The sequence below is a fragment of the Cupressus sempervirens genome, chromosome 2 (genome assembly GCF_028749045.1).
Source record: "Cupressus sempervirens isolate cs-2001-9-10 chromosome 2, ASM2874904v1, whole genome shotgun sequence".
In the NCBI taxonomy this organism is placed as follows: Eukaryota; Viridiplantae; Streptophyta; class Pinopsida; order Cupressales; family Cupressaceae; genus Cupressus; species Cupressus sempervirens.
The window spans coordinates 485,053,353-485,341,710 of NC_143119.1; the positions used below are offsets into that span (position 1 = coordinate 485,053,353).

The 288,358-nt window shown below is 34.7% G+C and overlaps 2 protein-coding genes across 5 annotated transcripts; one reads left to right on the top strand and one right to left on the bottom strand.

Annotated features, from left to right (window-relative positions):
* Positions 1–48,697: 48,697 nt before the first annotated feature.
* Positions 48,698–230,092, bottom strand: LOC149573136 (GPCR-type G protein COLD1-like). Of its 4 annotated transcripts, none has more exons than XM_089814317.1 (13): positions 229,594–230,092; positions 220,401–220,501; positions 205,324–205,431; positions 174,348–174,468; positions 155,644–155,773; positions 155,061–155,139; positions 143,515–143,603; positions 111,285–111,377; positions 62,412–62,438; positions 62,094–62,180; positions 49,505–49,576; positions 49,273–49,403; positions 48,698–49,175 (listed from the first exon to the last, which is right to left on the bottom strand). In XM_089814317.1, exons 1-13 carry the CDS (start codon positions 229,806–229,808, stop codon positions 49,022–49,024), a joined length of 1,407 nt encoding a protein of 468 aa, XP_089670443.1. In that variant the 5' UTR covers positions 229,809–230,092; the 3' UTR covers positions 48,698–49,021. The 4 variants fall into 4 exon arrangements, with proteins under 4 accessions (XP_089670443.1, XP_089670442.1, XP_089670445.1 ...); XM_089814316.1 differs by having other exon boundaries at positions 220,401–220,504; positions 229,594–230,078; XM_089814319.1 differs by lacking the exon at positions 205,324–205,431.
* LOC149573137 (uncharacterized) lies at positions 124,243–125,044 on the top strand. The gene is made up of 2 exons (XM_089814315.1): positions 124,243–124,572; positions 124,678–125,044. Exons 1-2 carry the CDS (start codon positions 124,387–124,389, stop codon positions 125,002–125,004), a joined length of 513 nt encoding a protein of 170 aa, XP_089670441.1. The 5' UTR covers positions 124,243–124,386; the 3' UTR covers positions 125,005–125,044.
* Positions 230,093–288,358: the final 58,266 nt, after the last annotated feature.

Genomic DNA, 288,358 nt, shown 5'->3' on the forward strand with positions numbered 1-288,358 from the left:
ACACTGTCCTCATATCTGATGAAAGTACAAGGTCTTGGTGGTGGTACCTTGTATTCCCTAGAAGATATGTTTTCCCATGTTGGACAACCAAAAACTCTGAAGTGTTTCATAATTGGTTTTCTACCACACCATGCCGCAAAAGGAGTCTTTCCATCTAAGACATAATGAGGAGACCCATTAAGTATGTGATTGGCACTGCTTATAGCTTCAACTTCAAGTGATGGATCAAGAGACTTGCCTTGAATCATGCAACTTGCCATAGACTTAAGAGTTCTAATCCTCATTTTTGCAATACTTGTCTTTTGCAGACTAAATACTACTAGATTCTAAAGATGAATACCCTTGAGTTCACAAAAGTCTCTAAGTTCTAAGTTCACATATATGCTTTCATTGTCCATTCAAAGACCCTTGATGGCGTTCCTTGATTTCTTTTCAACATGATTCTTGAAGGCTAGAAACTTATCAAACACTTGATTCTTTTGATTAAGAAAGTAGACCCATGTGCAGTGCAAAAAATTATCAATGAAAGTGAGGATGTAGTGACCCAATCTACTTGATGTTACTACAAAAGGACCTACTTGGACCATGTGAACCAATTGAAGAACAACTGATGCTCTTGAAGACTTCCCTTTATCAAACTTCTCCTCTAGATGCATATTCACTAAACATGTTAAACACTTACCCTTAGTAAAGTTGATTGTAGGTAGACCTTTGACCATATTGTTTGAGCTAAGTTGTTGAAGATAATGAAAGGAAAGATTTCCATACTACTCATACCATAATGTACTTTGTGAATGAGAATGTGTCAACAAGGTACATGAAGGAAACTTAGGCACAAAGTGGGAGAAAGAATAGAGCCTTGCATCATGATTAACTTTACCTACTACAACCAATGAATCATCCTTAAGATTTCAGACCATTACTAAATCAGGAAGGACCTCAACTTTATTGCCACCTCCATAGTGAGTGATTTGGTAAATTGAAAGGAGATTAGTGCTAAGGTTAGGAACATAGAGAACATCTTTGAACTCTTCATTTTCTATCTCAACTTGTCCTTTCCCTTCAACTTTGACTTGTGTATCATTTCCTAGAAAGATGTGAGGCGCCTTAGACTGCTTCAATGAAGAAAAGTGTCCTTTTGAAGAAACCATATGATATGAGGCACCCAATTCAAGAATCCATTCCCCTAAAGATCTTGAACTTGCCATAAATTGTTTCCCTTTTTCCTTTGAAGTGGATGGATTTGAATCCTTGGAAGCTTTTGGAAAATTGATTTTGTTCTTTCTAAGTAATTTTTTCAACTCATCTATTCTCTTAGTCTTGGAATGATGCTCATCATGATTTGGTTTCTTGCAATATGCACAAAATAGTTTATCCTTCTTGTTGTTGTTTCCGTTCTTGTTGGAAGAATAGTTGCCTTGTTGTGAGAGGAAGATTGTTGTGTCTCTAATTGTGATTTTGGCTTCCACTGCTTTTTCTTGTTGTTGGTAAAACTTTTTCTACCTTGATTTGTTTGGTTCTTATTACTAACCACCAATGTTGTGGATTTGGATTACTTGAGAATTTCCATATCTATCAACTTGGATTGTTCCAACATCAACATTTTTGCAAATGCATCAAATGTAGGCTTAATGAAGGCACTTCCCATGGTCAACTTGTGAATGTTGTAACTCGAAACAAAATATGCATACTCTAAAGGTAGCCTCTTTAAGATGTGATGAATTGATCTATCATCCTTCATGGGATTACCACAATCCTTAAGTAGTGCTCTCAATTCATTGGCTTTTTTGACATAGTCTTGAATTGTGTCAAAATTCTTGGGATCCAATAGAATTAGATCATCCTCAATTTGGAATCCCTTTTCCTCATCCACCTTACCATACAAACCTTCAAGTTTTTCCCAAGCACCCTTGGCATCCTTAAAGCTACAAATGTGAAAGAAGAGATCTCTATGAGCACAACTCCTAATAATTAATTAAGCCTAATTGTCTTTAACTTGCCAATCAAGTTGTGTAGCAGCATCAATGGGTTTTACAATTGTACCATCAATATATAGATTTAAACCTTTTTCCATTAGTCTACTCCATACAATATATTTCCATGTAATATAATTGTGTGATGTTAGAAGTGGAGTTTTAGGTGAACCCATGATGCAAAGAATTAAAAGAGCACAAGAGAGAAAAAGAGACATAAAAACACAAAACACACCCCCCATTCAATCAATCAAAGAGCCCTCCAAAAAATGATGCTTTTGGCACTTTATATGTAGTACATTTACAATAGGTGATTTGTCAAAAAAGACAAAAGTAGGCTTCTGATTTTTCTATTTACAACCTCCTTTTGGAGTTCAAATCTAGTACTAAGCACTATAGCTCAAATGTACAACAACTTTGAAGTTTTATCAAAGTAATACAATGCAAAAAAGAACCTAATTTTGAAAGTGGTATTTATGTCCACACAAGGTTATAATTTGATTGTAGATCTAGAAAGTAGAAAAAAATTAAGCACTTTCAAAAAAAATAGAACCTAAAAATGTGTCCAAATGAGCCCGAACTAAGCCTTTGAAGTTGCAAAAATTGGGATTTGTGATTTGCAAAAAAATTTTAGGAACAAAGATCTCAAACATCCTACACCAATGTGTAGATCACAAAATTCTATCTCAAAATAATAAAAATTTCTCAAAAAAAGGAGTTCGTATAAGGGAGATATCACTATTTGAAAATCACTTCTACAATTATTTTTCTTGAATCGCCACCGTCACACCTCCAAAAACCAATTGACTCTAGATTTCACATCAAATATCTAATTTTGATGAAATAAAAGTCGATTTGGTGGTTTTTTGACCTTCTGAATATAATGTCAATATCTGATTTGTACCATCAAGCTCCAATCTTGTCCCACAAAAAATCTATCCTACTGGGCTAAAAGGCCAATTTTTTCACAAAATTTCATTTATAAAATTCAAATCTGAAAAGAAAAAATGAAAAGACATAAAAATATTCAGATATGAAAAATTAATTTCATAGATCTAAAGAGATCATACCAATTTCGCAAATCAGAAAAATTTTGCCTCAGATTTGACTATGGCCTAGGGTAGGCAAATTTATAGTCAAAATTCATCGAATCAATCATTTTAGATGCAATGATGACATCAACTTTGGCTCTATATGCTCCCAATGACTGTGATACTCTAGATCTCAATCGAGGTGTCCTCAAAGAGGTGAAGCAAGATCAGTCTCCAATAGTTATGTGAAGAGAATTTCCCTTAGCTCTAATACAATGTAAAAATTTGGTATAGCTTTGATACCATGTAAAAATTTGGTATAGCTCTAATATCATATAAGAATTTTCCTTAGGGACAAATCACCCAAGATTAAGGAACTCAAGCACAATCACAAGAATAGACCAGAGTATGATCAGAATAATAATATAGTATTCAATTGATGTGTGAGTACACTAGGAGTGCCTAAATATAGAGGCCTCTGGAATTCTTCTAGAATGCCTAGGAATCAGCATACTAATAATTCTTACAACCAAGAACATGTCTAGTAGAAGTGGATTATCCTCCATTAAGCATAGGAGTAAGTGCGATGATGAGAGGATAAGCCTACAAAGGTGTAGCATGAAAAATAATGTTGTAGACATCATGTTCTTAATTAAGAGTGTAAATAATTGTGTTGTCTACATGAAAAATTAGTTAATTATGCAAACTCTAGTGTTGTAGACACTATGTGTTGAATTTAAGTTGCTTACTTCCATGTTCTCAACATGACAACTCATAAAAGTATACAAACTCCTAAGCGTCAACCTAATAACTAATAAAATAATGCATTGACCTAAGTAAACTTAAGTAAAGTATAAATTGTGAATAATTATTTACACCAACACTTTTCTTACCACAATTATGACAAGTAGGTTTGGAATCCTTACCTTTTTTTCTCCTTTCTTTAGCACTTTTGAATGACTCTCCTTCTTCAATACTAGTGTATCCCAGTCTTGATGTGTCATTATTAGAGCTAGGGGATTTCAATAATTGCTCAAAGTATTTGATGACTTCACTAGTTGGTTTGTTGAAATTTTCACCAAATTCCATTTCCCTTTTTAGGTCACTTTGCAATTGCTCATTCTGCAACTTTAGTGGTGTTATCTCAATGTCCTTGACATTTAGCTCATAGTTGACATTCATCATTTGACTCAATGTATCTAATTACATGTTGCAAATCCTAGTTAGCTCTAATAATTTCTCTTCCTGTCTATTGCTCAAAATTCTTTTTTCTTCTTCAATCATGGCTTTGTCTTCTATAGCTTTCTTCTTCTATTCAATCACCTCACATAGTAGTATGCCTTGTGATTCTTGCTCTAACCTTAGATTTCTAATTTCCTTGGCTTGGGCTCTCTTATTTTCCATTAGATTTGCAACTGCTATGTCAAATTTATTGGATTTTCCATTAGAAAATACTTTAGTAGTGTATATCTCTTTGTATTGTGTGTCATTCTCTGTAATAGAAATTTTCTTCCTTCTCTTCAAGGATTTCTTTAGTTTTTCTCTTGCTTCATTCAATTGATGTAGAATGAGATGTATTTTAATCTCCTCATTCTCAATAGTATTTCCCAACTTGTAGACTTCCATTTCAAGATCTTTCCTCAAAGCTATAAAGCTTCTCTTTTAGAGAACAAGGCTCTAATACCAATTATTGGAATTACAGTAGGAAAGGTAAACTTTTGAGGGGGGGGGTGACTTAGTAGTTTAAACTTAGACCCATAAAACTTTCACCACACATCTATCTCAAGCATTCAATGAGTAAACTAAAATATCATGTAAAGCATGTACACCTAAAACATGTAATCAAGTAAACATTCACACACATATGACATCATATATGATTACCCAGAAACCCTCTAATAAGAAGGTAAAAATGGGGTGGGGATGACACCCAAAAATCTTTACTACTACAATAATAAAGTGTATCCAATGAAGGTTACAATATTTTGATCATTAGACATTATCTAGCCTATGAAAGGTCTTCCCTATTAAAAGCTTACAAAGACCATTAGGTCTCACCCTACTAAAATGATTCAACAATGATCATGTGGTTTTCACTTGGTTGCTTGATGATAGATCACCTCTAAACTATTGTCTTCTTGATCCTTCTTGATCAGATATCTCTTTGTTGTATACTCTTCTCTTTCCTCTATTCTACTCTAACTAATTGTGAAATTTAATCTCAAATCATAACTCCTTAGTCACCATCAATGCTCTATTTATGCATGGAAACTTCTCTCTTTTCTCCTTCAGCAACTTAGAAAGTTTAGGGTTTTTCCTCCTTAAGAAGACTTAGGTGACTTAGGGTTAGCTATGAATCAACAGTTGTGATTCATCAATTTTTCTACTTAATCCTTCCCATTTTTTGATAGGCTACATGTACTACATTGGGAATCCAACTTAAGATTTTTCCTTATCTCCAAAATATCATAATTCATCCTTAAGTCAGCTCAAAAATGGTTTACATAGTTATTTGTGACAATACAAATAATTATGTCAAAATTGTCTCACTTACCATTTGAAGTCTCTGATGCTCAACATATACTATCTTTTATACTGAGACTCAACATTTATATCACTTGGCATGCACTATTTACATAGCTCCTGAATCACTCGGCATGCATTGTCTACTCGACACTTGAGTGACTTGACACGAGTGGCTTGGCACTTACTATGGACTTGGCAAGCTCTATAATATACATGTTGTGCTTAGCATGTACTACTTTTTTGACATGAACTAAGTAAATAACTTATGTGTGTGGACACTCATTTGTCAAAACCAATCTGAGATCCACATAACCCAATTAGGTTGTTTAAAATTTCAAAAAGTAGTCAGACTTGGTTACCAAGCCTAGACAAAATACATAAAATACAAAACCCAATCAAGTTTCTAGGATTCAAATAACCTGATCAGGTTATGCAAAACCCAATCGGGTTATTCAAAACTTGATATAGTTTTGAAGAACTAAATGTAGGCTTTACTTCGAAAGTCATAACTATTGCTTCCATAGTCTGATTGACTCTATTTAAAATATGTTGGAAAGATATTGAAGAGATCTACAAAATAATATAGATAGATCAATCTTATGTCTTCAAAATATTATTTTCCATCAATTTGAATTAAGCATAATCTAAAATAGGTTGTCATTATTTTTCAAATGTGTAATCAATAGGTAAACATGAATGCTAACATATTTTTCATTCTCTATCTCTCAAATACACATAAATATACTCAATTAATAACTAAATAGCTCCTAATATATCTCTCTTACTAACTTCTAACTTCTCTCTCACTATTGCTCCGTCTAACTTGTTATCCTTAAGTGTGGTCTCTCTCTGAATAATCCCTAAGCCTCTCTCTCTCTCTCTCTCTCTCTCTCTCTCTCTCTCTCTCTCTCTCTCTCTCTCTCTCTAGATAATAGCCCCCTTCTATATACCCAAGGTCTATCCCTTATAGTTATACAAATGTTTCACAACCATACACAACCATGTGATTCCCAATACCCACACTCCTTAGACTAGATCAGATTCAAAGTCTAAGACACCTCCTTGAGTCCTAACAAGACAAATTTTAAGTCAAGGTTTTCAAGGATGGAATAGGGATTATTCTAACTTTAGATGTAGTTTCCAAATACTCTTACACCCAAGTCCCTCCAATATGTACTTTGGAAAATCAACTATGAACTTTACAAATCAACCATGAACTTGAAAATCAACTTACTCACCTAAAATTCCAAACAGGGCTATAAGGAGAAACTAAGGATCTGTGAAGGTGACCTTCTTGGAATTCCACCATAGAAATTCTTAACCACCTTCAAAAATTTCAACCCTTAAATCAACAACCCCTACCAAGTTAGGACTCTTGACCAATCTCCCAACTCAAGTTGTTTATAAAACTCTCTTAGGCCTAATAGGGCTAATTAGGTCTCTTTTCCAAATAAAGTACAAGAAATTAGTAACACCTTCTAAAAAATCATATTTTAATACTTTGGGTATATGTAAAAACATCTAACTCCAAGTTCCTATGGTTCTATTCCACCCTTGGGTTAGGTTGTGCCTCAAAAACCCAAATCTGGATAGTCACATTTAGATGCCTGCCTAAGGGGTTTAGTGTTTTCTCCCAACATATTTTGTTTCCTATTTTGAGATCCAAATGATATTAATTTACATCCTCTCCCTCTTCTTTCAACCAAGGCTTATCTTTTTCCCATGGTGGAACTTCTAGGAAAGAGAATTTTTCTCTCAAAACCCTAGTTTAGTCCTCCCTACGGCCAGCAAGCAATCAAAATTCAATTCTCTCTTAACCAATATTTATTTGAAGTCTCAAACCACTTGCAAATCCTTCATAAAAATATTCTTCAACTTTTCCAATCTTTCAGAAATGCATGTGAATCTGCACAATTTTATAGGAGTAGTTTCTTAGGTGATTTTAATAGGAAAAAAACATAATTTTATTGATTCAAAATAATGATTACAATAGATTATTCTCTTCTATGTTGAGAAAGGTTTCTCAACCTTATTTATTCCATTATTAAATAGTTTCAACTGATAAAGTTTGTTGTGAACATTGGGATTCAAAAGTTGCATTATGCAATATTAACAACTTTGATAACTTGTTGCAAAAGTTGTCAAATGCTTCCAAATTTTACTAACTTCAATCCTAGACCCTACCTAGGATTATAAGAAGGTTTTAATGAATAAAAAATCATTATTTAGCCTTCTAGACTATCTTATTCTCATTCTACCTATAAATTGCCCATAAAATGACTAAGGTAGACAATTAGGTTTATAACACACCTAATGTCTCCTTGCCTTACAACTTGGAAATTGTTTATAGCATTTCATTTTAGATCCAACTCCTATACTAACCCTTTTTGTTTGATCCTCCTAATGTTCTTGGAATGTTAGGTATTGGAAGTGCTCCGCTCTCTCTCTCTCTCTCTCTCTCTCTCTCTCTCTCTCTCTCTCTCTCTCTCTCTCTCTCTCTCTCTCTCTCTCTCTCTCTCTCTCTCTCTATCTATCTATATCTCTCCTATTGTCTCTATATTTATCACTCTCTCCATCATATCCCCTAATCTCTATCAGTTGTTTCCCTCTCTCTCTCCATCCCTTCATCTCTTTCTCACTCTTTGCATCACTCTCTCACTATCTTGTATCCTATCCCTTCTCCCTCTTTCTATACCCTATACTATCTCTCTCAAACCTCTATATAACCCTTTACCCATATCTCTATGTGAAGTTCCAACTTCAAGGATCAGAGGTTAGGGAGAGAGGGGGGGTTAGGGATTAGGGGTCAAAGATATGGGTAAGGGGTTATAAAGGTGTTTGAGAGAGAGAGAGAGAGAGAGAGAGATGAAGTGATGGAGAGAGAGGGGGGATAGGATGGTGTGTTTTTGTGTGTGTGTGTGAGAGAGAGAGAGAGGGGGGGATATTATGGAGAGATGGAGTACGAGATAGGATCAAGTGTTTGTGTGTGTATGTGAGAGAGAGAGAGAGATATGAGAGATATATTAGGGGATATGATGGATAGAGTGAGAGGGATTGGACATGGAAAAAGAGAGTGATAAATATATATATATATATAGATAGAGGGGGTGGCTTAGGGATTGCTTAGAGAGAGAGAGACAATACTTAATGTTAGAGAAACATAGGTGGGGGTAGGAGTTCTAGTTAAATAATGTGAGAGATTAAGATTTAGTAAGAGAGATATTTTAGGTGTTATTTAGTTAGTGAGTGAGTGTGTATGTATGATAGAGAGAGGATAGAGTGATAGAGAGAGTGTGAGAGATAAGGGGATAAAATAGATAGTGAGAGAGAGAGAGAGAGAATGATGAAAAGAGAGAGAGAATGAATAGGATAGAGAGAGTAGATTAGGGGATATGATGGAGAGGGAGAGAGTGAGTGTATGTGTCTATTTGTGTGTGTGTGTGTGTGTGAGAGAGAGAGAGAGAGAGATTATGAGTTATTTAGTTAGTGATCGAGTGTGTGTATGTGTTTGAGAGATAGAGAATTAAAAATATGATAGCATTCATGTTTACCTATTGATTATGCATTTGGAAAATAATGATTACCTATTTTAGATTATTCTTAATTCAAATTGATGTATAATAAAATTTTGAAGACATAGGATTGATTTATCTACATTATATTGTAGATCTCTTCAATAGCTTTCCAACTCATTTTGAATAGATTCAATCAGACTTTGGATTCGAAAGTTATGGCTTCTAAAGTAAAGCCTACATTTAGTTCTTCAAAACCTAATTGGGTTTTGAATAACCCGATCAGGTTTTGCATAAACCAATTGGGTTTTGCATAACCTAATCGAGTTTTGAAAGTACTTTTTCATTTCATAATCTGATCAGGTTATGGCTTGGTGATAGCATAGGGAAATGACCCAAAGGCTTGGGAGATTGTTTTCCCTCCAATTTTTTTTCCTTTAGACATTTTTTCATCTTCTAAGATGAATTCTCATATTTTCCTTCATTAGGTTAGCTAATGGTGAAGTGGGTATCTCTAAAATCACCACCATAATCTTACATGTCTTCGTAGCTTTCTAATAATATAAATTTATATATTTTTGGACAACATTAACATGGTAAACTTTAATTACTTTTACCAATTCCTTAACATTGCTCATAGACATCTATCTAACATTTTTTCAATAACTTTAGATATACTTAAAAAAATTCATAATAAATTGTATATTATTGTTCTACATTTGATTTTATACACTTTTTTTTTAAAAAGTTTCTATTTTTAAATCTTTTATTGTAAGTTATGCTTAACACATGAATAGGTACAAAAATTTCAGGATGTAGTCAATTGAATATATATATATATATATATTACAAAAAAAAGACAACTTATAGGTATGACTCTTAATTAGCATCTTACCAAAGGGATGTCAAAATAGAAAATATAACTATGTCTTTTGTGTTGCACACGAAAATAATTATATTATATTTTCTAGAAAAATTAGGAACTATTTTTTGTGTGCGCTTAGTTTGACCCACCTAATATTAGCCATCTATTAAAAATATAGTAAATTCAAAATTAGATTCAAATTACTACAATTCATATGTTTTATGCATCTTGTTATTTTGAGTGGATGACCCTCAAACATCTTTTCCAAGTTTAGGTGTACCTAGTTTTAGAAAAAAGGTGTCCACTTATACCCCCCTTTTTGTACACCATCTTGGTGCACTCACGCATTGCATGGTTATATTTACTATTTAGTATAATTAGTTTTCTTCCATATGGAAGTTACAAAGATATTAATAATATCTAGTTTTGGGTTAAACATTGTAGAAAGTTGATTCACCAATGGTTAAGTTTAGCATGATTAAGCTCATGGTTAGAATGCATTTCTTATATTTTCAAGAACTCTTTTAAAACCTTTTGTACTATTGAATGGACTTTAAGTAATAATTATGGATAGTATGTGGACTTCATAATTAGTATCATATGCTAATATGATATGTCTTTATGTTATTTCATGGTTAAATACTTATTGTTTTGAAAGTAGCATGAAATATGTTTTGTCTTGAGACCATGAGATGAAATATTTCTTGTAGCCATTATGATCATGATTCTTACTACTTTATAATAATTTCTTTAACTCTTTTTGATGTCTAATTTACATATGGATTGAACAATGAGTCATAAATGAGGTTTTTTCTTGAGATAACCATTGTTGTAGGATCATCTATTAGATTGTGTAGCTATTGATTAATGAGAAAGATATGCAGTTATCATTAAGCATGATGTAGAACTATGTCAAACAAGAGTTCTTTAATGCAAAACAAGGAAGCATCTGAAAGAATGTCTACCACCTAGTGGAATACATTAAATCTTTAAAAAAAGTATTGGATATCTCCATGGATCCAATAGTTATCTTTTATGATCCAATAATCTAGGATAATGGTTCAATAACTCCTTCAACTCTTCTGACTTATTATGTCTTCTCACAACATCTATTCTTTATTATGAAGACATAAAATTTTAATAAATATTTCCCCATTCTCAGTTCATTATTTAGTTAGAACTTAGTTTGAATCAATAGGTCCTATTCATTCTTAGAAGAATATAGATAAATTTTGTGATTCATAAGTTTATTGGTATCAAATTTTGAGCAAAGCTTTATGTACTATATAATTTCTTGTCAATAAATTTTATGAAGTGTTTATCTTAATTTGGTGTTTTAACTTGGATACTACCTAAGAAGGTCCACTTAGGGAATTAACCTATCTATTAATTATTTCTATTCATGCTTTCTGTATTTTTTTTCATAAGAAACCTAGTGTGATTCTATAGTTGATAGAAGCATGGAGTTTCCTATTATTCCTACAATCACTAGGAACATAGTAACATATTTTAAAAAAATTGATCACGTGTTTTACTTACTATAGTAGAAACTAGATTAACTTCATTTCTAGTATGATAGACTTTAAGCTAGATCCCATGTCAAAAGGAGGAGCTTAGTGCATATATTATGTAGACTCATTTCAAGTCTAACATCCTTGGGTTGATAGTAAAAATTGAGATGTTCAATCCCTAAGTAAATTAATATCCCTTCCTAGTTATTAGTCATATCTTGAACACTATGTTGATATGAGAGTCAAAAGGGAATTTGGGTAAGGAATGTTGATTACGCATTGATGAAATTTTGGCCAATTATTGACATAACTCAAGTAGTTAGAAAAAAATGATTTAAGTCCTAGTGATAACTCATAAATACATCAGAATCACTTATGAAAATATAAGACAAGAATAATTACTATGAAGAAAGGAGATTGATCCAACATATGTTGATAGGGTATAAGAAATGACATCAAAGTGTGGTATACTTATGAACCCATTTGAGTAACAATACATAGTGGAGTAATCAAATTCAACTTATCCTGTTATCCAATAGGATCATTTGGATGACATATATAAATGATCAGATAAAATTGTCCTACTCTAGGGAAGGGATGTTAACATAATGGTTATAATGAAGATAAACTACAAAAAAGGCATTAAAAAAGCATATACCAATGACACCATGATAGATCAGTAGGATACTACAAGAGTATCACAAGATGGATACTACATATAGATGATGCAACTTTCCCTTATTAAGAGATAGGAAGGATGACCACCCAAACCTACTTACAATGGAAGATAGGACTCCTTTTAACATGATTTTTTTAGACCATTTTTTTGATACACTTACCTATCTTTTGGGAAGGTATGAGATAGAGGATTAGAGTTGGAAACTTACAATTGGAACAATTGCAATTTTGTCATTAATGTCAAATTTATGGATGAGACATATTGCTATATAATCTAAATGTCATATCTATTTGATTAATGAAGAGGATTTGTGAAGTTACTCATAACTATAGAACCTAGAGGAAAGGTTGAAGTTCTGAAAAGGAAGTTACAATAGCCATTTGATTAGATAGACTTTGATAAATCAAAGTAATTGTTTATGTCAAGAAAGGTAGGCTAAGCCAAATAAAAGAGAAAAATACTAAGGAATGTTGAGTAAAGCTAGTGTAAACTGAGCTACAATAATATAGTGTTGACCAAGCATTATGATCAATCAAGAAATTTAGTTGATTCCAAGCAAGAAGATTTACAAAGATCGAGTATTTAAGTGTTGATCAAGTATCAGAATATAGAGATTGTTGAGTGATAGTAAGAGAACAAAATTCAAAGAAATCATAAGATCAAGAAAACTCATTTGATTTCTTAGGAGATGTAAAATATGTTGATGATAAAATTGATGAGCTAGATCATTAAATTTAAGGAGGTGATTAGGTAAAGACCTAACAAACAGATTCTAGAGAAGTTTCTAGAGGATGATCAAGAAGATGAACTAATACATTGAATCAAGTTGAATCTGATTGTAAACTTTCAAATCTATGATGGATGTAGAAAATGCTAAAGCATGAATTACATATTTAAAGACATATAGAATTGATCATTTGGTCTGATGTCTAGTTGTTTCTAGTCAAGTCAAGTAAAGCCTAGCTTGTGTGTGTGTGTGTGTGTGTGTGTTTGTGCGCGCGCGCGTGTGTGTGTGTGTGTGTGTGAGCGAGTTTGTATGGGAAGAAAGGCATATAGAGAAAGGTTGATCAAAAGTGCACGTGTATGAATGTGAAGGTAAAGGATAAATCTTTCAAATATGATGTTGTTGATAAGAAAATTAGAGAAGAAGGCTTAAGTATTGATGAGATGAGTGGACTGATTACTTTAAGGGTGACCAAGCAAATCAAGATCAAAGATAACAATGAAAGGCTTATCAATGAACCAATGTAAGGATTGAACAGAGATCTAAACTAGAAAAAGTGAGTTGTAATCACACATATCAAATTTATTGTTTTCTTTCTTCTCATTGTAAATAATTTTTATTGAAATTATTTTAATAGAGGTTGCCCTAACAAAAATTTGATGACTTAACAATCTATGTAAATCCTTTAACTAGGTGACGTTCTAAATGGAATGATAAAAGTCCTCTTACAAGGCCACTCCTAATAGGGTGATTAAATCATCTAACTAGCTCACATTTAATAGTGTGTATTGTAACCTTTAACAAGGTTGGCTCCTAATAGAGCTCACTTTGAAAGAGTGAAAAAAAGAGTGACATGTTACTGGTGGTTTTCCCAAATTGGGGTTCTATGGAAAATCCTAGTGTTAAAATGTGATGAATTTTTTATGAATGTTTACATTTGATAATGTTTTCATTATGCAATGCAAGTTATGTTTATGAAAATTTTATAGTAGTGACTAAGCAATAGTAGGATAAGTATAACATTGAAGTGATTAATGTTTAACTATTCAAGTAGTACATATAAACTTTGAGTAACTAATTCACCGACCCCCCCCCCCCCAATTATTTTAAATATTTCTAACAATTGATATTAGAGATCAGTGCTTGTAGAGAAAAATTTTAAAGTACTTAATGCCAAAGATCATGATGAACAAGAGAGATCTACCCAATTTGAACAAGGAGAACTTTCCTACATGATAGACCCTGATGAAGCTACACATATCTAGTATCATTGATGTTTCTATCAAGTTTCTAGAAAATGAATATGTAGAAGTAACAAATACTCCTATGACTATTGATGAATTGAGAAACAAGTTAGATCACAACCAAGAAATGTTGAAGATTTCCTCATCCATAAGCTATGTCAAGTTTAATGGCCTAAAAGATTTCAATACTACAAAGAAGATGTGGGACAGATTGAAGACCATATATGGAGATGATGACAATGTTTTTTTAAGAGCCAAACCAAAAAGCCTAAGAGGAAAATTTTATGACATGATAATGATGGAAGGTTTTAACATAGTACAATACTTCACAAGAGTTAAAGAGGTTGTTAATGATATTTGAGGTGCAAATGGAGAAATCAAAGATGAAACTATGATAAGTAAGGTATTGAGGGCTCTACTCCATATCTATGCCATTAGAGTCTCTACAATACAAGAATTGAGATGCACAGAAAATAACAACTTGATCTTGGAAGGTGTAATTGGTAGACTTTTTTCTTTTGAGATGTCTAATTTTGATAACTATACATATGCTACCATTAAATCTTCTTTCAAGTGACCACTTGTTCTTAGTAAGAAGAAAGGAAAATATGTGAGAAGTGAAAGTGATAGTTTTGATGATGAGATTGATGAACTTGAAGCCCTCATTGCAAAAAGGTTTGGAAGAGGAAGAGTTAAATAAAAAGGTAAATTACCTATTATTTATTTTCATGCAACAAAGTTGGTCATATTACTACTAGATGCCCTGACAAATAAGATAAGGATAAAAGGAAGGAAAGAAAGTACAAAGGAAAAAGAATATAAGAGAAGAAAGGATGAAAAAGGTAAAAATATTGTTATATTGCTGAAGAAAAGAATGATAATGAATCTGAGAGTAATGATGCTAAAGTTATCTATGTTCCTATGAAAAAACATTATGATGAAGATGAGAAAACTACATTAATTTCTTATGTGAACAAAAGTGATAGATGGATAATTGATGGTGCATGTTCCAATCATATGACTGGTGATAAAGGAAAATTTGAAGATATAGGTCCATACAATGGTGGATGTGTTAAATTTCGTAATTATATCCCATTTGTTTTAAAAGGTATAAGTATTATTCAAATAATTAACAAGATAACATGTGACAATGTTTACTGGGTTGAAGGACTTAACTATTTTGGTGATGTTTCATAGTTGAACAAGACATATTATAGAGTTGAATTTCACAACAAAAAGGAAAAAATACATGATGGTGATGGTAAGCTAATTGGAACTGGTGAGCAGACAAGAGATAATTTATTCTGCCTAAACTATCAAGTGATACATGTATGTTTACACTACAAGAAGATGTTTGGCAATGGCACAAGAGATTATGTCATGTAGATTTTGGAAATTTGGTTAATATCAGAATGATGAAGAAAGTAAGAGGATTTCCTAAGCTAAAGAAGCCTGACAATGTTATGTGTAAAAAGTGTCAATTAGGAAAGATGACAAAGTCTAGTTTCAAGAGTAAAACATATATTTCTAGTGATATTTTGGAATTGGTTCATATTGACCTATGTGGACCCATTGGTGTTAAAAGTTACTATTGAGATCAATATTTCATTCTATTTGTAGATGATTATTCTAGAATGATGATTGTGATATTTCTTAAAGATAAATCTGAAGACATAACAATATATGTAAATCCTTTAACTAGGTGACATTCTAAATGGAATGATCAAAATCCTCTTTCAAGGCCACTCATAATAATTTGATTAAATCCTCTAATTAGGTCACATTTAATAGTTTGTATTGTAACCTTTAACAGGGTTGGCTCCTAACAAAGCTCACTTCGAAAGAGTGGAAAAGAGTGACATGTTGTTTGTGGTTTTTTTTCAAATTGGGTTTCCATGTAAAATCCTAGTGACAAACTATGATGAATGTATTATGAATTTTTACATTTTATAATTTTTTCATTATGCAATGCAAATTATGTTTATGATAATTTTACACTAGTGACCGAGCAACAACACAATAAGAAGAAAAGTGAAGTGAACAATGTTTAATTATTCAAGTGGTACATATAGACCTTGATAACTGATTCACCACCCCCCTCCCCCCCCCCCCCCCCCCCAAGTTATTCTAAGAATTTCTAGCAATTAGTTTATTTGATGAGTATGAGACTCATGGTTTTGGGTACTAATGTTTATATATTTGAACCTATATCATTTGAATGTGAATCATGCATTTTTAAAAAAAATTGCATGAAGGTTTCTTGTCTCTCATAGATAATGAATACCCTAGGTTAAAAAATTATTCACTATTAATGCACCAATTTTTTTTCCAAGTTTATTTCAAAGGAATGTGGCCAAAACAATTAAAACTAAATATAAGATATAGGAATCAAAATGAATAGTCAATATGACTATGGACATATTTATGAGATTCAAGGTATCTTGGGTCAAATTATGTAAAATTTGAAGAGTGGTATGTAAAACCTATTTATAAAATGTATAGTTATCCATAAAATAAGTCTATTCCCATAGAAATAAAAAAGTTTCTATGTCCCAATGAATATGAAAAGAGAAACATTATGAATTGTAGTTAGGGTAGCTAGTATGTGCATTTGGACTTCACATGATTCAAAGTCTATGGATTTGAGGGATAATCCTACAAGTTTCCTAAAAATTTCCCCAATAGAAATGATTGTTTGGATATTGTCAAACAATTGGGTTTTGTGAATTCTCAATATTTTGAAAGGTTGCATAAATAGACTATGACAATTATCATTGCACCAAAAGATCAAACTATTAGTGCATGATACAACACCTAACTATTAAACTATCTCAAGAGATGGTAAATCCCTTGTCACCAACTACTACATATACTAACTGAGACCAAGGGAATCCATGCCATGTGAAGGTCCTTGTAAGAAATCCTTCTCTCAAGACATGCAAGGGGTTGGAACCTAGGTCATGGGCCCATAACCCATTGATAGTTTTCATTGCACCAAAATCTCAAATTGTTAGTGCTTGATACAACAAATAGCTATTGAAATAGCCTGGGAGGTGGTTAAGCCCTTTTCACCAACCATTGCATGTACTAATTCAAACCAAGGTCATCTATGACATGAGCGATGCCTTGTCAAAAGATATAGGATTATATATTTTGACAAGGATTTTGTGCATATGATGAAGCTTAAAGTGGGAGAGATTCACCCTTATGTCTCTTTAAATATGGGTGTTGATATTTTTAAATGCAATAGAGCACAAACAATGAAGGTCACAAGAAAGATAGATAAATTCAAGGTTACTTATGAAGAAAACTTTAAGAGATGTTGACAACCTATGTGAATGTTTCCATCACCTGATAACACTAAATAGAGGAAAATGTGTGAGGAATAAAAAGGGAGAACTAAAATTTGGTCAAGAAATTACAAAGTGTGAGGATTCAACTTCTTCCTTCATGTTACACAAGAGATTTAAGAAAATATATGGAAATTTGGAGAGTTTTTGGGAAGCATAAGAAAGAACTTAGAAAATATGATTAATCATAATATGATCAAAAATAGGTCTGAAATAATAATGCATAACAAAGGTTTAAAAATATATATTCTTGGGAGATATATGAATTCAAAAAATTTCTTGCTAAACATATCAAATTCATAAAGGCATTAAAATTTGAGTATGATGAACTCTGGATAGTAGTGGGAAAAGGTTTTCCAAAACTTTTTAATCAAAAATTTGATCTAGAAGATAAGGATCTTTGGATGAATAAGTTCTAGAGTGTTAGTTTTAGTGCCCATGCTAATAGGTTAGATTTGGAAGGGATCGGTCACATATGGATGATTTGATCACATTGAAGAATGTCATCAAAGATACTTCCATGATTTTTATACTTGTGTCCAAGAAGTACCTAGAACACATACATAAATTTGGCATCTTTCTTGGGGATAACCCCTTGTTTCTCTATATCTCTTATAGATTCTCTTATTGTTATGTTGTATTTTTAATTAATATTTTTAATCAATTTTTTTGTTAAGTGATTAGTTATGTAATGGTTGTGTCTCTTGATGAAGGGGTGCACCCTTTCATCAATAAATTGAACCCTCATATATAAATAGAGAATCATTTGGTGACAATATAATATAGAACAATACAAGAGGTTTATGGTGATGTTTTATTTTAAACTCATGTTTTGAATGTGTATAATTGAGGATTAGATTTGTAATAATTTGTACTCAATTAAACAAGACCACTTTTTCTTTCAACATAATATCAGTTATCTCGAAGTTTTAAAGGGGTTCAATTGCATTTGTAAATTGATCTATTCTTTTTTATATCAAGTGTTGGAAATATAAGAGGAGTAACTAAGAGGGGAGGGGTGATTCAATTACTACAAAAATAAATCTAAGATCCCTTAGATGTTAGTACAAAATAAAGTTTGAAAATTGAATACTATTGATGCTCGGTAAACTCACATAAAATGTTGTAACTCAGTAATTACTGAATATTCAATTAACATGGAAATCTTAGATGTTATCTGTGATTACCATTACTTTAACTTAGTTGCAAACACATAAAAAAAAATAGCATGAACACATTTGACACTAGGATTTAACATGGAAATCCAATTTGGGAAAAACTACCAATTGCAACTAGTTACTATTTTCACTCTTCTAAAGTGAGCCCCATTAGGAGTCAACCTTATTAAAGGTTATTACAAAATACACTGTTAGGTGTGACCCTGTTAAATGATTTAATCACCCTATTAAGAGTGGCCTTGTTAGAGGTCTTAAGACAACTCAATAGAACTGCCAACTAGTTAGAGGATTTACAAATAGTTGCTAAGCTAACTCTGTTAAGAGATTTAGATCACTACTACAATGTTTAGAGAGTAACAATGAGATGACCTGATTTGAATGCAATTAAATTACTAATTATAGATCTCTATTCTGGCTTGAACTTGATCCTTCTTGATCAAATATAGCTTTTCTACTCCACAAGGATATTATTCTTATTCTTCAAATTCACATCCACTCTTCATCATTAAATATTCAATAAATTCATTACATCTTCATACTTTCACACTTTGAATCCACAACTTGACCTTATACATATATCTTTCATATTGTCAAGTTAGCTCATATACAACTTAGAATAACTAATATTCATCACCTCAGTTAGCTAGAACTAATAGATAAATTAATTAAGCTTAATATGCCAAAACAAAAAAATCCTTCATTAGCTAACCTAGCTCAGTAGACACTAACTCAAAAACCATTTCTTGTGTTAACCAACAGGAGCTTGATTAACACTACAAACTCACAAAGATCCTTTGGCAACCAAGTGAGCTTAGTTAAAACTGGTTCCATCCAACTTTTCTTTATTAACTGAGTGGGCTTGGTTAACACTTATCTTTTGCACACTTTCCTTTGATGCTCGAGTGAACTTGGTAGACACTACCTTTTGAACTACGCAACCACAGGAATGCTTAATAGACACAGAAAATTGTCTTCACTACCTGAGTGAGCCTAGCATACACTGACTGATAATGATATGACATTTGTGTAACATCAAAAATAATACACAATTAATCAATTATATCCAACAATCTCCCTCTTTTCAATTGATGGAAACACAACATGTCATAACATAATGAAATTTTTGATTTATTCATGAGAACTCCCTCTATAAATGTGAGCTCTTCCTTTCACTAAATTCTCCCTCTGTCTGCAACGACTTCTGCCAAGTTCATTTATAGTACTTTCTCCCTCTTACAGAAAAATTCTCCTTCTTTGGAATGACACAAATTTCTATGAAATATGAAAATAAAATTCTCCCTCTTTGACAACACATGCCAAAGACAACAAAATTCTATTAATACCAATGTACCTTAAGTACTGATTCATTTGCAATATGCCATTGTCAATTCTGCACATTCTTGTTGATGCATCCCTAAACTTTATTTAGTGAGCTTCAGATAGGGGAATGACCCCTAACTTACCTCTTAGATTCAAAATTACATCCTTAGGTAATGGCTTGGTGAATATGTCTGCAATCTATTCTTTTGTATTTACATATTCCAATCTGACTTCTTTATCCTGCACCAACTCTCTTAAGAAGTGATGTTTTATGGCAATGTGATTTGTTTTGGTATACATCACTAGATTTTTTGATATATTGATTGCACTAGTTTTATCATAGTATATGACTATTGGATCATTGATCTCTATCTTCATTCCTTCCAATAATTGTTTGAACCAAACAATGTTAGAACAATTAACTACTGCTGCCACATATTTTTCCTATGTTGTGGATTGAGAGATGAAATTTTGTTTCTTGCTTGTCCAAGACACTAGTCTCTTACTAAGAAATAATGCTCCACCACTAGTGTTTTTCCAGTCATCAATATTTCCTACCTAATTAGCATCAGTAAATACCTTCAAGTCCAAATTACCTTCAAGTTTGTACCATAAGCCATAGTCTTCAGTACCTTTTAGATTTCTCATGATTCTCTTGATTGTCATCATGTGATTTTCTCTAAGATTTGTTGAGAATATTTCCACCATTCCAATTGCTAATGCAATTTTAGGCCTTGTATGCACTACATACTATAATTTTCCAATCATTGATCTATATGTGGTCTAGTCTACTTCTTTTGAATCATCATTCTTGGAAAGCTTATGTCCACTAGACATACGAGTTCCAACTAGTCTTGAATCTTCCATTCCAAAAAAATTCAGTATCTCCTTGATATACTTAGATTGAGTGATACAGATACCACTTTTATTCGGTTTTATATGTAATCCAACAAATAATTTTACCTCCAAACATGGACATCTCAAATTCTTTACTCATTTCTTCTTAAAAAGCTTTGCACAAGTCATCATTTCCTATCAATAAGGTATCATCAACAAATATTTCTGCCAACACAATCCTCTTATGTGGTCCTTCTTTCATTTATAGACTACTATTATCATTTATTCTTTGAAAGCCAATCTATACCAAGTAATTATGAAGTCTTTCATACCAAGCTTTGGGAGCTTGCTTGAGACCATATAATGCTTTGTGTAACATGAAAACCATGTCTCTTTTGCTAGGATCTACAAAACCTTCTGGTTGTTCAATGTAGACTTCCTCATCAAGAATTCCATTGAAGAATGCATATTTACGTTCCATTTGGTATAATTTAAATCTTTTGTGTGTTTCATATGCTAGTAAAGTTATAACACATTCTAATCTTGCAACAGGAGCAAAAGGCTCACCATAATCAATACCTTCTTCTTGAGAATAACCTTTACATACTAGTCTTGCCTTTCTTCTTGAAACTTCTCCATCTTTATTTAGCTTATTTCTGAACACCCACTTTGTGCCAATTACATTTTTATCCTTGGGTCTAGGAACAAAAGTCCAAGTTTTGTTCTTTTCTATCTATTCTATCTCGTCATTCATTTCTTCAATCTAATTTTCATTTTCGAGAGCATCTTTAACATTTATAGGTTTAAATTTAGCAAGTAAACATGTAACTTTTAATTTTCTTCTTATCATTGTTCCACTAGATTTGTCTCTAATGATCTGATCAAGTGCATGATGCCTTCTAACATATCTTGCTAACACGGGCTCTTTGGTCTTTGAATGAGTTCGACTATCTTCATCATGAACTTTAGTATCAAGCTCGGGTCCTTCTATTTGTGACTTAGGGATATCAAACTCAATTTGAACTAGCTCAGTAGCCTCTAACTATGACTCGGTTCCTTCAAATTGTGACTCAGGTTGCATTGTCTACAACACAGTAGTTGTTGGAGATTTTGGGGACTCGGGAGATGAAGCCTCCTTTCTTTCAGATAGGTTTGGCAGGGTATCAGGTTCATAATAAGAAAATCTTTTGTAATCCTCTGGCTCCTTATTGCTTTCTTCTTCACTCTTTTATGCAAACTCATCAATTCTAACATGTGCACTTTCTATTATTTTATGAGTAGACAAATTCAAACATTTATATGCCTTACTTCTACAGGACTATCCTAGAAATATGCCTTCATCACCTTTTACATCAAATTTTCCTTTTCTAGACTCTTTCAAGATATAACATTTGTTGCCAAATACTTTCAAGTAACTTACATTAGGTTTGTAGCCATATCATAGTTGATAAGGAGTTTTATTTGAATCTTTCTTTAACTATACTCTATTCAAGGTATGAACTATAGTGTTGATAGCTTCCTTTCACTATTTGAGAGAGACATTCTTTTCAATCATTAGGGTTCTTGTACAATCCATGATAGATCCATTTCTTCTTGTAACTATACCATTCTGCTATGGTGTACCAGGGGTTGATACTTTTCTTTTAGTTCCTCTTTGAATGCAAAAATTATTGAATTCATTGGAGATGAATTCACCACCTCTGTCTGATCTTAAACATTTCAATATCTTTCTAGTTTTTTTTTTTTCCTTTTGCCAAATACCACTTGAACTTTTGAAAAGCTTCTAATTTTTCTTTTAGATACAATACAATCATCATTCTAGAATAGTCATCAACAAAAAGAATGAAAACTTTTTATCCACTGTAACTCTCTATTCCAATAGGTCCACATAAGTCAATATGAACAATTTCTAAGACTTCTTCCGACTGATAGTTTTTTCTTTTGAAACTAGTCTTTCCCATCTTACCAATTTGTCAATTCTTGTATAAACCCATATCAGGCTTCTTCAAACCAAGAATACCTCTTACTCTTCTATGTTTGCTTATCTTAACCAGATTATCAAAGTTTACATGGCATAGTCTTTTGTGCCATAACTAGCTTTCTTCTACTTGAGCAATAAAACATGAACAATCACTGAGATCAAGATAAAATGGATTACCTTTTGTTTGCTTGCTAGATCTAACTAGATTTCCTTTTCCATCAGGTAGTTTGGCCTATTCATTCATGAATTCTACCTTGAATCCAATGTTATTCAACTGTGCCACACTCAATAGATTATGCTTTAGTCCTTTAACCCAATAAGCATTGTCACATACAAGTTCTTTAGTCAATAAAATACATCCTTTTCCTTTTATGTTCCAAGGTTCATTTTTTCCAAATCTCACACTACCTCCATCATAATATTCTATGTGCTCAAATTTTGTTTTATCTCTAGTCATATAATTTGAACATCCACTCTCAATAATCCATATATCATTTGTGTTAAAATAAGAGATAAGTGCCATCTTATCTCCCTCATCATCAGATTCATCTTTCATAGTAATATATACCATTTCATCTTCACTGTTATCAGAATCTTTAGCTATAAAATAAGATTTCTTACCTTTGTCCTTGTAGTTCCTGTAGTTCTTGGAATCCTTCTTGCCTTTGTGTTTTTTCCTTTTCTTTTCATCTTTGATTTCTTTATTTGGACACTTGCAACAATGTGACCAACTTCTTCACAATAGAAGAAAATCAGAGGAACTTTAACTTTGTACTTTTCTCTACCTTTGTAATACTTTTTTGCAAGTAGGGCTTCAACAACTTCACTATCACTATCTGAACTTTCTTTTGTTTATTCTTCTTCACTTCCTGATTCACTAGACTTTGATTTCTTACCCTTTTCTTTGAGTGAGAGTTTATTTTTAAAAGCAAACTCAATAATTTTTCAACTAGGAACATAGTTATCAAAGTTATCTAACTCAAAAGTTTTCAATCTTCCAACTAGAGCATCCAAAGATATTTTATTATTTGGACCACATCTAATCTCTTGAATAGCAGACACTCTAATTGCATAAATAGGAAGAAGAGTTCTAAGTACCTTTCTTACAACTATTTTCTGTTCAATATCTCCTTCAGATGCTTTGATTGCACTTACACTTGCTTTGATTTTGTCCACATATTTTGCAATGTTCTCATCTCTCATTTTCATCTAATCAAAATGACCTCTAAGACTTTCAGCCTTTTCTCTTCTTACACTGTCATCTCCTCAATATATGTCATTTATTTTAATCCACATCTCATGAGTTGTCTTCCAGTCTTTGACTTCATCAAATTCAGCATAACTAAGAGTAGATGCAATATCAATCATCATGATGTTATGATTCTTCTTTTCAAAAATATCTTCAACAGATAATGTTCCAATGTGAGTCTTATATTTAGTATCAAGATATTTTCATCCTAAGTCACTAATAGTAGCCAAATGTAACCTCATAAGTCCTTGCCATGCTGCAAAATCGTCTCTATTTAGCTTGGAAATCTCTCTTTTGTAAGAGGTTCTTATATTTAGCTTAGGTCCTTGAAACCTTCTCCACAAGCACCAAAATATCTAATACCAATTGTTGGAAATATAAGAGAAGTAACTAACAGTGGAGGGGTGATTCAGTTACTACAAAAATAAATCTCAGATCCCTTAGATGTCAGTACAAAATAAAGTCTAAAAACTGAATACTGTTGATGCTCGGTAAATTCACATAAAATGTTGTAACTTGGTAATTACTAAATATGCTCTTAACATATAAATCTTAGATGTTATTTTTTATTACCATTACTTTAACTTAGTTTCAAATGCATAAAAAAAAATAGCATGAACACATTTGACACCAGGATTGAACATGGAAACCCAATTTGGAAAAAACCACCAATTGCAACTAGTTACTATTTTCACTCTTCTAAAGTGAGCCTTATTAGGAGCCAACCTTGTTAAAGGTTTCAAAACACACTATTAGGTGTGAACCTATTAGAGGATTTAATCACCCTATTAGGAGTGGCCTTGTTAGAGGTCTTAAGACAATTCAATAGAACTACCACCTTGTTAGAGGATTTACAAATAGTTGTTAAGCTAACTCTATTAAGAGATTTAGATCACTGCTACAATAGTTGTAACATTAAGATGACCTAATTTGAATGCAACTGAATTTTTGATTATAGATCTCTATTATGGCTTGAACTTGATCCTTCTTGATTGAATATAGCTTTTGTGCTCCACAAGGATATTCTTCTTATCCTTCAATTTCACTTTCACTCATCATCATTAAACCTTCAATGCATTCATTATATCTTCATACTTTCACACTTTGAATCCACAGCTTGACCCTATACATATATCTTTCATATTTTCAAGTCAGCTCATATACAGCTTAGAATAACTTATATTCATCTTCTCGGTCAGCTAGAACCAATAGATAAATCAATTAAACTCAATATGCTAAACTAAGAAAATCCTTCATTAGCCGACCTTGCTCTATAGATACTAACTTAGAAATGATTTCCTATGTTAATCAATAGAAGCTCAGCTAAAACTACAAACTCACGAAGATCCTTTAGAAATTGAGTCAGCTCGATTAACACTCATCTTCTACAAACTTTCCTTTGATGCCCGAGTGAACTCGGTAGACACTACCTTCTAAACTAGGCAATGACAAGAGGACTCAGTAGACACAGAAAAATGTCTTTACTGCTTGAGTGAGCTCAGCATACACTAACTAATAATGATATGACATTTTTGTAACATCAAGGACAATACACAATTAATCAATTGTATCCAACAATTAAGTTCAAGTAGGTGCTAAATGTGTAGTCTTGTTAGAATATAATTTGTTTAAATTATAGTTTAAACATAGGGATAACGGTTGTTAAATTATTATATTGTATTTTCCTTTCTAAGAAAAGTTAAAATTAATAGGAAAAATTGAAACATTATTTGAAATCATTAAAGCATATAGAAACTATTTAGTGTTGGATAACTAAGATGAGGGGTGAATAAATTATCACCATTTATCCTATAGGCATTAAAAACAATTGTGTATAGACTTCATATTCATAAAATTTCAAATCAATAACTTGGTAGCCATATCAAACATCATAATTTAAACTTACAAAACTTCACATAAAACTTTTATATCATTGTTTCTTCATATATTGAGTATTAGAGTAATCATTTAACTTAAGAGTGAAAAAGTGGTGACATGTTGCTATTGCTTTTTCCCAAATTGGGTTTCAACATAAAATCTTAGTGTCAAATTTGTGTTGAATGTTTTATATATTTTACATTAGATAAATTTTACATTCAAAAAAATATGTTATGATTAGGAGAGTGATATTTTTTATCAGTATAGTAGAGACTGAGCAATAGTAAGATAAGCATAACAGTGAATGTTTGATGTTTAATTGTTCAAATGGTAATTATAAACCTTCATTAACTAATTCGCCCACCCCCTCTCAGTTATTCTAAACATTTATAAAAATCCAAAACTTCATAAAATAGTCTCTAAAGAGTGATTTCTTACATCAACTCTAGAAAGATTTATTTGTTCATCCATTAATTGATGCAACATACATCCTTTCTTGGTGAATCTTGGATAGGGGAAGTGTTGAAACAATTGATTAATTGTGTATTGTCGTTGATGTTACACAAAATGTCATATCATCACCAGTCAATGTATGTTGACCTCACTCATGAATTGAAGATATTTTTTGTGTCTACTGAGCATTCTAGAGTTTTCCTAGTTCAGAAGTTAGTGTATACCGAGTTCACTAAGGCACCGAAGGAAAATGTGCAGAAGATGAGTGTTAACCAAGCTCACTCAGTAAATGAAGGAAATGTTGGATGGAACTAGTGTTAACCAATCTCACTCAATTACCAAAGGAACTTTGTGAGTATGTAGTGTTGATCGAGTTCACTTGGTTAACCTAGAAAAATTATTTCTAAGTTAGTGTCTACTAAGCAAGGTCGACTAACGAAGGATTTTCTTATTTTGGCATATTGAATTCAATTGATTTATCTGTTGGTTCTAGCCAACTAAGAAGATAAATATTAATTATTCTAAGTTTTATTCTTGCAAACTTGACTATAGAAAGATATAAATATAAGGTCAAGTTGAGGATTACGTGTGTGAATGCATGGAAGACAATTGAAGATTTAATGATGCTAAGAGGAAGCAAATTAGAAGGATAACAAGAATATAATTAAGAAGTTGAAAAGATATATTCGATCAAGAAGGATCAAATACAAGCTAGAATTGAGATCTATAATCAGCAATTCAGTTGCATCAAAATTAGGTCATGTCATTGTTACTCTCTAACCATTTTAGCAGTGATCTAAATCTCTTAACAGAGTTGGCTTAAGAACTATTTGTAAATCCTCTAACAAGGTGACATTTCTATTGGATTGTCCAAAGACCTCTAACAAGGCCACTCCTAATAGGGTTATTAAATCCTCTAATAGGGTTACACCTAATAGTGTGTTTTGTAACCTTCAACAGGGTTGGCTCCTAATAGGGCTCACTTTAAAAGAGTGAAAATCAGTAACTAGTTTCAATTGATATTTTTTCCCAAATTGAGTTTCCACGTTAAATCTTGGTGTCAAATGTGTTCATGCTATTTCTTTTATGTGTTTGCAACTAAGTTAAAGTAATAAGTAATCACAGATAACATCTTAAGATTTTCATGTTAAGTGTTTATTGAGTATTCTCAGTATTTACCAAGTTATAACATTTTTAGTGAGTTAATTGACAACAACAGAGTTTAGTTTTTAGAGATTATTTTTGTACTAACATCTAAGGGATGTGGGATTTACTTTTGTAGTAATTGATTCACCCCTCCCCTCTCACTTACTCCTCTTATATTTTCAACAATTGGTATCAAAGCATTTTGTGCTTATAGGGAATATTTCAAGGACCTAAGCTAAAGATTAGGATGTCTTACAGAAGAGAGATTCCCAACTTGAACTGAGACAACTTTGCAGCATGGCAAGGACTTCTGAGATTGCATCTAGCAACTATCAGTGATTTAGGTTGTAAGTATCTTGATACCAAATACAAGACTCCTACTAGAACATTATCAGTTGAAGACATTACTGAAAACAAAAATCATAACATCATCATGATTGATATTGCATGTGCTCTTAGTTATGATGAATTTGATGAAGTAAAAGACTTCACTATAGCTCATGCAATGTGGATCAAACTGAAAGACATCTATGGAGGAGATGAAAATTTAAGAAGAGCTAAAGAAGAAAGTCACAAAGGATGATTTGATTAGATGAAAATGAGAGAAGATGAAAATATTTCAAAATATGTAGAAAGAATCAAAGCAAGTGTGAGCACAATCAAAGCATCGGGAGGAGACATTGATGACAAAATAGTTATAAGCAAGTTACTTAGAACTCTTCATCATATTTATGCAATTAGAGTGTCTTCTATTCAAGAAATGAGATGTGATCCAAATAGCAATATAACTTTGAATGCTCTAGTTGGAAGATTGATAACTTTTGAGTTGGATAACTATGATAACTGTGTTCCTAGATCCAAGGGTATTGAGTCTGTATTTGAAGCCAAACTCTCACTCAAGAAAAAGAGTAAGAAATCAAAGGCCAATCAATCAGGAAGTGAAGGAGAAATGGAAGAAAGTTCTGATAGTGATCTTGAAGTTGTTGAAGCCCTACTTGCAAAGAAATATTCCAAAGGCAGAGAAAAATACAAAGGTAAGATTCCTCTAATCTATTTTTCTTGTGAAGAAATTGGTCACATTGTTGCAAGGTGCCCAAACTGAAAAAACAAGGATGAAAAGAAAAATAATAAGTACAAAGGAAAGAAGGAATTCAAAAACTACAAGGACAATAAAGACAAAGGTATGAAATCATGTTTTTATCACTAAAGATTCTGATAATAGTGAAGATGAAATGGTATATATTTTTTGTAAAGGATGAATCTAATAATGAAGGAGATAATATGACATGTATCTCTCGTGTTAGCAAAAATGATGCATGGATTATTGACAGTGGCTACTCACATCATATGAATGTAGATTAATCAAAGTTTAAACACATGGAATATTATGACGGTGGTAGTGTGATATTTGGAAACAATAAACCTTGTTGCATAAAAGAAAAAGGATGTATCTCTTTGACCAAAGAACTTATATATGATAATGCTTATTGGGTTGAAGGAATAAAACATAATCTAAAGAGTGTGACACTATTGAATAACATTGGATTCAAGGTAGAATTTATGGATGGGAAGGCCAAACTACTAGATCGAAAATGAAATATGGCTAGATCTAGCAAGGAAACAAAAGGTAACCTATTCAATCTAGATCTTAGTGAAAGTTCATGTTTTATTTCTCAAGGAAGAAGAAATTTGGTTATGGCACAAAAGATTATGTCATGTAAACTTTGATAATCTGGTTAAGATAAGAAAGCATAGAAGAGTAAGAGGTATTCCTATCTTAAGGAAACCCGATATGGGTCTATGCAAAAATTGTCAAATTGGTAAGATGGGAAAGACAAGTTTCAAAAGAAAGAACTATCATTCTGAAGAAATCTTAGAGCTTGTGCTTACAGACTTATGTGGGCCTATTGAAATAGAGAGTTATAGTGCAGATAATTTTTTTATTCATTTTGTTGATGACTATTCTAGAATGATGATTGTAATGTATCTAAAAGAAAAATCAAAAGCTTTTCAAAAATTCAAGTGGTCTTTGGCAAGAGTAGAAAAAGAAACTGGAAAGAAGTTAAAATGCTTAAGATCAGATAGAGGTGATGAATTCATCTCCAATGAATTCAATGAATTTTGCATTGAAAAGGAATTAAAAGACAAGTATCAGCTCCTAGTACACCTTAGTAGAATGATATAGCTGAAAGAAGAAATAGATCTATCATGGATTGTGCAAGAACATTGATGATAGAGAAGAATGTTGCAATCAAATACTGGAAGGAAGCTATCAGCATTGTAGTTCAGACTTTAAATAGAGTATAGCTGAAGAAAGACTCAAATAAAACTCCTTATGAACTATGGTATGGCTACAAACCTAATGTAAGTTACTTTAAAGTATTTGGTAGAAAATGTTATATCTTGAAGGAATCTAGGAAAGGAAAATTTGATGTCAAAGGTGATGAAAGAATATTCCTAGGATACTCCTATAGAAGTAAAGCATACAAGTGTTTGAATTTTTCTACTCATTAAATCATATAAATTGCACATGTGAGACTTGATGAGTTTGCAGAAAGGAGTGAAAATGAAAGCAACAAAGAGTTTGAGGATTACAGAAGATTTGTTTACTATTAACCTGATACCCTGCCAAATATTTCTAAAAGAAAGGAGGCTTCACTTCCCAAGTCCCCAAAATCTCTAATAGCTACAAAGTTGCAAATAGTGCAATTTGAGTCATAGTCTGAAGGACCCAAGTCACAGTCAGAAGCTACTGGGCTAGAGCAAACTAAGTCTAATGGACCCGAGTCATAGACAATGGGACCTATGGTTGATACTAAAGTTCAAAATGAAATAAATGAAGCTCATTCCAAATCCAAAGAACCCATGCTAGCAAGACATGTTAGAAGGCATCATGCACCTAATCAAATCATTTGAGACAAATTAGACAGAATAGTGACAAGAAGCAATTTGAAAGATACATGTTTACTTGCTAAATTTGAACATAGAAATGTTAAAGATGTTTTGGACAATAAGAGTTGGATTGGAGCAATGAATGAAGAAATAGAACAGATAGAGAAGAACAAAAATTGGACTCTTGTTCCTAGACCCAAGGAAAAAAAATGTAATTGGCACAAACTGGGTATTCAGAAACAAGTTGAATGAAGATGGAAAAGTTTCCAAAAATAAGGCAAGATTGGTATGTAAAGGATATTCTCAAGAAGAAGGTATTGATTATGGTGAAACTTTTTCTCCTATTGCAAGATTAGGTAGTGTTAGAACTTTACTATTATATGCAACTCATAGAGATTTAAAGTTTATCAAATGGATGTAAAATTTACATTCTTGATGAGGAAGTCTACATTGACCAACCTGAAGGTTTTGTAGATCCTAGAAAAAGGGACATGGTTTGTAAATTACATAAGGCATTATATTGTCTCAAGCAAGCTCCTAGAGCTTGGTATGAAAGACTTCATAACTACTTGATACAGATTGGTTTTCAAAGAACTAATGATAATAGCAATTTGTATATCAAAGAAGGACCAGACAAAAGGATTGTGTTGGTAGAAATATTTTTTGATGATACTTTATTCATAGGAAATTATGACTTATGCAAGGCATTTTTAGAAGAAATGAGAAAATAATTTGAGATGTCTATGGTTGGAGAGATTAAAAAAATTGTTTGATTACAGATTCAATAGAAAAGATTGTATCTACATTGCTATATTAAGGAGATATAAAAAAAAATTGGAATGGAAGACTCAAGACCAATTGGAACCCCTATGTCTACTGGACATAAACTATCCAAAAAGGATGATTCCAAAGAGGACGTATAGATCAATGATTGAAAAATTGTTGTATGTAGTACACACAAGGTTTGATATTGCATTAGCGGCTAGTATGGTGGCAAGATTCTCAACAAAGCCCAAAGAAAATTGCATGATGATTGTCAAAAGAATCATGAGATATTTGAAAGGTACTAAAGAATATGGTTTATGGTACAAAATAGGAGGAAATTTGGATTTAAAAGTATTCATAGATGTTGATTGGGCAGCAAGTATTGATGACAAAAAAAGCACCAGTGGTGGAGCATTCTTTCTTGGTAAAAGACTAGTGTCTTGGAAAAGCAAGAAACATAATTGTATCTCTCAATCCACAGCAAAGGCAGAATATGTGGCCGCAGTAGTCAATTGTTCTAATATTATTTAGTTCAAACAACTGTTGATAGGTATGAAGATAAAGATCAAGGATTCAGTAGTTATATACTGTGATAACACTAGTGTAATCAATATATCAAAGAATCCAATGATGCTTACCAAAACAAAGCACATTGCTATAAAATATCATTTCTTGAGAGAATCGGTTCAAGATAAAGAAGTAAGGTTGGAATATGTAAATACAAAAGAACAAATTGTAGACATATTCACCAAGCCATTACCTAAGGATGCATTTTTATATCTAAGAGGTAAGCTAGGGGTCATTCCCCTATTTGAAGCTCACTAAATGAAGTTTAGTGATGCATCAACCAGAGCATTATTGAAGATCCATCAGTTGGTGCAATATTGACAAGGGCATATTGCAAATGAATCAGTACTTGAGGTACATTGATATTAATTGAACATTGTCTTTGCCATGAGATGTCAAAGAGGGAGAAGTTTGTTGTCATATCTCATAGAAATTTTGTGGAAAAGTTTGTTGTCATTGAAATTTTGTAAAAAGAAAGAGTTGCTAAAAAGTGAGAATGAACTTGGTCTGATATCAAAAGAAAAGTTTGTTATCAGAAGAAGTTTTAGTAGACAAAATTTTTCTAATAGAAGGAGAAACTGAAGGAAAAAAGAGTTCACACTCATAGAGGGAGTTCTCATGGATGAGAATCAAAATAAAAATAAGGATATGTTCCTTACTTTATTCTTGCAAATTTCATAGTATTTTGACATGGTGTATTGCCATCAATGCCTAAGAAGGAGATTGTTGAAATAATTGATTAATTGTGTTGTCCTTGATGTTACACAAAATGGCATATCATCATAGTTAGTGTATGCCAAGCTCACTCGAGCATTGAAGATAATTTTATATGTCTACAGAGCACTCCAATTTTTTCCTAGTTCAAAATTTAGTGTCTACCAAGTTCACTTGAGCGCCAAAGGAAAATGTGCAAAAGATGAGTGTTAACCAAGCTCACTTGGTTAATGAAGGAAATTTTGGATGGAACCAGTGTTAAATGAGCTCACTCAGTTACCAAATGAACTTTGCGAGTATGCAGTGTTGATCAAGTTCACTTTGTTAACATAGGACAATTGTTTCTAAGTTAGTGTCTACCGAGCAGGGTCGGCTAACAAAGGATTTTCTTGTTTTGGCATATTGAGTTCAATTGATTTATCTGTTGGTTCTAGCTGATGGAGAAGATGAATATTAATTATTCCAAGTTTTATTCTAGCCGACTTGACTATAAGAAAGATATAAATATAAGGTCAATTTGAGGATTACATGTGTGTGAATGCATGGAAGAAAATTGAAGATTTAATGATGCTAAGAGGAAGCAAATTAGAAAGATAAGTAGAATATCCTTGAGAAGTTGAAAATATATATTCGATCAAGAAGGATCCAATAAAAGCTAGAATTGAGATCTATAATTAGCAATTCAATTGCATCAAAATTAGGTCATGTCATTGTTACTCTCTAACCATTGTAGCAATGATCTAAATCTCTTAATAGAGTTGGCTTAATAGTTATTTGTAAATTCTCTAAAATGGTGACATTTCTATTGGATTGTCCAAAGACCTCTAACAAGGCAACACCTAACTGGGTGATTAAATCCTCAAACAGGGTCACACCTAATAGTGTGTTTTGTAATCTTTAACAAGGTTGGCTCTGAATAGGGCTCACTTCAGAACAGTGAAAATCAGTAACTACTTATAATTGGTGGTTTTTCCCAAATCAAGTTTCCAAATTAAATCTTGGTGCGAAATGTGTTCATGCTATTTCTTTTATGTGTTTGAAACTAAGTTAAAGTAATAAGTAATCATAGATAACATCTTAAGATTTTTATGTTAAGTGTTTGCTGAGCATTCTCAGTATTTATTGAATTACAATAACCGAGCAATAGAAAAGTTTACTTTTTAGAGATTATTTTATCTGGCATAAGGGATCTAAGATTTATTTTTGTAGTAATTGATTCACCCCTCCCCCCTCAATTAATCCTCTTATATTTCCAATAGGAAGGACCCCTAACTTACCTCTTAGATACTCAAAAGCATCCTTAGGCAGTGGCTTTGTGAATATGTGTGTAATTTTCTCCTTAGACTTCACATCTTCTAGCCTTTCTTTTGTTGTAACTTTTTCCCTCAAATAATGATGCTTGATGGGTATATACTTAGTTTTTGCATCCATAATATGATTCTTAGATATGTTCATTGCACTTGTATTATTATAATAGATAGTGATAGGATTGAAAATTTATTCTTCCATTGCTTCCGACAATCATTTAATCCAAAGAATAAATGAACAATTAATTACAACAAGAACATACTTAACTTCAGCTATAGATTGTGATATGTAGCTTTGTATATTTCTCAACCATGTAATCAATCTTTATCCTAATAGAAATTTGGATGCTGCTTGTACTTTTCCTATCATCAACATATCTAGCCCAATCAACATCAGTGTAAACTCTAAGTTCAAAATGGCCTTCTTCTTTGTACTGTAATCCATATTCTTAAGTTCCTTTCAAGAATTTGAATATCCTTTTAATGATAGTCATGTGTGTTTCCTTTAGATTAGAGGAAAACCTTACAACTATACCAACTACATGTGCAATATTGGGTGTACTATGCACAACATACTGTAGTTTTCCAATCATTGATTTGTATTTTGTCTTATCCACTTTAGCAATAGTATCCTCCTTATATTATTTGCACCATATCACCATAGTTGTATTGATTGCCCTTGACTCATCCATACCAAATTCTTCAAGATCTCCTTGATGTACTTAGACTATGTCACATATATGCTCCTATTTAATGAAATTACAAACCAATGAAAAACTTGATCTCACCAAACATAGACACCTCAAACTCCTTACTCATTTAACCAAAAAATGATTTGCACAATAAATCATTCCCACAAAATATGATATCATCCAAAAATATTTTAGTAATAAGTACCTTGTTTTCAACTTCACTATCAAAGTACATGTAATTGCTCTCACTAGTTCAAAAAAATCTAATCTTTATCAAATATGAATGCAACCTTTCATACCATTCTCTTCATGCTTGCTTCAATCCATATAGTCCTTTGTTCAATTTTCATGCCAAATACTTCTGATTTGGCTCTATAAATCCTTCTGGTTGTTCAATATATACCACTTCTTCCACTATTCCATTTGAAGATTCAAACTTAACATCCATTTCATATACCTTGAATTTATTGTAATTTGCATATGTCAATAGAGTCCTGACTCCTTCTAGTCTGGATAGAGGTGCAAAGGTCTCACCATAAGAAATACCTTCTTCTTGGGAATAAACTACACAAATTAATCTAGTCTTTTTCCTTAAAACTTCTCCATTCTCATTCAATTTTTTTTTTGTTAGTAGATCTTGACACTAGTGTCCATATATTGTTCTTCTCAATTTAGTTTATTTATTCATTCAGAGCATTGATCCAATATTCATTATCAAGTGCATATTTTACAGTTCTTGGCTCAAACTTAGCAATCAAACAAGTATTATCCTTCAACTCACTTCTAGTCATGACTCTAGCACTCTTATCTCCAATAATTTTTTTGGGTGAATGTTTCTTTCTCACATGCTTTGTTAGGATAGGTTCATATCTATGATCTTCAACATTATCATTTTTCGATTGGGGCTCAACATTCTTCTCGATTTATTTTGTTTTTAACTCAAGTAATGTAGGTTGATGCTAGTAGCTTTTTGTACTTTCTTGGGGGTAGTATTAGGTGTATCTTCATATACAAATAATTTTTTTATAATCTTCAAGTTCCTTATTAATCTCTTCATCATTCTTCTCTGTAAACTGATCAATTCTCCCATTTATACTCTCAATCATAGTGTTAGTAGAACTATTCAAATACTTGTAATCCTTGGTCCTAGTAGAGTAACCTAGGAATATAACTTCATCATTTTCAAAATCAAATTTTCCATTCCTTTCATCTTTATGGATATAACACCTACTTCCAAACATTTTTAAATAACTTACATTTGATGTATGACCATAGCAGAGTTCATATGGTGTCCTACTTGTTCCTTTATTCAACTAAACTCATTTGAGAGTATAAACTATGGTGCTTATGGCTTCTCTCTAGAAAAATTGTGCAACATCTTTTTCAATTAGTGTTGTTATAGTGCAATCAACAATTGATCTATTTCTTCTTCAAGTAATCTCATTTTTTTGTGGTGTCCTCGATGAAGATAATTGTCTCTTAATTCTATCCTCAATACAAAAGTTAGTAAATTCATTATAAATATGCTCACTGCCTCTATCAAATCTTAGGTATTTTAATTGCTTACGAGTTTCTTTTTCAACACTAGCTTTATACCATTTGAACATTTAAAAAGCATCGGATTTCAACTTCAACAACATTATCGTTGTCATTCTGGAATAGTCATCAACAAGGAATATGAAATATCTAACTCCATAATAGCTCTCAACTCTCATTGGTCCACACAAATTAGTATGAACTAGCTCTAGAATATCACTAGTTGAATGTTGTTTTCTTGAGAAACTAGACTTGGTCATCTTACCTAGTTGACATTGTTTGCACATAACGTTCTCATATTTATACAGATTTGGTAAGCCTCTTGCTTTCTTCTTTCAACTAACTGTAACCATATTTTAAAAATTAACATGACATAGTCTTTTCTATCATAGCCACACATCTTCAAATTTTGCAAACATGCATGTTCTAATAGTAGGGTAAAGGTAAAATAGGTTACCTCTTGCTTTTTCTCTGTCACCAATCAAATTTTCATTGTCATCATAGATCTTTACTTTTATGTAATGAAACTCCATCTTGTGACCTATATTATTTAACTGAGCAATATTCAATAGATTATACTTTAGTCCTTAAAACCCAATATGCATCATCATATCTGATTACCTTTCATAGGACATGGAACATTGTTCCCAAGTTTAACAGTTCCACCATCATACTTCTCAAGTTTATCAAACTTACTTATATCTGCATTCATGTGATGTGAACATCCACTTTCAATAATCTATGTGTCACTTTTACTAACATGAGAAACGAGGGTTTTTCTTCCTCATACCTTTCCTCATTAGAATCTTTGTTAACATCAACATAAACCACTTCTACTTCTTTTTCATCTTGTGTGTCTAACTATGTGTGCTCTTCCTTAGAAATATAGCATGAATTCTTCCCTTTTTCATTGCAGTCCTCATTCTTTCTATAAATGTTCTCCTTCTTGTCATTTTTATCACTCATGTTCTTTTCAGGACATACAAAAGCAAAATAACCAACTTTATTGTATTTAAAAATATATTAGGGGTCTTGGTTACCTTTGAATTTCCCTTTGGCTCTCGATAGTATCCTTACAAGAAATGATTCAATCTCATCCAAATCTTCCTCTAATTCTGAATCACTTTCATCCTTATTTTTCTTCTCTTTCTTTGAACTTCCAGTGGTTAGTGGTGACCTGAATGTATGCTCAATCTTAGGTACACTATTATCATAATTACTTAACTCAAATGCAATCAAACAACCAAGTAAACTATCAAGAGTTAGATCATTGCAAAGCATAGCTCTGAATTTTTGAATTACAGATACTCTTATAGCATAGATAGGTAAAAGAATTCAGAGAAATTCACTTATAACTTCTTCATTATTGATGGTGCCTCCATCATCTTTGAAAGCACTAACAATTCCTTGATTTAGTTTACATACTGCACAATATTTTCTCAATCTTTCATTTTCATCTCATCATATTTACCTCTTAAGCTTTATACTTTGGCTTTCAAAACATTCTCATCTCCTCCATGCACAACTGTCATCTTGTTCCATATTTCTTTAAATTAACACAATTTTTCACATCATCAAACTCAACATCATTTAATGCAAAATAAATCTCAATCATGAGATTATTTTGCTCCTTTTTTTGGTTCATCCCATCAACTGTCATAGGTCAATTGGAAGGGGTGTACTAGTTGTCCAAATAAAATGTTGCATTGTCTCCTATCCAAGATAGATAAAACCTCATCCTATTTGTCCATGAGGATAAATTCTCCTTGTTTGGATTTGGCATCTCTCTCTTATACATCTTTGAATCTTTAGCTTGAGTTCCTTCAAACTTCTTCCTTTACGTACTCATCTCTAGTACCATTTTTTATTAATAGATAGGGGGTGTCTTAGTTACTACCAATTATCCTACATGCCTTAAAAGAAAAATTGTACTAACTTCAACTTCATTAATTTCAGATGAATAACTCGGTAACTACATCAGGCATCATAATTCAAACTTATAACAACTTCACATCAAACTATACCTTAGTGTCTCTTAATATACCAAGTATCAAAAAAATCATCTAGCTTATACTAAGTTATAGCATTAGAGAGTTAACATAAAATAAACTTTGCAACCTAATAAGCAATCACACATTTGACACATGTATTTAACATGGAAACTTTGTAAAGTGAAAAAAATCCACATGAGAACCAATAATCCAAATAATTTCACTCTTAAGTGGGCTCTATTAGGATCCAACCCTGTTAAAGGTTACATGCACATTTTTAGTGTAACCTTGTAAGAGGGTTTTCACTAAAGATCATCAAGACCTTATCACTCCTTGACATTTATAAAGAGGCACCTTCTCTAAAGAACTTACAAAAACTACTATTGAATGTTACCATATAGGATTTCAAAGACTTGTTGGGTCCATTCGGTTAAGAGATTTTTTTTTTCTACAATGGTAAGAGAGTAATAGTCAAATGATATAATAGGTTTTAGTACTACCTTGCTTCTTCAGATCTCTACTTCGCTATGTATCTTCCTTTTCATCTCTTTCTGGTTCACTCACATACTCACACTTTCACTTAGCACTTCCTCTACTTGATCTACACTTCTTTTTTGCTCAGTTCACCTTCTATCTTATTTTTCCACTTCACTTCCCACCAACAATAAGTTGGCCATAATCAGCAACATCAGCAACAAGAAACATCTTGTTTATGCCTTTAAATAGCTAAATTTTTCCTTTCTAGAATCTTCCAAATTTTGTCACTTGATTACAATGGTAAATCTCAAATTCAATGAATTTAGAAACTCGAAAAATAGACTTCGTTCTTGAACTTTGTGCTTTATTTCAAACTATTAAATCTTCTCCATTAGATCTCCTTTGAATTATTCTAGTCATTGATTTCATAATTAACTTCATCCTTATCTTTTAGACTTCTTGAACATTCTTAATTTTCACCAAAAGTCAGCCTCTGATTAATATTTTACTAAGAAAATATCCATGTTCATGCTTGGTAAACACTATAACTTGTTTGGTCAATACATCACTCGGTTAACACTAAACTTCAACACATCTTCCTTATGTGCTCAATGACAACTGTAGTAGCTCAACTAATACTATATTCCTTCATTCAATGACCAAATTATACTATCAAAGTCTAACTGATTCAAGTGCTCATTGAATACCATACACTTATCAACACATATATCATCATACTTTCTTCAAATCCTCTTCATCCACTTTCTATCACCACCTTGATCAATATTAGGGTTATCATGTGATTTTCCCAAGAATATTAAAAATGTGTTTGACCTCCAACTCCTTCTAGAATTTCCACTCCACACATTTTTTGATTGCACAACTTCCACCTTTGCACATCCCAAACTAATTAATACATGTAATCATACCTTATAAACTCACCACATTGATCATAGCGATCACCAATCCAAAATCTATCACTGATAGCTCAAGAACATGAGTTATACATCCTACAAAACCTTCTAAAACTAAAAAGATTTTCTCTCGTCATCATTGTGTGTTGTGATCACACACATAGTCTATATACTATCATGTAGAAGATTCATCTATGACCACTCCACTTGATTCACACTGCATCGTGATTGCCACTAAATTATCTAACTTTTAGTTTCTCCTCCTGCATACCAGTTGCAATACTTAGTTTTTTTCCTTTTCACCAATTACTCCCTTCTCTTACCTATTGATCCATATTAATGTAGTAATTTTGTTGCCATCAATGACAACCAAATACTCCACTACTTCTGACTACACCCAACAAGCTGGGACAAGACAACCAAGCTCCCCCAACTCTTATGTTGATGCCAACAACTCCAACATTGAGAAAATTGATAAATTAGGAGAAAAAAGCTCACAAAGTTATAGTAGTGGCACAAGGAAGATGAAAATGCCAACTATGAAACAAAATAATGAATGTTGACCAAGGAAGGCTTGTTGGAATTTTTTCTAAAGTATCAAAACACAATTATGGCAAAGTGAACACCCTCAAGAATAATAAGGATGATGATATGAATCAAAACCAATAGGTAGATCATAATGAAGCTCCAAATCTAACAAAATCAATGGATGACAAAATTGTTAGTAATTTCGTTCCTATTAGTAATTATTTTATGTCTAGTGCATTATCCTAGGTTAAATTTTTTGTTCTTTTACTTAAAAGGATGACAATTCCTAAGTATAGAAATGAAACTTTGAAAATATTATCTAATGGCTGTGAAATTCCTAATAAACAAGTAATGAAGACCGACTAGTAGCATGCTTAGGTATTTCTATTACAAGGAACCCATCTCAAGTAGATCACTTTTAGCTTATATTGTTAATTAACAATAAGTTGGTCAATAATTGTATGATAGATTCAGGAGCAATAGTGAATATCATGGTTTTTAGGTTTTGAAGGAACTCAGCATGAAGGTAGACACCACTTATGATAAGTATTATGCACTTGATAATAGACCAATACATGTGGTTGGAATAATGAAGAATGTAGAATCAAAACTCCTAGCATGTCCTGATGCATCCTATAAGATTGACAATATTGTGGTAGAAGTACTTACAAATTATTGAATGATTTTATCTAGGAAACGATACAACCTAGTGGGAGGACATATTCAACTAGAACTATCATATAAATCCATCTCAATAAATGGTCGAGAAGTGAGAATTTGTAGAGAACCAGATCACCATACATAATTGAGGATATAGACCCAAATCAGGTGAACTATTTACGCTAAACATGGACAATTTTCAAGTAAATATTAATAAACCTACAATGCAAAAATACTAAGAAAATTAAAATACATGTTGACAAAAAATAAATAAATGATATCAAAAATGTACTTTGATGGCACATGTAGCAAGGAAGGTAATGGCGTTGGAGTTGTTTTCATTTCCCCTCAAGGTAAATCATTTAAGAATTGATTCCTTTTGACTTTTGAATGTACAAATGATATAGTTGAATATGAATCACTTTTATTAGGCCTTAGAATTATAAATAAGAATAGTATAAAAATACTATCAAAACCGATTCAAAATTAATTGTATCATAGGTTGGAAATAGTTTTTTTATAGAAAGAAAAAAAAACTAAAATACTGCAAGAATGAAGTTTGTGATTCCATAGAGACTTTTGATGCATTTTTAATAAGTTGGGTTAAAAGACCAAATGACATTTTAGCAGATTTTATGGCTAACTTGGCTATTAGGCATAATGAAATACCTTTTGATGACGTAACTCAAGTGGAGAACAAAACAAGGCCAATGATACCTAGCAATATGGAGAGCTGGGAAGTCTTTGAAGATGATCAAGATGCGATGAAGTTCCTCACTTGTGAAGGCCAATATGAGAACCATCATATTAACTTGAATGCATATGTAGAAAAAGAAGAAGGAAATGATATTTTGTTTGGAAAATAAACTATGCAATTAAAACCAAACAAAATTCCTAAGGGTTTGTTGCATTGATTTTTTTACCATAGAGGTAGAGTGGAATTAAAGTCAACTATTGTAAGTAATGATTATGTGGAGAAAATGAATCTTGTAAATGAGCACACCCCTAAGGAGGTGTTTATTGGGAAAATGCTTATCCCCAAGATCAGATCACATTTAATAAGCATGTTAAGGAAATATAGGCATGTGTTTGCTTGGCCATATGATGACCTTGAAGCTTGTAGAGAAGATTTGTTTAGCATGAAATTCCCTTAAAGCCAAATGCAAAACCATTTAGGAAAAGAAAATGACCTATAAACCCAACATTGGCCCCAAAAATGAAGAAGAGTTGATGAAGATGAGAGATGAAATAATCATAAAACCAATCAGATATTCAACATAGGTGTCTCATTTGTTTCCTAAAAACAAAAAAGAATGGTGATATAAGGACTTGTGTGAACTTCAAAAATTTAAATGTGTCATTACTAAAGGATAATTATCCTTTTCCTAGTGTGGAAGCTTAATTTGTTGCAGAAAGTAACAAGGGATGAGTTTCTCTCCATAATGGATGGATTTTTAGGATATAACCAGGTGAATGTCAAAGAAAAAGAACAATATAAGACACCTTTCATTACACCTTGGGAAACATATATGTATGCAAGGGTACCTTTTGTATTCACAAATACTAGAGCCACTTTCCAAAGAACCGTGGATAACCTTTGAAGGTTTGGTTGATTTCATTTTAGTTGTTTGTCAAGATAATTCAACTGTGGTTTCAAAGAAAGATCACTACAATCACTTGGGAAAAAAATTCTTGAGAGCCTTAGAATGTGATATATCACTCAATCCTAAGAAATGTCACTTTGCAGTTAGAGAAGGTAAGTTATTAGGGCATATTTTATCAAAAGAGGGTGTAAGGATAGACCATAAAAGGATTATTGTCATAGATGAAATCCAAGTGCCTAAAACAATAAAGGTTATCCATTCTTTCTTTAGGTAGAACAATTTTGTCAAGAGGTTTGTATCTAATTTTTTAAAGATTGTAAAATTGATTGCAGAAAAGCTCAAAAGGGGACAAGGGTCAAATGGAAAAATGAAGCCTTGGAAGCATTTGCAAATATTAAAAGGGCAATAAAAAAAGCTCATTTTCTCAAATCTCCATACTTCTCCAAACCATTTTAGATATTGTCTTTTTCTTCCTATCACACAATAGTACTTGTCATGTTACAAAAAGTTGATGTCAGTCATGAGAAACTTGCAACATTTGTTAGAAAAACTTTACAGGTAGTGGGATTGAATTGTGACATCAATAACAAACAAACATACGCATTGGTGAAGGCAATGAAATCATTCAAGTCATATTTAGTTAGGGCAAGTGTGATAACCAATGTACCAAATGCTGCAATAAAATAAATATTCAAACAAAAAACTATTGTTTTCATTTCCCCTCAAGGCAAATCATTTAAGAATTGATTCCTTTTTACCTTTGAATGTACAAATGATATAGTTGAATATGAGTCACTTTTATTAGGCCTTAGAATTATAAATAAGAATAGTATAAAAATACTATCTAAACTGATTCAAATTAATTGTATCATAGGTTGGAAATAGTTTTTTATAGGAAAAAAACAAAACTAAAATACTGTAAGAATGAAGTTTGTGATTCCATATAGACTTTTCATGCATTTGTAATAAGTTGGGTTAAAAGACCAAATGACATTTTAGTAGATTTTATGGCTGACTTGGCTATTAGGCATAATGAAATACCTTTTGATGAGGTAACTCAAGTAGAGAACAAAACAAGGCTATTGATACCTAACAATATGGAGAACTGGCAAGTCTTTGAAGATGATCAAGATGTGATGAAGTTCCTCACTTATGAAGGCCAATATGAGGACCATCATATTAACTTGAATGCATATGTAGAAAAAGAAGAAGGAAATGATATTTTATTTGGAAAATAAACTATACAATTAAAAACAAACAAAATTCCTAAGGGGTTTGTTGCATTGATTTTTTACCATAGAGATAGAGTGGAATTAAAGTCAGCTATTGTAAGTAATGATTATGTGGAGAAAATTAATCTTGTAAATGAGCACACCCCTAAGGAGGTATTTATTGGGAAAATGCTTATCCCCAAGATCATATCATATTTAATAAGCATGTCAAGGAAACATAGGCATGTATTTGCTTGGCCATATGATGACCTTGAATCTTGTAGAGAAGATTTGTTTAGCATGAAATTTCCTTAAAGCCAAATGCAAAACCATTTAGGAAAAGAAAATGGCCTATAAACCCAACAGTGGTCCCAAAGATGAAGAATTGATGAAGATGAGAGATGAAATAATCATAAAACCAATCAGATATTCAACATAGGTGTCTAATTTGTTTCCTAACAGAAAAAAGAATGGTGATATAATTATCCTTTTCCTAGTGTGGAAGCTTAATTTGTTGCAGAAAGTAACAAGGGATGAGTTTCTCTCCATAATGGATGGATTTTTAGGATATAACCAGGTGAATGTCAAAGAAAAAGAACAATATAAGACACCTTTCATTACACCTTGGGGAACATATATGTATGCAAGGGTACCTTTTGTATTTACAAATACTAGAGCCACTTTCCAAAGAACCATGGATAACCTTTGAAGGTTTGGTTGATTTCATTTTAGTTGTTCATCAAGATAATTCAACTGTGTTTTCAAAGAAAGATCACTACAATCACTTGGCAAATAATTCTTGAGAGCCTTAGAACATGATATATCACTCAATCCTAAGAAATGTCACTTTGCATTTATAGAAGGTAAGTTATTAGGGCATATTTTATCAAAAGAGGGTGTAAGGATAGACCCTAAAATGATTATTGTCATAGATAAAATCCAAGTGCCTAAAACAATAAAGGTTATCCATTTTTTCTTTAGTTAGAATAATTTTGTCAAGAGGTTTATATCTAATTTTTCAAAGATTGTAAAATTGATTGTAGAAAAGCTCAAAAGGGGGCAAAGGTCAAATGGAAAAATGAAGCCTTGGAAGCCTTTGCAAATATTAAAAGGGCAATAAAAGAAGCTCATTTTCTCAAATCTCCATACTTCTCCAAACCATTTTAGATATTTTCTTTTTCTTCCTATCACACAATAGTACTTGTCATGTTACAAAAAATTGATGTCAGTCATGAGAAACCTGCAACATTCGTTAGAAAAACTTTATAGGTAGTAGGATTGAATTGCAACATCAATAACAAACAAACATATGCATTGGTGAAGACAATGAAATCATTCAAGCCATATTTAGTTAGGGCAAGTGTGATAACCAATGTACCAAATGTTGCAATAAAATATATATTCAAACAAAAAACTATTGGTTGATGGTGCAAATGGATAAATCAAATCCAGGAGTTCAACATTGATATTCATATTATCACGCTTGTGAGAGGTTAAGGCCTAGAAAAGATTATGGAAGACTCAAAATTTGAAGCTTCTAAAGTGCATTAGGTAGAGTGTGAGGTAAGCATAGAACACTTCTCATGGTACAAGGATATTGTTTATTATTTAAGACATGAAATGTCAAGATGGATTAACTGATATCTAGAAAAGGACAATAAAAATTCATGTGGCTAGGGATGAATTAATTCCAAGTGACTTGTATTGGAAGAATAGAGGTGGTGTTCTATTATTTTGTTAACAAGTATATCATATAAAAGAAGTCCTTAAAGAGTTCCATGAGGGATTTTGTGGAGGTCGTTTCTAAGTGAAGACTACAACACATAATGTCTTACATGTTGATTAGTATTGGCCTCACTTTTTCAAGGATTAACACTCATATGTCAAAAAGTGAGATCTATGCCAAAAAAAATTTGGAAAGCTTAAGCATGATGGAGCCTTACCGCACAAACCTTTGCATCCTAAAGCATCATTTTCAAATGTAAGGAATTGATTTCATTACAAAAATTATTGATAAATAAAGTGGAGGGCACAAACGGATCCTAGTGGAAATAGATTGAATCACCAAATAGGTAAAAGCAATACCCCCTAGGTAGGCTGCTAGCAAGGTGGTAATAAAATTCTTGATGGAAAACGTATTGATTAGATTTGGAGTTCCTTACAAACTTATGGTAGACAATTGTATGTGTTTTATATCTAAAAAATTTTCTAATTTTTGTAAGTCCTATGAAATTATTTTGTCCTACTCTTCACCATATCATCAACAAGGGAATGGACATTTAGTCTAGAAATAAGAACATCCTAAAGATAACTAATGTTAGACAATAACAAGAGGGCCTTGGACTTAAGTTGAATCTAGCATTTTGGGCTAATAGGACCACTAGGGGAAAAAAGCCATGAGATTCTCTCCACATGAACTAGTTTATGGAAAGAAAACTAGGTTACCTTTGGTTAATTTGCTTCTGGTATATAAATTCATCAGAAAATAGCACCTTGAGGATATTAACTTTATGGAAGAAAGGATTGAACAATTAACTGAATTAGAGGAAGGCATAAGGGAAGCCTAAGCGAAGAACACCAAGAAGCAACAAGTCAAACTCATGCATGAATAAAGGTCATGTAACAAAGTTTCCAAGGAAGGTGAATAGGTACTAAAGTGGAATGCTAAGGACCAAAACAAAGGGTATACATGAGAAATCTAAAGAATTATAGCTTGACCCTTATGTTATTGTGGCCAATAGAGGAGAAAACACTTCTTACAGAATATTGAGGGTGAAATTCAAGAGCTTGCATTGCATTGCCAATACTTGAAAAGCTTCTTCCTATAGGGGAACAAAGAGTATTGATTACCTTTAGAATAGGTTGTTTTGGTTTTTCTTTTATGTCATTTCTTCTTAAAATATAGTTTTTAGTGGTTTTCTATCTTGAGATAACTAGGATCTCACTATATCTATAAATGAACATACGTACCCAGAAAGAACCTCTATTAGCACACAAATTTTGAATTTGATTGTCTTATTTAACAAATTTTGAGCTTATGTTTTTATCAATCTTCGATAATCGGGCTTATCTTTTATATCCTTAGCATATAAGTCATAAGAATACTTTATATATGTATTTTGGTTAAATTATGAGAATAGTTATTGCTAGATTGTGCATGTGTAGGATTGAATCAAAAGAGAAAATATCAACTAGACAATCTAATGTGACCTAGCCTTGAAAAAATAACCATCGATTGGAGTACTAAGGGCCAACATTGGTACACATGATGTCCTCTTTCTAGGCTACTCCTGATTGATGTCATTAAATAAATTGCATTATTCATGATAGTCATTTCAATTATCAATTGATGTTAGAATTTGGATTTAGGACTAAAGGATATGTATGTTGTCCAAGTTGTCTAGACATCATCTATGGACTCCTCAAAGTTTATAGGTCCAAGCCCATCTCATGAAGATTTATGAGACGCTAACCTAATCCATTACATTGGATTTAATTCTAACATCAATTGATAATCGAAATTACTATCATCAATAGTGCAATTGATTTAATGACATCAATCAAGACTATCCCAAAAAGGGGACATTACACATACTAATGATGTCCCTTAGTACTCTAGTCGATGGTTATTTTTTCAAGGCTAGGTCACATTAGATTGTCTAGTTGATATTTGCTCTTTTCATTCAATCCTAAACGTGCACAATCTAGCAATAAGTATTCTCATAATTTAACCAAAATACACAAAGTATTCTTATGAGCTAAGGATATAAAAGATAAGCCCGATTATCAAAGATTGACAAAAACATAAGCTCAAAATGGTAACATTGTGTCCTTACGGTCAAGAATCAAACAAGGAAAATATTGAAAATAATCTCATTTAATAATTTCTTGTAAGAATAATGGAAATCAAGACAATACTATTTGTAAGAATTAGAGTATTATTTATAGATTATATTATATTGTTATTGATTAATTTATAATTTTCATCTTTCCAAATGCTGACATCACTACACAAAATATATATAAAAATGTTGGTTCTTTGTAATTGACAAGGACAATAGTTGATAATGGTGAATAAAAGTACGACCGATATCAATGCGCTCATACTCATTTCTATTACACAAGTTTGTGGGCCTGTTACTAAGTTGTCACCTTTGTTCATGGTTTATAAAACTTGGTTAAAGATCGAGTCAATTAAGGGCCACCTGCTTATTTTATTAATGGTTATATAAACTTGTTTTGTCCTTTTGCTCGTCCATCGATCGTGAGGCCAATTAATATCAAGTTCTTCACTTATATATCACCCCAATCAACAAGGGGACGTTTCATGGGTGAGCTCTTCACTTGTATATCATCCCAATCAACAAGGCAACATTTTATGGGTGAGCCCTTCACTTATATATCACCCCAATCAACAAGGCGATGTTTCATAGGTTCACAAAATAGTTGTTACTCAAGTCACATGTATGGAGTACTATTCATATTTTAGTTTATGTAATGATTTGATGTTTGGTGAATTAATAATAATAGATTATTATTATTAATTTGATTCCTTTATTTAATTGATTAAAGATTAGTTTTTAATATTTATTAATAACTTATATCAACTATTTGCTTATTTATACTAGGTTGATAATATTGTTTTAACTATAACTATATAGTTGACTACTTAACTAATGCATTATTGAATTACTCATAATCGTTTAGCCATTTTATTTTATTCAATTACTTAACTATTTTAATTAGGAATATTAGACCATTGTGATTTTATATTGAATTATATTATTAGAGAAGATATTGAAACCATGATCATTCGTGTTTGAATCAAATTAATAGAGTAAAGCTACAACAATTCTAATGGATATTTTCTTGTTGAGAATATTATAATAGTGTATTTTCTATAATTATTACAATGACTATTGCTCTATCAACTCTTTGATATTCTTGTATGTTACAGTGTGAGTGATAGACAAGGTATGAGTATTTAATGATTCCAATAATTCAACTTGTCATACTGATTGAAAAAAAATCATATTTTTATAATCAGCTATATTTAATACAATCAGTTATTCTAGCTTTTAAAAAACAAGGAACATTACAATGCTTCAAATTAACGAGAAAATTTTAAATACTAGAAAAATTTGTAGTAGCAATAAATCATATGTTTTCTCTGCAAGTATTGCCTACTATAAATGAAATAAATCAGCAATTAACACTATATGATCAATTTCTTCCCCAATATGAGTTTTTCATTGACAAATACGAACACCAGCATTCTTCATTAATTAGAAGGCATTGTCCAACAAAGTGTGTTTACAGTACCTCCAAAGAGTGTTAAAAGTCAATACAAAAATGATAAGGGACTCAACTTTGACACAAAAATCAGAAGAATAAGGTAATAATTTGTGCATTCATATCGGTGTATAATATACTCATGTCTCAATAAAAAAACAGTTTAGAAAGTCAACTAGGAGACCTTCCAGATATAATTGGTTGAGGAAGTCAACTAGGAGACCTTCCAGATAAAATTGTGGTTGAAAATCCTTGGCGAATGGTAGTATAATTGAATGTTGGTAGTTAATTTTTGAAGTAATTGATATCAACAAGAAAATGGACAGAAGATTAAGTAATCTTGAATCATAGAACTATTTTGGCAAAATGAGATAGAAGACTGAATATTTAATTACATTATTTACATATTGACGCTTAATCAATGGGATGCTTATCAGCTTGACGAGAAGTATAGTGAACAGTGAGCAGCAGCAAAGAAAGAAAAGAACTTGCTACAAATATTGCATCAAACCAACGGTGGTAAAAATTAAATTGTATATCTCCTCCTAGCGCATCTGTAATTATCAATCTGCAAAGTGTAAGTTAGAAGTGTTAAAAACCGATCACATGGTAAAGAATTGGCTCATGTTGAAAAATATGTAAATAGGCACGAAAATATTGTTTACCTGTACTCGGTGGCAAGGCTCTTTCTAATTAGCAATATCGATGAAACAAAATACATCCCCATGATTTCAGACAAGAATAAAACTACATTTGTAGACGATCCGCTTCTTCCACTGGAGACTGCAAAGAAGAACTGCGGGGGGAAAAAACTTCACTGTTAACCATATGACAATATAATCCTAACATGCCATGAGAATTGTGTTTAAAAAGTGACGAGAGGCCTGAAAATGTCACCTTCATTAGGTTGGATAAGAAGCCTCTGACTGAAATTACAATTAGCATTCCTATAAATAACAGCGAGATATACTGCACCAAAGAAAATGTTAGATGTAAGGACCATCAATTCCATAGTACTAAGTTAATTCAAATCAAAAGTATTTTAAATACACGATTTGGAAAAGTTGAAGAGATGACAGTACTTGGAAAATTGTAAAACTTTATATTCAAGCATCCATAATTGAAGACGGAAGATAAAGATTACCTTAGACTCCTTTTGAATTCACTTCTAAATCAAGAATAGCCAATTTATTTTCCATTTCACAGACCAACCTTTTTTTCACTTTGACACGCAAGTAAAATGACCTATGAATTCAGGTGGAGAATTGAAAAAAGAAAAAGTATAAAATGAACTAGTGTTGGAAACAGTGACTACCGAGTGTAAACTATTGGAAGAAGATACTTTGTTCTAAATATCTAAAAGAAAAATCAGTTTTATTCTAAAAATATTGAAAATTTGATCTTAGATTGCAAATCGATTGTATTAGAAACCACATCTTGAATCACTCTCATTTTCATGAAATTCATTCTCGCTTTAAGTTGTTATCATCATAATTTATAATTAATCGGAATTACTCTTAAAGCCATTAAACTTATTTTGGAACCCAAAAAAAAAAACATGAAGAAATAATTGTCTGAGATACTGAAAATTTTATATGAACAAGCAATGTTTGTTGGAAACAGGAAATCTCTCATTTTCAAACAGAAAAACAACTTGTGCATTACAGGCCATTATCTTAACCTCATCAAGACAAATTTTGTTACTAATTTTTTATTGAACCGTTATATTGCCCTAGTAATTAGCAAATCTGTTGTAACCAAGCATTATAACAATTTGAATTTTGTATAAAGATCAAGTTGAACAGAAACTTTATGAGCATAAAATAGCTCATCAAGAGCTAATCTCATCACGCTTTTGTTTAAAGATCACATAGAAAGAATCAAATAGGCTGGAATATGTTAACAGTGAATGTTGAAAGCATTTGTTCCACATGCCAAATCACTTCTCATCGAGAAACTACGGTACTTCAGACGGAAACATGGTTGCTGCAGAAACATGAAAATCTCTGAATTAAAACCCTGATTTTCTTTGGTTTTGACTTCAGTAATTTGTATCTTAGTGGATGAATTGAGAAGCCACTGCTAGGATTTATTGATTGTTGTAGTGCAATTTGACAGGTATTTGCTTTGATTTTCAATTTTTATTTTCATTTTTGCTATTTCAAAACCTGCTTCTCTCTTTCTTTATTTTTCAATGTCTAGAATTTAGATGTTTTACAGCGTACATGGCAAGGCAAAAAGAACCTTGCATGGAAGCATGGCTTACTTGGTGCAACCAAGGGCACTGTGACTTGCCGTTATTGCAGGTTTAATATGAAAAGAGGTGATCGTCACTTCAAATACCATCTTCCTTGAATTGCTGGCCAAAATGTCAAGTTGTGTGGCCAAGTGGAGGAAGAAGTGTAACAAGTAAATTATGTACTTTCTAGTGACAAGGAAAAGTAGGAGGAAAGTAGTTGCATCAGTGATGAATTTCATGACCACCCCTGGTTTATCAAGAGACTATTACATTGGCCAGCAGACTCAATTTCCTCCACTCATACTGAATCGGAATTCAAACCATACTGATTACCTACCTAACATTTTCATTCCTTACAATGTTCTAGGTGCACCAATTTCACTTGAATGAATTGCATGGAGCTTAGAAAAGCACTAGTAGGTGACAATGGTGGCTGTAAATTTTTCAAACTAGAATGATGCAAATTTAATAGCATGTGTAGCTCATACAAGGTTGCAGTGATAAATATATTGACCATGTCAGAATTGTCAATGTGAGGCTTAAGATACCGATTCCACATGATTATAGAGGATCATTATTTGAGGAAGCCATAAAAAAATGCACAGTTAATAGAACAAAAGAGAACATAGCAGAGACAAGACTACAGTATGTTTTATTATGGATACAAAGATGGTGGGAACATGACTCTTGTTAACTTATAAAGGCCTCCAACGGCACATTGGTGTCATCGAACTCAATAGATGCCTTGCACAAAGTCAAGGATGCAAGGAAACTTCTTCAAGGGACTCATCTCACTATTTATTGCATTATTTGTGCTTCCCATTGCATGCAGATAAAGTTTGAGTGTTAGGAATAGATAAATAGAGAATATCAGTTAGATGCAAATATAACCAATATCACAAAGGAGTAGAGCACACATAAATGAACAGAAGACACAGATTTAACGCGGTTCACCCAATCCCTAGGCTACCTCCACCAAACAACAAGTCCAACATTATTATCCAATAACTTCAACCTGTTACAATCTTCAATCTCCCTTACACCTTAATACTGCTGCAATAAGCTATATATTTACATTAGGAAAAACCCTAACCCTAACCCAATATTACATCACTTAAGTGGGCTTAACAAGTCAACCCTAAACATACTTGACGAGTCAACCTTGGGAAATGGTATAGTACTATCCTGATCCACTACTTTCCTAATCAGTCGCCACAAATCAACATTGAGGACATTGGGAAGACTGAATAGGTCACAAGCGTGATTGGAAATACTAGAAAAATCACATATTCATCAAGCATACTTAGTTGTTTTTGCTTAATAAGAGGGCACACCAAAGGAGCTTGTGTGATTAGGGACTACCTTCTCTCAAGCAGATATAAAATGGAACATGATAATGCTTTTACCAAGAGCACAAATAGATACTTCAAGGTAGCATATAAACTTATAATTTATTAATTTTTTATTCTTTTACCTTTTTATTTGTTTAATGTTTTTCAATCAACTTAATTTTTTTAGTGGCAAAAATTTTTGATGAAGGTTGAAAATTTAGTTCATGAGAACAAAATGCCCATGGGTTATCTCTACAAGACCATGTATAAGGTAAAGATGTGATATTGCATTATTCTAGACGAAAGCAAAAGAAAACATTAAGTCATTTAGCAAACTGTTGATCATAAATGGATCAAGCAACCCAACAACCAAATAGATGTCATGGGTTATTACTTAAACCCCATCTTTTTCTTCCTAGACTCATTTTAGGGCTCATGAATAGGTTAAGGAAGACATTACCACATACGTAGAGAGGATAGTCCTTGACATAAACCTTAGAGATGCAAATCTAAATGGCTGCTAAGGGGAGACTGTTTTATTTGTATGTACCAAAATACTCTCAAACTCTCATTAAGTCCAACCTTATGAAAATTGGCGATTTCCATAAATAGAAAACTTCTCCAAGAAGTGCGAAGAGCTCCTAGATTTTTTAGCTCACCATGGTTGGTGATTCGATCTAGCCTATCATTGGCCCTTGTAGGCTAATTCAGTTGGTTAGAGGGTCCAAGTTGGTAGAACTGGAGGTCAAATCCCATTTTAGAGGACAAGAGAGTTCAGCATTGCTCTTCGTTTGGCTAGCAAACACATGTATACTATACACATACACACACTGTAACATTCTGATTTCCAGGGTCTAATTTATCATTCAACTTACTCAAGGAATACAGTTACTTATTTGTTTCATAGAAAGGCAGTTACATCATTCATGTTCATGTGAAGAAGATTTTACTGTTAAAATCAATTAAACAAAATTACTTAACTAAATACTTGAAATACTGTTAAATAAAATTACTTTTGAAATTGAAAATCACATACCTCGAAAAAAATGAGACTCAAAATCAACAAAGGATGCTTCTGCAACCACCCAGATTAGTCCACAAATACACTATAACAATTTCACAAGTTGACTATCATCTAAAAACTACTATCTCAAAATCATTTGATGATTACAACTTAATACCACTATAATTTAAATTAGGGCATCACATATTTTACCAATTAGGGCATCAATTACCATCAGTTCATTTAGGGCTTTTGATACCGCTTTACCACTTAGGGCTTCCGCAATCACGAATTCAATTAGGGTTTTCGATACCATGGATTCAGTTAGGGCTTCCAATACCACTGTATCATTTAAGGTTCCAGCTATCACACAATCAATTAGGGCTTCAAATTTCTTTTCCTCCCAATTGCTTATCTATGACAATTTCTCGAGATTAGATAAATACTTATATTCAATATTCATTTATATGAAAGTGAAATGATGATAACAATGAAATACTTCAATTTAATCTTACCTTCTCATAAACAAAAATGATAATACCTGTTTCCTGTAAACAATTGAATGCATGGCTTATCTCTGTCTGACGCATATCCGACATCTTTAGAGAGGTGAAACATTGTCAGGGGATTTACCACCTAACCTCGGACCACACTATATCCCCACACAATCTCTAACGAGAAAGGTCCTCCCTACCCTGAATTGACAAGGGTCATCTTACCATCCACTGGGCTTACTGGTAGTTAACTCACCATACGACTTGGCAACAGGAGATCACAATAGCAGGATTGTGCATGAGCTATCAATTAATTCATATTAAATGATAAATATTAAAATAACATAACTGATACTGATTTGATTATTACAGATTTCCTCTTTAAAGATCTCAACAATTTGACAACATTCTTCCTAAGTGGAACATGCATGAGCTAATGCATTAATTTATTATTTTATATATATAGTTTTGCTGGTATCATTCTTGTATTTTCTTTTACAGGTTCATCTACACCTCCTCACCATAATCAGGCCGTCAGGCCGGTGACTCCTTGGTGCCTGAACAGTTAACTTTCTTGAACCTCTTTACAATATATAGGCTCTTCAGCCTGTGAATTCCTTGGTACTCTGATTTGTTACTCGTTTCAAATATGAATATTATTCCATATTGTAAAACCTCTTTATCAAGAAAAGAAATCATTCAAGAAGACTTGCTAAGATATACTTGATCAATTATTATAATGATGAATTTCTTTATCTAAAACAATACTAAGGCAGTCGATTTATTCTTGAAAGATATTTTAAAACTGGAAATAAGTCTGCAGTCAGCTTCAACTAATGTTCTGTAACATTAACAATTCAAAGGTGATCAGTATGTGATATGTTTGACCCTCATACAGTTCATGTTCTCTTTCAGATAAGGGAAAATGACAATCTTGCATTTCTTATTGGAAACATCAAATTTTATGTTGAACATATGTATGGCCGACTCAGCATAACAAAGGAAAATAAATGAAAAGAAAGAAAAATGTCTCTTACGTGACACTATCACTATAATTTGGCTTTAGCTCGCTTCTATGCACTATATGCAATGGTGATTGGTAGTAATGAAAAACAAATGTAAAGTTATCAGACTTCGGCGCTAAGGCACAGTATTCTATTCAATGGAAGCAGGGATCATTCACGTATGGAAGGTAAATGATAAAGCAATGGTTCTTGATACATGACAAGGAATGCATAAATAAGCTTTAGCCAACCTTACGGCTACCCAACAGTTACAAAAGATCATGCTTGATTTTTTATTTAATCGGCTAAAGGAAAGATGAAAGAAGGAAGATAAAAAGTTTTAAAAAGTTTATAATTATTAAAATCTAATAAGCAACATCACTTAATTAATAAATAATAAGAACCTAACTCTATGGCTTCCATCCGTTACAATAAACCTTACGAATTCCAATCATAAATTCGACTTAGATTCCCAAGTAATAAATCGATTAAAAACATAAAAGAGAAGAGGAAACGATAAAAAAGGGAAAACATTATAAAATAGTTCCGAGTACCAAATATTAAATTGATTCCAACCAAATGCTATTTGGCTTAAAGCGAGGAATAATAAAATAGAGTTATAATCCAAACGTTATTAAATTATGAACATTATTATAATCTTATAGGTTCATATAAACATCATTTTATTAAATTTTAATGGTGCCAAAGCATTTTTATATTATATGCATGTTTATAAATATTAATTAAAATAATATGATGAAAGATATATTAAAATCCTTTAAGATACGATTTGTATTTAAACTCAATTAATTTAATTTAATTATTAAATAACTCATGCAAGTCCTGTAGATGTATTTTGTCTAGGGCTTTTACCCGTATGCCTAGTGATGGTGATGCCCTGCCTAATTCTTTTCTGACAATGCTTCCACCCCTTCGACATGCTTCCTGCAAGGAATTTCTCAGTAATTAAACTATTTATTCATAAATAATCATAATAGTTAACCTTTCATCTTAATTTCATGAATTCATGATTAACAATCAACTATCATGTCCTCTTCCCTTGAAATCCTAACGACCAACTAACTTACCATTTCGCCAAATTATATCAAATTAAACTATCAACTGATTTCATGCAAACCTCAATGGCTATATTTCAAGCTAGGTCAAAAATTGGGATGTAACACACACCAATCAAAAGTAGCTCATCTAGCTTTTTTTTCCTAGTGTCTTCCTGATGCTTCTGGTGAGGAGGGTATCTATTGTCTATTGAGTTCCATTGTCAAACGCTTCACGAGATTCAATAGAAAACTTCTCTACATTAGATCTGCATCCTTTCTTTTCCTTTTTGATTGATACATTTGGTTTAGATATGGCACTAAGAGTCTCGAAGATGGTGTAATTCTTTACAAAAACAACCAATTTATATTATCAGCGTAATCCTCATCGATATACTTCATAAAAGGGCATGAACTTGCATAGTCAAAAAACTTATCATCATCCTCACTAGCCTAATTGAGTTCATGTAAATAATCATTCATGAGTTCTTGACAATTTAGTGGAGTTGAAGTGCACGTGTGAACATCCTAGCAATGGATGATATATCCTAGTATTGCACATTATTGGTGTCAAAGAGTCTTCTACTAGAGTACTTTACTTATGTGTCCTATTCATACCTGGGTGGTTAAGTCATCTTAGGAAATTTTACTTTTTGTATGTCATATGATGTGCATATGCAATCTTAGGAAAAGTACACCTATTAAATTATTTCAGCAGCTTCAATATGATAACAAAGCTTTGAGTTTGCAAACCCTTCTTGTCAAGGTTTCTTTATCATTAAGTCCAAACAACCCAACTCTATTAGGATCAATAGTAAACTCACTAGGGTTTGGGTTTATATGCTATTTTAGATGATCCTCAAAACTTTTTAGGTGTGACAGGTATGTGGGATAATGCTATGGACAAGGAGTATTCTTCTTTCGTGAACAATCATTCATGGGATCTTGTACCTCTTCCTAAGAGAAAAAAGTCGGTTTGTTGTAAGAGGGTCTATCAAACCAAACATGTAGTCGATGATTCCATTGACAAGTACAGAGCATGTCTCTAGGCTACAAGATTTTCACTAGTTAGGGCATTGATTACTCTAAGACCTTTTCTCTTATTGCCAAGATAGATTCTTTTCATCTTGAACTTCCACTAGTTGCACCACATGGATGGTTAGCATACTAGATTGATGTGAAGAGAGTCTTTCTACATGACGATCTTCATGAGGATATCTCTATGTAGCAACCTCTAGGTTTTGTGCAAGATCCTTCACTTTTGCAGGATTTACCATTTAATTAAGAATTCTATTCGTATAGAACTTTCACTAGTTACATCACATGGATTGTGAGCATACTAGATGGATGTGAAGAGTTTCTTTTAGCATGCTGATCTTCATGAGGAAACCTGTAATGCAGCAACCTCTATGTTTTGTGCACAATTCTTCACTTGTGCAAGACTTGCCATTCACTCAGCAATGCACAAAACCCATTTACATTGCCTAGTATAACTAATTAAGGGATGTGTGACACATGTTAGCATCTCCATCCACCTATATACATTATAATATCATATCCCTAGGTACATAGCATTTTCCTGATTTTACAAAGCACTAACCAGAAATCACTTAAAGAACTCCAATAGTAGTATTACAAGTATAACCTTCATCTATATTGATAACTCTGAGAATTAACATTCAGACTCTATGAGGGATTAGACAAACAAATGTTTTCTTTACACATTTTCAATCTTATGTACTTATTTCTGTCTAGAATGCTTTACAAAATTATTTTTAAATATGTTTTATTGGCCCTTGGGTCTATCATTTTCCTATTTGTAAAGGGTTTTAAGAGCTGCATTTTTTAACTTGATACCATTTGTAATGTCCCCACTACTAGGGTTAGTTTGGGACAAGAAATAGCTGCAAAATAAAATGTTAGAATTTAAACAACAATAGAACTAACTATACTATCTACCCTCTATCCTAACCCCAACCTTAAATACGTCTCCACATTAGGATCAATAACCCTCTTGAGAACTCTTAAGTTCTCGGTTACTTCTTTGTCTTCAATGAAGTGCTCTCTTTAACATCCTTCCTAGAAGAGACATCCTCTATCCACAGCCCTTGTCACATATGCATATGTTAACATCTAGGGAATATTCCGGCGATAAAACCATATTAAGATCACTCTCTTCCTAATGGGACTCTCTTGATCTTAACAATTAATCATTTTCCTAGTACATCATATTTATACATTTACTTTGCATATAAGTAAAGGTTATTCACAAAATAAATATTCATGCCTTTCTTAATGAATAATCCTTCATACCTTCCTTAATAAATCATTCATATCTTAAATGTACTATCCCCCTTAATAAGTTATTCAAAAACAATGTTACCTTACTATATAATGATTAATATCTATTTAATATTTGTTCCATATATAAATCAGCAATGTATTTAATAATTTATGGTACGATAGTAACAAGAATCACGATGATTCACGCGAGTTGGCGATTTGATTCAAGCCAAATGATTTTTTGTGAATTGGTGAATCGAATCAGCGATAAAGGGTATATGAAATAAGTTACTCACTAAATTTCAAGGGTTTTTTTAATTTAACAATTCGTGGCCGATTCGATTACAATTCGTGGCCGATTCGATTCCAATTTGTGATTCGATTCGACCTTGCCGATTCCAATCTGATTCCGATTCTCATTACTTTGATTTATACTTACATTTGGGACCGATACCCAATACCACCTTGTACTTTTACCCAATAGATGTCCTTAATCCTCTAATCTGCTAATGCTTATCCTTGTACGATCAGTTCTCATTGACCTGCACCGTGTCTTTATTTTCCTTCTTTGATAGGGGCACGTGTTCCCTTGAGCCTTGCTCGACCCACTCTGCCCCCGTAATTCATATATGGTTCGACTACCACATCAAAATAACTCTCTAAGCATCCATGTGGCAAGGTCCCTAACTTTTTTGTCGGTCTTTCATCCACGTCAACCATCCAATGTTTGGAACTCACAATGTTCTAATTTGTGGTGTCAATGTTCTGTCTTTCTCCATCCTATTCCTTCCTCTCATTTGCCCAACATTATTTATGTGTTAAATTCGCATATGCTCAAGTGGTGAGACACTTGACACATGGGTCCCACAAATATGTATCGACGTGTCATGTTGTGTATTGCTTTATTTATGAACTATTTACTTATTAATATAAGTTGATATTAATCATCTAAATAGAATTAGATAATTGATTTATTTATTTAGTTGAGCTATAATCAAGCAAAGAACTATTAGTTTAATTTAATATTAATATTGTTTATTTATCTATTGTTGTCTAATTAGAATATATAATTTATCAATCAATTATCATTTTTTTATTTAATGCTTATAGGGATATCACTTATTAGATTTTATTATTAGAGGGGATATTATAGTCCTACCCTCCCAAAAATCGTTTGTCCTCGAGCAATTACAATTTCCATTTGATATGTTGGATTGTTGACTAAACATTAAATTCTTATCAACTCCCTTTCAATTTCCAAGTTTGATTTCAACAGTATAAATCTGAGTTGAGAGGTAAATTGATAAGTGTATATATTAAATGATATGAGTGATTCAATTAAGAGGCGTTATAGGATTTGGTGATTGTATCATATATAATGACATATGGTGGGTCATTAAATAGATTTCATAATGTTTAGGTTGGTGACTTATCCAAAGCATAATTTGATTGATGACTTCATGATTGAAGGGTGAATGTATGATGGAATGAAAACATAGTATGATCGATCCTTATAGCTTTGATATATTTTCCTTGATGATTCATTTAATGAAATAGATTGAATAGGTTAGGATATTGAGCTTAAGTACTTTTTGTTTCATACATTACCTCCTTAAGAAGATGAAAATCTCAATGCCACGGAGTGCTAGATACCTATCTACTGTTAAATCCTGATAACTTGAACATATTAATGTTCTACTTTTTTCAGATCAGATAGATCTAAATGCATGTCATTTCCTTTATATATGGTCTCATGATAATTACATCTCCCTTAGAACAGATCGGCGATTTGCTAGGCATATTTATATGACTTCTATTGACTATTGTAGTTAACTAAGTATTAACTATTAGTTAAAGAGCAAGGGCGCCGATTTTTGGAGGAGTAATTTGTTTCATGGAGGGCCGACCTAGATGGGGTTGTGTCTATTTGAAAAGACAAGACTGTTGGGTAATATATAAGGAGGAGCAAGATTGTGGATAGAAGACACACAATACAATTTTAAGTCTGCTTTTCTAGCAATCTACTCCTTGGCTATTTAGTGCAAAAATAAAATATAATTTCTAGAATTTATTGCAGACTTCCAGAACAATTAACATTCAGCCCAAAATTATAGTAGATCAATTTGTAGCAAGGTAATAATACTACATCAGTGTTATATCTTCAGAATTTGCAGAAAACTTACATCTACGAGTGGGCTCTCTCAAGGCATTAGGACTGCAAGTTTGTACCTATCTTAGACTCTTTCCTCAAGGCTTTTGGAATCATGTTCTTAACCATGTTGGACTCTTTCCCCAAGGTATTCGGAACCCATGTCCTCACCTATCTTGGAATCTTTCCTCAAGGTATTGGAACCCATGTCCTTACCCATCTTGGGATCTACCTATCTTGAGTGGATTTACTCTGCCTCTCCCCTCTTGACAATAAATGACTTATATTCACCATTTGCCTAATAATTTTTCCAGGCTTCTTTGTCACATGTATTCAATAGTTTGAAATATTTATAATTGTATTTTCCCTATAGGATGGCAAGATCATGCTCTAATACCACTGTAATGTCCCCACTACTAGGGTTTGTTTGGGACAAGGAATACCTGCAAAATAAATGTTACAATTTAAACAATAATAAAATTATTTATACTTCTACCCTCTATAATAACCCCAACCTTAAAGACGTCTCCACATTGGGATCAATAACCCTCTTGAGGACTATTAGGCTCTCGATTACTTCTCTGTCTTCTATGAAGTGCTCCCTTTAAGGTCCTTCCTAGAAGAGACATTCTCTATCCAGGGCCCTTGTCACTTATGCACATGTTAACATCTACGGAATATTCCGACCATAAAAACATATTAAGATCACTCTCTTCCTAATGGGATTCCCTTGATCTTAAGTTATTAAGATCACTCTCTCCCTAAAAGGACTCTCTTGATCTTAACAATAAATCATTTTCCTAGTACATCATATTTATACATTTACCTCACATATAAGAAAAGGTTATTCACAAAATAAATATTCATGCCTTCCTTTAAAAAAAATTCATATCTTAAATGTAATATCCTCTTTAATAAGTTGTTCACAAACAATGTCAACTTATTATTTACTATTTAATGATTAATATCTATTTAATATTGATTTAATATTTGTTCCATATATTCAAAGGTTCAAACTATTCTTTTTACATATCAGCAATGTAAATATACTTACCTTTGGGACCACTACCCAATACTATTCTTTTAACATATAAATCAACAATGTATTTATACTTACCTTTGGGACTGCCACCCAATACCACCTTGTACTTTTACCCAATACATGTCCTTAATCCTCTAATCTGCTAACGTTTATCCTTGTATGGTCAGTTCTCATTGACCTGTATCGTGTCTTTATTTTCCTTCCTTGATAGGGGCACGTATTCCCTTTAACCTTGGTCAACACCTTAATTCATATATGGTTTGATTACCAAATCACAATAACTCTCTAAGCATCCACGTGGCAGGGCCTCTAACTTTTCTGCCAGTCTTTCATCCATGTCAACCATCCAATATTTGGAACTCGCAATGTTCTAATTTGTGGTGTCAATGTTCTATCTTTCTCCATCCTATTCCTTCCTCCCATTTTCCCAACATTATTTACATGTTAAATTTGCATATGCTCAACGGGTGAGATGCTTGATGCATGCATCCCACAGATATGTATCGATGTGCCATGTTGTGTATTTTATTTATGAACTATTTGATATTAATCATCAAAATAGAATTGGATAATCGATTTATTTATTTAGTTAAACTATAATCAAGCAATACATTATGAGTTTAATTTAATATTAGTATTGTTTGTTTATCTATAGTTGTCTAATTAGAATAGATATAATTTATCAATCAATTATCATGTTTTTATTAAATGATTATAGGAATATCACTTATGAGATCTTATTATTAGAGGGGATATTACACCATTTGAGAAATCATAAACATTTCAATGTTTCATGCTACTTGGCATTGTGACCATTAATCAGAGATTTTCACAGCTTTCAGAAAAAGTTATATTAGCAAATTTTAAATCTTCAAAGGTTTTTTACCTGAGACCATAAAGCAGCATTTATGCCAATGTCAAAAAACTGCAAGAAAATGCTTATTGACATTGTCACTGGATCCACAGAATTTGCCTGTAAAAAGGTACCAGAATAACTGTAGTTAATTAACTGAACCTAAGAGAACAGGTAGCTCCGTGGTTAAATAACCAAGGAGATAGCTCTCCCCATCTCCAACTAATTATGATTAGCAAAAATAAGCTACAAATCAGAAACAGTATTATTTTAATTGGTTCAAAATATGCAATATTGAATCATGAGCACAAAGAATTGAACAGAAATATCAAAGACTTTGAGGACCCATACCTCCTTAAAGACAACACTTTGTAAGGCCTGCAAGAGAAAAAGAAAAGAGTCAATTGTTGAAGCTGACAATTTGTTATATTTGTTTAAAAAATTAATAACCCAATAACCTTAATATAAACCAAATGATCAAATTTGCATTTAAATTTATTATGATACCAAGCTTTACGAGAGAAATATTCCCACAAAAGAAATCCATTAAAACTAAAAGTGAATTTTCCTTCCAAACTTCACAAACAGTCTCTAGAGTGTATTAAATTCCCCTCATCCTATTCAATCACAATTGCACAAATATAAGTACTTCTCAAGCCCTTATAAGTTTGGAATGCATCAGAGCAGAAAGAGAAAAGCAAAGTTACATGCAAAAACCGAAAATGCAACATTTCATTTTTCTAGCTTAGTTTCATCCTCATCATGAGACACAATGTATAATCCTCAACCAAGTAATTGAGTATAGCGAGAAAGAATACCTACTAATCTTATTTAAGGGATAAACGTAAATATGAAAACTGATGGTATAAATATTTATGGATAAACCATAAACCCTTATTTTTTGTTCTACAACTAGTTGACTACAATTGCACAAATATATGCATTCATCGAGTTGTATAAGTTGGGAAACCATGAGTGTAGCAATAAAGAAAACAAAAGCTACATGCAAAAACTAAAGATGTGACATCTTACTTTTTCAGCTTAGTCATATCCTCACAAAGAAACACCATGTATGGTCCTCAACCGAGTTATTGAATATAGCAAGAAAAACAATGCCTACTAGCCTTAGTGAAGGCATAAATGTACAAAGGCTAACTGATGCCAAAACATAGGGAGCATCCCCCATCCCCACCCCACTTTTCTGTGATGGAGATGTCTCAAGGACTTGGGGACAGGGACAGGGTGCCCCTTATTGTCCTGCCATCACCATCAGAATGGCTGAGGACAGCCAGGAGTCCCCTAAGTGTCTCGGGGACACCTAGGAGTCCCCTGAGTGTCTCGAGGACTTCTGGAAGTATCTTGTCTGTGGACATTTAAGAAGTGTGTGTGTGTGTGTGTGTGTGTGTCTTTGCGAGCTAATAAGATATATGCATATATTTTTGGCTGATTGAAGCACATTTTCAGATTGTTTGCAAACCTGATCTGAACAATTTACGAGGGTTTGCAGCTGCTATTGCATACATTATTGCTGATTACATAAATAAAATTCAGACCTAAGGTTTCTACGTTGGTGTTTCCATGTTTACAATTCATGTGATGCTAATGAAATGTTTATCAAAAAAAATCATTATTCAATTCGATTTTCATATATAGTTCATTTCAATTTTAAGGGTTTCATATAATCAGTGGTGAATACGGTATTAGTCTCCATTAAATATCAAGCATAATCAATAGTCATATTTGACACATACAATTCCTATTTAGAATTTTAGTATTTGCAATATTGCTACTTTACTGATTTGCCAAAGTTTCATTTGAAACGTAGTTCTTATACATTTGTGCATAGATAGTTTTCCTAGCATTATATGTATATCAGCACCACCCCTCACCACCCACTTCCGCCATTCCCCTTTTGACCCCGAACTTAGACCCTTCGTCCCTGAATCCCATCCCCTTGTCCCCAACGGATGGTTGAACATTGATAATTATTGATAAAACATATACCTTTATAATTCATGTCTACTACTAGTTGTTAAGCAACATTTATGGGATGATTTTATTAGAATATTTTTAGTACCTTAGCTCTTTGCTATTTTTAGCTAGCTCTTATATTGTTTTAATAAATGGTTATTAAGGCTCTTCTTTTGAGTTGTCTTAATTAGTTTTTGGTTAGTCATGTATATTTACACAACATTGCTTTTTTATTATAAGCTTTTATAAACTCTATAAATTCAATTGAATAGCTAATAATACATCATGTTTCTAGAGTTTTGTGGTATCAAAGATAAATATTCCTGGGCGAATTCACTTTGTCATCTGAAATTTGAATTTTTGTTTGTCATCCAAATTCGTCAAAGGTGTTTATTCTGGTGACTGCTCGTGTTTGAGAAAGACCAGTATTCTTTTTTTTAGCAGCCCTGTGCAAAACAAACATTTGATTGTTCCATCTGTTGCTCACATTTTTTTGATGTAGAAGTTTCTAATATAGGTGGCTTTGTCCTTCAACGTGATTTTTTTGCATTTTCCATCCCGTGAGCTGAGCGATTTTCTAACCTGCGTGAAGATTGTTTTGCTTCTATAACACACAATTTTCACATTTTAAAACTCACAACCCATGTGTTTTAGCAGCTAAAAATTGCCACTCAAAATTGTGTTCCTCTTCAGATCTATGCACACACTTTTCTCAGCATTATTTGAGATCTTTGGCTATCAAATACCTATGTTTTTCAGTTTGTCGCTTGCGCACAGTTCTACAACTTTTCCACGTATCTCAGTGCTTGTCGGGGAAATGCAATTAGGGCTTTATGCAAATTGCATTCTGAGCAATCTTTTCTGATTTTTTTGGTCATTGAACCCTGATCTGAACTTCCACATCTTAGGGTTTTTTTTTTCTCAAAATCAGTTTTTTTTACTCAACCAGGGTCAAATCAAGACAAATTCAGGCATACATTGGTGATCAACTACCATTAGCTTACTACACCTTACATGCCACAGCAAAATGGTGTCGTTGAGCACAAAAATCGTATAATCACTGAGATGGTTGATCGATGTTGCAGCACAAAAATGTTTCAAAGAAGTTTGGGTTGAGGTAGTCTTTACAACAATTTATCTTCTGAATCAGTCTCCCACACAAGTCATTACACAGATCAACCCAAAAGAAGCTTGGTCTGGACAGAAGCACAAAATTAGTCATTTGAAGGTTTTGGCTCTACAACTAGTGTTTGGATTCTAGATGCCACTCACACCAAAACAGATTCCAAGACTCGAAATTGGTGTTCACAAGTAATTCATGGCATGGATTACTTGCACAAACATTAGTCATCACCTTAATCCAATTTGTCAAGACTTGGTCAAATATTAAATACTCCAAGTCATCGATCTGCAAGTAATATGATAGATCATAACTAGATCTAAGACAGGCTCAATATGAACATCATTACTTGATCTGTTGGATCAATCTTTGAGATCATTTCTTGACCTTGCCAAGAGAAGAATAAATATGTTTAGAATCTGCAAATATAGATTTTAGTATACTTGTCATTGCATTTTGGTATAAGGGTGATTGATTTAACTTCAAAGATTTATGATGATTATAAAGCATAGCAATTTATATAAATAATTAGATCAATCACCCTAATATCTGACCAAAGCTACTATGTTAACACTCCCTCTTAGATAAATAAGTATAAATCAATTTAGATATCACCTAACTCATATCAAGGAATATAGAGAGCATCAAGTCACATTACATTATTATATCCTAGTTATGGTCTGTGCACTGACATCACGTCACACACTATCCACCATGATTATCTCATAAAGAACATAATGATATGCAACAGATATCACGACTCGTGATATCTTATCAAAATGTCCAAGAGATACTAACTATCATGACATGTACACGAATATCAAGTCACATGATCATCATGATAGTAAATATTATAAAGTCGTCACCTTACAATGTTAGATACAAGTCTATATTATCAAAAAGAACATTACCTTTCAATAATGTACACAGGGGGCCCATAAAGTCATAGAGCCACACATGATAAAAGAGTTTACACATTAAACATCTTATATATATATATATATATATATATATATATATATTAGTACAAATATAAATTTTGAGACTTAGTCTCAATAAATTAGATTTCAACCATACCAAGTTTATTTTTTAAGTGTTCAACTTTAACTCCAACCGGATCACATTCCTTTCTACCATATCTCTCACACAGTGGTATGGAATCTCTATATGCTTAGATCAATCATGGAACACTAGACTCACTGAGAGCTTACTACAACTTTGATTGTCGCAATGGATGGTAGTAGGTTTCAAGGGCTCACCAAATAGTCCCACAATCAACTTTCGAAGCCATACTACCTCTTTGGCTCCCATTGAGGATGCAAAGTATTTGGCCTCTGTAGAACTTTGTGCTACCAAAGACTATTTCCTACTTATCTAAGATATTATGGTCGATCCCAAACAAAAACAACATTCTGATGTGCTTTTTCGATTAGTCACACTTCCAGCTCAATCCGAATTAGAGTATCCATGTAGATCTAGGTCGACTTTCCTATATTTGAGACCATATCCAATAGTATATTGTAAGTACCTCAATATATGGTTTGCCACAACGAGGTGTAGCTCCTGTGGTTTACACATAAATTGACTCAAAGTATTCACTCATAGAAAATGTCAGGTCGTGTGTTAACCAAGTACATCAATGATCTGATAATATGTCTATAAAAAGTAGGATTTGCAAATCTGGATTTTGCTGCTACCTCTTTTAACTTATGTAAGTTGGTTTCCATGGGTGTGGACATCAGTCTACCATTTAACATCCCAAATATTTTTAGAATATCAATAGTGTATTTTCCTTGATTTAGCAGAATACCATTAGATTTCTCCAAACTTTCAAACCTACGAAGTAGTGTACAATACCCAAGTCCTTCATATTCAAATTCTATGGCCAAGTCCCTTTTAAATTGAACAATAAGGTGATCTCCTATAATTAGCAGGTCATCAACATATAGGATTAGTATCAACATATTACCTTTAATAATTTTGAAATAGAGATTTGGATCTGCATCGTTCTTTGAAAAACCTAGTCCCACAAGATAGTTGTCAATGCTTTCATACCAAGCTTGGGGAGCCTATTTAAGTCCCTATAGGACTTTCTTTAATTTGCATACATGCAAAGCTGCATAATGAATCACAAAACTTTCAGGCTGTTTTAAATAGACTTCTTCGAAAGTCCCATTCAAGAATGCAATTTTCACATCTATTGGGTGCATCTTCCAGCCTTAGTTGCTACAATAGCTATGATTGCTATAATAGAAGTGTATTTGGCAACAGGTGCAAATGACTATTCAGAATCAATTCCTTCCCTTTGAGAGACCCTCTAGCAACAAAATGTGTTTTGTGTTTCTCTATATTACCATCTACATCATGTTTAATTTTGAAGAGCCATTTGGAAGAGCCGACTGATTTCTCTTTATCCTAGGTACTATATCCCATACATCATTTTTCAAAACGAATTGGTACTCTTCTATCATTTCATCTTTCCATACTTGATATTTGAAAGCTTTTGTTATACTAGTAGGTTCTGATTTCATGATTTCGCTCATTTATTCCACATAGCTTGAGAATTTGTTAGGCCTCTTACTTTCTCTGAAGGTTCCTTTAGGTGCAGCAAAGTTTCAGCTTCCTCAACAATTTTTCTAACCCAAAGTGGTATTTTCTTATTGTTAATGATTTGATTTTCCTCTTGATGCTCCCTATGATTCTCAGGATAAGTTTGATTTTCATTTAAGGTTTCATCTGGGTACTCCCTCTGAATCTTAGGAGTAGAGTCTTCCTCCATGTTGTTAGTTGATCCCTGACTTTCTAGCTCATTTGAACTCTTTGCCCTTTTGTAGGCAATGGCTTCCTCAAATATGACATCTCTACCAAGTTCTACTTGACTTTGTCCAAGTAAGTAGATCCTATAGGCTTTTGAGGTTTCACTGTAGCCTACAAAAATTCCTTTTCTCCCTGAAGGTTCTAGTTTTGACTTTTTCTCTTTAGGCATATGAAAATACACAAGGCAACCAAATATCCTTAGAAGGCTTATGTTAGGTTCTAGACTAGTAAAAGCCTCTTCAGGGGTTTTGTTATGAAGGTGTGAATGGGGGCATCTATTTTGGATGTAAATGTTATTCTAGATGCTTCTACCCAAAATGAGGTATTTAGGGTTTGGTCATACATCATCGATTTTGCAACCTCCACAATAGTTCTATTTTCTTCTCAATTACCCCATTTGTTTAGGATTATAGGATACAATGAACTCCCTCTTAATCTTGATGGTAACACAATTCTTTAAAGATTTTTGAAGTGTATTATTTTCCATTGTCTGTTCTCAATGTTTCAATTTTCTTTCTAGAAGAGTTTTATGTTAGGGCTTTGAACTCCTTGAACCTTCTAAGGTCTCTTCCGACTCTTTGCACTTAAGGAAGTAGATCCAGGTCATTCTGGAGAAGTTGTCTACAAAAATTACATTATATAGGGAACCTCCCGTGGAAGGGGTAGACACGGGTCCACATAGGTCAGAGTTGACTGATTCCAATATATTTTTAGTTCTGCTCAAACTATTTTGAAAAGATCCCTTAGTGTTTTTCCCCAAGGCACAAGCTTTACATGTCACACTATGAGTTGTATTTAGTTTGGGCAGTCTTGTTACCAATTCTTCCATGGAGGTTAGGGTGCGAAAGTGAATATGCCCTAATCTTGGGTACTAGATCTCATTTAAGTAAGAAGTTTTATGAATGAGTGCTTGTTTTGACTCAATACAAAGTTTGTATAGGTATCTCTATCTTATACCTATGTTTTTAGCTTTCCTATATGTAGAGTTCTTTGGCCATGCAAGAACTTTTCCATCTATGAAGGTGACCCTATCCATTATCTTCTAGGGCTCATATTGATACTAGATTTCTCTTAATTCCAGGAGCAAATAGTACATATTTTAGTTGAATAGTGATACCTGATTCCAATTTAATGGTACAAGTTCCCACCCTTTTTACAAGATGTGCAGAATCATCCCCAATGGTTACTTCTTCATCAATTTCTTCCACCATAATATCTAGATGTTCTCGGAATCTAGTGATATGTCTTGATGACCCACTATCAATCACCCAAGTGTTGCATTTGTTTGATACATGATTTGATAGTATTGAGTAGAACAAGAACTTCTCAGAATCATCTTCTGTGTTTTTTTTTCCAACTTTACCGTAAGATGCTTGTTTCTTTGACCTATCAAGGAATTTGACAGGATAGAGTCCATATTGATCACATCTAAAGCATTTAACTTGAGAGACATCTCTTCTCTACTTGGATGAACCCTTTCCGTTAAAATTTATTTTCCTTTTGAAGTTCTTCTTCTTTCCTTTCTTATGTGAATTTGTGTTTAGGACATGAATATCCTCATCTATAGGTTTTTGTTTATTTCCTTTTGATAGTTGTCTAGCTTCTTCTTTAAGGCAGTCAAGTCTTACCCGATCCAATTTATGAAGTTTTGATTTTGCACTTTTGCCCTTAGTTACCCAATTCTCTCCTTGGCCCTTCAAACTAGGCCAATTTGAAACTAGTTCTTTGTCCCGGTCCTGGTTCCATTTTGGGTTCCACTTGAGTTCAAGCCCAAGCAGCTTGGTTCCTCTAGGTTAAACCAGGGAATACCCAGGTAGACCGAGTGCGAACCAAGTACAATTCCATTCGGGACATTCTATAATCTAGTGCAGAAAACAATTATTACAGAATTTGAATAAAGATTTTTAACATTACAAAACAAAATTTCCTCAAGTTCAAATATTGGTTACATCAAATTAAACTAGCCCTCAAGATTTCTTCCAGTGAACTTTTTATATCCAATTGCTGATAATGACCCCTGCCCAAATACTTGGAAGCTTTGTATATTGATAAATCATATTTGAAACATTAAATAACATCTTCAGTAGGTGAAGGGGGTTGCAAGCTACTTATATAACATTTTTCAAGTAGGATGTTAATTACAAACAAACAAGCTCTTTGTACAATTAAAAAGTAATAAGCATTGGACAACTTGGAAAGCAGTAATGTTATTAGTGCAGTTGATCCCAATAATATTGACAATGTTTGTGAACCAACTATTGATCTCTAAGCCATGTTGCTTATTAGTGTTAAACACTTAGGGCCCGTTTGGTTGCCGGAATACAACCAGAATAGTAATTGAAAATTAGAGTATGATATTTATTTGTTGTATGGTGTGTGGAATTGGAATGGGGAATAGGAATACATATTCTCATTTTAGCTCCAAAATGAGCTTTTATCCATTCCCAAAAACCCCTATTATTGGAATGGGCTATTCCTATTCTCAATCTGACTTTTCCAAAATTAATATTTTTTGAATCCATGGTGGAGCGATCAAAGGCCATGGGAGGGCAGTAACAGTTGAAACCCAAGTCTGTGTTCATTGAAACCCATGGCAATCTACTGATTTAGCCGGCCTAAGCACAAATACGCTATTCCTGGACTCCCATGAAGATGATCAGCCAATGTCCCATTTGCTTTTACCGCACTTGCTTTTGTAAATCTGTTAAGAACCCCTACTTGTTGTCGACAAAGTTTTCTTAGAAAATTATACATACGAATGTTTCAAGATTGGGAAGAGACAACATCAGCTTCCTCTTCCTCTGATGATAATATAGCTGCTGCATTTTCCAGCAAAATGTCAGTTTCAACAGATTTTCTTCCACATTGGGACTTTTCAGCTTATAAATCAGATCTGTTATTGTGCTTTGAGGAACAAGACATGATGGAAAACATCAAGATGATCATCAGATTTGACAAAGATCTCTTCCACAGCTTGCCCAAATATTCGAGTCGTATTTGTGTGGAAAGACCCATCAATATTAATCTAAGAAGGAGAATTTCCGATGAAGAATTAGAGGCTACAATTAGGAGCAGAAATCCTCCCACTGAACACCATTCTGCCATTACAAAACATAGAGAATTAAATTGAGTCATTCTGTAAGATGAGCTCTATACATTTTTTACAAATGGAGATTGATGTTTCAGAAAAAGAAAGGGCTTTACTAATGAAGAAAAGAGGGCAAACAATCAAAAAAATTTAACAATCGGCAAGCATTTCTATAGCTAGGCTTCTACCCTCTCGAAAATTTCAAATTCATGGCAATTTCAAAAAAAATTAAATATGATATATCAATCTATCATTTGTTCCAATGGCAACATTTTCATGATTATAACTCTTTGTTTAAAAAATATTTAAATAAATTAAATTCCTATTCTCTATTATTCCAATTTCAATTTTGTATGACCAAACACCGGATTGACATATTCCCAATCAAATTTCGGGTTAACCCAACAAGACCAGAATTACAATTTTTAATTCTCATTCTCAATCCCCATTCTCATTCCTATTTTCAATTCTAACTCCCTATTCCTATGCCACCAACCAAACGGGCCCTTAGTCATTCCTAGGAAGAATTGGTTGGTCATCATTGTGACCAAGCCACACAATGAAGGCTGAATGATTATGGACTTGTTTATATTCAAGTGCAAGCCGAGCAAGTTTTAGGTTGTCGAGCATTCCAGTTTGGACCGAGTGATAGTAAATGCCGAGTGAGATAGCGAATGTCAAGCTAAAACAAGATAAGTTTATACCGAGTCACACAGTATGTGTCGAGCATTCAAATGCCGAGGGACGGCATGAATATCAATATGGACCGAGCGTCAAGATACTCAAGTGCCAAGTAAACTAGTTTTGACATATGTGTTTGTGATGGCACAAACACTTATGTAAACAATTTTGGCCAACTTCTACACTTAACTTATAGATTGTGAAGACAGCTAAGGAGGTAATTACGCATTTTTTTAGAGGACATCAATCCCTAGGAAGGCAATGTAACCAAAAAAAAAAATGGAACGACTAAACGGTAAAAGGGATGAATCTAGATCGTTGATTATGATCTAGAACCTTCATCAGATGTTTATTTAAGGAGGGACCCAAACCCTAAATCTGTAAGGATGTGAAGATAGACTAAGTGATAGCGAAGGAGGTTGTGTTTGTGTGTTAGAAGCAGAGAGACCAAATAGAGCAACCTAATAGTGAACGACAGAATAGAGTATATCAGATAAGGAGATAAAACCAAAATTGAAAAGAGAAGATTCGTAATCTAGCATCATAATGCTAACAGAAAGATCGTGTACTGAGGCATTCTAACCAGTGTATCAAGGCAAATCTCTTAACTGAGTGGTTTTAACAGGCCTATTCAAATCTCCTAACAGAGTGCTTACTTAGTTGTAAGTTTAAATCCTTCAATCAAGGTAGACTGAATAAGTTGTGTAAGCTCTTAATAGGGTAGACCCCTCATAAGGTAGATCACTAGAAGTGGTCAAACAATGTAGCCTTAACAGACACACTTTATTGCTGCAGTAGCCAAGATTTGTGAATGTCATCCCCACCCCAGTTTTACCTTCACCTTGGAGGATTTATGAGTAACCAAATCTTGTGTGTTATGTGTTTAGTTACTTTCATGTTTGTGGCTATGATGCATACTTAAATCTATTTCAGCATTACAATTTATGGTTATATGAATGATGATTTAGATATGAGATGGGTTAATGGTGAATGCATTTGATTTGCTTAAAAGAAGTTAAAGTATCTCACTTCCCAATAAGACTTCCAACACCAACCAATGCCTTTGATGAAGATTTAGATAATCCATTAGATGATTGAAACTTAGCATAAGATTCTCTTTGTTGAAAGTCTAAACAATGATACTTGAACAAAATTTTATTTTAATAGTTTGGTGTTGACAATAGATATGATGCTAAGATTTCAAGTTCATAGTGTTTTTGTTGTTTTTATGATACTATGTGGCATTCTAATCTTAATTCATTTTTATTGGCTGCATATATATATATTCCTTGTTTTTGTACCAACAAACACAAACAAACCCACACCCCATTTCAAGATTTTGGCATACCAGCAAATCTGAACTCAAACCGGTAACTTAGCTTATGCCTTATACGAATGACTCCCATGAATTTTGTAGGCCACCTGAAAACTATTAGGGATAACTCTTTTCTATCAATTGTGTACCCAACAATTGGCAGTTGACCCCTTAACTCAGTTGCTCTCATGAAGAATGCATTGACTGATTCTCTTTGTTCATGCTTATGTGATTCATTGGGCTTTTTAGTGCAAGGGTTTTGCCAGCATTATTTATTTCAAATGTGCTCTCAAGGGATTTGAACATAAGGTATGTAGTCTCCTAGTTTGCCAATATGGGTACCATGTGGTCCCTAACTACATCTACTATTAATTTCATGGCCTTTCCATTATTCTCAATCCATTGAGATTTTTCTGGTTCATGCTCAAGCTCAGTCTTTTTGTCTTTTAATGAATCTAACTTGTTTTGTTCTAGTATAATCATGATTTGCAACTTCCATGATGCGAAGTTGTTTGCACCTTTAAAGCAATCCTCAGATCTGATTATGTTTGACATTTTGAAAAATGAAATGTGACTGCAAGATAAGGTAAGTAATCTGATTCTCAAGTTTAAACTTTGGATCTTCCGTAGTGAGGCTTTATACCATGTGAATGTAATTTAAACTTCTAAGTAGACTAATATAGGTTTAAAGTTTGCAGATTTACAATCCTGGTTTTCTATTTGTATTTGCAAGCTATGATCAAATTGAATCAAGAATGAACTTGAATTATTAAGGCAACGAAGAAAGTATATGTTCAAATCTATATGCAAGATTTCACTGCAATTCTAAAGCCACCGATCTGAAGATAAGAAAGCATTTATTGATTTTGAATGCTTCTCTTGGATGATTGGGTGGAAATAAATATTGTTGCCAAAAGACATGTCATGAAGGGACATTTTTTGCCAGCATTGGAGTTTGAGAAATTAGCCTATTATTGTGATCCTCGTAGGCTAATTATTGTGGATAGAGGATCTTTTGAGGCAGTGGCTTGGCTTGGGAGGGTCTTGTCTTCTCCACAATTCCAATTGATTGAGATGGACCCTTTCTATTTTTGGAAAGTGCATTTGGTCACATGGATAAATAATAAATGACTCCTATTTCAGATGACATATTTAAATGATGAGTATTTTGGCAGTTATTATGTTTTTAGTAGTCAAAATATTATTAAATCATTAAATGGCTTATTAAAAAGTTATAATTTAACTTTATAATTTCACTTGAGGGTTGAGTCAACATGCGAAGGGGCCATTTATTTAATTAATTATATGCCTAAGCCAAGTATTAAATGTTATAAAGTTGTGTTAGAGATGCTACATAAGTGAAGTTACATTTTGGAAACAAAAGGGCATTTGGAGATTATAAATATGAGCTCATTTCATTGGAAAATGACGCTTAAATATTTATTTTCTTTTGTTGCCTTAGTGGCATTCTGAGGTTCTGAAGTTTGTGTCATTGCTGAGATATAAGGGTTTGGAGGTTTGAGTTGATTCCACAGCTGAGGTATTGTGGAGAAATGCTCTGATATTCGTGTGCAAATTACTGCAGAGGTATAGTAGCTGTCTCAACTTCTCATCTGTGGTTATTGTATTCAGAAGTGAATTAGTGTTTGTGTTAATTCTTATTTCGAGATTGAGTTGTGAGGATTGGAGGAGTTATTGCCTTAGTATGCCCTACGATTCTCATATGGGAGATCAAATTGCACAAAAGCGGTTTCAATACTCAAGAAAAGGGCAGCATTTGGACTTTTGGGACACCTGCAACTGGAATTGCAGGTCTGCAATTTGTATGTGAGCCTGTGTTTTATCATCTGAAACCTGTCATCATCTGTTGGCAAGATCTGTGGACATTGCATTTGAATCTGGAGGCTGCCTGTGCAGATCTAGGGGTTGTCAGTGTGGACGTCTGTTGGAGGTGTTTTACCCTGCAATGCATAAACATCCATTGGCTCATGTTGGACGCCATTGTCTGAAAGTTTCTCCTGATATTTTCAGATGCTCGGGAGGCCATTGGGCTGAATGCTGGTGAGAGATTTAAGTTGCAAACCGGGCGTTCAAATTGCAGATTGGAAGCTCAAGTTCCTAGCTGTTGGGATCGTTTTCATATGTGCAGACTTGGGCACCAGCATTGGTATTGTCTACTGCTTCAAGGGTCATATTTGGGACAGAGGTTAGAATCACTCGTTGATTGTGGATTGCCAGGTTCTTATGAAATTTAAATAAATGATGGAATATGTTCAGCACAAGATATATATGTAGAGATTAATATTTTATTAGAGTTTTCCCACTCTCTACTTATTTAATAGATGATTATCCATTAGAGTTCTTGTGGATGCAAGTTCATAGTGCAGAACAATATTCGGTATTCATCTATGTGCAAAATTGCAAAACCAAATTGATCTGATGGTTGGTAAGCATTTCCTTGCATTCTCTAGTTTGATGTTTGGATTTTAAAATATGATTTATTCAGGGATAACTGTGAATGTTTGCCAAGTGTTTGATGAAATACCAAACTGTCTGATTAGTGTGATAAATTGGTGAAGTCTAAGTGTTTCGAGTTATAGTGATGTCGGGGTTATTACATGTCTCATGTCCATTCATGACATGGATTACTTAAACAAGTATTACTTATCATCTTAATCTGATTTGTCAAGACTTGGTCAAATATTAAATACTCCAACCCGCCAATCTGCAAGTAATATGATAGATAACAACTCGATCTAAGACAGGCTCAATATGAACGATCATTACTTGATATGTTCTATCAATCTTTGAGATCATTTATCAATCTTGCCAAGAGAAGAATAAATATGTTTAGAATCTGCAAATACAGATTTCAGTATACTTTTCATTGAGTTTTGATTTAGGTATCAAGGTGATTGATTTAACTCTAGGATACCGATTCGGCTGGAAATGCAGAGGCTTCCGCATCGGATGCGGACGGATGCGGGATGCTTCTGGAAGCCTTGTGGATGCTGGCCGGAAGCCACCTGCAGGCTCCCGGATGCGTTTAGAAGCCAGTATCCAGCTTCCAGACGCATCCGGGAGCCTGCAAGTGGCTTCCGGCCAGCATCCACAGAGCTTCCAGAAGCATCCAAGAGCATCCACGGGCCCAGCTGCATGAAAAGTGTAAAACTCATTCATGTTATTTATCTTTCCAGCATTCATGTTATTTACACGCTGCTTATCTTTGTTATATATATACATATATGTTTTCTTTAAATGCCAAACTTTGATATTGCTAGTGCCTAGAATATTTGATTATTAAACAGTATGTAGATACAACTTTGTTTATGATGTATTATTCTTAATATTTGCTGCTAATCAAAATCCTTGACCAAAAGTATTCACGCAGACTGTATGTCTTTACTGGGTCTTCAATACTAAATACTCATCTCAGTTGTTATATATTAATATATATAGACATATATTAGTATATTTGATATTTCTTGCATTTCTTTGCATATATATATATATATATACACGTTTCCTCCCGCATCCGCATCCAAAAAAAAAAAAAAATCCCCGCATCCCGTATCCGCTTCCGGAATCCGCTTCGGAATCCGCATCCGAATCGGTAACTTAGATTTAACTTCAAAGATTTATGATGATTATTAAGCATAGCAACTTATATGTATAATCAGATCAATCACCCTTATATCTGACCGAAGCTACAATGATTAACACTTATCAACTGATTAACATTGGTATCAATCGTCTCATATTCAGTTGAGATGTGTTTGATGAAAAACGGGGTCCATTTCAGCCTTCTCCAATTTTGAGCCCTGAGGATCAGCCTCCATAGGCTACACATTCGGATGATTGTTTCCCATTCGGTTAACCTAATCGAAGGGATACATGTGCCATTATTCCACCCACCCTTCTGCAAGACATTTAGGCTCCACATCCAAAGATTCTATCTGATGTTGTTCCTCCTACAGTGGATGTTGGTTCTTCTACTCTCCGACCTTAGCGGTGCACCAAGACCATTAGTGATTTTCATGATGGTGAGCTTGTGGAGGGTAGATTTTTCTCGAAATAAGAGCAAGCAGCTTATGACAGTTATCTTTTATCTCATGGTGAATATTGACATATTTTTGAGCCTCAAACATATTTAAAGGCTAAAGGCATACCAAAGTGGGAACAAGCCATGGGAGCTATACATTTGAACCTCATGAAAAACAACACTTGGGTGTTGTCATATTTCCACCCAAGAGAAAGCCTATTGGCAACAAACGGGTGTATAAGGTAAAATATAAGGTTCATAGCACACTTGATAAGTACACAGCATGGTTAGTAGCTAAAGGTTTTTTACAAAAGAAGGGCATCGATGACTATGAGGAGACATTTTCTCGCACTACCCACATGAGTACCATTCATCTTTTCCTCATCCTTTCAACTCAGTTTTGATGCCGTATCCATCAGATGGACATCAAGGGTAATTTCAATGGTGATTTACAGGAAGAGGTCTACATGACACACCCTCCAAGCTTTCAAGTTGTAGGTAAAGAACACCAAGTTTGCAAATTGGTAGAAGATTTTTATGGCCTCAAATGGGGTCCTCGAGCATGCTACATCAAGATTGATAAGTATTTAATTGATCAAGAGTTTCAGCAGAGTCCCGATTCTAATATGTATGTCAAGCATGCTAGTGGTGAGATTATTATTCTTGTCATCTATGTTGACTATATCATTATTACCAGGAATGGGGCACGTTTGATCAAGTAAACCAAACAAAATTCGTGCCAAACTTTTGATATGACAGATTTGAGGCTTCATTATTGTCTTGGTATAGAGGTTCGGTAGACAAATAGCTACATCTTCATTTCTCAATCAAAGTATATCAAAAGTCTGATGAACGAATTTTAGATGCATGATTCCAAACCAGCATCTACAACTATGGAGAAAGGGATGAATCTTTCAGCTAAATCAGATTCATTGGTGGTAGATGAATCAGATTCATTGGTGGTAGATGAATCTAAGTCTTCTAATATTGAGTCTAGTACTTATTTGTATCATGTAATGTGACAAGATGATCCACTATCAATTACCCATGATTTGCTTGATACTTGATTTGATAGTGTTGAATACATTACATAGTTATCAGGATCATAATTTTCCTTGTTCTTAGTAATGTTTGTACAATTTATTTGTTGCTTTGTATTCTCTGGGCAATTTGCTTTATAGTGTCCAAGTCTCTCACATTTAAAGCATTTGACTTTGGATAAATCTCTCTTAGGTTTGTCATTTCTTTGATAAGCCTTCTTCTTCTTGAAGTGTTTCTTCTTACATTTGTAGGAATTTCTGTTAAGAACATGAAGTTCTTAATCTTCAATTTTCAATTTCTTTCCTTTCTTGAGTTGCCTAGATTCTTCTTGAAGGCAATCTCTTTTAAGTCTGTTGAAGTCTGGAAGTTTGTCTCTAGCACTTACTCATGGTGAAAATATTTCCAATGAATCTGGTACTCCATCTATTGCCATTAATGTTAGTTATTAATCATCAATTATGTACCCAATGCTTGTAAGTTCATCTCTTAGACTAGCCCCCCCTAGGAAGTATGAGTTCATAGATTCTACCTTCCTTATTTTTATATGATTTAGTTGCCTTTTTAGTGAAAGGGTTCTAGTTGCATTATTAACCTCATAAGCATTTATTAATGCACTCATCATATTGAATATTGTCTGATGTTTCATTAGCATAGGTACTATTTCATTTTTAACTCCATCTAATATGATTTTCATGGTTTTCATGTTTCCTTTGATCCAATTAGTTTTATAAGGATCAGCATCAGGTTGCTTGGATTCCTTATCAACAAATTGTGTTACATCATTTTCTTCATGAGCCATCATAATTCTGAATTTCCATGCAATGAAGTGGTCTTTTCCATCAAACCTATTTTTCAGGTCTGATTGCATTGGCCATTGTAGGTAGAAGGATGTTGCTAGATATATTTTAAATTTGATTATCAATTTGCAAAGCCAAGGTTCGACTGTCAAAGCTCTGATACCATGTAAATTTTATGCAAATTCTAATAATAATGCTGATAAAGTACTTCCTTATGTAGCAACTAATCTTCAGATATTTTGGACTCAATATGATTGATCTAGGAAGGTTTGAATTAAATCTGTAAATTGTTATATATCTATGCAAGAAATCTCTGAGGGCAGATTGCTAGGAGCAGACTTGAAATTGTATTGTATGTTTTCTATCCAAAACCTTACCTCCCCTTATAATAGACCCAAGGGACTTGTCCTTTCACAAACAAGCCCCCTTGCCTAGGTCAGCCCTGTTTGGAAATGCAACCTTTTAATTCAAATTAGTTCGGTTACAAAATGCATTTAGTCATCTATTTAGAGATTGCCAACTTGCCTAAAAGGGATCAATTGCAAACAAAACAATTTTATAAAGAAGAAACATGCTTTCCAGATCTGCTCGATCAGAGAAATCAAAAAATTATTTTATCACAGTTAGAGAATTAACACCAATTATTATAGAGAGAGCTGCATTGTCAGATTGGCTAGCCATGGCTCTTCCAAAGGCTCATTGGATAGTTGCTGGTGACTTTTATATGGTGGGAGCAGGACAGGATAAATGTGGGGGAATCAAAAGTGCTAAAAATGAACTGAATTATTCTTCTGGACCAAGTTTAAAAGGAGATTGAATCTCATTGATCCTATTAGTAAAAAGAAATATTTATTTTCTGATATCTAGTTTAACTGGTCAAACAACCAAATGAGAAAGCAGAGAGTCTACTACAGACTTGACAGAGTGTATGCTAACTCCTCAGTCTTCCCATTTTGTAATGTCCCCTTCTCCATGCTAGCCTTAATGGCGTATAGTTGGTCTATCTTTCCATCCGAATAGGCTAACGGCATATGTTTTAAGATGCCAGCCAGTCACAGGAGTTTGGGTTTCAGTTGAGGAGATTTAAATGGGAAAATCCTAAGGTTTTAGTCACTCTATTTTATTGGATTGAAAAATAAAGTACTTTATTATTTAAAGTCACTTAGGACAAATTGACTTAAGTGACTAAAAGACGAAATAGTCTTTTATCCCACATTGTTCAGTTGTTTGTATCTCCCCACACTTCGAGGTGATAAAAGGAAGCCTTTTGCATTGGGATTCACACAACAAATACACGAAAAGTTATGTTATTGGAAATTCCAGAAAGGTTGCTTTAATGTGACTTGGTTATTTCTTGAGGACAAAAACCCTTGAGAAAAAGGTGGAGTTGGACACAACCTGGCTTTCACATTGTGTTTCAGAACTAAGGACTGATTTAACATTTTGAACTTCAAGAGATCATAGTTCCATGACTGATTAGGGACTGAAGTTGATAGAGTTTGGCAATACACAGAATATTGTTGGCACTTGGAGTTGGGATGGCAAAAGGAGTGAGATCAACCACCCACAGCAATAGCAGAAGTCTCCTACGTAAGTACACTACACTCTCAGCTAGTTGGATGACATTGTTTTAAGCGGCAGCTACAGTAAAGGAAACGTACCAGATATTACTATCTGGTCAATACCAACGTTTTCTTCCATAGTGGGTTCTGCACGTGAATGCATCAGTCAGTAATAACAGACAGAGGTAATAACAGATATAGTGCACGGAATTGGAAAGTCTGCAGTCACATTAAACATTGGCAGATCATAATCACTCCCAGGTATAACATACAGAGTTCAGGTGTCTGTAGAGATGTGACTAGCACTGGTTCTGTACAGAGCAGCAACAAGACATCACAGGGTCTCCCTCTTACCTATTCCATGGAGTCTTACACCCACGCACGCTGAAGCAGTGAAGCTGGAAGCAGGACAGGAATAGAATCACAGCCGGATTACACACACTGAGGAACATTACATAACACCAGAAGTCCGGACATGAATACTGGAGGACATTCCTGTCACAGCCGGATACCATAGAACCTTTTCACAGTAACCGCGGGACTGCATGGTAACTCCCCAATCTGCACTTCAATCATGGTATGCTCTCTTTAGTTGAAGTTGGAGAAATATGTCATCAGTTTAGTGTGCACAGCTGTTGGTTCATTAATAAGACTGTATTCCATTATTGTAATGTTGTGTTATTGAACCACCATCTAATATGAATCACAAAGAGCATTAGAGCATTCTCACAAATTTATGGAAGAATCTTTTTCAAATTGTGGGTAAAACAAGAGCCAATGACAATAATAAAGAAGAAGCTTTTCTAAAATCCAAACTTAATGAGTCGGAAAACACCCTGCAAAGGCAGAATAAATCTAGCAACATAATAGAAGAATTGGCCTTAACTTATAGATGGAATTAAGAAAAATCCAAAATTACAGATTCCGAGGACAAAGAATAACAGCAAAAATAAAATGGCTGCATGAAGGAGATTAAGGATCGAAATATTTTTTAATCTGACGAGATCAAAACAGAAAAGGGAGCTATTTGAAGAAATATATGGAGAATTGGGACTCGGAAAAACCTAGAAGAGATTAAAAACATTTTTATCAAATATTATCAGAACCTGTTCTCCTCATAAAATAATGAACATAACAAAGATAGCCTTAAAGATTGCTTGAGACCAATTCCCAAAATAGTTCCTGAGGTATGGGAGAAAGCTTTGAAAAATGAAATTTCTATTGATGAGATTAAAGCTGTTGTAAGAGACATGGCTAATGACAAGTCTCCAGGGTTAAATGGTCTTCCAGCTGAGTTCTACAAGGAAAACATCGACTGGATTTATTATGATCTCTTGAATTTATGCAATGAAGCCTATGAGAAAGGAACATTAGGGGAGAAAATTAATAGAGGAGTCATTAAGTTGATTCCCAAGAGTGAAGACAAGTCTCAAGCAAGAGATTGGAGACCCATAACTCTTCAATTTGTCTTATAAGATTCTTGCTAAGCTCCTTGCTAGAAGGATAGCAGGCCTTCTAAATGAAGTTTTCTTTGTCACACAAACTGACTTTATTAAGGACAGGTACATCCTTGAAAACTAAATCACAAATTGGGAAGCACTTCATTGGGCAAAAGAACTGGGTAAAAATTCTGCTATTGTTCTTCTGAACTCTGAGAAAGCTTATGACTGGATAGAATGGCCATTTGTGGTTGGTATGCTGAAGGCACTTGGATTCCCTACATACTTTTATTATTGGATTGAGATTTTTTTTTTAAATTCTTCCACGGTGATTGATATGAATGGTGAAACGTCTAAACCAATCACTCTCCAAAGATTTATAAGGCAAGGCATTACCAGCATTGTATGTCCTTGTTGTAGATGCTCTCTTTTAGATATCATGAGATCTCAATCCTTGGGCCCACCTGTCAAAGGTATCACACTACCTCATCAAGAAGTGTAGTGCCACCCTAGCGACTTGATTTGAGTCTTATTATGAGATACTAGATTTATGCTTTATGATAGTGATAGGAGGTGTGATGTTACTTTACATGATGTGTTTTTGGATACATTTCTTATGATATACTTTATATACTTTCATATGTGGATTATGGATTTCATGGATTTCTAACCCTGCTAACCCATGTAATGCTTGTACTATTGTCTGATATATCATGGTATTATTTGTAGATATGAATGTGCACTGGTACGTGATGCAAGTGTGTGCACGAAAAGGTACTAAAAGCCTCTATAATATCTATTGATCCAGAGATGGAGCCATGATGCATATAGGCACCTTGAGCCTAGAAGTCCTATTACAAGAGTCAATTACCCAAATTGGGATCTTGGGATTTTCTATTCTTGTTTGGTTTAAAAATGTTCTACTTGCATCCCTGTTGTGAATTTTAGTCTAGGATACCGATTCGTCTGGAAATGCAGAGGCTTCCGCATCAGATGCGGACGGATGCGGGATGCTTCTGGAAGCCTTGTGGATGCTGGCCGGAAGCCACCTGCAGGCTCCCGGATGCGTTTGGAAGCCAGTATCCAGCTTCCAGACGCATCCGGGAGCCTACAGGTGGCTTCCGGCCAGCATCCACAGAGCTTCCAGAAGCATCCAAGAGCATCCACGGGCCCAGCTGCATGAAAAGTGTAAAACTCATTCATGTTATTTATCTTTCCAGCATTCATGTTATTTACACGCTGCTTATCTTTGTTATATATATACATATATGTTTTCTTTAAATGCCAAACTTTGATATTGCTAGTGCCTAGAATATTTGATTATTAAACAGTATGTAGATACAACTTTGTTTATGATGTATGATTCTTAATATTTGCTGCTAATCAAAATCTTTGACCAAAAGTATTCACGCAGACTGTATGTCTTTACTGGGTCTTCAATACTAAATACTCATCTCAGTTGTTATATATTAATATATATAGACATATATTAGTATATTTGATATTTCTTGCATTTCTTTGCATATATATATATATATATACACGTTTCCTCCCGCATCCGCATCCAAAAAAAAAAAAAAATCCCCGCATCCCGTATCCGCTTCCGGAATCCGCTTCGGAATCCGCATCCGAATCGGTAACGTAGATTTTAGTTTATGTCTAAATATATATTTATCCGAGTATATATGGGTGCACACATATATGCTCAGCCTCAAATAAATATATCTGTACTTGTATGTATGCTATTGCTTGGATGTAATCTCTTGCATAATTAAATCTGCAATCTTTATAACAAAAAAAGTAAAAAGGGGATAAATAAAACAGATATAAAGAAATGTTTTAGAGATTCGAACTCCAAACCTTCCACCTTTCGATCTCACCTGCAACCAACTCACCTACATAACTCTTCAAGAGTCCCTTTAAGGAATAAATTTTTGAACTCATAACATAGCAAGATTTTTAAAGACTAAGAGTAGCAAAAGGGTCACGAGATTCAAACCCCTGACCTTTGAAGTGAGATGACACAATTCAACCAATACACCAGGAGACATCTTTGGAACTAAAACTCCTTGTACATCTTGGTAACTTGAAACAATTGGAAAATATTAAACAATTTTCAAAACATAAACAAATGAATTCATTTATTAAATCAAACATTATCAAATGGCCGGTTGCAACAGACAAAACTATTTGCATCTATAATTTTCTCTCTATAAAATAGGGTGTTCCTGGCAAGAAAAATACACAAAATTTTATGCCAAAACTATAGTCCAAACTATTGAGAAAACTTGCACAAAGGAAATTGGGAGAACTGCGAGGGAGAACTGCGAGGGAGAGGAAATTAGACTAATTGTAGGCTTGGGGAGACTCGAGGCTACACACACACACAGGGACATCTTTAGCACCCTTGCACAGGAAAAAAAAGTGGATTCTAAATCTGTTCATATTTTCACACAAATAGATAATGAAAACAATCAAGGATGTGTATATATTTGGCTGCTTGCTTTTATCTTTGGAATGTTTTAAAATCTCTGGATGTTGCATTTGTCCTTTTTGGGTGATTGTGTTACCATGCTCCGAGTGTTTTTCTTTCCTGTATGTTTGAAGATGGAAATTCATGCTAGGACTTGAATCCCTGGAGGAGGAATGGCAGTGAGGTTCCCAACCTGGTGAGTCAGCCCAGGAGATGTTGGAAATCCTCATCTCTGCTCAAACCTATACTGGGAATTCAATTCATAGCATCCATTATATTTTTTTGACTCCTATGGAACAAATGCGCAAGTACACTGCACCTATGCGCAGTTATACTAAGCATTTGCGCAGCCCTACAAACACCCATCTCTGCTAAGCCATTTGCATAAATGTGCAGCCCTGCTTAACCTATGCATCGTTTTAATGTGCGGTTTTGCTTCATATATGTGCAGTTCTGCTAAACATATGTGCTGCTTGAACAAATGTGTCGTTTTTCTTTACAAAAGCACAGCTCTGCTTGACAAATGTGTGGGTCTAGTTAAGAAAATGCAAATGCACAATTTTAAGAGTCAGACGTGCCTCTCTGCATGATAAATGAGCGGATACAGTATAAGCGCAGCAGTAGAGGGTAAATGCGCAGATATACTTCACAGATGCGCAGGTTTGCACTTGTTTCGGTTGGTTAACTAGTATCTTGGATGTTTGAACACACAATAAGTTGTATTTTAGTGTGTACTTACTATTTACTCTATTTTCTTTCATCAAGGACCTGTTGTTACTCATGTTGTGTAAGAATTTCTTAGGCATGCTAGTGTTTCCGGATTTCTTGAGTAGGGTAGAAACCCTAGGTGAGTGGCCCACCATAGGTGTTGTGTACTGGAAGTAGCGGCAAAGAATCCTATGATTGGAGACCAGAGCCCTATGCAGGCTAGCCCCATTGTGAGTTATTTAACAAGTGATAACATAATAATAAATAGCTTATGGATGGATTCTGGGATTTCTCACTAAACAAGATAATTGTGGAAGTTTTGTTGGAATACTCGGAGTAGGGACACACTATGCATCTTATAGGTCCCTAAGCTCAGGGGATCAATCCCAACACTACTTGACTGTGCCTATCCCCATTGGAGTACTCAGGGAAAAGATGTTCTGCGTGGCAGGACGGTCTTAAGCCTAGAGGGTGGATCCCAACATATAGGAAGGTACGATGACACTCACCTAGAGGTGATTATACCCTTCACTCTTGCCTTTGCCCTTGGTGGTCTTTTGTGATCTTTGGTTCTTCACCTTTGCACCATTTGGTTGTCTTCCTTTTGGGGTTAAGCCTTAATTCTAGCTTAAACCTTATTGGATCATGGTTTTGTCTACTAGCTCAGGGGGTGGTTCCTTAGGGTCCACATGGCTGGGTGGCAAAACTTTGAGGTTTGTACATGGCTCGCTATTCAAGTTCTTTTTATGAGGATGCTTATGATGATGTTATAAAGATGTTCCAAACTATCTGTACTTGATGTATTTTGAAATGATGTAAAAGTGTATATTCAAAAAGGGACTTCTTGATGTACTCAAAGAAAGAAATGTAAAGGGTTGGGTAGATAGGAAAGAAGGATGTTTAATGAGAACTAATGGTTGTTATCTCTCTCTTGGAAATTTATTAATGGCAAATGTTATGGTTATTCTTGGGAAAAGTTGAAAAATATTATGAATCAAATGCTTAATAAGAAATGTGATTTACTTTTATATTACGATTCTTTTTTTATAAGCACTTCATATTTATGAGAATGTAATTGTAATTTGTGATTACTTTTTAGAAGTGGGAATTGCTAGCTAAGGTACTTAAAGGAAATGAATCTGAGAATTGAATTGTTAAGGAACCTGTTGGACATTGTATACATAAAATTAAAATAAAAAATTATTCAAACTTGCTAAATTTAGTCCCAGTTCTGTCGGGTACCCTGACGGGGCATTACAACTCCTTAACTCTCAGTTTGCAGACAACACAACACTTTTAGTGGAGGTAAATGAAGCAAACTTTCATAACATGGTGAATAAATTACAATTTTTTTGCATGGCCTCAAGATCAAAAGTTGCCCCCCATAATTCTACAGTTTTAGGTTGGAATGAATCAGAACCTGCCTGGTCAAAGGAGAAAGGATAGGATTGGGCAGTCCCCAACACTACCATCAGATAGCTTGGTATTCCGTTTGCAGTCATCCCCTCCATTAAGGACATGTGGGCTTGGCTATACATAAAAATGAAAAGCATCCCAAATAGACAACCCATCTGTTGTCTTTGGCCAGAAGGGCTGAAGTTGTGCAGAAAGTTTTAGCCTCACACTCTATTTAGTTTGCCTTCTCTTGGCTGTTCACCTGTTTCAGATTGAAAAACTAGATAGAATTATGAGAGAATTTCTATGGTTAGATGGAAAGGGGAACCAAAAAAGACATGCAGCCACTTGGAAATGATGTTGCATGCCTAAAAATTTAGGAGGTTTGCAAATGAGTAATCTTAAAACTCATGGTATGGCTCTAGACTCAAAATGGATATTCAAATCCATTAATAGCAAGGAACCCTGGAAAGTTCACATTAAAAATGACATTGTTAGATCTGTTTCAAAAAAGGAAAAATGTGGAAGGAATTATCCTTTACAGATATGATTCTAGGTGAATTTGAGATCAAAGTTTTTGGGCCAAATGTTTTTGCCTCGCTTTGGAAGGCATGGACTCGCATGAGAAGATTTTAGTGCTTCAAAGGTGATGTTGATGGCCCCCCTTGCTTCTCTGTTATTGTTAGGTCTCTTTGGTGGGGACTATAGTTAAATGGCAAAACCCTTACCCTTACAAAGTTGCTTTGCTAAACAATGGAATGGTGAAGGCATTTATGTAATTAGAGACATTATGATTGATAATAGGCTAGGGACTTGGGATGAGCTTAGAGTTAAGTTTAATATTCCAGTTACCCACAAAAAAAACATATGCTCTCATCAGTAAAGCAGTGGGTTCTATTTAACAAGCAAATTAGCTACTAGTAATGATATTAATAATATTCTCAAATGTCAGGATGGTACTTTTTTATGGATATCTCAGCTAAGAAGATCTACAACATGATTAAGGATAATGATAATATACTTAAAATCTCTAAATCAGAAATTGAGCCTTGATCGGCCAAACAATAAGTGGAACTTTGTTTTAGATTTTCTGAGGCATTAGCCTAATGAACCTAAAAAGCTATGTTTCAGATGGACTCTCCTTAAAATGCTTGTTGTTGGTAGTATCTTGCTCTCACTTGACATTACTCCCTCTGGTTGTCCTATTTGTCACATTCCTGAGACTATTGAGCATTTTTTTTGGTACAAATTTTCTATTTTGACCAGGGCCACTTTCTTTGGCAGATCTATTACTTGGAATTCCCCTCAACTTTTCTTGGATTGAAATTCTCGCTAGATTTCTGGATTTTTTTATGCTAATCTTAATATCTTTTGGTCTGTCTTTTCAGGTGAAGTTCTTTGGTTTATTTACAAGAAGAGAAATGAAGAAGTTTTTTAAGGGTCCAAAAGAGAACTTACTGGGTTTGCAAAAAATTCACCGACTATACTATCACGTCACAGATCTTTGTTGTCCTGGAAATTCCAAAGAGCAGGTTTATGATATTGCTGCAGGAAGGAGAAATGCTGATATACAAAGCTGACATCCAATCAGCACGCTACTTCCACACCCAAAGTGAAATGCTAGATGAAAAGAAAAGAGATGCCCTTAAACAACTAGTGAAACAGAAGAATATAAACATAGAATAACAAAACAAGGAGATTATGAAAGCACATCATCCTGATGCCCCTAACTGGGAAGCCATTGTAGAGATGCCTCCACTTGAACCACCTGTAAGCACTGATGATGCTGAATGCAGCAATAATGTCATTGGTGCATAGGACTAATTTCTGATAGCGGATGAAGCTTTTTTTTTATACTCTTAAATGATCTATCTTTTGTACATACATATGATAGTTAATTGTACAAGACATGACAATTGCTATTAGGTATAAGTAGAGAGGATTGCTGACACTTCTTTGACAGCATGAGATACTCAGTCGAGTATTAAATTTTAAACAAAGTTTTAAGCATTGTATCAGATACCTCTTCGATATTTAATATTTAAAAAAAACACATTGCTTCTGGTTTTTTTCTATGAATTGTTGAAAATGGAATGAAATAGGAATTCTGAGATTGTCATTTGCTGATGATTTCATTGGTTGATTCTGTAAGTATCTGCATGAGTTGTTTGTTTGAATTTCTAAGAATACTAGTGAGAGAAATTGGGAAAAATATTCACCCATGATATTATAGCGGTATCAGAGCTGACTTTCTTGCCAACCTGCGAAACGTTTTGAGAGACAAATTTACAGAAGGTTTTATCAAAGAGAAATTTTCAGGAAAAAGGAAAAAAGAGGTATTTACAAATCTGAAGCTTCTCCGGATGAAAATAACAGCTAAAATATTGAAGTCTATAGTTTGCCTAAATATTTTATTATGGCCTCAATAATTGGTAAAGACTATGACGGGCAGACGCCAAAGGTTTTTGATGCAGATTTCCAAGGCTTATGTGAGTGAAAATTTTTGAATAAACAAAGGAATTTATTCTTATGATAACCAAAATTATATAAGGGTGAGGAGACCAGCATTTGAGGATATTAATATTAAAAATAAAATATATATCTATCTATCTATCTATATATCATTGAGTAAGAATTCTAAAGTCTGTGGGCCTTGACTTTGTGGAAGGGTTGAAACTAACATTTTGGCAAATAATATAACTCAACGCTCGTGTTCATAAACATATTATATGGTTTCAAAAAATTTAGTTCATTTTGTAGCAAATAATAGTCGGGTTAAATTAAATATTTAACTGAGCAATTTAATAAAGCCATTGTCTGAGGTTGGCGACATCTATATTGGGGCTTGTTTTCATATTCTCATGTGTGGAGAGCAATACTGACTGAAAGCTTTGTATTGGCGGGTGATTAATTGTTTGTTGAAACTTTATAGTCAGGCCAAAGATTAATTCATATTGTCTTTGTTATCTACAGTGAACAAATACATTGTCGGGCTCAAGTCATACATTGGGAAAGAATTGCAAAGGACATCTACAGCTACAAATGCAGTTTACCGGAATTGTTGGCTACAATTAGAAACAACAGATGATAGAAGATGGTCATATGGTCAATCTTAAATGGCTACCATTTATTAATGTAACAGCTTGCAGTGAAATGCCTTCAGCATATCAGTAGCAAGTAAAGAACAAAAACTTTGTCATCACCACTTGAATACTATTAAGCATTGGGTATAAGTTTTACCAAGACATTTGTGGATTAAGGCTATAGTTGGGAAAAAAAATTGCGAAGATTCATGTTGTTGTGGGAATGACTAGAGCCAACACCGTTCAGGGATAATCGCCATATGTTACTCTATTGATTCTCGGAAGGGGTGTTACTGTCGTCATCATCAGGTTGGCCAAATTGTGAGACTGCTTTATAGCAAATTATGGAAAATTAACGGAGAAAACCCAGCAAGAGTCGAACTTTGTGATTCTTTGCAAATCTTTCTCTATGTTAGACAGTGTTTCTTGGGTGAAGTCATTTTGGAATTCCCATGCATCTTAAAATTGTCATTGTGCTTAAATAATAACAGTTCAATGATGTCCATCAAGACTGGAAGTGAGTGCAAAATAATACTAAGACTTCAAGAGTTGTCATTGGTGCACTTTCTCAATATGGAGTTTCCATATTTTAGCATCAGTATTGTCTCTACTAAATCTTGCGTGTTGTAGGTAGTTTTGATTTGCAGAATACAAATCATTCCTTTTCATACTATTTTATAAATGTCAAATTATTCAGATAAGTTTGCACGCTTGTCATGTCCCCTTGTCCGCAATAGTGTTATGGCGCCAAGTTAATCTATCTCCACATCTGGATAGATTAACGATACTAACTATCAGAATGCCTACCAGTCACATCAGAGATTTTTCTTAAGTATTCCAATTATTATATTAATGCGTGTGGATAAAGTTACTTTATGTTATAAAGTCATTTACTTTATAAAGTGACTTAAGTGACTACAGGACAAAAATGATGTTTTATCCCACATCCCTTATTTCAATGTTTTTCCCTCACTTTGAGGTTATAAAAAAGGAACTTGCATTGGGATTTACACACACAAGGAATATGTGCAATCAATATATTGACGCACTCTGGTTGCTTTAATGTGACTAGTCTGAAAGCTCTGAGCACGAAATCCCTCGAGTTTAGTTTTTTCCAAGGAAGATCGGACGTCACACCAGAATAGAAATCACAGTTGGACAATTGGAGGTATGTGCAATCAAAATACCTAGCTTTATTTGTTTGAGCATGTTTTCTGATCTCCATTTTTTGGAAGGTTTTATCTTGGCCATAAGGCATAATGTTCAGAGTAGGGAGTGAATGAGTCTTTTTCGAAGTATCACTGTGGCAGCTGGAAGATGTTACCGATAGGAGGAAACACGGCATTCAGGTCTCCCACTACGTTGTAAACATATGTCCTCACGAGTTTGTTGTTATCGGCAACATAAAGTGCCAGTAGGGAAGTCATCACGTCTGGACAGTGTTGGGGCTCATTTTGGAAACCACTGATTGTTCCAGGAAGCACGGGAAGCAGCATTACCAGTATGCAAGGCGTAGCACTCCACATTCGGCAAGAAGATCACGGCAGCTAGCCTTCATCCAATGACAAGGTCTCACGGCCAAAACGGGTTGGATATGTTTGGACGTGACTATCCTTCACAGGTTTTCTAGTTCCCCATTCTTCAGTCAAGGTGGCCGATGTGAGCAGCATAAGTTAATCAGAGGGAGCTCGGCATTGGTCACATGGTATTCGGGTGTAGACAAATGTCCCTCAATCGATATCAAATAAGTACGGGTCTGTCATTCTTTGCTTCTACACATTGATAACATTGTTATTTGTACTCTAATTACAGTGGATGTTCATTGATTTAATATCATATATTGTTAAAATTATTGAATATTAAGTTCAATCTGAAACTTTTTGATGAAATTTGGAAATGATATTGGTTAAATTCATCATCTCCTAGTATAGTAATTAATAAACAGTGGTTTAGGTTGTTCAGAAAGGTATTGTTCTAGAGAAAAATAGAGGTTGTTGGATGACTATTTGACAAATTACCAATTACAAATCAGAACTCTCTGATTAGGATTAACCAAGAACATACAGTCGTATCAAAGCCACAAGACCTGCCATCTTGTGGGACATAACAGATATTTTGCAAACCAATTTTTATCCAAAATGACAGCCAGGAATGAGTAAAAGACAACATAAATTCAGTCACCTACAGCCAAAACAAGTAGATTCTTCAAATCATATTGAGATTGAAGATAGTTTTACATTGGATGAGGAAATAACATTTGGAACAAAAACAAACTGATATTACTCAATAGGTTGATCATTTGGCATAGGCTGAACCAGAAAACAACGTTCAAATGGCATATAATGAAAGTGAACAAGATAGGGAAGTTCGGGAAACGTTGCAGGCTATTAGAGATGGACAGAACAAAATTGCTAATACTATTCAGCAATTAGCAAGTACTATGCAGCAGTTGGTCCCGGTCCATAGAACAGCTCCAAGCCATCACAGTGGAGGCGATAGTATAGCTGGATCTCCCCGAGCAGCTAGAGCTCCCACACATAACACTGATAGGCCCTTAATGCCAATTTTTAATGTAGAAGAAGCAGTACCACCAGCAACTCCAAATTTATTACCGGACAATGTTATGGCAATGTTTAATGAGTGGGATTTGTTTCTGGATCCAATTAAGCAAAATCTGACCTTTGTCCAGTATTTAAATCAAAAAAGAGAGACTGATGGACAGCAGCAGGATAGAAGACCAAGGGCACCTAACAGGGACTTAAAACATGCTATGAACAAATTAACTCTCCCCACCTTCGATAGCAGCAGTCAGACATCAGCTAGAGCTTGGATTCACAAGCTTGATACCTATTTGACACTTAAACCCATGGCTGAAGCGGAAGCCATCAGATTTACAACAATGCACCTTGAGGGAGTTGTGTATGATTGGTGGCATCATGGATTAGTCACCCAAGATCATGGTCTCATAACTTCATATGAAATTTTTAGCTCCAAGCTGATTACTTGCTTTGACAGGAAAGATATTGAAATTTATTATAGGGATTTGACTCAACTACATCAGAGTGGGTCTTTGGATAAGTTCATTGATGAGTTTCAGCGTATATCAGTTATGGTGCCAGATATGTCAGAATAGCGCAAGGTGATGTTATTCACAAAGGGGTTACAAGACAGATTTAGGAGTTTGGTTAAGGTACTTAAACCAAACACCCTAGATGACGCGATTAAGACCGCTCATGATTTGGATTCACCTTCATTGCTATTGCAACCTCCAAAGAAACCCTATAGAGGCCCTACATCAAGTCAAGGAAACAAAAGCCAGCAAAAACCAAATCTGCTCCGATTGGATTTTGAGACTCGTAATGAACTCCGAAGGAAGAAATTGTGCTTCACCTGCAAGGAACCTTGGACCCCCAATCACAGGTGCCTTGGTAAAGGCAAGATTCACTATGCTAAGGTTCTTTCTAAGGATGAGGGAGAGCAACAAGAAAGGTGATGATGTTGAGGACAACGACGAGGAAGAAGTCGAGGAGCAACCCCTTAAAGAAAAAAAGGTCACTACGGAACAACCTCCTATTATAGCCACTCTTTCTAGTGATCCAACATGTCATCCTTGCAAAGTGAAGGTTGTGGTTAGGGGACAACACATTGTATGTCTTTTGGATACAAGAGCATCCCATAATTTCATTAGCACACAGAGGGTATCTAAGAGAGGTTTGCAGACAGCTGACATACCCGAGTTTGAGGTGAAGGTAGCTAGTGGTGAGATTTTGAGATGCACAAAGAAAGTAGCCAACCTTCGAATAGAGTTTAACGATTATCTTTTAGAGATTGATTTCTACGTTGTTGATTTGGATGGGTTGGATGCAATTCTGGGTAGACAATGGTTGAGGACTCTCCGCAAGTACACTTTTGATCCCGAGACCATGCAATTGGAATTCTCACAAGGTGATCGTTTAGTAGTCCTAAAGGCCATACCAGATAGTACGCTCAGATTTATAACAGCTCACAGGATGGAAGCCATTTTGAGGCATGATGATATAGAATGGGCGACACAGTGCTTCATCTCTTCCAAGGAGACACAAGATACAGGACAGCAATACCATTGTGACATTCAATCGGTCTAGACAAGCACAGGAGGGTGTTTGAGGATATACCTCCAGGAATTCCACCAGATAGAGGGTTTGAGCATATCATTGAGCTAGAGGAGGGTGCCAAACCCATCATTACCACTCCTTATCGTCACCCCAAGCACTACAAGGAGAAAATAGAGAAGACGATCAAGGAACTTCTAGATATGAGACATATCAGACCCAGCTTTAGCCCCTTTGCCTCTTCAGTGGTGTTGGTTAAGAAGAAGGACAACAACCGTCAAATGTGTATAGATTACCACGCCCTGAACAAGAGGACCATCAAGAACGAGTATTTGATTCCCCGCACTGATGAGTTACTGGATGAGCTTCATGGGGCTATTTATTTCTTGAAGATAGATCTTCGATCAGTATACCACCAGATACGAATTTGAGAGGGGGATGTGCATAAGACAGCTTTCAGATGCCACTACGGACAATACGAGTTCTTGGTGATGCCATTTGGGTTCACCAACGCACCAGCCACTTTCCAGTCATGCATGAACCAAATTTTCAAAAAATAGCTAAGGAAGAGTGTGTTGGTTTTCTTTGATGACATATTAATCTTTAGCAGGACTTGGGAAGAACATTTGTAGCACTTGGATGAGATCCTTAGTCTCAAGGAGGAACATTTTTTATTCGCAAAAGAGGCTAAGTGCGACTTTGGGCTAACCGAGATTCTCTATTTGGGTCATGTGATTGGTGCTGAGGGGGTTAAAGCGCATCAGGAAAAGATACAGACAATCTTGGATTGTCCACCACCAAGAGATGTATCCGAGTTGCGGGATTTCCTTGGTCTTTGTTCCTATTACTGGCAATTCGCCAAAGGTTTTTCCTAGGTAGCAACACCCCTTACCGATCTAACACAGAAAGGGGCATTTAGGTGGACAGAGGATTCAGAAGCAGCCTTTGATAAACTAAAACAGGTGATGAGTACATGTCCAATGCTAGCACTTCTTGATTTTTCTAGACCCTTTGTTTTGGAGTGTGATGCTTTGGGAAGCAAAATAGGGGTAGTATTGATGCAGGATTGTCATCCCATAGCTTTTGAGAGCAAGAAACTTAGGGGCAGCGAATTACTATATTCTACTTATGATAAGGAGACGCTAGCCATAATGCATGCCTTAGCAAAATTTAGGCAGTACTTGGTGGGAAGTAAATTTACAATGAAGACCGATCATAACAGCTTACGCTACTTCCTGGAACAGAAGGAATTGAATGAAAGATAGCAGAAATGGGTCAGCAAGATCCAAGCTTATGATTTTGACATTGAGTATGTCAAGGGGAAAAATAATATAGTTGTTGATGCTCTTTCCCAAAGACCCCCAGTGCTAGAGTGCTACACCATTTCCGAGATTTCAGCAAATTGGAGGTCCCAACTGTTAGTGGAGTATTCTAAAAGTGCTCACCCATGTCAGATTATGGATGGTATACTTCAGGATGAGCGATACAAGGTAATGAATGATATTATATATTACAAAAATAGAATCTACCTAGTACCCAAATCTAAACTAAAGGGGGAGACTATGTACACCATACACGATGCACCATTAGTAGGGCACCCAAGATTTTTCAAAGCCTACAGGAAAATTAGGGAGAGATTCTCTTGGAAGGGGCTAAAGGACGATGTATTGCAACATGTTAGAGAGTGCCAGACTTGTCAGCAAAACAAGTGTGAACAGGGCTTTCTTGCAGGTTTACTTCAGCCTCTCCCTATTCCAGCTTAGAGGTGGGAGAGTATCTCCATGGATTTTATCACAGGGCTGCCTAGGGTCCAAGGCAGAGACTGCATTTTTGTGGTGGTCGACAAACTGACTAAGTTCGTGCACTCCTTCGCAATTGCCGCAGATTCGTCAGCCTCTCAGGTGGCTAAGTTGTTCTTTCGAGAGGTTTTTCGTTGTTTACCGCATAGGTTAATTAAGAAATGCACACAAATAATGAACACGAACAGCAAAACTCTTTAGATTATTCGCATATGCCAAAACATTACATTATGCTAGATAAGATAAGATCCATCATGATTTACAATGATCCCAGACGGGATATAAATATTATCCGCCAAACCTTCCCGAAGGAGTCCGTCGGCCACAAACATTATGTCCGCTACAAACTATTTACCTGTCGACTACAGAATATAGAAACACCAACGACAATCACCCCGTCGGCTACAGAAACATCGACGACAATCATCCCGTCGGCTATAGAAACACCGACGACAATCACTCTGTCGGCTACAGAAACACCGACGACAATCCAGTCAGCTGACATAGTTTCTACCAACGACATTCGTCTCCATGGATTACCTAGGACCATTGTCAGTAATAGGAACAGTAGGTTTCTCGACACCTTTTGGCACAAGATTTTTAGATTGACAGGGACAAAGTTAACCCCCAACACTAGCTATCACCCGCAGACAGATGGTCGGATCGAAATAGTGAATAAATGGGTGGAAGGGTACTTGAGGAATTACATTGCAGGTCAACAGAGAGCATGGGTTAAGTGGATGTATTTGGGGGAGTATTGCTATAACTCCACTTATCATATGTCTATTTGGATGACTCCTTGCTCCACCCTTTATGATTACGAGCCTCTCTCTTTTATTGATTTAGCCTTACAGGACAGCAGAGCGCCATTGGCCAAAGATTCGATTTTGGATCAGCAGAACATCCTCAGAGCCCTCAGGGATAATATTCAGCAAACACAGAACCAGCAGAAGTTATATGCTGATCGGCATCGTACTGAGCAGAGTTTTGAGCTGGGTGACAGGGTTTTTCTTTGTCTACAGCCATATAGATAGAGCTCCTTGAAGAAAAGTGGATCAGAGAAACTTAAGCCTAGATTTTATGGACCTTACTGCATCACCAGGAGGGTGGGAGAGGTTGCTTATGAGTTGGATTTGCCAGGTTACAGCCGAATCCACAACGTATTTCATGTCTCATGCCTCAAGAAGGTCATTGGTCAGCAGATTGTGCCTTCAGAGAGTTTTGCCCCCGCTTGATGAGGTGGGTAAACTTATTTTGGTGTCAGAAGAGGTAATTGAAACCAGGAAAAGGAAGCTGCGTAACAGGACTGTTAGAGAATATCTAGTTTGTTGGAAAGACTTACCTTATGAGGACGCCATCTAGGAAGTTGAGTCTATTCTGCAGCACCCAGCATTGAGATTGCTTGAAGGCAAGCAATCTCGGGAAGGGAGGATTGTCATGTCCCCTTCTCTGCACTAGTGTTATGGTGCCAGGTTAATCTATCTCCACATCCGGATAGATTAACGATACTATCAGGATGCCTACCAGTCACATCAAATATTTTTCTTAAGTATTCCAGTTATTACATTAATGTGTGTGGATAAAGTTACTTTATGTTATAAAGTCATTTACTTTATAAAGCGACTTAAGTGACTACAAGACAAAAATGTTTATTTATCCCACATCCCTTATTTCAATGTTTTTCCCTCACTTCAAGGTTATAAAAAAGGACCTTGCATTGGGATTTACACACACAAGGTACATATGAAATCAATATATTGATGCACTCTGGTTGCTTTAATGTGACCGGTCTAAAAGCTCTGAGGATGAAATCCCTCGAGTCTAGTTTTTTCCAAGGAAGATTAGACGTCACCCCAATCTTTTGTCTTTGAAGTAATGCACCATACAAGCAGAAATCGACAAGTTGAATAGAAATCACAGTTGGACAGTTGGAGGTATGTGCAGTCGAAATATGTGGCTTTATTTGTTTGAGCACATTTTCTAATCTCCATTTTTTGGAAGGTTTTATCTTGGCCGTAAGGTAGAATGTTCAGAGTAGAGAGTGAATGAGTCTTTTTCGAAGTATCATCATGGCAACTGGAAGATGTTACCAATAGGAGGAAACACAGCATTCAAGTCTCCCACTACGTTGTGAATGTCTATCCTCATGGGTTTGCTATTATCGGCAACATAAAGTGCCAGTAGGGAAGTCATCACATCTAGAACGTGTTGGGGCTCATTTTGGAAACCGGTGGTTGTTCCAAAAAGCACGGGAAGTAGCATAACCAGTAAGCAAGGCATAGCACTCCACATTCGGCAAGAAGATCACGATAGCTAGCCTCCATCCAATGACAGGGCCTCATGGCCAAAACTGGTTGGATATGTTTGGACGTAACTATCCTTCACGGGTTTGCTAATTCCCCATTCTTCAGTCAAGGCGGCCGATGGGAGCAACATAAGTTAATCAGAGGGAGCTCGGCATTGATCACATGGTATTCGGGTGTAGATAAATGTCCCTCAATCGATATCAAATAAGTACGGCTCTATCATTCTTTTCTTTTGCACACTAATAACATTGTTATTTGTACTCTGATTACAGTGGATGTTCATTGATTTAATATCATATACTGTTGAAATCATTGAATATTAAGTTCAATCTGAAACTTTTTGATGAAATCTAGAAATGATATTGGTTAAATTTATCAACTCCCAGTATAGGAATTAATAAACAATGGTTTAGGCTATTTAGAAAGGTATTGTTCTGGAGAAAAATAGAGCTTGTTGGATAATTGTTTGACCAATTACCAGTTACAGATCAGAACTCTCTGATTAGGATTAACCAAGAATACTACAAAGTTGTTCAACATACTGTTGCAAACTCTGAGAAATTGTAGCTTGGAATCTTACAGTGCTTAGAGACACAAAATCTAGCAATTTGGTTTGATTTCAGTAGTTCTAACAAGTCATTCAGGAGGAGACACGTATTGCTACACTAGAGTTTGTAGATAAACACCAGCGAACGAGCTATAAAAATACAACTTTGAAGAAATCTGAGTGTGAAATCCTAAATTTTGTGGTCAAGATCTACTTGTTTACCATAAAGGGTAAACGGATACTTATCGCATTCAGTAGATTAAGATGTAACACAAAACAGATTCTTTATTCATATACGCAATATGCACTCCAAGTACAACGCTTACAATGATAATGATTATGATGTCCCAATAGTCCCTTTCGGACGGTGTACATATACTTTCCTAAAGGGGCGACTCAACCGTCACACACCCTTTTCAGATACAATTCTACCGGTCGGCTACAATATAGAATTTACTGACAACATCATCCCCCCAAAAAAGTAAGGTCATCTCCAAACGGCAAAATAGAGACGACCCCTACAAAAATTCAAACTATTTTAAAAAACAAATGTTTGCATCAAGTTTTTAGACAACTAAGAAGAGGGATGCATCCCTTGTGTAGTAGACGTTCGTGCTCTAAGCTCATCCTGCTCTGCTCGAAGCTAATACACTTGCCCTGTTCGTACTTTCAAATCTACATCACCCTCCACCACTCCGGTCTATCAATGTAAACCCTAAGGACTGGGCAAAATAGATCGCCACCACCTCAAAAAGCGCAGTGACTAACTGGGGTTAGACTGTGGTTAATTGTTAAAAACATGTATAGTGGTGAGTATTCCTGCCTGTCATGCGGGTGACCTGGGTTCGTTTCTCGGCAACGGTGCCAAATGTTTACCATACAAGGTAAAAGGATACTTATCGCATTCAGTAGATTAAGATGTAACACAAAACAGATACTTTATTCATATATGCAATATGCACTCCAAGTACAATGCTTACAATGATAATGATTATGATGTCCTGATAGTCCCTTTCGGACAGTGTACATATACTTTTCCGAAGGCGTGATTCAACTATCACGCATCGTTTTGGATACAATTCTACCCGTCGGCTACAATATAGAATTTACCGACAACACTACTGGTATACATCGTGAACCTAGTCAATTATGGAGTGTTGTGAATATGAACAATCAGTTGGAATTATCATGCACATCTCAATATGCGAATGAAGTAATAATGCTGATCATTTTAAAGTTTGATTTGTCACAGAATCTGAACTGGAGAAAACATTAAAGAGATACTTGTGATACGACATAGTTATCTGAATAAGCATTGTGAGTGCAGTTGATATCTAGAAGTACTGTATTAATCACACAGAATTCAGGTTCTCGAGCTCTTACCCAATACTATGAGATTGATTTCTTTTATATAAAACAAATTACAGTTTGTACTGGAAACTTAATTTGTAAAGGAATGAACCAGTTCATGTCCTTGTTTTTTAATTTCTATGAGAGAAGCTAGATTGGGTCATCTAATAAGCCTGAGTTCTGAAGCAGCAAACAATTTTTACAATACTTATACAAATTGGTTGATGAATTTCCCATGAGATAAGCTGGCAGAATAAGAGCAGAACAAATGCAATCTTCAATGCATCAGTTTGGGTGGAAGCAAACACAGAGGGAAGAAGATGGAAAATCTGAAACACAAGCTATTCTCCGAAGAATTTAACAAGACTTTTAATGGTATACAACTTAGAGACCTGCAGAAGGAAAAGAAATAGGGAATAGACTATATAATCGGGTTGCAATTGAAGTCCATGGACTACCATGATGGTCTCCTTTCAAAATTGGAAGAGTTGATTCATGTTTAACCAAAGTCGATCAGTCTGATTGAAGACTATTAAATTGTGCCTTACAGCCTTCCATGGTTGCCTCAGTGCAATATGGATTAATAAAACATCCGAGAGAGAATGTGAGACTAAAAATTTCCTCTTGCCTTAGCAAGATTATCAAAATAACAACATTGGTCACACCTTACAATGACAGCATAACAAAAGAGGTATTACAACTAATCGTGGACATGTAAGGCCCCTTCCCTAGTACCTTATTATAAATCTTAATATCATGAATATGGTTAATCTAGGAGGAATTAAGGAGATGAGATGTTGTGTTCTGTCTTTTGTGAATGTTAGATTGTTACCGCACGCCTTATGATAGATCGATGGTAAGAAGGTCTTGGAATCTCAGTATGCCTTGATTTATAATGAACCTGAAATCTTACTGAGACTGATGTATATTGTAGTCATGGTTGTGCTAAGTATCATGTTCAAATTTCATTAGGTTGATAAGCTAAGACCCTATGGAATGATCGAACACATATGGATGCAACTTTATGACAGGGTAGAATTAGATTATGTTGTGATGCGAAATGATAATTTGATTATGATGATTATGATTTAATGTGATATGCAGATAAATATTAATTTTTGATGATTTATGATATGCGGATTTTGATATTTTAACATTTTGAATGATTTATTTGAAATGATTAGGAAAGGAAATTTAATTGAATTATGTTAATATGGATTACGTAACATTTGAAATTATATGCATATATATTTTATATGACCTCCTTGGACTACTGATGCTCGAGTTTAATGTGCAAGAAGTGGAACCATGAAAATTTTAGGGAAAACAAGATCCAAACCTATGTGAATACAGTTTAAACAAGGCGAATCTTTGGAAGATTCAAAAGCCTCGTAGTGATATATTTTATTTCGTAATGTAAGTTTGTTTGTGTGTGAAAATTTTAAATCATAAAGATGCATTAGGAACATGTCGTGGTGACGTGGAATGTGCTTTTATGTGTCACTAGACACTTGTGGATTTGAAGTGCAATGACATGTCATCTAGGGTTTTGGTTATGGTGGCATTTTACCCTAAGACTAATTACCTTGCTAATGATTAACTAAACCCACTTGATAAGGGTAGGATAGGTCACAATCAAAGGAAATTCGAATTTAGATTTGACTAGGGTTTTGAGGGGTCATTAGGTGGTTCCAAAGTGAATTTTATGTGAAAATGAGCTACCCATATGATAGTATAACATGTTAGGGACCTAATTTTGACCATGATAGTGACTAGACAGCCTAGGGTGGCCTTTACCCATGCATTCTTCCACCAATTTGAAAATGGAGTTGTCACATGTGTTCTCTCCCATGTTTTCACTAAGTCAAATATAGAAAATTTAGAAGGAGACAAGTTTGTAAGAGGGAGTGGCTTAGTGTCTTTGCTAAAATAGTTAGTGAGAAGGCCTTATTAGAGAGTCTTGGACAAACTAGTGGGGTGTTCACCCACTCTCTAAGTTTAGAGACAGTTAGGTTTTGGAGGGAGATTAAGGGAGCTCTACAACAACTATCATTGCCTTAGCTTGGACCAAGGTTGGTGTTTTCAAAACCATGTTCTTCCTTTTAGCATTGCATAATGAATCTGCAAGCATGGAGTGTTGTTAAGGGATCTTGTATTGCTATTGTGAATCTTGGTATTGTGTTGTGGTGGTGTCATTGTGCATTGTGTTTCATGAAATTTGCTTGATTTTCTTTCTTGAATCTCCTTGTTTTCATTTGAATGTCAAGTGTTGTTTTTGGTGTGAGGGCTTCACTCACCCTTTGGGAAGGGAAGAGAAGTCCAGGGTGAAGGGCTTAGTTGGGCTTGAAATATAGTTGAGAACCTTGGAGTATGGGCTCCATTGTATGCCATATTCATTCATATCTTGCTTTGGGGGTGATAAGGGAAATGATGGTGTAGAAAGGAAGATTATGGAGTATGGGTACTCAAGGATGCTATAGTTAATGGTAGTATGTTGGAGGATATTTGTGAAAGCCCCGAAAGGGTATGGAATTTGTTGATTTGTGAAAGCCCCGAAAGGGCATGAAAATTATTTATTGCAACTATGTTATGATATGGTAAGTCTCATTTTTGAAAACATACCTTCACCCTATGTTCAAGGTTTCAAAGGTGAATCAATGTGCAAGCCTTGGGAGGGATTGTTTTGTGTTATGTGATATGTTTTCATGTACTGTCAAGTGAGGTGTCTGTACCCCATTTGGACTTGTTTCCCCCGCTCGGTGGGTGGCTTCAAAGAAGCCTAGGATGGGAGGTGAGCCTCCATGGTTCCTAGTTTGTGTGTGTATGCAGGTTTTGTGAAGATGGATTCCTTGAAGATATTAGGGTTTCACCCTTGACAATGTTGAAAAATCAAGTGTGCAAAAAGAGACCAATGTTCCATGTCATCTCAAATGTATTGTGATATCAAGTCTCCATTGTTATTTCATTGTGATGTAAAAGAGATTTGTTTATTATTGTATATTGTTGAAATTGTGTAAGGAAGCGTTGAGAAATTGTATATAGTTACTTGCAAGGAAATAATCATTGTAAGTTTCACATTGTGTAATTTTATGTAATATGGAGAAATTAAGTAATGAGATTCTTTTATGTTGGTCTATAAATCAATTGTTGGAAAAATTTCATGTGTTGTTGTAGATCCTTATTGATATGGTTGGCTCAATTTGAAAACATAGGTGATTGAAAAGTAAGATCATATATCATATTTTAGATACAATGAAAAGAAAGTATTATATTTGATAGTTTATTGCATATGCATGGAGAATGATTCATTTGTTTTCAAGTTCAATTAGATCCTTAGAGGTGATAGATGCTTTAGTAATAACAAACTTGCAAAGTAAAATCAGTAGGGTAGTCAAATAAGAACATTGGCAACTCAACAATATATGATCACCTAAAAAAATGAAAGAGGAATGTATTAAACTTAGGGATAAAACTTCCTGTAGCTTCACTTTTGTTCTCTGGAAATTGTATGAAGGTGAGAAAATAAGTGGGAGTCTATTACAGGCTAATATTTTATTCAGAAGGGATATACTTGGAACCTTGTGTATGAAATGTTGATAAGACAATGTGTGTGCTAGGAGATAAGAACTCAAAAAATAATAATAAACACCTAACTCATAAGTAATTATGAGTGAAGACTCTTTTGAATCCCATGACAATTGGACACAATATAAAAAGAAATTTCATGTCAAAGTCAGGGACCTAAACATTCCCCCCAAACACCTAGACAAAAAGGAGAGTGCCATATAATCATTGCCATATAAAAATAATAATAATAAGGCTAAAACAAAGAAAAAGAAATAAACAAACCTTGTTAATATTAAGATAGGCAGCATGTTTGGAATGGGGACAAACCCAACAAAGTTAAAGACTTAACATTAATACAACCAAGGAGACGTAGGCACTAGGTTTTAAGAAGGGTCAAAAAACCCAAAAATAAAGAAAACTTTTTAAAAACTGCATATCACCTTGTGATTTGACTTGAGCGCTTTGTGGATGTCTTAACCCTTCCTATCCCATGTCAAGGACCGCCACCCTAGAAAACTTTACACCTCACAAAGCTATGAAAACATAGATGTAAGGGACTTTCCAAATTCTGACATAAGTCAGAACTCTTTGTTGACATAAAGCACCTCCATCCTCCAAGGAAATGCGCCTAGGAGAAAGATGGGGCACCTTGGGAAAAGTGGGAATAAGCTTAGGATCAGACGGGTCTTTAGATAACCAATGCATGGGCTAAGGAAGGTGTTAGGCCAGCCCATGGAAAGTAGTATTAAGGGTTTGGGGAATGGAAAAGATTTAAGTGGGATGGAAAAGGTGAAGTCCTAGGTGGAATAAAAAGGTAGGTGTCAAGTTGGGACAAGTGGTAGGAAACGTTAGGAGTTGGTTGAAGTAATAGATTTCCTTGCTGTTATAAAAGAAAAAGGTGTTAGTGGGTAGTTAGTTGGAGGTTAATTGGGGTTAGTAGATGTTAGAAAGTCAGTAGGATAAAGTTAGTGAGGTATAGTTAGTGAGGTAATTTAGTATTAAATGGATAATTAGTGTGTTAATAAGATTTTATTTTATTACCTTAACTAATGAGGAGAATAGTAATTGGTAATTAGTAATATTAGATTTATTTTATTTTATTTGGATAGTGATAAAATTGATATGACTAATTTAATTAGTATAATTTTCCTTGTGTTATTAGGATGCTTAATGAAATGGTATTGGTAAGCTTTTAAATGTAACAAGAAATTAGTTGTTGGAAATAATATATTTGTATAGTCGCATTGTAGAGTTTAGTATGGTCAAACGATTGGGGTGCAACAGAATTATAGTTTATGTAAATTGTTATAACTATTAATGATCACTAACAAACATATAAGAAATAAAATATCTAGTGTTACAATGGGATATATGATGTTATGAATAGAGGAACATCCTAAATGCGAACACATAGATATACTTTTCGAACTAGTTACAATGGAAGTGGAGATAGAAGTGAATCAGTACTAAGATTGTCATGCACTACACAATATACATCGAAGTCTTCATACCTACTTCTATTAACTTTTCCATATGTAATTTCGATGGGTAGACATTTCGACACTAAGTAATAATATAAGCAACCCTTATATTGCTTAGTTAAACGTATTTGGTTTACATATATACCCGTATAAACACTATTAGAAGTTTAATATCATCAAGCCCTCAAGTATGGAGATGTGGTTGATATAGGGTTCTATTAATTCAGCTCCATCAATACACATATTTGTTCATAATCTTGACCTAGGATTGATTGTACTCAGTGCTATCCATTATTTCGTACACAATAATAATGATCCATATGTACTTATTTGACAAGTATATCTAAGATCCTTGTATGTATATATATAGGTTGCGAACCCCAAAACTATTTTTAGCTAAAGCATTATAGATGAACCTATCCCCTTATCCTTCCATTAACTAGTGATTAAACCAATGTGACATATGATTTGGATCCACATAGACGTAAGAAGGGTGCATTATTTTCGCAAGTGATATATTCATCTAAGTTCATCGATGCAAGCCTTGACAACATGTGCCTTAGTAAGTGTGGCAATCAATTAGGAAAAGAATATATGTATACCTTGGTAGTAAGAAGTAAATCGTGATTTGAGCCATGTTGGAATTTAACTCTCTATTTGTCAAGTCGATCAATCATAAATAGAGTACTCAAGGAGTAATGTTCCTCGTTCTAATCCAACCAAAGGGAGTTCCCATGATTAAGAGAATGACCCTTAGGACACTTAGGGATTGTAACAGTTTGTGGGAAAACCTTGTGTCAAGGTGCCCCAAACACATAACTAGATGATAACCAAACCGTAATTTGTAAATTGTCAAGGTGTCAATAAAACTTGGTTTTATATATTACAACAGATAAATAATATTAATAATGATAATCATAATAATAATAATAAGAATAATAATTTTTAAAAATAAAAAATAAATAAATAATAAGAGAAAAAAAAAATTGGTTGTGTTTTTGCCTTGTTAAATTTAGGGCATGACAGGACAGCCTATGTGGGCTACATGATATCAAGGGCCCTACCTTTGGTAAGAAGGTAAATATTTCAGAACTTATAGCAAAAACCAGATTTTTTATCCTCATATTGGATATCGGTTGTGAAGAAATTATAATACAATTGTTTCAATGTTTCTTGAGAGAATTTAGGAAGCATCATCCACACCATGTGAAAGCTTGCATAAAAAGAGTCATGTTTTTAATTCTGGATGAGAAGGATCACATATGAAAACAAATACAATCAGATTTTCTGTCATCTTGGAGAGAGAAATATAAAACATCACACACGGCTTGTAAGCTCATGGAGGAATTAATTGAGCATTAAATTAAAAGGTTTCAGGATCACATTGTGGACAGTGAGCTGATATCTATGGGCATACAGATTGTGGAGTCTCCAAGAAAGAGCAAGAACGAAATGAGGAAAGAGTAGATCTGTTTTTTTTACCAAGTGTACTTGGTCACTTGGTCACATTTGTGAGGACAACAAGGAAGAAGAGTCAGCCCAAGAAATTCAGATCAACATTGACAAAGTTGAGTCCTACAGTTCAGCTCCAACAAAATGATACTCAAGCTTGCAAGAAGATGGAATCAGCTATGGTTGATGGCAAGGGATATACAAGTCTCTTATTTGGTGACGTGGAGGTTGTCATTAACAAGTATTTTGATGTCCCCGAGGAAGAAAATGAATCCTCCTATGACGATGAACCATTTGAAAATCATGACATAATAGAAGGTTAGGCCATGTATTTTGAGATGAAGAAAATTCTGAAATTAGTGCAGGAGATAACAAAATTACTTTCGAGGCTGTTCAAAATTGTAAATATGAGCTAGATCATGAGGATGACACTAAAGAGGGACTAATTTGAATGACAAATCAGAAGTTTTTTCCCTAAATGAGGAGTTTGGAGCATACAACTTGGAGAATAAGCTGAAAGTCACAGATGGTATGAACATTGCAGTCTTGGTACATTTTGAAAATACCCATAAAGATTGAAGAAACCTTGTGGGAAGTTCAAATTTAGGAAAAGAATAAACAGATAATGAGTGGAATCAACAGCGCATACCTTCACATTCTTAGAAATGCAGTGAAAAGAATGAAATCAGATTATTTGAAGCTGCTCAAAGATAGAAATGTAGCCAATAAACATGCAGAAGAAAAAGGCAAGGTGATTGAGCTAAGTCACAAGATTCGAGTTTGAATTCGAGTTCGACAACTATGAAGTTAGAATGAAATTCGACAAGTAAAAAAAATTGAAAAACATTCAACATTAAATTCGCCTTGTAATTTTAAAAAAAATATAAGTATATACTTATTATTATTATATGTTTATGAGTTTCACGCAAAGAAATTTTCAATTCAAAACTACAAAACAATTATAATATTTGATATGTAAAAAATTTACAATTTTGAAATTAACAAAATATAAAAATATAAAATTTGTATTATAACATATAAAATTACATAACATAAATTAATAAAACAATAAAATAAATTGAAATGTCCATCAAACAAATGAAAATATTTTAATTGTATTAATATTATATATATAATGACAATAATATAAAGTAAATATTCAAACTTAAAAAATAAAATGAAACTCTTATTAAAATTAACTGAAACCTAAAAACACAAAACTAAAATATTATAACTATTAAAATAATAAAGCCCAGTCGGTGGCCGTTGGCTGAACGTGACCCGAACAAAGGTAGAAGGTTGCAGAGACGAGTTACGAAAAATAAGAGTCAAGGGAGAGTCAAGGGTTGCAGAGTCTACGAGAGTTGAGAATTGTAGGGACGACGGGGTGTTGCAGATGTAACACAGTGCAGAATCCGCACAATAATTTGTGATTCGAAGACAAAAACAAAGTAGAGTCTGTGATTTTGGTGGACAATTAAACACAGATGAAAAGTTGTCGCCAGTGCTAAGAAAAATGCAGATGCCCTAGCCATTGATGCACAGAAAGCATTTGTGCATTCTCAGCATGCAGATTGGTTTCATTTATAATAAAAAATTGATCGAACACTCTAAAACATGGGCTGATAAATTATTATTTCTGCAAAACAACACCTTTTTAGCTTTTTGTACGAATTTTAGCTGAACATTTATGTTTTTTTTTTTTGTTTTTTATGGATTCACTGAATTTCGAATCTAAAGCCAAAAATTCGGCAAACCCTGTGACTTAGCCTATAATTGAATATGACACACTCCTTATAAAAAAATCAGAATTCTATGACAGCCACTCACAAGGATGATGGTCATGATCCTAAGACCAAAGAAATCATAAAAATTGTAGAATGGATCATACCCTTGGTGAGAATGAAGGTGGACATAGTATCTACCATAGTGACGAGAATCGCAGCGATTCACGTGATTTGATTCAAGCCAAACGGTTTTTTTTCAATCGGTGAATAGAATCAGCAAAAAAGGGTTTATGAAAAAAGTTACTAAATTTCAAGGGTTTTTTAAATTTGCCGATTCGTGTCCGATTAGCAAAATTCAATTCAGCCTTGTCGATTCCGATTCTTGTTACTTTGGTATCTAAACTTCACCTTATCTTTATGAGACACTCTATGCAGAAGTAGGCCTAAAGGACCAGCAAAAGGTTAACTATAAGAATTTTGTAATGTCCCCGACTTTGGTAGGACTACGCAGTTGATGGAGTTAGCTCATCATAGAGACCCTCGTGAGCTTAGAGTGTTTTGGGGGTCCCAGTTGTGGACTTACTTATTTTAGTAGGTCTATTTTTGGCAGTTGTTATTTTTGGCAGTGCAATGGGTGGCTTCGATAGTTGGTCATCACCTGCAATAAACATGGTTATTAATTTTTATGAGCTCTTATTTATTTATTTATTATTAAGTTGCATTATTATAATAATGTTTATATTATTATAATAATGACTTTAGTAGCAACATTGGATAGCTTGATGAGTTGAGTTTTGTTCTTTTTGGAGATGTTCTTGACATTTTGGGGGTGAGCTATCTATTCATATGGCTGCCACAGGAAGATGGAAGAATGATAAACATCTATTTCTACTCTTAGGATCGGATAGATTGATTTGGGATCCACAAGTTGACAAGATGAGGACTATGATGAGTTTCTACACAATTTGAGTCTTGGAGCAGTTATGAATAGAGTAGCGTAGCATATGGATGTAGCAGTGTTTTTCAAGTTGACTTGGGATCCAAGGATCCTAGGGATGGATGAATTGCACTTGGGACTCCTTGCTTCACAATATGATAGCTCAGTTGTTTCAAATTGGGTTGCATAGCTATTGGAAATTTTATCTAGGATTAGGGTATAATTGTAGGATTCATGATTGCTTGAGGACAAACAATCTCAAGGAGGGAGGACTATAATGTCCCCTTTTTGGGACATTAGAAAATTTAAAGCCACTGAAATATTAAAAATTGTTTATGGGTGCTTAGTGCAGATTTATAAAATGGTCAATTTAATATAAGGAGGTTTTTTAACTGACAAAAAAGACAAGAAGACAAGGAGATAGGTAGGGGAAGCTGAAGAGAGATGGCATTGGACATGAAAAGAAGAGTTGGTTTCATTTGAGCATGCTTGGATATTGGTTTGGATTCAGAATTCTTCTGTTGAAGAATTGGAAGGTCAACTTTAGCCATCTTTGAGGACGGAAACCCTCTAGCTGGAAGACGGTGTATCAAAACCCATTGTCCGTGGACATAACACATCAAAGGTTTCACTTGTGCTTTAACTTTATGTCTCTTCTCCTATCTGACTAACACTTATGTGTTTACAATTGGAGCTAATTAGTATTCTACCATAGTTACACCACCCTGGGGGACGGGGGGACGGCGAAACGAGGGGACAAGTTTCCGGGACGGGGGGACAGAGGGGCCTTAATTTGGGGACGGCGGGGGGACGGTGGAGGGACGGCGGCAGGGGACAAGAGCGGTGTATATATCTATGCATATGGTATTTAAAAATGTTAGTTATGAAAATATGTATTGCAATATAGGATGTAAAGATGTAAAAGAGTGAATACTTGAAACATTGCATTGAATTGGAACATCGAACATTAAACATAAATAGTCGAATTTGCAAATAGTGAATAGCAGGATGTCCCCCATCCTCGGTGGAGGTGGTGGAATCTAGTGGCATCGCTGGGGACGGGGAGACGGAGTCCCCAAGTCTCCGGTGCGTTGAAGTCTCCGAGACGTCGGGCAAAAAGGGGGGGGACGCGTCCCCGTGTTACTATGTATTCTACTGAAAGTTTGATTGTAGCATTCATTTGGGAAAATATCATATTACTTCTGGTTATATTGTATGAACTGCTGAAAATGGAATGACATAAGAATTCTGAGATTGTCATTTGCTGGTGATTTCACTGGTTAATTCTGTAAGTATTTACATGAGTTGTTTGTTTGAATTTATGAGACTACTTGTGAGAGAAATTGGGAAAAATATCCACCCAGGGTATTACACTCTTCTTCCACTCCCCTGGAACAAAGAGAATCCTACAAACATCTCCTCTTTTAAGGGAGACATCTTGGAAATGTCGCCAAAAAAGTGGTGCTGGTTGTGGAGTGGCCAGAAAATGTTTCCCCAAGGACACCACATCCCAGAGAGTTTGACCCTGGAAAAGCTGGATATTTTAAGGAGATGCCTCCACTTAGAATGCTAATTTTATATTTATATTTTATTAAAATTAAATTTTATTCTTGTTGGTTATTTTTAATTATGTATTCAAGTAATAAACTCTATCATATTACATAATCCTATATATAATATTATGAAATTACATATTTATATTATATAGTAGAATACATAAACCCTAACTATTAACTTAGCACAGGAGTTGCACCCCACAAAGTGGTGTTCTCTAATAAGATTTAGGGAGAAAAACATTAAAGCATACATCTAAAAAAATAACGAACAAAAAATCTGAAACTAACAAATTATAATTAATATTAAGCATTCAATTTTTTCATATTTTTAGAATTAGGTAGTTTTTTGTTTTTATATTCTTACTATTTATCCTGGCAATAAATTATTCTCCAAATTGTAAGAATTGGTAGTAATATCTTTGTTGCAACTTGAGCAAGCCTGATGACGAAGCCATGTGTACTTCAGAAAATAGATGATTTCAACTCAAGATGGAGATAGGATTGCACACCTTGCTGACAAATATATTATGTAAATAGAAAAACCATCCCCTTGTCCACTAACACAAGCAAGATCTTGTACATCAATCTTCTGTATCACTTAATGATTACCTTAAAAACTTGATCTGGTCATTCTATTTAAAAGAATTGACTGTTCCCTTATATTTAAAACACAAAAATATCTGGAGTCCTTGTCTTTTTACAAGCTGTGCAGAAATATTGTTTGGAAAAATTTATTGATCCGGCAGCATTCCACCTTGCTAGAGGTGATGTTCCACTTGAAACTATAATAAGCATTAAAATAGCAAAAAAATCATAACAGTAAAACACCATTGGAAGAGATTTATGATAAAATAGTTCTTCAAAACATAAAGGTCATACCTTCACCATCTTGTACACACAATAAACAGAGCATACATAGCCTAAGAGGTTCTTCACGTGTCCTCTCCAAGTTCGAGAATATGCTGCTGCTTCCTAATTTTAAAGAAAAAAGAAAGAAATGTTCAGATTTAACCTGGCAAATTGATCATGGAAGCAAAAGTTAAGCTAAAGTCAAAGCTTTTGAATCCAGGTTCTTGCAAATCAATACCAACAATTAAGAAAATTGGTTCCTAAAGGTATATAATGTTTTTCCACCAGGCACATGTATTCCATGCAAAACTAATTTTAGAAAATATGTGCATGGTAAGAAAGTGAACAAAATCTCATGCTTTTGCCTCATGAAATTCATTGTGGATGCATTTTACGTTTCTGTCATATATTTTTGCATTTTTGTAATTTAGTAATTTACAATCAAGCATATGTTCACTAGAAATGCTGAAGTCAAGTGATGATTTACTTAATCTCTCATAAATGAAGATTAGATGAAGAAACTTGCTAATATATTATATACCTTACATCAAAGCCCTCAACAACAGAGTTATCATTTACAAATAATCCTCACGTCATCTGTTTTTCCACTATTAAATTGAAGAGAATACCTTTTCAAGACAATGATGGTTGCCTTTCCATAGTCAATTAGTAAAGTCTTTTTAGAAGGAGAAGTCAAGTAGTGATAGGTCTATAATCAAACCATATATTAACATTATGTATGTAGCCAGTTACAGTCAATGTCATTTTTTTATTAAAGGATATCAATTTTTGGGTCTATGCTGACAAGAAATGGCATCATCCGTTATGTCATTTACTGTGCATCTATCTTCTGGTCTCTTATCAAACAGCTTCCATAATACATTTTTGATGTAACAGTAAATTGTGGAGAGGCCTTGCAGTTCACTTTAATCATTAAAACAGAAAAATATTAGAATATTTTATTACTATAAAAAAGCCATGTGCTTATGGAATATAAGCTATCCACAGTCCAACAAATAAACATGTAAAATTATATGTTACCATGTACTGTTGTTTAGCCCTCTATCCCCGTATGGATACAGTGCAACCTTGCTAAAACAACATTATTGGTGGGGTATGGTAATGGCCCTTTACAATAAAACTGCTGATTACAATAGTCCTAGGTATGAAAAGGCACAAACCACCTTATTGGTGAATAAGAAAGCTCTATTAGAAGCATCATTAAGAACAAAGATGGATGGAAAGATTGTAAAAACAGACCACTGATCAATGTCAAAGCAATATCCTCTAAAGGGGTATCTTTTTGAAGGCAATATACTGTCAAGGGCAACTGAAAAATCAACTTTCATTGCCATTGTATTCATAAAATCCACAGAAATTGTGGGCCCTGGAAATATTGTCCAAGTTGTAATGGATAACCGAATAAATTGTAAGGCAGTTGGTTCTATAGTGGAAGCTACATACGGACACATTTATTGACACCATATGCAGTCCACTCACTCGATTTGATATTGCAAAAGATTGGCATACAAAATTATAAAGAAGTGAGTCCAACAAATATACATGGATGATGACAAGATCCCAATGTTTGTAACTAATCATAATGTCAAAAGGCATCCCCAAGACCACCTTCGAGTTGTTGTTGAAGATAATTAAACTTTTATTATTAATATATGTTTTTCTTTTAATAGATTTTTAATATATCGTTCTAGCCTGCCAACTTATATCTTCCTCATCACTGAGTTAGTATGCATGGCTCTGAGAATGTTCAGGTGGATCACTCTAAAACATGATAATAATTGGGTGCTTTTAGTTCATTCTTTTGTAAATGCACTAATTTAGTCAGCTACATTGATTATCCTTCCCTTCGCATGTGCTTGGGTTCTTCGGATTCTTGAAGAATCTAGTTAAGATGAGCGGAAGAAAATTTAGTCTTCTTGATGGCATATACGTGAAATGCATGGTGTCTTGATGATCATCTCTTTCATTCTGTACAGTTCATTTTCTGCAATGTTTGTTTTCTTTATTTATGTGTAAAAGTAAGCAAATACCTTGGAAATTTTGTTGTTGCTCGAAAGTGTTATTTACAGGGCTCAGGCATGACAAATCTGATTACCGACCATTTTGGGTGGGAGTGTCATGTCCCCTTTCTAGCGACATAACTTCTACTGGGGATTTGCCTATCATTGACTCTCGTAGGCAAATGATTTTGGAGAGAGAGTCATTCTGTTGCCAGATGATTACTTTCTTGCTCTCGGAAAGTTATAATCCAGTAAGTGGGGCCTACTTGTTCTAATGACGAATTGAGATTATACTTTTAACTTAATAAAGTTATTTATTTAATTTTATAAAGTTAATTAATAATAAAATACATTATAATAAGTTCTTATAACAAGTTGTTCTAGAAGCATCCAGTGACTTCTCAAAAAGTAAATAAATAGAGGGCAGGGGGCACCCATTTGAAGCAAACGGTTTTGTGGATTTGACTTCTATTTCAGTTGGAGCAATTTGTAGTCATTTGGTCTGCAAATTCTCAATTTATCTTTGGGAACGAAAACTCCCATCGATAAGCAATTCTGAGGGTGTGAAATATCACCTGAATTATTGCAATCTGGAAGTGATATTCCAGTCACTTCAACAAGGCAAAAAACTAGGGCCTGAAGGCCAGTTCTAAAGGTTCAGTTTAGTGGAAACTGTTAACAGCAAAGATTTGCTTGAAGGAGGAAACTGGGGCTTATGAAGAATTTCTTCATACCAAAATCGTAGCAGCAGAGACACTCAAAACGTTTTTGCAGGAGCTCATATTAGCGCCTATATTCCATAGAAATTGTGGCACCTCATCCCTGGAAAGTCAAACCGTAGGTATTGAGTGGAAACAAGAATTTAGAAGTGATTAAAATTATCTATCCTTCTCACAGAGCAAATCGTGGGCCGATTTACAGACTTCAACTTTCAGAATCGCCATCGGGAAAGGGCAGAAAATATATTATAATCTTTCCTAAATCGTTCCAAATTGCATGCGACTCAAGTTCAATCTTTCCCAAACGCCAAACGGATTCAGTAACACCGGTTGGGCAAGGATTGCAAATTATTTAAAAAATCGCAAGCCTGGAAGAATTCGCTTGGAGTGATATACAGTTCGGGCATCAACAATTTTTGGGCATCGGGTTAAGGCTCCAGAGCTAGGTCGAGAGGCGGCTTGGATCAATCCATCTTCACCGCAGGGAAACATTGAATCCAAAGTCTGCATTTCAGGAGACGAATTTAATAATCAGACTCTTGGGTGACTCGTGGGATAGCTGGGAACGATTCTCAGACACCATTATGACTCAGCCGACCAGTTCGCCATTATAACTGGACTTGAGACGGCATTCAGCACAATTTTCGACAAGGACAAACCCAAATCCGTCAGTAACTTCATCAGCAGGTTTGCAGTCAGACTTGAAGGAGTGCATTCGTGCCTATGATAATTCATTGGAAAACCTCAAGTTCTTGCTATTAATCTCATTGTATGAAAACTAAGTATGGACATTATTATTCATTTACCTTTTTGATATTACCATTGAAGTGTCACAGATCTGTTTGTTCTCCTAAATATTGTTGTTTTTTTTAATTTATCAGTACATCTGTTATAGCTATTCTATAAGGAGGATCTGTTTGAGATTTAACAGTTACATATTAAGTATTTGACAAATTTGACATAAGCTCAGTATTAGGGTTTTTGGTGACCTTTATAATAAGGATCATTTCAGTGGTATCAGAGCAGTATTGCTGCCATCCTGTTCGGTAGAATATTTTATGCAACCATATTCCAAATATTATATTCGCAGGAGAACAATACTTAAGGGCAGAGATATGGGTGAAAGACAGTCACAAAGTCCACCTAGATTTCCCAGAGTTGATGACGATGAAACCAGAGAGTTTTACAGAATCATGACTACTGGACAGCAAGAAATAGCCCAGTCACTACAAGCTTTGACTACCATAATGGAGAGAGTTGTTCAGCCCAGGATTCAGGAACAAGGTAGAGGTACACCTGATCATGATACTAGAAATGTGGCAGGTTCACAGGGGGCTCCTAGGTGCAAATCATGGACAGCAAATAGGCCTACTCGTCCCACTTTCCTAAGGGAGGAGGCTCAGGAAATAGGAGAAGATGATTTGCCGGATGATTTTCAGGATGATCTCAGAGCTGCTACTGCAGAATGGCAGGCATTACCCCCACATGTGCGTGAACTATTGAACTTTGATCGCTATCTAAACCAAAGGAGAGAGCATATGAGGAGTAGCCGTCAGAATAGGAGATCTAGAGGAGGTCATGATAGTGAGTTGCAGCGAGCTGTTAGCAAACTCACTTTACCATCTTTCGATGGTAGTGGTCAGATGACAGCACAGGCTTGGGTTCATAAGTTGGACACATTCCTGGCATTGAGGCCTATGTCAGAGATAGATGCCATCAAATATGCCACCTTGCATTTGGAGGGAGCAGCTCATGATTGATGGTCACACGGGATGGTTACATTGCAGCACAACCAGGTGACATCTTACCAGGACTTTGTGGATAGATTAGTGGAGCGTTTTGATAAAAAGGATCCAGAGATTTTTTTTCGCGACCTCGCACAATTAAGACAGTCAGGCAATTTGGAGGTTTATATTAGTGAATTTCAGAGGTTGTCAGTTATGGTATAGGATGTGTCTGAGAGACGGTTGGTTATCTTATTCACAGAAGGATTGTTCGAACCCCTTAAGGGGTGGATTAAGGCATTTGATCCACCAACACTTCAGGAGGCCATGAGGAAAGCACGGAGTATGGAGCTTACAGCACCTGCTAGCAGGTTCACTTCTAGAAGTACTACTTCTTTCAGAGACGATAAGAAGTTTGATAAGAATAAAGGGAAGAGTATTGAAACCAAAGGAAAATCTACTACACCCCTAGATGCAGAAGCATTAAATGACTTGCGCAAGAAGAAACTATGTTTTTATTGCAAAGGCCCATATGACAAGGACCATGAATGTCCTTTGAGACCTAAGGGAAAGGCCAATAGAGTTATGTGGGCATATTATGAAGGATTAGATTTTGACAGTACGGCAAATGAGGATGACCACAGTAGTTCAGAACCTGAAGAAGAAACAGGAAATTCAGAGCAAAAAGAAGGAATTGAGTTACAATTACAGCAGGGGCGTTTGTCTAGTATTCAGCAGGAGGGATCTTTTAGATTACGTGGTGTTTTAGCAAGATAGAAGGTGATCACATTGGTTGATACAGGTGCTACACACAACTTCATTGATGCACGTCTGGTTGAGCGTCGTGGAATTAAGACAGAGGAGTTTGAGGGTCTCCAAGTACAGGTTGTCGATGGATACACTCTTAAGTGTAATAGAATGGTTAGAGACATGCCTTTATGTCTAAACAATTATGAGTTTAAAGCAGATTACCATGTGGTCAATATGGGCGACTTGGATATCGTTCTAGGTATGACATGGTTACGTTTATTGGGTGAAGTCACTTTCCGTCTCAAGGACATGGAGATCAAGTTTGAGGTAGATGGGAAGCAGCATGTGTTGAGAGCTATCAGGAACAGTGATATCCGAACTATTTCTCTCAGACGATTGGAAAGATTGGTGAGGCATAACGATATTGAATGGGCAGCCGTGTGTACTCTCATGCCCACAAAGGAGGAACAACAAAAGACAAAATATCATCCAGACATTTAGATATTGAGGGAAAAGTATAGTAAGGTATTCAGCAATATTCCACCTGGTACACCACCTGATAGAGGGATTGAGCACATCATCGAATTAGAAGAGGGTGCTAAACCAGTTATGATTACTCCATACAGGCATCCAAAGAGGCTCAAAGATGAAATAGAAAAAACCATCAAAGAGCTTCTCGCAATGGGACACATTAGACCCAGTAAGTCTCCTTTTGCTTCTTCAGTAGTTTTGGTAAAAAAGAAAGATGGTTCTCTTCGAATGTGCATTGATTACAGAATGTTGAATAAGAAGACCATTAAGAATAGATATCCCATTCCACAAATTGATGAGTTGATAGATGAACTACATGGGGCATGCTACTTTAGTAAGATAGACCTGAGATCCGGGTACCACCAGATTAGAGTCAGAGAACAAGACATAGAGAAGACTGCCTTCAGATGTCATTGTGGACACTTCGAGTTTGTGGTGATGCCATTCGGGTTAACCAATGCACCAGCTACTTTCCAATCCACCATGAATAAGGTTTTCCATCATCAGCTGAGGAAGTTCGTATTGGTTTTCTTTGATGATATCTTGGTATACAGTCAAACATGGCATGAGCATATGGAGCATTTAGAGACAGTACTGAAGACCTTGCAGGCAGAGTCCTTGTATGCCAAAGAGTCCAAATGTGATTTGGGCATGACCGAGTTATTATACTTAGGTCATATTATTAGTAGAGAAGGAGTACGGATGGATCCTGATAAGATTCGTGCTATTGTGGAATGGCCTATTCTTGAGAACCTGACCCAGCTGAGAGGATTCCTTGGTTTATGTGGCTTCTATCACAGATTTGTTTGCGGATATTCGCGACATGCGGCTCCTACGACAGATTTGCTTAAGAAGGGAGCTTTTGATTGGACAGCAAAGGCACAAGCTTGTTTTGACAGATTTAAGGAGATCATGACGTCATGCCCAGTACTAGCATTGCCTGATTTCTCAAAGCCATTTGAACTTCAGTGTGACGCCTCAGGAGACGGTATTGGGGCCGTTTTGTTGCAGGACAAACACCCTATTGCATATGAGAGCAGGAAACTCCGTGGGCCAGAAAGATCATTCAGCATTTATGATAAGGAGATGTTAGCTATCATGCACGCATTAGCTGAATTCAGGCAGTATCTAATAGGAGGTAAGTTTTGTATAAAAACTGACCACAACAGTTTGAGACATTTCCTTGGATAGAGAGATCTCAATGATAGACAGCAGAAATGGGTGAGTAAGCTACAGGCATACGACTTTGATATATCATACGTTAAGGGCACTCAGAATGTTGTAGGTGATGCCTTGTCATGCAGGCCATATCTTAGTGCGATGGTTGAGATCTCTGAAGATTGGAAGCATTTGATTGTCGCAGAATATGCTAGAGATTCTTGGGCATCTGGGATAGTTGATGGGACAATTGTTGACACCAGGTATTCACTTGTGGATGACTTGATCATTTACAAGAGCAGGATCTTTTTAGTCCCAGGATCAAAGGTGAAATGGTCTATTATGCGGGCTCTTCATGATTCACCTATAGCTCGTCATCCCGAGTATTTTAAAACATATCGACAGGTGCGGGACGGTTTACATGGAAAGGACTCAAGAAGGATCTATTGCAGTATGTTTGTGAGTGTCCTGTTTTTCAACAGAATAAACCAGAGCACACCTTCCCAGCAGGACTCTTACAGCCACTTCCCATCCCAAAACAAAAGTGGGAATGCATATCCATGGATTTCATTACAGGGTTGCCCAAGGCTCAAGGATGCGATTGCATTTATGTAGTGGTGGATAGACTAACAAAATATGCTCACTTCTTCCCCATCACCACTACTTATACAGCAGTACAGGTAGCTGAGGTATTCTTCAGAGAGGTTTTCAGATTACACAGGATACCCCGTAGTGTTGTCAGTGACAGGGATAGTAGATTCTTGAGTCATTTTTGGCGAGAAGTGTTCCGATTATGTGGCACTGAGCTCACACCTAGTACTAGTTATCACCCGCAGACTGATGGATAGACGGAGATAGTGAACAAGTGGGTGGAAGGCTACTTGAGAAATTACGTGGCTGATCAACAGAAGGCTTGGGTAAAATGGATTTACTTGTGTGAATTTTGTTACGATACCACTTTTCACATGTCTATTCAGATGACACCCTTCCGAGCGTTATATGGGTATGATGCCCCGAGCTTTATTGACTTGCTGATGGTTGATGTTCGGGTTCCACGAGCTGGGGGTCTGATTCAAGAGAGTAAGGACATTATTAATGCTCTCCGAGATAACATAGCCAGGGCACAAAATCAGTATAAGCAATATGCAGATCAAAAGAGGACAGAGAGAAGTTTTGAAGTTGGTGACATGGTTTACCTCATGCTTCAGCCATTTCGGCAATCTACTCTTAAAAGAAGTGGGTCAGAAAAGCTTAAGCCTAGATATTATGGGCCTTTCAGGATCACCAGACGAATAGGGGAATTGGCTTATGAGCTTGAGCTTCCAGCAGATAGCAAAGTGTATAATGTGTTCCATGTGTCGCGCCTCAAAAAGGCGTTGGGACAGAATGTGGTACCTTCTGCAGTATTACCTCCCTTGGATGATGAAGGGAAATTGATCTTAGTGCCAGTTGAAGATGCCACTTAAGAGAATGAAACAATTTTGCAGCATCCAGCTTTGAGATTGCTTGAGGACAAGCAATTTCAGGAAGGGCGGACTGTCATGTCCCCTTTCTAGCGACATAACTTCTACTGGGGATTTGCCTATCATTGACTCTCGTAGGCAAATGATTTTGGAGAGAGAGTCATTCTGTTGCCAGATGATTACTTTCTTGCTCTCGGAAAGTTATAATCCAGTAAGTGGGGACTACTTGTTCTAATGACGAATTGAGATTATACTTTTAACTTAATAAAGTTATTTATTTAATTTTATAAAGTTAATTAATAATAAAATACATTATAATAAGTTCTTATAACAAGTTGTTCTAGAAGCTTCCAGCGACTTCTCAAAAAGTAAATAAATAGAGGGCAGGGGGCACCCATTTGAAGCCAGCGGTTTTGTGGATTCGACTTCTATTTCAGTTGGAGCAATTTGTAGTCATTTAGTCTGCAAATTCTCAATTTATCTTTGGGAACGAAAACTCCCATCGATAAGCAATTCTGAGGGTGTGAAATATCACCTGAATTATTGCGATCTGGAAGTGATATTCCAGTCACTTCAACAGTGCAAAAAACTGGGGCCTAAAGGCCAGTTCTAAAGGTTCAGTTTAGTGGAGATTGTTAACAGCAAAGATTTGCTTGAAGGAGGAAACCGGGGCTTATGAAGAATTTCTTCATACCAAAATCGTAGCAGCAGAGACACTTCAAACATTTTTGCAGGAGCTCATATTAGTGCCTATATTCCATAGAAATTGTGGCACCTCATCCCTGGAAAGTCAAGCCGTAGGTATTGAGTGGAAACAGGAATTTAGAAGTGATTAAAATTATCTATCCTTCTCACAGAGCAAATCGTGGGCCGATTTATAGACTTCAACTTTCAGAATCGCCATCGGGAAAGGGTAGAAAATATATTATAATCTTTCCTAAATCGTTCCAAATTGCATGCGACTCAAGTTCAATCTTTCCCAAACGCCAGACGGATTCAATAACACCAGTTGGGCAAGGATTGCAAATTATTTAAAAAATCGCAAGCCTGGAAGAATTCGCTTGGAGTGATATACAGTTCGGGCATCAACAATTTTTGGGAGTCGGGTTAAGGCTCTAGAGCTAGGTTGGGAGGCGGCTTGGATCAATCCATCTTCACCGCAGGGGAACATTGAATCCAAAGTCTGCATTTCAGGAGACGAATTTAATAATCAGACTCTTGGGTGACTCGCGAGATAGCTGGGAACGATTCTCAGACACCATTATGACTCAGCCGACCAGTTCGCCATTATAACTGGACTTGAGACAGCATTCAGCACGATTTTCGACAGGGACAGACCCAAATCCATCAGTAACTTCATCAGCAGGTTTGCAGTCAGACTTGAAGGAGTGCATTTGTGCCTATGATAATTCATTGGAAAACCTCAAGTTCTTGCTGTTAATCTCATTGTATGAAAACTAAGTATGGACATTATTATTCATTTACCTTTTTGATATTACCATTGAAGTGTCACAGATCTGTTTGTTCTCCTGAATATTGTTGTTTTTTTTAATTTATCAGTACATCTGTTATAGCTATTCTATAAGGAGGATCTGTTTGAGATTTAACCAGTGTAACACGGGGACGCGTCCCCCCCCAAAATCTGGGCCGTCTCGGAGACGGGGACGTCCCCGGGACGGGGGGACGGCGTCTCGGCGTTTCGGGCGGCGCCACTCAAAGCGCCACCGCCGCCGGAGACGGCGAGACGTCTCCGAGACGGGGAGACGTCTCCGAGACGGGTGCGGGGGGACGCCTGGACGTCTCCCGCGGCAAGCAAAAACGACACATAAAAAAACAACGCATTTTTAAAATGTTTTAATGTTTTTTATTTATTGTATTGGATTGTGGGGCCCATCCATTCCTCCTCCTTTGTTTAAAACCCTTTTATTCTTCATTTTGATTCACATTTGCATTTCTCATTGTTTGCAACAGCAAGAAGAAGAAGAGTGAAGAGCTGAGATAAGGGTTTGTGCAAGAGTGAAGAGAGTGTTTGCAAGTGAAAAAGGAGAGCTTAGGAGCAAGAAGAAGAAGAGGAGGGTGGTTCTAGGTTCTGGTTCACCGAATCTTGTTGAAGTTTTTAAAGCAAAAGGTAGGGTTTCTAACTTTCTAACGAATTTGTATGATTTTGAAATGCATGTTTTTGTTTGTTTAGACGACCTCTGTTGTCATTGAACTCTTTGAAATATCTATTTCCAATTGTTTAAACTGATGACTTCCACTCTGTTCGAACTATATTACAAGACCAGAAAACGGATGAATAAATTAAAATAAAAATAAAAAATAAAAAAAGAGTATAAAATGAAAATTGACTTCCAATGGTTCCGTAGGATTTGGGCTTTTCTGAGCCGATTTCAGTATGTAAGAATTAACAAAAAAAGTTAAAAAATTTTAACTTTTTTTGTTAATTCTTACATACTGAAATCGGCTCAGAAAAGCCCAAATCCTACGGAACCGTTGGAAGTCAATTTTCATTTTAAATTTTTTTTTTTTTTTTTTAATTTTTTTTTAATAAATTTTTTCCAATATAGTTCTAAGAGAGTGGAAGTCGTCGGTTATGATTATCATTTATAAATTATTAAATTATAAATTTCAATAATTTAGCTTTATTAATTTTTGTTTTTTCATTTTGTGAAATGCAGTGTCACAATGAATACTCATAGTGATGATGAGATGGAATTTCATTCAAATAGTGGCAGTGAATCAGAATATGAGCCTGAGCCTGAGGTTGGGGTTGAGGATGATGATAACACTGTTGAGAGGGGTGACCATGAGAGTGACATTGCGATTTCGGTTGGGCCAAATCAGCAAGGGGCCCAAACTAGTTCCACTTCCATGGGTACTGGTTTTATACTATCTGGTACTCCATCTACTGATTGCCCCTCCCCAGCTTTGGCACTTTAGGCTAGGGGTAAGTTTGATCCAAAATCTCCTTTAAAACAATTTGCCACTAGAATAACAAGCGGACAAGGAAAAGGTGGCACAAGAAAGTGGAGATGCAATATTTGTGGTGAAGATTGGTATGGTAGCATCACTAGAGTGAATGCACATTTCCTCTTTTGGACAGGTAAAGGTGTCCAACCATGTAAGTTTTTGGGTGAATCCACAAACTTGAAGATTAGAATTGAATTCAACAAGCTTTGGGGAGTTCCAGAGGACTTGGGCCTTCCAGTGCCTACTACTTTGGCTGGTAGGCAACAGATTCAGACTATACAGGAGGTGCATGAGCAACAAATACAGGGGCAACAACACCGACGCATGTCTTCTTCTAGACCACAGCATAGAGCTTCATCTACTTCATTGCCAGGGGCAGCCTCCGTACCTTCCTCTACTTATAGCTCTATAGGTGTAGCAGCAGCTGAGACGAGCAAGGGGAAACGCAGGGCACAGTCTAGTGACAACAACCCTATAGCAGAATTGTTTGCAGCCCAAACGAGAGAGAAGTTAGATGCATACATTGGGAGAATGTTATTTGCCAATGGCGTTCCACTTCACATTGCTCGGTCTCCTTATTTTAAGGAGGCATTTCAGAAAGTAGCGAAGGCGGGATTACCATCATATGTGCCACCAGGTGAGCACAAATTGAGGACTAAAATCTTGGATGATGAGTATGCCAAGATTGGTGAGTCCATGGAGACCATGAGGGCTGTTTGGGAGGAATCGGGGTGTAGCGTTGTCATGGATGGGTGGACGGACATTAGACACCGTCCACTCATCAATGTCATAGTCACATGTACAGAGGGCCCATTCTTTCTTAGGGCGGTTGATTGTTCGGGGCATCGAAAAGATGCTGATTTTCAGTTTCAGATTCTTCGGGAAGCCATTGAGGAGATTGGGCCACAAAATGTGGTCCAAGTAGTGACAGATGCAGCTCATGTGTGCAGAGCTGCAGGGAGGCTTATTGAGGCCACATATCGGCATATTTGGTGGACTCCTTGTTGTGTGCATGCTATGAACAATGCTCTAAAGGACATGGGGAAGATTAGTTGGATAAAGGGAGTGGTGAGTGATGCTAGAGATGTGCAGATGTATATCTGCAACCACCACACCTCACATGCACTATTTAGGAGCTTCGCCAACAAGGAGTTCTTGAAGCCAGTTGAGACACGATATGCATCCTATTTCATTCTCTTGGAGAGAATGCTTGATTTGCAGGAGCCACTGCAACTAATGGTTATGACAAATGAATGGAATAGGTGGGATGGTTCCAGGTCAGAGCAGGGGATAAGGGTGAAGGATATAGTTAAGAGTGATGTATTTTGGAGCGATGCAAAATACATTGTTTCTATTATTAGGCCAGTCTTTGAGGTGATCAGGTATGGAGATGGGGATGCACCCACACTTGGAGAGGTGTATGAGTGCATTGATTCTATGCTTGGGCAGATGAGGGTAGTTGTGCGAGAGAAGGACCCCACATTAGCCTTCTACAATGATCACATTCGGCCTATTATTCAGCGTAGATGGGACAAACTTAACACACCCTTACACATGGCTGCATATGCATTGAATCCGAGGTGGTACATGACTAGGCCTGGTAGAGTTACACCACTTCACGATGATGAGGTGATTTATATTATTATTATTATATAACACTTTAAGACTTAGATTCTTATCATTTTATGAATTAAAATCATTCACATTACTAGTATCTTGATTCTTCTATTTGCTAATAATTTGTACTTTTTAAATTTTTTCAGGTGAAGGAAGGGTTCTTCAAGTGCATAGACAGGATGTATGACCCTGAGACAGCAGCTAAGGTTCGCATTGAGTGGACCAAATTTGCTACTCTTAGGGGTTACAAACAAGCGGCAAAGGCGGATATCAAGACTATGGCACAAGAGGATCCCATTTTGTGGTGGTCAGCTTATGGACCGAAATCTACAACCACCACACTAGCTATTCGTTTGCTGTCCCAGGTACTTAGTTCCTCAACTTTTAACTTTTCATTGTTTATTGTTCAATGATCATTGTTCAACATCTAATTCCCGAGTCTTACATTAGCCAATTATTTTTCATCTCAGGTTTCTAGTTCCTCAGCTTCTGAGAGGAATTGGTCTACATATAGCTTCATCCACTCTCTTAAGAGGAATAGACTTACCTCTCAAAGAGCAGAGAAGCTAGTGGCTGTACACAGTGTGTTGTGTATCAATGACCGCACCACAAGTGTGTACAAGGAAAGCCCAGCATCACGATGGGATGTAGAGCCTGAGGAGCCATCGCAGATTGATGAGGAGGATGCTTTAGATCCAACCACAGGGCTAGTTGGTGTTCCCTTTTCAGCTCTTGATCTTGGAGAGACTGATAGTTCCAGTGGTGATGAGTTTCAACCTCCAGGGGATGATCATTGATCATTGATCATTGATTTGGCATTTTGATTTGGATGGACTCTTGGAGACTCGTAGTTTTTGTTTGCATTATATACTTATTTTGATATCATGGTTCATGGTACATGATACTTAATTGTAATCATCTTTATGTCAGGAGTCATGACTCATATGATCATTGATTACTATTAGATAGTGGAATCTAGATACTCATACTATTGATCTGAAGACTGATATATAGACTAATATTTATTATTTCGAATATTTTCTGATGTTCAATGTTCAATGTTCATTGTTTGTTTGTTATAACTTATTTGATCATGAATCATGACGTTCTAGTTGAAAACTTCAGTGCAATGTTCAATGTTTTTTACATCTATGTATCTTATATTGTATAATTGTAGTACATCTTTTCATAACTAGCATTTTAAGTATCATATGTATAGTACATACACCCCTGCTCCCTTCGCCACCCCCCCTCCCCCGCCGCCGTCCCCCCGTCGTCCCCTCACCGTCCCCAAATCAAGGTCCCTCTGTCCCCCCGTCTCGGAAACTTGTCCCCCCGTCCCCCCGTCTCCTAGGGCGGTGTAACTATGGATTTAACAGTTACATATTAAGTATTTGACAAATTTGACATAAGCTCAGTATTAGGGTTTTTGGTGACCTTTATAATAAGGATCATTTCAGGGAGCTCCACCTCAGGGGCCTTATCCGTACGAGTCACGTTAATCCAAAGACTGAAGACCTCTGTCAAGCTTCATTTCTAGAGCTCTGTATCAAGCACTTAGCTCTAGCAACTACCGAATCTTTAAGGTTTCCACATGAGACAGCTCCATCAACACCCAGGAGGGATGCAGAGCCCGTGGAGAACATCTCTAAGGAATAAGTCGCAGGATCTTCGTTTGTAATTTTAGCAGCGGTGAATATTTTCTAGAAGCTACTCTCTCATGCCCAATAGTATCTCTCTAGTCACTATTTATTATGGGCAGTTACGGTGCAACCTCTTGTGTAACAGGTCTTCCATGACAGTAAAGACAATTATGTTTGTGCATTTTATTTCTTACTTTAATGATCGATAGCTATCTACAAGCAGATTAGTATTTCATGTCACCGGGATTATCAATTGTTTTGTTCTCTACCATAAAGAGGACATGATTATATTCGACAAGGGGCAAATATTTATCGAGGAGAAGCGGATTGTTACAACGAAACAGAGTGGCATGCGCACAGTCACTTGTGTTTATTCCTAATGACAGAAGTTATCATGATTATTATTATCGTGCATGATCGGGTAACACATACTCAGACAGTATATAATCGGGTAAGGCAATAACAGTCAGTTAAGTAAGAAAACAGGAGTGTATTCTTCCTCTCTGTCGACTAAAAGCTCTCTTTCATATGCTCGACCTGTAGATATGATCATCCTTGAATTAGAAAAATCAGATGAGGTTTTTCCAGAATTAAATGCCTTGTGGAGAACAAAAGAATTGGTTATTTTTGTTCGTCATGATTCTGATAAAGAGATCTATTGTGAAGGCCTACTTCCAAACAAGACGCAAAAAACATTTCCTTATCAGATATTGGAAGATGGAGTTGATTTTTTTAAACTATGAGCAGAACTTGATCTTGCATATGTTGTTAGCAAAGAAACAGGGTGCAACAACAATGATCCTTAGAGGGAGATGTTTTAAGCTGCAAAGGGAGGGTTAATATGTTGTTTTCTTGTGATGATCAAAGATGTTCCTGGTTAGAGGGAGTCATGATGGAATCCCCACTATTCTTATATATGCTGTTAATGTTTTTTTTGTAGTAAATTTTGAGATTCTTGTCGGAAACAAGGCTCGGCTGTAATTTCCTTTCTTGTTAGTTTTGAGACTCTATTTGGAAAAGAGTTTCATCTGTGATTTTATGAGTTAATATTCATGTGAAATTAATAATAAGTTGTAAGGTCAACCTGATAAGTCTTTCGCCTATGAGAGATTCATAGTGAACATCGTGTAGAGAGAATCCACGATGTCATCACGTTGAGAGATTATGTGATGGGAGTTACAAGTCATGTTGACAGAGTCCATGACTGTATCACATTGAGAGAGTCAATGATAAAATGTTGGTAGTAAACCTTACTAATTTTTAATGTTAAGAGATTCCATGACAACATCACGTTGAGTGAGTCCGTAATGAAAGGTGATTGTGATTGTTTTTTCAGCTTTGTCATGTTGAGAGATTTCATGATAGCATCACGTTGAAGGAGTCCGTGATGAAAGTTGAATGTGATTGATTTTTGCAGGTTTTTCATGTTGAGTGATTCTATGATTATTAGTTATGAATTAATATTTTCATCTATCATGTTGAGTGGTTCCATGATTATTGATAATGTTACAAGTCTATCATGTTGAGTGATTCCATGATTATTAACAATATCTTTATTACATGGATTTTTATCATTAACATTTTGGTTGTAGCCTTGTGTTACTTTTTAGCTAAAGATCTCTCTCTCACTAAGAGAGAGTGTTGGAGTTTGTAGTTGCGATAGAGATCTTTATCTTTGGGCGTTAATATGGTTATGGTCACTTTACTTGAAGAGGACATTATGATAAAATTGTAATATTAAATATTACGACATGTCTTACAACATGCGCTAAGGCATGGAAATACAAATTCATGTTTTGAAAAATCAAGAGACCTTCGGTTGTAATGTGAAGAGTCTCACTTGTGTTACATATATCGCTTCAAGTGAAAGGCATTGTACACTTGAATATTTTGATCAATAAAGTGATATTCTTGGTTGTGTGGTTGGGTTTTTCCCCTCATTCTACAAGAGCTTTCTAGGGATGTTTCTATGTGTCTCTTGTATATATTTTGCTCTCCTTTATTGTTGCTTATCTTTGATTCCTAGGTTAAATTCCCAACAGAACCTTCCCAAAATAGGGCCCCCTTTCGATCTCCAATATCCCAAGTTAGTTTGTTGTTAATGATCTCTTTAAATGAGAGTGAAATTCCAAATCCTTGATCCATTGGGATGATTTCTATATCTAAACATGTTTATGGAATATGCACCTAGAACATATTTGTCTAGAAGAATAGCAGCCCATTTCTTATGGGGTTCAAGCACAGAATTACAACAAAGCTTAACGCCTAAGGCTAAGTTTTGTGCTGCCAACTTTTTGATTCCCAGACCCCCTTGCTCTTTTGGTTTAATAATATTATCCCATTTTATCATTGGAAGTTTCTTATTTTCCAAAGTCCGTTGCCAAAAGAAATTTCTGATATCAGTTTCCATTTTCTTGCATACACTTGTAAGCATGGGCAAAATGGACAAGTGATATATAGGAATTGAGGCTAGCACCGATTTTATCGTTGTGGCTCTTCCTACGTTAGAGGGGCATTTTCCTTCCCAGCTATCTATTTTATTATGTATCTTGGTCATCACATTTTCCCATACGTTATTACTCTTCTTTCCTTTATCAATTTGAATACCTAAATATTTACATGGGAAATTGTCTTTTCTATAACCCATTGTTCTACAAATTTCTATTTCTACTTCAGGTTTAGTATTAAGGAAAAAAAATTCTGATTTATTGGCATTAACCATTATTCCAGATGCAGACATGTATTTCTTACTTCTTTGAACTATTGTGCCTCTCTTTTGGTACTACCACCTAGTGATATAGTATCATCAGCAAGTTGTTGGTGAGTAATACTATTTGTATTTTTCAGGTATTTTGATGCCTTGAATTTCCCCTTTTGATGGGAATTATTTATTGCTCTACCGAGAGCTTCTGCCATAATCACAAAAACAAACAGGGACAACAAATTACCTTGTCTAATTCCCCTCGAACTTTGGAAGAAGCCTTCTAGGTTGCCATTTACTAGGATTGATAATTTGTGTGTAGAGATACAACTAAATAATAAGTTGATCCACATTTTTGAGAATCCAAAGGCTTCTATGCATTTGCATAGAAATCTCCAATTTACTTTGTCATATGCCTTTTAGATATCCATCTTTATTAACATGCACGGTTCCTTGTTGGTTTGAGTTGTGTAGGTAGTTCCCTGTGCTATAATGATTTCTTCTAGGATGGATCTATTTGGTACAAATCCTATATGTTCTTCGAAAATGATCTTTGGTAGTAGAACATTCAGTCGATTCGCTAAAGATTTAGAAAGAATTTTATATAGTGTTGCAAAGAGCAATAGGTCTAACATCTTCTAGTTATAAGTAGTTTGACTTTTCAAGTATTAATGTGATAAAGGTGTTATTAATTTCTGCCAGTAGGGATCCAGAATTACGAGTTGCTTCCAGAGCCTCATAAAGTTCTTTGCCTATTATATGCCCACATTTCTGAAAAAAGGTGTTGAACCCGGCTGTGCCTAGTGATTTGTTTGGATGCACTTGGAAGACTACCTCTTCTATTTCTTTGAATGTGAATTTACTGTTTAGCCACTTGTTCTCTCTATCTGATATAATTTTCAGTATATTTTTTATCATCTCTTGTCGGTCCTTAAGATTTGATCCATCCATATCGTTGTATATATTCTCAAAGTATTTTAACAAATCCTTTTGCAATCTACTTTGGTTCTTGAATCACGTTGTTATTGGCTCCTTTAATTTGGGTGATTATGTTAATGGTTCTTTTATGTTATGTACTGTTATGAAATAAAATTGTGTTTTTGTCTCCTATCAACCAAATTTCTCGAGATTTTTGTTTCTAGAATCTCTTCCTTTGCTAGAATATCCTCATGTTTAGTGAGTAATTATTTTTCTTTATAGAAGCTTTCTTTATCCATTCCTTTTTTTATTACTTACTTATTTAGTTCATCGAGTGCCTCTTCTATCTTATGTTTTTCTTCAAAATATGTTATTGAAGGTTTCTCTATTCCATATTAGGAGTTTTTTTTTTTTTTTAGTTTTTCGGTTTGCCACAAAGTAGAACATCTTGGAACCCTCAACTTTAACTTCATTCCACCATTTTTCTATTGATTCCAAAACTTCTTTATTTTGTAGCCACGTATTTTCAAATCTAAATGGGCATCGTCTAGGTTTTATAGGTTCTATGATTTCTAAGCTACCCAGAAAATGGTCAAATCCAAAGAGATTTAGCATTTCAGATTCAAGAGAGTAGTTAAATTCCCCTAGATCTCCTTTGAATAAAAATCTATCTAATTTTTCAGCTATATGGCTGAATCCTACTCTCCTGTTATCCCAAGTAAAGTTGTCGTTAATGTTCTTAACATCGAGCATGTTATTATTATTTATCCATTGACTAAAATATCTTTGTGACTATGATATGTAAGCATATCCCCAAATTTTCCGTTTAAATTAAGAATTGCATTAAAGTCTCCTCCTATTATGTGATTTTCTAATTTGTGTGAGTTTAGATGATTACTTAACTCTAACCATAATGTTAACTTCTGACTATTTTGTGTTCGCCCGTAGACATTGGTTAAAATAAAATCTAAATTAGAGTCTGTACTATTGACTCTACCCAGCATCCAGTTATTATATTTGACTCGTGGCTCATATCGAACTTTCTCAAGGTCTATTAGAATGGCATCTATTTGGACATGAACTGTGCTCTATGGTATTTTCATCATTTATCCCAAGTGACTAAACCCTACAAATTGGAGTAGAAGCATCGTAGGAATTTTTTCTACTCGGTGTCGATATGTTGGGGACAAACTTCATCATGCATTTTGTAATGGGTTAGAGGAAGGCACCACTGTTGCTTGTTGTCCTAAGATTTACAGAGAATAGAACTCTTGGAAAGGCTTTAAAACTTTCGATAAATGTTATAAGCCAATACAAGTTGCCCTCAGAAATAAAATCAAAAACCTTTTCCAACACTCTCCCAATTGGACTGAGATACAAGGATATGGTAACAATATAAATGTTGTTAAAGAAAATTGAATCCTTCATAGAATGCTTAACAAAGACTCTTGAAGAAATATCATCTCATCTCACGCATGGATTGCAACATCTGCAGAAAATGGCTTCACTGCGAAGGGTGCAAAACAACTATCAAAAACATAAAATTGACAATAAAGCAGTGAAATTATGCCAATTTGTCCAGTACTAGAAATGGTAGAAGGCATAGATATTCATTACGACATAATATATTCATTACAACATAATTAGAAGTGGACTTATATTAGAAGGTATTATTGCAAAATTTGGAAAATTGCAAAGACATCCATGAAAGAAATAATGTTTGGACACTTTTACCATCATAGCTACACCAACATGTACCTACACAACTATGGAAGCTCAATCCAAGAACGTGAATTGCTTCATAAATTGCACGAATGATATGTGGTCCTAAGTTGCACACGACTTCAATAGAATCTCCCTGGAAACTATCAAGAGACTATAGGAAGACTGATGAAAAACCAAATTCATCAACCCTTACCAACACCTTATTGTACCTTCATTCTAAAAGGGGCGCTTTGGAGGGGTGGTTCTATGTCCATGTAAATATGTCACCGAAATTTCAACTTAAATCATTGATGCATTGCAATAAAGTGTAGATGTGGAATCTATTTTCTTGAAGCGCGGCAATAGCGAGAATTGTTGAAAGTGTACGTGTCTTTAGTTACTTTGGAGTGGAGGTGTCAAAGACGATAATATGTGAGAAAATATTTGGAGATGGCAACAAAGAAGAAAAGAGTGTGGCATGAACAGGCAACGATAGAGATGCAAATCACAATGATCGTACCGGTTGATGAAACGACACCTCCTGCTAAGAAACCCTAATAATCCTAAAAGTAAACCCATCAAATGTTGACCTGCGATAAGGTTGAAAGTGTTTATATACCAACAAAATCCTAAGCATAATATAATCTCATGTTAAATTACAATAAGTGTCAAGTCTTATTACAGGATGTGATATGTTATTAACCTTGTCACCAATACCCTTGACGGTGAGCAGTGACAAGTCAATGACAGGGGATAGTATAAGGTAGACCAAAATATATATATGGATAGGGGGGCAGTTAAATTGATCGAGGTCAATGATGCATCTAATTGGAAATACATATAAGAATTATATTGATGTATATCCATCACTTAACCCTCAAACACACATCAGTAAAGTGGACCCCTCTTGAAGGCATAGTTATGAATGAAAAGGTGACGACTTATTTAGGAGGTATGTGTTTAAGTGGTAAATAAATTAGTTATAAGTATCATCTTATTAAAGGATAAGTTTTAATAAATGTGTATTGTTAGATAAGGATTTTTCAATTTATTAATAAAACTAACAAGTATATGTGATATATATTGGGATTAAAATTTATGAAATTGATTATTAAAAGTGATTTTCTACAAGAACCATGTGCCTTGATCTTTTCCTCTGAGAATGTTATTGTAGGAAAAGGAGATTGATTTCAAAATCAGAGGGAGTTTGACATTTCATCAGAGGCAACATTAAATGAGTAGCTCAGAAGATAGATGTTAAGAGGGAGTCTGACACATCCATTTGAAGGAGGGGATAAAGGATATGTTTCAATTGATCCTTTAAAAATCTTGATCATATCAGATTCAGAGGGAGTATGACACTTCATCAAAGGCAACTTTGGTTGAGGAGCTTAGATGATTGATATTCAAAGGGAGTTTGAAAGTCCTTGTGTGTGACTCTATGACCTTAATGGGCCTACCCCCTGTGTACATCATAAGGAAGTGACAACTTCCAAATGATGTCACTCATATTTACATAAGTTATTGAAAGGTGATGATGTTACAATAACTTAATTTTCTATTATGATGGATATCTTACGATGTCTAAGAAAATCGTGATAGATTAAGCTTTGCATGGCAGATGTTTATATGGTTAGCATTATGAGAATGTGTGTGCACATACTTTATAAACATATTTTGAGTGTGATGGAACTCTAATTTTAGAAGCTCTATTCTTATACATTTTCATATCTTTTTGTTCTTTATGTTGTTGTATACCAATGACAAGAATTCTCATACCATATGCTGATGATTATAAGAAATCAAATTATACGAGGAAAGGAGCATTATGAAAGGTTTGAGTGAGCTATCAGAAGGTGTTAATGTGCCAGAGAAGAAAGTATTAGTTTTGTTCTCTCCAAGCTGCTAAGTTTTTCCAAACAACTATGTTTGACTAGGCAAAAGCAAGAATTAAAGTTTGTAGACAGGGATGTAACATGCTGTATCTTCTATTTCATCAAAAGATCTTTAATTATCTTTATCCACATTATGATTTCAATCTGAAAGCTGTGATGATACTTATAGTTAAGAGTGTAAAAACCATAATCTGGAAGTACTCCTCATTTTCTGCCTTGAGATCCAGAGATTACAAAAGAGTGTTGAGCGTGCAGAAGACATTCATACTGATGAATGAAGGATTGAAATGAATCAATATAAGTAATCTTACGCAGACCTGCAGAATGGCATTTGACACCGATTAATAAAGATGAAAGGAGTTGTCAAAGGCATGTATTTGGCATGTATGAGAGATTATATAGCGATGGAAATCTTTCACCCAGGTCTGCAAATGATCACATGGAAATGAAATCACAGCCTGAAATAAATCAGTGAACATAGCAGAGTTGGTTGATAATTTCAAATCTTTTTGTTTACTTCAGTTAGCGGCAGTTTCTGTATCGATATGTGGAAGCTCAAGTCTCTTTATTTTTCTTCTGCTCCTGTTGCCATGAATATTTTAATGTGGAAATTTTGAATGAAGCAACGGGACCTCAAGCCATAATGATTTAAAATGAAAGCTTTTTCATAGGACCCTGATACAGCTTCACGAATTACATCAAATGTCTGGCAGTCTCCTTGATGCTGAGAAGTCTTTGAGCGGAAAATTTTAGAGCAGCACTAACCAATATTGTGGGAAGAAATTGCTGGTTCAGAATCGTTAAAAGACACCAAAGTCTCATCATTGTCATCTTCAAGAGCATGATCGGGTATGAATATCGTTATGCAAAGCAGGCATCTAACCTGCGTGCAAATGTGTTGGAGAGAATGAAAATTTAAATAATTAATCGAAAGCTTTGTCTATCTCAATATTTTTTGGACTTGAATGATTTTGGGACGGGTTCTATTGTTCAGAGACGGGATTGCACGTAATGGGCAAAGCAAAGTTTGTAGGAGACTGTGAAATCCGCCAAGCAGGATCAAGTCAATAGAAATCCATATTACTCACAGCGGGATTGGCATGATAATCAGCGCTTGAAATATAAAACCATCGAGAATGTTTTTGGTCTCGAAAAGTCAAGTTGCCGGCAGCTTCAGTTCAATTGCAATCGTTTAAAACGGGATGAAAGTCCCCTTTGATCTAAGGAATGTCATGGTTGCGGTCGTCTATGAAGGGTTTCGAGTCAGGAACAGAGGCAATCTTGGTCACTGAAATATATCCCCTTATTTGGACTGCGGACAGAGTAGTATAAAAATGTATTTGCTTGTTCTAACCCTATTTTCTTTCGCAAGTGTGTACACGTTTGGATGAAGGATACACACCCGAGCGAAGGGATGCAAAGGAGGTCAAGCAAAGAGTAGGATAAATCTGCTGATGCCAAGATATGTTTGTGCATGGAGACGAATTATCATTTGTGGGCATCGAAGTATCACAAGTAATTTGCAAGCACAGCAGACACAAAGGAGCGTGGAGTGCATGATGGCGGAAATCAAAGTTTATGCAAATAAGTCAAGACAGTGTTTTCCTTGCACTATCGCACTTGTACAGAAGTGGCATAGTTTTTTGCAGTGATGGTGTCCATTCTCAGCACCCAGGATCCATAGATGCGCGAATAATGTTTTTATTCGCGCTCGAGGAAAATGACTTTCCTAAGTTATATAATTAATTAATTATATCTATTTTGTAAGTCCAAAAGCATATTTTACGATTTTATTGAAGATTATCGGGTAGTTGCTTTTTAGTTTTGAAGGGGTGCATCCCTGTGAATGCAACCGGCACCCTTCAAATTTTTATAAATATGTGATGTAAGGGATCCAAAGACAATTTTCATTATTCATATTTTAAATTTTTGCCTAGCCTATGCTTTATAATTTATTATATTATTTTATTGGCGGAGAAATGAGCAATTGAACAAAGCTTCTAGGTTTTGGCTTATCGAGCAAATTTATATGCGAGTCCAGGATTGAAATTTGCAATAGATTGATCATCTATAAGGAGTGTCTTTATTCTGATTTATTTCTGGCATAGTTATTTATTTTATATTTCGGAGTTTTAAATTATTATTAAGTTGTGTCCTTTGTAAATGTTTTTTATTAATTTTCTATAAATATTTTAATATTCGGATAAGTTGATTGGATCATTATTGCGTTTTAAATTTCATAAACATAGATATTGTGAAATATTTTATTGTTTCCGTATTTATGTCTAAATTGTCTCCGCAGGAGTTAAAAGTACATTTTAGACTAATTTAAATTGCATTTATATAATTGATCCGTCGCATCAGGATTGTTAAAATTGTTTATAGTTAAATATATTAAATTTTATAAAGTTGTACGTTTCAACTTATAATGTTGACTTTAATTGCCCGTTTAATTAGGCGCTGGTCTTTCACTCCTAATTCATAATCCATATGCTAGCAAATGTTTCATTCTTTCCATTGAAGAATTAATATATTCATTCGTTGCAATCATCTATAATAATCACTTTTATTTAAAAAACACTCATACAATTATTTACTTTTATTTTTAATTTTTAATTTGCAAATCTTAAAACTTTCCATAATTCTTGCCGTTTTGAATAGTTTTGCAAAGCCAGAAGTGCAAGGAACTCAGACCATATTGTTCAGTTCCATCAAGTTGGCCTTAACCAGTTGGATATCCCAGCATCGAGCAGGCAAGGCTCGTAGGATTCCAATCAGCAGTTTTGGGAACCAACAGAGTGCATGGTGAATGTTATGCAAATTGATGTTCTAGGAGGCCATTAAACAAAGTACTTGGTGAATATCATGTGACAAGACGTTCTAAAGGCCATTACTTACAGTACTTGGTGAATATCTTGCATCTCAACATTTTGGAAGGTCGTTACTCAAAGAGTATTTAATGAATATCATTGATACTCTGGGAGACCAATACTCATGATATCAGATGTGATATCAAACCTTTTGAGTACTCGATGAATATCTTGTGTCAATATTCTGGAAGACCAATACTCATTTTATCAAATGTGATATCAAAATAATGGAAATCTTTTGATCAAAGATTTCCTTTATGCGTCATTCCTAACATTACCAATGGTGTAATATGTCTTGTGTTTATCCTCCCTAGCTAAGAGGAATGTTCATGTTTGGTAGCTTTAGTAGGATAAACATGTAAGATTAATTAATATAATAATGATTTATATTAATAGATATATATATAACTATAATTAAGATTATCATTATATCAATTATATGAATGAATAGACATGTCTCGCGAAGGGACATGTCTGCTCTTGGTTTATTCCCCATACAAATACAAGAGGTTGCTGCCATTTGGAAAACACATACCAAACATTATGGCAGTGCAATTACATCTGCAACTATCCTACGAAAAACAACAATGGGATCTTATTTTCCTCCGATACTTTATTAGGTTGTTTGGGAGGAAGAGGCTTGATTGATTTTATGTTTTGGATCTGACCCAATCCTTTTTTTGTTATGGTTAAACCCATATTTAGTTTGCCCTCGAGAATGATGATTTTCCAAAGATGCATCGCCATTCCCTTTTTCCGAAAAACTAACCTTAACATATTTGGTTTTAGCAAAAAAAGATACCTAATTTTTGCGATTTGTATCTGAAGTGGTTTTTTATCCCTTTTTACCACTGTGTCTGGAATTTTACGGATTGTGTTAGGCTTCATACACTTCGTAGGGGCCCTAGTTCTGATGTCAACTTCAAATTTGTTCCCTAGATGCTCAAGGAGAGAGTGCAAAACCTCATCTATTCGCAATATCCAATGGCCCAAATTTTTTGTAGTATTTTGTTTTACTGAAGGACGCTTGGCTATTAAATTTCACTAGAAAATGCGCACTTATCCATCGGAGAGGCATGACATTTCTTTACTCTTAAATAAATAAATTATTTATTTTATGCTTGTTATCATTTATTATTAAATCTTATTTAGAAACATAACATACTTTCTACAATATCAATCTTCCAGTTTATTTTATTTATTCAATCATTCATTGTAAATTTATTATTATTTAATTATTTTAAATATTATTTTATGGATAATTATAGATATTATTTATATTATAATAATATTTTTTATTCTTATTTCCTATGTTTATATTAATTTTAATATATAATTTTATTATCATTATTTATTTAATAATATTTTATTATTATTAAAAAAATTATCTTGAAGTGGGGACATGACACAACTGCCCTCAAAAATCTTGTCCCTTTGGGGGAAACTGAGATAACATTAATCAAGTGACGGCTTTTGGTATCTTTTCATCCATCAGAAATAATAGAAACACCTAATTCAATCCAGTAATCTCTAATTGGTTGAAGGAAGGTCTCTCTATAGCATTCCTCTCTATGACAAGGTGGTATAGACCTTTTCAAACCAAAGATGTGTGAAACAACCAGTGTCCTATTGATTGTCAACACCATTTCCTGCCAATATGGTGAGCTCACCAAGTTGAAATGAAGACCATTTGCATAGAGCCAACATGCAATCTTTTGTTCAACAATGTTTGTTGCCACCATTTTAAATGCCTTGTCCAATGAACCTCTTTTGCAGGTGGTAATTTGTACTTCATCTTCATCTTTTTCTATAGGCAAGAATGGATGTTTACAGGCTGCAACTGATCACTGGGTAGATTCATATTTATTTTTCTTTATGGCTCTATCAATATAAGCACTTTATTTTGATCTTAGAATCAATTTATCAACCTCTTCTTGGTCTTTTAAAAATCTTTCTATTTGTGCGGAAGACAACCCATTCTTATTTAGTCCTGTACATATTATCATCCCTTTACTAGCATGGCCCACAAAGTGAAGTCCAAGAACTAGGTCAAATGCTTAACTTAAACACTTAGGTCTCCTTTGTGGAAGCTCTCTAGCACTGCATGACCGATCCCCTTCAAAAATAATGACCTACCATTCAAAATGCTAATAAAGAGACCAAATGAAAAGAGAGCAAAACAATAAACAAAATGATATGTTCTAACAATGAATAGCCTCATCACATGTTGTTTTAGGATTTTGTGGATAAATTATTTTTGAAAAAAACATTTTTAAAATACACAAGTTAAAATTCACTTTTTTGAAGTTTTTCCGATTAAAAATGAGCACTAGCATCCATATGTGTCTGGGTGCTCACATGAAGCGCATCTAAATGCACCCACATAGGGTGGATGTGCGCCCTGAGACCATCCGAGCACATCCCACCACTGCATCTATGACCAGACGCATATGGAGGTAGGGATGGAGGTGTGAATTCAGTAATTGAGTAAATAACTGGTTTGAAGGCAATTCAAAGAGCAATTTTTGTGTTCTATATTAGTTCTTTTTCTTTTTTCAAGCATTTCCAAAATGTTCTTTCATTTCTTAATGCAAACACTCATTCAAACATTCAATTTCTTGATTGTATAATTTAACATCTATTTTATTTTATTTGTAAAACAAAAAAAACTTTTATCAATTTATGTTATTAAAAGTGTTATTTCGCTTCAAGGTGTAATGTTATATATTTAATGTTAAAATGTGTTTGGATTAAGATGATTGGAAGCATCAATCATCTCAAGTACCACCTTCGCATATCGCTAATCATGATATCAAACTTTACCCAAAGTAGGCCCAAATGTAGGAGAGATAAGAGTAGTCATTGCATTGTTGGGCCAAAACAAATTGAAGAGGTTGAACAAATGCAGATATAGTAGCAATCAAGAATCCCAACATAGTACAGGAAATAGAGGCAGACACGAAAAATATTTGTGCATATCTACTTAATTGAGATTGACAAAAATGCAATCATACGGCTTTTTTTGTTCCTAGAAATACACCTCAATCGTGACCTTCATTTCAAGATCCAATGTGGAACAATGCTTAGTTCAACAAAATAGTTGTGTTAAGTTTGGATCTACAAAACCTTCCTTTTAATGTGAAGAAAGGCCCATATTGAGGGAATTTGATCACAAAGATTGGTCCATATACTATCTAGACTAGGTAAGTTGAGGACACTCCTATGTTGATAAAAGAGAGATTGCTAATCTTAAGAGATATAAAGAGGGGGGCGCAATAAAAGTGCCAGTTGTTAGATTAGATGATTATTTCAAACTACGAGTCACTACCTTCTAGTTCAAGACTGAAGCCACAACCTTCTATGAGTGGGCCCAAAACTATCACTAAATTTATATAAGGGAAAAATTGTACATTGTTGTAACTTGCATGGACATGTGATGTTTGATAATAAGATTCAAACACTATAATACACACCACATTTATCAATTGTATTTACCAGATGATGCAATATTATTTTCCTTTTATATTCAAATCTAATAGGATCAATTCCCCAACATTTTACATACTCATTTGATACATTGTGTAACTATATTTGTATAAAATTTATATTTTTTAAGGAATTTGAGTATTTATTAAAGTTGTTGGATCACTTCCTATGTTTTGGCAAGTCAAGATTTTTTAACTATGGGCTAACAAACGGAAAAGAAGTTCAATAACAAGAATCCCTCTCATTGCCATTATGACTAATGATATGACCATTGCACTGACAAGTGACACAATTTTTATCTCCAAGTTGTTTTCCATGGGAAGAAGAAGAGGGCTGACCAGATGATTAGTTAAATAACATTTTAAATATATGCCTTACCATGATCAAGAGAAGTCCGCTAAGAAAAGAAAGAATTGTCATGACATAAGTAAGAAGCTTAAGAAACAAAAAGATTCAAGAATCTATCATGATGAAGAAGCTTGTAACTCACTTGTTCCAACCACAAAATGAATCTTCGTATGTTCTTATCAATAATAACCTTCAAAATGGATTCATAAAGTATTAAATGTACACTAGATCGATTGAAGGAGTAATTAAAATGTTTGTGTGTTCACACCAAAGTAACGTGAATCGCCACAATTCAAGCGATTCAAGTGATTTGGCGATCCGACTAAGGCCAAGCAATTCATGGTGAGTCGGTGAATCGGCTCGCCGATTTTTGACCAAAAATCACATGAATTGCCAAAAATCGCGATTCACCAAAAATCGCCATGAATCGGCATGTGAAATCAACCGTGGCAAGCATGAATTTGTCCCTTAAAAACATAAAAATTCAAACACTTTTTTAATATTTTATTGTCTTTCCTCTTTCTTATAACCCTAAAGGGCTTTCTAATTGTTTAGTATGAGAAGAAGAGAGGAAAAGTGAGAGAGACGAAGAGAAAAGAGAAACCATAGGATTGCAAACAGCAAGAAAGAAGAGCATCAAGAAGATCAAAAATTAGTTTGGAGAGGTCATAAGATTGCATTGGGAGTTTTAAGGAGCCAATAGCAACACTCCTCAACTCATTTGCAAGAGGTGAGTGTTGATTGTTTTTTGTATGTTACTATATTTTTCATTCTTTTGTCAATTTTTTTAAATTTTCATTTATAAATCTTTAATGTCTTTTAGTTTCTACATGTTTTTTAACTAAATCGCAAGGTGCAATCTTGCAAACCGTACAATTGGTTTTTATAACAAATTGCAAACATCTGTATGATTTTACATTGTACAATTTGCTCAAAAATAATGTAGGGTTTGATTTTTTTTTTTTTAGTTTAAGTTTGTAATGGATTTTCCTTATTGCAGCAACATTAGCTTTCATTTTGCATAATGCCTAAAAAGGATGAGGCTTGATCTATACTAAAGAATTTCCAGGAAGAACAAAATATCAAACAAAGTGTTTCTTTTGTAAAGAAATAAACTCGGGTGACATCTATAGATTCAAATATTATATTGCAGGCATACCTGGACATGATATTACCCCGCGCACTAAACAAACCACTGAGGCAAAAATAAAATGTCATATGGCATTAGAGGCTTCAGAACAAGAGAAGTTAAATAAGAAAAGACGATTTGAACAGTTAGGTGAAAATTCAAATTATGTGATTGATCTACAATTTGTAAATGCCCGTTAAAAGGTCTGTCTTTGACGTACACTTTTATGGCGAGTCTTTGCAGTTGATTGAGTTAGTTCATCATAGCGACCCTCAAGGGCTGACAGTGAGATTTGAAGGTCTCAATTATAGACTTACTATTTTTAGTAAGTCTAATTTTGGCAATTTCCATATTTGGCAGTGCAGTTGGCGACATTGGCAATTGGCCATCAGCCACATTGGATGGGACTATTTATTGTACGGGTTCATATTTATTAATTAATTGTTAAGGTTTCATTATTATCTGTCACAGCATTTGGTGAACTTCAAGCATGAAGTTCAAAATGCAACAAACATTAATGATGGAAAAAAACCTTCAACAAATTCGTGTGAAAAAAAGGTGAAAATTTGTATTAAATTTTTCTTGTTGAGCTCCTTGTTGACTTCTGAGGATACTAGCTAGGGCACAGGAGTCATGACATTTGTAGATGTCAGACAGTCTGCAGATACCAGCAATGAACAATAAATTGGAGAGTAGAGGGCGAGGATTGAACGCATTTCATCACCAATGTGTGTCTGCAACTCAAGCGACACAACCTTCCAACTGGGCGTTGCAACTTCAACGGCGTGATCCGACAACTCCACTTTGTGATATTTTTTCCAATTTTCATATTGTTAAAAAAATAGTGTTCTTTTTAGGCTTTTTTGGTTTTGATATGTTTTATTTGTAAAAGTTTAAAAGGTACCTCCGAACGTTTTCATTTATAGTTTAAATATGTTTCTTTAAATAAACTTTATTTTAACTTTTTTTAGTAATTTTTACATATACTTTTCTAAATTTTATTTTGTAATATTCAAAACAAAATTTTTAATTATTAACAAAACATAAGTATTTTTAGTTTATTTATAATGTTAAAACCATTTTGGCAGATTTGTGTATATATCGCTTATATATAAAACAATAAAATTATATAAGGCAAATTTAATGTCAAATTTATTTTCAATTTTTTTACACTTTCAAACTTCATCCCAAATTTTATAGTTGCGGAACTTGAACTTGAATTATTACATGTTATAAAATGATAGTGTTGGTGAAGCTTCTTCTTAAGTAAAAAATGTGATGAAGAAGCTAAGTGTCATTTGGGGTTATAAATATGAACCCATTGTGAGGAAAAAAGCATCCAATTGTCTTTGCTTTTGATTGTCTTGTGTGAGGTTTCTAAGTTTCTGATTTTCAATATCCTTGCTGAGGTATAAGGGTTTGAAGCTGAGAAATGCATTTGAATCACTGTTGAGGTATAGTGATTTCATTAAATTCTGGAATTTTTTTTATCTCCATTATTGTGTCTCCTATGGCTGGGAGAATCAAATGAGTTGAGAGTTAGTGACTTCTTCCTGTTAATGTCGTTGCTAAGAAGTCAATATTTGTGCTGGGAATGATTGGCATTCAATTGCAAATTGAGAAGTCTATCATTTGGTGGCAAAACTGAAATTATTTATTAATCTCTTTGTCCATTGTTGAGGGTTTGATCTGATTGGACGAGGCTGTGGTTGCATTACCAAGCCCAGTGTTCCTGTTTGGGAGTTTGTCTTGTATTTTTTAGAGGCTGCCGTTCCATTCTAAGGCAGCACTTGAACCTGTTCAGGCTGCTTTGAAGTGTTAGAGGCCTGCGTGCATGAAATTGAGGCCTCCGTGCATAAATTTGAGCCCTGCGTTGTGGATAGAAGGGGCCGCATTGGACACCAAAGACCTGCAAATTATATCTGAGAGCCCGTGCTGGAGAATTTGGGACTCACGTGGCCGAATTTGGGCATGTGGGTCATTTACGGCAGTAGGCTATATCCTTCCTGGGCCGTGATTGGGTTATGCAGGGTTTGCTTTAATTATTTGGACCTGCATTTGGAATACAGAGGGCCTGCATTTTAAATTTAAGGAACTTATATCTCTGTTTGAGGCTCACGCTGTATTACAAGAAGTATGTGATTTGTTTAGTGACCACTGTTGCTGTCTGAATACTTCCAGGCTCATTTGGTTGTGTAAATTTGGAATGAAGAATAATTAATTTGCAGATTAATTGCTCTCTTTCAGCCGTCAGTATTGTAGTTTTGAATTAATAAATTGCATCCAGTTTGAATTTAGTTGTGTTGTGATCAGAATTTTCAATTTCATTTCAGTATCTTCATCTCATGTTTAAATGCCAAAAGTCAAAATGAACAAGTGAAGGAATTATAAAAGAGACTAGTTATCTCTATTACAGTGAGGACTATCATAGACTTCATCACGGTGATATCTGAGTTTGCTAGAAAAGTGTTAGACGAAATGTCAAACAATTGAATAGTTAGGAAAATTAGAGTTAGACAAGTCTATAACCGTCTGGGGATTATTACATTGTCACATGTTATGAACAAGAGCTTCAACATTTTCTCTATCCATTGTGATTTTAGATCAATTTACCTTAGCTTGGCGTAGTTCATAAACTTCCAAAAATAATTGCTTTGAAAGTTCCTCCAATGCTTCTACCTCCGCTTCCATGCCTTTTATATCTGCAGCCAATGTGACTTGTCATTGGTATTAACTAGTAACAATAAATCCACTTATATTACAACAAACAACATTCCAATAACTAAAAACAAAATAATAAGTAATCAAACATTTCAGAAAACATCCAGAGAAACACAGCTTCTATATTCAATCAAACTCTCAAATGCATACATACATGTGTGCGTGTAGTAATGAGAATGCCTATAACTTGAAGCTGAATAATATGGTCTTTCAAGTTTGAACTTACAAATGATGCAAATAAGTTCATTAGGTGTTTATGCTAGAGTGATCAATCTCAGAAAAAGAAGGGCTCCGGAAAGGTACTAAGAAGAGCTCTGTTATAGACGATTCCCTCTTGTTACACCCAGTCCAGAACTCAACGATCATTGTACACGATACCAGCTTTCCATGGTAAAATGTCCAGTCAACTGTGTCAAATTTATATCCATACTTGTCTTTTGTTAAGTAATTAAACTGTTGTATCTTTGTCCATTTTCTGCAGATTGATCACAGTCGCATATGGTTTGTGTTGTAAGGTTTCAACACCATCACCCCATTCCAAATGGAGATCCCCTCTTTTTGATTTGGCAGTAGTAGAGGTCTTAGTTGACCTTGGTAGTAATTTCAAATTCTCTCAGGCCAGTTGAGAAGATGAGGGTGGATTTGTGAAAAGTCCACCACTTAGGCTAGTCCTAGGAAGGTTGAGTAGAGGTCCAACGTCTGATCAGCCAATAAGAAGCCCAAAATGGAGTTTAAGTTTCCCTTACCAAGAGTGAATTGAGGTTTAATTGGAGGAATTCGGAGCGGAAATCCAGAAAAACATGGTGATGGATAAGACTTATTGAGAAGTTGAATTGAAAAGCATGTAAGATGAGAACACTTGATAAGTTTGAAACCAAGACAGGGATGATGAAGATAATAGCCAAGAGAGGAGTCAACTTGAAGGATGCAACTATAAGAAGAAAAACATGAAGTTCTAGAGAATTTGACAAAGAAGAAATGAGAAGGAAAAATGAATGGAAAACTGTGATAGCTTCTTTGTTTAGCATTTCAGTATATGCAATATCGGTGAGACACTCGTAGATCTCTATATTTAACATGTGATCGGTTTGTGTTCATGATAAATGAAGTCCTTCGATTGACTAGCAGGAGTCTTCAATTGAAAAGCTTGAGAACATTGTATTCAGAATTTTTGAGCTTTCAATAAAGTATCATTTTCAAGGTGTGGCTGGGTTTTCTGCTCGAGCAGGAGGTTTTTCCCAGGATAAATATTTGTGTCTTCTGTTATTGTATTTCTGATTATTGTGTTCTTGTATTCTGGTTCAAATATTAACACTCTTGTCCAAGTTTCGACAAGGAGAGGTCGAATACTAAGCCCCGTGTCTACTTATGGACAAGCAACCCTGAAATCCTGCCACTCCATTTTATGGCTAAAAACTGTCTTCCACCAACCTACTCACCTCCTAGGTCATTAAATGGGTGAAAAATCAATTGTTACATAGCTAGAAATTATTTTCTTTTATTTGAATTTTCCAAAAAATCAGAGATTAGGGGCTCCAAATTGCAGATCTGAGCACAAGAATCAGTGTTTAGAAGGCAAATTACATCAGAATTAGCCTTTGTTGAAAAACATTGAGGATCCATCAAGCTTAGAGGTTTAAAAACTCAGAAGCTTGTGGAGAAAAAAAAACGGAGTAAAAGAAGTCTGATCCCTTTAAGATCTGAAAGTGTAAACTAAGAATATTCTTGAGTAGTAAGCTATGGAGCTATGATGAAGGGTATAGATAAATTTTGAAAGACTTTGCATCTAAGAAGTTCATTTTTCAAAAATCTAATATAAAGGACATAAAAGGTTCATTCTATTGAGGTTTATTGGGATTGGTTTCAAGTATGGTGACTCCACTCTTTTGGTTTTGAATGTTTGATCATAGAACAAGAAGTATGAAATCCAAGCATTTGATAAAGGTTGTTGGCTTGTTTTGCAAGACAAGGAGCTGTGGCAAGATCAAAGCTCAAAGACTTCAAGCAAGGATCTATACATGACCAGCCATTCATCAAGGAGGAGAAACAAGAAGGTGGTTTGAGATCGAAGATAAGGTAAAGATACAAATTCAAGATGGAGATCAACAAACCAAGAAAATGAACCAAGTCTACAAGAAAAGTTGAATTATCATCAGCTTACACTCCATTTGGGAACCCAAGTTCAAATACACCAAGTAGAATAATCTAGTTGCATGAAACTTTGAAAACATCAAGATCAAGAAGCCAAAATGAGAAAGGATGAAGAAAGCTAACAAGGATGAAGCAATTGGGGAATATGAACAATCTATTTAAGGCTTGATAATGTTGAGTATCAAGAAATATTACTTCAAAATCAATCAAGTTTATAGGATAAGCATGTTGAGGTGGCACCTACTCATCTTCAACCAATCAGAAAGCTTTAATTACACGTATCCAAAACCAATTAATAAGATTATTCCAAGTGTACATGTGGAGTCCACATCATGTCTCTACTAATTTATTTCCTCATTAGCTCTAAAAAGCATTTTAATTTTTCTTGTTCGCCCATGAGGTGGTGCTTTTATATAATAGATCAAACATTTAATGCTTGTAGTTATTACTTGAATTAGGGCTTTGTTGGCATAATCTTGGACCTTGATCTTGAATCGATCTTGACCCTTAATTGAATTTGAACAAGTATAAAAGGCAAAAAATTTCTCATTTGTAACTCACTAGATTACTTTAAAAGTGGAGGGAGAGACACGTTGAAATCGTTGTTATAATGCTATCAAGTAATTGCAGATTTATTGTTGGTCTTCATGGTGGATTACTTATGTTGCCTTGGAGTATTGCATGGTTTCTACATTTCCTCACTTAGATTAGTATTTCATTAATGTTGGGTAGAAGTGGTTGAGTAGTTGAGTCAGTCTTTGTGAATTATGAATCTGTCTTTGTGAGACTCGTCTAATCCATACCACTAGTTTCTAGTTGATTGTGAGTTTCCCTTGCACAGTCAACTAGAAGTTTAATGAGCTTTACTTTGATTATTGCTTGCACATTGATATGCATCCATTGATGGTATTAATGTAATGGTAATGGTTTGAACGTCTTGCATTTACCTTACGAGACCACACTAGCTTGGTTGATGTCAATGGCTAAACCATGGTAGTCACAAAGCCATTCACACTTTCTTGCATTCTAGGAATAGATTAGATCTTCCTAAGCCCTTGTCTCTTTGCAGTTTGTTTCATTAGATATAGTTGAAGTAGTTGATGTTCATTGATTGAATACCATTAGTCCCTTTGTGATACTCATATCATATCATTCTGACCAACTGAAAGTTTACAGCTAGAAGGAACCTTGGGATAGCATCATTTGATCACACAATCCACACACACTGTTTAGCATATGAAATTCCAAGTTCAAGAGAGAGTTGGAGATTTGGTGTTTCATTTGAAATACTAAGTATTTGATTTTTCATGTTTTAGTGGTCATAAAACTCACATCAACAATTTCAGGTCAAGATAAATTAATTTGGATGATGATAGCTACGACTTAAGAGCTCCAAGAGAATGTAGTGGCAAATAAAAGAAAAGAGCAAAAGTGTTATTTTAGAAAGATAGCATCACCAAATAGCAAGGAGCTTAAAGGAAACCACATTTATGTTCAGCAAAGAGTAGCAGCCACCCAAAGATAATCGTGGCATGTGTAATTGGTTGTTTAGTTAGTCAAAAGACAAATTCATATCATCCAATCAGCATCCACCTCAAAGGAAAAAGACAAAAAAAATAAGTTGAAACACTACTAGCAAGTAATTATCCGTGGTGAAAAAAGTCATGCCTACGGACATAATGTGTACTATTCAGTATGTTTAAACCTTTTAAAAAATGTTTATTCATGAAAGGGGTTCATCATCTCTTGTGTTGGGAAATACAAAACAAAATGGAATCCTGCTATCTCAGACTTGATCAAACAATTCCAAAGAGAAGTTGAAATCAAACTCTTCTATAGATGAAGATAGCTTTCATAATTAACACGGGAAGTTCAATATCATTCATGAGCAGAAAACAGGGTTTACTTCATATTTTTTGAGGCTCCAAAGGCTGATTGTGCAAAGTCAAATATTTTCAGAGATGGAGCAGTTATAGAAAGAATATCAACATCATCTTATTTTCAACTTCATAAGGTTTAATTAGTTACCTGGAAAATATAAGTGAGATCAATTGTAGAAAAGGTTTTCACATTCCAGGTTTCAAAAGTGATTGTCAGAGTGTCAAAAGTATTTCAAAAGCTTGTCCAGACTCCATCAAAACAAAGGATCCGCCATGAGAACTTTATCAAAATCATTCAAAGCCACTTATCCAGATTGATGTTTTTAGCCCAAACCAAAAAAGGCCCATCATCATTACGAAACAGGAGCATATTTTGAGTTAGCTATTTTTGGCCAAAGCCTGTGCTATTTTTGCGTCTCGCTATTTTTTAGCATCTTCAATTTATTGCCCAGAGTTAGCTATTTTTAGATAATTTATATTATTCTGTGGAAGATGTGAGCTTTTAAAAGATAAATTTTAATAATTTTAATTGTCAATTTAATTGAGAACTGCATATTGGATAGGATTATTATAATGAAGTTTGCCAGTCATGAAAGTAAGAATAGTTAGAATAGAAATAGAATTCATTTATGTCAGTTATTTTATACCAAAATCGGGGTAAAAAGTGCCATTTAGCAATTGAGTGAGAATGGTAGTTGTCGAGCCTGATTATTGCTGAAATTCATTTACCAAATATTACTGTTAAATTTATAAAGTTAAATATATATAACCTGATAATCAACAGGCCTGGAAATGCAGTCGCATTTATTCTTCTTATTCTAATTATCTACTGACGACTTTATTTGCTCTCCTTCCTCTCCTATTATGAGACGGCACCTTTTCCATATTAATCTGATATTAACACTAACCTAACACAATGTGTGTGTTAGTGACTAATTAGATTAAACTTGAAATCGCCAGTTCATGAGGAGGCATAATTAAAGTTGTATAAGGAAAAGACATGACCTTTGAGTCTGACGTCTTTTGTTTAGTTATTTAGTAGGATGGTGATGCAGTTCTGAAGGACACACAAACAAAATTAAGTCTGCTCCTTCTAGCATCTATATCCAGTAAATTAAATCAGAGATATTTTCAGTCAATATCACAGCAAAGTAATTATTCTTTCTTGCATCAGTATTGGAGAAGTACAGAAGTTCTGATTATAAATATAGGTGTCAAATATCCTCAATATTCAAAGAACTTAGAAGACTGTTCTCAGCATTCAAAGACCAAAATAAAAGTCTGATCAAAATTCAGAAGTTGCAGAATCTTTACATGGTATCAGAGCCAAGTTATCAGATCTAGGGCTCTGCAAAATTCAGTTATCAGACTTCATATATATTTAGTAGCTTTCTCCTATCTTCAATGGCATACACAATCAGACCCGAGGATAGGTTTGATGGGAAAGAACACTTTGAAGCCTGGAAATTCAGAATCTTGATGATTCTTGAAGAGAACAATGTTAAACAATTCGTTGATGGAGCATCCAAACAACCCCTAGTTGAACCACACAAATCTATATGGAGCAAAGGAAATAGAAAAGATGGAGTTAAAAACGATATTGCACCTATGCTTACAAAACATCAAACTGCCTTTGATATGATGAATGCATTACGAAATGCATATGAAGTAAACAATGCAACCAGGGTTCTTGCACTAAAAAGGCAACTAAATCACATTCAGATAAAGAAAGGAGAATCGATAAATTCTTATTTCCTAAGAGTTGCCGGCATTAGAGATGAACTATCAAGCATAAGAACCATCATTAGTGACACAAAATTAACACTTATGGCTATAGATGGATTGCCAGATTCATGGGAGACATTCGCACAAGGAATAAGTGTCAGAGATCAGCTTCTGGACTTTAACAGACTCAAGAATGATTGTCTTCAAGAAGAATCCAGAAAACTAAAGAAAGGAGGGAAACTAAAAGTAGGAGATGAAGAACTTCACATTCTTAATACAAATTCTTATAAAGGCAAGAAGAAGCATTTCAAGAAGAAAAAGGGAAATCAAAAGAATGGAAAGCCCAAGAAAGATCTATCTAAAATAAAGTGTTTCGAATGTGAAAAATTTGGACATTGTAGATCTAATTGTCCTAAAAACTCCAAACAACAATTAAATTGTACAAATGTCATTAGAGAAAAAGATACTTATGATCCTAAGAACCGTGTTTTGTATTCCTCTCTATCAAATGAAATTTCAAATAAAGCATGGGTAATTGATAGTGGATCTTCTAGAAATATAACGGGATACAAAGAAACTCTAGATTCTTTATCAAAGAAGGTTAACGGTGAAGTTACCATTGGTGATAACTCAGCACACTCCATTGAAGGAATTGGAAATTGTACTTTGAAACTAAAATCAGGAAATACTCTTCTTCTTAAAGGTGTACTCTATGTACCAGGGATTAAAAGAAACCTAATCTCAATTACAGCACTTGAAAATGATGGACACAATGTTGCATTCGTGGATGGCAAAGTATTAACTTGGGCTAAGAACTCTTCCATGAAGAAAGCAAAGATAATTGGTCAAAGAATGGGATATTTGTATGAATTGAATACAGAATCTAGTCGACCCATTCAAGCCCTAGTTCATGAAGCTGAAGATTCAAATGAAATATGGCACAGAAGATAAGGGCATCTATATTTTAAAACTTTATCAACTATGGAAAAGATGGTTACTGGATTACCCAAATTAAATAAAGACCACCCTAGTATTTGCAAAGGGTGTGCTCTGGATAAAAGCCCCAGAAATCCCTTTCATGATAGTACTAGAAAAACAAATAATGTACTAGAATTAATTCATTCAGATTTATGTGGACCTATGTTTGTTCCTTCTCTTGGAGGATTCTGGTATTATATCTTGTTCATAGATGACTTCTCTAGGAAAACATGGATTTACTTTTTTTAAATGCAAGGAATCAGAAGAAATCCTACAAAAATTTAAAGAATTCAAAGCATTAACTGAAAATCTTTCAGGACATAAAATTAAAACTCTTAGAACTGATAACAGAGGAGAATATACCTCAGACTTGTTTAAAAGCTTTTGTAAAGAATCATGGATTAAGAGGGAGTACATTGTTCCTTATAACCCAGAGTAAAACGGGGTAGTAGAAAGAAAGAATACGACAATTACAGAAGTTGCTAGGGCTATGATTTTTGACCAAAACCTAAAATATTATCTTTGGGCAGAAGCCTCTTGTACTGTTGTATATATTCAAAACAGAACTCCTCACTCCTATCTTAAAGATAAAACCCCTGAAGAAGTAATTACTAAAGTAAAACCCAATATAAGTCATCTTAGAATTTTTGGATGTCCTGTATATATCCATGTTCCAAAAGAAAAGAGAACCAAGTTAGAACCCTCTGGGAGGAAAGGTATTTTTGTAGGGTATAGTGAAACTTCTAAAGCATATAGGATTTTCATACTTGGACAGAAAACTATTGAACTTAGTAGAGATGTAATCTTTGAAAAAGATCTTGCATTCAAAAGAGCCATAAGTTCTGATGAAGCTTCTCCTTTATCTAGTTCTGAAAGAAATATTGAATTTCGGTCCCAGAGGGAGAACTTAGAAGAAATAGAAGATGAAATTGAAAATATGAACCTTGAAGAAAATTCAAAGAAAAGACCACTTTGGGCCATTAAAACAGTTGAAGCAGCTCACGATTTTGCTGCACCTTCCGAAACAGTCAGAGAAAGAAAAAGACCTAAAAGATTCTCTAGTTATACAGCTAACATAAGTGATTTATCCAAAACAAAGCCAACCAATCCCTCGGATGCTATTAAACATATAGCTTGGAAAGAAGCTATGACAGAAGAATACCAATCTATCATGAAAAATGATGTTTGGGAAATTGTTCCAAGACCTAAAGGAAAATTTGTTATTTCTTCCAAATGGATATTTAAAATAAAGCATGCTGCTGACGATAGTATTGAGAAGTATAAAGCCAGATTTGTAGCCAAAGGATTTTCTCAAAAAGAAGGGATTGATTATGAAGAAACCTTTCCTCCTGTTGTTAGATATACCTCCATAAGAGCAGTCTTAGCAATTGCCGGATCAAAGGGATGGAAGGTACATCAGATGGATGTGAAAACAACATTCCTAAATGGAAAGATTTCAAAAAAAGTATATCTGGAGCAACTTGAAGGATTTGAAACTCATGATCCTAACGCTTTTGTTTGCAGGCTCAAGAAAGCTCTCTATAGGCTTAAACAAGCTCCCAGGGCCTAGTATGAAAGAGTTAATAAGTATCTCACCAAGTTAGGATTCTCCAAGAATGAAGCTGATCCAAATTTAAATTATAAAAGAGATAAAGATGATATGGTAATTCTGATACTGTATGTTGATGATCTACTAATAACAGGTGATGTTCATCTCATAGATCAGTGCAAGAAAGATCTAACTAGAGAACTTGAGATGAAAGATTTGGGACTCCTTCATTACTTCCTAGGACTGGAAGTACAGCAGAATTCTGACAGTATCATACTAAATCAAGGGAAGTATACATCAGATGTTTTAAAGAGATTTGGAATATGGAATTGCAAACCTATGTCTTCTCCAATGGAGACTAATCTACATAAACTTAAGGAAGCAACTACAGAATCACCATCCATAGATTCTACTATCTACAGACAGATGATTGGGTCTCTTATGTACTTGGTAAATACAAAACCAAATATTTGCTATGCAGTTAATGCCTTAAGTCAATTTATGTGTGAACCAAAGGAGATTCAACTAGTCGCAATTAAACACATTATGAGATACTTACAAGGCACTCATAATCTCGGACTCAAATATGAGAAAGTTGCTCTAGACTTACATGGATTAACTGATTCAAATTGGGGTGGAAGTGTTAAAGACAAGAAAAGTACTTTAGGATGTTGTTTCAATCTGGGATCAGCAATGATATCTTGGATATGTAGAAAGCAGTCTTCAGTAGCACAGAGTTCCACAGAACCGAATACATTGCAACAGCAATGGCTTCCTGGGAAGCAATATGGCTAAGGAAGTTACTTGTGGGATTATTTGGGCAAGCTATGAATCCCACGATTATTCATTGTGATAATCAGAGTTTCATCAAGCTCTCAGTGAATCCAGTTTTCCATGACAGGTCCAAACATATTGAAATTCCTTACCATTATGTAAGCGATATGGTAGATAGGAATTCTGTAAAATTGGAATATATTTGGACTACAGATCAGACGGCAAACATACTCACCAAACCTCTATCTAAAGTGAAGATAGAACACTTTAGAAGGAGACTTGGTATGGTTGAGTTGTAATCCATTTGTACTCTCTTGATTATTAATAAAATAATTTTATTTGTCAGGCTATTGACTGTTATGGGCTCCACCATTTGTATTCATTTGTATTCATTATTTTAAGAGGTGACAATCTCTAAAAAATAATGAACACTTGTATAAAACATTATGAGAGGTGACAATCTCTTAGATAATGTGCTAAACAGTAGAGTTCTACTGTAAGATCTAGATGAGTTCAAGATCATATTGTGATGTAGACATTGCTATGTTTATGAGTCACAAGTTGGATAAAGGGAGGATTTTAGTATTCTCCGGGGTTATCCTGTTTTCTGGTAGATCTTAAAAACGAGATTTTGTTGTGATATAGAAATACCAGTTTCTATGAGTCACAACTTGGATAAATGAAGAATTTAAATTACTCTTCAGATTTATCCTATATCTTATCTGTCATATCACAGGTTGAGTAATATGACATTGTATTATGTGTTCTCTAATATCACATACTAAGAAGATTCAAACAGATATAGAGTATTAGTTCTTGCTTATACATCTGTATTGATGTTGCTAGATATAATCTCTCTGTATGATTATCAAGTTAAGAGGGAGTGTTAAATATATATAACCTGATAATCAACAGGCCTGGAAATGCAGTCGCATTTATTCTTCTTATTCTATTGACGACTTTATATGCTCTCCTTGCTCTCCTATTATGAGACGGCACCTTTTCCATATTAATCTGATATTAACACTAACCTAACACAATGTGTTAGTGACTAATTAGATTAAACTTGAAATCGCCAGTTCATGAGGAGGCATAATTAAAGTTGTATAAGGAAAAGGCATGACCTTTGAGTCTGATGTCTTTTGTCTAGATATTTAGTAGGATGGTGATGCAGTTCTGGAGGACACACAAACAAAATATAGTCTGCTCCTTCTAGCATCTATATCCAGTAAATTAAATCAGAGATATTTTCAGTCAATATCACAGTAAAGTAATTATTCTTTCTTGCATCAGTATTGGAGAAGTACAGAAGTTCTAATTATAAATATAGGTATCAAACATCCTCACTATTCAGAGAACTTATACGACTGTTCTCAGCATTCAAAGACCAAAATAAAAGTCTGATCAAAATTCAGAAGTTGCAGAATCTTTACATATAATATGTTATCTATTAGTGCATAGAATTTATTTCACTCATATTTCCTTTAAATATGACATATGCATGTTTATATACACATCCATATATGCGTATAAGTAGAAATATGTGTCTATGTGTGTTTGTGTATATAGATAAATACACATGTAGAATAATCCCTTTGCACAGAAATTCTTGAGACAACATTCACTTAAGAAAAGAATCTTTAGTTCCACTACACTATTTTCTGTCATAAATGACCCCAAAAGTTCTAGTAATATCAAACTCCGAATAGAAGAAAATCAAAGAAAACTAACCAAATCTCATCTTCTTTCTCATATATGCTTCAACATCCCAAATTATAAGAAATGTGCCTCATTATAAACAAACGGCACACTCTTTTTAAATGGGACAATCATTTGGGCTCAATGTTGGCATATATTACTACTGCTATTATTTAATCAAAAAACTATCACTGACAACTTACAAGAATAACAGCACTGTCAAAAATTGTTGATTAATCAGAGAATAACATTGTGGTAACATAAAGTCATAAGCCATTCTCCATTTTTTATATCATTGATTGTTTACAAATAATTCTTGTACTGGCATCAACATGAGATCAATACAAGTTCTTGTGAGCCCAACAGTGAAACTAATACCAGCTCCATTCAAGCAACAATGCTAGAAACCACCAATGGAAGTTCACAAATCACAACATAGAAATTCATTTATTCAGAAACCACCTCTACACTAGAAGCCAACCATGAAAGAACAAAATTCACAAACTAGAGTTCATATTAGATGTCCCTTCAGGATATGAACTTGGATCTCCACATTGAGAACTCAATGCTTTAACCCATTAAGTTCAACACCTTTGACTTCACCTGTTTTACTTTTAAATGAACACTTGATTGAAAAACTAAATCTACAGAGTTCTTTTGTAAAGCGTTGGAGGATGCATTACCTTGTTCTTGTTCATCCTCTTGAACTGAGCGTACAACAGTTCCAACAAGCCGTTTCAGAAAGGATCTTGCCTCAAGCTTCTGTAAATATAATAATAAATATTCAATTTGTTTTTGGACCAAAAAGAAGTGAATGGAGTCCATTCAATTTGATAGGAGTACCTAGGTAAAGCATATTACAAAAAGTAACTAGGCACTAAGCCCTAAACAAGCACGAAACCAAGCATTGCGATAAAATACAAAAAAGCTAACCAAGTACTAGACACGAGCATTGGGATAAACCTAAATGGTCAAACACAATTCATAAAAGTTAGCTACAAATAGTACCAAGAGAATTGTAACACAACTAACAAATGAATAGCAAATTAATGTTAACTAAAAATTGAAATCCTTGTCTGCTTAAATTTAAGTTACTTCTGGATAGTATTTAATAACTAAAGAAATGGAGCCAGTAGAACAAATACCTATAAACTTGTATTTTACATTTGTAAGGCAATAAAATAAGAATAAAAACCATCCTTTCTATTTTTAATAAAATAAAAAAAGTTTGGGCCACCAAAGGAAGAAAAGCTCCAATGAACTTACCTGCCGTGAACCTTGGATTCGCTCCATTTCCATGCGAGATAGGATAATTTTCTTTTTCTTTGCCACACATGATTCCATAGATTGCAGTAGTTGTCTCTCCAAGGATTTTATATCACCTTCTTCAATCTCTCTGAATCCACAACCATGTAATATCAGTTGTAAATATCCAAGACATGTTGCCCTACAACAAGCTTCATAGGATTTTGCTGACAAATGTGTTTGCTATATAAAAAACAATAGGTGCTAAAATTTTGAGTAAATCAATACACTTCTGTTGTAACAGGGAAAGCATACTTTATATATCTAGCAATTCAGCAAAAATTACATCCATTAGAACTAGTGCTATAGAACCTTATGAAATTTACCTAGCTTACAACTGCTAGAATACCAATATGATCATATGCCAATTCCTGACTCTGTTGCTTGGATGCCCAGTTTTTCGATCATTTATGTGTTAAGAGTTTTACAATATAAGACCTCTCTCACACTATAAAGATAGAATTCTAAATAGTGCCTGATCTATGAACCAATGTTAACCATAAGCATCAATGTGTGAAGAACTGAAGTGCAACCAATCATTTCTACATTAGAGAATCAGAAAGCATTAGCATGCAAACTGGGCAATTGTAATTGAGATATATAGGTAGGGTGTGAATGGGCATGTATGCACGCGCGTGCGCACGCACACGCACACACGCCTACACACACACACACAAAACGGCAACAGAATTTATGGAAAATAATTAACACCAAAAATACATTCAATTAAGATTATTCAAAATTAATTTGTAGGCACCTTAAGCTTTTCTACACTGCCAGTATAATCCTTGATCTATTTAAACATCTGTTTCTCAAATTTCTCATTTTGAATTCACAATGAAGAGTACGGAAAATGACTGATGAAAATGCAAAACCTATTCATCTAAATCAAGAAGGCAATTGAATGAACAGGAGTTTGATTTCTATGCATTTAACAGAAGCTTGGAGCAAACAACTTCTATGCCAATAACTAGCAACTAAAAATACTAAATAAAGAAACACAATAAAATTGTGCATAACCATGAATATGTGTAAACTACACTTTGTTCATATATCAACAAGTAGTATACAATGATGTTGTACCGGGAGATATAACAATACAGGAGAGCTCCACTACCCAGCCAACCTTAAAAATAGTTAAGTACACTGCTCAACCAAATATGGAATAAGATAAGCACATTAGGTTATAACTGCAAAAGATATTATTAAATAGTAATTAGTTTTCTGTCTACAATCATATTTGCTCCCACACAGCAAGCGGGCAAGCAGGAAAACAACTAAACATCTTCATATAGTGCTTGAAGTTGGATGAATGGATGATTTAATGGATGAACCATTTATGTTTACGCATTAATTGACTGTGCGTATTTACATACAAAAGGCAATCTGCCTCTCTGCAAATAAGTCAGATAATGATGTTATGGAATGATATTATTTGCAATTAACATAAGCATAACTGCCCACTCACATGTAAAACTTCAGACATTGAAGCCTCCAATTAAGTATGCATTCCTTGCTATCAACCATGCTTGCAAGCAAGCTAGAGATTATCTGTAAACGTGTCCTCTCCTTATTTTTACCTTATAGTAATTTGTATTTGTGTGTCATCCTATAAAAATCTTAAACTTGGAACTATGATGATTTAAAACATTCAATAGTATGTCTTATTTCAGATAACGTAAGCCTTCCATTCTAAAAGGGCAGAATAGTATCTAAAACACTTACCTAAAAGTATACTCCAAAAGCCTCTATAACAACTCTTGCCCATGTGAGATGCATAAAAATACCCAGGTGCAACAAATTTTTGAGAGAGACAGAAAGTTGCAGCCTGAAACATTTTCTTTTAAAAAACACTTGTAATCCCAAAATCCATTTCACAAATTTGAACTCAAGGCCTAAAATGTTTAAGAAAGCATCCACAATTAGTGTCCATAAATGACCAAACTATGTCAAAAGTGTATATATGTTAAAATTGCTTTACCATTATTTTGTTTTGATTAGACTTGTTAGTAGATTAACCTCCCATATTCATAATTATGGTGGCCCACATTGAGATGAGTTGTAGGTCATTTCCCTTCATTCTTGCCTTCATTATAATGCAAATGTGGTGTTCTAATTCAATCTGCACTCAATGTGCTTTTTGCCCTTTTATTGAACCCATAGTGTCCTGATGTCATCTACACATTATAAAAATTACCTCAACAGACCCTTAGGAACCTCATTTTCTGATGAGAACACTGAGCCAACATCATTGTTCATGATCAGTGATGCCATTTCAATCTACCTTGACATTCGCACCAGCCAACCCGTTAACAGTGACATCAGCTATATAGAAATTATAAGTTTCTGAGTGACAATAGGGAGAGTTAAGTGTATACAAAACTGCACTACAGCCACAAAAAAAGGGATGGATACATCCTGGGCATACAAAAAAGTTAAAAAACTATAAATATCATAAATATATAAATATTTGCAGCTTTAAAATGGGAATTAAGTTCACAATACAACACTACTATAAATATTACAAATATAATATGCTGATTCAATATTTAAAACAAAAAATGCAGGAGTACATTTATCCTTGTCTTCACCTCTAAAATAAAAACAAAATTAATGGTCTTCATGGGCAAATCTCTCTACCGCACCAAAGGGGGAGGGCAAGGGTGGGTGGGAAGCTAATGTTGCGGGAGGTAAGCACTATCGAGCCCTTACCAGCCCGCAGAATAATAGCAGTCCGCATTGACAAGGACCTTGGGTGGGTGGGAGGAGGAGATGCCAAGTAGTTGTAGATGCCATCATTGAAGCGACTACATCCTCCCATCCACCCTACATGCACAGTGAGCCCCTACTATTCTAAGGCACATAGTTGGGGTCAAGGACATCCGACCAACTACCTGTGGAGTGAGGGTGGGCCCCTACTATTCAATAGTGGAAAATGAAGGGCATCAACCGGTTCTGATCATGGCTTCATTTTGTAAATGTATCATCCTAAAATGTTAGCACCCTTAGTTGGGAGCTCGCACCTACTAGACCTCATTTTGGTGATTGCATGGTACGAATGTCCGTTATGCTTGATCCCAGCAATCTGTAATTTCTCCCTCCACATTCCATGACACTCCCCTAGATCACAGCAAATTTCAAGGTGATTTTACCTGGACTATGTCAACCTATCGACTTAGTCTTGGGACCAAGTTGACAAGCTGACTTATTCTTGGGTTTTTGAGCCTAAATTTGGCTCGGGGATTGATGGCGGGGTTTTCTCCAAAGGTTTTAATAGTGGTCAGCCTTGATGAAAATTTAATTCCGAAATGAGTATAAAAGGACATAAACTCCTCTCATTTTGACAAGAACACACATAAGTTGATTTCAACATTCAGTGCAAGACATAAGTTGATTTCAAGAGCAAGTACAACCAAGCTAAGGTATGCAATTGAGCATTTGGATTAAAGATTCAATGGCAAGCATCCAATTCAAGATCTCCAATACCTCATTTCTTCAAGATCCATTCAATCAAAGGCAATCTTCTCTGATTGATGCAAGTTTCTCTCCCATGATGGCCAAGTAGAGGAATTAGCAATCAAGCAAGAAAATCCAAACATCCATTCTTCTTTTCTCTCCTCCTCCATTGAGGCTATCAAGCATATCTACACTCTAAATCAAGCATTGGTGATCATATATCTATGCATTTGTGAAGGCGTCCTTGATACTAAATTTTATTCCAAGATCTACACCTACAAGCATCTTCGTGGATTCCACTAATTTCTATATCTATCCATGATGGTTTTTCATGCAAGGTAAATCTAGCATTTATCTTGTTTACATTTCTTTCCTTTATGCAATTTCAGTTTCATTTCAAGATAAGATAAGATTATTAATGTCCAACAAAAGACCACAAAAGGTCTATGGGACTGAGAGTTTACAACCAGGAAGTTGACAATAGCATGAGCAACAAACAGTGTCAGAGAAAAGCGAAACAAGAAACAAGAAACAAGAAAAGAGAGGCCAAGGCAAAGACTAGGAGTCCTTCCTTGGCAAAAAGAAATCAGTCACAGAAGGATAAGACTATGAGTAGATAGGAGCCCTAGATTGTCACTGTGAACTCGAGGAAGAGTGTCGCTGACGTAAATAGCCGCTGTGAGGACTGATAGATCTGGAATGGCCAGTAGAACTGGTAAAACTAGACAGCCTTTTCAAACCCCGTAAAGGAGATAAGGGTGTGAAAAGGCAGTGATAAGTTGATCAGAGGTATGTCAGTGAGGAAGTAGTGACTGTAAAGTACTAGCACGAAGCAAAGTGGCCTCCTGAAGATAAAGAGGAGGACATCGCTAGTCACAATAACAGAAGAAGGCTGAGAGAGAAAAATAGTCCCGGAACAGACAATAAAATCTCCCTCTAATCTCATAAAAGATACGGCATTGGAAGATAAAGTGAGTCTCTGTTTCGATCTCATCAAGAGTACACAACTTACATATACGTTCACCTCTGTCAATATGATGATCGGTCTGAGCACGAAGAAGGTGAGAACCAACTCTAAATGACCCCAAAGAGATATGCAAGGCATGACACCACCGTCGAGAAAGATAACTAGGACGAATAATAATCCCATCACTGATCTCCAGAAAATGCTCTACATAGAAGGCCATCCTCAGACGTAAACCACCATGAGGGTTAGTCCAGGTAGTCGTAATATACTTTCTGTAAATATCAAGTCTAACATGCTCATTAAACTCCTGCCGAGAGGGGAGGAGATGAGCAAGGGAATTCAAAGAGAACTGATATGGAGGAAAACGATCAATATCAATCCCAATCAAGCTTAGCAAAGAAGATGCCTGAGCATACCAGCAATGAGCCCGAGAGCTAGTATCAAAACTCATAGTAGCAACAAAAGAGCAATATGCTAGATAGGAGTATCTATCAAGTTCACCAACCAAATCTGCAAAACCATGTAGGCGATGAAGGAACCAAATCAGATCAAATATGGCCGCAAGATTGAAAGGATGAGCACCAAACTCAGCAAAAATAATACTATGAGTGAACCTGTGACATCAAGGTTAATTCCTAAATAGGGGTTTGACCTAGGCAAACCCATGTCCATAACCTTCTCCCCATTTTTTTGGGCACCGTCTACAGTGCAACTTATATGCACCCATTTTCAATCAAAATATAAGTGCTTTAGACTATTTAACACTTGATATGGGTGCATATAAGTTGCCCCATATCCACTGCCATTTTTTTGCACATGAACTATTTTCGGAGTTGCAGATTCGGATTTGACAGCTTTGAACAGTCGCAGGTCCTCAATAAATTTCATCAGATTTGGAGCTTTTGGGACTAAGTCGACTTTTCAATTTGTTCTCAAAATGTCAACCTGTACTTTTTGGCTGAAAATAACATAGTGGATAGTTACAGGCAACAGATTCCCAGATCCGAAGTCACACTTGATTCCGACATTACGGTGACAATCAAATTCAAATCTAAAGGTCAATCTTCCTCTTCTTATTGGTTTATTTTATCCATTTTCCCTTTGCACTCATTTTTATAGATCAGATCTGATATCATATCCTTTGCATTTACTTTTATACATTGTCATAAAAACAATTTTATCATTCATTCATTCCACAATCAATCAAAAGGGGATCCCCCCAACACTCATGCTTTAACCTAGACCTTGCATTGGCATCCCATCATACTTTTTGGGTTGTGCTAATTAGATTTGTATAAGGGTGAGCTTGGGATTCCCAATTTATAATAGAATTTGGTGAGATACCTACATCCTAGCCTCATTCACCATTCTATATAATACAGTACATTGCTTACAACTGTAAATTTGCTAACTACCAAGATATACATAAACAGGCTTTGACATTGTAATGCATTACACAACGGGAACCCTACAGAGATTTGAACCCTTGTCCTTGCTTGAAAATAATCATTGTTTAATCTCTCATTGCCAGTTTGAGTCGCAAAAGATTTTCTATCAAACTTGGCACCTTTTCTTTTCACATAATATCACTCATTTTAGAGGCATGAATGCAAAATGCACATTCCATTCCCTTATATCCTTCATGCTCAAGCCAAAAAGGAGTTGTTGGTTCCGAATACCGCAAATTGGAAATCCAAGAGCCTGCCACTTCTCCGATAGGACTTCTCAATCAGTTCTAGCCAACGAACGAGAATACTTCTCGATTCTCTTGCACTTCAGGCTCCGCTACACCCAGGCGGGTTTACTTTCACCTCAAATGCTAACTGTCTGGTTTAAGGCTTTTCTATAGCGAATTTAAACTTCTGGAGTTCTCCGGCTAGCAAGGTCCTCGAGCTCAATTAAAATGAAAACTGGATGCTAGATAATGGTTGAATGTTTTGTATAATTGAATAATAATTAATTCGATGCTTGTAGGAAGTTATAGATTTTCTGACTACAATAATAAAAAGACTAGTGCCTTTGCTCATCCAGGCAATAGAGTCAACTTCAGTGAATTTTCACGTACAACTTTATAATGTTTTACACACTTCACTGCCGGCAATTAAATAATCAAGATGCGACAGATCAAATATATACGCAATCTTAACTTAGTCCAGATTGAATTTTAACTCCTTTGGCAGGGAGACAAACTGGATACAGATATGGAAACAATTTAATATTTCACAATATCTGTAATGTTCGAATTTAAAATGCTAAATGACCGTATCCACTTATCTGATATTTAAGTTGTATATAGAATTCCAAAAAATAATCACAAAGGACGATTCATCTGCAGTTTAAATCTCCATGCCGTTTAAAAAATAAACAAAAGACTTTTTATTTTATTATTAAAATAAAATAAATCAATTTATATTACAAGTCATATTAAACTCCTTATCCCTCCATACAAGTAATATAAAATAATTTCTCTAGAATATGAATGTGAATGTCTGAATATGTCTTATTTTTGAGAAATAAAGTATCTCTCATTTATATCTTACATTTTGTATATTGGTGACTTTTCAAAAGAAAAGTGATGTCTCTTTGGAAACAAATTATACCTCTTATTTCTAATTGCACCTTTTCAAAATTAATTTTGAAATTGTGCGCAAATAATGAAATTTTAAGCTCTTAAGGTTATTGGCCCTCATATACCCCCTTGTCTTAAAATATAATCGCACTATGGCAATATGAAGGCATCGCTGTTTTTTATATTTTTGCTGTCTGGAATTCTCGCTTGAAAACAATGCCGGTAGCATCCCGACATGATGAATCCTTTGTCTATTGCCGAAAATACCAAGTTCTTATTGTCACTTGACTTCATGTTGCCATACTTCAAGTAAGACGCCGCTAGTAAGAGATTCATGATAGTCACATCTTTCTTGTGACGCATTTATAAATCAACAGCCCTTTGAATTTCTGTGATTAAATTTTCATTGTTATCACTTCAATTGCCGGAAAACATTACCATACTAATTCTACTGTTGTCTTTTCTTCCACAATTGCTGACTGCTTGTCATCTCAAACATATGATGTATAAAGATGGAGACACAGTCATATGCCTTCATTAGTTTTTCCGCCATTCCATGTCCCATTATTCCATATTTCTTAGAAAAATGTGGAAGCAATCATGTTGGTGAATGCAAATTGGGCATTCTGCCTTTACGGGTCACTCTGTAATCTTCTTCCTATTATTGCCTCACCGTTCCTCCCCATAATCCAAACTTGTTCTCAAATAGTCAGTAATACATCAGTCTGTCATGGATGTGATTCAGAACTACGACGATCTTTCCCAATGGTTGCAATAAAAGCATCGACAGTTTCTTTCGTTTCTGATATTTGCTTGCTTCACACTAACATATCCCGAAATAATATTGTTTGTTTGATATGGCAGTGACTTGTATTCCTTTAAATATGCTGTCACGGCTAAGAAGGCTGTTGAGGCTTGTTGCCTTCATTGTGTTCTCCCTGTGCAAACAAAGATGGACTGTGATGATTATCTGATGAACTGTCGTCAAGGTTCAAATTACTTCTATCCGACTATCCTCCATTTGTTCTCAGTAAAAATAAAAACATGCCGTCTTCTCTATATGTGATACATATTATTTAAGACTCTCGATGCCACCATGTTCTTTTTCCTTCACACATACTAAACTCACGATAGCTCCTTGTTTCATTTCCAACCCACAAAGATTTTATGACATGGCAGCTGTACATCTCCAGCACTATGTTTTGTTTGGCATATTGCATGACGTGGGAAGATATATCACCAATGGTTTATTAATTAAATCTGCCTCTGTGCATATAAGATGCCTGGAAACAATTATCCTTCACCAATGTTATGTTCTGGAAACTATATCAGGAATATCTGATCTGGGAAAGCTGATAGACTTAAACTTTTCTCACTGTCTGAAGTTTGAACAGAAAATTTAGTGTTTCGAAGAATATGAATTTGCTGGGTCACTGTATACCTAGCATAGGGAAATCATTGAAACATATAAATATAATATTATTTGTGGGATAAAAAGGTCAGATAAGGTGCTTAAATGGATGCCCAAATTCGCCAAAAATTTTAGGCTTCATCAGGAGCCAACAGAATTTGCATGTATATATACAAGCTGTAGAAGGGAAGGAGTTTGCAGAATGCAGATGTTGAATGAGAGCATGCTATTGTCTGCTGCTTCCTCTTCATTTTGATTTTCTTCCTTATGTGTTTGTTCAGCAGAGGCAGATTGGTTTTCTATTGACGTTTGTGGCATTATTTTTCAAAGCATGACTATATTTAACCCTGGGAGACAATACAATGATCTGGGTGGACAGTATTTTGTGAATCACAGCTGAGGTAAATGGGGCTCACCAAATCCCACTCTCGACTACTAATTTTATGAAAGTCCTATTAGACCTGGAGTAATTTGTGCAGAAAATAATCCAAATGTATTAAATATGGTGTCCACTGCCTGGTGACACCCCTGGAATAATTTTGAAATCGCCTCAACAGCCCGAGAAATGCCCAGGTATGCCCAGAAATGGTTCCAAAAGCAATTGATTGAAAATTACCATGCCTGCTCAAATCAACAGACCAATCACTCTCAATTCCAATTTGGAAATATTTCGTACCCAAAAATGTCAGGATTTCAGATCAATTGAATAATTTTTAATTTTACTGATCATGCATTTATAGATAATTCCCCATTGTCATTTCCAAAATAACAAGAGACGATCTAATCTGCTCTATATTTACAATAGGCAAAGTTCCTTAAGCGTATTCTATTAGGTTCTACAGTAAGGAAAATACACCAAAGAAAGACAAATTGCATGTAAAAGCCGGGAAGATTCAAGAAAATTAGATCTAAGAGACAACATATAGCATGTCTTAGTAGTTCCCTATTATGATTCTTAGGGAATCTTCCATCCATACTGATGTAGCCTATAGCCACCTCTCCTCAAATGCTCAAGCCAAAGGAAAGGTTAATCTGTCAACAAGTGAACCTCAAGGCTTAAGCCTATTAATTTCTCTGTCCTACCTCCTTTATTATATGCAAATCTGATTTTTATTATATACTTGTTAAATTATATTACCTACTGTCTTAAATATTTTCCTTATTTATTGCAATCATTATTGTCATACTTATATTTGTTGGCTTAGCTGTATTTTTTGTCTGCTCATTACTATCGTTTAGGGCTTGTCCACTAAAGAGAGACTTCCAACATTTTCTCTATTTGGAGGTTAATCTAATTAAGATCACATCGTTGCTTTCACATATAGCATTCAGAATTCTCACCAGTTACAATCAGAGTTCCACAAGGAGATGCCCACCCCCCCACTTCGCAACACTAGAATCCCTAGGACTTGGAGGCATGTAATATCCCGGCTGGGTGTCATTCTCAACCCCTCAAAATGAAACCACAAAATAATAAACAGCAAATGCATGTCAAAGCTTTTACCAGTTATTCAACCCAAAACCAGCAATTTCACCAATATCACAGATCAAAAAAAGCAACCTCAGATTGTTATTGCATTATACATCAGCAATACAATAACTCTTATTACCAGCCAAATCTAATCTTACAAACAAAGATACAGTCAGATTGGAAGTACTGAAAATCAGAGATGCAAATAAGTCCAAGTGAGACACCTGAAATGATGCCTCCCCTACAATGGGTTTTTGTCCACCATCTTCCGACTTGTGGGTTTTTGTCCTCCAAGCAGGCTGAAAGCTGAAGCTTCCAATTGACTCTCCAAGAGAGCTCAATATCCAAATAAAATCCAAAAAAATATCCAAGCATCATGAAATGAGATCCTTCTCCCCCTTTTAAACACAACCTGGGGACTTTTCATATCCCCCTGCCTGACTCTCATTTTCCAATACTGCCCTTGTCCTTTTGCATGTTGATCTCTTTTAGACTCCCTTTTTAATTATTAAATTGACTTTTAATAACTTGTGTTAAGTCCTCCATAGTCAATATCAATATAAATAGGGTTGGGCAATTAATTTTCAAATGTCACCGAAAAAGGGGACATTACAGGGCATCATACCCAAGTCCCCAACTGCGCCACTGCCTGAGGCCCAACCTCCAAAGGGGTCATTAGAGGCCTCCCTTCACTACATTTTGTACTTTTTTTTATATAATGTTACTATACTTGGTATTTTACTTCTTAATAGTCCTATACATCTTTTCATAACTAGCATTATAAGTACCATATGTGTAGTATATACACCCCCCTCCTGCCATCTCCGAACTGAGTCCCCTTTGTGCCCTTGTCCCGGAAACCTGTCCCCCTATTCCAGCATACCCTTGTCCCTGACGACAGTGTAACTATGATAATTATCATTTTTTTCTTTATCGTGATTTCTCAGCAACAATTTGCCATCGGTTGGCATCAGATAATGTTGTTTGTTCTTCTAGTGTGAACCTTGATGTAGATATGTTACAATGTTGCCTTTCATTCTCTGTCAGACATTTTAGTCTCCCTCAATACCATGTTTCATTGCTTTGTTGCAGGGTTTTTCCCTCACTTGGATATCTGAATCTTACTGGCCATGGTTTAGGGGCTTAAGATTTTGACTAATAGTGGTTTTCCCTAATTTGTTTTGTTTAGGAACTTTCATAGCTCAGGGTAATCTTACCCTTGTTCTTCTTTGTTGTTACACATGTTATCCTGGGTTTCCAGGACTGAGGAATGCGGGATGGCTGACGGGGAAATGAGTTTCCAAGATGAGGAGCATGGGACAGCAGAGGATAGCAATAGGGACAGCTATATAAAAAATAAGGAAAATATGAAATATAAAAGGAAATTTTAAATTTAGATTTAAACATGGAAAAAGCATGCTTATACACATTTTAGAGCTTTAGCATATAATGTTTGTGTTAAATAATTTAAATTGAGAGTTCACATGAGAGTGGAAGTCAAACAAATTGTCAAGATTCAAACATTAGATTTATGGGACAGCCGGGCACAGGTTTCTGAAAGTTTCTGAGTTTCTGGGACATCCCTGTTTTTGGGACAGGTCAAATTATAGAGGGAACACATCCCCAGGTAAAATTGGTTTATACAGAACAGTAAATATTATGAGATGGTCTTGATTATGATCTGTTTCCTACTATTTATTTTTTTCTGATTCAAACAAGTACTTATGGGCCAAAATACATGCCGAAAGGTTAAGTTTAATTACTCTCTTCTAAGGCTGTGTTATTAATTGCAGCAGCATTGAACCCTTCGCATGCAACATTGATATTAAATTTCAACCACAGTGGGGAACCACCTGATTTGGATTATAAATTTATAGTTTTATACAGTCACTTTGTTAAAACTATAACTATGATCATCATACTGATCTGACTGTGCAGATCACATAGACTTCATCTTTCATGTAATACCATCAAAAGGCTTATTAACACATTGCACCTTGTCTAGGCATGATCGGCAATTTATTGTGATGAGTATATGTTAGCATTAAGCTTAACAAAATTTAGTTATGTCTGTTTGTTAAACTATATCTCCTTCTAGGTGCCGATTATGAGAGAGCATTGTGGGCCAACCTAGATAGGGTCATGTCCCTTTAAGGGGCATGCCCTTTGGTGATGGTATATGAGTAAGGTGTGGTTGCAGAGAAAGAGCACACAATAGAATATCAAGTCTGCTCCTTAAGCAACTTTGCCACAAATCGAATACTTGCTGAGACAAATATATTTTAGAATAATAATTAATATTGACATATCATTTCAAGGTCAGATAGAAGGAAGATCAAAACAGCAACCATACAGAAAGGCATTATCTCAGATTTGATTACTTAGAATTTGCAGAAACTTTACATGGTATCAGAGCTTTGGTAGTCGAACCTAGGCTCTGCATATTTAAATAATCAGACTTAGTATATCTAACATCATTCTCCTATCTTCAATAGCATACACAATCAGACCTAAGCACAAGTTTGATAGGAAAGAACACTTTGATGCTTGGAAATTCAGAATCATGATGATTCTTGAAGAAAAATGATGTGAAATAGTTTGTTGATAAAGCATCCAAGCTACTTGATACCAAACCTAATAAAATTATCTGAAGTAAAGGAAACAGGAAAGCCATGCAGATCATATTAGATGGAGTAAAAAATGAAATAGTACCCATGCTAACGAAGCATCAAACAGCATTTAATATGATGAATGCATTATTGAATGCATATGAGGTTAACAATGCAACTAGAGTCCTCACACTAAAAAGGCTACTAAATCATATACAAATAAAGAAGGGAGAATCAATGAATTCTTACTTTCTAAGGGTTGCCAGTCTAAGAGATGAACTTGCAAGTATAGGAACCATAATTGATGACAAAGAATTAACACTGATGGCTATAGACAGATTACTAGATTCATGGGAAACATTCGCACAAGGAGTAAGTGATAGAGACAATCTTTCTAACTTCAATAGACTTAAGGAAGATTGTCTTCAGGAAGAATTTAGAAAACTTAAGAAAGGGGGAAAGCTGAAAACAGAAGACAAAGAACTTTATGTTCTCAACACAAATTCCTATAAAGCTAAGAAGAAGCACTTCAAGAAGAAGGGTAATCAAAAGAATGACAAACCTAAGAAAGATCTATCCAAAATAAAATGCTTCAAATGTGAAAAGTTTGGACACTACAAATCTAATTTCCTTGGGTGATTGAAGTCTCAAGTAAGGCATGGGTGATTGATAGTGGATCATCTCGACATATTACAAGATACAAAGAAGCACTAGACTCTATATCAGAAAAATTTAATAGCGAAGTCACCATCGGTGATAATTCAACACATTCCATCAAAGAAATTAGAAATTACACCTTGAAACTAAAGTCGGGTAGTTCTCTCCATCTCAAAGGAGTACTCTATGTACCAGGAATAAAAAGGAATCTAATCTCGATTACAGCACTTGAAGATGATGGACATAATGTTGCATTCATGGACAGTAAAGTAATGACCTAGGCTAAGAACTCTTCATTTAAGAAAGCAAAATTGACTGGCCAAAGAAAGGGGTACTTGTATGAATTAAATTCAAAACCTAGTCGACCTATTCAAGCCTTAATTCATTAAGCTGCTAATATAAACGAAATATGGCACAGAAGGTTAGGACATCTAAATTTCAAAACCTTATCAACTATGGAAAAGATGGTTACTAGTTTACCTAAATTGAATAAAGATCACTCAAGCATATGCAAAGGATGCACTCTAGGTAAGAACACCAAAAGTCCATTTATGATACCACTAGAAAAACTAACAATGTTGTGGAATTAATCCACTCAAATTTATGTGGACCTATATTTGTTCCTTCTCTTGGAGGATTCTGGTACTATATACTTTTTATAGATGACTTCTCAGAAAAACTTGGATTTACTTCATAAAATGTAAAGAATTAGAAGAAATCCTTGAGAGATTTAAAGAATTTAAAACCTTAACTAAAAACTTATCAGGACATAAAATTAAAACTCTTAGGACTGATAATGGAGGGGAATATACCTTAGATTTGTTTAAAGAGTTTTGTAAAGAAACGGGAATTAAGAGGGAGTATGTCATTCCTTATAACCCACAACAAAACAAGGTAGCAAAAAGGAAGAATAGGACAATTATAGAAGCTGCAAGAGCTAAGATATTTGATCAAAATCTCAAATATTATCTTTGGGTAGAAGCCTCTTGTACTATTCTCTATATTCAAAACAGAAGTCCTCACTCCTACCTTAGAGATAAGACTCCTAAAGAAGTCTTCACTAAGGTTAAACCTAATATACGTCATCTTAGGATTTTTGGGTGCCCAGTATATATACATGTTCCAAAAGAAAAGAGAACTAAGTTAGAACCCTCTAGGAGGAAAGGTATTTTTGTAGAGTATAGTGAAACGTCTAAAGCACATAGGATTTTCATGCCTGGTCAAAAAAATATTGAACTTAGTAGGGCTGTAATTTTTGAAGAAAATTTAGCATTCAAAAAAGCCCTAAGTTTTGGAGATTCCTCTCCCTTACCTAGTTCTAAAGGAAATACTAAATCTGAGTCTCAGAGGAAGAACATTGAAGAAATTGAAGATAAAATTCAAAATCTCAATGTTGAAGAAACTCAAAATTCTAAGAAAAGACCACTTTGGGCCATTAAGACAGTAGAGGAAGCACAAGACTTTGTTGTACCATCTGGAACCTTCAGAGAAAGCAAAAGACCCAAAAGATTTTCTAGTTATGCAGCAAACATGAATGATTTGTCTAAATCAGAACCAACCAATGTTTCAGATGCTATTAAACATATAGCTTGGAAGGATGCTATGACAAAAGAATACCAATCCATCATGAAGAATGATGTTCGCGAAATTGTTTGCAGGCCTAAAGGAAAATCTATTTTTTCTTCCAAGTGGATATTTAAAATCAAGCATATTGTTAACGGTAGCATTGAAAAATATAAAGCCAAATTCGTAGCCAGGGGATTCTCTCAGAAAAAGGGGATTGATTATGAAGAAACCTTCGCTCTTGTTGCCAGATACACCTCTGTAAGAGCAGTCCCAGCTATTGCACCATCAAAGGGACAAAAAGTACATCAGATGGATGTAAAAACAGCATTTTTGAATGGAAAGATTACAAAAAGAGGTATATTTGGAGCAACCAGAAGGATTTGAAACTCATAACCCTAAATTTTTTGTTTGTAGGCTCAAGAAAGCTCTCTATGGGCTTAAACAAGCTCCAAGGACATGGTATGAAAGAATTGATAAGTATCTCACTAGCTTAGGATTCTCCAAGAATGAAGCTGATCCAAATCTATATTATAAAAGGGATAAAGATGATATGGTAATTTTGATAATATATGTTGATGATTTACTAATGATAGGTGATGATCATCTAAAAGATCAATGCAAGAAAGATCTAATCAGAGAATTTGAGATAAAAGATTTAGGACTCCATTACTTCCTAGGACTGGAAGTATGGCAAAATTCTGACAGCATCATGCTCAATCAAGGAAAGTATACATTAGACATCTTGAAGAGATTTGGAATGTGGAACTGCAGGCCTATGTCTTCTCCTATGGAGACTATTTTACATAAACTTAAGGAAGCAATAGCAGAATCACCTTCCATAGATTCTACTCTTTACAAACAGATGATTGGGTCCCTTATATACTTGGTAAATACAAGACCTGATATTTGCTATGATGTTAATGCATTAAGTCAGTTTATGTGTGAGCCAAAGGAGATTCACCTAGTTGCAGTCAAACACATTATGACATACTTACAAGGCACTCTTAACCTTGGGCTCAAGTATGAGAAAGTTGAATTGGACCTACATGGATACACAAACTCAGATTGGGCTGGAAGTGTTACAAGTAAAGCACTTTAGGATGTGTTTCAGTTTAGGCTCAGCAATGATATCATAGATATGCAAAAAGCAGTCTTCAGTAGCACAAAGTTCCACAGAAGCCGAATAGAATGGAGCAGCGATGGCCTCTCGGGAAGCAGTTTGGCTTAGAAAGTTACTTGTGGAATTATTTGGTCAAGCCATGAATCCAACGATTATTCATTGTGATAATCAGAGTTCAATCAAGATTTTTGTGAATCCAGTTTTTCATGACAAATCCAAACATATCAAAATTCCTTAACATTATGTAAGAGATATGGTAGACAAGAATACTGTAAAATTAGAATACATTTGCACTGTAGATCAAACAACAGATATTCTTACCAAACCTCTCTCTCGAGTGAAGATAGATCACTTCAGGAAAAGACTTGGTATGGTTGACTTGTAATTCATTTGTATTCTTTAAATTATTAATAAAATAATTTTATTGTCAGGCTATTGACTGTTATAGGTTCCACCATTTGTATTCATTATTTTAGAGGTGATGATCTCTAAGAGAATGAATACTTGTATGGAAGACAATATGAGAGATGACGATCTCTTAGATAATTACTAAACAATAGAGATCTACTATCAGATGTAGATGAGTTCAAGAGCACATTGTGATGTAGACATTGTTATGCCTATGAGTCACAACCTGGATAAAGGAAGAATTTTACTATTCTCTGGAGTTTATCCTATGTTCTGGTAGATCTTAACTCGGGATCATGTTGTGATTTAGGAATGTCAATACCTATGAGTCACAACTTGGATAAATGAAGAATTTATTTATTCTCTGGATGTTATCATGTTTATTGTATTTATTGCAATACTGTTATCACTAATATCAGTGACATGTCATATCACAGATATAGTAATATGACATAGTATCATGTGTTCAATGATACCACACGCTAAGAAGATTCAGATCGATAGAGTATCAGTCTATACTTATTCATCGTAATTGATGATGCTAGATATGTTATCTCTCAATATGATTATCAAGTTAGGAGGGAGTGTTAAAACTATAACTACGATCATCATACTGGTCTGATTGTGCAGATCACATAGACTTCATCTTTCATGTAATACTGTCTGAAGGCTTATTAAAACATTGCACCTTGTCTAGGCATGATTCGCGATTTATTGTGATAAGTATATGTTAGCATTAACCTTAACTAAATTTAGTTATGTTTGTTTGTTAGACTATATCTCCTTCTAGGTGCCAATTATGAGAGAGCATTGTGGGCCGACCTAGATAGGGTCATGTCCCTTTAAGGGGCATGCCCTTTGGTTATGGTATATGAGTAAGGTGTGGTTGTAGTTAAAGAGCACACAATAGAATATCAAGTCTGCTCCTTCAAGCAACTCTGCGACAAATTGAATACTTGCTGAGACAAATATATTTCAGAATAATAATTAATATTGACATCTCATTTCAAGGTCAGATAGAAGGAAGATCAGAACAGCAACCATACAGAAAGGCATTATCTCAGATCTGATTACTTAGAATTTGCATAAACTTTACAACTTTGTAACATCATAGCAGAGGATCATTATGAAAAAATGTTTAGCTTTATGTTACATAATTAATAATTAATTTACCAACAGATCCATATCAAAAATGCTGAGCTCGCATACTGATCCTTGTTCCATCTTTAGCTGCTTATCTGTTTAAGATCCCTGATTCAATTCAGGGTAGAATAACAGCTGAAAGTTCTAGCAGCAATAGATAAAGTAGACTGTCCAGATGTGGGCCTCGTCATTTTTTCAACTAACAGAAACTGCTTTGCAGAGAAGTAACAATTAAAAATACAAATGCCTATGTTAACTCAACAATAATTACATAAATTTATATTCATATAAGGACTTATCTGTTCATCCCCCTGCCAATGGAAGTCTTTTGATTTATCTGGAGGAGAATTACTTTGATACATGACAGTATTTCCATGCGCACTATCTCAAAAACACTCCTGTGGGCAAATCATCATCTGTTATTGGTGATTTCTCTCAGGCATAAACATCTGTATCCAAAGGCAAGCAAGGAGGTGTTGTTTTTGCACATAAATTCTAAAGCAAATTTCAATTATCACTCAATAGTTTGGAAGCTGTTATAATCTAATGGGTAATACATTGCACTGAAAGACTTGAGCATGGACAACAAGCATGCACATTTTAAAATTATGCTCAGTCAGACAATTCTTAGCTTCCTAGCCGGAATACTGTTTGCAATCTACAAGACACTCTGAAACATATGAGATCAAGGAAAAGTAAAAAGCAGCTATTGAGGCCTTGAGTGACATTAATCGACAGATGCATACACTCGAGCAAACAAACATGGAAGCCATGGTAGCAAATACTATACTGCTCTTTTACCACTGGTAGCTGCTCAGCTGGATCTTGAAAAATCTTGAAGTGACCTGATAGTTTAAGATACCCAAAAATATTTCTCTGATTCTTTAATTTTGTAATGTTAAGGGCTTGTTAAATAAGTTAGATGGTCTTAATTTATGTCAGTTTTTAGGAAATTGTCAGCGGGTTTTACAGTTTTACTTCTTACCAAAACAGCTTATAGTCATGGACAGAAAAATATGAAATTTCATATTTATAGGGACAGATTTCAATTTCATAATGGCTTTCACCTATGAATATATAATTATAATTGAAAGAGATGTTTTATGATCTTTAGGGCTTGATTAAAGAACTCTACTGATCTGATAAATATACATACATTGTGTACAACCGTAGAATACTTCACCAAATCAAAAGTGCCAGAATTATCACACCACTCAATCCTGGAGCTAATAGATATTAAAAACTAAAATACAAAATAAACGATGGTAAAATTAAAATAATCTCTTACCTAATGAAAAGGGACAAATAACTGTAAGGTAAATTCACTGCTCCAAAACCAGAAAGGACGGCCATGACAGTGACACCTACAACTCCAACTCTACTGACTAGTTGGGCCATTGTGAAAAATCCTGCACAACAGATATGAAACCACACATTATTTAGATTATCATCATTAAAACTGTAGTGTATCCACAGGGAATGACCACAGATGATTGAAGCTATACAAGGAAATAGGGATTTAAAGTTTAAACAACAGCATTTGACATCCACTTTCATGTTTGTGATGAGTTGATAGACTTACAGGTAAATTGAGAATTAGAGCAATGCTCAAATCGAATACTGATTTACAAAATTTCAAGGTCTTGTGGACATGTAACTTTCCTCTCACACAAAGATAAGTGAAAGAAGAATAAATATGCCACATTGAAGTAAACAATTCACAAAAGGATTATAATTTAAAATTTACAACTGAATAATATACTGCATGATATACATTGGATAGTGTTGTGATCTTTTCACACATCACCCCATTGTAAATGCGCAACCCCTATAGTATTGCCCACTTGGTCATTTGCTTTGGAGGTCCTAGTAGTTTTAGCATAATTTCCCAAGGTTCCAAATTTTTTGAATGGGCATTGACGATAAATAAAAAGTCTAGAATTAGGTGTCATTGCCTCTAGCTCTGAAAAAAGAAGTTTTGTGAGGGATATTGGAATTTGGCCAAGTGTAAAAGGAAACTAATCTTTCAAAGGGTTTGCTAATGAAATTTTTGGAAATTTCTATTTCATGGACTTACTATTTTTGGAAATTTCTATTTCATGGACTTACTATTTTTGGAAATTTCTATTTTTAGTAACTCTAGTTTACGAAAGTTGCATTGTGTTCCCGATTGGCCTAATTTTCAGTTTGGAAGAGCTTACTATTTTTTAGCAATTTCTATTAGTGAGTTTCGTTGTGTCCCAGTTTGGCCTAGTTTTGTATACACTTACTTTTTTAGTAAGTCTATTTTTGGTAAACCTAGATCAAGTGGAATGAGAGTCTAAGGCAGATGATAAAATTTTGGCCAAGTCTAGAGAAAATCCTTCTCATCCCAAATGAATGCCCAAGAGAGGGAATTCACCATCCCAGAGTATTTTCGCAAAACTTCAAAAATCCTTGACCAGTGTTCAAATGTGCTAATGGGCACAAATCTACCTCAAGCAAGGAATTTTCCCAAAATTTGAAATTCCTCCTTCACCTCTCATTTGCACCCAAGATGGCATGAAATGTGCAAAATTTCTCTAAGCATGGGAAAATTCCTTGACCCCTCTTGTGCCCAAAGTGGAACATGGAAGAACCCAAAAATTGGCCAAGTACAAAAATTCCTTCACCAAGCTCCAATAGTACTCATAAGCATTAATTAGTAGAGTGCAGAGATCATCAATCACAAGTGGTTGCAGAAATGTTATTGAGCCAAATCATGGGATGTCCATAGTCATGCATCTTTGAGACATGGATATTCTATTTCATTGAAGAAGTGATGGATGGAATCAAACTTGTGGATTGGTCACATAAATTAGTGAAAGTCTAGATGAAAAATTGAGGAATTTGAGCAGTCGAGGTCTTTTTATATGAGCTCTTACATTATATACATGTTAGCAAGGATAATGATATGGAGGATTAAGATGCAAGGGGCACATAGGATGTGGGCCAAACCAATTAAATGTGCACAAATGCTATCCTTAACTATGCCTATAATTAACAACTAGTTTCTTGAGAGCCAATGATGCCTTTGCATGCATATTGAAGATCTCTTCAGGACATGTTGTAATGTAATCACACATCGCCCCATTACAAATGGGAAACCCCAATTTTTCGCTATTTTTTTTTACAAGTATGTTTGTTTGCGTCTCTGGTCTCTTGTTAGTGTGAAGTTTAAAGAGTTTTGGAAAGTCGTTAAAAAGTGACAAAAAAAATAAAGCATGACTAAATGAGCATTATAATGTCACAAAGGCGTTCAAAAAAGCCAAGGGGCAAAGATCAACATTTTTAAGGTCAATTATGACAACTCCTATTTTTTAGGAAAAGTTGCTCTTTTTGCTTTTTCCCTTTCGGGATTTTCTATTTTTGGCAATTTGGGGCCAATCCAATAACCTCAATTTTTTATTTTCTTAAATTTATAAAAGTTGCCTTCTGCTTTTTTCAAAATTCTATTTTTAGAAGTTTCTGTTTTGGGAAGGCCAAAAGTTGTGAAATTGCCTAAATGTAAAATTTTTGTTTTCAACTTTAAGTTCATTTGAGATTTCATCAAAAGCAAGAAAAATGGTGAATAATTCCGGATTTCAAAACAACAAAAAACTTTCATAACTGTGAAAATCCTTGTTTCAATATCAAACTTATCTTGGAAAAATCAAGAAAAGATAAAAATAATAGGATCTTCCAAAATCTAAAATCTCCATTATAGATACTAGAGATCTAAAACTACTCTCAAACATCTTGACAATATTTATATAAATTTTAACTTGAAGTATAAGTCAGGACTTAAATGTTATATTTTACATGAATCTTTTGTCTTCCAAGAGAAATTCCTCAAAATCCATTCACACATGAAAATTCTAGAATAAATCAAAAGGTTTGACTTGGAATGGTAAGTTTTAGAAGATACAAAGATAGAGATAAACTTGAAAAATTCTAAAAGAAAGCCAAGAGATTGCCATTAAGGGAGAAAAAATTGATTTTTTAATAAAGCTTCTCTAAGAGATATCGACCAAGTTCAATAAAGGAAAGAGATTAAAAAAAAGCACAAAAATAAAACACATTGATCCATTCTTGTAATCATAGTTCTCTATAAATACATGAGTTTGGCATTGTATTCATTCACAATTAGGAAATTGAAGCTCTCGAGATAACAGTACTTTTCAGATGTATAAGAAAAGTAGAGATTTTGGGTGTTATTCAGATTGAATTCCACGATTATTGATGATCATTCCTTGTAATTTTCATGTTAGTTGATGAATTTCTATTCTATTTTTTTATTTTTTTCAGGATTAGAGGCAATTTTCAGGATTTCTTGAGAATTTTCAAATGGTTTTCTAATCTAATTGATTGGCTCTAAAAATTTATGCAGATTTCAATAAGTTTTCAAACCAGATTCAGGATTTCAATCTGAAAATTCTCAGAATTGGGGCAGATTCAATGTTTTCATCCTTGAGTATTTTCATCCTTTCAGTCCTAATTCTTGATTTTAAATTCAAATTTAGAAGGATTGAAGATGAATTTTGGACATAGGAATGCAAAGTGAAATTCAATATCCTATCCTAAACTTAGAATTTTGTTGTATCTTTCAGGAGGTAGAGATCAATACAATAAGGAAAATACAATGACAAAATTCCTCCATCTAAGATAAGTTTGACCAAGAAGAATGTGAAGAATCCTCAAAGCATAATGAAGCCTGCCCATATGGCAGGTTGAAAATTTCTCGAGTAGCATCAAAAGTTTACCATGGGGAGAATTTTCAAGGGGAAAATTTTGGTCAAATCAAGAAAATTCCTCAATCTACAGTTAACTCCATATAATGTCCCCTACTGGGACATTCATTTAATCGATTCTATATTTTCTTTTTGCAATGAAACTTTACATATTCTTTGTAATTCTTTCCATTTATCCATATTTGCCAATTATCTCAATATGATCCTTTCTCAATTATAATATTCTATATAAATAAGTTCTCACACCTAGAGGTCATGTCCTTTCATAAGTAGTACTTATATTATATTAATTAACTATATATTATATTAATAATATATATTATATTAAATATATAGTTTAAATTATATTTCTTATTAGTAATACTAAATAGTTTTATTTTTTAATATTATTGCCTAATATATTTAAGTTAAACTTAATTCTCATATTTTAGTAGCAATATAGTATGATAATAATAAATCATAACTATATCATTATTTATATTATTATTGATTTATAATTTCTTTATATTTCAATTATATTTATTGACAATAAACTTATAATTTAAATCATAATTATTACTATATATAATTTCTTTATATAATATGAAAATGATTATTATAAACTTCTTTTATCTCATTTATCTATATTGTCATAATTAGGAGACATGACAAATCCACCCTTCCTCAAATTGCTTGTCCTCAAGCAATGAATATTTACACAAAACCTTTCTTGTGAAGTTGATATACATGTTATACACTAGGATGAAAGAATACATAAGGTATGCATGTAGTTAATGTCGTAATGCATGAAGTAAATATATGAGTACTTGCAGACACGAAGCATACACAAAGAAGACACATTAATGCATGAAGACACGAAGCATACACGATGAAGACACACAATACAACTGTTATGCAATTCCTTAATTGTGAACCTACAACCACAAAGTCATTAATAGACATTCATATACCTATACCAAGGAATACAAGTTAGTACATATAAGTATACTTTCAAAGAAGCTACTAGTTTTAATTAGGAAAAATAGCTCCATTGTAATGTTCCTACTTGTAAGGGCTTATAATGTTGTCCTGTTTTTCCAAGGAATCAATTATTGCATTATTTAATCAAAATAATTCTTCATATATGTCTATGTTCATATCCTATCGATTACATTGTATGTATAGGCTAGGTCACCCGGGGATTAGACAATGAAATCACATTAAAGGATTGACAAGACCTTGGTCCTCGCCTTTCAAATGGATACCTTCCATCCTTCACCATGCCTAGATGCTATACCATACTACAGTCCACAAAACATCGTGGTGGGGTCCCATAGCTCGATAAACCTAAACCCAAGAGTTAGTATATACCTCTCTTGCCTTAGGACTCAGCCCTACCCTCTTACCCACCTAGTCTCTTACTAATTAACATAATCTTGGGATCATTTTAGAATCATTACTTCTTAATGATTGCCTTACTAGAGTACTCAGGTATTGTAGTGGGGTCCCATAGCTCGATAAACCTAAACCCAAGAGTGGAATACATCTGTCTCTTGCCTTAGGGATCAGCCCTACCCTCTTACCTACCTAGTCCTTTCCTCATTAACATGTATTTCCAATTTATCTTGAATCATTTTAATTAGAATAATTGATAATTTAATGATTAAAGAAATAATTTCATTATGTCTTTCCCTCACATTAACAAATTTATATTTCCCTTTTATATTATTTTCCTTTAATTTGTAACTGAAAAATAATAATTTATCATACCTTTCTTTACCTTGTTTGGTTGTGATTAACTTTGTCCTTTTCAATGCGAGGTGGTCTTTAAGAGGCACCAACAATATCTATCCTTTTCTTCTCAGTGTCCATGAAATTGTTAGAAAATGCTTTTGGACTAGATTACCTAATAATTTTTGAATCAAATCAATTCTAATGAGACTCTCAAGATCATAAATTTAGCAAACTCTATCTTGAATTCATATCAACGATCATAGATGTTAGCCACCAGTCCACCTTGAATTCATAGCAAAGATCATAAATATTGATAACCCATCTATCTGTGCTTCGTTTGACCTAATCTTTTTGGGATGTTTTCTCTAAAATTTGATGAAAAGTGAATTCGCCAATCAATGTTCATATTCATAGCTTCTGCCAATAGATTTCTGCAAACATATATTTGACTTAAAGAATTATATTCTCTTCAATGTCTGCGATAATCCTAAAACTTCATGCAGCAGTGTTAAACTTGTGCTAGTATGACTTGCGGGTTATCTCTGCATACACATCCACAACAATAGTTCGTCCACTAAACCTTAGAATGAAGAAAATTACACCAATTGTAAGCCACACCAGAAAACTATTGATATTGATGCAAGTTCAACTCAACAATGAAAACTAAATATATTTTGGCAACAGTAGTTCATGCGCCAGGCACAACCCAATTACTCTTCATGGAAAAATAATCAAGTCTTCGAGCTCATTAAATATTGATCCCTTAATGGATTATTATTTCCAATGATAAAACAAATAACAATTTCTCACACACAAGAATTTCACAAGGCTCCAACAAAGAACAATACATTCTGCACTAATGAAATCCACATTTGAAATGAAATCTCTTTGTTCATGAATGGCTCTCAATAGTGAATTAAATAGGCAAAGTATAATATCACCGATTGAACTTTGTATGTTGTAATGGGAAAGGCAGTTGGAGATTCACTATAAACCCGTCAATTATATATTATCCCGTCTGAATAATTACTAAATGCAAATTCTCACAGGCTGGAATTTGTCTATCTGATAGGACTTTAGCAGACTTGGTTTTAATCTAGGAATAAATATTTCTTCTTGTACATTAATTGTCTGTCTATATGGAAGACCAACAATTACGTCACGTTGTCGTGAATGGTGTCCACGATGCTACTTTCTACATCCTCTGATGACTGGGTCAAGTTTAGTTTATTAGATGCTGCATATTGTTGACCTCAACAATCTGGAACTACAATGGCATTTTCTTAACAACAATGGCACTACTATTTCTTCCTCTAGGGTTCCATGGTTCACAATAAGGTCGAACATTGCAGATGCCATATCTTACAAATGCCATGAAAACTATCATTATGGAGTTTGACATCTTCATAAATTTTGATACTTTAATGTCTATCGTTTTACAAGATGGCAGGATCATGGCTCTGATACCACTGTAATATCCCCTACTGGGACATTCATTTAATCGATTCTATATTTTCTTTTTGCAATTGCAATTTTATATATTCTTTGTAATTCTTTCCATTTATCCATATTTGTCAGTTATCTCAATATGATCCTTTCTCAATTATAATATTCCATATAAATAAGTTCTCATACCTACAGTCATGTGCTTTCATAAGTAGTACTTATATTATATTAATTAACTATATAATATATTAATAATATATATTATATTAAATATATAGTTTAAATTATATTTCTTATTAGTAACACTAAATAGTTTTATTTTTTAATATTATTGCCCAATATATTTAATTTAAATTTAATTTTCATATTTTAGTAGCAATATAGTATGATAATAATAAATCATATCATTATTTATATTATTATTGATTTATAATTTCTTTATATTTTAATTATATTTATTGACAATAAACTTATAATTTAAATAATAATTATTACAATATATAATTTCTTTATATAATAATGAAAATGATTATTATAAACTTCTTTTATCTCATTTATCTATATTGTCATAATTAGGGGACATGACACTCCGCCTAAGAAAAAGAAAAAATTCCTAATTCAAATCCATGGAAAATTGCTGAAAAAATCCATGGACAGTTGAAGAAAATTCATTAAGTTGTGAAAAATCCTGATTTCAAACAAGAGGAGTTGTTGGAAATCCACAAGCACAAGCGAAGTCCTCCAAACTTAGGATGACTTCAAATTGTATGAGTGTTTAGAAGTTCTTCAATACACATTAGTATCTGCCAAAGAAAGTTGAGAGAAAATACACAAACCAACCACAATGCACCCTCTTATGATGAAAAATTAGCTAAGCGTTAACAACCTAAGAGATGAAAATCACTCTCCAAAACTAGCGAAAAATAGGAAAATTGTGGAGTCCAAAGTCATTTAACGTTGAAATCACCAAGCATTCTAAGAAAATTCCAAGTGGGAAAGAGGAAAAGGTCAACTTTCAAAGGGATTATTATGAATTGGTCTTAATATGATCAAAAGAATTAAATTTTGACCTGAGGATTTTGTCAAGTAATTGGCATGTAACCCTAATATTAAGTTCTAATGCCGTTGTGAACGGTTCAACTCCAGACTATATAACCATATGATTATGGCATTTGCATAGAACGTGACAAGTTCAACAATATGAATATTGTATTTATATTAATCTTCAAATACAGAAGGCACAAACAATGCTTTGACTATCTCAGATTATGAAAAAATGAGTACTGGATGAGTTCACACACTTTATTTATGTTTCTAAACACTAACACATGGTATTATAAAACGTAGCTATGATAATGATGGAACTTGTATACTGCAACGGCTAGTAAATTGGCGTGCTCCTTAATGGTCTCCGTCCTGGGACTGCCAACGTTCAGTCACACCCTTACCCACACTAGCTACTAACTGCCCGGTGTGAGGGTATCGATCCGCAGTCTCACTACTACGACTTCTATGCAGTTGCAGATAGCTGTCTCGGAAGAATGGAGACCAATGTAGCTATACTGTGAACCACTGTTCTGGTCCTTAATTGTCCTGGCAACCACCCTCAACTCCCGTGTGTTGTTCCTGCTGTTATCTCCTACCCATCACTAATTGAGTGAAGATATCTGCATATGGTATTCACTGTGGAGGGAGTCTAAGTTGTTGTCCCATTGATTTCAGATTTTACGTGCGTTGTTACTTCTATGGGAAACTAAGAAGAATGCCGATAAGACACAGCAGTAACCATGTAACAGATACTCGCGCAATGTATTCTTTTATTGCCTGGGAATGAATGATCTTTTAGCCTGTCATCCAAGCCTGCATTAGCCAACTAGTATTTTGTACTTTTCCAGTCATCTAAAACTCCAGCTTTCTATCAACCTTCCAAGTCTCCAATCGAACTTTAGTTCTAATAATGCAATGTGAGATTCTAGGTTTGCATCTAGCCTCACTATTCCTCCTTAAGGGGTTCTGTCCTTAGGAAGTATCCAGTCACAATAAGCAATCTTTAGGATTTGTATAATAACATATATTTGTGGTGACAATCCAAATGCAACTACCTTCTTTTATAACCTCGAAGTGAGGAGAGATGCAAACAACTTAGCAATGTGAGATAAAAGCCTATTTCGTCTTTTAGTCACTTAAGTCCTTTAGTGATAAAGTGACTTTAAATAATAAAGTACTTTATAAGACAACTTAATGAAAGAATGTGACTTTAACTTTAGAATCTCCCACTTAAAATCTCCTCTACTAAAACCCAAACTCCTGTGACTGGCTAGCATCCTAAAACAAATGTTGTTAGTCTATCCGGATGGAAAGATAGACCAACTAGGCGCTATCAAGGCTATCGCGAAGAAGGGGACAATACAGTCCTCCCTTCTCGGGATTGCTTGCCCTTAAGCAATCTCAATGTCGAATGTCATAGGATTGACTCACTTTCCCAAGTGGCATCCTCATACGAAAAATCCTTCCAGGGAATCAAATATTCCTTGATGGACCTGTTACGTAGCTTCCTTTCTCTAACCTCTATTACCTTTGCTGGAACTAATACAAGTTTCTCGTCCTCATCGAGTGGCGGCAATCCAGTGGAAGGTGCTACATGCTGACCAATCGCCTACTTGAGGCATGAAACGTGGAACATGTTATGAATTTTGCTGTCATCTGGTAAGTCTAGCTCATAGGCGACCTCCCCAACCCTCCTAGTAATGCAATAAGGACCAAAAAAATATGGGCTGATGCTTTTGAGACCCACTCTTTTTTAAGGAACTCTGTCTGTATGGTTGGAGACAAAGATAAACCATGTCACCCAACTCTTAACTTTTCTTAGTCCGTCAGCGATCAATGTACATCTTCTGCTGATTCTAGGCCTGTAGAATGTTCTCCCGAAGAGATTTGAGGATCTCCTGTTGATCCTATATCCAATCCCCAGCTAGTGGTGCCCTGTTGTCCTGCAAAGCCAGGTATACAAATGATGGGGGCTTGCTGCCATAGAGAGCTCGAAAGAGAGACATCTGAATGGACATGTGGTAAGAGGAGTTGTAATAGTACTCCCCTAGATACAACCATTTAACCCAAGCTCTCTGTTGTCCTGCTACATAGCTCCAGAGATAACCCTCCACCCATTTATTTACTATCTCAGTTTGCCCATCCATCTAGGGGTGGTAACTCGTGCTAGGTATCAACCCCATACTGGTCAATCTAAACAACTCCTGCCAAAAAGTGCTAAGGAACTTGCTATCCCTGTCGCTCACAACAGTGTGAGGAAGACCATGTAGACGAAAAACCTCCTGAAAGAATAATTCAACTATCTGAGAGGCTGACCAATCTACTGCTATGGCAAAGAAATGAGCGAATTTTGTCAATCTATCCACCACCACAAAAATAGAATCTCTGCCCTGCACGCTAGGCAATCCTGTAATAAAATCCATGGAAATACTCTCCTATTTTTGTGCTAGAATGGGGAGAGGCTGTAATAACCATGCTGGAAACTCATGCTCTGACTTGTTCAGCTAACAAGTCCAACACTCTCTGATATGACGAAGGACATTTTCCTTGAGGCCCTTCCATGAAAATCTTTCCCTGATCTGTCTGTAGGTTTTGAAGAACCCTGGGTGTCCTCCTGATGGTGCATCATGTAGAGTTTCCATAACCTTACCTTTGAGTTTAGAATTTGGTACGAGATAGATCCTATCCTTATAGAAAATCACATCATCAATTACCTTGTACCTGTTGTCCTAAAGTTGTCCATCCATAATCTGACATGCGTGAGTATTCTTAGAATACTCAACCGGCCACTAAGACTTCCAATTTGCTGATATCTCGGAAATAGCACAACATTCCACTACTGAAGGTCTCCTAGAAAGTGCATCAGAAACTACATTGTTCTTACCCTTGACATACTCGATATCAAAATCATAGGCCTAAATCTTGCTGACCTACTTTTGTTGTCTTTCATTTAGATCCTTCTATTCTAAGAAGTAGCGCAAGTTGTTGTGATCTGTCTTAACTATGAATCTACCACCCACCAAGTACTGTCTAAACTTGGCTAACACGTGCATAATGGCCAACATTTCCTTATCATAAGTGGAATACAGTCTCTCGCCATCCTTGAGCTTCCTGCTTTCATAAGCAATGGGATGCCTATCCTGCATGAGAACTGCGCCAATACCGCTCCCTGAAGCATCACACTCAAGAACAAACGGTCGAGAGAAATCAGGCAGTGCCAAGACTGGGCATGTGCTCATCACCTACTTGAGCCTATTAAAAGTCTCCTCGGCCTCCACTATCCATCTAAATGCTCCTTTCCGTGTGAGATCAGTGAGGGGAACTGCTATCTATGAGAAACCTCTGGCGAACCTCCTATAGTAAGAGCAAAGACCCATGAATCCCCTCAAATCCGATACATTCCTCAATGGTGGCCAATCTAGGATTGCCTGGATCTTTTCCTGATGTACCTTCACCCCATCTGCAGCAATCACGTGACCAAGGTAAAGAATCTCGATTAATTTGAACTCACACTTTGACTCCTTCGCAAACAATGGGTGCTCCTCCATGATACTGAGTACCTCATCTAGATGCTGCAAGTGCTCCTCCCACATTCTGCTCAAAATCAAGATGTCATCAAAAAATACTAATACGCTCTTTCGCAACTGCTTTCTAAATATATGGTTCATACATGACTGCAATGTAGCTCGTGCATTAGTGAATCCAAATGGCATAACCAAGAACTCATAGTGTCCATAGTGACATCGAAAGGTTGTCTTATGCACATCCTCCTCACGAACCCGTATCTAATGGTATCCCGAACTGAGGTCTCTTCGAGAAGTAAACTGCCCCATGTAACTCATCTAGTAACTCATGAATGCGAGGGATTGGGTACCTGTTCTTGATGGTCCTCTTGTTGAGAGCATGGTAATCGATACACATGCAAAGGGTGTCGTCCTTCTTCACCAATACAACTGAAGAAGTGAAGGGATTGGAAAGGTCTGATATGTCCCATGTCTAGAAGTTGCTTAATCGTCTCTTCTATCTCCTCCTTATAGTGCTTGGGATGACAATAAGGTGTCATGATGATGGGTTTAGCGCCCTCCTCTAACTCAATGATATGCTCAAAGCCTCTATCTAGGGGAATGCCTAGAGGTACGACCTCAAAAACCCTCTTGTGCTTATCAAGCACCGGCTGAATGTCAACATGAAGGTGTTGTCCTAAGTCTAAGGTACTCTTAGAAGAAATAAAACAATGGGTTTCCCACTCCATGTCATCATGTCTCGTAATTGCCTCCATCTTGTGGGGTGAAATCAACCTAGGTTCACCCTCTGGCATAGCCTTGAGGATCACCTATCTGCCATCTTGTGAGAATTCCAATTGCATCTTATCATGATCAATTGTGTACCTACTAATAGTCTACAACCACTATCTACCCAACATGGCATCTAACCCATCCAAATCAACTACATAAAAATCTGCCTCAAGAAGGAAATCATCAAAATGAATCGGAAGTCCTGACACCTTCCCTGCGCACGTCAATGTCTCACCTCCTGCCACTCTAACCTCAAACTCAGGTATGTCATCAATCTATAACTTCCTCTGTGTAACCCAATGTGTGCTTATGAAGTTATGTAATGCCCCTATATCTAACAAACACACAATGTGTTGTCCCTTAACTATCCCCTTCAAACGAAAAGAATGCCCCATGGGATCATTGGAAAGAGAAGCTATGATAGGAGGTTGTCCTTGAATGGATTCCTTCCTTCTCTGTCTAGGCGGTCATCCCTCACCTTCCTCCTTATCACTGCCATCAACATCGCTGCCCTCCTACTGCTCATCCTCCTCCTCTGAAAGTACCTCGACATAATGTATTTTGCCTTTGCTAAGGCATCTATGATACGGTGTCCATGGCTTTCTGCAAGTGAAACATAGCTTCTTCCTCTTGAGTTCATTTTGTGTCTCAAAGTCCATCCTGGGAGGTGTAGCCTTATGTTAGTTCTTGTTCTTTTGGAATGAAGTGGACCCCTTATACGGTTTTTTAGGAGGCTGTAATATTGAAGAGGTTGACTCTAGATCATGTGCGATCTTTATAGCGTCATCCAGAGTGTCTGGCTTAAGTACCTTAACCAAACCTCTATATCTATCCTGTAAACCCACAATAAACAGCATTACCTTACGCAATTCTAACCTATCTGGAACCATCCTCGAGATCCGTTGAAACTCGTCAATGAAATCATCCAAAGATCCGCCATGTCACAACTGTGCCAAATCCCTGTAATAGACCTCTTTATCCTTCCTCTCAAAGCGAGTAATCAGCTTAGAGCTGAAAATGTCATAAGCGTGATGAGACCATGATCCTGGGTGACCAACTCATGATGCCACCAATCATATGCCACTCCCTCTAAATGCATCGGAGCAAATCTGATGGCTTCTATCTCTGACATGGGTTTAAGTGTTAGGTAAGTGTCTAACTTGTGAATCCAAGCTGTCGCGGATGTCTTACTACTGCCATCAAAAGTAGGGAGAGATTGTTTGTTCATAGCATGCTTCAAGTCCCTGTTCGGTGCTCTAGGTCTCCTATCCTGTTGCTCTCTTTGTGTCTCCCGTTTCTTATTTAAGTATTGAATAAAAAAAAAAAATTGTTTAACTGGGTCAAGGAACAAATCTCATTCATCGTACATTGCCATAACATTTTCTAGTAGTAAGTTCGGTGCCATCGGTGGTGCTACCTCTTCCTCTGCATTAAAAATGGGCATTAAAGGCTTGTCAGTGTTCCGTGTGGGGGCCCTAACAGCTCTGGGTGATCCTGCCACACTACCACCTCCACTGTGATGGCTCGGGGATCTCCTGTTGACCGGAGCTAATTGCTGCATAGTACCTGCAACTTGCTGAAGCGCATTAGCAATGTTGTTTTGTCCATCTCTGATAGCCCGCACCCTTACTTCTCGATCCGGTTCACTCTCATTATGAGCCATTTGAATGTTGTTTGTCAGTTCCGCCTATTCAATCTGTTCAACCTATTTAGCCTGTTCACCTATTCCAAAAGTTAACTACTCATCCACTGAATAACTATCCTCTATGTCAATCTGTTTTGAAGACTACCTATTCAGGTTAGAGGTGACTAAATTTATAAAGTTTCTTCCTCATACTTGGCTGTCATTTTTCCTGTTTATTCCAACCTATTGCGTAATAAATTTCCCACAAGATGTTAGGACTTAAGGCTCTGATACCACTATAATGAACTGGTCTTAATATGATCAAAAGAATTAAATTTTGACCTGAAGTATTTTGTCAAGTAATTGGCATGTAACCTTGATATTAAGTTCTAATGCTGTTGTGAACGGTTCAACTCCAGAATATATATAACCATATGATTATGGCATTTGCATACAACATGACAAGTTCAAAAATATGAATATTGTATTTATATTAATCTTCAAATACAGAAGGCACAAACAATGCTTTGACTATCTCGGATTATGAAAAAATGAGTACTAGATGAGTTCACACACTTTATTTATGTTTCTAAACACTAACACATGGTATTATAAAACGCAGCTATGATAATGATGGAACTTGTCTACTGCAGCAGCTAGTAAACTGGTGTGCTCCTTAATGGTCTCCGTCCTGGAACTGCCAACGTTCAGTCACACCCTTACCCGCACTAGCTTCTGACTGCCCGGTGTGAGGGTGTCGACCTACGGTCTCACTGCTACGGCTTCCACGCAGTTGCAAATAATTGTCTTGGAAGAATGGAGGCTCGTGTAGCTATACTGTGAACCACTATTCTGGTCCTTAGTCATCCTAGCAACCATTGTTAACTCCCGTGTGTTGTTCCTGCTGTTATCTCCTACCCATCACTAATTGAGTGAAGATATCTGCATATGGTATTCACTGTGGAGGGAGTCTAAGTTGTTGTCCCATTGATTTCAGATTTTACGTGCGTTGTTACTTCTATGGGAAACTAAGAAGAATGCCGATAAGACACAGCAGTAACCATGTAACAGATACTCGCGCAATGTATTCTTCTATTGCCTGGGAATGAAAAATCTTTATGCCTGTCGTTCAAGCCCGCATTAGCCAACTGGTATTTTGTACTTTTCTAGTTGTCTAATACTCCAGCTTTCTATTAACCTTCCAAGTCTCCAATCGAACTTTAGTTCTGATAATGCAATGCGAGATGCTAGGTTTAAGTCTACCCTCACTATTCCTCCTTAACGGGTTTCGTCCTTAGGAAGTATCCAGACACAATAAGCAACCTTTAAGATTTGTATAATAACATGTAGTTGTGGTGACAATCCCAATGCAACTGCCTTCTTTTATAACCTCGAAGTGAGGGGAGATGCAAACAACTTAGCAATGTGGGATAAAAGCCTATTTCATCCTTTACTCACTTAAGTCCTTTTGTCATAAAGTGACTACAAATAATAAAGTACTTTATAAATCAACTTAATAAAACAATGTGACTTTAACCTTAAAATCTCTCACTTAAAATCTCCTCTACTGAAACCAAAACTCTTGTCACTGGTTGGCATCCTAAAACAAATGTCATTAGCCTATCCGGATGGAAAGATAGACCAACTAGGCGCTATTAGGGCTAGCGCGGAGAAGGGGACATTACAGGGATAATGTTAAGTTTCTAGAAAGAGGTGTGGATTTTGAAGAGAAAATTTCTAGAGAGTGAAATCACTAAGGAAGCAATGGTGAAAATTGCTTAAGTATGAAAATTTTTCTAAAAATAAAACCTAAAACTGCATTTCCAAGGATGGAAATTCATCATTTCCAAAATTCATAGGGTCGTCTCGAGATTAAAGGTAAGATTCGTAAAGTCCTTTTAATGAGTTATTGACAATTTCCTCGATGTTTTGCAGGTGTGTTGCAAAATGAACAATCAAGAGCAAAAAAGATGGAGATATTACAACCTGAAATTTCCAAAGACCAGATCAAAGGAAGGAATTCAAATGGTATGAGGAAAGGCCAATTCACAGATGAGGGAAAAAACACAACTAAGGACTTCATCACCTGCAAAGAATTTCAAGACAAGAAGAATGAATGGACAAGGGAGGATTTCAAAGACATCTTATAGATTTCAAAGTTCACACCAAGAAGTCCAAAATCTTGGACTGAACCACATTCAAAAGGGAAAAGAAAATTATAGGTTCAAAGAGATTTTAAAGATGCTACAATTTGGGAATTCTTTTCCAAAATTTAAGATTCCCTGAACGGAAGAGGAATTACTTATAGCTAACTTCATTCAAAGAGATGAGCATGTTGAAATGGCAAGCACTTGTCTCCACCAATCTATAATGTCCCCTTTCTAGATAAGTAGATGAGCATAGGATGACCTATAATCTGAGTTCCCTTAGGTCGATTGTATTGACAGGAGACTAAGTCAGAGGTTTATGGAGCTTTGTAGGGGCTGTATGAGCCATTTCAAACACTTAAATGGTAATTTCTGCATTTTAGGAGTGATTTTTTTTTTTAGGGAGTGACTGAGAGTTGGTTTCAAGGTGTGCACGGACCATTCTGTATGATTTGAGACCATCTTCTAGATTTTAGGGAGGGATCCTATTTTTTAGGGAGGAATGCAAGTTGACTGGTTCACCACCCAGAGGACAATGGAGCCAGAGAAAGATCCCTTTTCAGCAATTTTGGTTGGTTGGAGACAAGTTCCTATTCTTTAGGATGAGTTCCTATTTTCTAGGGCAAGTTTCCATTTTTAGGAGGAACTGTTAGTTAGTCTGCAGGGCTCAAGTAACATCAATTATCACAAGACTTCAATCGAAATTCAATTCTTTGTCCAGATTTGGATTTTATGAATAATTTGTAATCATTCTCTGTCTAGATTTGGATTTTATGAATAATTTGGAAACATTTTAATATTTCCTATGTTGGTTGGAATAAATAAATAATAATAATGTTACTTTATATTTTTATAATAGAAGTACAAGTTGCGACCCCTTGTGCCTGTTGGAGTTCTTTCTAGTAAGGAACATATCAAGTGAATTTAAACCAAATACCAAGAGACAAAGATAGGGACAAGCCTAAGGATGGGCTAAATCCTATATTCAGCAGGGCCAAATCTTAGTTCTGGGCCAACATTAACAGAGTCATCAAGACTCACTTCACTTTAGGCTCTGCCAAGCCAAGGCAGGCAAACCTAAGGGATTTATCCAATTAACTTGATATTCTTCTTTGCAAGATTATTCCCTCTAGCAGAAATGGTCAATATTCTTCTATAACTTGCTGACAAACTTCTCAACTGCAATACCCAATTACAACTAAAGAAAGTGATAGCAAATAAGTAGTGACCAGCACTTTTATCTCTTCAACACATAAAAAGGTAAATTGATTTGTTGCTGTGAATGCCCTATAGTTAAATGAATCATCAGTGTAACCTTGAACTTTGGAATGGACCAGTGCCTTGTCCAATGGGATATAGAGTCAAAGATTAGCAAACTTGGACCTTTTCAATCAACTTGTGATTAAAAATGTCAACATTAAACTCTAAGTTTCATTTTGATTCTCATCCTTTTCACAAACCCTAAACCTTATCAATTACAGAAAGCAATTACCCAATTCTTTAAATTAGCAGCAATCAATAAGAGATATACAACCTTTTGAATTGCATTAAACTGAAGGAAACTTGTTCATTCAGTCGCAAGGGTACAGATATATGAAAAAGAAACAAAACGTCAAAGATAATGATAATTAAGGATAAATCCTTCTCATTTAAATCTTAATACTGCTAATAAAACTCATAATATGACACAGAGACAAAGCGTTTAGTCCCAAATGCTCACTTTTTGTATTCAAGTATGCATACAAATGAACTCGTTCAGATAACTATAGAACAAAGGGACGAACTACAAAATAATACATGACATATGTGAAAAATTCTACAAATAACCGGCCTCTACTTCTCATCTTGGAAATCCATATATAGAATTGCAACAAGCTACAGATGAGAGGACACATGTCAAGATATTAATGGATACAAAACTTTGGAAGAAGAGAACAAACAGGTATACAGAAAATTCTTCCAAAACATCAATCAGAAAAAGATAAGTAGCTAAAGAAGTAAAGGAACATTTATATCAAGCATCTGATCTTTTTCTTCTTTGTCCTTTATCTATCTTGTTTACAAAATATCTCAGCTACCTCCTGTCGACAGAGCTTTAATTTCTCCTAATGCTTCCCATACATATATTTCCCACTTGGTGGGCCATTATGTAGCTTTTACTTCTTGTAAGTCTTGAGTGGCCTTAGTCCACCTGGCATTCATGACTGCTTTAGATTTAACAATGAATTTATTTAAATCTATTTCTGCCTTAAATAGAGAATCAGTCAATTTAGTAAAAGGAATATTTGAAACATCTTCAAAAATTGACACTGTAGCCTCTTGGGTCAAAATGTTGTCAAATAAAGCTGACCAGTCCTTCCAATCTTTCAATGTGCTAGCAACATCCAAAATTGATGGTATACAAGGTTGTATTCCTTGAGATAAAATATTCAATTTCCCCTGTATAACTTGCAATTTTCCAATGAAGAAACCCATCAATTCCTTCACTAGCTCTAGTCCCTCCTTCACTGTAATTATTTTGTCAGGCAAATCTGGCTTCTTAGCCATCAGTACAATTAACCTCTCTAGGAATTGAATATATGGCCCCCAAAGATTGAATGTGGGTGATAGGCATGACAATGCCTCATTGCAAAATTGCTCAGCACTTTACAAAGCAACATAAAAATGATGAGCCTGTTGTGACATGTTTTTCAACACTTCAGCCCAATGGCTCATCATATTTCTAAGGACCCTTGTCCTTATATCTCCTCCCTGCTGAGTTGATTGAGCATTAATACTCATCCTTCTTGGTTTTGATGCCTCTTCTTCCCCCAAATCCTCTATTTGTACCAGGGCCTCAACTGTGTATTTTGCTGGCTGTTGTTGGTCTTCATGCCCTTCCCTCTATTCTGCAGCAACTACTTGCTCTGCCTGTGTGAGTTGCTCCTTGAGAGATGCAACTTCATTTTCAAGTTCCTGAACCTTGGCCTCAAGTTCTGCAATTCTCTCTTTATACACATGGCTGCTCCTAAGCTCATCTTCATATAATTTCCTAACATCTATGCAATCATGTATGGATTTAGACAATCTTGTCTCCATCTCCTCTACCTTGGCTTCATTCATAAATGAAAAATGTTTCAATGCTTTGGATATCTCTGTGCCAGAGGTGCCCTGTAGAGTCCATACAATCATATTACCCTGTTCAATGCTTTGTATATCCATAAATTTTGGCTTGTTGGAAGCAGGGGCCATACTCCAGACTGCTAGGGATTGTATCAATATTAAAACCAGTCCTTCTCTTCCGTCCATCTACACCAATTGCTTCATATGAGATGGCACCTTCCTACCTCCTTATTTGATCAAGCATGAATGCTTGTTCCAAGTCCCATCCAGGCACCAATAGCATGTCACTCCTCTGTACCAAATCCCTAGCCTCTTCTAAAGTCATTACTTCACTTACAGGTCATAGGCCTACAACTTCTCTATCAACTCCATCTTCTAATCATCAGACTCTCCAGGCTTCATCTTTAGCACCAGTTCACTCTATTTTATTTTATATAGGAAGCTCTTGATTTCAGTGGACTTGATGAATTCATCATCCTCTAAGAACTGCTGAGCTTGGATGATCCTATCATCTAGCCTTGCTGGTGTTAGTTCTAAGTCTGTGAGAGTATTTTCTACTGCATTAACTTTGTTTTGTAAATATTTCTGTCTCAAGTCAGCAAAATACTGACTACTTCTTGGTAAACATTTTAATGTCCTTTGTTTAACCTGAGCAGGGATGTGGACAATCTTCTATCTTTTGTTTCCCTTTGCCATCCAGGATGCCTGAGGAGCATCTTCCTCTTCTACTTCAACGGTTACATCTAGCTCAAGGCTGTCAGGGAAAACTCTATCTTCTTCTCCTATTGGGCCCTCTAGCATTTTAGCCATGATCTCAGCATGGTCCATGACCATCTTCCTAATCCTCTGAGGATAAGGGATATCCATGTAGTATCCCACAAATTGGGGATCTATTCTTTTCAACTCTTTCTCCACCCTTATGACATCATCAAGCTTTGCTAGCTTGTCAGCTACCTCACCTTCTGCCACTATGTTTGGAATAATATCCTCATGAGGCAATTCCTTGGTGCTTGGTAATACATAATTCCTCATTTCCTTGAGGGTGACCCTCATCCAACCATCAAGGTCATACATTCTATAAGGGCCAGTGCACAAATTGTAATGGTGAAGAAAAGAGTAGATTTGGTCTAAGGCCTCTTTACCAATTGTAAAATCACCAATCCTAAAACACCTACATAAAAAGGTTCATCTATGCACCTTGGGTCCTAAATACTCCCTATTGACCATGAACAGTTGCCATATGAATTCAATTATTCCTAGCCTAGGAGGGATAAATTTAGGCAATATATGGCGTGGTTGAGGACAACCATAAACTCTCATTAAAGAAAATGTGGGAAATAAGAAAATATCTCCCCAATTGTGGTCAAGTATCTTTCCCTCAGGAAGCAGGGCTGGTCTCAAAAAGCCCTTCAATATATCAAGAGCCCTAAAGTATCCTGAATCTAACATTTTCATAATTACAGCACTAAAATTATTGAAAAATGATACAGAATCAGAAAAATGATAAGTGTTGTCCCATACCCATGTCCATAACTGAATTGGTAGGCTTCCATTTATATCAGAAGTTTGATCGCTGAAATCAGAGCTTATGTACACTATATTTTTGTATAGAATCAGGTGCATCAGCAGTGAATAATGATGAAAGGTGAAATCCTTTAAATTCCCCACTCTGAGCCCTGGCAATATTCTCTCTCATTACTTCTAGAATATGATTGACATAATTATATTCCCCACCATGGTAGGCATCCTGTACATCTCTTGCAATTATGAATTCTGCCCCATAGACCATATCAGACCCATCCTTACCCACCACCTTATGGACACCATATACAGTTTTAACAAAATAATTCTTGAACTTGTCCAGTGGCATCATCTTATCGACCTTCTTAGGGTAATCACCCAATTCTTTCAGGTCCTAGGGAATATGTTGTAGCATTGATCTCCCAGTGTACGCCTTGGTGTTTGCTTTGAATTTCCTCTGTAAATCCTTCAAATCTACAGGCTGACCCATAGCTCCATCTAATCCAAAGGCCTCAATGAATGATTCTCGATCTAGGGTGCATAGAATAGTTCCATCCCTCCTATGGAAAGATTTCGTGGCCAGATTGTAGCACCGAAACAGGGGCTTCATCAAGTCTACATCTATAAAGACCTCTGGAAATATCAACTTGGCAAGATTCTTCTTCCACGCATTACACACAAGAATTTTCTTCTCCCTATTATGATAGAAGTATTTGAAAAGTTCAAAACCTATAACACCAAGGCATATGGCATCTCTGCATAGAGCCTATGGGTCAATAAAAGCTTGATCATCTGCAGAATTTGCATTGGAGGAACCTGGAAAAAGCTTTATCCATTCTTCAACAAATCTTTGCAGTTTCTTTTGTCTGGTTTTGCCTCTTTAGAGGTTGAAGTTTCCGAAATTGCCATTTATGAGGCTTGAATCTCTTCTACTTCTTTGTCAGACATTTTGATATTGTGCAAATACTCACCGGATATAGCAACTACTCTGTTCTCAAAAAGCTCTGGAGTAACAAACTGGAATGCACTGAAAACTCTAGAACTATTCAAATTCTCTCTCTATGTAAATGGCAAATTGTGATTGTGAAAAGAGAAGATCTTTACAAATTAATATATGCAAATCAACATTCACTTTACATTGATTTCAGCATGCTTGAAATACGATATCAATCCATTATATCAACTCAATAGAGCGTCACCATTACTATCCAACGATGCACTTTTTGTATTGCATTCAAATCCTATTGGTCGAGAACTTTACTGTTGTTTCCAGCTCAAAGAGATGACTTTATTTTACTGTCAAAACAAGGCCTACGATGCTACGACAACGACTGATGAAAAGACCTATCGCATTATCTTATTATTGCAAAAATGGTTTTCCAATCTTACGAAAACCCTTTGAAAAACCCTTGTCGACCAATCGGACACAATGGTGAAATCCTCTACGATCTTACGATTCCTTTGTTGTCGCAGCATCGGCACAAACTTTATCTTCCTCTACAATCACATGGCAAACAGCTTCGTAACATCGCAGATTATCCTTTCTTAGTCTATGATCTTACGATCGCAGTTACATTTACCTTTTCATAACATCTCTGGTGATCTCTCAACCTTTTACGATGTCACGACAAACCTTTAACCCTTCATACCGTAGCATCGGCGGCTTAACATTTTTCATGTGCAATCTTACAACCACGTCTTTATTGCGACATCAGAAGACACCTTTTATAACCTTGAGATCTCATGATGAACCATTCATTGTAAGATCGAAGACCACCATTTGCCACTCAAAACATATTATAATATCATTTTCTGGTCCCACTAATCCTAACAACGCATACCTCTGGCATTCGTACATTTGTTCTGACCAATCAAGAAACGAACACCTGTCTAACAGCACATCACCTTTTATTTGCCTTTATCTCCTTTATGATCTTACGACCATAAGCCACTGTATCATCGTAGCATCTCAACATTTCCTTTATCATCCTTCGATGTCCACCTTTTCCTAGTATCGTAGCAACCTATTTCATTGTTCCCGACGCAATAAGCCTCCTTGCCGTAACATCGGAGATAGCTGCAATGCAAACCTTTTACACTGATACACGATCATATGATACAAAGGAAATCGTATGATCGGGAAGACATATTTTCTCACCCGTGACACTATGACACAACATTAATCGTGAGATCGAGAGACCTAAAACCCTTGTGATACTCCGCTAACCCCCCATCGTAACATCGTAAGAAACGATGTATTTAGACAAAATGAAAACCCGCTCATTTATATGGCCTAGGGTTAGGGCTTAAAATTATAAAAAATGAAACCCTAGAGCACTAAACCCTACACTTGGGATACCAATAAAATAATCAGACTAGGGCAAAATTACTAGGGTTTTCTTTGAAAAAAGAAAACAAGAATATACAACCCTAACAATCTCAACAAATTAGCATCTTCACTATAAAAATCATGAAAACTAAGCTCAGTGAAAATAAGAGCTATCGATGCCATGATGCTTAGGAGACATAGTTAAGTTCTTTTTAAAAACAACTTAATTTTATTAATAAGGGAGTCTAAGGGGGGTGAGGAAACATAAAGATAAAATAAAAAATTTAATTTAGCAAAAAAAATGCAAGGCAATCCTAACTACAAATTCGGGTTTGAGGCCAATAAAGCAACATATTGGAAGCCCATTATCATTCATTCCAGGTTATTAAAATTTTATACTAGCATTGAAGAGAGCTCTTGAATAGGGTTTTTAGCAGTTTAGAGGCTCAAGAACGAAAACTCTTGAGTTTAATCAGGTTGTACAACACCTCAACCTACAAGAAAGAAGAATTTCATTGTTATTTCAGCTTATTCAAGCAAATAGAGCCTAAATTGTTTTGGATAATTCATAGTGTGAATGGACAGTTCAGAAATTTATCAAAAGTCATACAGCTCTGTTGTTTAGCAGCATGTTGGAATTTGCCAAGCAATTCTCTATGACCGCACAGAAGCAAAGAAGAACAAGAAAGCTAATTGGGGTTCAAATTGAAGAAAATAAGCAGAATTTCATACAAGACCAGGCAGATCAGTCATCATCGTGGCAGATTATAAAGGGTTTCAGATTTCTTTCATCCTCCAAAGGGTTGTACAACCTTCCAAGCCAGCTGACATCAACATAGGGCAAAGTACTGTAGCAGGTCCAGGTCTATTTTATGCCCAGAAATATGATCTTCAACTATCAACTTAAGATTTTGGAATTATTATAAAGTTATCAGCTATTCTTTCATATCTGCCCTTGTATGGTTTCCTGTAGTGTTTTGTGGCAATATAAAAATAAATAATTTATTCCAGATTAGTATATTACCAGTTTGCAGATGTTTGTTCAGATTAGTTCAGTAATGTACTAATTGGCATCATTACTGTGGAAAAAAATCCAAAACATTTGAAAAAGCGCAAAAACACAAAAAATCAGAATATAGACAAAACCGAAAAAAATCCAAAAATTTTGAAAAACCACAAAAACACAAAAAATCAGAATATAGACAGAACCAAAACAATTACTTATTGCTGCTCAAAGTCAAGTGTTACAAACAAATTCAGTAATTCCAAGAAAAAAAATCTAATCAGGGATCTCTTGCAATCGGATAATTTCATGCCTATAGTGTCCAGGTTCATCGAATACATTGCCAACCAAAGGACAAGGGGTGTTTTCTTCTAGAAGAAAGCTCCATCGGAGTCGTTCATTAATCATTTGTTCTCATCATATAATCATTGTAAATCCTAATTAGGGTATGGTTGTCCAAATCTTGGCCATTGATCTAGACCCTTCATTTTTTTGAACTCCAATATAAATCTCACTCCTCTCATTTGTAAAGGATGATTTGAAGAGATTGTTGCATAAACCACTTCTTAAGTAAATTCATTGAACAATTGTTGGTGAAGTTTCTTGTTTCTCATTGAGAATAGATTTTGTTTTCAAGTTGTTAAATTGAATGAAGGATTTAATGAGAATGTTCATTGTGGAATCAATATAGTCATGTTTTTGATGGTTGTATGATATTCAACTATTCTTCAAAGTTAGTCTGAACTTCTGATAAAAAAAACTCAACTTCCATTAATGTATTCATTTTCAAGTATTGGCGAATATCTATGATGTGAAGATCCTTAGAATAACTTAAAAGATTGCAGCATTCTTGTGGAGTTGTTGAATTTGGCAAAACAAAAATAGGTTTTGGATTCCACTTTTGCATCTTTTTCTCCAGATTTCAAAGGATTAGTTCATAGAATTTGTTTAGGGTAAGACATAGAACTATCTTCTCAAACCCTCTTTTGCAGTTTGTTTTAGAAGTTTTGTAAGCGTTAAACCCATAAAATCCAAAAAAAAAAGGAAAAAGAGATTCAGAAGTTGAATTATGAAATCTTGAATAACCACATAAGTCCCTTGGAGGTTGTCAGCAAATCATCCTACCCTGAGAGTCGATCTTGAAGAGCAAAAACCACACACATTTGGAACCTTGGAGTCAATCTTTGTAATCACATAGTTCATCTGTTTAGTATATTGAAGATTTTGATCAAGAGAGGATAAAGTACCCCTAGTATGTTATTCTATGTTGTCTGTGTCATTAAACAGGCACCTACAAGGTGGCTTTCACACAAGGTTGTCACATGAAGCAATGAAGTTGGTTCATCCAATTTCCAACATTCTTTTATGTTCGACTTCAAGAGTTCTCTTCTTATACCTTTAGGCTTCCAAGATATCAAACTAAAAGGATGGTGTTGCAATAGGTGACCAGGCAGTTGACAGTTTATGATGAAATCCAGAAGAAGAGGAAATTTGAAATTGAATTCCCAATCATTAGGGGAAACTCTTATGAAGTATGCCCTTCACTGTTAGCAGCAGAAAAGTCAGCAAAAGAACTTCCATTTTACCATCTGTTATTTCGTATAGCAAATTCAGCATTTGATCCTTATAATAGAATAAGAATGGTGATTGGTAAAAAGAACAGGCATAAGATGCATCTCGAAGACTATTGGGTCAATACCAAAAATGATTATGAAGTCAAGAAGAGGATATATTCCTCGATAGCACTTAGACTGATCAGAAAATGTAAGTTCCTTCCGATGCTGGATCAAGTAGAAGAAGATTTGAATCTACTCCAGCCTGAGTTCAAGGAGAGAAATAAGTCCATATCGCCACCTAACCGGTCTAAATATAAAGTAATGGACCTTGACATGTTATCCAAAGTTCCAAACCAATCACACAATTCACAAGATGGGGAGTAGATCTTCGGATCAGCAGATTAAAAACAAAGAATCTCCTCTTGACCTACAATCTGATCGCTGATCAAGAGCCATGTGATCGTAAAGGAGGAGAATTGTTAGATGTTGGTGCCGAATAAGAAGAAAATCCACCAAAAAAGGAGGAACATGGAAAGAGGAGAATTACCCAGGAGGTGCATGTAAAGAAAAGATGTCCTAAGAAAAAAGACAAAGGCCAACGATAACACAGTCATCCTCTAGCAGTTCCTGAAGTGCACAGGAAGTTGATCTCTTTACAAATGAAAAATTTAGATCCAACTCAACAAGAAGGCTAGAGAAAGATGATCAAATAACTATAAGAGTGCAAAGTGTCAATGATTCCAAAGAACTTGCCCAGCAGAGAAACAAAGAGTAAGAATCTCCTTCATAAATAGATCTTCATATCCAAGAATGCCTCGCCACAATGTTAGTGGAACATTTAGGAGATCTAGAAGTTCCCATTCTGATGAAGAAGTCTGCAAGGAAATAATGGAAGAGAAGGAATAGTTACAAATCAATGATCAGCAATCAACTCCACAACTCCACAAATCTATATATTGCATATTTCCAAGGGTTAGTTTTTTTAGTTTTTTTAGTTTTTTCCTTTTTCATCCTAGGTCTATTGCTTTTTGAATTCTACTCATTTCGAGCTATCGTAGGCTTAACTCCGAGCTGTATTCTAAAAGATAATAAAGAATTAAACTACTTGGAAGTGGGGAAATTCTTTGTTTAAAAGTCTGCGATATGGAATCAAATGTCCACCAAGGCCTCTTAAGTCATGAAGTTGGGCTTTTTGCGACTCGTTAGAACTTGTTTTGAAAAGCATTCACTTGTAATGGAGAGGTAAAAGTCTACCATTGCATTTAAAATAACATTTTAAAACGGAAATCAATCATTTGAGTGAGAACGTTATATACGTAAGCGGGTTCTAAAAGCCCGATTACATGACTTCTACATAACAAAAATGCTTCTAAAGATGCATTTGAAGTACACCATAAGCTTCTTAAGTCATCTAGTTGTGCTTTTTATGAGTTATTGCATATTGTCTTGGGTCTCATTCACTTGCAATAAGAGAATAAAAATCCACCATTACAATTTTGAAAGAAAATACCTAACTTTAATGGAATTTTACATGTGTAATTGGACTTTTAAACCCTGTTTGTGATGCAAAGGGTAATAAGGAGGCTTGATACAAGGGCTTAACCCACAAGATTTGCAAGGCTTGATTACCAACAACCACTAGGATATCCTTAGATTCTTAGACCTTCAAGTTGTTCTAAAACATCATTAAAAGGACTTGATCAAATTCATGGATTTGTATGACAATATCCATTTGTCCTCCACTAAGAACATAGATAACCTCATTCCTCCAAAACATGGCAAAATAGTGAAAATGGAATCCTAGAACATGAGAGTAGATCAAAACATCTTATTCAAGCCCAATGTGACCATAGTTTTATTATATTATAACAATTAAAATGATATATGTATTATTATTGATAATCAAGATTATAAATATAAACTCAGATGCAATTACTATTTGACTAAGACGGGAAGACTGAAGTGTTACTGAGGGGCTTGAATAAATCAAAGCAAATGGATTTTATCCCAAGAGAGGGTAGGGGTCAATATTCTATAAGCCTTGGCAATACAAATTTGGACCTATAAATTTGAAGGGAATCTATTTTTGGTTTCTAGGCAACTTGGGATACACCTACTCCATTCATTGAGTCGAAATAGTACTAAGATAGGATATGAGTGTTAAAGATAACTTAAATGTAATGAATTAAATGACCTATAAATATGGTGGGAGTCCATTTTTGGTTTCTAGGCAACATGGGATACACCTACTCCTTTATTCATTGAGTCGAAACAGTACTAAGATTGGATGAGTGTTAAAGATAACTTAAATGTAATGAAATAAATGACTAATCGTATCATGGACATTACAATCAAAACCTTAATCAAGAAATGTAAGATATATTAAGTCAGATCCTAATAGGGGACATTACACATGTTGGTCGCCACATACCAAGTAGAAGGGCAGCAACTAAAGTATTGGTCTTCTCAGGCATATCCAAGTATCCTCTAGTATTAAATTTATTGTCAAGCCTCCATCAACAGTGATATTTGATAGCTTCTTCCCATTTATTTCCATCTCAAGGACAATTGGCTTCCTCCCAACGCTTAACATCAACAAGGCCTAATCACCTTCATGAGAAGGTTTCATTGGTGATTCCTCCCGTTGTCTTGCATCCATTCTGCAAATTTTGTTGTTACTAACTGTGTTGGTAATTGCCACTCTCAATTGCAGCTCGTTTAAAGAAGGTTTTCCATCTTGAAGGATAAGTTGTCTATAGCACTTGTCGAACTATGTTCTCTAGCTCCAATTGCAATGATGTACTTGCAATTTTGTAGGGTAATATTCTTTCCTTTGCAATCACTTGTTCTTAATGTTACCTGGGGATACATTTTTAACACAACTTTACCTGTCAAGAAAACGAGGATGTCCCAAAAACTCGAAAACTTTTGGAAACCCATCCCCTAGTTCTCCTATTAAATTTATGTTTGAATTTTGATAATTAGTTTTAATTATCATTTGAACTCTCAATTTAAATTATCAAACACAAATTATATTAAGGTTCTACAATATATGTTAGCATGCTTTATCCATGTTTTCATTCAAAGATGTAAAATTTCCCTGTATATTTTAAATTTTCCCTTTTTTTATAGTTGTCCCCATTATTTGTCCCCTGCTCAAGGAAAAAAAAACCACTCTAGAAATAGAAATCCAGAGTAATATAGCATATTCTACTTGTACTATGCCTTCTTGGAGTCACTCCTTCACACAAGTTTTCAATTACACTTTCTTTTTAATCTATGCTCTTGTGATTGCCCAAACTGCCTCATCTTGTTCCTTCATGTCCAACATTTTATACTCTTTGGCTTCAAGAAGTTGATGTCTTTGTGGTCACTTGGTCCACGAAATTGTATGTTGTCTTTCGTATTCTAGCAGTCTCACAAAAAGTCCTCATTCACTACATCATCAATACTGTATGATTGGACGTCCTTCAAAGTCATATTGTATTTGATTTTTCCCTCATTTATATCTATAATCGCTTGGCAATACATTTTGTGGCTTTGATTGAGTTAACTACCCTTGTGTAAAGAGTACTTGCATTCTTATTAAATTCAAATTTTTAGACATTCCTTTATTGAATGACCCATCACCTAGCAAATCTCACAAGACATCATTCTAGGACAATTACTTTGTGTGCCCCTCAATTTTGAACTTTGCACACCATAGTTTATTATCTATTTACAGGTTCCTTTCTCAGCCTCCAATTCTTTCATCATTCTCGTCATATCCTATCATGTGGCCTAAACCATTTTCAATTCATCGCTACTAACCTTGGTGCTCTTGTCATCCTTCATTTTCCTCTTCCCTCGATAGGATGTCTTGTTTTCACTCTTGATGTCCACTGCATGATTGTAGGCATCAGCATACAAGAACAGAGGCACCACTTCCATCTTCTTGAGCAACGAGGGAATCAACCCCTCAATGAACCACCTCTTCAACTCTTTGGCAGGTTGATTCTTCTAGTTAACCAACAATTCCTTGAGCCTACGATTGTAAGCTCGTATATTTTCATTCTTCCCTTGTTTAGTATTACGAATTTCGACAATAATCTCATTGTCTCCCCATAGCATTTTAAACTCAGCCTCAAATGCCCTCTTCAGCCAAGAGGCAATAGATGAAGTATCCAGTTCTATGAACCTATCAATGGATGTATCTCGTAACAATGTTGAAGCACTCTCAGCCAATACTCCTTTTCTGCTTGACTGCTTTCTATCCAAATAGTCTCACACAACTTGCAATGCCAAATAAGATCTTCTAGATCATTCCCCATGAAAATTGGCAATTCTTACCATTCCACAATTGGACTTGTTGGAGGAGTCACCATCTTTCTCGCTTACTCCCTAGTGTGTCTGACCTAGGTGAACACATTTGACCACCATGTCTTGGTGTTTTCCATGCACTCTCAGCCATGTGCGCATCCTCTACACGTCCACCTCCAACGTCCCCAACACTCTGAATACTTTCAGGCTCTAACTTGTTCCTATACTCCCTCCATTCGAGAGTCTGGCTCGAATCCTTCAATTCTAGGTTCCCCTAAGATGCATAGATTCTCAATGTAGTGGAATATGTCTATCAATTCAAGGTATCCTTCTTTGTACTCCTTGTCCAACATTAACTATACAAATGCCTTGTCTACTTGGTCAATAAGGTTGGGATATGTTTCATCTAGGGCTAGCAAATATCTGGAAATATCCTCTCATTCACTCCACTTACAATTTTTGTCTTCCTTGTCAAATAGTTTCTTTTCCCCTGCCTACGATTTTGTCTTAACACTCTGGTTATTACTTATTCTCAAGAATGGCTCCAACATGGGAATTGTCTAACTAGATTCTCTTCAAATGTTTCTCATAATCTTCTCCTTTGTTCTCTTTGTTCTATGATCCTCAAAGATTGTTTGATTACTTGGTCTTGACCACCTTGTAGCCTCTTCTCGTCTTTATTGGGATCTAAGGGCATGATTTAAACAATTCTAACCCGATTTCTTAAGAAGCAATAGTGCCAAATGTATGCTACTAAATCTAATTAATTATATACATAAAATTACAATAAAGACGGTAGAGCATACCAAATACAAGAGTAAAATATGTCTTTATTTGCTTATGAAATCATTACAAAGAAAACCAAAGAAGGTCGACCAAGGATTCTGGTTCATCTCGCTACACCATCCTACCTTCCTTGACAATACACACCATTATCAAAGGACTTGATGGTTGCCAAGAGGAACACAACTGTCAACTGACACTTATAGATACACAAGAGTGACAACCAAATTAATATGAAATTAATACATTGCTAGATAACCAATATTATCAAACATAACAACACAAGCATTGTACGCTGACTACAAAGTTAAGACTACCACTGATAGGCCATGAATACGCATTTTCTACCTATAAACCCCCAGTAGATTCGTATGCACAGATTTGATGTTCTCAACACTAAATTGTAAAATGGAATTATTTTCATTTACATTTCATGAAGCATAATAATCTAACAAGAAAATTGGCTACTGCTAGTAAATTATTTGAATATGATTTTTTCTATTGTTCATTTAATACAATTCTAGTTTCTCCTAATAAATAAACTATTAGCTTGAGCACACTCACAAAACAAAATCCACGTGTCAATTACATTAATAATTAAAATAGCCCTTGTCACTTCTGCAGTATTCTATGAAATTTAGAAAAATTAACCTTTGTCTGCAGAAGGCATAGGAAAGTGAATGCCCATGCGCCAAAATGCATAGAGAAAAGCCAAGAGAAATAAAATGGCCCCTAGTGCTGCTCGCTCTTTGCCTACTCCTGCAACAAAAAAGGTATGCATACACAATGGTCAAAATGTTAAAATACAACAGAAATCATAAGATAATAAATGCAACTAAATATGCAGCCATATATATATATCAGTTCAAGAAAGCATGTGTATGAACTGTTCGAAGGTTATATTTTTCCTTTCATGCTTTTTCACCTCCGAAGTTTCCCTTTGAACTTGATACATTCTATTTATTTATTTTCCCTTAATGAATGCCCATAGATACCTATTAAATCATTTATGCAAAGTTCACTGAAACAAGAAGCTATCAAAGTAATGCCATTAACCCTACAATGTTGAGTCTCTCGATTATAAGTGAGAATCACTATAGTGATATTTCCAAATCATGTACTTGTATCTCTACTTTACAAAAAAAAATGTTCATTTGAAGAATATCATGTGTAGAGCACATAAACATACCGCTATGTGAGGAAAGTAGAAAGGGATGCTAGAATAGATACATTTTTTAAAAGGAACACCAGGAGTCGAGTTAAATGGAAGACCCAAGGACTCTCTTAATATCATTAAGTGCCAAGAAAGAGTACCCTTATTTTTTAAGCATTGAATATATTATAACAGATGCTTTAAGTTTGATAAGGTCCTTCATGGAAGCTAGAACTGAAAAAATCTTTAGAGAAGGAAACAATGTGGCACATTGCTTTGCTAACAAGGGGTTTCTATAGTAGGACAAGCTAAATGGTTGGAGATGAACCAGCTTCCTATAAGCAATCAAACTCATCAATAAAGATAGTCATTTTTTACTTTATTTCTCACTCGTTACCATTATCACAACTTACATGTGGAAACAAAGCAGTCAAGTACAGAGGCAAAGCTATGCAAGTGTCAGTTGGGAACTGATCTCCTTCTAGTATACGAAAGGATTTCTCTCCAAGTTGCAAGATAGTCCAGATTTTTTATTTGTGTGCCCTATTATTTGGTTATACCAAGGCAAGCAGTATTCCAAGAGATGGATTTTATCAAAGAACGAGATGCAAAGAATTCCATAAATGGGAAGGGATAGAATCAAAACCAAAACAGCAACCTATGAGGATGACAAAAGGAATACCATGGTGTGGCATATCCTTGAAAGTCGAAGCATTATTTATTTCATTACAGAACCAAGGTTCAAGAACTTATTATATTAGAAGATTTTGGCATATGTTGGAATTTACAGAGTCAGTCAAAGCCTTGGAGTTAGACATAACAAGGGATCTCATAGCACAGGTTTCAAGTTTAGCCATGTAGGGAGTGAAGGCTTTCAAGGATAGGAGGGGTAAAGAGGAAATGATTAAGGCTGTCCTAAAAAGCAAGGAGAATTTGAAGAGGTGGCAAGCAAGTTACATTAGAGTGTCCCCCACAAAACCTTGGGATGTAATGGTCCTTCAAATTGTAAGGTATATGAATCTTGAGGGGAGAGTTAAGTGCAACATCTCTTTCCAGTTTACCCTTCCTGACCATTTTAAACACAAAGAGCTAGTCAACTTTCATTTTTTCTTGATGATGTCTTTAGCATATTCAAATAATAGAAGTTTATCTCAGAAAGGTCTCATGCCCTATACACAATCCCCTATTTATTTATTGGTTCTACCTACTTAGGATCTCAAGCCTTCACCTGCCCCAAACCTTGTTAAGTGGGAGGAATTGATCTCTAAAGACGTGTTATGCCATGCACCTAGCCCAAATAACAAGTAAAATATATATGCATATCCCCCGCTCATCAAACTATTTAAATTCATAACACATTGAATACAATCATCAAGAAAATTGCCTTGATCCTTTTCCGCCTTTGAGCTTGAACTTGAGGGTTTTAGCTGCCCCTGAAGAGGATGAACCATCATTGATTGCTATCTCCACCCGAGATGTTCTTCCAATAGGTCCAAAGTGATTGGAATCTAACCCGAGTTTTGGATGTACTCTTTTGAGGCCTTGGATTTTCAGTCACTTATTCATATTTACTAAGATAGATTGGAATCTATCAAAGATGGAATTGCCTTCCTTCTATTGCCACTGAATAGGAAATGGACAATGCTTGTCAAAGCTAGCCTTGTGATATTCTGGAACTAGGATGACGTTGTCATCTTCAACCTGAAAATGCAGCAGAATCTCAACCATGTTGAGGTCAATGGTTTACTGCAATGTGAGCCTACAATAGTCCATTTTCTTGATGTCCAACTATGTGCGTAGATCAATCAATACATCTTCCATGCGATGAACATGAGTGAATGCTCTTTTGATTCTTCAATGCATCCCTCCATAATCGATGTCGAACCTAGCTTTTAATTTCTTCTAGGTGATAAGTTGAAGTTCTGCTTCCATTTCTTTTGCTTTGTATACCAAATTGAGCATATATTGACCAATTACAAGGGGTTTAGCAGTGGTACTGTTGAATCTTGGCCTGTGTTGAGTGTGTTGGTACGGTTGCACCTCCATGAGTTGCCTGTCCAACTCCATCAGAATAATCCTATCAGTAGGATATCTTGGTAAGGTATATGGTTCCCCTTGAAAATAACCAACTCTCAATTAGGTGAAAGTTAAAAACTGCAAGAAGATGCATCCAAATTGATTTGCCCTCTCCCACACTTCATCAAATACTCTTCTGATTAACAGCTCTTTGTCAAATTAACACTTGAAATGTCCAAAAAATGCATTTTGGACTCTCCTGTAATGTTATTTGCTCTGTGTCAATGTAATTTGATCATAATAGTTCCAAATGAAAACTAGGGTCCGATCTCGCCTTAATGGATAATCCTGAGAAGGCTCCCATGGTCGCAACAATATAGCCCAAGTATGAAATCATGTGAAAAGGTGTTGATGTTCCCACATTAAGCAACTGCTTACATAGTGTTGTGCTTATAAGTTCTCCCCAATAGATGGGTTCTTTGTAATCAAAGATCTGGAGGATAAACTTATACATACATGGTTCACAATCACAAGATTCCTTAAGGCCACAAACTCTGTTGAGGAGAGTTATCAAATCCTTAAATTCTAGTTTGAACTTAGATCTATGTATTGTTCTGGATCATCTAGAAAAATTGCTTCTCTTATTATCCAACTAGTATGTATTCGTGTGCTTTTGATAATCCAATTTATTTTGATTCCACAGCTGCAAAGACATCTCTTTAGACAAATCTGCACATTCTTGATTCTGAGGAACTTTGAACACTTGCTCGATGACATCCAGATCCAGGCTAATGATGACCTTGCCATATGCATTCTTGATTGTCTTTGTCTTAGGGCTGAATGTTCGAGCACATCCCAAGACAAACTCAAGTTCTAGGGCATCCATGGGAAAAGTAGACACTTGATGAATATTGCTTCATTTGATGTGTCTCCTCTCTCTGTTAGCAGCAGCTTTGATTCCTTGTAAGAAATCAGCCATGTCTATGTGCCTAGTCTCCATATCTGATACTTGATCAAGTGGAGATGAAACATTTGATGCAGTCGCATGAGCCAGCTCCTTGTCATATCGGTATTTCATCTTCCCTTTGGATTTGGTTGGTACAGACATGTCTTGTGCTGCAAAACGGAAGTTCCAAAGAGTAAATGCAAGATCTAAAGGAACTGGCTTCATGAAGATGTTAGTCTTTGATTGCAAAAGGAAGATCTATGAAGAACAAGGTGTTCAAACTTTAGAGTATTGATTAAATACCGATGGAACACATGTGATGGCTAGAAATGATATGGAAAGCATATGCATTTGGACTAAAAGGGTCAAAATGGGACTTAGAAGGATGGATTTTCATTTGTATGGCCAAAAATGTAAGCTAGGTACATAGGGATGTGTACAAATGACAACTTTGGTATTTAGAACAGTGACTTTTTACTAGAATCGGGTTCTCTAGAGGTAATTACATGTAATAATTACTTGACGTTATTGGGTTCCGAGGATGTAATTGCATGTTTAGGAAAATGGATGGAAAATGCATTGACATGAACATATGGAAGGTGAAAGGATGTAGATGCACTTGCATTCTTGTGTAGGAATTCACAACTTTCTTCCAAAAAAGAAAACCAAAACAAGTAAACTAAGCACAAAACAAAAACATATTGCTTGCTATTGACTTGGACATGACAAACTTCAAGATGTTCTTCTACATGCAATTTTGTTTTTGGAGTTTGTAGGTTTTTCAAGCATTTGAAATGAGAAGATTGCATCTTATTGAAAGAAAAAAATGCAAAAGATGTGGCATGCTTTTGAACAAATGGACAAAGATGAGCCAAACAATGCAACATAATAGCAAAGCAAGCAAGAAATGAAAGCAAAGTTGAAATCTTCTACATACTTGGAGCTCAAGGAGCCAAATGTCAAGGAAAGAGAAGTTGAAATGAAAGAGTATTCTCCAAAATCGAACTCTCCAAGTGTATTTGCATACAACAACTCAATATCCTTTGACATTTCAAAGTTGCAAATGTAAATCTTCATGTTCAGATACTTGGCCATTTTTGCATGTAATGGTGAAATGCAAGTCACAAAACCTTTAAAATGCAAAACATTTTTGCTTGAAAAATGTTCTTGAGGCTTTTTTTATCACAAGCATGCCCTCTTAGTGCCAAAACATGGGTCATTTTTTATGAAAAAGGGCAAGAACGTGGTCTTTATATGCCAAAATGTGTTTCAAATACAAAAATGCCTTCTCCTTTTGCAAAAGTATGGGCTGGAAGTGCAGACTCTTGGCCGTTTTTGTCAAAAATGTGTCATTCTCATGCATTAAAATGCATTTTCTTGCAAAAACGTGGCTTAAAAATGCCTAAGCGTGGCTTTCTAATGTAAATTTCTACGTCATTTTTAATGAAAATATACCCTTTTCATGCCAAAATATGAGGCATTTTTTCCGTAGGACTGCATAAACGTGTTTACCAAAGCCATTTGCATGTGTTGGAATTCAAAATCGAACGCTATGAATGCATTTACATGAGGCGTTTGCCTTAGAAGATCCATGTTTTCACTTGAGAAGCAAAATCGGGTTCTAGAAATGTAAAATCATGTTTAAAATACATTCATATGATGGATGAAAGTGCAAATCACACTCTCAATGGGCCATTGCATATTTGCATTAAGTTTTAAAATGCATGTAATTATGTGAATTGCACTCTCAATAGGCCATTGCATATTTTTAAAATATTGAATGCATTTTATAACTTAGGCATTTTCAACCTTGGAAAGCCAAAAACGGATTCTTGGGGCTTCATTAGATGCATTTTAGTGCAAAATCGCGGTCTATTGGGAGCATTGCATATTTGCATGTTGGTTGGAAAAGCCATTTCATGCAAATCGTAGTCTTGAAGGCCCATCGCATATTTAAAAATATGCTTTTCTATTGGTCTGAGTCCACAAATTACTTTCCTAGTACAGATTGGACTCTGAAAATGCTATTACATGTAATGCCTTTTGCATTTAGAGGGAAGTTTTCATGTAAACGAACTCTTAGAAGTCCATTACATATTTAAAATATGCATTTTCAAGCCAAAATCAGACTCTGCATATGCATTTGCATGTAAACATGTAAAAAGACATGTTATTGAGTTTGCACAAGTTAAATGACCAATTAAGCACATGTCTAATTGATTTTTGAGTTAATCACTTAAAGGGGTCAAAAATAATATTTACACTATAGAGTTTATAAATCATGTGCAAATTTTATTCAAAAAGTAATATTTCACTTAGATGTTTTAAAATAAAACATAAAGTAAAACTCAAAATAAATTAGAACTATATAGTGATAAAGTCACTTACGTGAAAAATTAAAAAGCAACTCAACATGAAAATATAACATAAAGTGCACTCTATTCACTTAAGTGATAAAAATTAAATAATAAAGTAACTTAAAAAGCATAGGTCAATTTATTTTATATTTTTCAAAAAGTGAATGTCAACATCAAAATATAACATTGATATTTTGAATATGCGGTTATGTCTAAAGAATTCACTTTTTGAGCACTTAAATGGTCATATCTTTTGACTACCAAGTCTGATTAAGCCCTAAGATATACCAAATCAAAGAGAAAACTGAAAGCAAAAGATTGGACGAAACAAAATGACTAAAAGCAACTAAACACACTCAAAAACATAAGAAAAGATGTTGAAGGCTTCAAAAATCAGGCATAGGCTTAATAAAATGAGAAGCGAAAAGGACTTGACAAAAGCCTCCAATAAAAAGATTCATTATGCAAATTGGGGTCGATTGATTAATCAATGTTGGCTAATTAAATTATGAATTATTTCAAAGAAATCCGAAATTAAGCTGAAAAAGTTTCGTACTGTTACCTACATTTTGTGGTGACAAAATGCAGGACAACACTGCGCATACCACCTGGTCATTGCCAAGAGCAATAATATCAATGGAAAATCTTGTCTACATCAGACCAACATCACAGATCAAAAAGGGAAGAATAAAGGAGAAGTTAAAATAAAAAGAAAATTGAAACTGAAATTGAGGAAAGTGAGCACAGTCTATCACATATCACCGCAGCCATAAAGAAAGATCGCAATTTATATAAGGGAGATAGGAAAGGGAATTATCATGATTCACAAAGGATAATGCATCGCAGAAGGACAAGAGGATGTAATATATTTTAAAAAACATCTACCATCTTTATATCACTGTGGCACCGAGCAGCGGAGAAGGAGATCACACGGACAGAGTTTTATAAACTTATATATATCTGAATTGGGAACAATATCCTATTGTTATAATGGGATCGCAAAACATGGGCACCAAATATAATCAGAATTATTATAGACCAATCGCATATTAAGAATCTCATTTTTTTTAATCTCAAAAATTGTTCTGCCATAAGTAGACAATGAAGAAATTGAGGATATTAAAAGCCCAATTCGAGGAACATAGTAGAATAAGGATAGCGATTCATTTTATGTCGATATAAGGATATTGGGCATAGAGAGCTGTTTAACGAAATATAAGAAAGAACAATATAAGTAATCAATAGCTCTATGCTGCAACCTCAGAAGTGATTCATATTATGAGGCAGTGATATGCTGCAACCTTAGAAATGATTTAGGTTATGGGGTAGTGATATTATGATCAAACTAATATTAAAAAACTAAGACTGGAAACAACATTAATCTTACGAGTAGAATATATGGGACGTGTGTTGCTCTATGTACCCACTTATTTTAAATTCATGATATAAAGAGACATCTTGAGGTGAGAATATAAGGCAATACGAGAAGCATTGTAGTAAGATTTCTGAAATTCAAACAGTCTAATCCTACTGATATGGGGCATGACTCTTTCGATGAACCTCTCTATACATTATTACCTATCATCATTGATATTGAGAAGTATCATCAAATATATGAGGATAAATAAAAATATAATTACAAAATACACAGTAGGAAAAGAGAGATAATTATGGTGGGTAGAAAAAGTTGAGAAGAGGACTCGTATGAAGACCTTGAAGCCAAAATATGAAGAACATGGATAAGAGATATATAAAGAATCTTGTGAAGGGTTGGTGACAAGTATACTAGAAATTGTTCATTAAATCAATTTTACACCATGAAGTGATAATAGAGCTATTATTGAAATAAAATTTGAGGGTATTATAACTAGGGACATTAGAAATATGGACATAATTGGCAAATCAGAAATGTGTTTGTTCAGGTGCTTGAGTCATGCTGTCTACATAATTGTTCTCTTTGAGATCTCATTTTTACATGTCACTGATGTGACAGTGGGTTTGCATGTTGCAAAGATTGGATCTACAATTTATGCAGTCAGGTGGATACGCCACCCATTTAATTGTAGTGGGATAACTTGGATGTGGACTGTCTATATCCACCAGATTTGATTCAGTATTGGTGCAGACCTGTAACTAGCCTTGTTTGTGTTCACTTGTGCATTGGAGTGGTTGATTTGGGATGAGAGGATGGATGATAAGCAAGTACTTGGATAGTCAGATATGGTGGATAGCACAGTGAATTTCCTTAGTTTGGAAATCTTGGTTTCACTTGGAGTGATGCATGGGCCTAGATGATTTTCAGATTTGGAGGATGATGTGGCATCTGCTTGGAGAGCTCAATATCATGTTTCAGTGGGAGCTTTAGCAGTGACTGTATATTCATCACATAGTGATGGCAGATCTTCTTTAGTGCTGCAGATGTTGGAGGATACCTTAGATCCTGTTGCTGCAAAAGAATCTTTCACATTTGTTGGATCCCTAGTTGGAGATGGTATCTTCATTTGACTAGAGACGTTGACATCTTTAGGATTCAAGGGGTCCTTGGTAGAGGTGTGATTTATGCTTCCATTCGATATGTTATCATGGTGTCTTTTATGTCGTGGTTTTCTCTAGATTACCGGTTTAGAGTTGTGGCATGATGCAGTTAATTTGATATGATCATATGGAACATGTTATCTCTTTGGAGGAGATGGTTTAGATCATGTTATCATGTTTATGTTCTTGATTCCATGGTTAGAGCTTTGACACTAATCTTGGTTTAGTTTCTTGGTATTGAGTACTTTGATCATTTGTTTGATGCTTCATGGTAGCATTCTGTTATATTTGGAGTTTGGTATGGATTAATTGATTATAGGTGCTCATGGGTACTTGAGGACTTAGGTGAGACTAAAGTTCTCTTGATTTGAGCGATAAGTTGTTGAGATCTATACTCTTGATGAGATTTTGGCACAAAATCTAAGGAGCCTACACCTTGGTTGGACGTGAGTTGAATAGAAACCTATGAGGGGATTCTTCTTGGATAAGTCATGATGACTTGCATATCTTGGAGGGGCATTCTCATTCCCCGCTCTTGATCTTCTCGAAAGTTTATCACTTGAGAGGTATTGCCGAATGTTATTTTTAGGTGTTTTATGTTTTCTTTTCATATTCATGGATCTTGAGCTGCAATTAGATGGTTCTAGAGGATTCATTACGAGAGATGGATAGCATTCATTACGAGAGACGGATAGCATGGTTATCTCCTTGAGGTATATTTTCATTTATGATAATAGTAGGGGATGGTAATGGGCTAATTTCCTGAAATGGGAAATTTAGTTTGTTCTTCTTTGAAAGACTTACATCCATGTAAATTTCATGATAAAATGTTATGTTTGATCTCTTGAGGTTGAACGGTTTTGGATGTTGTTGTGGCTTTTCTCTTGGGGTTGTGAGGGAGATCATACTTGGCACAGTTGGCATTTAGAGGTGTTTGTAGAAGGGCATGCTACATGTTCATGATTTGCAGGTTCTCTCTTTGGTCTTGGTTATCTTATTGGATGTTTGGGTTCACATAACATTATTTTTTGAGATCTTAGTTGGAACTATGCTGATCACTCTCTTATGGTCTTGTATTATCACTTGTACTTTATTGTTTTGTGGTGATGGCATAGAGGTTCCTTTATATCTTTTCTTTGTTGGATGTGGAGAACATGGGAGAGTTATGGAGACTGGATGAGGGAGATGTTTCTTGCAGCAATTTTGCTATAGGATTTTGCAAATCTTTGTGAATGGTCCTTGGTACTACATAGTTACACTTTTCTATATGTTGTTATTGGTAGACTTGATATGCCTTTGATCTTTCAGATTCAACATTACCCATGCAATAAGAGTTCTTGTATGTATTTGGTCTTCATCGATTGGTTTGTACATAGAGCTTGACGTTGCAGTTTATGGGTTGGTTATGTTGTTGGCATGAGTTTGTTGATGTCGTATACCTTTGAGGTATGGATGATTGGAGGGTTAGCTTATATTGTAGATGCTACTTTCAATCATGAGGGTTTATCAGTTATATCGGAGCAATCGCTTCAGTTGTTGTGCTGGCTGATGTTTTATTGTGTTTTCTGAAGGATTGTTGAGCTGAGAAATTGATGTTGTTGATGCTTTTGTATAGCTTATGAGTGCACTGAAGTGGTGGCAGTATTTTGTAGCCTTTTTCATCACAGGGATCTTATGCTTGTGTTGCTTGGACAAGTATCTAGATAGAGCACGAAAGCATGTGTTAAGATTTGTGTAGTTTCGTGGATGGATGTGATGATATAGTTTCATAGTTTTGACCTTTAAAGTTGATGTTATAGACTCTTGACAGGTCTTCGACAAGTGGTAGAATGTTGGGATTAAGGTATCATTAAGGTATCTCAACATCAAAGTCCTAACATGTTGATTTATATAATTTATTAATTGATTTATCTTAATCTATCAACTTCCTAAGTTTTCATAACTTTGTGGGACCTCTTGGTGAGGTGGCATCCCGGTGCAGGAGCACCTAGGTAAGGTTATCTAACAACCTAGGGTTCCTAGTTCAGTTTTGGCTTGTAGTGGCCTTAGCCAAGCCACTAGGGAAATAAAGAGGGATAGAGAATCCTAGAGTAGGACTTAGCCATTAGGAGGTCTAATTGGGTCTTCATTAGCACCTAGTCATCCAAAGTTGTTAAATGATGTTTAAATTGTTGTCATTATTGCTAAGAATGGCAATTGTGCATCTAGAGGTCGAGATTAGTCAAATAAGGGGTGGAATGATGTTTTCATGTCATAAGTGACATATCTAGGCACTTGGTAGAGTTTCATGGGGTTTACACAAAAATTGTAAAGTTGCTTAACAATTTTGCAAGATTGCAAAGTTGTCATGACAACTTTTATTGCAAAAAGTGCAACTTCGATGAGATGGTTGTGTAACCACCTCTAAGCCGTTGGATCAGATGTAATAGACCTATATAAGGCCTCCCTCGACCTGTAACAAGGGTTGGATAGCATTGTGGAAGAATTTTGTGTAATGAGCAAGATTTCAGTCTTAATTTTACCACAGTACGGAATTTTTGCTTCTTGAGGGTATTGGATGGATTGAGTTCCGTATTGTACCTTGTTCATGTGTTGGTAGATGTTGCTAAGTAGTTCTGTGTGTGATTAGAAAAGTTGTAAAATCCATTTCATTTCCTTTTTGTAAATATTTTGGTTTGTGCATTGTTATTGTCCTAAACCAAGCAGTTTGTGAAAACGGGGTCATTACTCACCTTTCCACCATGGCATCCGTACGGTACCTTGGAATGTGTGAGGTGACTCCTTGTACTATGAGCATGCAAGAGCTTGGGCCCTAGAAAGTAAGTTTAGCCATTTTGCAGTGATGCCCTAGGCAAGCCAAGTGAGCATGGTTAGGGATCACAAAGTTTGAAATAGCAATGAATGGGATTGAGTGCAATGAATGCCTCAATCTAAGTGGGTGGAGAGAAGGACATGAGAGTGGAGAAGTCCTATGCTACAAGAGACCTCTTGGTGACATGCCTAAATAGGGATTTGATCAAACCCCTATGAATCTTGTTAGCATCCTGCTATATGGACAAGTTGGGGAAGTGAGACCAGGTAAATCTCAAGGGTCTTCCAAAAGGGTATTTGGATATGAAGTTAGTTTGCCACCTCGTTAAGCCTTTTTCTGAGTTAAGTGTCAAAAAGTGAGTTTGGAAGCCTTATTCCTCATAGCCCTTTTAGGCCTAAATTGGAGCAATTTCTTGAAATCGATAGAGATTTCAATGGATTTTTGGTGGATGAGCATTGAAAAGGACTCAAAACCCTAGGAACAATCCTCTCTCTCCATAATGAGTAGTTTGTGACAACGTGGGGCTGTTTGGTGAAGATGAGCCAGTGAGGCATCTAAGGAGTAGTGATTGGTTGATGTTAAGTTTTCCATTGGTGTAGACAAGTTGAAAGAAGGACTTAGGAGTGTGATCCTCCTAAGTTAGGGTTAGTGCAAGAACCCTGAAAGGCTAGAGGAGAGGCCTAGAAAAGACTCTAGGAGAAGCTAGGGTTAAGGAGCAAGATTTTTTCTTACATCACATCCTACATAGCAAGTGATGAGATGGCATATTCCTTATTTTCTAGGAAGTTGGCACTCACTTGGAAGATGCTAAGTTATGGAAAGATATTGTCATATATTTCCATTTGGTGTGAAAATTGTTTTGGCAAATTTCCTATGTCGACTTAAGAGTCTTGGTTGGCAGTTTATATTGTACATTGGAGTTGTATCTTAGCAATTGGCATCTATGGTGGAGTTCACTTTTGACAAGTGGTGCGAGGTAAGGAAGGCACCTAATCTTGGTCATGGCAATTTCTATGTTAAATTTGCATTGTATTTGGCAAGATGACCGTTATGGATGAGATAGGTGTCATTGCCTTGGAAGTTGATATGAGCATTGTGTCACAGAATCAGCAAGTTTCTTGTGTTGTGACACAACTTACCTCTTATGCATTGAAAATGGTTTTGGTAACCATGTGCATCTACCTCTTATGTTGAGCTCAGATATATGTAGGTGCTTTTTTCTGATTTACAATGTGAGTGAGAGAGAGTGAAGGAGTTTATTTCCCAGGGTTGTGCTGCCAGATATTCTTTAGGATGGAACAAGATGTAAATCCCCATGTGAAGGCTTGGAGCTTGAAAATGTATTGTAACTTGTTGAATAATGCATTGGCTTGATGTTTTGGAGTGTTTGGGTCTTTTACCTGGAAGGATTTTCCCCACATATATCTATGTTTTCTATTCAATCGCATTCATCTAGTTTCATGATTCTAGAATATTAGATCGGTATGCTGTAATGCTGCTAGAATTCGTTCAATCTGTCAATTGCAATCGCTTTCCTTTAAGGATTTATATCTGGGAAATCGACTATGTTTGTTTCTGTTTTTATGGCATAGTAGTATGTACTTGTATTTGCTCATTAGAAGCTATTGAAGCAATCATTGGATACAGGATGTCATACTGATCTCAAATAGCTTTCTGGGATGTTCTCATTTCCCTTCACAATCCCTATGATAGTTAGTTGTGAGAAGTGAGATAAAGAATAATATAAGGAATGGAAGAAAATATGTTAGGGAGAAGTGGTAGACATAGGTCCCCCCAATTAAGTAGGCCACAGCAAGGGATAGAATCATCATAGTATGTTCCTCCTTCTTATGAGCCAAGGCGCAAGTTGTCTTGATCAAGCGTTTAGCACTCTTATGCTTAATTGGGCCGAACATTCTTTCTCTATGACTCAAGTTTCCTCCAATTAAGTAGGTCAACCAAAGTGATGGAATCATCACAGGATGTTCCTGTCACTTGTGGCACAAGAGGCAAGTTCTCTTGGTTGGGCATTCCACACTCTTGGACTTAATTGGGCTCAATAGTAACTAGGCACCCTTTGTGGCTTTCCTCTCCAAACCCTAAATATAATTAATTATACGAAATGGAACCTTGGATTGTTATTGCATGGTTTATTTAAATAAGATAAGATGATTATTGTTATGTATGTACATGTTAACATAATTATGGACATACATGTGTATGTATTTATATTTGTTATTGAATCCCTAACCCTAATAGAAATGGATAATCTTATCAATTATATTTCAAATATTATCTAACATGGTTGTAGGACCTAAACCAAGATTTGTGTTAATAGCTATATTATGTTCCTCATTTCAATTGAATCTTTTATTTTAGAGCAAGAGTAGGGATCATCCCAAAAGAGAACATTACATGTTAATGCCTCTTGATGGCTTGAGGAGAGATGCTTCTTAGACACATTTGAGGACTAGGAACTTTAGGGTTTCCAATGCTCCTGATATGGGGACCCTAGCCCCTCCAAGTTGTTTGAACAAGCTAGAAAGGGGAAAAAAGGTTTTATGTTGGGTGGAATGAAGTCGTGAGACTGAAGTTGTGGATGATTGGGTAAAGATGCTAAGAGGAATAATTCACTTACTTTTAAGGGGGTCATCAATGAGGATGTTGTGTCGAAGAGGGGTGAGGAAAAGGTGAGTGAAGAGGAGGATGTTGATAATGTTAGACATAATGAGGTAACAGTCATTTCCCTTATGTGTCCTCTATTCCCTTGAATGTTCCAGGAAGCCAATCTCCAAATTGAGGAGTTGGCCTCTATCTTTTAGCATTTGTTAGATAGGTAGAGTGGAATGGAGAAAAAAATATCAATCCACTATAGTATACTCAAATGGAATTTTATGAGAAATACAAGGATTGTCTTAAGATACCTTTGACGCACCAAGGAGTCAATGCTTCTCAACCAAATGTAGATTCCAAACTGGGCAAGGAGCAGTGGACCATTTTGGAAGATATTGCACACTCAAAGAGGACAAGATGAAGCAAGTGAAAGAGTCAACAATATGGAATGCGAATTGCAAGATATCAAGGAGAATCTAAAAGAACTTGTCGGTGTCAATAGAACTACCATCCAAAGGTGATCTATAAGCATCCATATGCTTTATGCTGGATTGAAGAAACACAACAGTCCTATACAAGAGGGCCCTAGCACCAGGGCTTGCAACCAAAAGATGGCTAAGGGTAATGCAATTGAAGAACTAACCATTTAGTGGATGAACATCTGGAGTTCCACAAAAATGAAAGAGAGTAACGGCTGCCTTTAATTTCCTCTAGCTTTGTCATTTGATGTTAGTGTTTTGTGATACACAGAATTGTTGCAGCAATGTTGGTTAAATAGTCTAATTTCCTGCTAAGTTGTTCCTTGGGTATGTTTCTTTAAATGATGGGAGTATCCATTTCTATGTATTAAATATTTTGTTTAAGAATCCCAAGGAATTGTTCCATTTTTATTTGGTGTGACTGATTGAAAGGCTGAGGAAGATTTGATATGAAATAAATAAGATACACTAAAACAATGAATCTGAAATTCAATTATGTCCTTTTAAAATATGATCATAAACTCTGAAGTTATGCAAAAATCATCCTGCAGTAGATTATTAAGTTTATTCAATATTCAAAGAATAAAAACTTAGAAAGGGTTCAATTCAATGTTTAAAATGCAACCTTTCCTCAGCCTTACTCCATTGTTATTTCAGATGCACCATCATAAAAGTACTTCTTTCCCAGAATCCTTCAAACAAAAAACATTTCAAAATACCATTCGACATGTTTCAGAAAAACAAAACAGAACAAATGACTCCTACAATCATAGAAAAAGAAAGCATTAAAATAAGAGAACATGATATGAGTATGTACCATTATTGCAAAGCATTAGATAGCAATGGTAATATGGTAGCACAAAGACCAGCAATGTAATCAAACAAAACAAGTCCATTTTCCAGTTTATCCACCTTGCCCTGCTATCACATTTCCACATAAACATGTTATGTACACAACATACAATTAAGCTAATGAAATAAGTATCTCTTTTAAATTGTGGAATTGATAACTTTTAAAAGCTTTCTATAGTTCAATCTGGCAGACAGAAATCAACTATGCTGGTGTAACTACAAACCGTGTTTTATCCCTAAAACCTGCAGATTAAAACATTTAAGGCCAAAACACCCATTTATTCACAAAAAACCTTCATTACCAAAACATTAGCATTTCTCTTATGACATTGATGCCATTAAGCCTTTACATTTTGATAGTATCATTAATCATGTGGAAACCTTTGCATACATGAAAAAAGAAATTTAATGATATTTCAAGCTTTTAGTCATATGGTAGGTTTTCTATTAGCAGAGATTTTTTAAGGCTTTACAACTTCATTTTGTAGCGCACACCATTTGGAATTTCACAAATTTGAACATTATAGATAGGTTTTGGACTAGAATAGAATATCTCAAATTTTTTGAGATATATTTGCTAGTTGTTTTTAACCCAACATGAATTATGAAACAATCAATGCAGTTATCCACGAGTTAAAAAAATGTGCATCACTATACATTCCTCTCTCTAGCCTTCTACATAATAAAAAGACTCGTTGGCAACAAATACAGGATCATAAACATGGATAAGAGAAAAATATCCACCAAAGAACAAACCAAAACCTTGGAAAGTGGCAAATCTATGTGGAAAGACCATATTAATCATGGGAAAACACAAGTTGGTCAATGCATGCAGAAAGTAAAGAAGCAGCTTAGAACCTGTTGCTAAAAGTGAATGTGAGTTCTTGAATGGATGAAAGTACAAAAAAACAATGGACCACGTTAAAAATGATCACAAAAGCACAATGCACATACATTCAAGGGTCAATGTACCTTCATACACAAGAAGTTGACTAGCGAACTAATGAAAAGTTTCAATACTGAATGTGGACAGCTAAAGGGTTGAAAAGGCCAAAACAACAATGCAATAAGTGTACCATATCAAACATGTATTGTGCATAGGCAATTACAAAGAAACTTCCATACTACAAAAAATGGATCAAAAAATTTAACATCCACAAGCAACCAATGTAGGCCAATGGAACTTGAAAGTACTCTATGTCATAATAAAGGATAAGAGTAAATATAAGTAATTTTCTGCATCATGGCAAACCCAAATGCTAATTTGACAAAAAAGAACCATTTTTTTCTTGTGGATCTACAGAATCCAAATGTAAAGATGCAATAGAAGTGGCAAAGGAAATAATGTGACTTAAAAGCTTATTGGATGAGCTGCATATTGGTACTATTCAAAATATTATATTGTTTTGTGATAATTGAAGTTGTGAGCTCTTGCCAAAACCTCGTTCAACATCAAAGAACGAAGCAAATTTAAGTTCACACTTTTCAACCGCAAAAAAATTCTCAACATGGCAAAATCATTGTACAATTCTACAAGATAGATGATTAGGTGCCAAATATTTTGACAGAACTTCTATATGATCCCAAAGTTCGTAATTAAGATCATTGCTAAGCCATCAAAAGTTTCCATTAAGGGGGATTTTGCATCGCAACGACACCTACCAATGGCCAATTTGATGTATCACTTCCCATATGCACTTCCTTCTTCCATTCAAAAGCATTTTAAGAATCATTGTATATAATTATCGTAACAAGAACTTGAGGAGCATTATGTTTTGTGGAGAATCCTTGTTGCAAAAACAGCTCCAAAAATACATGTTATCAGCATCTTTTGCAACATTCACCCTTTGTGGGAAACTGTCATTAGAGAAGTGATCCTAAGCATGCTAGCCAAAATAGGCCTCCACTGCAAGGTTTTTTTTTTTTACCTTTATTACAAAAAGAAATTGGTGCCTTGCGTCCAAAATGAACATTAAGTGGTAGCTTCAAAGCATAATATTTATTAAGGATTTATAATAAACTTAAGTTACCCCATAAATATTTATAAGGTTCTAATATTATGAGTTTTGCCCTTATCATACAAATAGGGCCTTGATCATACAATTTAGAAATGATTTATAAAGTTTAGCTATTAAAATATTGATCAATTTAAAAACCAAAACCACTTACTGGGTTAAAAGTAACCAACCCCTCATCTATAATTGAGGTTGACCTTATATAGAGGACAATACAGTATAAATGTGACTAGCAAAGCATAAGAGGTATTATTGTAGAGTGAACAATAAAGGATCTTTGAGGCCATTGTTCGGAAGAAAGGGTGGAATAAAGATATAGTCAACGCCAAGTTTTTGGTAGATTCAAAGTGCTACATGCATTGATGTAAGTTTCTTTTTTAAATGAATAATGTTTGTGGTGTTTTTTACCCAAGAGGATTTTTTACATGTATTTATTATTTAATATGTTGATCTCTATATATTTTGTGAGTCTCCTTTGATTGTATTTACTGATCCCTTCCTTTGTTAATGAATTAACTCATCAAAGAATCCTAGGCGATGTTGTCACTTACCAATACTCCTAGCCTATGTTTCTAGTTCATTGGGATTTATGCCAAGATTTGAGTCCAATTCATAATTTTTCAGTGAATGGGTTTTAGTTCACAATGGATGCAATTATGGCCCTAGTGAACCTAGGTAAACCCAAGCACACTTTGCAAAGCAAAGGCAAAACTCAGCAAAACAAGTTGCACTTTTCAACTTCTTCGCTTTATTAAGTTTATTGTGTTTTTTAGACAATAGTTGCAAGACTCAACCAGACATGGAAAGCCCAAAGGTAAGCTAGGCAAAATAAGGCCCAAGGATGTCAGAGTCAAGTCGAGGTAAGTCTTACAAGATTCGCCAAGTTTGGGAGTCAAGTTTGGGCAAGTCTTGCAAGACTTACCAAACTCTACAAGGATTGGAAGGAAAAATGATTTTCATAAAAAGATATTGTACAAAATTGTAAAGTGTTAATTGACATTTTAGTTACTTAAAAAACTTAAAGTTACAATCTTTCAATGCTTGTTTGGTATATCACATGCGCATCTAGGATTTACAAAAAAATACGAAATTGTGTTCCATGAAGGTCTTTGTGATTTTCAAGGTCTTCGTTTGGGCTTAGTGGCAAGGGCAACAACCCTTGACACTGCCTTGTATCACAATAGGGAACACACTAAGGCCACTGCTCCCAAGTCCTACATGGAGCACTACGCCTCAACCCATTTACAAAAAAAATATGAAAATGTGTTCCATGAAGGTCTTTGTGATTTTGAAGTTCTTCATCTGGGTTTAGTGGCAAGGGCAACACCCCTTGACCCTACCTTGTGTCACAATAGGGAACACACTAAGATTGTTGCCCCCAAGTCCTACATGGAGCACTGACGCTCAACCCCATTAGGATATTGCCCCCAAACTCCCATCAAACTATAAATCTATGAAAGTAAGAGGTCAATGATGAATTGTGATCATAAAATCTAGAAAGCACATATCACTTAGTGAAAATCTCTGCATCTTCATAGTCATTGCCACAATCAAGGATTATCTTGTTTTTATAGGCAAAAACAAAGAATCTCAATCAAGGAGGTCTCATATTTTCTCATCTCTTAGCATTCCTAAAGTTGTGTGAAACCCATCCATTTTTGGCAGCACATGGAAAGAGTTCATTATGAAAAATAAAATCAAGGGTTCACTGGAAAAGACATTCCAAAAAGTGTCTATTGCAAATGGGTTGTCCTCCAATGTTGCTCAGTCTCCATATATGAAAAAGACGGTGAGAAAAATTAATAAGATTCTATAAAGATGTGGAGCTTTCAAAAGGTGTTGAACACATAACTAACAAAGAAGATGAACCTTATAGAAGATCCATTGCAGACCATTAAGGATATGTGGATCAAGAGAGGTGTGTCCATTCTTTTTATTGATGTAAAAAACAAGCCATTAATCAACATGATTATAGCGTCCTCCTACAAGGAATGTTTTCTAAAAGCCATAGATTGTGAGGAGCAGGTGAAAGAAGCACAATTTATTATAGAAAACCTCATTCAAGCCATTGAACAAGTGAAGTCTCAAAACATTGTCCAAGTCATAATAGACAAAGCAAAAACTATAAAGAATTTGATTCATTAGTTGAGGCATGCAATTCACACATCTTTTGGACACCTTTTGTTGTCCCCTCACTCAAAAACAAATTCTAAAAAAATGAGCAAAAAAATTAATAGGTTCAAACTACCAAAGATATCCAGCTGTTCACCAACCACCACATGTCGTTAACCATATTCAAATTATTCCTAAACTTGAAGTTGTCGATGGAATTTCATAAAATTTGGCGATTTTTTAAAGAAAAATTCATGTCTCTTTTGATCTGGAAATTTTTCCAAAAAATTGTTTTTCGATTTTTTGAAATACAAATTGTTAGAGGTATTTTGTGAAATTTGTGATTTGTCTTTGAAAATTTTAGCAAAAAATCACAAGCCTAGTTGAGGCTCTTGATTGCATGCTTTTTTGGTTTGGGCAAAAGTCTCTAATTTTCAAAGGTTGCATGCTTGTTGCATGTGCTTTTTGTGAGTTGCAAAACCTTGCATGTGTTGTTTTACAATGTGAAGTCTTGTGTTTTGCCACATGAAGATTTTTCTGATGAGTTTTCATAATTTTTTCCCTTTAAAATTTCCTAATGGGTTTTTATAGTTTTTTCCGTTAAAAAATTATCAAATGGATTTTCATAAAAATTTCCCTCAAGAAAAATATGATTCTGTGATTTGCAAAGTTGCGTGGGATTTTGTTGTGAGTTTATAATTTTTCCCTCAAAAATTATCTAGTGGGTTTATAATTTTTTCTTCAAAAATTATATAATGGATTTTACCAATTTTCTTCAAAAATGAAGCTTTGTATTCTATGATCCATGTCTCAGGTTTGTTCTCCAGTTTTAATTGATTTTTCACCTAAAATGTCTGGGTTATTTTATTTTTCCCCTAAAATTTGTGGCTTTTTGCAATATGTTTTGGGGCACCATGCTCATCTACAAATTTTGGAGGGTTTATTGATTTTTCCTCAAAATTGTACTAATTGTTCTCAATGTTTGTCTTTGTCTCCAGGCAAGAGCAGCTCTGTTATCCAACATCAAGTTGTATGTTTTGTGATGATTTCTAGTTAGATGTTTTGTTGATTCTGGTAGGGTTATTGGCAGAGTTAATGGAAGACTCTTCTCTCTTTTTGCAAAGCTTTCTGAAGAAGGGGGAACCCTTCTCTGTTCTTTTCTAAATGGATTTTGGCTTCTTGGTCATTAACATTTTGCAAATCCAAGGAGGGACTTAGCAATAGCAGAATGTTTCGTAGAATTTGTGACCAAAAGACAATAGTTAGATAGTGACCATTAAGGGAGGGAATTAGAATATTATTATGTTTTTTTAATGGTCATCTTAGTTAGTCTTTTGTTCATTAGGTGGTTTCTATTTCTGTCTTTAGTTCACAATTGTTTCATTTAGACATCATATTTGTAAATCTACTCCTCTATTTTATACAGCTACAACAACATCAATTTACCATAACAAAAGCAAGTTAGATTATATGCTACCGCTACCCAACAATTTTGGTTTTGAGGAGTCAAATGGTTGGCATACTTTTAGCATGAATGTCAAGAGTTGTGGGATGTAAAGCAAAAGAAACGCAACAATTTTATGTTTGAGGAGTTAAATAGTCGGTATACTTTTAGCACAAATGCTAGAGGCACTCCTTTTGGTCTGATCCACATACATCATCTAATGTCAAATATGACAATGATGATGACTGTTATAAATAGCCATATGACATTATTCGCTAGTTTTTTATATAAAAATTAATATCAAACAGTGAATATACTTATATATCACAACATTCATTAAAGTTTGACAATTTGATATCAATGTAGTATTTTCTATTTTTGTATAGTCCTAAAGAGTTTGCACCCATAATTGGATGCTTTAGGATCAACAGACCCCATTTAGGCAATTCGAGGTCAAAATGCTAATTATGCTTGATTGCGACAACTTGTATTTTCTCCCCCAACTTCCTTTCTTCCTTCCCAACATCCCCTAAGACTTGGGCTCATTTCCCAGGGTATAGGAATAGGCTGTCATTGGGGGCCTATCATAGGCATTTGGGATCCAAAATCTGCTCAGGGCCTGATATCAGGGTATTAGCAGGATTTCTTGATTTGTGGTAGGCCTGGATCAAATTTGAATCCAAATGAGGGAGTAAAGTATAAAAGGACCTCTTATCCCCTCATTTGATCATTCATTATCAAGTGCACATTTACAAGGCTCGAGCTAAGAGAGAAATTATATGAAAAAAGGCAGATCTCTCAAAGTCCAGCAAGCTGCTCAATGAATAGTACAAGCAGAGCACAAATCGCAACACCCTATTTTCCCTTCTCCAAAATTACAATGGATAAATAAAATAATATTCTCTCGTCAAACTACCCCTTACTTTGTCATGACTTGTAAGTTGTAACTCCTCATTGGTGAGCAGTAATAGAATTTGTCAGCATGCCAAGTGTACAGGCATTTACAGAAATATTTTATGGAACCCACATACATGAAATTATTTTATTTATTATTATTTTATTGGTTGATTCTATTTCTCTGAATCGTGGCCATTTATTTAAAAAGTTTTTGTATCCTTATCTGGAAAATAAGCATGGGAACCACATAAGCAAATAAACTACAAAAGGAACCTTGCAGCACCTAAGTTGAAGAAAAACATAAACACTGACAGAAAAGTGCTAGCGTGAAAAGACACCTAGCTTCTCAAAAGTAAATAAGACTTAGTCAATGTACTCATAACTAGAGTAGGTATCAACAAATCAATTTATCCCCAAACCAGTGATCCAAATATAAGACAAACAGCCATTGCAGATAAAAACCCCTCAATATAATTCCACTGGTTAAAATCTATCGTGCTCTCTAATGAACTTGCTCTTGGCAAAATTTGGTACTCCTTTGACATGATATGAAATTCTTCACAAGTCACGAAATTCTTCTGTTTTACCAGAAGAAAAACGACTATACCCTTCCCATTCTTCAAAACAAAACTGAATTTTCTTCCTTCAAAATAGATCTGTTTGCAATTTTTAACTCATTTTTTGTGAAGGAAAAAGTAGAGAAAGCTATTCAACAGTAACTGTGATGCAGCTTTCACAACTTTCCCATTCTACAATACAGTAACTGTGATGCAGCTTCCACAACATTCCCATTCTCCAATACAAAATTGAATTTTCTTCTTTCAAAGAAAATCTGTTTGCAATTTAACTCAATTTTTCAGAGAAAAAGTACAGAAAGCTTCCCAACAGTAACTCTGATTAAGCTTTCAGAAAAACGTCATGTAAATAAACAAATATTTGATAAAATGTTTATTTTACTTTTAGGATGCTTAATAGGTTGCACTGTACTAGCAATGGAGTACACAAATAAGATCGAGAACACAAATAAGATGTTTAATATGTTACACTACTATAGCAATGGAGAGACAAATATGATCGAGAACCAGTTTGCAATCCCCCTTAACTCCAGTGGACTAGGTTGGGGTGGTGCCATCAGGTGAAGTGGTGCAATCAGGTGGTCATAGCTCTAGGGTACCTGTGACTAGGCTAAGGTGATGTAACTAATACAGAGTACATCGAAGTATGATGTCAAGAAAGCAGTTGAAGCTAATCTTACATGTGCATATTTTACTAAGCTAAGAAAAGAAGTTTACAAGCAGTTAAAGCTAATCTTACATGTGTATATTTTACTGAGCTAAGGAAAGAAGTTCATTTCTGTGACCTAATTGTCAAACAATGGACCCACCTAAACTAATGACAAAAATTAACAAAGTAATCAATGGTGGTGTTTAGAAAAGCAATGCAGAAAATGTCACAATATGGTGAGGTCAAGTGGTAAAAGTGTCTGATCTTTCACCACAAAGCAAATGGTTGAAATCTGCATAAGAGAAGATAAATTGATAATTAAGGTAAAATAAGGCATCCGATGAGCTGAAGTGGTAGACACATCGAGGTTTGCAACAGGGCCTGAGTTTGAATACACAAAAGACAGACTACAGAGCTGAGATTGGGCAAAATAGCTTATCCAATCAGCTCAACTAGTAAATGCTTCACAGCTTGGATAACAGAGCCCAGGTTGAACTCCACTGGCAACACACTCAAGTGTTGAAATCGGATAACATGAACCATCGATAAGTTCAAATAGTAGAAGTATCAGAACTTTCACAGCAGAGCCCCAGATTGAAATCCCACGAAGACGTGGCAAAGTTGTAAAGTTAAATATGAACCATAGCCAATTTGCTGAGGGTGGTGTATCACAATGGTAAGCCAAGGTGCCAGCTCGATAAAATATGCATCCGAAACTCGCTGGATGTGATATACGACAAAGAGAAGGACAACTAAAAGCGAGGTAAATTTTAAAAATTGGATAAAACATTACATGTGAAGTGGTAGCTGTATCCTAGGGTGATTTGTAAAACTTTCCCGTTCAAAAAATGCGTATAGTTATACAATTATGAATCAAATAGCTTTTAATAAATTTAATATACAGACATAGCAAGTTTTTTAAAGAATGGCTGTGTGAATCCTAGGGTGATTTGTAAACCTTTCCCCTTCAAAAAAATAATGAATATAGTGGAAAAGAATATAGAGTTAGTTTAATGTTTTTTTCGACTCGTGATCCCATAGAACGTTGGTATTGTGGACTTCATTAAAATCCTTCATTCAATGTTGATAATAAATAGATATAGCAAGTGTTCTAAAGAATGCCTGAAATGACCAACCAAATTTTTAGTTATTTAATGCGAAAGTTAGCCAATTGACTAAAAAAGGCCCTTAAAACACCCAGGTGCAAGTCCAGGGAGATGTTGATAAATCACGATATCGAATTCCTGAATGCATCAAACCCAAAGAGAGGCGGCGGGGTTAAATCCGTGGTCGGTTCAATAATATGCCTAGTTCCAACCCACTGGATGCTGCATCCAAAAAATATGGTAGAACAGAGAATGGGGTTCTAGCATTGTTCAAGAGGCTACTCCACGAGAAGAATTTGCGTAGTTTAAAAGACAAAAATGAATTAAGTTGAGCTTATATTTAGAAGAAATGTATCTTACTCTTTGGACAATAAGGGAATGATCTCGAACAAGACGAGTTGGAGAAGATTGCAGGAGAAAGCGAAAACGATGCTGAAAAGAATCTGCACAAGCGCCCTCTTTTCTTCGTACTCCTTGTAGAGCTTGCGATTGAGGAACCACAGTCCTGTCCATCCCAGGCCTCCCAAAGATCCTGCCACCACCAATCCTTCGTACATTGCCCATCCCCAACCCATTTTTCACCGATTATATGTTACAAGCTGCAGCTCAACATGTTTTATTTTCTAGGATTAATTGTGCTGTGGCTCTTTGGCGTTTTATTTGCATTCAATTGTTTGTGATGGACAATAGCTTTGAAACATGAAGCAGAACGATCCAGTGGCGAATCTTGTGAAGTAAGCAACTGAATCCATTTTAAAGAAAAAGAAAAATAAATGCTTTTGCGAGTATTTTTGGATATAGATTAATAATAAGTCCACGGTGGGTACTAGTGGAATTCATCGTGCACCCTAACTTGGATACCCTCAAAATCCATTATAGCAATGATAACAAGAGACGCATTGCATCAAAGTTTCGGAAATTAAAGAGTAAAATATATGAAGAGAGAGTTAAAAGAGATATATTCCTCATAGTTAAAAAATAAGGGAAATGGAGATTTATATATATGAAAAAAGATTGAAAAGAGAAATAATGATAATAGAGATTTATAGATAGAAATGAAGGATACGAAGAGATTTAAATTAGAGAAAATGACATGTTATTATAGGGATATTAAATAAAGATAATTGGAAGAGAATTTTTTAAAAAGGATTAAATATTATGTTATTTTAAGAAATATTTAAATAACAATTATAAAATTGAGTTAAATCAATGAAGTATTTGTTTCTACCTTTTTCAATATAAATTCAAATATTAAATTTTAAAAAATAAATTGTTGACTACTTGATCCAAACCAACAGAAGAGTTAGTAAGTTTGAAGAACAATATTAGTTTTACAAATTTTAAACTGTAAAAAAGAATTAAAACAAGATTTTTTTATATTGAAAATTGAGAGATCAAAAGAGATATAAAACAAAAGGAATTAGGGAAGGCTAGGCCTCAACCCATCAGGACAAAAGAGTATCACAAAACTAGATAGATAAAAATAGAGTATAATATATCAACATGAAAGAGAAAAGTTGAGAATAAGCGAGATTGAAAAAAGTAGCTAGTTAAATGTAGTGTGAAAAAAGTTAGCATTTTACGATTGACAAAAGTAAGGGACAATGTAAAACTAATAAATATATTTAAAATATAAAATATAAAACATTAAAAATTAAATTTAAAATTTTTTTGTAACAAAATTTACAAATATTTTTAATAAAGATTTATCAAATAATTATAAAAATATATTTTTGTTATTTATTTATTTTTATTTTTATTTTATAGGTAAAGGGCCAAGGCCTTGATTATATTTATTAATTCAAATTAATAATTTACAACAGAGTTTCTTCGTTCAAACAGGCATTGGTAGGAAAGAACGGAGAAGAAAACCTCCAGTCTAGCCTGGGACTAACGTCCTTTATTATTACACCATAAAAGGGGCATACCCCAGTCAATTCACATCATATTTTATGATTACAACAGAGAAGATTACAAAATAGATCGATACAATCATCAAGAGTACTTGAAAACAGCTATGACCAATTTTAGTAGAGCCAATCTTGTCATTATACTTTACACTCCTCCCATACTAAGCAAAGCACTCATCCCTCCTTGACTTAGCAATCAACATGGTTAGTGATAAAACTACAAACATATTTATTAGTTAATGATAACCTTGGAAAAATAACCGAATGTTTCTAATAATTCCTACATTATTTAAAATAAGTCCTACATCATGATAAATATATTCATACCTTCACTAGCTCCCTAAAACTTCAATATTATTAATATTGGATAATTTCCTAGCAATACCTAAAACCTTGTATTTTGAAAATGATTCTAAACTTTGATATATTAGTTCAAAAACCTCATTCCAATACCTATAATATGCAAATAGATACCCAAGAATCTATATATACTCAACAAAATTAATAGGATTAGTCTCAATCTGCCAAAAAATAGGGAGCACCCTTATTTAGTCTTGAACAAAATAAACAGAGCTAAATTAACACAAACTAAATAAATTATTGCTTGGCATCAGTCATCACCTCTAAACTCAACATCTCAAACTAGGATGCTTAAACATTTGTCATTGGACTAACAAATTATCTAAATCCTAACCCATCATGTCCTGCTGAAAAGGCATTTGAAAACAGAGAACCATTCTTGGATGTGAATGCTGATGCTCCTTAGAAATATTAAATTCAAAAGTGAAATCAATAAACTAAGCATCAAAGATCATGCTTTCCAATCTACATTTTCAGAATTATTCTTCATATCTATATTAGGATACATCTTTCATGTAAAGATATACTTAATGTTCACATCAAATGAGTTGATTTAAATCTGTCGTAAAAACAAGCAATATCTTTAACTAGTCTCGATCAAAATGATCAGAACTAAAGTCATTAACTGAACAAATTACTACTTATCACCAATCATCCCTTCTGAACTCAATACCTCAAACTCAGATGCTTAAACATCTGGCATTAGGCTGATAATGAATCTGAGTTTTAACCCATCATGCCCTACCGAAATAGCATTTGAAAACAAAGAACCCTTCTTGATGCGAATGGAGACAATCCTTAAAGATATTAAACTAGGAAATGGAATCAAAGATACTAAACAGTAGAAACTAAACTATCCATTCTACATTTTCAGAACAATTCTACATCACTATATTAAGATACATGTCTCATGAACAGATATGCAAAATGTTCATGGAAATATGTCCTTTTCCAAAATGTAAAATAAAACCTAATATTATCTATTCTAAGCTCAAACCAAGTGTAAAGACATCTCAGTATATATCACCATATTTACAAATGAGATAATCAAAACTACTTGTTACTAATTCCATACCAATGTCAAGTTTTTTTAATTAATTAAAACCAAAACCCTAGAATGACCTAATAGTGGCTGATTTAGCCTAATGTTTGAAGAGACTTATACTAAAACTATAAGATTTATATAAACAAAATGAACCTTTTACCATGGATCTCTATATCTGAAGGGGACTATGCTTCATAGTCTAGTCATCTTACTTGCATAGTACAATCAAAAAGCTTGATCCCAACACCTCCATGACACCTCTTACTTCTTCTAGAATATCATAATAACTTCCACGACATCATTCTGGTTTTCTGCCTAAAAAATTGGCAAAAATTGAAAAGTGGATCTCTCTTTGCTGGTTTTTTCAATATTAGAGGTACAAAATTCCAACTTGTCTAAATTGCCAAAACCCACACTTGGATGAATATAAGCCTTAAAAAAATTAAGATAGTTGCTAAGCCATTCATGTCTAGCCTCAACCGAGATCTTTCTCCATCCTAGGAGGAAATAGAAGCAAGATTCCATCTTGGGCCAAGCCATATTGAAAGCAACCCTATCCCTTATTATTAAGGTTGGTCGCCTGGGGATATTAGCCATAATAAGACTCCCCGTGGGACGCTCCATATACATCTCAGGGAGGAGCACACACAGATCTTCATCTAAACTCATAATTGATTCCACTATGCCTTTACACCAAGTAGAGTAAAAAATATTTAGACATAGTCTTACCATTGCCCATTTATTGATTCCAACTTTAGCCATACAACCAATAAAAATGCCTATAACATCATTGTTTGTCTGCCAGGTATACTCATACTTAAAAATTCCTTATCTGATAGCTCTACTAACCGCAATTCGATCATTCCATCAACTGTCCTAAAGATTTTGTTCCACCTTTCTAGTTTGATATAACCACGAAAGACCATTGTTTGAGCTTTAAAGGTGTGAAATACACAAATATTAGTGTCCATCTTCAATCTTAACAACACCGCATGATAATGATCAGGCTCTATGATTTAATAAATAGCTCCAGAAGCTGAAACCTCTAGAAGTTCCTCGAATGTCCTAAACTGACGGAGAAGCTATCCTTCACCATATAATGATTGCATAGATAGGTTGTATCCAAGTTACTTAACACATGATTATCAAAACATCATGCTTAGAAGTCTAATAAATCCTAATTAAAGGTATCGATGTCCAACTAAAAGCCTAAGAAGGTCGCCCCGCGGACCCTTACTAGTCTCGATGTATATACCATGACAACTATGAATCCCCTAATCACTATGTGTTTCACTGATTATCTATAGAACAAGGAGAATCAAGAGGTGTTGTACCCCAAGAAACCTATCTAAACCTATGGCAAACCTAATCTAACTAACATGAGCATGTTTGTTACCTAATACCGAATATAACTACGTGATTAAAAATAAGAGCTTACAAAAAGAGAAAAACTTAAGAGTCATTGTCCCTTTCTGAATTCCAATAAGTTGACACAATCAGCCCCTTTATTGGCTAGAAGGTTTTCCTTTTTATTGCCTTCTCGATATATATGACATAGCCTAATATCCTCAAACCTATCTAACGTATGGATAAATTCTTCTAACTTCAAGTTGAGAACCCAATTTGGACTTGCTCTATTCCTTATTGCGTTTAAAACAATTTGAGAATCACCCTCGATGATGAGTTTAGATAAGCCTAAATGATGACATATTTTAGCCCTTCTTCTAATGCTGCTAACTCTGCCAAGTTATTTGAAATAGGACCAATGACCATTGCTTTTTTAGCAATCCATTGGCCCATGTCATTATTGATGATGCAACCAATTCTTATTGCCCCTAGATTGCATCTAGTTGCTCCATCAAAGTTAAGCTTCGCCCAACCCTTCCAAGGGGGAGACCATTTACAACTTTTCCTTGCCTCCTTTCTTTTCTTAAAGTAAACAAGAGGAGGATTTATCAGATTGGGCCATGTCTTTTTTATTAGGCCATCCGAGAAAGAAAAGGAACCTTCTTCCAATCTCGATTTCCTAAGATGGGAATTAACAGTTTCATCTATGCTAGCTTCAATTTTTTGAATTAGCTCTTCTGTTTTCATCTCACTATCGCTAAAAATTCTTCTGTTTCTTTCTTTCCAAACTTCCCACATAAGGATGGAGGGACTAATATTAAAAAGTTTACTATAGGTGCCCTTACATAGATAAGAAGGTCATCCTCTGAGGAAGTCGGTAGGGTTTTCTAAAAATGGAGAAAAGCAGCCTAATTTTTGAGTGAGCCATTCCTAACAGACTCGGGAATATGGAGATCTATATAGTAGATGGTCTACATTTTCACTGTTGTTCTTACAAAGAACACACCTCGACAGACCTTCAATACCTATTTTAATGAGTCTATCTACTGTCAAAATCCTATTTTGAAATGCTAACCATAAGAAAAAGCTTGCTTTCAAAAAACAAGCAGGATCCCAACAGAGTTTAAGTGGGATTTCCACCTCCTCCCATCTCTTTGAATTGATCAGTGCTTTATAACCATTTTTTACACTATAGTTGTCATCATTTGATGCTACTCAGATGAGTTTGTCATTCCTCTCAAGCTACTTGACTTTCCTTGCAGAAATAAGTTTTTCATATGCCTTGATTTCTGCATTATCCAGTTCTACATCTTCCAAAGGTTTCTAGATCCAAGTAGATTGATCTTTCATATTAATCTTTGTTTTATAATTTCTTACTTTCCTACCCCATTGACTAATTAGTTTTTCTTTAAGGTTAATAGGGACAAGATTGTTATTTATCGGTGGGTGTCCATCCCACGAGTCTTCCCAAAAAAGGGCATCTTCTCCCTTACCAACATCCCTAGTAAGATATTTTATCACAAGATGGCGACACTTAATCATGAAATTCCAACTTTCTGAACCTTTAAGAAGAGTCTTCATTCTAAAAATTGAAATGGGATCTTCCATATTAACATACTTATTATACAGAATCTTCGCCCATTTTTGCTCTCTTTCTGCATATAGGCACCGTATTTATTTAGCCCCTAGCGCTTCATTTTTCCATTGTAGGTTCTTAATACCTAACCCTCCATATTCCTTGGTTTTCAAATATTGTCCCATTTAATGAGGGCTTTTTTTTTAGATTCCTCACAATCATTCCAAAGGAAATTTTTGAGTTTAGCATCAAACTTGTGATGGAGATGCTTAGGGAGAGAAAGGCAGTAGAGCAAATAAAGTGGTATAGCTAATAAAACTAAACTTATCTTAATGCTCTTACCTACTTTAGTAAGCCATTTATCTTTCTAGCTTCCAATCCTTGCTTCCATTTTCTTCAGTGTGTTATTCCAAACCTTACCTGATTTCACACCCTTCTCTAGCTCTATACCAAGGTATTTGCATGGGAAAGAACCTTTGTTGTATCCCATAATACGACAGATTTGATTTTCCACCTTAGCATCTGTATTAATGAAAAATATTTCTGATTTTGATTCATTCACTTTTTGGCCAAAGGATTTCATGTATCGCTCTATGATGGTCTTTAAATTAATTGCCTCTTTCTGAGTACTTTCACTCAGCAAAATTGTGTCATCTGCATATTGTTGATGAGTAATGTTAGGGATATTTCTAGTAATAGTGATACCTTTAAATTTCTTTATGTTATACGCTTCCGTTAGTGCTCTCATAAAGGCTTCTACCATAATGATATACAAAAATGGGGATAATGGATCTCCTTGCCTTATTCCCCTTGAAATCTCAAAAAAGCCCTCAGGAGGCCCATTTATAAGAATAGAAATCTTGGTAGTTGAGATGCATTTGAAAATAAGATTAATCCACTGATGGGAAGAACCAAAAGCTTATAATGTTTTGTAAAGGAATCGCCAATCTACCATATCATAGGCTTTTTGGATGTCTAGCTTCATAAACTACATGCCTCTTTGTTCTTTAGGGCCAAATGAATCGTCTCCTAAATGATTAAAATGCCATCCAAAATAGATCTGCCTAGGAGGAAACCTGTTTGTTCCTTAGAAATGATCTTCGAGAGAATTAATTTGAGTTTGTTTGCTAATACTTTTGAAAATATTTTATAAATGGTATTACATAATGCAACGGGCTTGAAGTCTCTTGGAGTCTCAGGCTTTGGCTTTTAGGGGATCAGGGTGAGAAAGGAATAGTTAATTTTAGATAACAAGGATCCACCCTTCCTCGATGCTTTGATCACCTCCCAGAGATCTATACCAATTATATCCCAACATTTATAATAAAAAAAGGCCTAAAATCCATCTGAACCAGGTGATTTCTCTGAATTCATGTTGAATACTACATTTCTTACTTCTCTAATGATATCGGTTTATTTAAAACTTTATTATCCTCTGAGGTGACCAGTTTAGGTATTACTTCAAGCAAATTAGCTTGAGCTTCTTTGTTTGACCCTTCAAAATTGTTTAATATTTTTTGAAAGTGATCCACAAAAATTTCTACAATTTCATTTGGTTTATCAGTCAATATACCCTCATGATTTCTAATACTTGCTATTTTACTTTTAGCTCTGTTATAAAGAGTTGAGTTATGAAAATATTTATTGTTTCGATCTCCCTCCTTTAACCACCTTTCTTGAGACTTTTGTCTCCAAAATATTTCTTCCTTGGTCAAAATATCTTCTTGTTTAGCCAGCGGTTCTTTTTCTAAATTATAACTATCATTATTCATGCCATTCTTAATAACTTCTAAATTTAATTCCTTTAATCTGTCTTCGATGTCCAATTTTTCTTTGAAAATATTATTGAAGTGTTCTTTGTTCCATCTAAGAATCTTTTCTTTGATCATTTTCATTTTGGACACAAAAATAAACATTTTTTAACCTTCAAAATTACCTTGTGACCACCATTCTTTGATATTATCTAGAAAGCTAGAGTCTAAAAACCACATTTTTTCGCATTTAAATGAATTTTGAAAAGTTCCAACCTGATAGGAAAATGATCAGAACCAACAATCGAAAGAATCAAGGATTGTATTTTTAGATTATTTACATCTAAATCTCCTTTGATAAAAAACCTGTCTAATTTTTCAATGATATACGCATAATCCTTCTGTTTGTTATTCCATGTGAAATTCCCATTGTTGAGTGGGATATCATTTAAGTTATCAAATTTTCACCATTTTAAAAAATCTTTTGTGGATTGGGGGATCTGTTGAGATCCCCCTATTTTTTCATTCAAATTCAAAATGGTATTGAAACCTCCTCCTAGTATTATTAGGTTGTTCTGGTAATCTTCCATGAATTGGTTGATCTCTTCCCAAACTATTATTTTCTCTATATTACTTACTGGGTCGTAAATGTTAATTAAAATAAACTTGAGATTTGATTTCATGCTTTTGACTAAACCACTAATCTAGTTATTGTTTGATTTTAGTATATCTAATGTTATTTTTCTATGGTTCCAAATGACACCTAATCCCCCGGATGCTCCTACAGATTCTTGCATTATAATACTCCAGTTACCTAAGTTTTTACCTAAGCTAATTCCTTCTACCTTATTCAGCTTAGTTTCCTGTAATAGTATAATTTCATATTCAAATAATTTTAAGTTTTGTTTTAGTATTCTTTTTCTACTAGGGGCATTTAGACCCCTATCATTCTACGTTGTGATCTTCATGACTCCTTGGGAAGGATCTTCCCCTTCCCTATGTTAAAAAGTTGGCTTATTTTTTGTTGTTCTCGAGCTTTACCATCTGCTTCTCTAAGTTCCTTGAGCAATTTTCTTCCTCTCTTAGATTTTATCTTTCCATAATTAGGAGATTTGACCCCTTCTTGATTCTTTATTATGCCTAACTGTTCCAAATTCTCTTGTGCACTCTTAACTATTTCAGACTTATTATTCCCCTCGTCCTCCTTTTCATCATTATCCAGCTCTTGTAGTATTTATGTTGTTATGCATTGATGCTCCATGGTATCTTTTTCCTCAGCCTCACATGATCTGGTGTCTGTCACTATGTCTTTGTTTCTCTTGTTTTCTTATTCAAAGGATAATAGATCCCTTTTGAGATCTCCAAAAGTGTACTTGTCTTGTCCCAACTGTAGTACTTTTTGCAAAAGTTCTTCTTTTTGTGATATATTGTTGTTGTCTTCATTATCGAAATCCAATCACTAGATCAGCTCTTCTAAAAGCCTTTCTATGTAATCCTTCTCCTCCTCTTTTAGCACATATATTTCTAAGTCTTCAATCTTGTCCACTTTCTAATTTAGAAAATCTTGAAAGTCTTGTATATGTATATCTTTTGACCTGCATATTTCTAATATACTTGTTTTGACCTTGTTTTTAGAATACTCTCTTTTTGGAGAGGGAGTCTACCAGAATTTGGTTAACCACTTCAAAGTCTCTTTGATTGATGTTGGGATTGTCAGAGATGGTTCTTCAAACAATTGCTTTTGTATCTTCGAGTGGCTTTCATAAACTTTGCACTCTACCTGTGTTGAAGCTTCTCCGAATAAGGATGAATGTTCCATATCATCAATACTTCTATGTGAATAGGCTGAGTTTTTGTTACCCACCAAATTGAATTCTTATAAATTCTTCTATTCACTTTCTGACTTTATAGCATATTTCTTTTCCTTGACTTTCTTTCCTTTCCTTTTCTGTATTTTACTGTCAACAATTATGCTCTGTAATTTGACTCTTTTATTTGATTCGGGAGACTTTTCCATGCTGAGGAAGATATTATCCTATTAAAATAGTTCTAAAGGGGACATCTTATCCTTGCTTTTGTCTATTACATTGACCATATCCAATTGGAGACTCCCTCTGTTATTCTTTGGTGATGTTTTAGTTCTTTCTTGTTGAATTCCATTGATTTGGGGTGTGGGACTATTGCCCTTTCTTGCTTTATCCTTATTTGGTTTTACTTCCTTTATATTATCTAATGTATATTTTGTGTTCTTTAATACTGCTTCCTTAGTTTCATACTCTTCCTGCAACATTCGCAAGTGCCTTTTTTCTAATCATGGAAAGAGAGTTATTGAGAGTTGATGTTTTTGGCAAAGTTCTAAAGGAAGACTTTTGCTCGTCATCAAGTCTGTTTATCTTCGTAATCCTACCCTCATATTTCTGAAAGTTTAAATTCTATGTTGATCTAGTGGTGATTAATTTTATTGGTTTAAGATTTGTCTTGTTAGTTTTACATTTGATTAAGAGTTTTATATTGTTGCATCTCTCAAATGAAGCATCTAAACTGATCAACTCTCCTATTGACCTTCCTATCCTTTTAATAATACCTACTTGATTTAACTCTAGAGGGATTGAATTAATGGAAAATCATGTTGGAATAGATAAATCTAGATTATCCTCATTACATTTTGATATTGAATCAAAAAACTTAACTGAATGACCCTTAAAAAAAAAGTCAAATTCCCTAAGAAATTCTTTTTTCACATCTTCTTCACTACAGTGTATAAAAACTAATCTATTAGAGTAATGTGAAATACTTACCTGGTAGCCACAAAAGTCCTCCAACCAGTCAATTAGATGATATATCTCTACGTTAGGATCATTCCAAGAGGCAAACAAACTGACCTCTTGACATTCTTGTCAGTATTCTTCACTATCTTGATTACTAATGATTAGGATCTTGTCTTCATGATCTTCTAGTGTGCAATAAAGGGAATTAGGGTTTAAATAATTCAAATGAAGAGTGAGAGGCATCCTACAATGTGGAGGAATGTAGGTGTTTGGCAATTTTGAAGATGTGGTATCCTTTGATTGCGATGGATAATCTAAAGATGGATTGAAGGTAAAACCCTTCTGCCAGGCATAAATGGGATTCAGGTTAAAGTTGGCCTATTTTGTTAAATTGAAGATGAAGATTTGCTTGTCTAAGCTAGTCATTGAGTGAATTATGGGAGACACTTTGCCCGAGATCTAGTCGGAATGGGAAATGGCTCCCCCATTAGGGAAAAGATCCTAAACATTGCCAACTTCCCAATCCTATGGACCAGATAAAGGGGGAAAATAATTAGAAGTCTTAACAGGATATGATGAGCTCACATGTCAAAATTCACCTGCACGTTCCTGTGCTTTTGAGCATCTGAAACCATGATTGGTTGATCTGCTTGAATTCGAATGCCGTTGATTTTTAGGTTTTGTAATTATGTAGGAGTATTGTTTGGTTGTATGGAGATTCTTCATATTTTTCACTTTTTTTATTCTACTCGCCATTTTTCCATATATTTTTCTTTTGTTATTTATTAATTTTATTATAATTTAAAATAAAAAATTAATTTTAAAATTAGAATAAAATAATTTTAAATTATTGTGAAGAAAAAATTAAATAAATGTATTTTAAAATGATATGATAATTAGTTTTTAAGTAAGATTTTAAATAAACTTAAACTCACAAGATTTTAAAAATAATAAATAGATTGATATATTTGCAATCTTTGGTAAGAAAAATGATTTAGTTATTATTGTTGATTAGACATGCATTTTTGTCTTAGGTAGTGAGGTGGAAGATAAAATAATTACTTTTTGGAAACTCTAATCAATTCGTCACAACTGTGAAAAAGATAAAGCCATCATTAATGCATGACATCATTATTGTTGGAAAAAATATGTGAACTTTTGTTGAAAAATTTTGATTTTTCTCTCTACCAAAAATAGTATGGACCAATAGAATGAGCACATAATGTCATTTATAAAATAAGGAAAAATGAAAAATAGATATACACATTGTAAGTTGCAAATTAACTTTTAAATTCTTTGATTTGATTGGTCAAGTTAATGTCATATTAGCACTAACATGAATGCATAAGTATTATTGCCCATGGCAGGAACTAAAAATGGTTGTTGTCTCCTTTCCATCAAAATTGGTATCATTTATATGTCTCATAGTAAAGAGTGTTCATAATCTCATTTTTTAACCCCCTACCTATCCTACTCAATTACACCCCGGATCTTTGGATTGCTCTGTCCCAATACTTGTACATTTTATCATGCTAAATTTTTTATATATAAGTTTAATATGAACATATAATATTTATTAAGAGCACAATATAACATTTATATTTATACGGTTATTTTCTTTATTAAATGACTAGCTATTTAATTATCAAACAAAATTTATCATAAATTAATATTTTTTAAACTAAAAAAAAGTATACATATCTTCATATTCGATGGGAGTTGACCTAAACCTAAAAACAATTTCCCAATACTCATTTGATTGTCACCACTCATTGTTTCCTATGATGCCTTCTAGTCGGTTGTTGCCATAAGTCGTTTCAGGGTAGAAGTTGCTTCCACTCATCACCAGTAAGTATGACTCCATGTTTCCTCTTCCACTATTAGAGATTGCATTTGTTCATCTTTCATCCTGGGGAATTAGACAATCATATTGTTATGGGCCTTGATTAATTTGAGAATGAAACTAGGGTTTATTATAGATGCACAAAGAAATAGGAAACTATTGGAGCCATTTGATATGTCGTGCCATGCAATATTTTGTTACTCTGCTACGATCATGTTTAGGGCCACTTCACAACGATGTCTTCCTTCTAGTCATTCAGACTGGGTTTCCTTCTTCAATTGAAAGCTTTGTGACCAACACATGGATGCCCTTTGTTCATGATGGTGAAAATAAGAAGAGCTCCTGGTCTTCCATGAGAAAGAAAGGGTTAGGGGAGTTCAATGCCAAGTGCCCTTCTAAGCTCTCCCTCATCCTATAGAATGGTAGGGCTCTTCCTTATTAGCTAGATATCTTAGTTTGCACCGGCATCCCTGTCTCTTTTTTTTACACTAGCATTGATCACATACCTCTTGATGCTTTTCTCAGAAGAAAAATGAATGGCTTCCATGATTGTTTGGACTTGGAGTTCACAAGTATGGCTAGAAAAAGTTTTAACCTTCTCCACACTTTTCAATAGCCAAACCTCTAATTTTTCCATCAAATTTCTCCAAAACTCCATAATGGCACATTTCCATATTAGTAATGACCACACTAAGCAAAGTCATAACTTTGCTTGACCTAATTTAATCATGTTTTAGTACAAATAGGGAGTTTCTAAGTTGGTCTTTGGTAATGTCAATGAGCTCTATACAATCCCCAACAACAATTTTAAAATTAGGGTTTTCATGGGTTTTATTCAAGAAAGAAAAAGCTTGAAGAAAAGTCATATTTGTTTCTTTCATGGCCACCATGAGTGCAATGTGAAGCACATCCTTGTTAGCCTTAGAGAAACTTGTTAAATATGGAGAAAGGCTAGAAATGCAGCTTTCAGGGTAAAGAGTACTTCTACACACATTCTCTATGCCAAAACTTATCTTTCAAATGTTTAGAATATCATCTCGCAATAATACTAGTTGATATTTTTGAAGTGTATGGGTATTAGCATCATATTTCCCAAGTGGGTTCCATTACTAGTGCAAATTTCAAGCCTTATATTGTTATTTTTCAATTTTATTAGTTCTTTGTATTCGTGGTCTAACTTGATATTTTGATGTGAAGGTTGTCATTTCATCTTCTCAAGATCAAAGTTATGGAGACTTGTACACAAAGGAGACAACTACTTTTGCAAATGTGTCTGTAGACACAACATTACTTAAGGGGATTTGACAAATCTTGAGCAGGTAAGGTCTTTCTTTGACTTTACTGGGCAATGACCTGTCTTTTTTTTTCAAACAATTTGTTTTTATTTCTGTTGTACAGAGTTTGTGGCATGCATTTGTTTCTTTTGACCCCATTTTGTGATTCAAAGGGAGTGATATTTCTTTTAATTACTGATCTTATTATCCACATAATTACTTTACTTTGATTCTTCAAATTAAACTATGTAAAATCAAAGTTCAATCTTTGTGTTGTACAAAGTTGCTGGAAAAAATGCAGTAGTGTTTGTGGGAAGATATTAATATTGCATAATATGTTTGTGTGTGTATGTGTGTGTGTGTGTGTTTGTGTTTGTATGTATGTACTACATATATTTATACATATATATATGTGTGTGTGTGTGTGTGTGTGTGTGTGTGTGTGTGTTGATCTTAGATTGGTTTGACAAGTGAGTGTCAACACACTTAAGCTATTTACTTAGTTCATGCCGAGCTAGCAATACATGTCGAGCACAACATATAAATATTAGACCATGCCGAGTGGTTCAAGAGTCGAGTAAACAGTGGATGTCGAGTAATGCAGGTGTCGAGTCACAGTATACAAAACAATGCATGTCGAGCATCAGAGACTTCAAATGCCGAGTAAGATAATTTTGACATATTTGTTTGTAATGGCACAAACACTATGTAAACCATTTTTGAGCTGACTTAAGATTATATTTTGATATTTTGGAGATAAGGATGAATATTTATTTGGATTCCCTATGCAATTACATGTAGACAATCAGAAAATGGGAAGGATTAAGTAGAAAAATGGATGAATCTCAACCATAGATTCATACTTAACCCTAAGCCACCTAAGTCTTCTTAAGAAGGACAAAGCCCTAAACTCTTTATGGATGGATAGAGAGAGTGAGTAAGGAATTGAAGAAGTGAACAAGATAGTTTGCATGTAGAGTATTCAGGGTGACTTAGAAGTTATGAAGAAAGAGTGAATTGCAGAATCAGTCAGAGAAGAACAGAGGATAGAGAAGAGGATACATCATTGAGACATTTGATCATGAAGGATCAATTAGACATTTTTTAGAGGTGATCTATTATCAGGCAAGCAAGTGCCAACCGCAGGATCTATGCCAAGACATTTTAACATGTGATTTCAGCCAAATCTCTTAAGTAGAGTAGTCCTAACAAGTTATATGAAATCCTTAGTCATAAGTTGAAGTCTTGCAACAAGGAACACTTCTAACAGGGTGTTGAAATCCTCTAAAAAGGTGAGACCTAATAGTCTTTGTGAGCTTTTAATAGGGCAGACCTTTCATAGGGTAGATCATGTTTCATGGTCAAAACATTGTAACCTTCATTGGATACACTTTATTATTGTAGTAGTGAAGATTTGTGGGTGTCATCCTCACCCAGTTTTACCTTCTCACTTGGAGGGTTTCTGGGTAATCATATTTGGTGTTATATGTGTGAATGCTTACATGGTTATATGATTTAGATGTATATGCTTTACATGTTATTTCAATTTACTTATTGAATGCATGAGATAGATGTGTGGTGAAAGTTTTATGGGTCCAAGTTTAAACTACTGATTCACCACCGCCACCCCCCCCCCCCACTCTCAAAAGTTTACCTTTCCTATTGTATTTCCAACAATTGGTATCATAGCCTTGTTCTCTGAAAGAAAACCTTTGCAGATTTGAGGAAAGATCTTGGAATGGAAGTCTACAAGTTGGGAAAGACTATTGAGAACTAGGGGATTGAAATACATCTTATACTACATCATTGAATGACGTAAAAGAGGAAGTAAAGAAATCCTTGAAGAGAAGGAAACCAATTGCTATTGTAGAGAATGACACACTATACAAAGAGATAGACACTACTAAGCTATTTGCAGATGGAGACTCCAATGAATTTGATGCAGTAGTTGCATATCTAATGAAAAAGAACAGAGTCCAAGCTGAGGAAATAAAAAATCTCAAATTAGAGCAAGAATCACAAGCTATACTACTATGTGAGGTAACTGAACATAAGAAGAAAGCTATAGAAGACAAAGCCATGATTGAAGAAGACAAAAGAATTTTGGCCAACAGATTGGAAGAGAAATCAACAAAGCTAACCAAGATTTCCAACATGTAATTTGATACTTTAAGTCAAATGATGAATGGCAACTATGAATTGAATGTCAAGGACATTCAGATAACTACATTAAAGTTGCAAAATGAAGAATTGCAGAGTGACTCAAAGAGAGAAAATGAATTTGCTGAAAGTTTCAACAAGCCAAATGAAGTCATCAAATACTTTGAGCAATTATTGAGATCTCCTAGATCCAATAATGATACATCAAGATTGGGCTACACAAGCACTGAAGAAGGAGAATCATCCAAAAGTGCAGAAGAAAGAAACACCAAAGGTAAGAACCCCAAACCTACTTGTCATAATTGTGGTAAGAAAGGACATACTGCTAATGTGTGTAGGAGAAAGTTTACAAATAAGAATGTCAAGCCTAAGAACATGACTTATTATCATAAGTGCAACAAGCAAGGTCATCAGGCACATGAATGTAGAACCAGGACCATGCATAAACAAAGATTTGAAGGATATTGCTACAATTGTCAAAAATATAAACATAGAGCTTTCGAATGCAAATCCAAATCCATGTGGTCATCAAATAAGCAAACGAAGGTAAGAAACAATTACAACTCTTATAATTGGGATTATAACACAATATATAGCTATCATTATTGTCTAGAATATGGACATGTTCCTAAGAATTGCATTAGGACACACTTCAGTGGCAATTACAGAATGTGTTTGAGTCAAGCTACATGTTTTAGTTGTTTGAAGACTGGTCACATCAGTAAATATTGTCCAACTAGATCAAAGGCACCAAGTTTTGAATTTGATAAAGGTAAAGGAAAGGTAGATGTTGAATACATCAGAGATGAGATGAACAAGACATGGAAAAAGAAAGATGTTTGCAACACATCAAATGGAGAAGGGATCACTTTACCCAATGGGTCAGGTGATCACACCTCATCAAACTAGGCAAACAAGAGGTATGTGGGACTAATATTTAAAGGTTATATCATGCATTAGTTCCAAAAGAAGATAGTACTAAAAAGACTACACTAGCATGAATAAGCATGCAAGATGCTATTAGAAATTCAAGACAAATCATCAAGTTTTTCATGTTGTTACTGAGTATGAAAAGTTTCCTAAATGTTCCAAGTGGAATGTTAGTTGATGCCAAGCTGACAAACTAGGTAGTTGATGCCAAGCTTGTTGTAGCTACCGAGTAATGGAAATATCAATGGATGCCGAGTGAACTCAAAATTGGTTGATGTCGGGCTTACAACTGTGTAAGCACTCAACATTAAATGTAAGGTTTTTAAAGGGTATATAATCAATTTGAGCTCATTTTTCATAATTTCAAAATTGAGAAAGAGAAAGAAGAGTGAGAGGTGATTTGAAAATTCTTTAGAAGCGATTGCAAAAGATTTGTGTAGTGATTCATCACCATTTCATCTTATCCTATACGGTATTTATCAAGAGTCGAGCTACAAAATTTAACTTTTCATAAACCCTAGTTTGACACAATGGCATCAAGTTCAAAAAATGTTGAAGGGAAGGAAGTTTTAAATGTTCAACTAGTCAGTAATGAAGTTAAGAAGCCTTTATTTAAGGCAATTCCTGACATCACTTATAAACAAGATCCTTCTGGTGCATTGTTTATGATCCCGCAAAATGTGATAATGACACAAGACGTGAGGAAATGTTACAATTGCAAGATAGGAAGCACTGGTGACATGGAAATTAGAGATTCATACAAAAAACTTTGTGAAAATGGTGTTTTGAAAGAGGAATTCAAGATTGTTGAGAAAAAGGGTTTAACACGAGCCCTAGATTTTCCAAATGTATTCAAAATAGAGTGGATATGTATTGTGCTAAGCTAAATTCATGATGGTTCCTTGTGGTTAGAAGGAAGACCAATCAAAATAATGAAGAGAATAATTCATAGGGTTACTGGCTACCCAACCCTAGATTGGCCCAAGACACTCAAGAGTGATTCCAAGGAAATGATAGAGAAGAATACTAGAGTAGTCTGGAACAAGAAAGGTATGACTATAGATATAATCACTGATCCACTACTAGACTTTTCTACAAGGGTAACCTCACATAAATTTTATCAATCTAGTAGATTGAATAGTGTACCCTACATAGCTGTGGATGTTGGTTATAAAATTGTCAAGAAAGATCATACATATGATCTAGCAGAACTTCAATTACAATAACTAATGGAGAACCTTGGAGCAATAAGGAAAACCAAGAATGCACAATGCAGGGTTGGTTCTATACTAGTTTGCATATTCTTTTATGTAGAGAACGCATTTCCCTCATTTGGAACAGTAGGATGGAAGACTAATAGATTAGTTGCAACACAAATTGGAGAGTACATTGAGCAACTAGGAGAAAACTTTGAATCCTTAATGACTAGTCACTTTGAATACTTCAAGAAGTCAATGAAGTAGAGACTCGGAATACCAGTTTCCTTAGTTGAGAAACATTATAATGATGTATATTTTCTTGTTGATACTGATTACACATTTGTGCAAGCTACCACACCAAGGGTAAGATGGTTGAGACACTTAGGGTATGAGATCAATGTGGATGAAGCCTTTGTAGCCATAACAACCCTACTTGCAGAAGAAATAGATAAGACTGCAAAAGTGTTTGGAAACTATGAGATGGTAGAATCTAAGATTACCATGGATTTGAAAACTACCTCTGCCATGAAGAAGAAGAAAAAAATATTGAAGAAATTGAAAGCAAAATTTGGAGAGGGTGTCGAGGAGGAGGAAGAAGAAGAAGAAGAGGATGAAAAGGAAGAACAAACTCAAGCTCTAGAACCTCTAGCTTTAACTCAAGACATAGAAGAAGACAAAGAAGAGGAGGAAACCAAAGGTGCCAAGGGAGAAGAAGTTGAGAAAGCACCTACTCCTGCCAATTCAAAGAAAAGAAAAGCTAAGGCACAACCAGTGGAAAGGACAAAGAAAATTGTCAAACCAAGTTAGCTGAAGCCCATGACACCTACAACTAGAGCAAGCACATGTGGAACTACCCAAAAGGCCAAGGAAAAGAAAAAGAAAATAGAGTAAGGAGGCCCAGAGCAGAAAAGACGAAGAAGGAAGTATGTGGCTCAACTAGATTTTGATGAAGAGAAGATAGAATCAGATGATAACAACCAATTCAAGGTGGTAAGTCACAATCTTCTCTCAAATCTTGAGAATCTATGTGAAAATATTAAGAATAATGTAGATTTATCAAGTTTTAGTCATGTTAATTTTGATAAATTGGGTAAAGAAGAGAAAAGTCAAGTAGAAGAGGCATTATATGCCATGATGTCAAAGTTTAAGACAACACCACTAGAATTTTCTAACTCAGTACCTAAAAGTCTATATGACATTGTTGAGCAAAAATGACATTATTGTCTAAATTTGGAAAGACAAATCAGAGAGACAACATTAGCCCAAGTAATGCTAGAGTTGACTAAGGGATAGATTGCTAAGGCAATAAAGAAATATGCAGTTAGGTTCACACCTAAATATAGAGCCTTTAGCATTCTCCAAAATAATATTGAAGATGTTGTTAAGAAGTCAACACAAATATGGAAACTCATTTATAGGTTAATCACTATCAAGCAAGGAGAAGCTAACCCTTCAGAGGGTAAAGATGATGACAAGGACAACATAGTTGGAGGAGATACAAAAAAGCAAGAAGATGACAAGGCAATAGCTAAGCAAAAGCAAGAAGAATAGAGTGTGGAGGACACACAAGTGCCAAGTGTTAGTCCTCCCCATGATACAACCAAGACAACTGAAACTATCACTGTCAAGGATGTTTCTAATTCATTAGCTTAGAAAATTAATCCTCTTATCACATAAGATTTAAAGAAGATATTAGATCAATCTACAGTACAAGCCAAACTATGTGGCAATCCAGTTTTGGTTAGTTTAGAAGAACTACAAAAGGTAGTAACTAATGTCACAAGGGAAAAGGTGAATCCACAAAAACCACTTTTTTCCATCCCTTCAGTTACTAATGTACAACATTTGATCCAAATGATAGTAGATACATCTACCACAGTTGATACTATTAAGAAGAAAGAATAAGAGAAAGACACCACTGCAGGATGACAAGACAGATAGATTCATCTGTACCTACAACACAAGAACAAGGTGAAATCCAAGTCATAGTGATAGACCAGGGCAAGCTTGAAGAGACAAAACCAAAGGTGAAGGAACAAGTGGCCATCCAAGTACTGGTAGCTTTACCAACATCTGACACTCCTTCCTTACTAACTCTTTAGAAGTCGAGCATAGATGTTACTCCATTGTAGATCTCAATGCCAAGCCCAAGATCATCAAAGCTAGAAAAGGTAATACATTATGGAGATATAAGCCTTGATGAAGAAATTGTTATTCCAAAGTATGATTATGATACTATGACACTAGAAAAAATAGGTATTTTACAGCAAGCCTTCGAAAGGAAAATGCATCAAGAAATGCTTAGGAGAGAACATAGGCAGAAGCAAGCACTTCAAGATATTAAGGACATCTTTCTAGATGCATTTAGTTTGCCAAATCTTGAAGAGACCAAGCCACTGATAGAACAACTAACAAACATAGTGGAAAATGTCAGTAATGAAGGCCTAGATACAAATGCAAAACTATTAGAATGGTTTGAAAAGAAGTTTCAAAATAAGGTAAATGAGAAAATATCTAGTGATATAGCACTTACTCAAGTTGCATTAACAAACAAGGTTGAGGATGTGAAGAAGGTACTTGAGAATATATTCTCATTGTACAAAAACTATACAATCCCACATTCTTCACCCAAGAGACTAGAAGTCACATTCTGAGTCTGGAAAGCAAAATATTTGCATCAGGTGCAAGATTACCATCAAATCTAGCTCAGAGTGAGAAGCACTTTAGGACATTGCTTTAGACACAAATTCAGTTAGCTATCTTAACAACAGATGAGGCTAACATAAGAGCCAAACTAACAAGCATACAAGATACCCTCACCCCACACATGTAGATATTGCACAAGGAGCTAGGCCATGCTGAAACTCTACTAAAGAAAGACCACAATATTTCTACTTTAGATGGTCTAGTCTACCTTGCTATCGAGCTTGTAATCCAAATAAAGTCATTCGATGTTGCATGTGATAACTAGGATGCAACCCTAAAGATAATAATAGATGTTCATAAATCTTTTTTGGACAAACACACCATAGGTGTATAACCCATTTGCCATAAGTGTCAAAAAGGGGGGGAATAAGAGAAAAGAGAGAAATAATATGGGGGAGATATATCATTGGAGAGATATTTTTTTTTGAGATAGTAGCAAAATAAGAGAGATATCAGCTAAGGGAGAGCATATCAGATGAAAGAATATCAGTAACACAACGCATTGAAGTCAAAGTGTACAATAGAGACACATTTTACTAAGAAAGGAGCACAAATTTTGGATGCAAAATAGACATATTAACTTAAGGAGAGTTATCAAATTTTGAGGTATACAAGTTAGTGTAAAATTTTGAAATTTTGAAGCTTGGTATATAAGCTGAGTCATGAGTATGTTGTGCTCGAGAGATTAAGGATAATATTGTATATTCAAGTTTTTTTGACACTCATGTCAAAGGGGGAGATTGTTGATCTTAGATTGGTTTTGACAAGTGAGTGTCAACACACTTAAGCTATTTACTTAGTTCATGTCAAGCTAGTAATACATGTCAAACACAACATATAAATATTAGACCATGTCGAGTTGCAATGAGTGTCAAGTCACTCATGTGCCAAGTCACTCAAGTGCCGAGTAGATAGACCATGCTGAGTGATTCAGGAGCTAAGTAACTAGTGGATGCCAAGTAATGCAAGTGCCGAGTCACAGTATACAAAATAGTGCATGTCGAGCATCAGAGACTTCAGATGCTAAGTAAGATAGTTTTGACATTTTTTTTGTAATGGCACAAACAACTATGTAAACCATTTTTGAGCTGACTTAAGATTATATTTTGATATTTTGGAGATAAGGACGAATATTTATTTGGATTCCTTATGCAATTACATGCAGCCAATTAGAAAATGGGAAGGATTAAGCGGCAAAATGGATGAATCTTAGCCATAGATTCATACCTAACCCTAAGCTACCTAAGTCTTCTTAAGGAGGACGAAGCCCTAAACTCTTTATGAATAGATAGAGAGAGAGTGAGCAAGGAATTGAAGAAGTGAACAAGATAGTTTGCATGCAAAGTATTCAGAGCGACTTAGAAGTTATGAAGAAAGAGTGAGTTGTAGAATTAGTTAGAGAAGAACAAAGGATAGAGAAAAGGATACAACATTGAGACAACATTGAGCGTAGAGAAATGGGGTTGCAAGCTTTGGGTTTAACCATGAAGGAAACTTTGTAGTTAAGCACGCTCAGGCTGGAGTAGTACTGGGATGGGTGACCTCCTGGGAAGTCCCAGTGCTTCATCCGTGTGAGCATCATCTAGATCCAATGAGTGCTAAGTATTCCATTTATTCTGATGAGAGATGGATTCATGTTGAATCACTACTCATGAAACATGGATCAATGAGTTTGACTCAAAAATCACACAGTTAAATCTTGATAGCAATATCACAATTTGACTTATTATGGAAATTATCTCCTACTTATCAATTGAGACATCTAATCGTGAAGGATCAATTAGACATTGTTTAGAGGTGGTCTGTAATCAGGCAAGCAAGTGCCAACCACAAGATCTATGCTAAGACATTTTAACAGGTGATTTCAGTCAAACCTCTTAAGTAGAGTAGTCCTAACAAGTTGTATGGAATTCTTTAATAGGGTGCTTACTTAGTTGTAAGTTGAAGTCCTCTAACAAGGCACACTTCTAAGAGGGTGTTGAAATCCTCTAACAAGGTGAGACCTAATAGTCTTTCTAAGCCTTTAATAGGGCAGACCTTTCACAGGATAGATCATGTTTCATGGTCAAAACATTGTAACCTTTATTAGATACACTTTATTACTGTAGTAGTGAAGATTTGTGGGTATCATCCCCACCCTAGTTTTACCTTCTCACTTAGAGGGTTTCTGGGTAATCATATCTGGTGTTATGTGTGTGAATGCTTATATAGTTATATGATTTAGATGTATATGCTTTACATGTTATTTCAGTTTACTTATCGAATGCATGAGGTAGATGTACGGTGAAAGTTTTATGGGTCCAAGTTTAAACTATTGATTCACCACCTCTCAAAAGTTTACCTTTCCTATTGTAATTCCAACAATATATATATATATATATATATATATATATATATGTTTGTGTGTATGTGTGTATATATGTATATGTATATGTGTGTATGTATTACATATAAATATGTGTGTGTGTGTGTGTGTATACATGTATGTATGTATGTATATACACAATACATACATACATATGTATGTATGAGTGTGTGTATGTATACATACACATACATACATACACACATATACATATATATATATATATATATATATATATACATATATGTGTATATATATATGTGTGTGTATATATATATATATATATGTTTATGTGTATATGTGTGTATATATGTATATGTATGTGTGTACATATATATACACATATCTACATATATGTATATACATGTATGCATGTATATATAAGTATGTACATATGTATACACTAGAAATTAAAATATGAAAATCAAGTGATATATCTATAAAAACTTAAAACTTGACTAAGTGCAAGCATAATTTGTATAAGAGTATGCAATATATAATTTTTCACATTTTAATAAGAGGTATCATGTAATAACCAATGTTTTGAAAATTAAAAAATGACCAACTCATAGACATTGGAAAATAAGCATGGTCCTGATAGTAGAAGTACTATAATTATTTAAAAATGACCACCTTGTTTGAAAAGACATTTATATAACAATGTGCAGATTCATATATCTCTACACATTGATATTACAAAATGACCAACTTGTGGAATTGGAAAATTAGCATGGTCTAAGAAAACTTACATAGTTGGAAACAAAAGCAAAATATTAAGTTCACCATAAAATCAAGGAAGGGTTCTGACACCACCACAGTACTATCTGTTATATGATTATTTGTAGTAGATAAGTCAACCATCGATATTACAAAATGACCAGCTTGTAGTATTGGAAAATTAGCATGGTCTTAGAAGAAAAATTTGATAGTTAATAACATAAGTAGAATATTTAGTTTAGCATAAAGCTAAGGAAAGGTTTAGGTACCTCCATAGGACTATATGCTATAGGATTGTTTTCACTAGAGTAGTCAACCTGTGGGGTAATAGGAGCTGCATGGCCAAATATATTTTCATCTAACAAACCAACAAATTTGAGTTGTTTGATTAGAGAGTGTGTAATGCTCCACTAGGGAACCCAAAAGAAATTAACCTAAAGTTTCACTAAGTTTTCCAAACATTTTTTTTTGAAAGATTAAGATAATAACAACAAGAAATAATATAGCAAAGGCAATAACTCACATACATAAAAACAATCCATAAATATATTACATCTCTTAAGGGTTCCATGATGTTGAATCACTCACACACACACACACACACACACACACACACACACACACACACACACACACACACACACACACACATAAGTTTTATTTATACTAAAATTTGATACATAACAAATCCACATCATAAAATAACCAAAAGAACAAATCCAATTAAATAATATACAATTACATAGGATGCCACTTGGCATAACCCATATGCATAATCATTTGTTGTACAAGTCACAAGGTATGAAAAGCTCAAAGAACATACATCATGAATAAAATTCATCATCTCAAAAGATCTTTGATAATAAAATACAGTACGATAAAATATAACCATCCATCAGAACATAAGATCAAAATGAAAGGAACAACTACACAAGTACATCCAAAAATGATATCCAATTGTTAGATCTTAATGGTATAAGAAACACTACCACCTAACCTCATGGAACCTAAATGGCCCACTCCCACCATGCTAAGGAGATAGTCTCAAGTCCTATACATATATCAATCCCAAAAGTCAAAACCAACATCTAGGTCAAGGAAAATTTGATAGCAATCTATCTCAAAGGTACTAAGACACAAATAATATATAAACCCAGAGACAACAAAGACACGTAGGAAATCTACCATTTAAGTGGGCAAGTGTCATCACATGAGTCAACTCTAAGGTTACCTTGGTAGCCTCTCTAGACTCTGACCCCCAAGTGAATCTATGCGACATCAGTACCATTTTGTACATACAAGGTAAGGTTGCAACCAAGCATCCTCTCTATTCCCATCCTAGCCTGTACTAGCACTTGAGGCATGGGTGAGGAAAAATACTGACTCTTATTAATTTATTTTAAACCCATTTAATGAAATATCATCACTCATTAAAACAACACACAATGGGTTACCTAGGCAACCTCTTAAGGGTTGCGACCTCCATTCCAAGCCACTTCCCAACATACACATAGGTCACCTACCCTAAGCTCATAAAAAGCACAACTCATAAATCACAATTTTCACCTCAATCATTTACAAGAAATTGGAAAGCACCTATAGATAAAACACAATATTTACCTCAGTCCCATGCAAGCAATTGGAAAACACCTATAGATAAATCACAATAATCACTTCAATCTTATACAAGCAACTGGAAAGCACCAAAAGATAACCGATAAAAAACTCAAAGGTTACAAAAAGAAAGTCACAATAATCACCTCAGTTCTATACAAGCAACTGGAAAGCATCAAAAGGTAACTGATCAAAAACTCAAAGGTTACACTAGAAAAATCACACCATTCAAGTCAGTTCTCTACAAGCAACTGAAAAGCACTAACAATGCAATTGATCTAAACTCATCATAGAAATACGTGAATACGTCACCATGGTCAGGTATAAAAGATCATGAACAAATAATAACCATAACACCATATAAATATTGATCCATAACTCAAAGATCACATCACAAAACTATGACATCACATGATATCATAAAACAATAACTCTCAAGCCTCTAGTAAACATCCTGACTGGTCAATGTACTAAGTTAAATTTGAACCCACCACAAAGTAAAATGTACATCACAACAAGTATAGTTTCATATTTTATTTGGTTTTGAAAACATATGATTTTGATTTAAAACAGAGTCCTGATTTTCAATTTTTAAGTATCAAATTTGCTAAAGCTTTCGAGTCCACAAGAATCTTAACACTTAATAAATCATTAAAAATAATTTCCCTCTAAAAAAAAGCTATATATCTAAACATCTATAATTATGAGTTATTAAAAAGAAACTAACAATGATTATGAAATTATTAATAAAAATAATTATTAAATTATCAATAAAAATAAATATTAATTTATTAATAATAATAATTACTAAATTAATAATATGATAATAATTAATAATATAATAATAATAATAATAAATAATAATAAAATATATAATAAAAATTATTATAAATAATAATAAAATAATAATTAGGCAAGAGCCTAAAAACACAAATATAAAATTGTGAGCCTCTTATATGAGAGGTCTTGGGTTCAAATCTACTCGATTTAAAGAAATAAACAATAATAATTAGTCAAAACACATAATAATCAATCTTGGCTTTGGCCTCTTACCGATCAAAAATAAAATAATATTTAAAACAAAACTCATTTACTGTATTAAGAAAACCCCATAATATGGGGTGGTCACTATGCAGCCCTAGGCCTGCATGCAACCTGACTACATTGGCAGCCTTGGCTGCCACAATAGTCAAGGATTGCATGACAACCTTGGCTACTATCGTAGTCAACTACGATGAGTAAAAAGGAAAGGGGGATGGTGGCCCTCGCCCACCCAATACTATTTTGTAAAAAAAAATTAAACATAAAACCCTAGATCCGAATTCCAAAAAAATGTCTAGTACAATATCATTTCTTTTTCATAAAAATATTATTATTACCATAGTAATATATTATTACTATGGTATTAGTATATTATTATTGTGGTATTAATATTTTTTTTAAAATTTAATTTAATAACAGATCCGGTAGGAAAATAATTGCAAAACTATCAATTTCATAATTAATTTTTGATATTACTTTTTCAAAACCCCATCCCAAATCCATAATTTTTCCAAAATAATCTAATTACGAAAACAACGTTCTCAAACAAGGGTTTCAAATAATTAATTTGTTCACAAACCTTTTCAAGAAACAAAGAACAATAAATTGAAACATGAGGGTTTCAACCCAAATAAATTATGAAAATAGATCCATACAAACATAGAGAAGACAAAGAAATTTCAAAGAGGAATTTACTACGCAAAATCCAACAAGACCCTACCTCGATCTAATGCTAAATGATTGGATGTTCAGAGCTCGCAAGAAAATTCCCGTCCTTTTGAAAACCCGCTTTCTCAGAAATTGGCTTCTCCAAACCTATGTGTGAAGAAATGAGCTCTAATTTCTTAATAAAGAGCTTTCTCCTTTAGGGTTTTGGTTTTACAAACATGCAAGTTCCTTTTTCTTTATTATTTTATTTTATTTAAATTTCATGTGCAAACAAACTTTTTGCATTTAATCAAAGTAAATTTTATTTAATTTATTTTCTCTCTTTTATTAAATCACAAAGACATCTTTAATAATATATTTATTAATTCAACTAATAATAATATTTAGAGTTTATTATTAAAATGAAATTCTTAAATAAATTATTATTAAATTAAATATAGTTACACCAAAATTAGAACTTTAATTAAATCTTTTAAATTTAATTATTTTATTGAATTAATTTTTTAATAAATTAAATAAAATTAAATATTGATTTTTATTTATAATTTTTTTTTGTTAAATTAAATCATTTAATACTCTTTTAATTTGATTTAATTATAACTAAAAATCACAACATACCCATAAATCCAAAAAGAAAACCCATCTGAAAGACAAAGTACTAAATCAAACTCAGGGGTCAAAATCTTTAATTCACATCACTTGACAAATTTAGAAGGGTAAATAACTCAAATACTTGTCCTACTTTCTAGGACAATTGGCTTAGGGTTAGGATTTGGACTCAAGAACTATCTCCCCTCTTTATCATTGAGATACTATGATAGGGCACGCTCATCCTGGCAATTTAGGGAAGTTGATCCCTAGTACCTACAATCTACATAAAATTTGAGTATGTACATATACATATAAATATAAACTAAATAGGCAATGATGGGGAGTAGTGCATTGTGTAGATCCCAACTAGCAGGTGACTACAACTCCCTCCCTCAACTACATCAGAAATGTTACACATAGAGTAAAACATACAAGTACACCATACACATGCAAGTATGAGGTAAGTAACCCTAGAAACTGCATATAAATCATCCATCTAACTATCATCATGAAATAACTGAAATCACTATATGAACATACATGTATCATCATTGAAAGAATAATCATGAACATTGGAAATAATTGAGTATCAAGTAGCTCATCAAATATATAAATTAAGTATGCAATAACATTCAATCAAATCTGGTAACCAAGTACTGCTAATCATAAAACATAACCATAAAGCTAGCCTAAAAGAATTTGACAATAAAAAATGAAAAACAAACTAGGGATAGGCATTATAGAGTGAGGGGATTGTGGCTAGCAGTAGCTTGGATGTTTTGAAGGGCAACATAGGTAGGGGTCAAAATGTTGTACATATCTCTCAAAATCTTCTGATGTTTAGGTAGGGGGTTGTGGGACCACTAAGACTTGCAAATTGATGATGTTCAAGCAAATCTGTTAATGGATTACTCTCTTGGGGTATATTGTCAAACATGTCTCTTACAATTTGACGATGTTCAGGAAAAGGTGCTTGCAAATTACTCCCCTCTCCAACAATAGTTCCAAGTCCATGTCCTATGTTCATCTGCTTTATTGATAGCTTACCTTTTCTATATTCTTGTCTTTCTTTTTCAACTCTTTCTCCTTTTTTTGTTTCTCCTCTCTTTTATTATTTTCCTTTCAAGCTTTTGGTCATGTTTCCTTTTTTATTATTATCTAAATTTGATTAATTTTCTTTGCTTCCAATTGCTTTTTCTTCCTTTCTTTTAACTCTTCAAGTTCAACCTTCTTTTCTTCTTGCTACTCTTGTAATGTTATGTACTCATTAGTTGTAAGTATTTGAGATCTCCTGCCTAGTATAAGAGTAGTATTATTAGAAGGAATGTATCTCTTTGTAACCCTCTCAACTAGTAGCTTCAAAAAAAATCTTACTAATCCCTTACTACATAACATTTGTTCATCTTTTATCTCAAAAGTTGTAGATGTATTCATTGCATCTAGATTATATTTCACTTGGCTATCGTGATCTACATTATGTTCCAAATTTGAAGTGTCCCAATATGTTGTTTCTACATAATAATGAACCACTTTTGATCTTGGCAGTGGAGGTGGAGAAGGCATGCTCAATGAAATGCCTTCATTTTGGAAATCAATTTGCACTCTTTAGTCCTGTTCTCCTTCTTGAGCCCAATTAGGTTTATCAAATTGTGTTGGCAAAGACATTTCATCATGCAAGTCACCTTCATATTGTGTCTGGTTGACATGTGTTGGTGAAAACACATCATCTGTTAGTGAATTTTTATTTTCATTTGTATCATATGTATGTTCGTTTGTCATTTGTGCCAAACATTGTTCAATAGTATCATCTTCATAACTAGCTGACCTTAAGATGCTTGCAATGCTTACAAAATCATTTTCATCTTCTACATTGAATGCATCACTTGGCTTCATGTCATTACAAAGTGCATTTCTATCCAGTGGCCAAATTCTAGTCCTTCAAAAACCAACCTTTATGTTGTTAGACACAAGGGCAAGTTTGAAAGCTTTTCTTGCAAGTTATGCCAATTATGTTCTCCTTATCTCTATATGTGGATGTTTGGCCATCCATTTTGACCTTTCAAATTTGAAATATGTCTTGAATGGAGAAAAAACACTTACATCTAATGGTTATAGTTTGTGACTAGTGTGAGTAGGGAATGTAATAAGATCTATGCCTAGAGATCTTGCCTCTTAAATTGTTGCAAAGGAAATATGGCTTCCATGCCCATCAAAGATGAGGAGATGCCTACTTTTGGATGAAGTACCACCTAGTATAGAGCTAGAAAAATGATGCATCCAATTTAAGAATAACTCTTTTGTCATCCAAGAATGTGCCTGTGCTGCCATGCAATCTCCTACTTCACATTTAGCAATATAATTTGTAAGTGTTCTTTTTGCTTTAAACAGATAGAAGCATGGCATGTTGTGAGAAACATCATTTACACAATATAGTACTATTATCCATTCACAACTTTTAGATAATACTTGGGGCACACTTCTACAACCTAACTTTGCAATCACTCACATCTCATAATGTATGCCTACTTGCACCCATGTTTCATCACAATTCCATATGTGAGTTGGTTCATAGTGATTAGCATCATACAATTGTGTTAAATTGTCATAAAAAATATGCAACAATACTTGGTCATAACATCACTGCTCTATCCCTATCTAGACCCTCTACAGTCCTTATTATGAAATCTGGATAGTGTTTGTAGAATCCCACACACCATGACCTCCTTGGTAAGCCATTCTTGAATGGATTTGGCCTTGTTTGATAGATGTGAGCCACATGTGATTTGAGCTTAATTACCTCCAATCCATGACCAAGTTGAGCTAAATCTTTACACCATCGAACAACCTCCATCTCTTCTTCCAAAGAGATAATTGTTGGTGGTCCCTTTGTTTTTGTTTTTGTGAGTCCTGATAGCCAATATGTCAAGCTACTAGTAGGAATTCTCCACTTTTTAGCTACTCCTCCTATGGAAAAAGAATTGTCTTCAACATCTTGAATGGAACCTTCCATCTCCTCCTCTATCCACTTATTTCCTTGGAACCTTTAAAAAAAAAAAACTTCAGAATGTTTTACAACAACATCTACATTATCTCTAAGGTTGCAATATGTGTTATCAGGAGTGGGGTTGGTTGAATTGGCAACAAGATTGCAATCTATGTTGTCAACAGTTGAGCTAGTTGAATTGTCACCATTCATCAGACTCAACCACATGCAACTTAACACCATGTGGATAATGAGTTCTTAATTTCTAGGTTGTCCTTTTGCTTCTTCTCTTTCTTGTTGTCATAATGTCTAAACAAAGAAACATCAAATGTTAACTTGCATAAAAAAATCTTGACTAGAGAAGTTCATTCGCAAAAATGATATGGTGTTATGTACTTTGGTGTTATTTCTCCAGTCAAATGCAATCAGAAATATTTTTAACTTTGGATACAAATAAATTAGTAATACAAATAGTTTTGAATTAAAATGCAAAAAGGATCACTAATATCAATACAAATAATGAAACATTCATCTTAGTATGTTGTTATTTTTGGGAGACACACCATTGTAACAATAACAACTTTTTGTTGTTATTTTTTTCAGAAAAATTGCTAGAAACAACATCTATAGTAGCAATAATATAATAACAAAATATAATGCTATTATTGATTTTTTTTCTCCCACAAACAACAACATGCTATACGAAAAATAACATATATAATAAGAATAGAATCCTAGTATTGACTAATTTTTTCCCACAAATAACAACATACTATATGGAAAATAGAAAAAATATAGTATGGAGTATGGATTGCGCTAGGACTATGGATTATAAAAAAATTACATAGCATGGATTATGATAGAATTTTTTATCCTAGAAATAACATCATACTATATGGAAAATAATAGAAATATAGTTTGAAGTATGGAGTGTGATAGGAGTATGGATTGTGATAGATTTTACATTGTATGTGGTTTATAAGGATTATACCAGAAAGATAATATGGCTTATGACATAATTTTTTGTCCTATAAATAACAACATACTAGCATGTGACACAGAAACTACTATACTATGTAACTACAACATTGAAAAATCAAGCTATAAATTAATGGTAAAATAGCTAGATTAAGTGAGCCCTCCGATACCATGAGTAGTTTGATATTCTATTCTATGCAACCCCTCTGATAATCTAGGCTCACAAAGAAGTATGATATTCTCTTTTATGACAATATGGGGTCGCATAGATCTACCTTTGCTAGTATTATGTGCTCACACAGAGAAAATATTAATGCTAGTATTCTGTGCTCATAGAGAATGTAACTACAATTGTAAAAGGACTCTTTCATAGTATATCATATTAATAGATAAGTTTTCCCTCCAACAATTTGAATTTGAAATTGGCATTTTGTTGGCTTTCCTTTTAAAGTGTGCATTTGATTTAGACGTTCAAAATCGGTTGATCTATGGCTTTCAAAGTCTACGTTTTCATTGGCTAACAAATGATGAAGTGGTTTCAAGGAGCAAATTTTGAGTTGTGTTGCATTAATTGTTTGATTTGAATGGATTGGTGAGCTCAAACCACTCCATATTTATGATGTAGGTACTCCAATTAGCTTGTCAAAGACTTCAATTTTGCTTCTCGAAGACTCTTAAGTTTAGCATATATTATAAAACATTGTTTGACTTGAATGGATTGGTGAGCTCATACCTCCTTGTATTTATGTTGTAGGTTCTCAAACTGGATTGCCAAAGTATTTAATATTGCTTGTTGAAGATTCTAAGTTCAACATTTATTATAAAAAATTGTGAGAGATTGGATGAGTGATAGAAGAAATGTTTCTTTGGTTGTATTACAATGATATTGGAAGTTGAACATGTCTACAATTGTTATTATTTCTGAAACCCATAGTGTTTTATGTCTTGTCCATGTGTTTGGACAATTATTTAGCAATAAGTATACAATTTTATATACATTTTTTTGTACTCTTTCTTTATATTATGTAAAATGTAATTTGGTTTATGCATAGTAAAATTTTATATTGTTTAATATAAATTAAACAAAAAATGTGCCTCGTCCATAAGTTATTTCAATTTTAGAAATTTAAAGATATATGTAGTATAAATTTTTAATGATCCGATTTCTTGCAAATATGGACAAATAAATAGTTTAAAATAATATGTTATTGTTCAATCAATAGACTGTATTGATACTATTATTGGATCAAATAATCTTAACAACCCTCACAATAATTTATACATGCTCAAGTTATGGGTCCTCTCCCCTAATTAGTTTGCATAAAATGAAGAGTTAAGATTAATAAGGTTATAGAATTTTGTATAGATGAATATAAAGATCTTGGGTGAGGTTAGAAATAGTTTATGGGACAACCAATCTTTGATGTAGCTAATTTATATTTCAATTTTAATGAAATGATATGATAAGAGAACGAGGGGGGAGTCAGGTAGAGAGAGAAGACAAGTAGGTGGGGAGCTTATCTCCTTTCATAAATTACCTTCTTTATGTTGGATATAATTGATTAATTATGTGTTGTCTTTGATGTTACAAAAATGTCATATCAGTTGAAAGTTAGTGCATGTAAAGCTCACTTGGTCAATGAAGACAGTTTTCCTAGTCTACCGAGTGTTCCTGAGTTTACTCTGTATAGAAGGCAATTTTTGCCGAGCTCACTGAGGCATCGAAGGAAGTTAAGTTGAAAAGAGTGTTAACCGAGCTCACTCAATTAGTGAAGGAAAAGTTGAATAGAATCAGTGTTAATTGAGTTCACTCAGTTACCAAAGGAGTTTTGTAAGTTTGTAGTGTTAACTGAGCTTCTATTGATTAACATAGGAAATTACTTTAGAATCAGTTTCTACCGAGCTGGGTCAGCTACCAAAGGATTTTTTTGTTAAGCTTAATTATTATACCTATTGATTCTAGTTGACTAAGGTGATGAACATTGGCTATTCTAATTTGTATTTGAGCCAACTTGATGATCTGAAAGATATAAGTAAAAGGTCAAGTTGTGATTTCAAGCATGAGTGTGATGTGTGCAAGTTGAATGAGTTAAAAAGAGATAAGAAGAGGAAGCAAACTTGAAGGATAAGTAGGTATCCTTGTGGAGCAGAGAAGTGTTATTCAATCAAGAAGGATCAAATATGAACTAGAGTAGAGATCTGTAATTAGCAATTTAGTTGCATTATAATCAGGTCATTTCATTGTTACTCTCCAACCATTGTAGCAGTGATCTAAAATCTCTTAACAAAGTTGGTTTAACAACCATTTGTAAATCCTCTAACAAGGTGACAATTCCTTTGAATTGTTTAAAGACCTTTTGCAAGGCCACTCCTAATAGGGTGATTAAATCCTTTAACAAGGTCACACCTAACAATGTGTTTTGTAACCTTTAATAGGTTTGGCTCCTAATAGGGCTTATTTCAGAAGAGTGAAAAATAGTAACTAGTTACATTGGTGGTTTTTCTCAAATTGGGTTTCCACGTTAAATGCTAATGTCTCATGTGTTCATGTTATTTCTCTCATGCTTGCAAGTAATTAATGATAACATCTTAAGATTCACTAAATTAATTCACACTCTGCATTTACCAAGTTACAACAATTTCTATGTGTTTAGAGAGTAACAACAGTAATCTATTTTATCAGTTTGAATTTTATAGTTGACATCTAAGGGATCTGAGATTTATTTTTGTGGTAACTGATTCACCCCCTCTTAGTTACTCCTCTTATATTTCCAACAATTGGTATCAGAGCTTTGGTGCTTGTAGAGAAGGTTTCAAGGGCCTAAGCTAAAGATCATGATGTCTTACAAGAGAGAAATTCCAAAGCTAAATAGAGATAACTTTATAGCATGACAAGGACTTATGAGGCTTCATCTGGCTACCATCAGTGATTTACGATGAAAATATCTTGATGAAGAATATAAAACTCCCACTAGAACATTATCAATTGATGATATTGCTAAGAAGAAGAACCATAACATCGTGATGATTGACATTGCATCTGCTCTCATTATGCTGAATTTAATGAGGTCAAAGACTGTAAAACTACTTTTGATATGTGGAACAAGATGAAAAAAATATATGGAGGAGATGACAATGTAAGAAGAGCCAAAGCAGAAAGCCTCAGAGGACAATTTGATCAAATGAGGATGAGAGAAGATGAAAATGTTACAAAATATGTGGAAAGAATCAAGGCCAATGTTAGTGCAATCAGAGCATCTGGATGAGAAATCAAAGAAGAAACTGTTGTAAGTAAAGTACTCAAAACATTGCTTCCTATCTATGTAATTAGAGTATCTTCTATTCAAGAAAAGAGATGTGATCCAAATCACAAGTTAAGTTTGGATGCCTTAGTAGGGAGATTGACAGCTTTTGAACTAGACAATTTTGATAACTATGTTCCTGCCTCCAAGAATATTGAATCTGCATTTGCAGCTAAACTCACACTCAAAGAAAAAGGTAAGAAAATAAAATATAATCAATCAGAAAGTGAAGAAGAAACCGAAGAAAGTTCAGACAGTGATGTTGAAATTGTTGAAGCTTTACTTGCAAAGAAATATTCTAGGAGCAGAGGAAAGTACAAAGGTAAAATCCCTCTAATATGTTTTTCTTGTGAAGAAATTGGTCATATTTCTGCTAGGTGTCCAAATAAAGAAGGAAAGGAAGAGAAGAAAAGCTACAAGTACAAAGGGAAGAAGGAATTCAAAGGTCACAAATTCTCCAAAGATGAAGGTAAGAAAACTTGTTTTATGGCTAAAGATTCTGATAACAGTGAAGATGAAATAGTGTATATTGCTGTAAAAGATGAATTTGATGATGAAGGAGATAAGATGGTACTTGTCTCTCATGTTAGCAAGAATGACACATGGATAATAGATAGTGGATGTTCTCATCATATGACTAGAGAAAAAACTAAGTTTGAACACTTTGAACACTATGATGGAGGTAGTATAAGATTTGGAAACAATGAACCTTGTTGCATAAAAGGGAAAAGCCGAATCTCTTTAACCAATGAACTTGTATGTGATAATGTCTATTGGGTTGAAGGACTAAAACATAATTTTCTGAGTGTGGCACAACTAAAAAACATTGAATTCAAGGTAGAATTCACGAATGGAAAAGCAAGACTGCTAGATAACCAAGGAAACCTAATTGGATTAGGTAGGCAAACAAAAGGTAATCTATTTTATCTTGATCTTGGTGATAGTTCATGTTTCATTGCTCAAGTAGAAGAAATTTTGTTATGGCACAAAAGGCTATGTCATGTAAACTTTGATAATATGGTCAAGATCAAAAAAATCAGAAGAGTAAGAGGTCTTCCTAATATGAAGAAACCTGATGTTGGATTATGCAAGAATTGTCAAATTGGTAAAATGGGAAAGACTAGTTTTAAAAGCAAAAGCTATCAGTCAGAAGATGTCTTAAAAATTGTACATATTGATTTCTGTGGACCCATTGGAATAGAAACTTATAGTGGAGAGAAGTTTTTCATTCTTTTTGTTGATGATTATTCTAGAATGATGACTGTTATGTATCTAAGAGAAAAATTAGAAGCTTTTGAGAAATTCAAATGGTATCTTGCTAGAGTAGAAAAGAAAATTGGAAAAATATTAAAATGCTTAAGATCAGATAGAAGTGGTGAATTCATCTCAAATTAATTCAACATTTTTTGCATTGAGAAGCGAATCAAAAGACAAGTATTAGCCCTTGGTACTCCTGAGCATAATGTAATAGTTGAAAGAAGAAACAAATCCATCATGGATTGTGCAAGAACACTAATGATTGAGAAGAATGTTGCTATCAAATACTGGAAGGAAGCTATTAGCACTGTAGTTCATACTTTGAATTGAGTTTAGTTGAAGAAGGACTCAAACAAAACTCCCTATGAGCTATGGTATGGCTACAAACCCAATGTGAATTACTTGAAAGTATTTGGTAGCAAATGTTATATATTGAATGAATCTAGAAAAGGAAAATTTGATGTAAAAGGTGATGAAGGTATAATTCTAGGATATTCCACAAATGTCTAAATCTGTCTACTCACAATATCATAGAAAGTGCACATGTGAGAATTGATGAGTTTCCAAAAAAGACTGAAGAAGAAAGCAAAAAGGAACCAAAAGATTACAGAAGATTTGTCCACTATGAACGTGATACATTATCAAATACATTTGATGAAAAGGAGATTTCATCTCCCAAGTTGACTAAATCTCCATCAGCTACCGAGTTGCAGGAAGTTCAAATCGAGTTACATGGACCCAAGTCACATTCAGAGGCTACTGAGTTAATGCATATCAAGTTTGAAGAACCCAAGCTACAGATAGAAGGACTTGAGTCAACAGTTGAAATTCAAAATGAAGATAGTGCAGTTCATTCAAAAGTCAAAGAACCTATATTAGCTAAATATTTCAGAAGGCATCATGCACCTGATCAGATTATTGGAGATAAATTTGATGGAACAATGACAAGAAGCAAACTAAAAGGTACATGTTTACTTGCTGAATTTGAACCTAGAAGTGTTAAAGATGCATTGGAAAATGAAATTTGGATTGAGGCTACAAATGAAGAAATAAAATAGATAGAAAAAAATAAAACTTGGACTCTTGTACCAAGACCCAAAGACAAAAATGTAATCGGTACAAAATAGGTATTCAGAAATAAGCTGCATGAAGATGGAAAAGTATCAAGAAACAAAGCAAGATTGGTGTGTAAAGGATATTCTCAAGAAGAAGGTATTGATTACAGTGAAACTTTTGCCCCTGTTGCAAGATTAGAAGGTGTTAGGACTTTACTAGCTTATGCAGCTTACAGAGGATTCAAAGTATATCCGATGGATGTTAAATCTACATTCTTAAATAGAATTCTTGATGAGGAAGTCTACATTGAATAGCCAGAAGGTTTTGTTGATCCAAACAAAAGGGACATGGTTTGCAAACTACATAAAGCCCTATATGGTCTTAAACAAGCTCCTAGAACCTAGTATGAAATACTACATAACTACTTGATAGAGATTGGTTTTCAAAGAACAACTAATAACAATAGCCTATACATAAAGGAAGGACCAAACAAGAAGATCGTGTTGGCAGAAATATTTGTGGATGACACTCTATTCATAGGAAATGATGATTTATGCAAAGCATTTTTAGAACAAATGAATAAGGAATTTGAGATCTCCATGTTTGGAGAAATAAATTCTTTGTTTAATTGTAGATACAGTAGAACATAAATGGTATCTATATCACTCAATCTAAGTACATCAAAGAGACACTCAAGAAATTTGGAACGAAAGATTCAAAACCAATTGGAACCCTTATGTGTATTGGACTCAAGATTACAAAAGATGATGACTCCAAAGAAGTAGATCAAACCTTATACAGATCAATGATTGGGAAACTACAATATGTGGTACATTCAAGGCCTGACATGTTGTTCTTTGTACAATTTCTTCCATTTTGTTTTGGAGAATGAAGAATTCCCTGTACTTAGGTGTAAACCTAGTAATATGCCTTTTGATTGCTTTCTCTATTTGCTCCTTAGTCAAATCAGGCAGTATGCTTGCTAGGGTTGATTCTCTCATCTCCTTCTCCATTTTCAAACAAAAATGCCATCTATCTTCTACAATTTTAGATAGTTCATTTGGCAATTGTCCATCTAGTTCAAGAGGAGTGTACTTGAACTGTGTCATCATTCCATAAACTGATTCTTCTATTCTATTTTGTTCATCTTTAGTGAACTTATTAAAATCAACTTTATTTATGTTGCTTAAGTCTCCATTTACAATGTTTTTACATAATGTATCAACTGAAAAATGGCTTACCTTTTCAGATTGATCTTCTTCATCAGTATCAGGTTGAGCCACATATTTTCTTCTTTTCCTTGGCTCTTCTTGTGTCTTCTTGATTGTTTTCTTCTTTGTGGCTTCCTCTTTAGCTTTTTGTGTGGAGGCCCTCATTGTAGCTCTAGTTGTTGGCTTTTGGGGTGATGGCATGGTAGTTTTCTTTGGTGTGGGCTAAGCTGGAGGCTATTCTATTCCCTTTCTCTTCTTTGGCTCAGCTTGGGTTGGTGCTTCCTTGGTTTCTTCTTCCTCAGCACCTTCCTCCTTGTCTTCACCTAGGCCTTGAGTTAATTCCATTTGGCCTTGCTCTTTTTCATCCTCATCATTATCATTGTCATCATCATCTTCTTCTTCTACTTCAGCCTCTATTCCTTCACCAAATTTCTTCTTAATTTTCTTCATCAATTTGTCTTTCTTTTTCAATGTGGAGGCAATTTTTAATTCTATATTTGTCTTTGACCTTACCACATCATAAGTGCCAAAGTGTGGGGCACTCTTATCTGTCTCTTCTGCCAACAATGCAGTTATGGCTGCAGATGCTTCATCTATGTTAATCTCATAACCAAATGGCCTTGGCCATCTCACCCTTGTAATTGTTGGTTGGATATAGGTGAAGTCAATATCAACTAAGAAGCATATATTATTAATATGTTTTTCCACTAAGGAAACTGGTATTCTCACCCTTTGCTTCATGGATTTCTTAAAATCCTTAAAATAGCTTGTCATCAAGGTATAAAAATTGTCTCCCATTTGTTCTATATATTCATTAATTTGGGATATGATAGTTCTATCACTTCTCCATGTAACTTTTCCAAAAGAGGGAAATTCATTCTAAACATAAAAGAATACACAATCTAGAATTGCTCCAAATTTACATTGAGCACCCTTTGTCCTTCTTATGGTTGCTAGGTTTTCATTAATTTGTTGTAGTTGTAGTTCTGCAAGATCATAACTATGATCCTTTTTCACCAGTTTGTAGCCTACATCTACTGCAATACATGGCACACTGTTGAGTCTACTAGATTGATAGAATTTGTGGGCAATAACTCTAACAACAAACTCAACTAGAGGATCCTGAATGGTGTGAATTGTCATTCCTCTTTTGTTCCACTGAGCACCTATGTTCTTTTCTATAACCTCCTTGGATTCCCTTCTCAAGGTCTTTAATCGATCTAGGGTAGGATATCTAGTTACCCTATGAATGATTCTTTTTGTGATTTTGACAGGGACATCTTCTAACCATAGACTACCATCATGAATTCTTCTCAACACAAGTCTGATCCATTCTATTTTAAATACGGTAGGAAAACTCAAAACTCATGTTAAACCCTTCTTTTCAAAAAAATTGTATTCATCTTTCAAGACTCCATCGACACACAGCTTCGCATAGGCTTCTCTTATTTCCATGTCTCCTATGGCTCCTATCTTGCAATTATAACATCTCCTTACATCCTGAACCATAACAACATTTGGGGGTATGCAAGAAAGGGCTCTAACAGGATCATTTTTGTATGCAACTTTAGGGATAGGGTGAAAATTAGGCAGCCTAACCTCATTAGATACTAGTTGGACTTCAAACGATTCTTTGTCTTGGGTTGTCTTCGAACTTGAAGCCATTTATGCAAACTAAGGTTTCCTTTACACAGAAATATGAAACTACATAGCTCGACACAAATGAAAATACCTCAAGATCAATGAAAATACATTGTAAGAGGTTGCAATATGCTTGGAATGTTGGATTCACTATTATGAAGTCGCTTTGCTCTCTTTCTCTTCTTTGCTTCTTGATCGTGATGAGGAAGAATGATTAAAATCGCGATAATATACCCTATTTCCATTGCATTAAATGTTCAACTACCAACTCGGCTTCTGAAGTATTTTAACATTACTCAGCTTGCACTACATCTCCACTTTACTCAGCTTCCATAGGAGTTACTCAACTCGGCATCAGCTATCAACTTGGTCGCTTTTAGGAACTCGACATGTATTGGAGTTTTACTCAGCATTCAAAGACAGCTCGACATCATCATTTAAATTTTTGTCTTGGCATCTTGTTTCATGCTGATTTATACTTTGCACTGCTTCTTCATGGTTTAGGGCTGATGTATGATACTTCCTTATATGTATTAGCCCTATAGGCTCTTTCTTGTGTTTAATTGAATGAGAAATGATCACTTGACCTTGTGGGTGAAGTGACCCTTTCATTGGATGAACTTGATTCATTCTTTTTCTGCCATGTTTTCTTCATGTCTGTTCTTATGTGTTCCACATCAATCTTTTCTGTGCCCTTGTTTACTTCAATCTTTGGTGCCTTTGACCTTGTAGGATAGTTTCTGCTGATATGACTAGTTTTTAGGCAACTAAAACATGTGGTTTGGTTCAACCATCTTTTATAGTTCCCTTTGAAATGTGTTCTTATGCAGTTTTGGGGTATATGTCCATATTCCTGACAATAATGATAGTTATACCTAGTGTTGTAATCCCAATGGTAGTGACTTTCATTCCCTTTTGGTTTTGCTGGTTGATTTGATGTCCACATAGGCTTTGATCTGCATTCAAATGCTCTATGTCCATACTTCTTACAATTATGATAATGTCCATCAAATCTTTGTGTCCTTGTGACTTTGGATCTACAATCTTGTGTCATATGTCCTTGCATGTTGCACTTGTGACAGTAACTCTTGCTCTTGGGTGTGTTTTGCTGATTGTATCTTTTACTCCTGCAAATATTAGCAGTATGCCCCCTTTTATTACAGTAGTGACAAATGGGTTTAGAATCCTTACCTTTGTCACCTTTTTGCTCAACATTCTTTGATGATTCTCCAATTTCAGTGCTGTCGTATCCAAGTCTTGATGTATCATGGGCTGATCTTGGAAATTTCATCAATTGTTCAAAGTATTTGAGGGCTTCACTCAACTTGTTTAGATTCTCTGCTACCTATTTTTCTTTGTTCAATTCATTCACCAGTTGTTCATTCTGCATCTTCAAAGTAGAGATCTTAATATCTTTCATATTGAGTTCATGATGAAGGTTCATCATTTGGGTAAGTGTATCCATTTGCATGTTTGAGATCCTTGTTAATTCAGTACACTTTTCTTCAAGTCTTTTTGCAAGATTTCTTTTGTCATCTTCTATCATGACTCTATTCTCAACTGCTCTTTTCTTTTGTTTAGTGATTTCACATATCATTATGGCTTGTGATTCATGTTCCATCTTGAGAGATCTCATCTCTTCTGCTTGAAGTTTGTTTTTCTCCATCAGTTCTACTATTGCTGCATCAAACTCTTTAGTTTCTTCATTTGCAAACAGTTTTTTGGTATCTATCCCATTGTAGTTTGTATCATTTTTAGCTATGGCTATATCCTTCCTTCTTTTCAAGGATTTTCTCAGTTCCTCCCTTGCTTCCTCTACTTTGTGTAGAGCCAGTTGCACATCAATCACTTGATTGTCAATAATCTTTCCAAGTTTGAAGACTTCCATATTCAGACCTTTTCTTCCAAGCTGTTAGACTTCTTCTAGTGAGAACCTTGCAGCTCTAATACCAATTGTTGAAATATCTTAATGGGAAGAATGCTTCAAAGAATTGGGGGGGGGGGGGGGGCGGGGCGTGAATCATAAGTACTAGCTTCTATCCTATTTTTCACAAATCCTTAATAACATAATATTGAAATGTACATGCATGCATATCTACACTAAGCAATTATGCAAAACACATGTGCATCACCACATAACACTTGAAATTTGGTAACCCAGAAACCCTCTAGGAATAAGAAGGTAAAATTGGGGTGGGGATGATACCCACAAAATTACTACAACAATAATGTTTGACCACTTCTGCTGATCTGCCCTGTTAAAGGCCTGCCCTATTAAAGGCTTTACACTGTATCAATAGTGACCTGGTTAAAGGATTTACAAACACTTTATATGAAGTGTTACCATGTTAAAGGATTTAATCACCTATTTAAAGGATCTACAGAATAACTGTTAAGCTAACCTATCATCATAGGGTTTCTTTTCTAATACAGTTGCTAGAGAGTATTAGGTATAATAAACCTGATAGTTTACAATCCTTTGATTGCTAAATACAGGCACTTGATCTGCTTCTTCTGATCTTGATCCTCTAAGATCTGATATTCTTTACTCTGAAAATAGTTTTTCTCACACACCTTCGTCCATTCTCATATACAATGAGTTTTGGTCTTCCTTATAAAGACATTCGATGACTTAGGGTTAGATGTGAATCTACGATCCATATTGAATCTCTATTTCCCGCTCATTCCTTGCACTTTTATTATTGGTTGCATGCCTTTTCCATTGTTCTTAATGGCTACATTTAGATTGCATAGGAAATACAAAAGATTTGATCTTATCATTTAATCCTTCAAAATTTGTCATATGTCAGCCATGAAAATAGTTTACATCTAAATTAGTGAGGTTAAAAACTCATATGTGAACTTTGTGTTACTCGACAGTTACTGATTCTAGATGCTCAGCACATGTAACAAACTAGCTAACTCGACTCCTGTTGCATTTTTGTATTATTCAGCATCATCTTTGACTCGACACTCAAATATCACTCGGCACTTGTATCATGCTCGACACCTAAAGTCATTTGGCACTTGTTCTTCACTCAGCACCTGATGGATTTCTTGACTCGGCTCCAATTTAAAAAATGATTAAGTGTGTTGGCACTCAAATGTTAAAACCATTCTGAGACTAACATGACATTGCCTTAGCAGGTTGGATAGTGGCAAGATTCTTAGCTAAACCTAGAGAAAACCACATGATGGCAATAAAAAGAATCTTAAGATATCTGAAAGGCACTGAAGACTATGGGTTATGGTGCAAACTTGGAGGCAACCTTGACCTAAAAGTAGTTATTGATGCTGATTGGGTAGGAAATCTTAATGACAGAAAAAACACCAGTGGTGGAGCATTCTTTCTTGGTAAAAGGTGGTATCTTGGATAAGCAAGAAGCAAAACTATACATCTCAATCTACAATAGAAGCAGAATATGTGGCAGTAGTAGTGAATTGCTCTAACATTGTTTGGTTCAAACAATTGTTAGAAGGAATGAAGGTTGCAATCAAAGAGCCAATAGTGATGTATTGTGATTACACTAGTGCAATCAACATATCAAAGAATCTAGTGATGCATTCCAAAACAAAGCACATTGCTATCAAATATCACTTTGTAAGAGAATTAGTATAGGACAAAGATATCAGATTGGAATATGTGCATACAAAAGAAAAAATTGTAGATATATTCACAAAGCCATTACCTAAGGATGTATTTTTGTATCTAAGAGGTAAGCTAGGGGTCATTCCCCTATTTTAAGCTCATTAAATAAATTTTAGTGATGCATCAACAAGAACCAAGTTGAAGATCAATTAGTTGATGCAATAATGACAAAGGACATATTGTAGATGAATCTGTACTCAAGGTATATTGGCACTAATTAGAATTGTCTTTGGCATGTGTTGTCAAAGAAGAAGAAGTCTACTACCATATCTTTCTAAAATTTTGTAAAGGGAGAACACTATAGGAGAAGTTTTTTTGCATAAAATCAAATAGGGAGAAACTTTTTGATAGAGGGAGTCTTATTTTCAAAATTTCATTGTGCTACGACATGTTATGTTGCCATCAATGCCAAAGAGGGAGATTGTTGGATACAATTGATCAATTATGTGTTGTCTTTGATGTTACACAAATGTCATATCAGTTGACAGTCAGTGCATGCTGAGCTCATTTGGTCAATGAAGATAGTTTTCTTAGTCTACTGAGCATTCCTGAGTTTTCTCTATACAGAAGGTAGTTTCTATTGAGCTCACTTGTACATCAAAGGAAGTTAAGTTGAAAAGAGTGTTAACTGAGCTCACTCAGTTAATGAAGGAAAATTTGATTAGAATTTGTGTTAACCAAGTTCACTTGGTTACCAAAGGAATTTTGTAAGTTTGCAGTGTTAACCAAGCTTCTGTTGATTAACATAGGAAATCACTTCAGAATTAGTTTTTACCGAGCTGGGTCAACTACCAAAGGATTTTCTTGTTAAGCTTAATTATTGTACCTATTGATTCTAGCCAAATGAGGTGATGAATATTGGCTATTCTAATTTGTATTTGAGCTGACTTGACAATATGAAAGATATAAGTAAAAGGTCAAGTTGTGATTTCCAGCATGAGTGTGATATGTGCAAGTTGAGTGAGTTAAAAAGAGATAAGAAGAGGAAGTGAACTTGAAGGATAAGCAGGTATCCTTGTGGAGCAAAAAAGTGTTATTCAATCAAGAAGTGTCAAGTATGAACTAGAGTAGAGATCTATAATCAGCAATTCAATTGCATCACAATTGGGTCATTTCATTGTTACTCTCTAACCATTGTAGCAGTGATCTAAAATCTCTTAATAGAGTTGGTTTAACAACCATTTATAAATCCTCTAACACGGTGGAAATTTCTTTGAATTATTTAAAGACCTTTTGCAAGGCCACTCCTAATATGGTGATTAATTCCTTTAACAAGATCACACCTAACAGTGTGTTTTTAAACTTTTAACAGGGTTGGCTTCTAACAGAGCTCACTTCAGAAGAGTGAAAAATAGTAACTAGTTACATTGGCGATTTTTCCAAATTGGGTTTCCATGTTAAATCTTGGTGTCTCATGTGTTCTTGTTATTTCTTTCATGCTTGCAAGTAATTAATGATAACATCTTAAGATTCACTAAAGTAATTCACACTCTGCATTTATCGAGTTATAGCAATTTCTGTGTGTTTACCGAGTAACAACAATAATCTATTTTATTAGTTTGAATTTTATAATTGACGTCTAAGGGATGTAGGATTTATTTTTGTGGTAACTAATTCACCCCCTCCTATCAGTTACTCCTCTTATATTTCCAACACTTTATGTGGGCAAGAAGCCTCCTCTAATTTGGAGTCTTCTCTCCTTTATAGGTGGGGACTATCCACTACTTTTCTATCAGCTAATTTTCCAATTTAATTATCAATTTGAAATAGAAAAAGTATGGGCCTAATGATAAATCTATCATGGTAGGTTCAAAGTTTTATGGATTTGTCCAAAGAAGGGGGTCAATTATGAAGATGTTTTCTTCTTATTCAAAGATATGGTAAGCATCCCTACTTTCTCAATTATCTCCCTAATAAACTATTCAAAGAAGTAGTTGTCCTTCTGTTGGCATACTTATCTTTTATGCCTTTTAAAATGCCATTGTAATTAAATATTCACTAATTAAATTTCACTTAAGTTAGAATAATCTGTTTGTATATTAGTTTTCATTTGGACACATAGGAGTTTTCGATTTATTTTAGCACATGGTGTTGAAAAATTCACTTAAGGTGGAGTTAGTTGTCATCTCATACCTTTTTGTGTGTGAAAACCATCTATTTCTCCTATCACATTATCATACTCTCATTGTTGCATGTACTTTTTTCTAAAATGGAGGATGATCATCTACCTTTGGTGGACATGTGATTAGACCTTGTCTATTTGATAAGTTGTCTCTTGAATCACTCCTAATTTTCATATATTGCCTATAAGTTCAAGTGTATTCATATTTTACACATTAAATATTTGAATATTTAATTTTGTATCCATTAAAGTTGATCAATATTGAATCAATCATTTGATCATATCATTTTGTCTCTCTTATTTGTGCTATCAATTGAGCTTGTAGATCTTGGTATTTTAATTTTTTGCCTCAAGCAAATTCTTACATGGTATTAGAGCCATAAAAGGTTTCATTGCATAGCCATTAGAGAACATGTTTTCTTTAATTTTAGAAGGCTACAATTCATATTTAGATATTCAATAGCTTGTGGGAGCATCTAGAGCAAGATTAGACCTCACCATTGTATCTAGGTGGTTGTTCCAATGAATTTTGACTATAAATTTGTCGATATTAGCCAAAAGTCAAATTTTCCCCCATTATGACATACATCATGCATATACAATCAAGTATCCCTCCATAGGAAGGAAAAAAATGAGACATGATATCCCCCCATAATGAACAATTATTTGTACATGAATGGTGAGTGCTTGAAGGTAATATTGTCCATAACTAGTACTGAGAGGGGGGTTGAATCAGTAATAGCTTTCAAACCAATTAGTTGAGCTACTTCATTGATTACTTGAACTACAACAAAACATTAATGAAAGTAACACTATAGAAAAAAATAAACTCACACAACAAAGTATACATCAATTACACATGAGTTTTGTGCATGGAAACCCTTGATGTTAAGATGAAAACCACAGTGGAGTAATATACCCATTAGAATTTTGCTGCAAATAAAAGGTTTCTCAGTCAGAGGCTACAATTGTTCTTTCTGAAAACACACCCAGTTATGAGTACTGATAATATGCGAGGATTATAAAATTATATTAAGACAACCTTGTGAAAGGATTTACAACAATCTATCTAGGAGGTACTTGGTTAGAGGATTTACAAGTGCTTGCTAATGAAGCATGCTTGATTAAAAGCTTACAAAATAGGTGCATTGATAAGAAATAAAGTTATAATGGTTTATCTAATGAGTGACATGACTTGTCTTGTAGATCTATTATGTGTATCTTGAAGACCCCTTGATCTTCTCTTCTTGCTTTATCTTACCCTAAGAACACTCGTTTATCACCCTTCTCTCTTGCATGTTCTTTATTGTCTTCAGTCACTAATCTGTTGATCAACTCTTTATTATGTAACTCTATTATTCTTCTCTCATGCTCTTCTCAAACCTTTTCATGATAGAACAAAAATTAAGTATAAAATCCTATTTATGCTTCCCAATGTCTGGGTGCCAAAATCACATTTGGAAATCTTGCTCAACCTATGGGATTCAAATTTTGAATATCATACATGGGTTGGTCACACAATTCTCGTGATTACCTATGAGTAGGGGTCTAGACTAGTAGGTCTGCCAGTCTCCCTATGAACCCAAGAAATAGCATCTGTCCTTTCCATTTTTGATCTTTCACACTTGGATGTCTATCACATCATGCTACTTACATGTTCCTCTATTATGTCACATCAATGGTGACTCACCCTTCTTGATCACTTTCTATGACTGTTTACTTTACCTTTCAACCTATGCAACTTGACATTACTTCTTTCCTTGGTTTGAATAGTGTATGAGTCTACCAGTGGTCATTCTAACTTTGCATCCTCATCTTCCTTTATGTATTGATTTCCAATCAATGACACCATTATGGGATTCTAAGAATTAAGCACCACCAACCTCTAGCCTGCATGCCAATGTGACTAATATGTCCAACAATCTCCCCCTTTGGCATTGATGGAAAAATCTTTTTTCATCCTTAACAATAAATGATAAAAAACTTATACCTAAGCCATTTCTTCCTTCATTGCTTCTATTATATGAGTAAAAGACTCTACATTAGTGTGAACTTAGTAAAAAAAATGATGAGAGTCCCCCTCAATGTAATCTCCTATGGCTTGTTATTTTCTTCATGCCTTTGCATCCTTGTCCTCAAATTCTACTTAGTTCCTCAATTTTGTGATCTTGGTCTCTGCTCCCCCCTTTTTTTCTTTGATCCTTTTCTCTTTTTCATATTCTCCCCTTGTCTCTTCGATATGACTTTCCTTCTCTCTTCTCTTATTTTTGTCCTCATAGTTTTTGTGTTTTTTCTTTCCTTCCATCATTTTCCTCTTGTTCTCCCCCATTTTTTCATCAATGACAAAGAGTAGCAATATAATGCTCACACTCTTTCAAATACCTCTTTGTATTGTGCTTGAGCACTATCAAGCTATATTTTCCATGAACCTTTTAGAGAGGTGAGAGAAATTTTCTTACTCCTAATGTTTGCCAAAATTTATTCAATTCCATCCAATGTGCTTAGGGGTTTCTTGGAAATCTATATCTCAACATCCTGAATGTGCTCTTGAATAATTCCTACTAGAAGTGATAGGAGACTCTTAACTTCTAAGAGCTTGAGTATTCTCTTTCCTTGTTCAACATTAACCCTTTTGGCAATGTGAATGGACTCTTTGAATTTTTTTTGTATAGTCTATTATTGAACCGATTAGAGCATCAAATGTACTATTCATTTGTTGAAGCTCTTGTTGAGCTTTCTTCATTGTATGGTGCAAATTAGGCATAAAAATAGATGGATCTGACACTTTCTATAGAATTGGGGTAATGTCCTTTAATTCTTCTAACATTGCATCTCTATCTTCTGCTAGTGATACCTTTCTTAGCTCAATAAGGTTCATGAGCTTCCCCATTCTTTTCTCTTCTACTTTCTTTACTGCTACGTGTTCTATGTCCTAAACCTGTCCTTCAATGTTGTCAACTATTTAAAAGAATTGGTTGATCATAATGGTGTCTGATTCATATTTGACCTCATAGGTTAGATCCATAATGAAATCTATGGTTTTAACCAGTGTCCTTGCTCACTTATGTCTCTTGCTTTCTAGGTCAAGCAGCTCAAACTATTTCAATAGTTTGGAGTATTTCTTCAGTTCTTTGAGTTCATTTAACCAACTTTCTCCTTCATCTTCTCAATCTCCTCCTTGAGTAATTTTTTTCTCAACCTCTTCTTCGACATATCAATTCCCTTATAGGTGATTTATCCTTATCTTGTTTGGACTCCTCCTTCATTACTAGACTCTTTTCTTTCTCAAGCATCTTCTCCCTTTTTGGACTCTTTTAATTTTTGGGAGTCTTCTATTCTTCTTCTGTGCTTCCTTTCTTAAGGTTCTTCTCCTTTTCTAGAACCTCAACTTCTTCTCCTTGAGTGCCCTATGTGACTAGTGTGGAGCATGAGTCAATGTGTCTTTCTCCTTTTATTCTTTTGGTGCCTTTACTTGTGCTATCTTGTATGGAATTTATTTTTGTATTCGATCATGATGTTTTTTTAGCATCAACAATTTGGATTATGCTATGTAATCCATCATCATGATGAGAGAATGTAAAAATAAATATTATGAAGACCAAGCCACACTTTGGAGCCATAAAAGGAGCAAGAAGGGAGGCATAGAGAATTAAAAAGTCAAAATTAAAATAAATATGCCATCAAATCTAATAAAAAGAATGAATATTAAAAAGACAGTAAATAGGCTATAAATAGCTAGAGTATAAATAACCAATGCACAAAACACAAAAACAAATAACCAATGAAATTATATATATATATATGTATGTATGTATGTACATACATACATACATACATACACACACACACACACACATTGTTATTCTTAGATTGGGTTTGAGAAGGTAGTGACAAAACACTTAGTCATTATTTAGGAGAAATATAGTGCAAGCCGAGTGATCAAAGCAAGTCGAGTAATCAGTGCGAGCTAAGTGATCAAAGCATGCCAAGCATAAGGTGCTAGATAATACATGCTGAGTAATATACATAGTTAGTGTAACGAAAATAGTAAGTGGCAAGTCACTCAAGAGTGGAGTAAACAGAGTATGCCGAGTCATTTAAGAACTGAGTTACAACATTGAAGATACAACGAATGTCAAAGACTTCAATTGTCGAGTAAATAGTTTTGGACATAGTTTTTTGGGCCAACTTAATGATTGTTTTATGATTCTAGAAGAGGTTTTCATGTGTATAATACAAATATTATGCGGTATATGAAACCAATCAAATTGAGGGATGTTCTAAGTAGTAAAATGGATCAAGCATAGTTGTTGATTCTAAGCTAACCCTAGCCAACTTGTGTTTACTTAAGGACACAAACCCTAAACAGTTTGTATTGCAAAAAGGAAGAGAAGGAGATGCAAGAGAGACAAATACTAAATGTAGAGAGCATTCATGGTGGCTATGGAGGTTGTGATAATGTTATGAATTATAGAATCAGTTAGAGGAGAACAAACACAAGCAAAGAGAGGACATAGGAGACATCTGATTAGAAGGATCAAGTACACACTAGGAAAGAGAAGATCTGACATCTAGCAATAGAGTGCTAAAAAAAGGATAATGGTGCTAAATCATTCTAACAAGTGATGCAAAGCAAATCTCCTAAAAAAGTAGTCCTAATAGACTTGTGTAAATCTCTTAACCAAGTTCTTGTTTTATTGCAAGTTTAAGTCCTCTAACAAGGCACACTTCTAACAGGGTGTTGAAATCCTTAAATAGGGTGAGAGGTAATAGTCTTTGTAATCCTTTAATAGGATAGAGCTTTCACAGGGTAGATCATAGTTTATGGTCAAACTTCTTGTAACCTTCACTACCTACACTTTACAGTTGCAACAATAATGATCTGTGGGTGTCATCCCTACTCTAGTTTTACCTTCTCATTGGAGGATTTCTTGGCAACAAACTTATGGTGTTATTTGTTTCATGCTATGGATGAACATGTGTAGTTAGCTATTTCAGTTTACATGCTAAATGATGAGATGGATGTGTGATGAATATTTTATGGTTAAAGTTTTGAAGTACTGATTCACCCCCCACCTCTTAGAGTTTATTTTCACATTGTTATTCCCAAAAATTGGTATTAGAGGCTTGCTCTTTGAAAAGGAAAGCTTTACAAATTTGAGGAAAGATCTTGAAGATGAAAGTCTACAAGTTGGGAAAGACCATTAAGAACTAGAAGATTGAAATTTTGATTGCCCTACACCAACTCATGGAAGTAAGAGATGAATTGCAACATTCATTGAAGAGAAAGAAAGAGATAGACATTGAGCAAAATGACACTCATTACCTAGAGGAAGACACTACTGGACTATTTGAGAATGAGAACTCAAGTGAGTTTGATGTAGCAGTTGCATATCTGATTGAAAAGAATGATGCCCTAACTGAAGAGGTCAAAAATCTTAAGCTAGAACAAGAAGTCCAATTAGTATTGCTATGTGAGATGACCAAGAAAAAAATAAAGTTGAGGAAGACAAGGTCATGATTGAAGATGACAAAGGGACAATTACCAAAAAACTAGAAGAGAAGACATCAAAGGTAAATAGGATTGCTAACATGCAACTAGAAATAATTAATCAAGTGATGATTGTCGATCATGAATTGGATGGAAAGGACATTGAAATCACAACCCTAAAGTTACAGAATGAACAACTAAGGAATGAACTAAGAAAAGAAAAGGAATTTGCCAAAAGTTTCAACAAACCTAATGAGGCCATCAAATACTTTAAGAGACGATTGAGATCTCCTAGATCTAACAATGATACTACTAGATTGGGATACACCAATAGTGAGGAAGGAGAATCATCTAAAAGTGGTCAATAAAGAAACAACAAAGGTAAGAACTATAAACCTAGTTGTCATAATTGTGAAAAGTTAGGTCATACAATTTTTTTTTATAGGAGCAATAATGGAAATCAAAACCCTAAGTAGAAATTCAAGGGTTACTATCATAAGTGCAACAAACAAGGACATCAGGCACATGAATGTAGGACCAAGACCTTAAGTACACAAAGATTTGAAGGATATTACAACAATTGTTAGAAGTATGGACATAAAACATATGAGTATAGGTCTTATGCTAATTGGACATCAAATAAGTAGACAAGGGTACAACACAATGGAAAATCCTACAATTCAGATTACAAAACAAGGTATAGTTGTCACTATTGTCCAGAGTATGGACATGTTCCTAAGAATTGCATTAGAACACATTCCATAGGCAACTACAATAGATGATTTAGTGAGACTACGTGCTTTAGTTGTTTGAAGACTTGTCATATTAGCAAAAATTGTCCAACCAGATCACTAGCACCGAGTAATGGAAACAATAAAGGCAAAGATAAGGTCAACATTGATAAAGTCAAAGTGTAGATGAACAAGACATGGAAGAAGATGGAAGATTGCAACACATAAAGTTTTGGTGAGGTCACTTCATCCAATGGATTAAGCAATCACATCACCTTGAACTAGGCAATTAAAATGTATGTGTGGGACTGATATTTCAAAGTTAGATTATACATCAGTTCTAAGAATCTAAGTTTTGAAAAGTTAATATATGCACGAATTGAGATGCAAGTATTGGTTAGAACCTGGAAGATATCTATAGTTTTGTTAGTTTTCATGTTGTTGCTAAGCATGAAATGTTTCACAGTTATAACCAAGTGAGAATGGAATTTCAGTTGTTTATGAGTAATGAAGGTATGGTAATATTGATTGAGTTTTCTATGTGAACCAAGCATAGTGGAAATCATGTGTAAGCTGAGTGAGTTGGAAACCCTATATTGACCAAGCTTACAACTATGTAAGTATTAAGAATTTATTGCAAAATTTTAAGAGTTATATAGTCATTTCTTGACTCATTTGCATTCACCAATGATCAAAGAGAGCATGAAGAGCACATAGGAAAATTGCAACAGGAGATTCTTGTGTTCACAAACCAAATTCAACTACAACTCAAAATATTCATCAGATTGGAAAGGTATTTTACTGGTGCCGAGTTTCACTATTTGAATTTTCATGAACCCTAAGTATCAAATATGATAGGTAGTTCTTCTGAAAATGTTAGGAAGGAAAGAAAGTGTTTAATGTACAATTAACTAGTAATAATGTAGGGCAACCACCTTTTTGAGCAACACCTAAAATTGCATATAAAGGAGACCCATCTCGTGCATTATCGATGATACCACTAAAAGTCTTAATGATTCAAGATGTCAGGTGTTGTTATACATGCAAAGTTGGAAGTATAGGAGACATGGAGATAAGGGATTTGTTTAGTCAACTTTGTGATGATGGAGTCTTAAGGGAAGAAAATAAAAGTGTAGAAAGGAAAGGGTTGACCCATGCCCTAGATTTCCCTAATGTATTCAAGACTGAATGGATAAAGATTATGCTCGGTAGAATACATAATGACTTTATATGGTTGGAAAATGGACCAATTAAGATCACTAAAAGGATCCAATTGAGTGATAGGGTATCCTACCCTAGATAGAGTTAAGAGCATGTGAAGTGATTCAAATGAGATAATTGAGAAGAACACAGGTGCAATATGGAACAAGAGGGGAATTTCTATAGATTCTATCTTAGACCCCATAATTTCCTTTTCTATGAGAGTAATAGCTCACAAGTTCTTTCAATCTAGTAGATCGAATAGTGTGTCTTGCATGGCAGTAGATTTGGGATATAAAATAGTGAAGAAAGACCACACTTATGACATTATGGAGTTACAACTTCAACAACTATCTGAAAAATTGGAAGCCATAAGGAAAAAAAAATAGTGCATCTTGAAAATTTGGTTCTTTGTTAGTTAGTTTGTATATTATTTTATGTGTTGAACACATTTGCTACCTTTGGAAAAGTTCACAATTCAGATTGCATAATTCATAGAGAAACCTGGAGATAACTTTGAGTCAGTGATGACTAGTTATTTTGAGGATTTTAAGAAATCCATGAAATAGAGACTAAGGATTCCTGTGTTAGTAGTGGAAAAACATTATAATGATGTTTTCTTCTTAGTGGATGTAGATTATATATATGTGTAGGCAACTATTCCTAGGGTCAGATTGTTTAAGCCCTTACCATATGAGATCAAGGTTGATGAGGCATCTACATCTATCACAACTCTACTAAAAGAAGAAATAGATAAAAGTGCCACCTCATTTGGAAACTATGAGGAAGCCAAGTCTAGAATTAAAATTGACTTGAAGACAACTTCCTTGGAAGAAAACAAGAATAAACTTGTGAAGAAGCTAAAGGAGAGATTTGGTGAAGGGGGAGAAGGAGAAGAAGATGAAGAAGATGAAGAGGAAGAAAAAGTCCAAGCCCCTTTCGAAATCACTCAAGGACAAGGAGAAGATGAGGAAGTTAATGAAGAAGGTGTCAAGGGAGAAGAAGTTGAGGAAGCACCCAAGCCTGCTGAGAAGAAGAAGAGAAAGGTGAAGGAGCCTAAAGTGGAGAAACCAAAGAAGAAGCTTGTGAAAATTTCACAAAGAAGCCAATAGTACCTGCTACTAGGTCTAGCACAAGGGAAACCATTAAGCAAGTCAAGGTTGCTAGGAAACCTAAAGGAAATAGGACTATTGCCTTAGCAGAGCTGAGCCAGCCAGCCAAGAAGACATATGCAAGGAGGAAATACACTCCAGTGGTTGAGTTAGATGAGGAGAAGACTTAGTCTAATGACATGAGTCAATTCAAAGTGGTAGGCCACAATCCCTCCTTTAACTTAGATAATTTGTGTGACAATATAAAATTAAATGTAGATTTATCTGGTTTTGCACACATAGATTTTGATCAGTTAGGAAAGGTTGAACATAATATTGTAGAGGAAGCCATATATGTGATGATGGCTACATTCAAATAAACTCCTATTGATATTTCCAACTCTCTACCTAAAAGTCTATATGACTGAGTTGAGCAAAAATGACAAAACAATTTACACATAGAGAGAAAAATCGAGGAATCCACTCTAGCCTAAGTAATGCCAGAATTGGATAAGAGGAAGATTACCAAAGCTATGGAAAAGAACAAGTGAAAATTTTCCCCAAAATATAGAGCTTTCCAAATATTGAATAAGTAGATTGAGGATGTGATGACCAGGAGTACACAAATTTGGTCATCCACTCCTACAATAAAAGACAAAAGTGAGCAAGAAATGAAAGAACCTAAGCAAGTTGAGAAAGTGATAACAAAACCAACACAAGAGGTATCAGTAAAGGATAGTGGTGTGGAAGGCATTAAGGAAGCAACAACAATAGAAGAGGCTACAATTGAAGAAGAGCAACAAGAGGGAAAAAAAATACAAGATGTACAACTGTTGAATGTTAGTCCTCCACATGTAGATCAAGTGAGTCAATAGGATTCAATAAAAATTAAGGATGTTCTTAACAATTATACTTAAAACATCAATCCTTTAACTGATGATGATTTGAAGAAAATATTGAAGTGTTCCACCATGGTAACATAGCTATGCACAAATTCTATATTGGTGAGAACAGATGAAATTGATAAGGCAAAAGTGGCAGCAACATGGGAGAAATGAATTGACACATCTAGTGTGCCCCCTACATCTATAGAGATAGAATTTCATATTGCAAGCACTAAATAACTAAGTGTTATTACTAAAAAAACAATATCATTATATCTAGTGCCACCTATTTCAACTAAGCAAGCCTTACTTATAGTTGAGAAGGATGAAACATAAATCAAATTAGGTCAAGAATCTAGTCCTACACATACTTCACAAATTCAAGATGAAGAACAACAAGAAGTGAGTCAAGTTGATAGGTCAAAAATATTGAAGGTGACTATTGCTTAAGAGGAACAAATTGCTATCCAAACTTTGGTTACCTTACTAGTTTCTATGGCTGCTATCAGTAGTCAAGATCTTTAGAGGCCGAGCACTCATGCCACACCATTGCAGATATCAAGGCCTAGTGCAAAAACATCAAGGATCTTAGAAGAAATATCTTATGGAGATGTGAGCCTAGATGAGGTGATTGAACTACCCTAGTTAGATCTTAACTCAATCACCATTGAGTAGATGAGAATTCTACAGGAAACTCTACATATGAAGAAGAGATCATAAGAAGAAGCAAGTGCTTCATGATATCAAAGACATATTACTTGATGCCTTCAATCTCCCAGCTACAAATGAAGATAAACCAATTATTGAGCAACTAGTACATATTGTGGATAAGATTAGTGATGAAGACCTAGATGCAAATACTAAACTATTAGAATGGTCTGAAAGAAATTTTCACACTAAGGTACTTGAAAAGATATCTACTACCCTTGCACTATGATAGGTTGTTTTAGAAACCAAATGGAAAATGTGAAAAAGGTGTTAGAGAATATATTTTCTCTATACAAAAAGCTTTTTGATGTGAATTTATTCACACAAGAAGTATAGAGGGCTATTGACTAACTATAAGGAGATATAAAATCCATAGGTACAACATTGAAATTATCTCCTTGTCAAAGCCAGACTCATTTTTAGATATTACTATCTACTCAAGGTAAGCTAGCTGTGTTATAAACACAAGATGCTAACATTCGTGCCACCTTGATCAACATCCAAGCCATGTTGATCCCACACATGGAAGTTTTACACAAGGAACTAACCAATGTTAACACATTGATCAAAAAATATTCTCATCTTTCCACTCATGATGGCTTAGTTAACCTTGCTATCGAGCTAGACATCCAATATCAATCTCTAGAGGTAGCGTGCAACAATTGGGATGCAACATTAAAAATCATAGTGGAGGTCCATAAATCATTTTTGGATAAACACACTATCAATGTACCACCCATGTCATAAGTTTCAAAAAAGGGGGATAATGAATATAAGGGGATAAAGTGCAAAAATAAGGTACAATAAATCTACTCATCAGGAGTATCAAATTCAGAAATAGAAAGGAAACATTTACTTAGGAGGAGTAATGGAGTAAGGAAGAATGAGGTATGAGTTTAAGTCATCCATTTTTGCAAAATTTTGAAATTTTGAAAATTTGTATGAGAATCGCATCATATATATATATATATATATATATATATATATATATATATATATATATATATATATATATATATATATATATATATATAGTTTGAGTTATGCTCATAATATGGATTGTATATGCATGACAATGTGTTTTTGCCACTCATGTCAAAGGGGGATATTGTTAATCTCAAATTGGTTTTGACAAGGCAGTGACAAAACACTTAGTCATTATTTAGCAAAATTACAGTGCAAGTTGAGTGATCAGAGCAAGCTGAGCAAGCCGAGAAATTAGTGTAAGCCAAGTGATCAAAGCATGTCAAGCATAAGGTGCCAGAAAATATATGCCACATAATATACATAGTCAATGCCGAGCACTAGTATGTGTTGAGTAGATAGTGAGTGCTGAGTCACTCAGGAGTCGAGTAAATAGAGTATGCCAAGTCATTCAAGAACCAAGTTACAACATTGAAGATATAGTGAATGTTGAGCATCAGAGACTTCAACTGCCGAGTAAATAGTTTTGGACATAGTTGTTTGTAATGGCACAAACTTCTATGTAAACCATTTTTGGGCCAACTTAATGAATTTTTTATGAAAAAGAAGAGAAGGAGATGCATGAGAGACAAATTCTAAGTGTAGAGAGAATTAATGGTGGCTATGGAGTTGTGATAATGTTATGAATTGAAAAATTAGTTAGAGGAGAATAGAGAAAATAAGAGAGAGGATAGAGGAGATAGATCTGATCAAAAGGATCAAGTACACACCAGGAAAGATAAGATCTGACATCTAGCAAAATAGTGCTAATTGAAGGATCATGGTGTTGAATCATTTTAACAAGTGATGCAGAGAAAATTTCCTAATAGAATAGTCCTTACAAGCTTGTGTAAATCTCTTAATCAAGTGCTTGTTTTATTGCAAGTTTAAGTCCTCTAATAAGGCACACTTCTAGTAGGGTGTTGAAATCCTTTAACAGGGTGAGACCTAATAGTCTTTGTAAACCTTTAATAGGGCAGCACTTTCATAGGATAGATCATAGTTTATGGTAAAAATTCTTGTAACCTTCATTGGCTACACTTTACAGTTGCAACAGTAAAGATTTCTGGGTGTCATCCCCACTCTAATTTTACCTTTTCATCAGAGGGTTTTTAGGTAACAAACTTATTGTGTTATTTGTTTCTTGCCATGGATGAACATGTGTAGTTAGCTATTTTAGTTTACATGTTAAATGATGAGATTGATGGGTGGTGAATGTTTTATGGTTAAAGTTTTGAAGTACTAATTCACCCCCTGCCCCTCTCATAGTTTACTTTCCCATTGTTATCACTCACACACACACACACACACACACCAATAGTTTGTTTGTCTTTCTCCTTTTGTTCTTCTAATGCATTCAATTGCTTTATCTTGTATGAAATTTATCTCTAGATCCTATTGTGTAAGTTTTTAGCATCAAAATTTTGTACATATACATACACATACACATACATACATACATACATACATACATACATGTACACACACACACACACAACACTGGTTGGTTAGTCTTTTTCCTTTTTTTCTTCTAATGTCTTCAATTGCTTTACCTTGTATGAAATTTATCTCTAGATTCTATTGTGTAAATTTTTTAGCATCAAAATTTTGGATCACACTCTGTGATCCATCATTAGGATGAGAGAATGCAAGAATAAAATTATGCAAACCAAGCCACACTTAGGAGCCATAAAAAGAGGGAGAACAAAGGCATAGAGAATGAAAAAGTCAAAATTAAAAAATATGCAATCAATTCTAATAAAAATAATGAATATAAAAAAGACAATAAATAGGTTATAAATAGCATAATATAAATAAATAATGCATAAAATAGAAAAATAAATAGCCAATGAAATTAAATGAATAATTCTTTTATTGAGTTTCTTGATTTAGTTTTCTATTAGTTTATATTTTTTTGATGTTTTATGTTGTTTATTTTTTTGCAAATTTTGTTGTATTCAATTTTTTTCTTCTTTGTTTGTGTCTATTTTT

Excerpts from the sequence above, each read along its gene's own strand:
- LOC149573136 (XM_089814316.1), bottom strand. The coding sequence starts at position 229,808 with ATGGGTTGGGGATGGGCAATGTACGAAGGATTGGTGGTGGCAGGATCT. Across the intron at positions 155,140-155,643 it reads GAATCCAAGGTTCACGGCAG|AAGCTTGAGGCAAGATCCTT; the intron begins GTAAGTTCATTG and ends TTATATTTACAG. Across the intron at positions 49,404-49,504 it reads TCTTATCCAACCTAATGAAG|TTCTTCTTTGCAGTCTCCAG; the intron begins GTGACATTTTCA and ends TTCCCCCCGCAG.
- LOC149573137 (XM_089814315.1), top strand. The coding sequence starts at position 124,387 with ATGTATGACCCTGAGACAGCAGCTAAGGTTCGCATTGAGTGGACCAAA. Across the intron at positions 124,573-124,677 it reads CTATTCGTTTGCTGTCCCAG|GTTTCTAGTTCCTCAGCTTC; the intron begins GTACTTAGTTCC and ends TTTTCATCTCAG.